Source organism: Zalophus californianus, chromosome 1, assembly GCF_009762305.2.
Source record: "Zalophus californianus isolate mZalCal1 chromosome 1, mZalCal1.pri.v2, whole genome shotgun sequence".
Taxonomy (NCBI): Eukaryota; Metazoa; Chordata; class Mammalia; order Carnivora; family Otariidae; genus Zalophus; species Zalophus californianus.
Genome location: NC_045595.1, coordinates 9,116,393 through 9,335,000, shown reverse-complemented (window position 1 = coordinate 9,335,000; position 218,608 = coordinate 9,116,393). Strand labels below are relative to the sequence as shown.

Sequence of the window (218,608 nt, the reverse complement as noted above, 5' to 3'; positions counted from 1 at the left end):
GCTGCCATCCATGGCTTGCAGTGACCAGAGCCCCCCTCAGTCTCTCCCCCAAGAGGAGGAGCCCTAAGGGGCCTTAGCCACTGCCTCCCTCCATGACCCACCATGAGTCCAGTTCTTGGCAGAGAACAGCAAGGACATGGGGGAGCGGGGCCTCTCCGGGGTCTGATGTCAACAAGGCAGACGAGCTTCGTGGGGTGGTTCCCAGAGGGGTAAGCGTGTCCAGACTCCAAGATGGGAGAAGGGTGGACAAGCCACACAACCAGGACTTGGGCTCTAAAAGGAGAAATTAGCCTCCTAAGGAGCATCTACACTTTCAGCAAAGTGGTTCAAAGTCGGGTTGTTTTCTGTGAGAGCACCTTGATCAAGCCACTCCTGCAAGCTCATGACCCAAACTGCCAGGAACACCCCTCACTGCCTCAATAAACAAGACTGTTCCTCAGCCTTGTCCAACGGCAAGGTACCTCCTGAGGGAGAGAGCCCCACAGGGGGAGGCCAGGGAGTCCTTTTCAGAGGAGTGGATGGCCCATGGGAGGCATGTTTCCAAATGTCAGCCATTCAGCACCTCAAGATTGTAGCTGGTTCTACACACAACCTAGATGTCCACTTGCTTGACATTTTCTCCACCAACACGTAGTCTAAACTTTGCTTCAGTTTTTGCTGGGAAATTGGGCCGTCCCCTTACAACCGGTATTGTTAGCCTCAGAGAGAACCACAGCTGGAAAGGTGAATCCCACAGGTGTGAAACAGTGGCATTGCGGCTTATCACATTCAAGCTGGGTTCTAGGAATTCCAGAGAAATGAGTGACCTCCTAGCACATCTCGGAGACCTTCCACTCTTACCGAAGCAAAAGGCCTGAAAGATGCTTGAAGAAGAAATAGCTAGTTTCCCTGTGGGGTCCAATTATTTAATTGTGTCCCTGTTCAGCCTCACATTATCAGTGACTCTCTTGATGTGTGTTGTCTACTTCAGGGGCACAACCTTGAGATAACAATGATGACTTTGGCTTTAAAGGGGGAAAAACATGTTCCAGCCAAATCCTGGAGCACAGCTGTGCTCTGCAGAATAACGTTCAGTTCCCCTCTTTATTCCCCGAAAAAAATGAGAGAAAGGAGATCTATAAGAAAGGATGATTTTGTGCCCAGATACCCAGACACCCATGGTGGGGGTCCCTGGGATAGCTCTCCACATGATCCACAGGGTAACCAGAGGGACATGTTTGCTGGGAGACCCTCAAAGAACTCTCATCTGAATCCATTCACGTGCATCCTGAGACCATACGCCAGGCGCATGGTGGGGGCAAGAATCATGATTAAAAGGGAAAATGGACACCTAGAAGAATAAATCACAATTTAAGCCTCTGATGGGTTTTCTGGCTAAAGCCCGAAGCCAAAGACTGAAACAAATGACTGTGGAACAGCAGTAGGGTTTCGTAAAACCCAGCGGCAATCAGGGAAGGCTGTCAGATAAAGGAGCCTCTAATTTGGCTTTGGGGGCTGTGTGGTCCTGTGAATGGAGAGGTGGAGGAAGGGCATTTCTGGCAGCAGGAACAGTATGTGCAAAAGCAGAGGGAGACAAAAGAGTGTGGCTGGGGTTTCGGGTGTGTCGCAGTCGATGGAAATGCAAAGGTAAAGGTAAGTTGGGCTACATTTCCAAGAGCCTTGAGTGCCGTGCCCGAAGTTCGCACTTCTAGGAATTCAGATGCTCCAGAAGGATTCTGAGAAGGAGAGCGACATGGTCATTGGCTTTGAACACTGTGTGCAGAAAAGATCAAAGGAGAGAGAGACAGGGAGTGGGGGGAACCTGGGAAATGGGTAATGGGAGTCTAGCATAAGATGGTGGCTGGGGACGATGATGGAGATGTTAGGGGAGTAACCCATTGTGGGTGGAGGACAGGAAGCTGAATGTGACACTTGGGTTTCTGACTTGGGCAACTGGGTGGATGATGAGTTCTATTAACCACAAGTCTTTGATGGCTGCACCGAAAGCCCTCCTCTTAGGGGACCTGAATCATGGTTGGCTAAGGGTAGCAAGGGATCTGCAGGAGCTGTACGGTGAAGGGTCAGGTCCAGTGGACCCGGGACTGAACCTCTATGCAGCTCTCTGGAAAGACGGGCTAAGGGACCCTGGCGGAGGTTCAACATCAACATCTGATGTCCTGCTTCTTTCCTTTCCTGTGGGCTCAGGGAATACTGGGGGAGAGTGACGTTAAGTATTTCCTGAATCCTATTGGAAGTGGGGCGAGGAATCACATTTTCTAAGAGCTCACCAAGACCACCTCCAGTGAGCGTCCAAAGGCAGCCAGCTCCCCTCTGCTCGGTCTGGCCTGGCCAAGTGGTGGAGGACCTTAACAAATCCTGAGACCAGAACCACAGAAGGCCATCTGCTGACTACCTCTTGAGCTCACATCTAGCAGGGGTGCTCACTACTCTTCCCCAGCAAGGGCAGGACTGTGCCAGGCTTCCCCCAAGACTCCTATGCCTGAGAGGGTGGGGTCACATGGAGTTGTGGGCCACCCACCACCCAGACTGACTTCTGCTTCCTCTCTTCCCCTCTCTGCACCCTAACATCCCTCCACAGTGGCAATAGCAAAGGAAAGGACATCAACACTATTAAATCCCTCCGAGTCCTCCGGGTGCTACGACCTCTTAAAACCATCAAGCGGTTGCCAAAGCTCAAGGTGAGATTGGGGCATGTGGGAGGCCTGTGAGGGTTGCCATATACAGTTGGGCAGGTTGCACACTGTTCAAGGACACTACATTGAAAGGGGAGCTGATAACATCACATCCGTCATATATGGATATATTTATTATTACAACTTTCCAGCAGATGGCAGTAAAGTGAATCGACCTAACAAAATCTGTGTATTATGACAGTTTTCCATTAGATGAAATGTCTTAAGGTGGGGCTCCCTTTTCCTAATTCACAGGAGGACATCATATGGATAAAATAGGGCACAACCGTAATGTGGGAAGCAGGAAACTAGGTTTCTGCTCCCACATAACTTTTGACTTTTCACCAACCTGTTCTAGACTCCATTATCTCCTGTTCCAAAATAGTATGAACCAGCATTTCCCAAAGCTTGTCATTCAGGAGAAACAGGAGAAAAGAAAGGAAATGCAACCTAGTCATTCAAACACACCTTTCCAATTGATGTTTCACCTGAGAGCCACCTGTATTATCTCCTACTTAACGTTAAAGTCACCACTTTTTTTATTTAAATGAGCATATTTTAAAAGGAAACTCTATGCCAAGGTTCTCAAGTTGGAAAACCAGAACCCAATGTTAATAGAAGGTAAAACTAAATACATTCCCCCAAAATAAGACACCATTAAGAAAATCTAGCCAAAAAAGATTGCCTGGAAAAGGCTTTGGACTTGGGTGCTTGCTCTTCCCGGGTTGAAAAGGAAAAGTATCAGGTTTCGGTGTTAACAGAGTAGCAACAAAGCAAGACCTTCTCCTTCACTCAAAAGGATTGATGGGAAAAGTGGAAAGTGAGTAACTTTGTTACCATGCGATTCAGCAGGACTTAGTGTGGGCTCCTGCAGGACCTGAAGGAACGTCCTCTGTCGCCTCGGCGTGCCCCTCCCCCATGACTTTGGCACTGTCGCTCGCCGATATGTGGCTGCCCTTTGGATGTGAAAGCTTGCTTGCGCTGAAATATGTGGACGTGCAGCCATATCCAGTGCTGCAGTTCCTCACCCTTTTCTGGGTGGCAGCCCCCTTCCCAAGCCCCCGAGAAAGCTGTGCACCCTCTCTCCCCCGGGGAAAACTGGCCTGTAATTACAGTGGGTTCGAGGATCCTTACCCACTAGTGGTTAGGACCCACCGTGGTTAGAAGCAGAACAGGGTGGGAGATGTTGCAGGCGGGACCCCTGCCTTCCTTGGGAAATGGTGGAAAGATGCCATCTCTCCCGGGCCTGTGACATTGCCTCTCAAAGCCAGAGCGCCCCCTACTGCTCGGTGGGCAGAAGGGAGGAGGAGCACAACTCTGGACGGGGCGGGGGCGGGGGGGGGGGTGAGGCAGGGACACAGAATCAATAGGAAAGGCCCTGTCCGTGAGACGGGACATTGGAAAATTGGCAGCACGTTGGTTGTGTCGCCAGCCCCTCATGCCCTCTCTCCACTCTGCGCCCCAGGCCGTGTTCGACTGTGTGGTGAACTCGCTCAAGAATGTCTTCAACATCCTCATCGTCTACATGCTGTTCATGTTCATCTTTGCCGTGGTGGCCGTGCAGCTCTTCAAGGGGAAGTTTTTCCACTGCACTGATGAGTCCAAGGAGTTCGAGAAAGACTGCCGGTGGGTCTCTGCTCCCCTCCGTGTCCCCATGGGGGCTGGGGGATGGGGGGCCCAGAAGCGCCACTGGGGCTTGGAAACCAGAGTGTTGGGCCCTGGACGTGACCCAGGTGCAACCAGCTTGGGGCCAGAATAGGAAGAAAAAGTTTGGGTGTTTGAGTTGCTGTGCATCTCGCTTCCATCCCCACCTTTGTCAAGTGGGGGATATTCATACACGTCCACGTTCCCTTATTGGAAAACCTTTACCGGCTGATGCGTTTCAAAGATCAGAATATTATGCGATTTTAGAAAGATCGCATAGCACGTGTTCCACACAGGACGTCAGTCACACCCTCAGCTGGGTCTAAGGCATCCCTGTAACCAAACCAGTTTTGTTTTGTTTCGTTTTGTGTTTTTGCTGGGAAACATGCAACTATTTGCACCGAATGGGACAAATGACAAGTGTGAAGAGCCTCATGTCCAGTCGGGTCCGGTTTCGTTGCCAAACGAATTAGATCAGAGGTGGAAAACTTTGTCTGCCAAGGGCCGGATCCTACAAACTTTGGCCTTTATGGGGCCCGCAGCCTCTGTAACAGCTCCTCTCTGCTACCGTCCTAACACAGAGCAGACAGGCAACACGGAGACAAATAGGCGTGACTATGTTCTTATTTCTAGAAATGAAAATTTGAATGTCGGACAAATTTAATTTGTCACAAACGCATTCTTTTGATTTGTTTCCTACCTCTTAAAAATGTAGAAAACTGTTCTTAGTTTGTGGGTCATACAGACAACAGGTGCAAATTTGGTCTGTGGGCCATAACTTGCCACCCCCTGACTTAAGAGAAAGATGTTTGGTTTTCGGAACTTTCTAGAGTTTGGAGTCGTGGAGGAGAAGTTGTGGGCCTGCAGTTGCCCCCTCTTGGGGTCATCCCCATGATAGAAATTGCTAAGCCCTTAACTAAGCGCCATTAAACACTGTCGCTGGTATAAAGCATTACTATGCAGAGAATGGCAGCCTGTTATTTTGGTGGCTGTGTCCTGACATTGGAAGGACCCCAGACACTTGGCCTCGTGTGTCTGGGGCTAAGCCTTGTGTCCTGCCCTGAAAAGGGGCCGCAGCTGCCCCCTCTGGCCTGATGAACCCAGAGGTGTGCCTGTCTCTCTCCCTGCTCTCAACCCCCACCCCCAAGCCTGAGGCTCCCACCCGCAGGACTAGAAGTTTTCGTGTTGGAAGAGAGTGCTCAGTCCTGAGTCGGCTCTCGGCTGAGGATTTGTCTCCGAGCGGATGGACACACATCAGGGAGACGCATGAGGGGCTGCTGCTTCCTGGGCTCAGGAATGCAGCGTGGGCTGGTGGGCCCCTCTTCCTCTTCCTCCTGCCGAAGATGAGTGTCCCCTTCTTCTGTTTACTAACGGCCCCCATTTTCTGTGGCAGTGGCAAGTACCTCCTCTACGAGAAGAACGAGGTGAAGGCACGGGACAGACAATGGAAGAAATATGAGTTCCATTATGACAACGTGCTGTGGGCTCTGTTGACCCTCTTCACTGTGTCCACAGGAGAAGGCTGGCCACAGTGAGTGGCCCGCCACAGAGCCCCACGGAGGAGTCAGGGGGGCCCCAGGGAGCAGGGTGGGGAAGGGTCTCAGAGCCCAGTGCTGAGAAAGGCCTGGCTGAAGAGAGGCTGGCTCCTGGCTTCCCGAGGTGGAGACCCCGGTAGGCGCACGGCGCGGGGGGCGGGGGGCTGCCACCAGAACAAGAGCCTACAAGTGCGGCTGGGCCTGTGGAGGCAGAAACCCAGCCCTCACTGGGCTCAGTCCGCCAGACCCTGTGTGTGGAACGGGCAGTGCTTCTAATTTGTAGAAAGGCTCCCCAGACACAGGCCGTCTTGTCCTCTTAACCCTTCCTATGCCAGTGAGTGCAGATCTCCAAGACCAGGGTGTGTGGATGTGGCATTTCCCAAGTCCCTTTGACCACAGGACCATTCCTCGCCCAGAATAGGGTGAGGGCTGGGGTGAGGCTGAATCATGCGTGAGTCCAGGGCTGGACCTGTCTTTGCTTAAAATGTTGGTATTTTTTGTCCTCATGGGTTTTTTTGTGGGTTTGGTTTTTGTTTTGTTTTGTTTTGGGGGGTTTTTTGGGGGGTTTTTTTTGGCATTCATTGTGATTTGTTTAAATATTGCAGTAAAATACTATTTCTTTTAATGACTGAGAGGCTTGGCACCTCCTTAATTTGTGTCCAAGGCAAGTGCTTTACTCTCCCCACCCAAGTCCCGGTCCTCCTCCCAGAGGTCTCAGAAATGCAGGTTGATTCCGGTGTGTGCCCTCAGCATCCTCGCCTCCCTCCCTCCTGCTCTCAGGAAACACACCAGCCCTCATGTGCCTTTCCACCCACCTACACGCACACTCAGTACCCACTCACATGGGGCCAGTGCTAGCCCATACGGCACCTTTGAGCAAATTTTTTAGACATCCTTCCTCAACAGACTTCACTTCCATCTGTCAGAAAATCATTGCAATATACTTAATGATTTTGTTCAAATAAGGTACTTCATGGCCACCTGCCCAAAAGTTGTCATCATAAATACACAAATCTTTCATGTCTATAGTATGAATGGCAACCTTTAGATGCAGAACCCTTGAGCAGTGCACAATCCGTGCAACTGTTCAGAGCAGCTCTGCACATATACACCCATGTTCATCCCCACTACCCCTTCTCAGCTCCCACTACCAGCTGTGCTTAGATGCCCCCACACACACACTCATATCTGCCTCCATGACCCCATATACCCTCCCATCCACCACCACCAACCTGGTTTCCCATCCCAACTTGGCCAGGCCTTAGTGGGCGAACTTCAGGAAGTCACTTTAAATTGCTAAACCTCAATTTCCTCATGTGTAAAAGGGGGCCAGTGATAACCTCCCTGAGAGGGTGGCCAAGAAAATAAATAAGATCATGTCCAGCACTTAATAACCCTCCGTCCGTGGTGGTAGAGGTAACTGACACTGTTGCCAAGACCCCCCACAGACAAAGGAGGTGGGAAGGCTTCTGGCTTCATAAAGTAACCACAGTAATTGGAGTCAGAAAACAGCTACTACTCTCATCTCTGTTGTTTTCTCTTAATATGTCCCTCCATTCCTGTCACCTGTCCCACTTTCCCCCTCTCCCCGCCCCATCCCTCACAGGGTCCTCAAGCACTCCGTGGATGCCACCTTTGAGAACCAGGGCCCCAGCCCCGGGTACCGCATGGAGATGTCCATCTTCTATGTCGTCTACTTTGTGGTGTTCCCCTTCTTCTTCGTCAATATCTTTGTGGCCTTGATCATCATCACCTTCCAGGAGCAGGGGGACAAGATGATGGAGGAATACAGCCTGGAGAAAAATGAGGTGCCACTTCCCGGTTGCATCCTTCATTTAAAAATTGATGACAGCCCCAATACACACACAAACACATACACACGCACATGCACACACACATTCACACCCAGGAAACAGCTTTTGGGGGCCTCTGGGGGGGGCACAGCAGCATTCTGCAGGCAGAATTCTATCTGCAGGGCAGCCCGTCATGGGGTTCCTGGAGGAAAACACACCGACAGAAGGTGTCTGTATCAGTCGGTGTGGACTAGGTTATGCCACAGTAACAAACAGCTTCAGAATCTCAGCACCAGATGTCCACAAAGGGATTGACTGATTTCTTGCTCAACACCACATGTCCAGGTGGCTCTGGTCCACATCGTCTTTACTCTGGTTCCTCTCTGAGACACTTCAGATCAAGAAGAGAGAATGGCAAACCCCAGTCCAATTTTTGCAGTCTGTGCCCAGAAGTGACACATGTCCCTTCTGTCCACATCTCATTAGCCAGAGCAAGTCACACATCAATGTCTGATGTCAGTGGGGTGAGGAAGTATGATCTCCCCAAGGGTGGGGTGGTGAATATTTATGAATGAAAATCCAGTCCTCCAGAGAGTACAGACATGGTGCTTTGCCCTTCTAGAATCATCCAAACTAGGCAGAAGACCTGGAATGCGTCCTTCCTCTGCTCCGTTGGCCCCTAAGTCTAAGTAGCCATTATTCCTCCCTCCCTCAAAGAGAAGGAGGAAAAGAAGCAAAGTATGCTTGAAAGAACGGTTAGACTTCAGTCAGACTTTGGTTCAAGTTCAGGTTTGGCCCACTTGGCAGCTGTGCCACGTCAGGCGAGTGGCTGACCCTCTCTGAGCTTCTGTTTTCCTCCCCTGCAAAGTAGGGTTATTGATAGTACCCACTTCCCGTGTTTGCTGAGGGGATTCAGGGAGGTCATGAGGGACGTGTCAGCGCAAGATCAGGCAGACGATGACTTCTCAAGGAGGTGTAGCTGTTGGCAGAAGAAAGTGGTCGTGGTGAAGGGCTTCTGGGAGTGAGGAATCCCGACTGGGGACGGGCTCGTGCAGATGTGCCAGAGAGCCGTAGCCAGTGAGATGGGGGGTGCTCAGGGTGCAGCCGCCTCTCTCCTGCCCCCAGCCCTCATGCCGCCGGCCTCTCTCCCGCAGAGAGCCTGCATCGACTTCGCCATCAGTGCCAAACCACTGACCCGACACATGCCCCAGAACAAGCAGAGCTTCCAGTACCGCATGTGGCAGTTCGTGGTGTCTCCGCCCTTCGAGTACACCATCATGGCCATGATCGCTCTCAACACCATCGTGCTCATGATGAAGGTGAGCCCCCAGCACTGCTTAACCCCCATGCGTGCCCGCCCCTCACATCCACCTTCCTCTGGCCAAATGACGCCATGCGCCCCAAGTTTCCCCAGGCAGATGACACTCCATCACCACCCCCAAGCCTCTGCTCCGGCTGTTCCCTCTGCCTGACACACGGTTCCCGCCCCTCGGCCTGGCCAGCTCCTTCCAGCTGCATCTCCAAGAAATCTTTCCTGACCCCCCCATGACTGCACGAGGCCTCTATCTTTGCAAGCACCCCATCTGCGATCCCACGTGCCATAATATCAGCGTCAGGTTGCCCAGTGCTCTCCCCCACCAGCTTGTGAGCTCCCAGGGCCCAGACAAGTCCTGGTCACCCCTGAGTTCCTGGGGTTCAGCGAATCCCTGGCTCTGAGGGCACAGGAGGCCCTCGATAAATGTTCAGTGGATGAACTGAGGAAGGAGGGGCAGGCAGGGACCTTGCAACTCTTGGGGCCACGGAGCCCCTTCAGGGTGAAAAGTCAGAATCTTTCACCCTGTGGTTTGGAGACCAAAGGGCGGGATGTAAGCCCAGCTCTGCTATTTATCTCAGCATTTAACTTTGCACCAGGGGCCAGCAACTCTCAGGCCTCAGTTTCCCTGTCAATGAAATGGGGATGATCATAATAGCACGTTCCTACCATCCCTGGGTGGGGACAAGGATTGAATGCGGACGTTCAGGCAAAGATATGAGCATGTTTCTCAACACTTCAAAAACACTCGATATTTAAGCTGCCCATTTTTGGATTGGCGAAAAAGCCATGCCTATTTTTGCTTGAAACGCTTCTCCATAAGCAAGTTCTTTTATCTTTTCATTGTTAGAATCATGAGCAGTTTCAAACAGAAAGGAATAGTGTAGCACAGCGCTTCTCAGATTGCAGTGTTCACGGATCATCTGGGGATCTCGTTAACATGAACATTCCGGTTGGGCAGATCCGGGGTGGGACCCTGACGTTCCAAGCAGCATCCCCCAGATGCCAGGGCTGCAGGTCCCTGGACCCCACCCACCCGGTCTCCAACACCCAGAGGTGCCCATTGTGAACACTATGTTCACTTCATCTACCTTGTTTCTCTTTTTTCTTGAGGTGAAATTCACATAACATAAAATTAACCGTTTCAAAGTGTGCACGACCCTGAGATCATGACCTGAGCTGAAATTAAAAGTCGGACGCTTAACCGACTGAGCCACCCAGATGCCCCATGAGTTATTTTCTGAGCCAAGATCAAAACGGCTACACGTGGTCTCTGGTTTTTGTCTTTGAAATTTCTGTCTTCCCCGTACCATTTTTTCCCATGCTGTTGACTTTTTGAGGAAACCAGATGAGTTGAATGAAAATGGTCCCACCTCTGGGTGCATTGGTTTTCTCATGGGGTACTGTAACTTCTTCCTCCACCTGCCATGCCTCCTGTAACCTGGTACTGAGGGCTAAACATTATAAACTTCAATCTGATTAAATAGTTTGGGCAAGAAGAGTTCATAAGGAGTCAGAATAGAAGGGTTGCTGACTGGAAAGGGGTGCAAGGAAAATTTGGGGGTGCTGGAGATGTTCTAAGTCTTGGTCTGGGGAGTGGTCTTATGGGAGTGCAGAGGCAAGGATTTAAAGAGAGAGAGAGGGGCGCCTGGGTGGCTCAGTCGTTAAGCGTCTGCCTTCGGCTCAGGTCGTGATCCCGGGGTCCTGGGATCAAGCCTCGTGTCAGGCTCCCCGCTCCGCGGGAAGCCTGCTTCTCCCTCTCCCACTCCCCCTGCTTGTGTTCCCTCTCTCGCTGTGTCTGTCTCTGTCAAATAAATAAAATCTTTAAAAGAGAGAGAGAGAGAGAGATCTGGTGGGGAAAAAAACAGAAAATCCTGCAGAGCAGATTCTGCAGACATCCTCCTGCATCCCATCGGGAACGCCATCAGGCAGGCAGTCCTGGGATCTGGGATGCTAAGGCAGGACTCAAGATTAAGTGCTTGTTTTGATGTGAGAAGATTAGCCCAGCCCACAAAGGGCTTGCCTGGGGCCTGGGTCGCCTCCACAGGATGTTGGGAAGCCCCGAGTCCAAGTCCCGCCTGCCCCAGGACAGGAGAGTCGCAAAGCTGCAGCCCCAGCCCCCACCCTGCCCGCTGACCCCACCGTCCTTCCTCCTCCCTACTCCAGTTCTATGGGGCCTCGGTGGCTTATGAAAACGCTCTGAGAGTATTCAACATCGTCTTCACGTCCCTCTTCTCTCTGGAATGTGTGTTGAAAGTCATGGCTTTTGGGATTCTGGTAAGTATGGCCTTGGGGCTAGAGCTGTGGATTGGGGGGAAAGCCCGGAGGGGCACTGGGTGGTGGGCGGGCACTGGCCTCCCCACCTGGCCCCAAGACCCCCAGCCCCAGTGGTGGTTTGAGCATCCCTCCAGTGCCCACAGACCCTATGTAGGCGTTCATGCACTTGCCAAGTAACAGCGAGACCCAACGCTTATTGAGGGTTACTGTGTCCCACGTGCTTCTGGTGCAGTCATTCCTCAAAGTGATCCAAAGGGTGGGAATAATTACCATCTACTTTAAGGAAACCAAGATCCAGACAGGCCAAGTCCATGGCCTTCCAGCCATTCTAACCACAATCCACAGTAAGACATTTTACAACGGAGGCAGCATGCCGACATGCAAACACAACCGAGATGAACCGTTCCCAAATCTGTGTCTGCCCTTGTTGTGTGCCCTGTGCTCTGAAGTTGTGTGTTCTCCTGATGGCCTTGCTTTTCTTTTTAAATGCAGTCCGGGCCCCACTAGTTTGCCTTCATCCCCCACTGATGCAAGTGATCTTGACCAGAGGCACATTTTGCACACTGATTCCTAAAGGGATCTGTGGATGCAGCCGGGGTGGGGGCGGGGGAGTGTCTGTGAAATCAGATGTGAAAAAAAAAACAACCCGCATCTGTATTTTTCACAAGCCGCTAACCGGACTTTCACATTTCCTTCCATCTTGAAGGCGAACAGCCCCCCTGCAGCTTTACTGGTACAGTCTGGATCACAGATAAAAATCAGATATTTTTGTGGTGCATGATAGAGATCACAGGCACCTCCAGATTTCGTTTGTGTTCCTCCTTGCTTCAAATGCTGGTGACTCTCAAACCTACAGCTAGAAATTCTGTAGTTTGTTAATGAAGTGCATTAATCATTAGATCATTGAAAAAAAGATTGTGATAAGCGTATTTTAAGATAACAGGGGCCCTTGCAGTCCTGGGTATTTTATTCCATGCATTTACAAAGCTTCCTCTAAGAAGGCCTTCCCAGGTGGCCAAGGACGTTCACAGTCCCCCCCCCCCGCCAAAAAAAAAGTGAAGAAGGCCTGAACTGGTGGGGTTGTGTGTTGGGGTGACTTCAAGAAGATCCCCCAGTGAGTGGCCAAGCTCACACTTGATACAAGATGGCTTCCCTTCCGACCACCCACTGAGTCCACCTCTCTGAGGAGAGTAGTCTACAGTCTGTGCCCTCAGCCAGGCTCTCAGTGGGATGGAGGCTGGCTTCTCACCTTGGCTTCCCGAGGTGGCAAAGGGTGTCAGGGTTGGCACCAGAGAGCCCTTGCTTCAAATCACATCGCGACTGTGTCACCTCACCTCTCTCCATTGCGAGGGCCCGTCCGCTTCCTGTTCCTCAGAAGAGCTTGTGCAAACTCCAGCACAGATCCAGTGGGTCTGCTTAAAGTGAGGGTGAAGCCTGGCATGGAGTGCCCCATAGATGCCAGGAAGGTCAGGGAAGGCTCATCACCCCACTTTTCCCCTCCTGGGCAGGGGCTCCCAACCCTGTTACCCAGCAGGAGCACTTGGAGAGATTTCTTAAAATTGAATGATGCCCCAGAGCCAACCCCAGAAGTTCAGATTCATTGGTCAGGTGGGGGCCCCCCGAATCTGTATTTTTTTATTTGATTTATTCATTGGAGACACAGAGATACAGAGAGAGAGCATGTGCGGGGGGAGAGGGAGAAGCAGGCTCCCCGCTGAGCCGGGAGCCTGATGTGGGACTTGATCCCAGGACTCTGGGATCACGACCTGAGCCAAAGGCAGACGCTTAACCATCTGAGCCACCCAGGCGCCCCCCGATTCTGTATTTTTAATAAATACCCGAAGAGAGTCCAAGGGACAGCCTGGGCTGTCAGGTCCTGTGCTGAACATCAGGCAGGCGGGGGAAGCACCCTGCATCCAGAGCAACTCAGCGTTTCGGTCCTGGGGATGCCACCAGGATGGACCGCAGAACATGTATAGGGGACGGTGATCAGGCTCTGGCGTGCCCATATCAGGGTGCAAATCCTGCCGCGGCCCCTTTCTAGCTGCCTGGCCTCAAGCAAGGCACTTGGCCTTTTTCTCCTGTTTCCACATCTACAAACTAGGAGTACCATACACCCAGCCTCCCGGGGGCTGTGGGGAGCGTGGTGTAGGCTCGGGCACGGGACCTGCCCAACACAGCTGTGCTGTGTGATTTTTGAATCCCTGGTCAATCTTCTGGTAATGAAGTGGTTCTACCCGAGGGCTGGGGCTCTCTCTCTCCCCCACCCCTGATCATCTCACAGGGGCCTATCTGGAGCCTCCCCCTCCAGCTTAGATGAAGCCCCAAGTTCACCATGTGCAGTTTAGGCGATGGGGGGAGCTTTCTAGTCCAGGGGCTTGAGGCATATGGCCAGACATCTAGAAAGTCACCTTCATTGGGACTCTCCGGAACACAGCCTGAGATAAGGACTGAGTGCAAAGAATTTATCCGAAAACCCAGGAAGCTCAATGTGGGGGAGGGGGAGTGAGGCAGGAGCCAGAAGACAGCCAATACAGGGTGTGTTATGGGACACAGTTCCATTGAGGATCAACAGGAGGCAGCAGAGAGCACATACTTCAGAGTCCTTCCACTTGAGAGGAGAGAGCTGGGGTATTTATCCTCCAGTGCCCATCAGTCAGAGTCAAGGGCCACTCCCAGGGGAGCTCTTAATTCCCCAGCAACTTTGCAACCAGAGGATGCCCCTGGGCAGAGTAACTGAAAGTGTGTCATCGAAATATGAAGGGATATGTGCAGGGCCCCAGCAGCATCTGCTAAAATACCAAAAGTGCCAATGGAACCCGAATTCCTTTTAGCTGAGTATACAATAGCATCCATTCATTGAGCACCTACTGTATAACAGAACTCCCCGCCTACATTCACATTCATGATCCGATTGCTGTTATACCCCTGTCTTCCAGAAGAGGGCTCTAAGGCCCAACCAGTCCAACTCCCGAGGACATTTAACTCACACGTGCTGAAAGAATTTGATCCTGGAAAGCACAGCTCCAAAGCCTGGGTTCTTCTCTGTGAGGCAGAGCGGCTGCCACAGGGTCAGACGCTCAGGGGAGGAACGGACCCCTCAGAATGGGGCCCGAGCCCCAACCTGGCCTCTGCTTTGTGGGGATGCTGGGAAGGCCTGCGTGGGGTGTTGGGTCACACTGAGCCTCGAGGGCAGTCAGGATAGATCAAGTTTAGGTGCATTAACAACCCCCACGTCTCAGTCACTTCGGTCAACAAAGGTTTGGTTGACGTTCAGCAGGGCGAGGGGGCCTCTTTGCCTGGTAGTTACACAGGGACCCAGGCCCACAGAGCAGCCACCACCTGGAACATTGATGGTCACCAAGCCCAGGGTTAAAAGAGTCCTGGTGAGTCCCGCACTGGCCAGGAGGTGGCTCATACTGTCTCTGCTCAAAACCTATTGGCTGTAACTAGACACACAGCCCCATCGAACCACAAGGGGGCCCAGGAAGTGAAGCCTGGCATGTGCCCGGAAGGCCTTTGTGCCCCTGTTACTATCCCCTTTCTTCAGATTAGGAGGTGGAAGAACAGAGAGGTTAAGTCACTGGCCCACGGCCACACAGCAGGATGGTAGCAAAGCGGGGATGTGAACCCACAATCCACTCTTAGCGAGCGTGCTATAACGGGTGGGGTCTTGAACATAAACTCTGGACTCACCCAGGCCTGGGTTCAAATCCTGACTCTTCACATCCATGCTGCTCACCTCAGATGGGCGAGTAGCATCACTGGCTGAGCTTCAGTCGCCTCGTAAAATATGGTTGATAATCCTTTGCCCCAAGGGTCTACATGAGGATCCCAGTGACATCATTTATAAAGCACCTGGGGTGTCAGGGAGCCCGCAGATGTGTCAGAGAGACAGGCAAGCCCACACGGTAGCCCCCTCTCTCCAGCGGAGCTGAATCGGGCTGTGGAGGCCCCCTCTGGGACTGGGAGAGCCATGGGGTCCCAGGGCGGGGGAGCTCAGAACAGATGATACTGAGCAGCCCAGACAGCAGCATTGTGCTATTTGAATGACCAGAGGTGTTGGGGGCACTCGGGTTGATCAGCAGCTGTGCCCCTAATGTACCCTGGGGCCAGCCGTGGCAGCTGGGCGTGGAGCCCTGCGTTGGCATCCCTGTCTTGTGGCTCCCCGTTCTAGAATTATTTCCGCGATGCCTGGAACATCTTCGACTTTGTGACTGTTCTGGGCAGCATCACTGACATCCTCGTGACTGAGTTTGGGGTAAGTCTCCCGCCAGCTTCTCTGTGGGTAACTCCCGGCTGGGTGGAGAATGGGGGGAGTCTTTCAGAAACAGCAGTCCCAAAAGCCACAGCTGACTCGGGCCAGCACTTGACCGTGACCAAAGAGGGAGAAGCGGGGACCCCAGGGGCAAGGGCAGCCCCTCAGGAGGGCAACTCAGGGAGACGGGGGAGCCCAAAGCCACGGTTATGTGGCCAGCTCTGCAGTGTGAACTCCCCTGCCTCTTGGCTTTTGACTTATGAATATACAATATGGATTGAGACAATTAAAGGACCCAAGGGTGAGCCCTGCCCCCAAACACCACACAGTGTTGGGGACCCAGAACCAGCTTCAAGTTCATTCTGCTTGAACTAACCACCTTCTGGTTCATGGGGGGAGGTTCAGGAGGGAGCCGTGGCCCTTGAGCCAACAGGGGACACCACTGTCAGGGCCTTAGGAAGGTCCCCAGGATGTCCACCCTCTTCCATCCCCAGACTTGGGAGGCTTGTGACTTGGGGGGTGTCTCTGGACCCCTCTGTGGTGGCCCCGCAGGCCACACCGTCCTTCCCCCTCATCTGAAAGACTCAGGGCCCCAGAGCTCCTATCTCAGACCCCCTCCTTGGCCATTTGCAAGTGAGCCCAGGCTTGGGAGCCCTCAGGAGACCGGGGGGAGGGCAGGAGATCCTCACAGGGAGAGCAAAAGGGCAAAGACTGTTGGAGCCAAGGGCAGGAGGGGGCGTCAACCTCATCATAATAGCAATAAAAATAATGCCTGGCAAGAAAGGCACACTCAGTTGCATGACGCGCGCTGTGCCAAGCGGTTCACATGAATTAGCTCGTGGTACAGGTCAGGGGGTCAGGACAGAAAAGAATTCTCTTGGAGGGTTCAACTGAAGGGACTGGAAAGCAGAGACCACCCACGGAAAGGAGGGGAGGGGGGCAGATTAGGATGGCAAAGTGCCCAGCACCCCACCACCATGGGGAGCTGTTACCTGCCCAGGTGCTGAAGCGGGGAGGAAATCCGAGCTGGAATGGGGAGAGGCCACCTGGAAGGAGCTGTGGACCTGGAGGGACAGAGCCCCTGCCCAAGAGGAAGGCCAAAGCAGGCCCAGAACACTGGGAGAAATACTCAAGCCCATCTCTCCTCCACCCTCCATCTCCTGCCAGGGCATTCCATTGGCCAAGCCTAGCCAGAAGGGAGCCAGAAGGCCAGGGAGCCCGGGGTGGGGGCGGGGGGGGGGGGAATGCACAAAATAGGCAGAGAAAAGGGAAGAATGGACCTGGTTGGGGCGTGGCCCCATTTCACAGATGAGGAAGCTAATGCTTGGTACTCGGACAAGTGAGGGACCTGCCTAAGGTCATGCACCAAGACCTGGTGACTCCTGAGAACTCACTGGTGGCCCCGTTAGAGCCCCCAGCAGAAAGGGACCAACCGATCCATTCTTCCATCTTGGAAGGCTGGTGGGGCTGAGTGGGGCCTCCACAGAAGAGGAGGCCATTCTCGTTGTGTCCCCCCAGCACCTCCTTCCCAAGTGGTATCCTGGCCATACCTCTGCCTTCAGCTCCACTGAGCCAGAAATTCTCCCTTCCCTTCATCCCATGCCTAACACCTTCCTCTAGAGAGGCCAAAGGGGCTGTCCCTGTTGGGCTTCGCCACCTGGCCCCTGTGCCAGAGCCTCGGTTCATCTCTGTCCTAAGTTTCTAAGGGATGCGGAGCTCCAACTGGCAGTCAAAATAACTCATCATCCCGCTGAGCACACTACAGTTTTGAACCAGTGGTCCTCTGGGTCAAGAGGTCGGAAGGGTGGCCCAGCACCCCAGTCGGGCAAGTGGAGGAAGTTGGTTGAAACCTCCAGTCGCCAATAAGAGATCTATAGGACTGGACCCCAAGGGCCCATTCTCCAGGCTGGCAGGATGGGGAGGGGCAAGAAGTTGAGGTACAGGGCCCAGTTCAAGGACGTCAGGACTATTACAGTGATCAAACACCCCTCCCTACAAGCTGTTTGACTTTGGGTGGCTTGGATCACCTCCTCTCATGTAGAATGGGGATAACTGTTGCAGTTAACCTCACTGGATCCCTGCAAGCTCCACATTCACTCATGCATTCAGTAGGCATTCACTGAGCACCTGCTGCATGCCAGGCATTGCTGTTAAGTGCCCAGAGACTGTGAACAAAGCGAAAACAGACAAGAATGCCTGCCCCCAAGGGGCTGACGCTCTAGGGAGGGAGTCCGCAACTTTTAACAAGTGTGAGCAATCCATGTGAAGGGTTTGGCACAGAACCTGCCAGGAAATAGATCGTTCCCGAATGGCAGTTACTATTATTGCTATTATTTACCATGAAGGTACTTGGGTCTGCTGTTTGTTCACCAACCACCTCCCCCGCCCCATCCCCCCGGGGCCCTGAATTAGAATCATCTGGAGGGAAAGATAGAGGGTGGGTGTGTGGACCCTTTTAGGATGTTACTTTCCCAACCTGCCGGGCAAGGAGCCCACAGCCACCCCTTTCTGCCTCCCAGGTAAGCCCACTAGGTCAGGCCAGAGCTCAGCCAGGCTGAGGCAGGGAGAGCCAGACCCTTGCGAGGGCAAGTCCCCAGGGTTTGGGGGGGAGAGGGCTCGGGGGGCCCCCTGGGCCTCAGGTGCCGCCCCCAAGTGGCCGGGTGACGTGGGTTTGCCCTGCGTTCAATGGATAATGACTGTGTTTCTTGTCTTGTCTCTTTTCATGCCTGCTCTTTAAACTGTATATTGGCACAACGCCGTCTGAAAAACTCATCCAATCAAAATGCACTATGAAATTCATTTGTTCATCCATGACGTGGTCTGTGTGTTCATACACCAATGACTATCTCCCAACCCACCACCCCCACTCCCCGCCCGGGAACCGAAACCCTTTGGTTTTTTGGCACTGGTTACAAATCAACCTAAAAAACGCTGAACACGCCTCCCCAACTGCCCCCGCCCGCCCGCTCCCCCTCCATCTTCAACATCTGCATCTAGAATCCGGTTGGTCTTACTTCTTTCTGAAGTCTAAATGCCTTACATTAACTGTGAACGCATCTTCTCGCGTCAGCACTGCATGTCCTGTCCTGGGCTTTGGACTTGGGTTGCCTGATGCTCCTCCCCAGCCCCCCTCCCCTGTCTGTTTGTCTCCCCGGCCCACTCCCACTCCCTCCTCATTCCTGCAGCCCCTCCTTCTCTCCCTCCCCCCTCCTCTCTTTCTCTCTCTCTCACCCCACTCCTCGTTGTTTTTATTGGGTTCTGAATTGGGGTTTTCTGCGTGGGTTGGTTTGCATCTTTTGCAAAGAGAAGACTGGGTTTGCCCTGGTAGCACCTCCCACAAGACTAGTCAGCTGGCTGGGTCTCCCACCCCATCACTTACCCGCATCCCTACACTCAGAGCCCTCGGCCACCTGCTCTTCGCTCCTGTCCCCTGTTCAGCTTCATGGAGCCTGGGCGCCAGGATAGCTCACCCCACTCCAGGCCCGTGGGTTTGACTGGCCAAGTCCGAGGAGGAGGTCCGAGGGCTGGGCAGCAGGCAGGCAAAGACTCTCAGAGGAGGGAAACTCGGAGCAGGCCAGACGCGCCCTCCCCTGGAGCCCCGGTCTTCACATGCTTGCATGCCCCACGTACACACAGTCACTGGACCCGTGTGCCCCCCCTTCCCACATCCACACTCTCCCCCCTTACTCTCTTGTTCGGGTATTCTTCCTCTCTCTCCTCTCCCCACCAAACACCCATGCATACCTGTCCCTCTCTGTTCCGTCCATCCACGCTGCACACACCATCTCCATCACTCCCACCTCCCTTACTTGGCTCCTTGCACACTTCTCACTCTGGTACATTCCATCTGCCTCCGCCTCATCCCTACCACCTCTGCATCCCTTTGAAGGACCCCCTGAATGGCACCTTTGCCCCAGGATCCCTCCCGCGCTAGCAATACCACGTGCACTCATCCACCAGACATTTCATGATTCCAAAATGTGGTGCCACAAGCGGAGTGGTGGGCTGAAGTGGACATCATCACTACCACCCCCTCGCCTAAACCCAAAGTGGGGGACACCACGCATTGGTCAAATAACCGCTCTCGAACCCACCTGAAGTTGCGGCTGTGTTATGAACTAAAGGATAAGCATTGTTAACAAAAGAGGGGGGAGAAGAGCATTCGAGGCCCAGAACAGCATGTGCAAAGGCCCGGTAGCAAGAGGAATCGTGCGGGAGTCTGGGTCTACAAGTGAGGGAGTGTGGCTGGAGCAAAGAGCAAAGGAAGGCCGACCCAGAGAAAGTGAAGGGGGCAGGAGGGGATGAGCCCTCGTGGTAGCCTGAGAGAATCTGGAGCAGGGCCAGAATCGGAAGTGTGATTAGACAAGATGGCTGAGGCTGTGTGGGAGTGGCCAGGCAGGGGGCTGGGCTGCAAGGGAGCACCGGGGTCCCCGTGAGAGGGGACTGGCCCCCTGAGTGAGCAGGGGCTTCTCCGGGACCTGGGGATGGGTTGGGTCCGGGCTGGGGGAGGAAGGTACCCGGAGGGACCTGAGTCTGGCTTGAACTGGGAGGCGGAAGTTAGGGAATGCCAGAAGAGGACCAGGTTGGGGGAAGAGCACAGGTGTAGGCAAAGAGGGTTTGAGGTGCCTTTAAGGGCGCCCCGGAAGAAGTCATGTAGGCAGGTGGTCATGGGATCTGGAGCACAGGGGCAAGGTCAGCTGAGGTGGGGTCTGCAAGTGGCAGGATTTCTCCGGACCCTTCAGATGGCTGGTTCTCACGTCTTTCTGAATGTGACAAGCCTTCCAGGGCCTGCATCCCACCCCATCAGCCTTGAACCCGGAAGCACAGGGCAGGCTTGGAGGAGAGCACAGCCACTCCTTCTTGGGCTGTGGACAGAAAGATGGAAGCTAGGAAAAGGGAAGTCACCAGAAGTTCTGCGAGCACATGAAGGACTTGATGCAGAACCAAGAAGAGGTGGAGGGGTGGATGAGGGCAGACAAGCACCTTCCCCTGCCCCATCCCCTGGACCTCTCTCATCTCCACCCCCTACCTCCCCCATGTGTCTCTCCCTCCACTCCAAGAAGGGCAGCATGCTCTCTGCATGCATCTCCCTGCAAGACCCCCTTGCTTCCTCTGCATGGTGGCAGGCTCCCCCCACTCTACCCTGAGTCCCTGGAGGCTGCTCCAGGCCTGCCTGCCTTTGCATGCTGGGCAGAGTCCACATGTTATGACCCGCCCTGTGAAGGGATGGCTTGTACTCTGGGGATGGTCGGGAGGGGCTGGGGACACCTGGGGCCATCGGCCCCATCCCCAGGTAGAGCTGGGTGGCCAGGCAGGGCTGGGAGTCAGGTCAGCTGGGCACAGGGGGTGAGTGACTCTCAGCTGAGCTGGGTGTGAGAGCTAATTCAAGGCCCTTGGAACATTCTCATAGCGGTTGGGCCTGGTATGGTCAGGGTAGGATCTCCCAGCTCCCTCCCCCATCCTAGAGGCCTAAGGGCCAACTGATGGGTCCCAACAAGCATCCTAGACTTTCCCAGCCAGTCCAGAGGCCTCTTGTCAACTCCAGAAATTCCTTGAACTCCCATCCCTGCCTCTCAGCTCCCAGGCCAGACCCAGTAGCTGGGAAGCCCCCAGGAGCCACCAAGTAGGATGTCCATAGAGAATTCATCATCCGAACTTTTGAGAGCAAAAGGGGAGCTGTGAGTGTCAGGGCGACCCGTATGGTCACCCCTGTGCCATTTGAGGGGTGAGGGCTAGGCCAGTGGAAACCTGGCTACATGGCCTGTGTCTAGGGCTCCTCTAGATCCCCTGGAGCAGAGTCCGGTTAAAGCTTCTCCACCTCCAGCCTGCCAGTGGACAGACCAGCGGAGCTTTCCTTGTTTGCCTGAGGCAGGGGTCTCACACTCCAATGCCTCCGGCATTGAAGCAGGTGCCATAGGCCAGGAAAGCGGGTGCCATTTCTAGGACATGGGGGACCTTGGCAAACTGGAGGGCACGTGGCCTGCTTCACAGGGGCAGCCACATCTAAGCCCCAGCTAACTTTGCCAACCTGGAGGCAGGTCCAGAGTTGCCAAAATCGCCAGATTTGGGGGAGAAATCTGATTTTTAAACACTGGCAACTCTTTTTAATCGAAACAAAACTGCTCAGGCCCAACAAGATAGCTTCGCCAGCCAGATTTGGTCCATTTGTGACTTTGAGCAGCCTGTCCCCCAGTAGTGACCCTGAGGCCCCAGCAGGCAAGCCCACCTCCTGCTGCTCTCTTGGCTTCCCTCCCAACTGACTGCCCCCCTTCCCTGGGGGGTTCTCCCGGCTTGGGCGGGAGGAGGTAGAGGCAGTGACTAGTCAGGGGGGTCTTTGAGCAGAGGCAAGGTCCACGCAGGGAGGTCCTGGGGGCAGGGATGGCCCCACCTCCAGCACCGGCCCCTCGGTGGGCCTGGGCTGCTTGCGAGCTCACCCACCCACGGGCGCTGCGTACTTCCTGCTTCCCGCAGGCCTGGTCCCGTGCTACTCCACCCAGCCCCAGAAGCTGAGAAGCCATCCCTGAGAGGGGGGAAAAGGGCCCCAAATGCATCTTCTCCGACTCAGCGGGCAGCGAGGACTCGCCCTGCAGCCGACCAGCCCCAGCTCCCTCCCGTCCTCCCCATTCCCGCTCGCCAAGGGGGTAAGAAAAGATGCTCTTCCGCTTCTCCGATTGGCTCAAGCCGCTGCTCCTCTTGGCCGTGGGGTGAGGTCAGGGCGGGCAGGAGTGGGTGGGCAGCTCGGCAGGGCAGGGCAGGGCAGGGTGCCCGTTGAGTCCCACGACAGATGCATTTCTGGCCCGGAGCGTAACATGCCCTGGGAACACGCACATGTCCACCAGGCCTGAGCGCGCTGGCTACCCCCACCCCGCCCTGGTGTTTGTGCATCGTACACGTGTGATGGATTCGGCAACTTGACCCGCTTGTGTCCTATCGTCTCAGTGCATTTGGTTGTTGGGAGAAACAAAAACCATCTCGATTTTTTTCCTGATTGGATGATTCGGATATATTTTCTTTTCCTTGTTCTTTTGTTATTTCTTCCCCACCCCTACCCCACCCGGTTCCTTTATCTTCCTTCCTTTTTCTTTCCTTTTCCCCCATTGCGGGTGGGGCTGGCAGGGAGGGTTTATGCTTTTGAGTTGCCTTTTCCTCCCTTCCACCCTCTCCCCCCCAACTTTGTTCCTTTTTCGACGTTTTTCCTCCACACCATTGCATTAATAGTGCTTTCTTTCCCTCCTTATTTGGGGTCTGGCTTGCTTTTCCTGTTGGTTGGCTTCATGTAGGGGCCTCTGTGAGTGGTGACGGCTCTGAGCCCCCAGGGGTGGGTGGATGGTCACACTTTTCTCTCCATCTCCCCAGAATAACTTCATCAACTTGAGCTTTCTCCGCCTCTTCCGAGCTGCCCGGCTCATCAAACTCCTCCGTCAGGGTTACACCATCCGAATTCTTCTCTGGACCTTTGTGCAGTCCTTCAAGGTGAGCCCATGATGCCAGTCTAGGGCTGAGAAGATCTTACCCCCACCCCTGCTCTGGCTGAAAGTAGAAATCAGGTGGAAATGCCTCTGTGGTGCACTTTGCTGAGAGTCTGTGATCAGCACTGCTCTTCTCTAGACCACCTGCCCCTGGTGTGGCTTGAGAGCTCCAGAGGGAATCCCCCTGATACCTTCTTGCCACTATGGCCTCAAAGAGGCCCACCAAGCCCTGGCACCACTCTGGCACAGCATGGGGCCACCCAGCCCCGTGGGGCAGAGCGCTGGGACAAGGGAAGGAAATGGTGGGGTGAAGAAGCACCCCTGGCACTCTCCTTCATTACCTTCCTTCCCACCAGGCCCTGCCATATGTCTGTCTGCTGATTGCTATGCTTTTCTTTATCTACGCCATCATCGGGATGCAGGTGAGTGCCAGTCCCCTAGTGTCCCTAGAGCCCTCCCTGGGAGGACCACTGTCCTGAGGCAGGGGTGGGTCAGGGGAACCCAGTGTGGAGAGAGAGCCATGATGGTTGAGTGGAGTTTCCCTGAAGCCACTGGGGGCATGGCTGCCCCTGGTCATCACCGTCCGATTCCCCAGGTGTTTGGCAACATTGGCATTGACGTGGAGGATGAGGACAGTGATGAGGATGAGTTCCAAATCACTGAGCACAATAACTTTCGCACCTTCTTCCAGGCCCTCATGCTTCTCTTCAGGTGAGCGGGAGCCCGTGCTTTCATGCTCCTCTTCTGGTGGGTGCGCGTCCTCTTCCTGTACGGGGCGTGTCCTTTCCCTCCTCTTCCTGTACGGGGCGTGTCCTTTCCCTCCTCTTCCTGTACGGGGCGTGTCCTTTCCCTCCTCTTCCTGTACGGGGCGTGTCCTTTCCCTCCTCTTCCTGTAGGGGAAGTGTCCTCTCCCTCCTCTTCCTGTAGGGGGCGTGCTGTCTTCCTTCTGTTCCAGTGAGGCTTGGGATGGGTTTGTGGGGGGGCCCAGGGACCCTGGCTGGGCAGAAGCTAAAGGCCCTGGGATCCAAGCATGGAAGGCATTTTCAGGCATTACTTCACTGAATCCTCCTGACCATCCTGTGAGGTGGGGATTCTTGGCAACCCCATCTGACAGGTGAGGAAGTTGAGGCTAATAGATCCTGAGGCTTGATTCTTAAACCCGGCTGCACATTAGAGTTCCTTCATTCATTCATCAGAGGTTTATTGAGCACCTACTGTGTGCCAGGCACTGCTGAAGGTACTGTAAACAAAGCAGAAAGAAATATTCTGTGCCCTCCAGATGCTTCTATTCCTGCGGAGGAGAAAGGCAATCAGTAGCTAATGATAGAGAGTGCAGGAAGGGGATAAAATTCAAAGTTAAGAGGGAAATGGAGGCACAAAAGAACAAATAATGTATGATTCCACTTATATGAGGTGCCCAGAACAGGCAAATCCATAGAGAAGAAAAGGTGGACTAGAGATTGCCAGGGGTTGCATGACTGGGTTGGATGAAAGATTCCGGAGGTGAACAGTGGTGATGGGTGCACAGTATTGTGAATGTACTGAATGCCACTGAACTCTACCCTTAAAAATAGTTAAAATAATCAGTCTTTTTTTTAAGATTTTTATTTATTTATTTGACAGAGAGAGAGAGAGAGAAAACACAAGCAGGTGGAGTGGCAGGCAGAGGAAAAGGGAGAGGCAAGCTCTCAGCTGAGCAGAGAACCCGGAGTGGGGCTAGATCCCAGGATCCTAGGATCATGACCCAAGCCAAAGGCAGACACTCAACCGACTGAGCCAGCCAGCACCCCTAAAATGATCAATCTTATGTTATGCCTACTTGGGGATGAGAAAAAAAAATTTTTTTTCTTAATTTAGCAACAACATCTAAAGGAAGAGGGCTGGTAGGTCACCCCTCCCTGGAGGCAGGCAGGTGACATGTGAGAGAAATAGGTGAGGGAGGGAACCACGTGGATATCTGAAGAAGGGCAGGCCAGGCAGAAGGTATAGCAAGTGCACAGTCCCTGAGGCAGGAGCATGGCCGACATGTTTGGGGACAGTGAGATCCCAGTGTGCCTGGAGCAGAGAGACCTAGGGAGAAGGAAGTAAGAGATGATTATTGCCTGGAGGAATGGGAGCTTTTGAAACATACCTACCTACATCTCCAGGCCCCACCCAGACCAACTGAAAACAAGCCTGTGGGAGTGGGACTTTGGCATCAGCATTGTTTAAAGCCCCACCCCCCACCGTGAACTTTAATGCACAGCTAAAGGATGAGAATCACCTCTCTGAGCTCCCAGAGAGAAAAGGTGGCGTACCTAGAACTTGAACTCTTCCAGTCCAACTCCAGAGCCCCGTGCTAATATCCCTGATGGATATTAGTGTCCAGGGCTGGGTGCCCAGGTCCCTGATGATGTCACCTCTCCGTTCCTCAGAAGTGCTACCGGGGAGGCTTGGCACAACATCATGCTTTCCTGCCTCAGCGGGAAGCCATGTGATAAGAACTCTGGCATCCTGACTCCCGAGTGTGGCAATGAATTTGCTTATTTTTACTTCGTTTCCTTCATCTTCCTGTGCTCATTTCTGGTGAGTCTGTGCACATGTTGGGGGGGGTAGTGGGGAGGGGAGGCCCCCCTGACCTGGCTCCCACTCCGGGGCATAGATTTCTCTAGAATATGGCTGTGTCACAGATTTGCTCCCTCCAGAGCGTCTCTGAGCCAGCTGGGGATTAGGTCAACCAGGGATTCTCCACGTCACCACTGTTGATATTTGGGGCTGGCTTGTTCTCGGGGTGGGGGGACGGGGGGGCTGTCCTATGCATTGCAGTGTGTTTAGCAGCATCCCTGACCTCCACCCTCAGGTGTGATAAGCAAACATGCCTCCCGACATTGACAGTGCCCCTGGGATTGGGGGGAAGGACAGAATCTCCCCCATCTGAGAACAGCTGGGTGTTACTGAGGGAAAAACTAGCGGAGCTGAGAGCTGGTCCCCCGGCCCTGCTGGTTACACAGGATGCTAGTTATGCCCCCTCTCTTCTTCCTGGAGCAGTCAGAGCGATGTCAGAAGAACAGAAATTCTCTAGATATCGTTAAGCAGAGGAGACTTGATACAGGGATTGGCTACATGGGGTTGAAAGAGAACTAGAGAACCCTGGAGTCACTAAGGATTCCTGGCTGCGGGAATTAAAAGGAAAACACCCACCCCGCTGCCCCTGGCACCACGGCTGTCCGCAGCCCCAGGACACTTGCAGACGGTGATGGTTTTGATGGTTTTCTGTGGTTGCTATAACAAAGTACCACAAATGCGGTGGCTTAAAACAACAGAAATTTACCCTCCCGTGGTTCTGGAGGCTAGAAAGGATCAAGTTGTCAGCAGGGCCATGCTCCTTCCAAAGCCTCTAGGAGAGAATCCTTCCCAGCCTCTTTAAGCTTCTGGGGGTCCCAGGCATTCCTTGGCCTGTGGCAGCATCGCTCGGGTATCTACCTCCATCTTCATGTGGCCTCTCCCCTGTGTGTCTGTGTCCGGATTTCTCTCTTAGGGGGACAGCAGTCAGATTAGATTTAGGGCCCACCCTAATCCGGTATGACCTCATCCTAACTTGATGACATCACGAAGACCCTTTTTAGGGTCACATTCATGGGCCCCAGGGGTTAGGATTTGAACATGTCTTTTGAGGGGGATACAATTCAACTCACAAGACAGACCCACACCGGAGACATAAGGGGTCCCTTCTCCCCTCCTCCCCGGTCTGGTTTCCTGACCATGGATCCCACCAGCAGGATATAGGAAGCCAGTGGCCAAGAGAGCGTGAGATGGGTGCAGACCCTGGCCAGACACCAGCATCTGTCAGCGAAAGCCCAGCACCCTCACCCCCTTCGTGCCCGTGGCCTCACACTGAGAGACGTGCAGCCTCTATCTCTCAGCGCCCCCAGTCCAGCATCCACAGCGGCTGATGCAGAAGCTACTGACCCAGAAACTGCATTCATTGCCCAGTTCCAAATTCCCAGGAGAGAAAGTCTGAATGGGCCAGCCCAGCCCCTGGTCAAATGGGCACGCTTGTCCAAGCAACTGTGGGTACATGTGGGGATAAGATCTTATAATACAGTCCATCTGGGAAGGGCAGGCACCCTAGAGGACGTGCTTGACCATCTGCTTGATCATCAGCCCCCCAACGGCAGGGATTTCTGTTTTGTTCACTGCCATACCCTCCAGCACCTAGGACAGTGCCTGGCACACAGCAGGTGCTCAATCAGCATCATGAAGATGAGTTAAAAATTGAGTCACTGAAGTTAGGGACGCCTAGGATTACAGGTTATTTGTTAATAAGCACCTACTGTGCTTACGTCTACACATTTGTTGAATACCTACTACGTGCCAGACCTGACGCTAGGCACTGGGGTACAGGGACAGAGCACAGTTGTCACAGGCTGCAGGGGTGATAGGGAGACGAGTCGGCAGGTAATAGCAACGTGGCCTGATACGCGCTGTGATGAGGCGATTCAGACCGAGGGAAGGAAGATTTCAACGAGTGGTCTGCGGGGACCACAAGCAAGAACTAGAACACGTTGGAATCAGATCGGTTGCAAGTAGCAGAAACTTCGCTGACATAAGAGCATATACAGGCCACTGATTTGTGACCCGAAAGATCCAGGTGAGGCTGGATCCTGACAGCAGACCCCATCCTCCTTGCTCTCCCCCACACTGGCTTCACTCTCAGACTTAATCTTGTAGAGGCCAAATGATGGCCAGGGTGTCAGCACAAATCCCAGGGAAGGCTCTCATTAACCACCTTGGGTCATGTCCCCCCCCCCTTAACCAATCACAGCCTTGGGTTGTGTGACCGCTGCCTGGGGAACCAGAAAGTAGGGGTCGGCCACACCCAGCTACAGCCTGTTACGTGCGAAGGAGGAGGGTTCCCCGGATGCTGCTACCCACGGGGAGACAAATCACGATGTTCAGTAAAGGAGCAACATTTGCAAAGGCTTGGAGGCGAAATGATGCAAGCTCCCTGTGTACCGAGAGCTAGAAGAACACATGAAAAGGTGCTACCAGGTGTAGATGAGGGCAAGAAAATTAATTCATCCACCCGTCCATCCATCCATCCATCCATCCAGGAAATAGTTGCCGATTGCTTACTTTGTGCTGGGGCTGGGAATACAACCCACATGGAGCACTGACTTTGGCCTCGTTGGGGGGCTGGTGTGGGGAGATTTGGGGTCAGGGCGGTCCCTTGGGTTTGGCCCCCATTTCATGTAGCCTCTCCTCCCTCTCTCTCCCACTCTATCTCTATCCATCACTATTGGTCCCTGTCTCTGTATTTCTCTGTCTCTGTCTTTGTCTCTGTCTCTCTGTCCCATCTCCATTTCTGCATGTTTCTGGGGCCCCTTGTGTAAGTGTGTGTCTCTCCTCCCTGTCCCCCCATCTTTTTCTTTCTCTGTCTCCCTTTCCCATCTCACCTCTCCCTCCCTCTCTCTCTGGGCCCCCGTGTATGTGTGTTTGGGTGTGTCTCACTCCCTCTCGGCCTCTGGGGTCCGCACAGATGCTGAACCTCTTTGTCGCCGTCATCATGGACAACTTTGAGTACCTCACCCGAGATTCCTCCATCCTGGGTCCGCATCACCTGGATGAGTACGTGCGTGTCTGGGCAGAGTACGACCCCGCAGCATGGTAAGGAGTCACCCGCACCTTCCAGCCACATCGCCCACCTTTCTCTGGCACTAGAACCCACGAGGCTAGGTCAGGCCCCAGACTTTGGGGCATTGGGTCCCTGGGGAGCTAGCTGGGAGTCTCCGAATGGTCAACCTAGAGGAAAAAGATGAGAATCAGCGCCCTCACACACTACAGGTGAAATGGTTGGGGACAACCTGCCCAAGGCCCAGGCTTTCTGGGCGATGAGGAAAGGAATCAGGCATTGAGGATTTTGCCTCCCCCTCACTGAGAGGCCTCTGGATGGCGAGGACAAGCTAACAGGCCCCGGAGAGGAAGCCAGAGGCCTCTCAGCCTCTGCTGTCCTGGGAGCGATAGGAACGGGGCCGGCCTAGCTCCCTTGGCAGATGAGATTGGCCGTGAGATCAGAGTGGTGCTGGACAGTGATCGCAGGAGGCCAGGGCCGAAGACACAGAGCCTTAGGGTTTCTTGCATGGTCGTGGTCGCAAAGGGAGTGAGTTCTCCTACCCTTGGGCACCAGAGTGCTCCTGACGGACTGACAGGTGGTGGTTCCAGAGGGTCATTCTCCACCCTGTGCACATGGGGAGCAGCATGAAGCTGCTCAGAGGAGCCATCCCAGACCTTGGCGCCCACCAACCACTAACTGAAGAGGCTAGTTCGAGCTGGTCTTGGGGCCTGGGAAAGCATTAATGGGGGCGCTTGGCAGCCTGGGTGCTGGAGGGGAGGCCTCAGGAGGAAGGTGGGGAGGAGTCCACCTTTGCTGTTCCTGCAGCCCCAGACAAGTCCTCCACGAGACCGAGAGGCTGGGGTGAGCCATGGGTCTGGGAGCTTGAGTTTTGGCTGGTTCCTAACTCTTCCTCTTTTGATTTTAGGTCACAGCAGTTGGATGCTGTCCCCCTATCCTCTATTCCTCAAGCTCCCTCTCCCCGCAATGTAGTCCCTGTAGATTGTGGAGAAGGGAGATACAGAGAGAGCCCTGGGCCCTGGGAGGGCCCCCCACCCCCCAGCCCCCACCCACCTCAGCCCAGAGCTTTCCCACACCCCAACCGAGACCCTCTGCCCCTGGTCTGTCTGGGAGCAGCTCGGGGACCTTCCCTCATCCCTGAGTCTCCCCCAGCCCTTCAAAGCCAGGGGTCCCCAGCCCCTGGCGTCATGACCTTGCTGCGTGCGCGGGGAGCCAGCCCATGAGCGCAGCCTGACCCCTGCCTCCACTAACCCCTGTCTTCTCCTTTCAGTGGTCGGATTCATTATAAGGATATGTACAGTTTATTGCGCGTGATATCTCCCCCTCTCGGCTTAGGCAAGAAATGTCCTCATAGGGTTGCTTGCAAGGTTTGAATTCCACTAAAACCTGCTAGCATCCATGGAATGAGTGTGGCTTGGGGTTCTTCAATATATATATTTCATATATATATATATATATATCTAAAAAACAGAGCCATCTCTCTTTCTTGCATTAAACTAGAGAATTCTTAGCCAACAGAATGCAGTTACGTAGACTCGATGAAGCATGGGACATACCTCTCTGTTCCCTTCAGCCATTTCTGCTTGCTCTTAGCTGAAGCTGCCCATCCCAGGGTCTCAACGGCACCCCAAATCAGACACATCAAGGGGGGTCAGAACTGTGCATTGACCCCCCATCACCTGCACTCTCTCCCCCTCCACCCTTTGCCTCCCAAAGCCCCCAGCCCTCCTCCCACTGCCCCAGCCCCTGCCTCCCTGTCTAGGCCTCCTCAGAGACCAGCCTCAGCCAAACCAGAGAACTTGACCCAATTTTTAAAATAACACTGAGCCAGAGCGTTGTGCCAGGCCCTCCAAAATGAGACCCCGCCTTTCCTCCAAGTCCCACCAGAACCATAGCTCAGAGTCAAAATTGAATCTGACTTTTCTCTTTTCTCTCTCTCTCTCCCTGCTCATGAGCAGTGAAATAATCTTTTTTTAATGACTTTTTCTTCCATTTTTTTCCTCCTGTTTTCCATTTATTTGAAACACCTATTTTATTGTTCTCTGCATCTTTCTCTCTCTCTTTTTTCGGCTCGTGTGGTTTTTTTGGTTTGGTTGGTTTTTTATTTTTTGTTTTTTGTGGTTTTTTTTTTTTTTTTGGTTTGGTTTTGGTTTTGGTTTTTTTTTTTATTTTTTTTCTTCCGTTTCTCCCTCTTCCTCCACCGACTCCTTCCTTTGGTTCTCCGTTCCCACCCTGTTTTGTTTTCGGTGCTGCCAGGGGCCGCATGCCTTACCCGGACATGTATCAGATGCTGAGACACATGTCTCCGCCCCTGGGTCTGGGGAAGAAGTGTCCGGCCAGAGTGGCTTACAAGGTAGTCTACCCTTGCCGACCACCGGCGTCGGGCACTGGGGATTTTTCAGCGCTGACCAGGAACAACCAGCCAAGTCTCTTTTTCCGGAGTTACTCTTCTTCTTCTTCTTTTTTTTTTTTTTCTCTTTTTCTTTTTCTTTTTTTCCCTTTCCTCCTGGAGTAAATGGATCATAACCGTCCCTTGACTCTAAGCAGCACACTGTGTCCGTCTTTTCTGATGAGTGTGTCTTGGTGTTTTGAGACTCCATTATGGCCAACATGCCGGGGGGGAGGGGGAGGGGAGCCCCCAGTCCCCTCGGAACCAAATTGGACATAAACATGCTTCAGGGGAAATGCCACCTCGCCTCCTTTCTGCCCACCCAGAGCGGCCCCCACGCCCAGGCCCAGACCGGGGCAGGTACCTCGTGGCTGGGGGGGGATGGGCTTTGACCCCAAAAAGGCGAGGCCCTGCCCCCCATCTTTTGTATCTTGTGCCCCCAGGTCCAGTGGCCCTCCCACATACACCTGAAGCTGATCTCTGACCTAGGGCCTTAGGGGATTCGAGACCTCCCAAGGATTACCCAGAGCCTCTCCTCCCTCCCCCTCTCCCTCTCCCCCAAAGTTGCTTCCAAGCCCCCACCCCTATGCCACCCATTCTCCCCCAGACACCCCAACATGCCTCTCCATTGTTCCAGAGTGGGCAGGCAGGCCGCAGCTGGACCCCTGGACCGTGGCACCCTGATGCAGGCCATGCACGCTGCCTTGGCGGGGGCCTGGGGCGGGCAGGCACCATGGCCGACCGGGGGACAGTGCATGCTGGCTGAAGGAGCAGGGGTCCTGCCGCTAGGCGGCTGGGCTGGGCCACCCCTCCAGACCCCTGTCCCGGAATCTCCCTTGGCACCCAAAGACAGATGCTCTGTTCCCTCCAGCTCATCCACGAGAAGATCAGGGATGACCTTTAAAATTGCCGCCCCCTCTACCAGAAAATTGCCCCATCATCCTGTTCTCCCATCCAGCTTGGCCCCCACCCTGTGTCTGTGAGAGTCCTCCCTCCCCTTCTGTTAATGCCGTTCCTTCCTGCCTCGAGTATCAATCACCCTGCAACCTCATTCCTCCTCTTCCTCCTTCCCGGTCAAGACTGGGAAGAGGCCGTTCCACCAGCATCTCTGACAAGCCTCTCCTAGCACCTGTCCTTCCTCTCGCTTTCCTTCTGTACCTTCTCTTGGTCTCTGCCTGTCTGCGTGCATGTGTGCGTGAGAGAGAGAGAGCGTGACCCCCCTTCCATTCCTGGTCTCTGTGCAGGGCCACCAAGGGTCCATAAGGCACCTTTGTGCAAATTTGAAGAGGACACCCCTTCCACAGAACATTTTCTCTGTTGGAAAAATGTTGTAATCCACCCATCTGGCAAAAACAAGAAACTTCTTTGTTATCAGCTGGAAAGTTGTTTAAATATACAAATCCATGATTTCTAAGACGGTGAACCCTTTGTGCAGTGCACAACCTGCACAGCTGTGCACAGCAGCCCAGTCTGGGTGTGTTTCTCTGCCTACCACTTCCCTCCCCGCCCTGCCCCAATCCCTCTCTTGTGTTCTGTTCTGGGTTTGCCATCCCTCTCCCCATCTCCAGCTCTGTGTTTCCTGCTGACGTGTGTCTGAATCCCCTAGTGAGCGCCTAACTCACCCTCAATCCCCATCTCCATGCCACCTCAGCCTGGGCTGGTGCCCACCAGTCCAGCATCCTCTCCTACATCACCAAGCATGGGGGTGCAGAGCCCCTGCTTGGGACATGGGGAGTCTTTTCTTCCCTGGGCCACGGGAATGCCCCCTCACCTTCCCCCCTGCCATTGCACAGAGCCAAGATCTGGACATGCCCCTGAGAAACACTTTCCACGGAGCTATGAATGAGTCTCGAGATTCCGTCTGCATGCGCGCCCCTGTCCCCCTGTCTGTTCTGTGTGTCACGGCCTCGCTGCATGTCCGCGAGGGGCCGCCCCATCAGGGGGGGCCGCCTGCCTCCTGCTTCTCAGAGGAATGATGTGGTCTGTGCCCATCTGGTCTGGTCTGGGCCGAGCCGCGGGTGGAGGTGGGAGCCGGCGGCCCCCCCGGCGGCCGTGGCCTTGGACCCCTGTGCCTGGCTGCTGCATGATCTGCTGCGATCCGCCTTGCGCTCTGCTTCTTTGGGGTCAGAATGGCACGGAGCCGTCCAGAAGAACTCTGGGGTGGGGCAAGGAAGGGTCTGGGCCAACCTGGGAAATCTGGGGGTCCAGCGTGCGGGAGAGGGGAGGGCAGGGGCTGGTGGCCCAGGAGAGCCCCAGAGCTCTCCTCGCAGGCCACCAAGGGAAATCGGTAAACAGAGCGCAGGGGACAGGTAACCTGTGAGTGGCGGGCACCTTAGCCACCGCCTTCAGAGTTCTTCCTGGGGCTCCCTGGGTAGTGTGGGTCTGGCGCACGGGGGACCAGGAGGGGGTGCCTGGTAATGACTGCCCCCGCCTTGGGTTTTCTGTAGAGGCTCCTTCGCATGGATCTTCCCGTGGCCGATGACAACACCGTCCACTTCAATTCTACCCTCATGGCCCTGATCCGCACAGCCCTGGACATCAAGATCGCCAAGGGTAAGGGCAGGGGCAGGAACAGAGAGGTAGGATGGGATGGAATTGGGGCCTGGGAGGGGAGACCCGTGGGCAGCCAGGGATCCCACTTGCCACCAGAAACCAGAGGCACGGCTGCCGGGTCTTGATCTTCCTCCCAGCCACCCAGTCACTTGGCAAACATCCCGCGCATGCTTCCTGTGCGCCAGGCACTGCTCTCCGCGTCAGGGTGCGCGGGCTTCTGCTTGCAGTGGGAGGGGCTTCCCCAGGGAGGGTCTGAAGGAGTCACGTGGACCCCTGGGGAGAAAGTGCTCCAGGCAGAGAGACCAGCAAGTACAAAGGCCCTGAGGTATGAGGCCATCCACCGCTGTGTTGAACGGACTCACCCTCTGAGCGAGGGGGTGCCTGACCGGACTCACGTTTGAACAGGCTCCCTCTGGCCACAGGGCAGAATGGCCTAGGAGGAGGTCACAGTGGAGGCCACTGACATAATCCAGGGGAACGCAAGACCGCTGCCTAGACTCCGGATATGGAGTGTTCAGGTTCTAGATATTTCTTGGGAGCTGACCCAGCCAATGGCTGATGGAGGGGGTGAAGGAAAGAGAGGAGTCAAGGCCACCCCCAGGGGTTGAGGCCTAACCACAAGGACAGAGCTGTTGTTGCCGGAGACAAGGGAAAGGTGGGAGGAGTAGGTTCGGGGCGAAGGAAGGGCAGGAGGTCAGTGTTGGCGGCCTGGAGACACAGTAGGCAGGGGACTCTCCAGCTTCTACGTCCAGTGGGGGATACCTCCCCAGGAAGGTTCTGAAGGAGGCGAGGGAATGAGTTTTCCTGGCTGGGCTGAAGGTGAAAAGTCAGGAGGCATCAGATGCTGACAGGAGACGGACAAGCTCTCCAAGGAGATGAGTGTGAGCTGGGAGACCCCCCCAAAACAGCCCGGGGCCACTGCAGGGTTAGAGGCGACAGAGAAGGGGCGACCAGGGAGGTGAGTGAAGGCCAGGGTGGTGTGGGTTTCCGGAGGGTGTCTCCAGCATGTCAGGCACCGCCCAGCAGCCAAGGAAGACAAAGACTAAGAGTGACCGTGGATTTTGTGACAGGCAGCTCTGCAGGAGGGATCAGCCCCCACCACCACCTGGAATGGGGTTTGGAGGCCTGACAATCGACCCAATGTGACTTGGCAGCTGATGGGACAGCAGGGCAGAGAGAGAGGTGCACGCGGGTCGCCGGAGGGCACGAGGTTGACAGAAGGCTGAGTGCATCGTCCAGCACTGGGCTGGAAATCAGGGTGGGGAGTGGCTAAAGAGAGAGGCCAGGACTCCACCAGCTGAAGCCACCGGGAGGTCAAGAGGAAGGAAGACAGAACTTCAGGGACCCGCATTCCTTCCAGGGTCCCGAGGGGAAGAGGGCAAGGAGGAGGCAAGGCCAGAAGTTGCTGGGGAGGTGGAAGGTTTCCCAGGAGGGAAGTCAGCAGCTTCCACTGGGACAGTGCCTGGCAGAGGGGAGTAGGTTGAGGACAGACATAGCCAGGAAACGGGCAGGTGAAGGTTCAGAGAGCAGAAGCAGCCCCCTACAATAGCAAGAGAGAATCAGAAAGAGCTGAGATATGGCTCAGGGGAGAACAGAAGTTGGGGGGGGGGGCGGATCAGGCCCTTGTCCGGCACAGCCTGGGAATTTTTCCTCATGCAGTAAGTCAGAGGTAAGCGGCTCAGGCCTGCCAGGCAGCTCCGTGCACGGCAGAAATCCAGGCCCAGGTTCTGGCTGTTTGTGGCTCTGCGCTCCCAAGACTGTTTCTTCATCATTGTAGTCAAAGCTGGTCCAGGTTCCAGCCCAGGGAGGGGAGGAAGCAGAAGGGCAGGCAGCAGATTTCTTATAATCAAGTGAGAGAGTTATGTTCTGTGGGCTCATGTTGCCCACCTGCCCTGCCCTGTCCTCGCTGTAAACCTGGGCAGGTGATCGCACACTCTCCGAGCCTCGGTCCACGTCTTAGCTAGCTAGGCCATGTAACAAATGACCACAAATGTAACAGCTTAAAACACCCACTTAGTAGCTCTCAGTCCAGTCTGTCAGAAGTCTAGGCAAGCTCAGCTGGGCTCTCCAGGATCCCACAAGGCCGAAATCAAGCTGTTCACCAGGCTGGGCTCTTCTCTGGAAGCTCTGGGGGAAAATGTACTTTCAGGCTCACTCAGGTGCAGGCAGAATTCAGTCACTTGTGGGTGTAGGCCTGAGGGCCTGCTTCATTGCTGGCGTTCAGCCAGAGGTTGCACTTAGCTCCCAGGGATGCATCTCATCTTTTTTGTACTCCAAAACTGTCTGACCTCTCCTGCCTCGAGCTGGAGAAAACACTCAGCTTTACAAGGGCTCACCTGATTAGGTCAGGCCCACCCAGATAAGCCCTGTATCTTATAGCTGACGTGGGACTTTAATTACATTTGCAAAGGCTTTTCCCGGCAGTCCCTAGACTAGCATTTGATCAAATAACCAGAATCCTGCGGGGGAGGGGTGGCAAGAGGCAGGGGCAGCTTTAGAATTCTGCCTGCCATGCTTCCCGTACCTATAAAATGGGTCTAACAGTGCACCCGCTCTTGGTCTGTGATGCCTTTGTGATCCAGCTGCTGTTTCTCTCTAGGGACTTGTTCAGGGGTCCTGAGGGAACCCAAGACTCGGATTCAGTGATTCCCTAGAAAGACTCAGAACTGAGAGGCCCTATTGGACTCACAGTTACAGTTTATTACAACAGAAGGATACCAGTTAAAATCTGCAAAGCAGAGGCACAGGGGTCAGGGCCCAGGGGAGACCAGGCGCAGACTTCCAGGTGTCCCCTCCCAGGTGAGTCACGTGGGCAGCACGGATGCCCCCAGCAACAGGGTATGACAGCCCAGATGAAGTGTGGCCAACCATGGAAGCCCACCCACGCTTTGGTGACCAGAGTGTGCATTGGGGGTTGGCCGTGGAGGCCTGGCGGACCTTAGTTACTCAGACTCTGGCCCCTCTAGAGGTCACACTGACGGTGGGTCACACTGCCCAAGGCCCCCACCATAAATCCCATTGTTGGGGTAAATTATCTAGTGTGCCCAAGGCCCTCAGAGAAACCAAGACTCTTTCATCATGCAGGACACTCTAAGGACTTAGAGGTGACTTCCCAGGAGCCAGTCAGGGAGCAGTCCTTTCTCGGAATGCTGACTGGTCCTTTACCTTCTGTGGGACCCCAGTCAGGCCAGTCTCCACGACACCCCCCAGATTCCCCACGTGAGGATTTCAAAGGCATCTGGGGATGTGCCTGAGTTTGGCTGTTGCTATTGTCACTCATACTCCAGACACTACTCAGTTCCCGGAGGGTCATGCCCCCGGCGTCTCTGAGCCAGGGACCTCTCCTCGTCCTGACCTTGGCGAGGGCACCAGGCCCTCCCAGAGCTCCACGGGGAACAGTTGAGCCAGTCTCTGGGGTTAAGGAAGGTCCACTGAGTGCTTGGGGACAACAACAGTTACAACGGTGATGACAATCACAGCCTTTTTAGCTGACTTGAGTCTCAGGCGGGCTAAGTATAACACTTTTTTTTTTTGTCCAACTGCTCAATTTACCTCTAAACATACTGAGCTCCCTTCCAGCAGGCAGGGGGCAGCATGGGAGAATGGATTAACCCCAGTCATTCAGATCCTCCAAAAATTGGGAGGCCATTCTTAGCTAGATACTTGGGAGAGAGAGGGCAGGTCCCTCTGCTCACCTCTGTGTCCCCGCTGTCTGTCCCTCTCCCTCCTCTGTCTGTCTCTCCCTCCTCCCCACCCCTCTGTTCTCCACACCCAGGAGAATCTCATCTTTGGGGAAAATCCTTCTCTCTTCATGTTTCTCTTTTTCCTGGATGTCATGTCTGAACCCCTGAATTCTCCCTCCAAGGGACTCAGTCTGTGTCCCTTCATTGCCCCCCTGCCCTCCTGCTCCCCCTGGCCGGGCACTGGGGGCAGAGCCAACCACCCGCCTGAACAGACAGAAACCCAATTAGCAGATCCAAACCCACTCAGGCTTCCGCGGAGAGCACACGAGAGCTGTAGAAACACGGAGCCACCGTGTGCTACCAGCCCGGACCAGTGGGGCGGGGAGTGCGTGGAGAAGAGATAAACCCAGAGCCAACGAGTACCAGACATCTCTGCGCCTGCCTGGCATCCCCCGTGCCCGCATGGTCCTCAGCCCTGACATGCCACTGGTTGTGGGGGGACCTCAGCTTCCCAAAACAGGAATGCCTCTGCCATTGTCTTAGAATGGGCCACAGTCCGGGCCAACCCCACCCAGGGCCAGCCCGGAGCCTCATTCAGAGCTCCACATGGCTGACCAGCCGAAAGGCCACTCTCCTGCCCTTTAACCCCCCACAAAGACCAGACTCTTTCTGCAGGTGGGATCTGCCAGATCCTTGAAGGTTCTCGAATGGGCCTCGTGGGAGCTAAACGGCTTTGCCCTGCATGCACTAGAGAGGGTGACCTCCTGGCATGTTGTTATCCACCCAAAACTGCTGGCCACATTGGCCGTGGCTCACTGAATGAGAACTTACATTGAGCACCTGCTGTGTGCCCAGCCCTGTCGTTGGCATGTGGAACACAGCCCTGAAAGACACATGGGGCTCAGGCAAACAGGCAACAAACAATAAGCATGATAAATACGTGGGGTATGTAACATGTTGGAAGGTGAGGCATGCAGTGGAAAAGATGGAGCTGGGGGGTGGGGGGTGGGAATTCCGGTGGGGGGGAGGGGCAAACCCTAGGTCAGCAAGGGGCAGTCCTGCCCCCAGGGGACACCAGCAGTCTGGAGACGTTTTTTGGTTGTCCCATCTAGGAGGTTGTCACATCTGTGCCAGCGGCATCTGGGGTGTAGAGGCCAGGGATGCTGCCAAATGTCCTGCAGGGACAGACTCTGAGCCCAGCGTCATGCGGAATGGGAGGCGGGAGGGGAGGACCCCGGGACGATAAACCCTGGGACACAACTGGTTTGTGGATGGCTGTTGCCTGCATCCTGGAGGACCTCCTGGTCCTGCCCCCCGCAGCCCCCAGGTGTTAATAACTCTGTACCTGGAGGAGGAATAAACCTGAACTTCAGCCTGGAGGGAGCCCCAGGACCCCAGCAGGAGGCCACCTTGAAATCCCCACAGGGTTCTCCCTTTGTTTAAATGTGAATGACAGTCCCGAATGGGAGACTCCCCAGTGCATTGAAGCAGAAAACAGTCAGAGGTGGTGGTTCTCAATCAAGGGACAGTTCTGTCCCCCAGGGGACACTTGTCAATGTCTGGGGATGGTTTGGTTGTCAGGACTTGGGAAAGGAGGTGCCGCTGGTACCTAGAATGTGGAGGCCAGGGAGGCTGCTCGCCACCCTACAGTGCATGGGACGACCCCCAAACCAAGAATGATCCCTCCCCAAGTGTCCACGGTGCTAACTAGGTTGAGAAACCCTGCCCAGACTCCCTTACCTAACTCGCATGCCAAGAATGGGCGCAGCAGTCTGCTCAGGCTGTCGTAACAAAATACCAGAGATGGGGCGGCTTAAACAATTTATTTTCTCACGGTTCTGGAGGCTGGAAGTCCAAGATCAAGGTGTCAGTGGGGTTGGTTCCTGGTGAGGCCTTCTCCTCGGCTTGTAGGTCGCCACCTTCTTGCTGTGTCCTCACATGGCCTGGTGCCTCTCTCTTATAGGGACACCAGGCCTCTGGGATCAGGGACCACCCTTATGACCTCATGTAACTTTAATTACCTCCTTAGAGGCCCTACCTGCAAATGCAGTAACACTGGGGCTTAGGGCTCCAACAGGAATTTGGGGGGGGGGACACAATTCAGTCCTTGATGACAGGTGTGTACCTTTCCTTCCCACGAGGGACAGGAAACATATAAGCTGGAAGGAGAAAGTGACTTTTAATAGGAAATGTCATGTTCTCTTTTTTCCCTTCCTGGGTCTCTGAGAAGGAGCCACACAGCCCTCGGGCACCTCACTTAGCTACAGCGGCCATTGGACAGAGCTATTAATTCCAGCAGCTTCCCATAAGGAAAGAAAAACTATAGGTTAGCGTCAAGGATCTTAAGAGTTTAACAACACACAGGGGATTTTCCCAAGGCTCTCTCATGATAGTCCTGAACTCCCAACCTGAGTCCTGACCCACGAATCAGCCCCACCCCCATGCAGCTTGGCCCAAGGGACCACAGCCCCCTGCATCACCAGCGGTGGGGAGTTCGCCCTCTAGTGGGTGAGATGGGGAACAACATCATGAGGTGATTTGTAGGAAGAAGAGAAAATAAAGCCGGAGAAGGGCATCCAAGAGGATGGGGGAGGGCTGTTTCAGGGAGCGAGGCCAGCTAGAAGACGCGTTTGGGTTTGGGCAGGGACCTGAAGGAGGTGAGGAAGGGAGCCACGTGGACGTTCGTAGAAAGAACGATCCTGGCAAAGGAAATAGCCTGAGCAAAGGCCCTGAGGCAGGACCATGCCTGGCGTATTTGAGGAACAGCGAGCTCGTTGTGTCTGGAACAGAGTGAGCAAGGGAGAAAGTAGAGGAACTGTGGGGTCAGGGTGAGGACTTGGGCAATCACAAGAGCCGGGGGAACAGCAGAGCGCCGAGGGCTCGGAGCAGGGAAGCGCAGGATTGACTCGAACGGCCACCAGCGCCCTCTGGTGGTGGAGGCGGGGCGGGGGCGGACACGGAGCCCTGAGCAGAGGCACCTGTGCTAGTCCAGGCAGGTCGGTCCCGCGTGGCCTCGATACTCTCACTCCAGAACGGGTTCTGAGCTTTACCTGTGCACTAGCAAAAAGGCCCTTCTGGAGGATCTTTCCCAAAATAAAAACATGTGTGTCCAGAGTCACATGGGTGAAGATGAGCGAAAGCTCCAGAGAGTGCCTGGCAGACGTCTGTGCTTTGACCCACATCTGCTGAGAAGCTGCGCAGGGGCGCCAAGGTGGTCAGGGGTGGCCCAGGGAAATGGAAGCGCGGGGAGGGCAGACGCTGGGCCAGGGGAGGTCCACAGGGAGTGGAGGCAAGGCAGGATGTTGGGGGTGTGGAAGCTAGGAGCAGCTACTCAGCTGGCAGGCCCCAGGGGATGGCTGCTAAAACACTGAAACACTTCTCTGCTGGCTGGTAGCCGCTCTCCTGGACCCCACCACCACCACCACAGTCCAGCAACTACAGGGTTAATATTTGGCCCAACAGGGGGCCTTCTGGCCCTTATTCTAGCTCTGTCCCTCCATACCTGCTGGTAAAAGTTTGGAAAGGTGCCCCTGTGCCCAGAGTTAGAGGGTCTGAAACAGAAGTAGAAATGGGGGCCCAGTTGGTGTAGCGGTGAAGATGGAGGAGAACATACTCCTGCAACAAACAGCCCCGAGGTCTCCAACCCACTAAGATTTGCTTCCCTCTCCTGTTCTGTGTCCTTCCTGGGTTGGCAGGGGCCTCTGTTCACCAGCCACCGTGACAGAGTTTTGAAAAAGAACGCAGGAGTGTCCCTCACTGGCCACTAAACACCCTGGCCCCGAAGTGGCGGCTCAGTGTACTCACACTTCATTGGCAAGAACTCGTCACATGGCCTCTGGCCAAGCACAGGGGCAGGAAGAGTCAGGCTCCCATGCAGTCAGGCATGAGGGACCAGGAATCGCTGGCAAAGAGCCTTAATGACCACCGTGGCCGGGGTGAGGGACCAAGGATCAGCAGTGGCTAGAGGTCACGTCCATGGGAGGGGAGAATTGGTTGAGGGAGAAACCTCCCCTGTCAGGACTGCTCTGGGACAGCCCGGCCTCTCCGAGGCTCACCCCGCGCCCCACCTCAGACCCCTAGGCTGCTGTTGTGTAATCCTATGGCAGACACCGTCCTAAGGCTACACACATATTAACTGCTTTGATCTTCAAAACATTCAGTAAGGTGGGTCCTACTGCTGTCGTCCCATTCTGCAGATGGGAAAACTGAGGCACACAGTGGTAGACTAATACCTGAGCTGCGCAGGTTGGGACCTGCGCCATCTAGCTCCTACTGATGCTGATGTTCCCCCCACCCCACCCCGCAGCCACTCCATGGCCCTGGCCCTGGCCCTGGCCCTGACACGGACCAGAGCCCACATGGTCATTCCTCTTCTGGGACAGCCCCACAGGGAACTGGTAACCCATGGGAAGCAGGACTCCAGGGCCTGAGTTGGCAGGAGCTGCTGGCTTTGCATCTGCCCTGGAGGCCGACACCCAAGCAGGCAGTCAGGGCCTCTCTGTGCCCACGTTGCAGGCGGAGCCGACAAACAGCAGATGGATGCAGAGCTGAGGAAAGAGATGATGGCCATCTGGCCCAACCTGTCCCAGAAGACACTGGACCTGCTGGTCACCCCTCACAAGTGTAAGAACCATGCCTAGCGGGGCCCTGGGCTCTGCCCCGCCAGGATGGGAGGGGGCAGGGGGAGAGGGGGCGGGTGCAGGGCCGAGGCTGGTGCATACAGGGCCCCCGCCCACGGGGAGCTTGCCCTGTGCCCCCAGCCACAGACCTGACCGTGGGCAAGATCTACGCGGCCATGATGATTATGGAGTACTACCGACAGAGCAAGGCCAAGAAGCTGCAGGCCCTGCGTGAGGAGCAGGTACGGCCCTGGGCCCTGGCGCCCTCCTCTCCGGTGCCCTTCGCCCTGCGGGCCCCACAGTGACAAACCAGAGCAGCGGGGTGTGGCCAGGACCCAGGACAGGTCACCGGAAAGCAGGGCCGCGCCGAGGAGGCAGCCTGGATGAATTCATCTGTTCAGTCAACACTTATTGGGCACCTACTATGTGGCAGGCGCTGTTCTCAGCCCTGGGGTGCAGCTGTGAGCAAAACAGACCAGCATCCCTGCAGAGCGGACATTGCAGTTGGGGAAATGCCAACCATAATAAATGACGAACACTTAAATGACGAAACAGTAAATGCCATGAGAAGGAGTGCTGGGGGAGATGGATGCAGTTTCAAGCAGGTGATCAGGGAGGCCTCCCTGAGGAGGTGATGTGGAGCAGAGACCTGAAAGAAAAGAAGAGGGAGTGAGCCATGTAGATATCTGAGGGAAGAGCACTCCAGGCGGAGGGAACAGCCAGCGCAGAGGCCCTGTGGCAGGACTTTGAGTTTGGAGAACAGCGAGCGATAGGGCCAATATGGTGGAACACAGTGAGCAGGAGTGGTGGGAAGGGGGCGCCTGGGCGGCTCAGTCGGGAAAGCGCCTGACTCACGATCTCAGCTCAGGTCTTGAGCTCAGGGTGGTGGGTTCAAAAAAAAGAATGGAGACGAGGGTGGGAGGTAACAGGGCAGACTGTGTAGAGCCTTGGGGACCCTGGGGAGAATTTTGACTTTTGCTCTGGGTCAGATGGGAACCGGGGCGGCTCCTCTTAGAGGAGGGAAGTGACCACACTCAGGTGATCGCTGGCGCCCTCTGGTGGCCATGGCAGGTAAGGGCTGGAGCAGGGAGACCTGGGAGGAGGCGAATCGCCTGGTCCAGGTGAGGCTGTGGGGCCAGACCTGGGTGAGAAGTGATCCTATTCTGCATGGACTTGCAAGGAGGAGTCTAGTGGACTGGCTGATGGACCGGACCTGAGTGTGACAGCGCGCGCGCGTGTGTGTGTCTGTGTGTGTCGGCGGTGTCGAGAATGACTTGGGCTGGGGGGCAGAAGGGGCAGGGGGAGTGTTGAGCGTCCTCTGCACAACCTCCCGCCTGTCTCTCAGCTGCAGCTTTGGCCAGACCTTGAGCCTTGAACACCCTCCCCAACCTACTCCCTGTGCCTCTCTACCCCATGCCCACACATTGCTCTCTGCCTCTCCAGAACCGGACACCACTCATGTTCCAGCGCATGGAGCCCCCGTCTCCAACACAGGAGGGGGGACCCGGCCAGAACGCCCTCCCCTCCTCCCAGCTGGACCCAGGTGGAGGCCTGTGAGTGTGGCTCTGGCCAGGAGGTGGGGATGGAAGGGCAGGGGGCACCATTCCCCGGTGCGGACGCCCCCGGAGCGCCCACGGCCACCCTGCCCTCTGTCCCACAACACAGGATGGCTCATGAAAGTGGTATCAAGGAGAGCCCGTCCTGGGTGACCCAGCGAGCCCAGGAGATGTTCCAGAAGACAGGAACATGGAGCCCAGAGCGGGGACCTCCCACCGACATTCCCAACAGCCAGCCCAACTCCCAGGTGCCTCTGTGCCCCCCCCCCACCTGACCACCACCGCCTCCCAGCTCCCGGGCGCAAGCAGTACAGGAGGGAAGGATGTGGGCCCCACAGCCACAGCTGCACACACACCAGGCCACCCCTGGGGCCCAACAGGCCGCAGGACTCACCTGGCCCTGCCCTCTGCCCCCACAGTCTGTGGAGTTGCGAGAGATGGGCCGAGATGGCTACTCGGACAGTGAGCACTACCTCCCCACGGAAGGCCAGGCCCGGGCTGCCTCCATGCCCCGCCTCCCCGCGGAGAACCAGGTGAGGGCTTTCAGCCACCCCCTGGGGCTGGACTCGGGCCCCTAGGCTCCAACACGCAGCCCAGGGCATCTCTTTCCTCTGAGACCTCTGCTGGGGTGGGGCCACCTGCACCCTCAGCAGCGGGGGGGGGGGGGCAGGCCCACACTGGAGTGCCGGGAAGGCCTGGACCTCTTACCTCCTCCCTGATGGCGGGCAGAGAGGAGCAGGGGCTCCCCTGGGGCAGAATACAGTCGTCCCTGCCAAGTGCTTTCCATCTACCCGGTTTGAAGGTGCCAAGGCAAGAAGATGTGGAGGACATGTGGGGGTGTGGGGGGGAGGTGATGTGTCAGGGCCCAGTGAGCTGCAATCAAGAACACACACACAGGCATGCATGCACACGCACACACACACGCACCACATGGACGTATGTGCTCATACTCTGCATACACGAACGCACACGCATGCACACAGTTCTGCTATCGGGAATTTGGCAGGTCCTAGGACCTGGTAGCAGAGTCTGGGGTGGACCTGGGGGCAGCTGGGGTTTGTATTTCCCATCTGGTCTTTGTGGGGGCCACTGGGGAGGGACAGAGGTGTGTGCCTGTGTGTGGCTGAGCTGCAGCGCCCACTTGGTTAGTGGGGGGCGGGGCGCGTGATCCCACTGCCCCAGGCTCGCAGGGACAGAGGGACCAGAAGCCAGAAGCATGGCTGGCTGCCCGCCCAGCCTGAGAGGCAGGGTGGCATGTCTGGCTGGGGCGGGCTTCCCGTGTGCTGTGCTGGGGCGTCTGCACGGGGGGTGAAGGCTGTGCTGTGCCTGGCTGGGCCACGGTGGCTCAGGGACCTGGCCTCTGGCTGCGGAGAACTTGGGTTGGGGGGCACCTAGCTGCATGTGGCTGCCAGCGCCATCCCCCCGACCACCCCCAGGACGGAGTTGTTGGGCCCCAAGAGAGGGTCCAAACAAGCTGGCTGATGGCCACCCCCTTCCCAAGCTTTGAGTGTCAGCCGGAGCCAGGGCTGGGGCGCATTGCATGAGGCAGAGCCCAGGGCCAGGGGCCTGTGGCCACGCCACCCCATCTGTCGGTCTCGTGCCTCTGCCATCTGTCTGTCTGTGGTGTCTCCTGTCTGTCTCCTCTGTGCCCTTGGGAGGCTGGCCAGCCGGGCCTGGGGTCACCTACGCACCAGGGACTTTAGCCTCTTTCCCTGCCTCCCTTGCTCCCCCCCTCCACTGCCCAGGTTCTGCTCCCCATGGCATCTCCATGTACCACCTCTCACTCTCCCTCTTGGCTTTTATATTTATTTTCTTCTTTCTGTTTTTCTGTGTGCACCATCCCGTGGGGCTGTGACAGAGGAGAAGGGGCCGGCCACGTGGGAATAACCTCAGTGTATGTACCGCGCCGCCCGCCTCCCAGCTGGGCTCCGGCCCCCTCTTCCCGCCCACCCCCCCTCGTGGGAGTCCTGTCATCTCTCCACCCCTTGGACCCCACCCTTTCTTTGCAGACTGCACCCCCCTCCCCCATGAAGCCCCATCCTTGTGTGTTGTGTCCTCTGTGTGCCCTGCCAGGGGGGAGTGGGCTGCCCCCCACTCCCCCCATCTTCTCCCCAAAGCCCCCCCCCCCCCGAGCCAGGAGGTGCCATCCTTCTAAGAAGCCTGATCTGCTGCACCGCCTGGCCCACTCTTTTTCAGAGGCTCGTTCCCCTCACCCACCCCTGACCCTCTGGTGCCGAAGCCCTATGTCCCTTAAAACTGCAGGGCCACTGGCCCTTCGGCCAGTCCAGCGTTGAGTGTGGTCTTTCTCCTCTCCTCTTCTGGCAGCAGAGAACCCCAGGCCCCTCTCTGGGGTCTGACCCTGGGGCGCGCAGCTCGTGCAGGCTCCCAGGCTGCAGGCCAAGAGGAGCGGATCCCCCCAGGGTCTCAGATGCCAGGGCAACCCGTCAAGGGCTGGTATAGGAGTCAGACTTGGGTGACCAGGAAAGCCCGGTCCCAGCTAGGCCGAAGAAGGACAGTGAGCTGGGATGCTGGGCGCCCCAAGCACATAGGAGGCCTGACCTCCGCTGTAGGAGGAGAGTAGGCAGGAGTGAGCGCAGGGCCCTACTGCCCTGCGTCCCCACGTGGCACTCTGGATGGGGAAAGCTGTCCCCTTCAGCTCACCTGCCTGTCCCTGGCTGGACGCCCAGGGCTGGGTGGTACCTCCCAGGGGTGGTCCTGAGAAGCAGCAGGGTTGGGGGTGGGGATCGGATAGGGCCCTCTGGCCAGAACCTGGGCCCAGCCTGGGAGGAGGCAGAGACGTCCTGGGACCCTGGTGGATCAGAAACGGAGCCCCATGGCTCACTCAGACTCTGCCCCAGATGGTCACACCCGGTCACTGAGGGCTGATAGGGCAGGACAGACCAGGACCACTTGGTGTGGGCCACTGACCCTGGCCCGCTGGCCTGTCCACCCCCCCAGACCATCTCAGACACCAGCCCCATGAAGCGCTCAGCCTCCGTGCTGGGCCCCAAGGCCCGGCGCCTGGACGACTACTCCCTGGAGAGAGTGCCGCCCGAGGAGAACCAGCGGCACCATCAGCGGCGCCGGGACCGCGGCCACCGAGCCTCTGAGCGCTCCCTGGGCCGCTACACAGACGTGGACACAGGTGGGCTGCCCCGTGGGACCCAGGAGACGGGGGGGGGGGGGGGGGGGGGTGTTGGATAAGGCAGAGCTGGGCAAACATTGAGGGAGAAAGGGAAGAGGGGCCTGGATGAGGAACAGGACTCTCAGGGGACAGGAGCAAGGGGCCCCGAGCTAGGCCAGCTGTTGCTAGACCTCCATGGTCCAGGGGAAGGGGCCCCTCTCTAGAGCCTACAGACCCCCTGGGTGGCCTCCTGGGCGCACATCCCACCCATCCCTCCTTCACGGCCATCTGTTTGTCTGACCCCAACCACTCGGCCCAGGCTTGGGGACAGACCTGAGCATGACCACCCAGTCCGGGGACCTGCCATCTAAGGAGCGAGACCAGGAGCGGGGCCGGCCCAAGGACCGGAAGCATCGGCAGCACCATCACCACCACCACCACCACCACCCCCCACCCTCCGACAAGGAGCGCTATGCCCAGGAGCGGCCTGACCACGGCCGGGCCCGGGCCCGGGACCAGCGCTGGTCCCGCTCGCCCAGCGAGGGCCGAGAACACATGGCGCACCGGCAGGTGGGTGTGGCACCGGGTGCCCCTAACCCGAGCCCCTGGGAGACCGGTGCGGGGGGGGGGGCGGGGGGGTTGGGGGGAGCACACCAGATAGCCACGCTAGGTAGGGTCCTCCCTCCCCACTGTGACCTCTGCCTCTGCCCACCATTGGGGTCCCCAAGCCCCCGGAGGGAGCCGGGCAGGAGTAGGCACTGCCCCCAGCCACTCTGGCTCCCCACTCTGCCCCCCCCAGCCCCCCTGCCCGCCTGCCGCCCCCTCCCCCGCAGCTGCTTCCTCTTTGGTTGTGGATCACGTTTGAGTTTCTGGCCAGCGCGGTCCTTACGGCTCATGCCCCCCGCTGGCTGCCTGCTGCCTTTTGCTTTCCTTTAACCCAGCTTCCGTTTTTGTTTCGATTATGATTTCTGTCCTCTGGACGCCTGTGAGTAATTTTTGAAACTTCTGCTATTTAACCCCGAAACTTACAAAACTCCATTTCTCATTTCTCTTTTCACTTTGTTGTGTTGGTTTTCGATTTACCCTCCCTCCTTGTCTCTCACTCCTCCTCCCTCTCCTCCCCCTCCTCCCTCTCCTCCCCCTCCTCCCTCTCCTCCCCCTCCTTCACCTCCTCCTCCCCCTCCTCCCTCTCCTCCCCCTCCTTCACCTCCTCCTTCCCCTCCCCCTCCTCCCCCTCCTCCTCCTCCTCTCTGTGGCTGTTGCTTTTCTCCTTTTTTTCCATTCAAATGTCCTGTGTCCCCCTCTCCCCCCCCCGTCCCTCCCCTGTCCCCTTTGGTTTTCCTTTGCCCCCTCCCTCTCTCCCTCCCGTCCTCTGTGTCTCCTCCGTCTCCTTCTGGTTGATTTTGTTGTATCTTTTTTTTTGATTTCCTTTGTTTCAATTTTCGTGTAGGGCAGTAGTTCCGTAAGTGGAAGCCCAGCCCCCTCAACATCTGGTACCAGCACTCCGCGGCGGGGGCGCCGCCAGCTCCCCCAGACCCCCTCCACCCCCCGGCCACACGTGTCCTATTCCCCCGTGATCCGTAAGGCCGGCGGCTCGGGGCCCCCGCAGCAGCAGCAGCAGCAGCAGCAGCAGCAGCCGGCGGCGCGGCCGGGCCGGGCGGCCCCCAGCGGCCCGCGGAGGTACCCGGGCCCCGCGGCCGAGCCTCTGGCCGGGGAGCGGCCGCCCGTGGGGGGCCACGGCAGCAGCCGCTCGCCCGCGATGGAGCGGCGGGTCCCGGGCCCGGCCCGGAGCGAGTCCCCCAGGGCGTGTCGCCACGGCGGGGCGCGGTGGCCGGCGTCCGGCGCGCACGCGTCCGAGGGGCCCCCGGGGCCCCGGCACCACGGTTACTACCGGGGCTCCGACTATGACGAGGCCGACGGCCCGGGCGGCGGTGGCGGGGAGGAGCCCCGGGCCGCGGCTTACGACGCGCCACCCCCTGCGCGACACGCGTGCTCGCCCAGGACTCCCCGGGCCCCGGGCCCGGCCTGCGCTTCGCCTTCCCGGCACGGCCGGCGACTCCCCAACGGCTACTACCTGGCCCACGGACTGGCCAGGCCCCGCGGGCCAGGCTCCCGGAAAGGCCTGCACGAAGCCTACAGCGAGACCGACGACGACGACTGGTGCTAAGCCCGGGCGAGGTGGCACCCGCGCCCGCCCGGCCCCCCCACGCACCCCACGCACACGCCCCACGGGGAGGAGCCGCGCCCAGGCCGCGGGGCCACCTCGCTGCCACCTGCCCAGCACACGGGGGAGGCCCGGGAGGGCCCAGGAGAGGACCTGCCGGACGACCCCGGACTCTGGAGGGAGTCCCCAGGACCCGGACACTGCCAGGGTGTCCCGCAAAGACCCTCGGCCGGAAAAGCCGCTCCTGGGCAGTGATGCGCACCCCACCCAACCCCGACCCTACCCCCCACCACCACGGGGGCCCTCGGGGGGCAGACAAACCACACAGCCAAGGGATTCGAATTAACTCAGCCATTTTTGGAGAACCTTGGGGAAAATGGAAATTAAAAAAAAAAAACATTTTTAAAAGAAAAACGGGGAGAAAAACAATCGCTTCTATTGATGAGTTTTATCATCTCAATCGAATCTTTCCTTTCCCTGATGAACGCGAGCTGGTGGCCCGTGTGTGGCAGAGAAGCCGGAAGTGAAGCCGAAACCCAGCGTCCCACACAGACCTCCACCAGACACTCATACCCCACACACGTTCTCAGACACACACAGGAGTGCTTGCTGGTTATACCAAACCCTACTATTACTGCCTGCAGAAATCAATTTAAAAAAAAACAATTTTAAAAAGGACAAAAAAATTAATGATTGAGAAAAGAAGCATTTTTTCTGACATTTGGTCCTGCTTGAAATAACAAAAGAAAAAAAAAACCACCACCACCACCGATTTCCTTTGCTTCTTTTTTCCTTTTTCCTACCTTGTTTGAAAACTGTGGGCTTGGGACTGTGAATTACTGCATGACATTCAAAAAGAAAAAAAAATAAAAAAGTTGAATCAAAGGGCTTTTGATTAGACTGGTCTTTATCCCTCTGCAAAATGCTCCCCGGGTCTCTTGGCGGAATAGTGGAAGGAGGCCCTTTGAAAGTGTTTGAAAGTAGCCAAGGAAGCTGGGAGTCTCCAATCATCCAATCTTTGTGATGCCTGGGTGTTGCTCCAGAGTCAGCAAAGAACAAGGCAGACCAGCTCTGTTCCTCACCTCACTTAGCGCAAGAGCTCTAGAAATCCTGGCTACCTTAACAAGCCCAGGAAAGCCAAGGCCAAAGATGTTGCCCAGGTCCTTGCCAGCTGTCCTGGCTGGAAGGCAGAGCAGTGTCCCCCACTGCCACCCCATGCCTCCACCCTCAGGCACCCAAGGTCTCCCACCATCTGCCTGCCAAGCCGGTTCACCATTCTGGAAGATCAACCATCCTGCATGACCATCCTGCTCGACTGGGCCAGTGGGACCCCAGGGAGCACCTGTGAGGCCCCAAACATTAGCAGAACTCCTATTGGAAACACCCTGGCAGTGGGGAGTCCTAGACGTCAAAGGTCAGAGCAGCCCACCCATGGAAGGCAGGGGATGGTCAGGGCCAGCTCAAGATGCAGGGTACAGGTGGAGGTGGGGTTCTTACAAAAGGGACTGACAAGCCTTCCCTCCCTCCCCCTTCCAACCCACCCTGCACCTGCCTGCACACTCCCACTCCAGACGTAAGGAAGCTGGCCCCACAGCTGAACACGGTAGAAGTCTCCCACCCTGCCGCCTGTCCCCAGGGCCTCACCTCCCTGCCTATTCTGTGAATGCTTCCGTGAATATGGGCAAGAGCTACAAAACTGTAGACAGTGAGATCAGGAGGTCAGCGGGCTGTGTTGATTCAGGTGAGCAAAAGACCAGTTATAACCCCTTCTTCAGGTTGAGCTAAGAGGCCTTTCTTTGGTCTGAAAGAGCAGCCCCTGGTTCTCCCTAGAAAGGGCTTCAGAGATTTCCACAAAATCTATAGACACAGAGAGGGGGATGGTCCTCAGGGAACATCAGGGTACCTGAAGAAGGAAAATCAGAGGCCAGGCAGCGGGAGACTAACCACAGACATCTACTACACCCCAACTTTTGGGTCAGTCATTGGACCCTGAGGAGCTTGGCACCACCATCCTCCCTAGAACCACTGCCAACTCAGCTCCAGCCTCACTGGCTGTGTGACCTTAGGAAAGTGACTTAACCTCTCTGTGCCTCTGTTCTTCCATCTGTAAAATAGAAATAATAATAATAACACTATTTATGAAAATTAAATGCATTATTCTACATCAGCTGCCAGCAAACTTTGCCTTAAAGAATCAGAGAGTAATAGTTTCAGCTTTGTGACCCAGACAGTCTCTGTTGCAACTCTTCAACTCTGCCCTTGTACCAGGAAAGCAGCCAAACGTAACATGTTAACAAGTGAATGTGGCTGTGTTCCAATAAAACTTTATTTGTAAACACAGGCAGTGGGCCAGATTGGGCCCTTGTCCTACATCAGTGGTTCCCAAACTTTCTGGTGTCAGCACCTCTTTACATTCTTTTTCTTTTTTTAAAGATTTTATTTATTTATTTGAGAGAGAGAGAGCAGAGGGAGAGGGCAAGCGAACTGACTCCACGCTGAGCTTGAAGCCCGTCACGGGGCTGGGGCCCACAACTCTGAGATCATGACATGAACTGAAATCAAGAGTCTGATGCTTAACCAACTGAGCCACCCAGGCACCCCCCCTCCTTTACATTCTTAAAAAAATTATTGAGAACCCCAAAGCATATCTACTTATGTGGGCTATATTTACTGATATTTACCATTTAGGAATTAAAACTGAGAATTTTTTAAACTACATAGTTTTTAAATCACAATCAATAATAAACCTACTAATAGTAAAAAAAAATAAAATACAATAAACCTAATAGTAATATTTTTAATGAAAAATAACCACATTTTCAAGAAAAAAAAATCCACGAAAAGAGAGACTTTGTTTTACATTTTTGTATCTCATTCATATCAGCTTACGGAAGACAGCTAGATTCTCACATCTGCTTCTGCATTCACCTTGCTGCAATATCCGATACCTTCTGGAAACTCGACCACACACATGGGAGAGAATGAAAGTATTAAAGGCACAGGACATCTTAATAGTATGATAAAAATAGTTGGCCTTATAGACTTCCTGGAATGATCTCAACAGCCCCCAGGGGCCTGGACCCCTTTGAGAACTGCTGTTCTCAGAACCTCACCTGTCTCAGAGTGAGCAATTATCCACCACTGACATTATTACCCCAGCACCAAAGCAGAAAGTTTGACAGGTCTTGCTCCAGACCCCAACCCTTGAACTTACCTTGGGCAAAGAAGGCTGAGAGACTCCAAATGGCAAGGCGGCAGAGCTCCTTCTATAATCATGACATCTAGGAAGTGACCAGTCCAGCAAAAAGCTAAATAGAGGGTTTTGACTTCCTACCCAGGCAGTTTAGCCAATCACAAGCCCCGCAGACTTCTAGACCAGCTGCCTGACCAAGGCAGGGCTGGCCTCTGGCAGAGGTCCACCTTTCATGGTGCTGAAGCTATTCAGGAGCACGTGGGCCCATCTGGAGCCAGGGAAGCCACAGCCATCTGTCCACGAGGGAACAAGGCCCATTGTCAGAGCCCCCTACAACCCCTAGACCCAAAGGCCAAACCTGTGGCTGAGTGCCAGGAAGCTGGACCCCAGGCCTCCACCACCCACACCTTTAGGCTGCAGCAGGTGTAAACTGCCCAGGAGACTCAGAGTGAGGGAATCAGGAGAGGAAAAGGCAGGGGGTGGCTTGCCTTCAGCCCTGGTCTCACAACCCTTCCTCACATCCCTGGCCTTAGCCACAACATCTGGAAGGCTGAGGAAAGGGCAAGGAAATGGAGACTCTGGACACCAGGCCTGCCATGCAAATGCCCTGGGCAGCTCCCTTCCTGAGATAAATAGTCTGAGAGACCCAGGTTTATTACAGATGTGTCCTCAGGGCTTCAGGGAACTGCTTCCCTGTAATCCACAGCCTCCAGTCGCTATCTCTCTCAGCCTCAATGTTCTGTCTGTGAAATGGGGATGTACCGCTGTGTCAGGAGGCAAAACATTTCCTCTACCCTCTTAGATTCAGTGACTGAGGCCTGTGAATTAAACTAATGCACAACAGATTAATAGGGGGGAAAAGGCACACAATTTTTACTAATGTCTACATGCATAGAAAGGCAGTGAACTTCAAAGAAGTGATTAGACCCAGGGGTTTATATACCATTTTAACAAAGAAAAGGGGGTTTGGCCTTCCAGGGATGATAAATTGTGGAAAAATGACTAGGAAACGTCTGGTGGAAACGAATGGAAGATAAGGGTTATTTTCATAATGTTTGTTGATGATACAGACTCATCTTGGTGCCTCTCCATCTTCAGTGATGACTCACTCTTCTCTTCCTGATATAGGAGAAAACGGAACACCTTCAAAAAGGGAAATTTATGTCACCTTCTTAAAAGGAAATGTATGCCCTGCTTTTAGGTAGAAAAGGGGAGGACAGGGGTGCCTGGGTGGCTGAGTCCTTAAGCGCCTGCCTTCGGCTCGGGTCATGGTCCCAGGGTCCTGGGATCGAGCCCCGAGTCTGCTTGTCCCTCTCCCTCTGCTGTCCACCCCCACTCATGCCCTCTCTGTCTCTCTTTCAAATAAATAAATAAAATCTTTAAAAAAAAAAGTGGGGGGGGACAGAGACCTCTTCTGCATCTCACTTGCCTTCAGCTCAAAATAATCCTTTTGCTAAAGTGGCAGGTTTGGGGGTGGCACATCTGACCCCCTTCAGCTGCCATCAAAGGACTGGCAGGGTGTGGATGGGTGACAGTGCTTGGCTCGAAGACTTGTGGGAAAGCCAGATCCATGTGTGGGCGCCAACCAGAGCACCCCAATACGGGAACTACTGGTTGCTCAGGAACTCTGCACAGCACTGAGATGAAGGCCTGATTTTAGGAAAGCAACCAGAATGAGGAGGACACGGACAAGACACTCGGCCAGGAGGCTGTGCATTTGAAAAGCCTCACCAACACAGCGAACCAGGTATCTCACAGAGACCGGAGCTCAGAGTGATAAAACATATAACTAATAAAAAGCAAAAGGAAAACAGACGGCTTAAAAAAATTTAAGGAAATCGTAGCAATATTGCTCTGCTAGGACCGACGTAACAAGTTACCAGACTGAATGGCTTAAAACAACAGAAATTTATTGTCTTACAACTCAGGAGGCAAGAAGTCCTGCAATCAAGGTACTGACAGAGCTGGCTCCCAGATAAAGCCTCTGAAGGAGAATCTGTCCACAGCTTTCATCTAGCTTCTGGTGGTTGCTGGCAATCCTTCGGCGTTCCTTGGCTCGTGGCTGTGTCACCACAATCTCTGCCTCTGTCTTCACCTGACCCTGGCCCTGTGTCTCTATGTGTCCTCTTCTGTCTCTTATGAGGACACTTCCACTGAATTTATCACTGCCCCCCGCATCCAGTATCATCTCATCTCTGTCCTTACCTTAATTACATCTGCAAAGATCCTATTTCCAAATAAGGTCCCTGTGGTTTAATAAGAAATACATTTGGGGACTCCTGGGTGGCTCAGTTGGTTAAACATCTGCCTTCGGCTCAGGTCATGATCCCAGGGTCCTGGAATCAAGTCCCACATCAGGTTCCTTCCTTGGTGAGGAGCCTGCTTCTCCCTCTGCCTGCCACTCCCCCTGCTTGTGCTCTCTCTCTCTCTGACAAATAAATAAATAAAATCTTTAAAAAAGACGTAAATAAATGTATTTGGTCTTTGTCCCAAGTTCCAGGTACAGAGCTCCTAAAACCCTTGGAATTTCCTAAGTCATAGGAGTGTCTTCTATCATTTATAAGGGCCCCTCCCTTTTTAAAAAGATTTTATTTTTAAGTCACCTCTACACCCAACGTGGCGCTCAAACTCACAATCCCGAGACCAAGAATCACATGCTCCACTGACTGAGCCAGCCAGGCGCCCCCATAAGGAGCCCCTTTAGATCACACCTGAGTTTATGTTAATGAGATGACTTAGAGTGGGCCCCGTAAGTAGCTTCAGGATGGGGCTGGTCACCAGACAGACCAAGTCCATTAGAGGGGGGAGCTTTCAGACCCACCCCCACCTCCGTCGCCCTCTGTGTGTCCTACAGGAGCTGACTTCACCCTGAGCCTGTGTCTCAGGAACACAATTACTGTGATGAGGAGTCACCCATACACTTGCCAATGTTGACCATTGCTATGGACTGAATTTTTGTGTCGCCCCAAAATTCATATGTTACCATCTCATTCCCAGTGTGGTGGTGTTTGGAGGCGGGGCCTTTGGGAGGTGATTAGGTGATGAGAGTGGAGCCCCCATGAATGGGATTAATGCCCTTATAAAAAAGACCTGGGAGTGCTCTCACCCCTTCCAGAACATGAGGACACATCGAGAAGGTGGTGTCTATGAATCAGGAGGGAGGCAAGCAGACCCCGCCAGACACCAAATCTGCTGGTGCCTTAATCTTGGACTTCCAGCCTCCAGAACTGTGAGCAATAACTCCCTGTTATTTATAAGCCACCCGGTCTCCGGGATTCTGTTACAGCAGCCTGAATGGACTCAGAGGGCTGAACACCTGCGGAGGGCCCGGTGGATATCGTTGCGGAGGTGAGGGGACAAGGACTGATGGCCGGAGGAGCGTCTTCAGAGGGGGTGGACACGGAACTGCTCTCATTCCACCCCTGCCCTGGATCTGCCATGACAGCCCCATCTGCTAAACGTGACACCCACGTTCCATCTGGTCTCCTGTCCCTGCCTGGAATAGCAGACCGAGCCCCTCTGCAGTCTTCCCAGTGTGCCCACCACCTCGGGCCCCGAGAGCTTCCCAGAGCTCCAGGCTCCCCCCAGCCTCCCACACAGTTCTGCCCAGGCCCAGCCCCCCCTTTCCCACCATCCCCCCACCCACCCTGCTCCAGCCCTTAAACAGGAGAAAGGCCTCACCATGCACAACATATCCTCCAAGACTATGTTTCCTCTGTAGAAAATGAGCTGGAGAGGGGCATCTGGGTGGTTCAATCGGTTAAGCATCTGCCTTCGGCTCAGGTCATGATCCCAGAGTCCTGGGATCCAGCCCCTCACCTGGCTCCCTGCTCAGAGGGGAGCCTGCTTCTCCCTCTCCCTCTGCCGGCAGTTCCCCTTGCTTGTGCTCTCTCTCTCTGTCAAATGCATAAGTAAAATCTTTAAAATAAATAAGTAGGTAAATAAATAAGTAAAAGCACCCAGATGCCTTCTTCTCCAAAAAATGCTTCCTGAGCCCCACATTTCCCTGTAGGATCAAAGACCACATTGTAATAATTAGCCCCCCAGAACCGAGGCCTGGGCCTTGTTCAAGGTGGTGTCCCCATCTCCAGCCCCAGCTCCTGGCCCCCAAGGAGGCCCAGGGGAGCGTTTGGTGGAGCTAAGTTTGCACCCGCAGGACGGGTAAAGGTACACCAGATAGTCAGCGCCACCTAGAGGCCAGAGAGCGAATCGCTAAGGCGTGATGGGGGTAACTGATCAGGGAACTTAGGGGTGTAGCCAGGAGTAGAGGTACTGGATTGGGAGTGAGGGGCTTAAGAGTACCCCTACTCCCAGCTCCAGAGACAGAAGCTGGACCAGTGGGGGACATCACAGATGTAGATGCCCGGTCGCTCTATGGGAAGAATTTCTTCTTTTTTTTTTTTTTTTTAAGATTTTATTTATTTATTTGACAGAGAGAGAGAGACAGCGAGAGAGGGAACACAAGCAGGGGGAGTGGCAGAGGGAGACTCAGGCTTCCCGCCAAGCAGGGAGCCCGATGCGGGGCTTGATCCCAGGATGCTGAGATCATGATCTGAGCCGAAGGCAGACGCTTAACCACTGAGCCACCCAGGCGCCCCTTATTATTTATTTATTTGAGAGAGAGAAGGAGAGAGAGAGAGAGCACAAGCAGGGGGAGAAGCAGAGGGAGAGGGAGAAGCAGCCTCCCCGCCAAGCGGGGAGCCCCACGTGGGGCTCGATCCCGGGACCCTGGGATCATGACCTGAGCCGAAGGCAGATGCTTAACCTACTGAGTCACCCAGGTGCCCCTGGGAAGAACATTCTAACAACTACTCAGAACAGAGCAGATGGCTCAGAAAAAAACAAGCATTCGGGAGCCAGAGAGGCTGGCTGGAGCTGGAGGCCCTGTCCGTCTCCTTGTTTCTGCCTCCACTTTCTCAGGAAGAGCCCAGGGGAGGCAGGGAGGGCAGGAGAGGAGCTCTGGGGGCACAGTGTGAGAAGGGGCTGGCTAAGAGGAAAAGTTGAGGAAGACACCTGCAGATCAGAAAACTAAGAGCCAGAAACGTTCAATCACTTGTCCAAGATCTTGCCCAAGGTCACATAGGGGGGGGAAAAGGGTAAACCTTAAAAACGTACCCAGCTGGTTTCCCTCCAGTCCTCCCTGTTTCCTCCCATGGGGTGATGCCACGCCCCTCCTGCCTGGAACCTAGTGACCTCTTGCCCTGTGCATCATGCCGTGATCCCTTTTCTGGTTCTCTTGTCCTCTCATCCTAAGCCACTCCCAAGTGCTGCCTCCCTGCCACCAGGACCACTGGGCGTGCAAACCACTAAGCAACCAACCAGGAACAACAGTCTCCAGGTCTTTGAACTCCAGGTGGCCAAAAGTCCAAGGTGGCTCAAGCTTTGCACCAATCTCTATCCAGCACCCTTCCCCACCGGCCAGGGACAGTGAGGTCCGGCTGCCTCAGGAACAGGAAACAATCAAAAGTCCCCTGGCAGGGGCGCTTGGATGGCTCAATTAGTTAAGCGTCTGCCTTCAGCTCAGGTCATGATCCCAGGGTCTTGGGATCGAGCCCCGCCTTGGGCTCCCTGCTCGGTGGGGAGCCTGCTTCTCCCTCTCCCTCTGCCTGCCACTTTCTCTCTCTCTGTCAAATAAATAAATAAAATCTTTAAAAAAAAAAAGGAAGTGTTCAATTCCATGGCACTTAGTACATTCACAATATTATGCAACCTATCACCTCTGTCTAGTTTTGAAATCAACCCTGTCTCCGTGGGCAGTCACTCCCCATCCCCCTCTCTCAGTCTCTGGCAACCACCAATCTAGTTTCTATCTCTATGCAACTGCTTATTCTGGGCATTTCATATGGATGGGATCATACAATATGTGACTTTTTAGTCTAGCTTTTTTCACTGAGCATAATGTCTTCGAGGCACACCCACGTTGTGGCATGTATCAGGACTCCATTCCTTTTTATGGCTGAAGAATATTCCATAGTAGGGATCCACCACATTTTGTGTATGTGTTCATCTGTTGATGGACATCTGGGATGCTTCTACCTTTCAGCTGTTGTGAACCTTGCTGCTGTGTCCAAATATTTATCTGAACACCTATTTTCAATTATTTTGGGTATATACCTAGGAGTGGAATTTCTGGGTCCTAGGATAGCTGTTTGTTTAGCTTTTGGAGGATGGTGAAATTATTTGAAATAATACATTCATTTCATGCAACAAATCCAAAATAGAACTATTTCAACATGTAACCAATATAAATAGTATTACGATCTTTTACATTTTTTTCCTAGTAAGTTTTTAAAACCCAACCTGTGTGTTTTGCTCAGAGCACATCTTGATTTGGACCAGCCACACTTCAGCCGTGCTCAAGAGCCACATGTGGCCCATGGTGACTGTCCTGGACAGCACAGGTGTATTCTCACACTCCTGGAATCGTTCTTGAGCTCTGTTGTGCCCGGGTGCTCACCCCCTCCACTGCCCGTGAGTGGCCGGTGCAGGATCCCACCTATCTGTGGGCTTGGCGCTGGGCTAAATCGGTGATGCCTACATAGCTGGGGGTGGGGGTGGGGTGGGGGGCAGACTGTCCTCCAATCCCTGTTCTGCTGCATCTAGCCCCCCCCACACACACGTCCTGCTATGAATGTGTCCCCACCCCACCCCTGATTCATATGTTGATGCCCTAACCCCCAAGGTGACAGTATTATGCGGTGGGGACTTTGGGAGGTGATTAGGTCATGAGGGAGAGCCCTTGTGAACGGGAGCCAGGCCCTCATAAAGGAGACCCCAGAGAGCTCCCTCAGCCCTTCTGCCTGGTGAGGACACCGTGAGACAATGCTATCTATGAACCCAGGAGAGCGCTCTCACTGGATACCGCCGTCACCTGCCGGCTCCTTGATCTTGGACTTCCAGCCTCCCGAACTGTGTGAAATCAGTATCTGTTATTTAGCAGTTCCTCGGCCTGTGGTGTTTTGTTATAGCAGCTGGAGCTGATGAAGGTACATCCCAACCTGGGACCTCAGCCTTGCAATCAACAAAATAGGAGTAAAATAGGAATGACGCGAGTGCGTGCGGCCAACCCCGGTAGCACATGATGATGCTATAAAGCAACAGAATGGGGCTGTGCACCACGGGGAGGAGGCAGGGGCCTTGGGAATCCCACAGGAGTTGCAAAGGCCACTGCAGAAGGCCAAGGAGCCACTGCAGGCCTTCTTCAGCTGCCTGTGGGTTCCCCTGAGTCGGGGGTCATCCACTGGGCTTCTCACCTGGTGCAGAGCCTGGCCAAGGAGACCTCAGGTCAACCGGGAACCAGCCGGGGCAGTTATGGGATTGCTTCTTGGGGAGATGTTCCCAGCTTCTCAGGGCAGACCTGGCCAGGCCTCAGGGCCACACCAGGCCTCCTTCTGACTCATTCATCCTGGTGAGGACCCCGCAGTGGAGGCGGAGAAAGCAGCCTTTAAATATAGCTCAGCACCATCTGATGCTTCGGGACTGATGGAAGGAAGCCAGTGGCCGCCCCTGACCCAGCCAGCCTCCCTCCACGCTGGGTTCAGACATCCCCGCCTCTCCGCCTTGCCGCCCCTTCCCTCGCAGGCTCAGATGTTTTAGGCTCCCTGTAAACGTGAGATATAAAAAGAAGCATGGGGCGGGCGCCAGGGTGGGGAGTGGCCACTGGCCTGCTAAGAGATACCACCCCCATACTGCCCCTAGCCCTGCAAACACCCCCCCCCCCCCGGAGAGGTGCAGGCATGTGTCTGCATGCAGACACTGTGACAAGCCAGCATTTAGCATCAGGCATAAGGAGGCCGGCCAGCTGGGGGAAAGCCAAGTCTGACTTTAAACAGACCTCTCTCCTTGGCCAAAGCTGGGCCCCAGAAATTGCAAATTGTGCAAATGGCCCCCCAGCCAAGATGGGTCAAGCCCGCCCCAGGAACTTACCTCGCATTGAGGACACGGGGACATCCTGATAGGGTTCCAGCCCCGGACTGCCCCTCATATGCAGGGTGGTCCTGGATACAACAGCATCATCCACTGGCCTTCCCAGTCCCACCTCCCCCAGACCCCACTTCCTGGCTGCACTTCTGCCCCAGGGGGTCCACCTATCCATGCCCCCTGCTTCCCCTCTGCTTCCTCCACCCAGCTAGCCCAGGTCTCTGCTCATGCACCCACCCATCCTGCAGCCCCTGAGCAGCCCACACCCACCCAGAGCATCTTGGCATCCACCTCCTGCCTCAGTCCGCCCACCACCCTGGGCAGCGGACCGCTCCCTTTGCCCTCCCACACTTTCTGCCATGCCTTCTACTATATGTTGAGCACCAGCTATGTGTCAGACAGAGGTCCAGAAGCCAGGGAAGCACAGCAGTGAGTAAGATGGGATTGCCCAGACCCTCCAGGCAGAGGGAGAAGGCAGAGACCTACATCAACAAACCAAAGGAAAAAGCATGGAAATAATGAATTATAACTTGGGTGTATGCTGTGAGGAAGCAGTCCTGAGCACTGTAGAGAGGCCGGCCTTCCTCAGAAGGGGAAGGGAAGGTGTCCATGAAGCTGAGAAGGAGCAAATTGAGAGGACCAAGATGGAAAGTGCATCCGCCTTGGGACTATTTGGTCTGTATCCTGAGGGCAGTAGGGAGCCACTGAAGACTCAGGAGAGCTGGCAAGCTCAGACTTCCATTTGTAAAAACTCACTAACTTACAGGAAGTGCATCGGTGATCACCACGGGCTGGGGGAGGGGAAGGGGAGTTAGTGTTTCATGGAAACAGAGGTTCAGTTTGGGAAGATGAGAAAGTTCTGGAGGTGGCTGCATGACAACGTAAATGTATGCAAAGCCACTGAACCTTCACTTAAGAATGGTTAAAATGGTAAATCTTATGTGTCTTGTATGACAACTTTAAAAAGTAAACATAAATGGTTACAATGGTAAATTTTATGTCTATTTTAACACACACACATACACAAAAAGGTCATTGGCTAAGGGGAAAACAAAACAACCCACATGTCCATCAATGGATGAATGGATAGACAGACCGTGGTCTATCCATACAATAAAGTATCAGCCAGAAAAGGAGCGAAGTTTTGATTCACGCTGTAACATGGATGAATCTCAAAAACATGCTAACTAAAAGAAGCCAGACACAAAAGACCACATATCCATGATTCCACTGATATGAAATGTCCAGCACGGGCAAATTGTCCACAGAGACAGAGAACAGATTGGGGGCTGGGAAAGTGGGGACCGGAGTGGCGGCTGATGGCTACAGAGTTACTTGGGGGCGATGGGAATGTTGTGGAGATGGATGGAGGGGGTGGTTGTGCGACAGAGAAGGTGCTAGATCCCAGGCAATTGTACACTTTAAAATGGTTAAGTTAGGGGGTGCCTGGGTGGCTCAGTCGTTAAGCGTCTGCCTTCAGCTCGGGTCATGATTCCAGGTCCTGGGATCGAGCCCCGCGTCGGGCTCCCTGCTCGGCGGGAAGCCTGCTTCTCCCTCTCCCACTCCCCCTGCTTGTGTTCCCTCTCTCGCTGTGTCTCTCTCTGTCAAATAAATAAAATCTGTAAAAATAAAATGGTTAAGTTAGGGGCGCCTGGGTGGCTCAGTCGTTAAGCGTCTGCCTTCGGCTCAGGTCATGATGCCAGGGTCCTGGGATCGAGCCCCGCATGGGGCTCCTTGCTCCGCGGGAAGCCTGCTTCTCCCTCTCCCACTCCCCCTGCTTGTGTTCCCTCTCTCGCTGTGTCTCTGTCAAATAAATAAATAAAATCTTTAAAAAATAAAAATAAAAATAAAAATAAATGAAATCTGGAAGGAAAGAAGGAAGGGAGGGAGGGAGGAAGGCTCACTTACTGCACTGGGACCCATCTCTAGACCCAAGGCAGTGACAGCTGACAGCACCCAGTGAGGGGGTGACAGCGGGCAGGGGCAGGAGCAAGCTGAGGAAAGGGGAAACCATGGGGACAGTGGGTGGGACGCGGTGGCTGGTGAGGTGGGACGTGGCTGTCGGGCTGGTCCTGCCCATCTACCAGCTGGGGGCAGAGCCGTTACCGTGGGCCCCAGCTGTGCCCGCCACCAGCCTGCCCATCCCAGTGCTCGATCCTGCTCCACTTTGAAGGCCCAGATGTCCCCTTCCCAGTGTGATTATCGGTCCAAATCCCGCTCCAAATCCTGCCCACCTCTTCACTGAGGAAACACAGCGGGAAGCTCTGAGTCCCAGGCAGGTTGCCATTGGGGCCCCAGGCCCTGGAGAGCAGAGGGGTCTGCAAACTTCCCAAAAAGGCCAGGCAGGAAATATTTTCTGCTTCGTGGGCCACGGAGTCCCTGTTGCAATGATTCAATTCTACCACTTGGAATAAAAGCAGCCGCGGATGACAGGTGAATGAATGAGCGCAGCTATGGTGTCAATAAAACTTTATCTATGGACACCGAATTCTTTCACTGAGAGATACTTGACACGCAATCTTGCATGTCAATTCGAGGTGTACAACATGCTAATTTGATATATTTAAATATGGTAATACGATCGCCGTTGTAGCGATAATTAGCACCTGTATCGCATCACATAATTATCATTTCTTTTTAGTAGCTGGAATAATTAAGACTTCTAGTCTCTTAGTAAGTTTGGTGGTTATTATACAATATTGTTGTCTATGCCCACTCTGCTGTGCATTAGCTCTCCGGGGCTCATCTTCTACTTCTTGCCAGTTTGTACCCTTAAACGACATCTGTCCTGTCCCTCCAACTCTCTGGGACACCAAAATTTGAATTGCATCTAATTTTCACATCGTGGTTTTTTTCCCCCAACCATTTAAAAATGAAAAGGCCATTCTCAACTTGCAGGCTGTGCAGAATCGGGCAGCAGGCTGCATTTAGCAAGGCAAGGCTGTGGATGGTTCCAACACCCCAGCTCTCGCCCCACATCGGCTCCTTCTTAAAGATTTTTTTTTAATATTTTATTTATTTATTTGACACAGAGAGAGACACAGCGAGAGAGGGAACACAAGCAGGGGGAGTGGGAGAGGGAGAAGCAGGCTTCCCGCCGAGCAGGGAGCCCGATGCGGGGCTCGATCCCAGGACCCTGGGACCATGACCTGAGCCGAAGGCAGCTGCTTAACGACTGAGCCACCCAGGTGCCCCTCACATCAGCTCCTTCTAATACTGCATCAGGGAGTCTGGAAGGATGATCCAGGTTTTTATTTTTATTTTTTTTAAGATTTTATTTATTTATTTGTCAGAGAGAGAGAGAGAGCACAAGCAGGGGGAGCGGCAGGCAGACGGAGAAGCAGGCAGAGGGAGAAGCAGGCAGAGGGAGAAGCAGGCCCCCCGCTGAGCAAGGAACCCAATGTGGGGCTCCATCCCAGGACCCTGGGATCATAACCTGAGCTGAAGGCACACACTTAACCGACAGAGCCACCAGGTGTCCCTGATCCAGGTTTTTAAAAATACGTTCTTGGGGTACCTGGGTGGCTCAGTCATTAAGCGTCTACCTTCGGCTCAGGTTGTGATCCCAGGGTCCCGGGATCAAGTCCCGCATCGGGCTCCCTGCTTGGCGGGAAGCCTGCTTCTCCCTCTCCCACTCCCCCTGCTTATGATCTCTCTCACTGTGTCTCTCTCTGTCAAATAAATAAGTAGAATCTAAACACACACACACACACACACACACACACACACAAATGTTCTTATGAGGATCATACAAACCCACGTTGTTATAAGGAAAAGGTCACATTGGCCAGAGTCCCCCCCCCCCCCCCCCCCCCCCCGCCATGCCTCCTTTTCTCTCCCATTCTGCACCTGTAGCTTCATGGAGAGGTCCCTATGATCAGTTGAAGAGGAGAAAATTCAGGCAGGGGTTACAGATAGTCCTGCCCAGGGTTGCAGGCACCACCTGAAAGCAGGCAGCTGCAGCACCACATCCCTTCCTGGAACATTCTGGAAGGATAGTTGTCATGAAGGGAAACCCTCCCCGCAGGCAGAACTCCCAGCAGGGCACCTGGCTGTTCATTTTAGCTGGAAGGAGAAACGGCCCGATGTGCAATCATATGCTGATTCGTGGGCTGTGGCCAAAGTTTGGCTAGATGGTCAGTGACTTGAAAGGAAAATAATTGGAAAATCAGTGCCAGGGAAGTCTGGGAGGGAGGCGTGTGCACAGACTTCTCTGAATGATTTGTGTCCTGTGTGAATGCGCACTTCTCTGGTCTAAATGATTATGTCCCCCGCCCCCAGAGTCATACGTTGAAATCCTAACCCCCAAAGTAATGGTACTAGGAGGCGGGGACTTGGGGAGGTGCTGAGATTATTGGAGCCTCCACGGGATTAGTGCACTTATAAGGAGACCCCAGACAGCTCCCTCGTCCCTTCTACCACATGAGGACCCAGCAAAAAAATCTGGCCTATGAACCAGACCTGCCAGTGCCTTGACTTTAGGCTTCCAGCCTCCAGAACGGTGAGAAATACGTGTCTGTTTTTCATAAAGCCACCCAGTCTATGGCATTTTTGTCCTATCAGCCAAAAGGGACTGACACTCACCAAAGGGTGATCTCGGCACAGGAGGATTATTTTAATAACCAAGTGAGTAGGATGACCCATTCCGTGGACACCAACAAGCCTCTTGTTTTTTTTTTTTAAGATTTTATTTATTAGAGAGAGAGAATGAGAGAGCGCACGAGAGGCAGGAGGGTCAGAGGAAGAAGCAGACTCCCCACTGAGAGCCTGATGCAGGAACAGATCCTGGGACTCCAGGACCATGACCTGAGCCGAAAGCAGTCACCCAACCAACTGAGCCACCCAGGTGCCCCAAGTCTCTTTCTACAGATACCCTTGTCATCATTCTGTGGACTCATGAAAAAAGTGGCCCCCTGACCCCAACTCCCCTCCCACCTGGGTGACCACTGTTAGCCACCTGGTCTATGTTGTGGCTCTGCTCTCCCCACCGTCCTGAGACTTTGGTTTCTGAGCGGCCCCCAGGGGCAGGCACCCACGAGGCACCCTCCCCACAGCCCGAAGGCAGAGAGGGCTTGAGCAGAGAGGGCTGCAGGAAGGGAAGCCTCCTGCACCCGCAGGAGCAGGGGTGAACGCCGGGCGGGCTCCTTCCCTTCGATCCGGCACTGCCTCCCACCACACATGCTGTCCTTTTTATTTGAAGCCAGGGCGGAAGCATGAAACACAGCGTTCTGGGATGCCTGGGTGGCTCAGTCGTTAAGCATCTGCCTTCGGCTCAGGTTGTGATCCCAGGGTCCTGGGATCGAGTCCCACATCGGGCTCCTTGCTCAGTGAGGAGCCTGCTTCTCTCTCTCCCTCTACTGCTCCCCCTGCTTGTGCGCGCTCTCTCTCTCTGACAAATAAATAAATAAAAATCTTAAAAAAAAAAAGAAAGAAACAGCGTTCTGATGTGCCTTTGTTTTTTTAATTGAGATGAAATTCACATAACATAAAACTAACCCTTAGCCATGTTAAAGTGTATGATTCAGCAGCATTTAGTACACTCATGCTGTCGTGCAACTGCTAACCACTATCTAGTTCCAGAATATTTCCATCACCCCCAAAGGAGAACTTGTACCCATTAAGCAGTCCCTCCCCACACCCCCTTCCCCAGCCCCTGGCAGCCACGAATCCACTTTCTGTCTCTATCGATTGGCCTGTTCTGAATATTTCGTGTAAATGAAGTTACAATACGTGGCCTCATGTGACTGGCTTCTTTCACTGAACACAATGGTTCGAGGTTCATCCACGTTAGAGCACTTGTCCGAACTTCACTCCTTTTTATGGCCAAATAATATTCCATGATATGGATGGACTGCATTGTTGATCCACTCATTCGGGTTTTTTTAAGATTTTATTTTTTGGTGGGGCGCCTGGGTGACTCAGTAGGGTAAGCGTCTGCCTTCAGCTCAGGTCATGATCTTGGGGTCCTGGCATCAAGCCCGGCATCGGGCTCTCTGCTCAGTGGAGAGCCTGCTTCTCCCTCTCACGCTCCCCCTGCTTGTGCTCTCTCTCTGTCAAATAAATAAAGAAAATCTAAAAGAAAAAGATTTTATTATTTTATTTTATTTTTTATTTATTGAGAGAGAGAGAAAGAGAGAGCTCGAGCGGGGCGGGGAGGGTTAGAGGGAGAGGGGGAGAGAGAGAATCTCAAGCAGACTCCATGCTGAGTGCGGAGCCTGACACGGGGCTCAGTCCCACGATGCTGAGATCATGACCTCAGCTGAGATCAAGAGTCGGATGCTGAACCGACAGAGCCACCCAGGCACCCCAGATTTCAAGTCATCTCTACACCCAACGTGGGGCTTGAACTCCCAACCCTGAGATCAAGAGTCGCACGCCCCACCAATCGAGATAGTCAGGCATCCCTACCCATCTATTCATCGATGGACCCTTCGGTTGTTTCCACCTTTTTTCCTAAAGGTTTTATTTATTTACTTGAGAGAGAGAGAGAGAGAGAGCATGGGGCGGGGGGGTCAGAGGGAGAAGCAGACTTCCCACTGAGCAGGGAGCCTGATGCAGGACTCGATCCCAGGACTCCAGGACCATGACCCGAGGCAAAGGCAGCCGCGCAACCAACACAGGAGTCCCTGAAGACCCCTAGGGATTCCTAGGGCCCCCAGCTGCCTAGGAGAAACCAGCCGGAAGAGACCATATGAGGGGTCTTTGCTGCAACACACATAGACCTCGCTGCCTGGCCTGGGATGGGGAGCCAAGCATTCCAGTGTGCCCCCTGTGACAGGCTGCCTCTCACCACCTTCCTCAATGAGCCACCACTCTCTCCCTAGAACCCCCGAGAACTCTCTCCTTCTCCCATAACCCTACTGTGTTTCCTCACAGTGTTTATCTTTAGCTGGCTTGCCAGTGCCCTGAGACTGTTCCACACAGCCTGTGCCCCCACCCCAGTAGAAAACAAGGTCTCCAAGGATGGGGACCCCCCACACCTGTCCAGTCCAGGGCCAGATGGGAAATATGTTTGGCTTTGTGGGTCTCTGTTGCTACAAGTGCATTTGGCCACTGGAGGCCAGAAGCAGCCAGACACCACCTCCCGCCCATCAGGATGGCTGGAATCCCAAAACCCCAAACAGGTGTCGGTGGGGATGTGGGGAAATCGGAGCCCTTGTGCGCTGTTGGTGGGAATGCCAAACAGTGCAATCACCATGAAAAACAGCATGCCGGTTCCTGCGAACATTAAAAATAGAATTACCATGTGACCCGGCAATCCGCTTCTGGGTATATACCCCAAAAGAATGGAAAGCCGGGTCTTTTTTTTTCTTTTTAAGATTTTATTTATTTGACAGAGAGAGACCCAGTGAGAGAGGGAACACAAGCAGGGGAAGTGGGAGAGGGAGAAGCAGGCTTCCCGCGGAGCAAGGAGCCCGATGCAGGGCTCGATGCCAGGACCCTGGGATCATGACCTGAGCAGAAGGCAGATGCTCAACGACGGAGCCACCCAGGCGCCCCTGGAAAGCAGGGTCTTAAAGAGAGATCTGCACACCCACGTTGCTAGCAACATTATTCACAAGAGCTAAAACGTGGAAGCAATGCAAGTGGCAAGTGTCCATCCACGAACTGATGAGTAAGCAAAACATGGCCCATCCGTATAAGGAATAGTATTCAGCCTGACAAAGGAAGGAGATTTTGACACCTGCTACAGCGTGGGTGAACCCTGAGATGATGCTGAGTGAAATAAGCCAGACACAGAAAGACAAATACTCTCTAATTCCACTTTATTTTATTTTATTTTATTTTTTTAAAGATTTTATTTATTTGACAGAGAGAGACAGCGAGAGAGGTAACACAAGCAGGGGGAGTGGGAGAGGGAGAAGCAGGCTTCCCGCTGAGCAGGGAGCCTGATGTGGGGCTCGATCCCAGGACCCCGGGATCATGACCTGAGCCGAAGGCAGTCGCTTAACCAACTGAGCCACCCAGGCACCCCTCTCTGATTCCACTTTATATGAGGTCCCCAGAGGAGCCAAATTCAGAGGCAGAAAGGAGGGTGGTGGGCGCTAGGGGCGGGCGGAGGGGTAATGGGGAGTCAGTGTTTCGTGGGGACAGAGGATCAGAGTTACAAGAGTTTGGAGGTGGATGGTGGGGATGGCCGCATAGCAATGTGAATGGACTCAAAACCACCGATCTGGACACTTAAAAATGGCTAAGATGGTAAAATTTTTGGTTATGTGTATTTTAACTCAATTAAAAAAAAAAAAAAAAAAACAGCCACAGACACTACGGACACGAACGGGCAAGACTGTGTCCACACAAGTTATGCCTGCCGAAGGCGTAATTTCATCTGATTTCTATGCTGCACGGTAGATTCTTTTCCTTTCGTTTTCATCTGTTTAACAACGCAAAAGCCATTCTGAACCCGAGGGTCGCACAGAGGACAAGAGGAGGCGGCCCACGGGCTGTGGTTTGGAGACGCCCGTCCAGTTTGCCTGGTCTCCTGCCCATTGTGCCTCCAGACTGGTACCCAAGGCCCGGCCATGCGCCAAGTTGCTCCATGAACGAATGGATGCAGGCATCAAGAGGGCAAGAGCAAGCCGGATTTGCAGCCAGCTGGCCAGCAAGCAGACCCTGGTCCCTTCCCTTCTTTCCCGAGCAACCTCACGAAAGCCAATTCACCTCTCCGGGCCTCGGGTTTTCAGCTGTAAATGGTTTTGTCCGGCCCTGTGCGGGGCATGTCTCCACCCCTAGAGCCTCATCTGGTTCCTCCTGCTCTTTCTCTTTTGCCCCCTGGGAAGCCAGGAAGCTCTGTCTTTGAGAGAGAGAGAGAGAGAAGACAGAAGTCCCCTGCACTGGCTCAAGGCCAGGGCCTCACTCCTTGCCCCCCCACACACACACACCCCCACCCGCGCCCAGCCCAAGCCAGCGCTGAGGTCTGCTCTGTACCACACACACACTCTCTAGTCCAGGCCTAAATATATTCCAACCTCAGAGACATTCCATGCCCCACACTCATTTCTGCCTCTGTCCCAGCATGGGGCCAAGAACGGCAATCCAGCTGGGGGGTTGGGGGGCACAGAGAGAGAGGAAGAGGGGGAGGCAGAGAGCCAGTGTGACTAGTCTGAGATGTGGCCTCAAGGGTCCTGGCTGGGATGGGGACGCTGAGAATGAGGGGGACCCCCCCACCCCACGCAGTGCTTCTCTCTTCGGCTCCGCAGCTCTGTGAGTCACCATCCCGGCATTCGCTGGCAGGGAGCCCAGGCTGGGTGGGGCGGCGGGTGGCAGGCGGGCGGGTGGGGAGACCTACTTTAGCCTCTGGTTTCTCCTGCACACCCACAAGCACCTTGGGTCTCAGAGCACACACCCCAGCACCCACTCAGTAAATCCAGGGGCCAGGTCAGGGCTCCCCACGCCCTCTGGCTCCCAGGCAGCTGCTGCGGCCACCGCCCACCCCTGGGAACCAGGAAGGAAGGGCTGCCTGTCTCCACCCACCTGGGGCACTGCTCAAGCCACCGCCTGGGCAAGTCCGGCCACTGAGGGCTGGGGAGCCAGCACCCCTCTCTCCAGGTAGAGGGGATGTGGCCTAGAAAGGTGGCCCTGCTGACTCCTCTCCCCCAACATGCTAGGACCTGCCAATCGCCTCCATCTCCAGGACTCAAGCCAAGGCCCCAGCCTATACGCTACAGCTATACTTGGGGAAAGACACACACACACACAGTGATGCTTTGCAGAGGGCCACATGTGTGGAGAGGCAGGGTAGTGGATGGTGGGGGCTGAGCCTACCCATCCCCCCTCCCCCCCAATAGTCAGCCACATCTGGGGACAGTTTTGATTGCCAAGACCACAGGAAGAGGCCCTGCTGGTACCTAGTGGGGGGAGGCCAGGGCTGATGCCCGACATCCTCTGATGCACACAGCAGCCCCACCACAGAGAACGATCCAGGCGCAAAAAGTCAAGAAACACGGGCATACGTCTGGGTTCAAATCCAGGCTACGGCACTTTTTAGCTATAAAGACTAGACATAGGAGGAAAGCCATCTACCCAAAGGGTGCCTCCATTTCCTCAATGTGAAAAGGGGAGAAAGCCGTAATAAATCAAGCAGTGAGGACTCTGAGTGAAGTACTTTAAGTAGTCAGCACTAGTTTCTATGATTGTTGTCGTGCTTTTTGTTTCTTTAAGTAATCTCTATGCCCAACATGGTGCTTGAACTCACGACCCTGACATCAAGAGTCGTAGGCTGTACTGACTGAGACAGCCAGGCGCCTCTGTTGCATTCATTTTTTTTTTTTTTTTTAGATTTCTTTATTTGAGAGAGAGAGAGAGAGAGAGAGCATGAGCGGGAGGAGGGGCAGATGGAGACCGCGAGGCAGACTCCCCGCTGAGCAGGGAGTCCCACATGGGGCTCGATCCCAGGACCCTGAGATCATGACCTGTGCCAAAGGCAGGCACTTAACCGACTGAGCCACCCAGGCTCCCCTGCATCCCTGTTGTCATTCTTAAGACCTCTGGCTCCAAGTCCCATAGATGCAAATTCAAATCGGACACTTGTCACAGGGCACCTCCCTGGCCTCAGGTGAGTTCAAGCCCTATGTTGCGTGTAGAGTTTACTTAAAAAAAAAGAAAATGACACTTATGAGCTGAATTTGGACAAGTGCTGTTGCTACCGGTCTCAGGAGTCACTAGGAGAAAAGATGAGCTACTGGGCACACAGCCTCAATGCGCGCTGGGGACACAGGGGTGCTGAGGAAACTCTTGCTGAGCTCGGAAGTGCCTGAGCCTGGAAGGGGCACTAGGGGACACAAGACCATCTGGCTTCTGGGTTCCAAGGATGCCATGGCAACGGGACAGGATGGGCTCAGGTGCAAGAGAGTTGGAGGAGGTTTCAGGGAGGATTCACGCCGGCCACGAGCACCAAGCGGGAAGCATATGGCTCTGTGCATGCGTGAGACCCGGCCAACCTGGAGTGTGGCTGGCAGGCGCGTTCTGAGGAACACTCCCCCATCCCCCGCCAGATTTCTAGAACGTACAGGCCAGCTGAAAGGAGGGGAGGTCACTGGGAGCAGGGAACAGGCACACAAGGGTAATCCGGGACAATCAGGGGCAGGGAATGCCCAGGAGCCATGTGTGTTTGTGTACGTGTAACCCACAGGGCCTAGACTGAGCTCATGCTGTTGAGGAGACTGAGCCTGCCCTCCCCGTCTGACCAGAAACCCAGGTCCAAGCTGGAGACAAGGCGCTGGGGATGGATCCTGGCTCTGGCCTTCCCCGCCTTACAGTGGACCTGCTGGGAGGTTAGTCCATGTATGCCCGCACCCCTCCCAAGGGTGTAGAGAGAGCCATGAGAAAGAGGGACAGGCTTGAGGAGAAACAAAGGAGGCACGGAGAAATATGACGATGCCCAGGCTGCAGGGGAAGACACGGAAGCAGCCACTGATGCATACAGAGTGCCCCAGGGCCCTCCCTTGCAAAGGGCAGCCAGAGATGCAAAGCAAAGCAAAGCGGCAAGAGGGAAGACCCGGCAGGAAGGAGAGCTTTGCTGGTCCCAGCGCGTGCCCGTTCTCACAGCCTGTTTCTCGGTTTTCTTCAGAACTGGCTTCACACCCACTCCTCTCAAAAGAGAAAGCCTTGTCCCAAACCACAGGACCGCACTTTGAAAATTCCAGGATGTTTACAAGGCAGCGTCTGTGGGGATTTCGAGGGTAGCTGGGGAATACGTGGCCAGCCGCCACTCAGACACAGAGCCGGAGAGGGGAAAGGGTCGCAAGACACCCTCACCCCCGCCCCAACGAGTCTGAGCGCTGCAGCCTGCAGGGACCCAGCGGCGAGTAACTGCAGGCTTGCTTGGCCTTCCGGGTGGCCAGAAGCCAGGAAGGCTCTCTCCGGAAGAGCAGGCCACGGAAGGGAGGGGAGGGAGGGGAAGGGGGCCTCAGGTGGAGGCCGGTCGGCTGTAGGCTGGCCTGGGGCCCAAACCCCAGAGCAGCCCAAACCCCAGCTGCTGGGCCTCCAGCAGGCCCTCCCCACCTGCCCTCTGGGCTGAAAGGCAAAAGCAACAGCCACTTCCTGTTCCAGACACCAGCAAGGGGGCCTGGCAACAACCTTTCCAGTCTACAAGTTTGGTTTTGCTCAGTAAATAATGATTACCAAAAAAAAAAAAACAAAAAAAAAAACCCAAACCAACTTTGTCCTCATTGAGCCCTTGGGTTGAGTGTGCACATATTGGCCCTTGGGGAGCTTTTCGCCGTCAGAAGGGAGAGAAAAGGGGCGCCTGGGTGGCTCAGTCATTGAGCGGCTGCCTTCGGCTCAGGTCATGATCCCAGGGTCCTGGGATCGAGCCCCGCATCGGGCTCCCTGCTCGGCAGGAAGCCTGCTTCTCCCTCTCCCACTCCCCCTGCTTGTGGTCCCTCTCTCGCTGTGTCTCTCTCTGTCAAATAAATAAATAAACATCTTTAAAATAAAAAAAAAAAGAAGGGGGAGAAAAGATGGTATCAAGTCACCCAGCAAGTGGGTCTGAAAAAGCTGAAGAAGGCATTTGGTGGGCAAAGCTGGTGGGCAGTCTGCTGAGGATGGAGGGAGAGAGAGAAAAGGCCGCCCAGCGGTGGCAGGCAGACCACCCCACTGAGCTCTCTTTGCTCATCTGTGAAGGCAAGATACGCTGCTGGGTCCAACGGTGTGGACAAGGACCTCTACCTAACCCCTGCCCCCCAGCCCCCCAATCCAGGACAGAAAGAAAAACAATGGACTCTGTTTTACTAGACACACATCTGCTCTGTGTCTCAATTCCCTTATCTGTAAAATGGGACCAGGAAAATGCCTACTTTAATTCTGACCTAGGCTTGCGGGGAGGGATAAGTGAATACGGGGGGGAGGAGCCAAGCACTGTACCTGGCTGGTGGGAGGCCATGTGTAGTCTCTTCTTAAAACAGCGTGTTATGTGCTCTGTAGCTACCCGAAAGCCTCCAGGGCCGGGTGCTGAGTCTCCAGTGGTGCTCAGAGGCTCATGGAGGCTCACAGAATCTCTTGAGGGTGAGCTTCTCAGGCTAGCTCTGTAAACAGAAGGGACTTTGAATGAATCCTCAAATTAACACAGCAGCTAATTCCCCAACACGGCTTCCCGGGGCTCCAAGGAAGAGCAAAAGTTATCCAGGACTCCCAGCTCAGGTCGCTCTGGCCCGTCAGGACCACCCTGTGCTCCTCTCAGGCCCTTGGGAGAACTTCCCAGACTGGGAAGCTGAGGCCCAGACCACCCAGGGAACTGGCTCAGGGGGTGTGACCGCCAGCTAATCTGGCAGGGCAGCAAACACGGCTGAATCTTGGATTCACCTGGGTCCCTCGGCCCAGTCAGGCCCACCACCAGAGATCCTGGGATGTCTCGATGCTCGGCATGGAGGATTCTCCCAGGCTAGCTATGCCCTGTCCCCTGGCTGTCCAACCCTCAGCTCAACAGAAAGCAAAGAACCAGGCTCTATGACTCCATGGAGGAAGGCAAGGTCTGCATTCGGCTCACCGTTTCTGATCACTTTCGAAAACAAGACCCGCAACAGGAGAAAAAGAACTTGCATGACAAGCAAGCAAGCTTGCTTTGTCAATCCCCTCCCCGTCCCTCTCCGCAGTCCAGGCCTCGGAGATGCTCCTCCAAGCTGCAACCCGAGGGAAGGGTTAACAGGAAGCGCCTGGCTCCTGCAGCTACAGAAGCCCATTGTTCTCCGCCAGTCCCCTCCCCCTCGTCCAGGAAGACCCTCTGGGGAGCCCCTTCAAAAGGGCCTGACCGGTGTCTCCAGGCTGCTGGCCAGTCTGTCGGGAGAGTGAGCACAGGAAAAGGAAGCCCGCCGGGTGCGGGCTGGGGCACAGCTGTCACCGCCACGTCTCAGGGGGTTTCCGAGGAAGGGGGGGTGCTCCGCCTTGCCTGCCCCGGGGTGGGGGCGGCCCTCCCTGCAGTCCCCATCTGGGAGCCAGAAAGCTTTGATCTCGAGCCTTTAGGTACAACTTAAGCTCCTGCCTCCCTCCACGCCATCACCCCTCCCTTATCCCTGGTTTAGAAAGTTTCACACCCCACCCCTCCTCCATCTGATTTCAGATCTTCTCTCCTCCAGGTCCTAACTGTCAGCTTTTTCCGATTAGCAGACTCCGGTGGGGGAGGGGGGGAAACGTGTGCTTTCGTGGGGCGTCCCGGATTTGAGGGGCGCGGGGAGGAGAGCTGTTAGCAATTCCCTGGGAGACCCTGGGGGCGGGCAGGGTGAGGGGCGAGCAGCTGGCCACCAGATGTGGGTGGACAGGCTGAGGAGGAAATTAATTGGTGCCAGTCGGTGGCAGGCGGGGAAAGGCAGGTCCCCAGGGGGCCAGGGGAGCCGCCTAGGTGCGGGAAGGAGCTGTGAGGGGGTGGGGGGGGACAGTAAATGTTGAGATGATTTCTTAGCTGAGAGTCAACAATGTGCTGGGGGAGGGGGGGCTGATCCGGGACCGATGGGGCCGGGAGGTTGGAAGGCCACGAGAAATAAAAACGGCTGGAGGGGGTGCGGATTTCTGCTGGGAGGGGCTGCATTATAAAGGGTCAGGCAAGGGGGTGGGCGTGGGGAGATCTCAAGCTGCACACAAGTAGGTGGAGGGCCTTAGGCCTTGGGCTCAGCTCTCCTGGACACAAACCTGGGGAGACCTAAACTCCCCTTAACACAGAGGCAGGGGGAATAAAGCCCTAAGCTGAGCCTCAGGAAACAGAAGTACCCTAGTGAGAGCAACTCTGGACACAAGGTGGGGAAAGTGTGGGCTCCCCCGAACGTAGGTATGTGGATCTGAGCTCCACTAGACACTGGTGTGGGGGCTCTGGGCTCCTCTGGACACATGGGGGTTTCAGCAGCCTCCACGACGACGGTGGGGAGCGTGAGCCTCAAACTCTGGCGATCCCCATTTCCCTTCCGCTTTTTCCGCGATTTACCTGATTCCGGGCGGGCCCCCAGCCCCAGGCGCACCCCGCGCGGCCTCCGCCTTCCGGCGCGGCCCCTAAGTCCCGCCCCTGCATCCGCGGGGCGTGCTTGGGGGTGGGCGGCCAGGCCTGGAGGGCCTGGGCGGGTTCCGGAAGGGACCGGTTTGGGGGCCAGGGGCGTGGCCCGGGTCACACACTACACCGGGAGTTCTTGGAAGTCACTCGGTGTAGCGCGCAGGGGCGGGACGGGAGAAGAGCGCGAGACAGGGGTAAACTCCTATGTCCCGCCCCCGTCTGTGATCGACACCCAGATCGCTCCGCCCCGCGTTGTGGCCAGTTACGGACCCTGACAGCCCTGCCTGGGATTCAAATTTCCTCGCGGAGATCGAGTCCGGTCCTCACCCCGCCTGGCCAAGGTCTGCGTCTCCCCCTCTCCGACGCGCGGACCTCGCTCAGGTTCCTGGAACCGGGTAAACCGGTTTGGGTGCTGCTTCTGTGGCCCAGCCCTTTCCCAGCTCTGCGGAGGCTTCAGCGGGGCGCCTGTCCAGCCCAGAGGAGAGGGGAGGGGATCTTGGGATGGTGGGCACGACTAGAGCTGTCCCCTACGTGCTCTCCTGCAGGGCGATCCTCTCTGGCCTCAGTTTCCTGATCCGTAAAAAGTGGAGTTCAGAGGACCGATCTCAAAGGAGAGTTGCAAATGCATCGTTCGTTCACAAAAACCATTTAGTAAGCACCTGCTAGACTTGTTTCTGCCCTCACATGGAGGCCATAGGCTAGAAGAGACAAACCCAGAAACGAATGTAAAATTGCAACTGTGATACTACCAAAAAAAAAAAAAAAAAAAAGTAGCTCTTGATCTGAGTGTCAGTAAACAGGAGTCTCGGACCAAAATGGGGGGCATTTGTAGCTTTGTCTCTCTTCCAGAAGCAGAATTTTCCTAACCTTGGAACAGTGGGCAAAGTGATTTAATGCTAATATTTAAGGAAGAGAATGAATCCCTCAGTTTCCCTCTTTTCAGCTTTCAGTCTTCACCTAGTTTTCTGACTAAAAATAGGCCACTCCCTATCCTAATAATGTGTCTTTAACTCTTGCTAATCTCCCTTCCTAAGAAAGCTGTCTGTTTCAGCAGGATCTTGTGACATTGTTTTGTTTTCACTGTAACTTTCATTAACTGTTACCTTCTAAGTATGGTTAGTGATTAACAAGTGAGTTGCTTTAAGAAAAAATTTTAGATAAATAGTACAGTCGGTATGGAGATAGGACAAAAATCCTGCCTGTCACAACTGTCTGAAATTTGGTAAATTCTATTCTAAGAGTCACGAGAAGCCACTGATTAAATGAGACAATAAATATTAAGCACTTAGCACTTGCTTAGCCCAGACAGCCTCATTCACTCTTTTCAGGCCCGTGTTGGGCATTCGTGGAAGTGACATTCAAATGAGGGCACAGATGCTAACTAGAACATAAATTTACCCTTTCAGATGGTGGGCAGTGACCTAAGGAAGGCCAAGAAGAGGGGCAAAGGAGCAGAGTGGCAGAATGGGGAGCTGTTTTAGATCAGGCAGCCAAAGAAGACCACTCCGAGCAGGTGACTTTTCAGCAGAAATCTGAAGAAAGAAGGATGGATGGGTGGGTGTCTGGGAGAAGAGCATGGTAGGCAGAAGGAACAACAAGTGCAAAGACCCTGGGCTGGACCATGCTTGGCCTGTTCTCTGAGCAGGAAGGAGGCCACTGTGGATGCAGCAGAGGGGAGCTGGAGAGTGAAATGATCCAATTTGCATTTTGTAAGATCCTTGTAGCTGCCGTGTAGAACAGATTGTGGGGACAAGGGCAGGGAGGAAGCCACTGCCCTGATCCAGGTGAGAGGTTATGGCAGCTTACACTTAGATGGGAGTCCTGAAGGTGGGGAGAGGGGAGTGGGGTGAGAGATCAAGTCGACAGCACCTGTGACTGGGTGCCGTGTGAGGGAAGGAGAAAAAGGGATTCAAGGATTCCTCAGTTGGGAGGCTGCCAGGAAACAGCAAGAATTCTCTTTGGGCCTTGTTATGTTTGGAATACCTTAGTGCCCCACAAGGAGACATGGGGAGGAGGGTTGGACAGAAAGTCTGGGGGGTTGGGGGGGGCAGGTCCAAGATGGAGAGCGAAGTATGGGAGTCAGCATGGAATGGCATTTAGAGCCTTAAGACTGAATGAGACTACCTACCAAGGGGTGAGTGTAGACAGAGGCCCATGGCCTGAGGGCGATGGAAACTGGAAGTGTGGGGGCCCGGAAGAGGGAAGAGTCAACCCTGTCAAATCACTAGGATGAGACCAAACTCTGGAGCTGAGAGGGGAGGCTGACCCTTGTTCATACCGAGCTACTGGAGGCAGGAACTATTTTTCCAGCTCTCTGGGATGAGCACAGCATCTGTATACACATTACCTATATGTCCATAGGGCTGTATGTGCTTCTAAATGGCCGGCACTGTATCATCCTGGGTTCTAACAATAATAAAATAACACTTCCGGTGTGCCAGGCGTTCCACTAAGCCCTTTATACTAGTATCTCACTTCCTCTTCGCAATGAACCTGAGAGGTAGGGACTGTTATTGTCCACAGTTTACAGCTGGGGAAACTGAGGCCCAGAGAGGTGCGGTGACTTGCTCAATGCTGCACAGCCAGCAAGAAGAGCTGGTAGTCTGGCTCCAGTATTGGTGTTCTGCCCCCACAACTTCTATAGCTGGCCTTTGTCACTCAGCATCATGGCCCTGAGGTATCCGTGTTGCCAGGGTGTGTAGACCTGTCCCACTCAGGCCATTTATTCTCTGGGGAGGCATGGGTAGTCCACATTCTACCAGACCAGTCGGGTTGGATGAGCATGTAGGTTGTTTCCAGTTTGTGCCAGTTTGGACAGCGCTGTGGACACCGTTCTGGAGCCTCCTGCTGCAGGCCTGGGGCTCCCTGGAGAATCCACTGGTCAAGGGATATGTGACATTTTTTGTTGTCACAGCTATTGTCCCATTGATTACTCCCCCCCCCCCCCCCGGAGGGTCTGCCCCAATAATCCAATGCCAGGTAAAGGTGTGAAAACTCCAAACATCCTCAGAGTTGGTTATTGTGACAAATGTTGCCTATTCTGAAGGGTGAAATGGGGGTCTCGGGAAGGGCTATATCTTAAAGGGAAGTGTGTGGGGGTGCTTCTCCAGTCTCCCACCGCATCACCTTCAGCCCCCAGCCCGGAAAACCCCCCGGGAGGCAGGAGCGGGGATCGGGCAGGCCGCTTCCCCCGGAGGAAGGAAGGGCCAGGAGGTTCCTGCGACAGGATGCACAGTGAGGCCCCCTCCCCAGCCGCCAGGGACTTCCCGGAGCGGGTTAGGCTCTCGGGGGAGTTGCTCCCACGCGAACGCATTGAACTGCCGCAGGGGGGTGGGGTTCCCGCCACCCAACGTCCCTCCGGGGAGTTATGGGTCAAGACCCCGAGTGGGTGGCGCTAAAGTCTCCCATGTTTCCCAGGAAAGAATCAGGTGGCCGTGGAGGCGAGCGAGGCTGGATTCCCCTGGGGGAACCCTGAGGGAGGCAGGGAGTGGGGAGTGGGGTGGGTGGACGAGGCAGGAGGGGAGCCGGAGGCGGGCGTTCTGGGGCGGGTCCGCCCTCCACCGCACCCTCCTCCTTCCACCCTAGGGCCTCGGGGTCCGGTCCCCCGGGGTCGCGGAAGGCTCGCAGCGCCAGAGCCAGACGCCTGGAGGCGGGGCGGCCGCTTTCCCGGAGCCTCCCGCCGCCCTCACCGCCCGCACCTGCGGCTCCTTTGTCCTCCCAACAGCCACCCCGCCACCCGCCCTGGGGCAACGCCTTACAGTCCGTCTCTTAAATCAGCAGTGGGTAAATTATGAGCATTTTCTCCTCTGGGGTGACCGAAATGGAGCTGGGATGGAGCCAAATCAAATCACTAGGGCTCTCACGGGCCATTTCTAAATCTACAGCCGCCTCGAGGGAAAGCTGTTTAGGGGCCCACTTCACAGATGAGGAAACTGAGACTGAGAACTCACCTCCCAGCTTGAGTCACACAATTATACCGCCAGAGATTAGAACTGGGTTGTAAAGGGCGCTCCAAAGCTCACCTCAGCTGCCCCGCAAGCCGTGGGGCCCCCGCCAAAGCGGATTCAGTTGGTCAACTGGGGGTGGGGGGTGGGGGGATCCGCCATCCTTCCAGAGTCTCCAAAGGAGGCGTGGCCCTCCCAATTCCGCCTGGGGCACCGTACCCAACAGTATTTTCCCCTAAACCTCTCAAATTCGGCAAGCCCACCCCCCCCTTGGAGTTGTAGAATTTCGAAGAAACTCCCAAATATGGGGGAGCTTAAGGAGTCCGGAACACCAAGGCACCCAGCACGGAAACGCTCTGGCAAAGAAAAGGGGGCCCAGCCCCATCCCGCCCACTCTGCCCACGTGATAGCCGGTCGGACCGGTTTCTGGGGCCCCAGCAAGGCGCCGCCAGCTCCTGACCCCGTAACCCTGCCCCTCCCCCATCAGGGAAGAAAACCAGACGGGCAGCACAGACTTTATTCAAATGGTCTTTTATTTTATCTGGCGTTTCTAGCAAGAGGCCAGATAGATGAAGTTAAACAGAATCCACCACAGTAAAGGTAAACAGGCCTCAGAACGCCCTGGCAAGAATCTTCCCCTCCCCACACTGGCCCAGTCCCACCAGCAACTGGTCCCAGCTCAGCCTTACAGCGCTCTAAACACCCCCACCAATTTTTGTGATTCAGACCAGGATCGTCTGGGTTGTGTCTGTGTGTCTGAGGGATGGTCACGCTTGAGACTGTGACCATTTCCCACCTCCAACGCACCAGGTGAGAAAAACTGTAACCTGAAATTAGATCAGCCCCCCACCCTTCCCCCCGCTATTCAGCCGAAGGCGCAGGGGCGCGGGACACAAACCCGCAGCAAGCGGGGCGAGGTGACTCAGGACGCCCTCCTCCCATTCCCCGGGGCGGTCCACACCCCAGACCCTCCTCCCAGGCCCCACACCCACGCAAGGCAACAGGAAGCTCCCCACGTCTGCCCCATGACGCAACGATGACCGCTTGCACAAGTATGCCACGGGTGGGGGAAGGGGAGCGCCTGCCTGGAATTCTCTGAGGTTGGAAATGCAAACACCAACTATTGAAAAACCTTGAAAAGGGCAGCACAGCTCCCAGTAAAAAATAAAAGTCCGACCCTGAGGAGTTTCAAGAACCAAGCCTCCCTGCTCCCAGTCCCAGAAGGAGAGGGAAAGGTCCACGTCCCAGTCCGTTTAGACAGCACCTGTGGGCGCAGCAGCTCTCGGCGGAAGGCGCTCGCGCTCCCGGCTCAGGCTCCTCGGCGCGGCCGCTGCACAGAGGCGGCGACGGCTCCCCGGGGGCAGAGTCCCTCTTCAGGCCTCTCAGCAGCCCGGGCGGCAGCTCCTCTCCACGGTTTCGGCGGGCCCTCCCCCGGGGGTGGGCCTCGCCTCGGGTCTGCGCACTCCGGCCGACGGTTCGGCCCGCGCTCTGGGCTCCGGTAGCGCCGATCGGGGACCCTCAGAAGGCCACCACGGCCCGCACGAGAACGTTCAGCATGTTGTCCGCCGGGCGGCAGGCCGGCTTCGCCTCGCACGCCGGCGGCGCCGTCGGGGGGGCGGCGGGGCTGCAGTTCAGGAGGCCCGAGAAGCGCCTCTGGAGGACGCGCGCCAGGTTGGGGAAGGCGCCCTCGGCTTGCGCGGGAGGTGGCTGCAGGCGATCAGGGACCTCCGAAGAGGCTCCTTCCTCCTGCTCTTCTTCAAGACGGGCTTTCTTGCTTGGGGCCAGTCCGACGTCCCCGCCGTCACTCAGGCTGCTGTTCCGCCGCTTTCGGCTGACTTTTGTTGTGGGGCGCGGGGCACAGCGGGCTGGGGTCTCCTCGGCTCGCGGCGCCTCCCGCGTGTCCATGGGCTCCGGGGAGGGCTGCTCACCGTCGGGGGGCGCTGCCTCGGCTACAGCTTCCGATTCCCGCGACTGGTGCAGGCGAGGATCAGGGGAGCGAACGGGGGACAAGGGTACCTCGGGCTCGTGGGCTTCCACCTTGGCTGAGAGGTAGAGCTCTCGGGCGCTGCGCATGACCAGCGATAGCTGCAGACTCCGGTGCAGCCGCAGGCCACCGCGCTGCATGCGCGAATGGTACATCTTCCACACCGACAGAGTCATGATGCGCTGCGCCTCCTTCTGCACTTCCATGGCGGCTCGACGGCGGGGGCGAGGGCGGCGGGGACTCCCTGGCTGGGCAGGACAGGTAGCAGGTGCACTCCGGGCAACGCGCTCGCTCACGCTTCTCCCCTCAGGCCAACCCACGCCGTGACACTGCTAGGACGCTCTGCCCCGGCGCCCGCCACCCGGGCCCTTTTGTACCCGGAGTGAAGTCACCGAGCCGCCCCGCCCAATCAGAGAGCCGCATCCGGGCTTCCCAACGCGCCGCGGCGAGAGACTCCTTAAAGCGACAGGGTGGAATTTACCGAGTGGGGGAGAAGGGACAGGAGTCGGGACGAGGAGGAGCGTCCCCCGGTCCACGTGGAGCTCTCGGGGTGCTCTCCGTTCTCAGGGTCCTTAATACGCTAGCGCGCAGGCCCAGAACAGGGGGGCCGCGGATGCGGGGCAGAGTCCACCCACGTGCTTCCGTCTGAAACCGCAGCTGGCTGTAGGCGGCAAGTTTCCTTTCGCGCCGGGGAAGACCGGGGTTCGAACCGGTACATCCCCCGTGGGCACAGTTCCTAGCATCTACCAGGTGTCTAATGTTTTTTTGAATCAGTAACCGATTAATGTTTTTTGAATCAATAACCGTGCTAACACTTACTAAGCACTATACCCGCCAGGCGCTGTTAAAGGCTTTCCTTTACTAAATAACCTCACTGATGCCTCACCTCCACTCCGCGGAGGGTACTGTTATACCTGATTTCTTCAGGTGGGGAAATCGAGACAGAGTGACTCGTTCAGTATTTGCTAAACGAACGAGTAGGCCCCTGTGGCCTCCAGCTCTTGCGTCTCTCTAGCGTAAGACAGCCCTCCTCAGTCCCCTTGTCTGTAGGCAGTGAGGCGGCGGGCAGCGCTTATGGCTCCAGGGCATAGTTGCCCACTCCACCGGCAGCGGATGTCTGCAGACACGAGCGCAGCCCGGGCTGCCATTCCTGCACTCCACACCGGACACGCCCCCAGTTTCCCTGTACACGAGCTCCACGGGTGGGCTAGGTACTCGCAAGACTGAGGACCGGGCAACAGGACAGTCCGGGTGAACACGTGGCTCTGCGCCCGGGGAACCGAGGCTGGGGTAGGAGGTGTAAACTAAGCAACGCAGAGACAGACCAGATAGATGGAAAACATCGGCCCCACCCTCCGCTACGCCCTATCGCTCCAAGAAAACCTATTTCCTGTTCCTCCAAAATAAGATGCAAAATTGTTCCTACAGCTCCGTTCATTCGTGGCAAGGGCCCTTTAAGTGAAGGCTCCTCTCTTCCCCCTTTCACCCCCTCCCCCAGCCGCCGGCGGGCGGGCAGAATCTTCCGGCCACTGGAAGCGCCAGACTTCCACGACTAAATTTGGATATAATGACGTAGGGCAGGCGCGCGAGCCGCTTCCGGCTGCCCATATAAGGACAGGGGCCGGGATCTCCACTCGGAGCTGTGGCAACCTCCTTCCGGGCGGGCGGGGGCGGTGCCTTGGCCTCCGAACACGCCCACTCCCTTACCCTCCCGGTCTCCCGGCAGCTAGGACGGGCTGTAGTCCCCGGCTTCCGGACCAGAGTCCAGCCCCGCGGGCTCCCGAGGCCAGAAGGCGTGACGCCTCCGGGAAAACCCCCGCCGGCAGATAGGGGCGATCTCAGGGCTTCCACTGACGCCAACTCCCTGAAACCCTCCACAAAGACCTTGCCAATACGAGGGGCGATTCGCTGAGTACCCCTTCATCCTTGTTCCGCCATAGAGACCCCATAATTATTTCTCCCTACAAGGTTCTCTCCCAGGTATTCCTGCTTCTTCCCTCTCCCCCCCCCGCCCCGCCAAATCATGCAGCCTTGGAGAACCCTCACGCACAGCCCTCCCCCCGCCCCACCCCCCGCACATGGGGACTCAGGAATTATTTGCTGTTTAAACTGTCCCTCTTCAGCGATTCTGCCACACACTAAGGCGACCTGCTGAGGACGCACCCGTCTCCCCCTTCACCACCTCGGCGAATCCACAATGACATCCCCAGCCCAGGCGCTATCTCTGAGATTCTCTTCAGCGACTCTGAAGCACAGGGGCGCACAGACTCTCCAAGAACTTCAGCCATCTCGCCCAAATGTCTCCAGAAACAGACCGCGACCGCACTCAGGTGATGGCTCACCTCCGAAAAAATGCATTTCCGGAGACCCCACACAGAGCGCCTCTGTCACACTAGGGTCAACTGTCTCTCCAGACATTCCTGGCGCCTCCCTAGATGGAGACCCCACACGCAGAGGACTTCCTTGTACACACCATCCTCAGAGCCACCACCACACCCCCTCCCGCGACTGCCAGCCTCGGACGCAGAGAGACTCCACACCCCAGAAGCATCTCTGGGGCCCCCCACTCAGCCACCCCGCCCCAGGGCGATCTGGAGGCGCCCCTCCTCTGTAGGAAAAAAAGAGGAAGGAAGAGTCCAACAAGACTCCGCGCCTCCATCCCCGCGGGAAAGTGGGGACGACCACCTCTTCCCCCAGCCCTTCCCAACCCCAGGCTGGGACGATCTCCCAGGGCGGAATCAAGGTGCAGGCTCAGGAAGTCTGTTAAGAGGATCTCTGAATCGAATGATCCCCTTCCCCAGCCATAATCTCTGATTTGAAGGAGGTTATTATTATTCACATTGCCCCTAAGGGAAACAGGTTGCGCAGCAACAATCCCAGGGGCTGGGTCTCCAACCAAGAGATCACGAGGTCCGACCCCCAACCCAGCCAGACTTAACTGGGACACTGCGGGCGGTGGGCTGCGCGGACGCGAAGCCTTCTCTGCCCATAATAAAGATGGCCGTGAGAAGGGCGGAAGTTTCCGTACTTGGGGCCTCCAAGGCCTCTCTACCCTGTCGTTCCCGCTCTCGATGGTGGCATGGGTCACGTGACGGGGGCGGGGGTGGCTGAGCTTTCCCCTCTACTGGGAGGGAACCTGCTACCAAAGCCGAGAGGGGAGGTGGGGCTCGACCTCGGGCGGGGGGGCGTGTGACATGTCTCTCGAAGACCCATTTTTTGTTGTCCGAGGGTGAGTGACAGCAATGAGGGGGGGAGGGAGGAGGGTGCTCGGTCCCCGTGCCAGCTAGTGCCCGCGTGCCCGCCAGAGCGTGCTAGGCAGTCTGGGCACGGCCGTCGGTGTGCGCCGGTCAGGGTAGACCCGTGGCCGAGTGGGAGGGGTGCGCAGGGAGATATTAGGGTATCCTGAGCCACCCCCATTCGTTTGCGGGCGCGGTGGCGGGCGGGAGGACCGCCTGCCCCCAGGCGTGACCAATGTGTGTGCCCCTGCCCGCAGTGAGGTGCAGAAGGCGGTGAACACGGCCCGCGGGCTGTACCAGCGCTGGTGCGAGCTCCTGCAAGAGGACGCGGCGGTCGGCCGCGAAGAGCTGGACTGGACGACCAATGAGCTGCGGAATGGCCTTCGCAGCATCGAGTGGGACCTCGAGGACCTGGAGGAGACCATCGATATCCTGGGGGGTTGCAAGGCGTCCTGGGAGAGCCCATTCCTGTGGCAGGGGGCGGCTGGACACCTGGGAGGAGTTAAGGGCTTGAGGCAGAGGAGGGGCTTGTGTCTGGCTTTGGCCTTGACTCCTGACTCGGAGCTTACGCATAGTGGAAGCCAACCCAGGCAAGTTCAAGCTCCCAGCCGGAGACCTGCAGGAGAGAAAGGTGTTCGTGGAGCGGATGCGGGAGGCAGTCCAGGTGAGGAGAGTTTCCGGTGGCCTGAGTGTGGGGAGGTTGGGGTGTCTTTACTCACTGATGGCGTCCTCACCCCCAGGATATGAAGGACCATATGGTCAGCCCGGCAGCCATAGCCTTCATGGAGAGGAATAATAGAGAGGTAAGGCATCCAGACCCAACATCCTCACCTGAGGCTCTCAGAGAGACCCTCCCCTTTGGGTGCAATCCTGACCCTCTGTGTCTGTTCACCTGTCCCCCTTGCATGTATGTCTGTCCCTTCTGTATCCGTGCCCATCTTCTCTGTGTGCAGTTGTCTCCTGGCTGTCCACCTCCCTGCTCTTTCTGGCTGTGTACACCTGAGCCCTCTCTGTGTATATAATCCTTTCTGCCTCCTGGTGTGGGTCTAGATGCCCATTTCCTTTTTCTTTTTTTGCTTGGTGTGTTACTGTTTCCAGCATATATGTATGCCTACTTTGTTTCTGTGTATGTACCTGGGCATCTGAGCGGGTGAACTTGGCCTCTGAGCGGATCCCCCTCTGCGGTCGGCTTGCATACCATTTCCCTCCAAGGGTGTGCCTGCTCATGCCTTTTGTGAGCAGTCTCCCAGCAGCCTCTGTTGGCACACTTTTTCCTTCTGTGTCCTGTGTCCATTCTTTGCATGTTGTGAAACCAGCCTGTCTCCATCCCCTCGTGGGATCTGGGAGGGTGGGGGGCTGAGGCCTGCATGAGTTTGGAGTCCTGTATCAGTGCCCACATGCTTTCCAGGTGTGCTGCCTTGAGGATTAAAGTCCAAATTCTTCTTTTTTTTTTTTTTTTAAGATTTTGTTTATTTATTTGACACAGAGAGAAACACAGTGAGAGAGGGAACACAAGCAGGGGGAGTGGGAAAGGGAGAAGCAGGCTTCCCGCGGAGCAGGGAGCCCGATGCGGGGCTCGATCCCAGGACCCTGGGATCATGACCTGAGCCGAAGGCAGACGCGTAACGACTGAGCCACCCAGATGCCCCAAAGTCCAAATTCTTAAATACATCTGTTTATCTGATAAATGTTCTCCATGGATTAATTTGGTAAATCCTCATTCCAGCCCCAGGAATTTCCCCCATTTTACAGAGGAGGAAACTGAGGCGAAGAGACATCAAGTGATATGGCCTTGGGGTCACCTTGCTAGTAAGGAAGGGGTGGGTCTGGGGAACCCGGGCTGTCCCATTCCCAAGACTACCTTCCTAACAACCATCTAGATTTGCCACAAACCTGTGTCTGGTTCTGTTCCGAGTGGCCCCCCTCTCCCTGAACCTGTGGTCTGTGCCCCCACAGATGCTGACGGGCAAGCCAGTTGCCCAGAAGTCATCCAGCGACCTGCTCGATGCCAGCATGGCCTCAGCCACCTCTCGTTACCTTGAGGAGCAGCGGGCCACACAGCAGGTGTGTGTGGGTGGCTGGGGATCCTGGGCTGGAGGAGCCTGGGGACGGCGCAGGGCCCCTTGCTGACAGCCGTTCCCACTCCTCTGATCTGCAGCTGATCATGGACCAACAGGACCAACAGCTGGCAATGGTGTCTGGGAGCATCTGGGTTCTGAAACACATGTCCGGCCGTGTTGGGGAGGAACTGGATGAGCAGGGCATGTGAGGCCAGGATCCTAGGGGTGGGCCGGGAGCCCTCGGGTGGCTGCACTAGTGTGTGCAGAATTTTGGGGGCTGATGCCATTTTGGTATCGACAGCATGCTGGATGCCTTCGCTCATGAGATGGACCACACCCAGTCCCGGATGGATGGGGTCCTCAGGAAGATGGCCAAAGTATCCCACATGACGAGTGGTAAGTCCCTTTGGGGAGGCAACTGGGGTGGTTGGGGGGGGGCTGCAAGGGTGGTACCCTGTCCCCTTGTAACCTCTGACCCTTTTGCCCCCAGACCGCCGACAGTGGTGTGCCATTGTGGTGCTGCTGGGGGTGCTTCTTCTGGTTCTCATCCTGCTCTTCTTTCTCTGACCCCGGCCCTCCCGAGGGCGCTGGTCCCTCTAGCCCGGGAAGTTGGCAAGGTCCTGCCCCTCTGGGAGAAGTGGTTCCTTCCTGGGGAGCTGTCCCAAGGTTCTCAGCAGAGCCAGTGGGACCCTCAGGGCCCTGGGCCAGAGCCCCTGCCACTGGTCCTGTCTCAAGTGCGCTTAGGAGGTGGTAGAGGTAGGGGAACCTCAGACACACTCCTCCCCATTTCTACTCTGGTACCCCAAAGCCATTTGCTCCTGTGCCTTCTACACGTGCCAACTTGGAAATAAAAGCCCAGCCTTTTTTATACGCATTTGTATCCTACTGTCTGTTGACTTGTGGCTCCTTAAGTGGGACTCCGGTTGGAAGCCCCCTGCTTGCACCCACTGTGGGGCCCAGGCATTTACGCGCATGTGCACTTGCCTGCCACACACATGCACCCGGGCCTAATAGGGATCTCAGTGGTCAGGATTTGGTGTGGAAAAGATCATTCCAGTTCATTTCTGGGTTTCACCACTGAGAACATTGAACAGTTCCAACCCTGATTCTCCCTTGAGCTTTTGAAGTTTAGCCTCAACATCTTCTGCTTGTTCTGGGCCCTACAGTAGGCCAGCCCCTTAGCCGCGGAGCCGAGCGGTCGCTTCTGAGGGGCCCCATAACGCTGGGCTCCGTGGCACACCCAATCGCTGAGGCAGCGGCCTTGCCAGGGCTTGCCTGAGTGCAAAATGATTCCTGTGAGCCGGGAAGACTTGTAAGTGCCATGAACCTTAGCCCACCATCTCGAAGGTTGGCATCCTGCGCAGTACGCACTCAGCGGAACCACGCATCTCAGCCGCCCGTTTACCTGTTGCAAAGTGCTGCCTGTTTACAAGGATGTCGTCATGTTAGGCTTATCTGTCAGACCTTAGAAAGAACCAAGTAGGTACAGGTTCCCTTTTTGATGCAAACCCACTGATGCTACGGTTTGGGTTCGCCTGATCTTTTTATACTTAGTTCCAAGTCTTCTTGGGGTTAGAAGACGAGACTTCTGGAGTCAGACGGTGTTTGCACTTACCTGGGGTTGCCTACTTGGTAAGACAGATGAGACTTCCTGTTACCCAAGGTGACTGGTTTTCTGTTGATGCTGCTGGCTCTCAAAACCCTACTTTCTGGCAACTGAGGCTGGGGCTGGTTTTCTTGAAGTACACCTGGGCCTCCCTGGGAACTGAAATCCCACTTGATCATCTCCCCATGATTCTGGATGTTCCCCCTAATCAGGGAGTGGACGGGCCTGACCTGGGCAGGGGATGAAGCCTCCTTTCCCACTTCAAGGCAAATATTTTCTGACTTAACGGGATCCCTAACATCCGTGAACAACCTTCCCCCATTACTAGAAACATTTCTGAATCAGGGGGACCCTAGGGCCCATCTGTGTCTTTTCCGTCTGACTCGAGAACATTTTGTCCTTCCCTATCCTCAGGACCTACAGCTCTCCAAGGTATTTTAAAGGACACCGGCTGAATTTAACTTGCCATCTCAACTCTTGTGTTCCTTCTTCTTTTTTTTTAAATTATTTTTATTTATTTGAGAGAGAGAATGAGAGAGAGAGAGTACATGAGAGGGGGGAAGGTCAGAGGGAGCAGCAGACTCCCTGCTGAGCAGGGAGCCCAATGTGGGACTCGATCCTGGGACTCCAGGATCATGACCTGAGCCCAAGGCAGTCGCTTAACCAACTGAGCCACCCAGGCGCCCGTGTTCCTTCTTCTGATGCAGGAGTGCGTGGGTGCACTGGCTCAGATGCAGTGAAGGGTGTGGGTGTGTTCAGGATGTGTATCTGGGACTGGGGGTGTCAAACAGCCACAGAAGGGGAGTGAGCCAGTGAGTCCGTCATACAGCCAATTCAATGGAGGCCCTTCTTGGGGGTGATCCTGTGGGACCCTGACACAAGACCTAGGACCCATGGATGTGCAGAACAGCCCCGGGGCGCTGTGTCTGTACACACCAGGGTAGCCAGAAGGGTGCTACAAGAAGCTACGTTTTTAAAGTAGGCTCCACACCCAATGTGGGACTTGAACTCACGACCCCCAAGATCAAGAGTAGAATGCTCTACCGACTGAGCCAGCCAGCCAGGTGCCCCATTCTAGGGGGAAGCTACTGGCAGCTTGGGTTTGAACCTGTTTCCCCATCTGAAAGGGGGACACTGCCTCTCTCCTCTCACACTGATGTTCTGGGATGTGACATCTGGAATGGCTGTTCCTGAGCGCACTGAGCCTTCATGTGCAGTGACTGTCCCCTCCTGGGCCCCGCGCCCCCAGAGAGCAGAATGCGGCAGGGCTGTTACAAAGGCGTTTAGTTTATTCTCCTCATCAGTGTCACTGATATTCTCATGGTTCACATTTCCCAGTGCGGCTCCTCTCCTTACAGTAGTTAATGTGCAATCTCACTTACGGGCCCGGGGAGTGGGGGGTCGGCCCAGGGCGGGGAGGGCGTTGGCACTTCACACGGACAGGGCGGGCGGTCTGTCCTGCGTGAAAGAGGCGGGTGAGTGGGCGGCCAGGGGAGGCGGAGGGGGGGGCCCACAGTCTTTTTTTTTTTTTTTTTTGCGTTGGTTGGTGATTCTCCATTCGTGCTCCTCCCTGGGCTGCCCGGGGTGGGGGGACCATGCAGCTCAGAGCAGGGCAGGGGAGGGGAGGGAGAGAAGGAAAAGCAGCAGGCCTCCCAAGAGGTGGGGAGGGTGGGGTGGGAGGGGCGCAGGGGTGGCTCCTGGGGTAAGGCACAACCCTGTCTTTGGCTCTCCTGGTGAGGAGTTTCCTCCCCTGCACCCCTGCCCGGCCCCTCCCCTCCCCTCCCCCCACCAAACACACAGTCCCGGGAGCCAGGGGCACCTCCTGGGGTCCCTGAAATGAGAGGGCTCTGCCACCCAACCCAGTGCTGCAGGGGCTTGGAGGAGGGACAGGGGCAAGCCCCACCCGAGGACAAGGCAGGGAGGGGCTGGGCAGGGGCCTGTCCAGGACAAAGGGGTGGGGAGGGAGAAGACCCCAGTCCCAGAGAGCTGACCCCTGCTAAGGCCTGGAAGGAGGGGAGCGCCTAGGGACTCCTTCCTTGTGGGCTCTGGCTGGAGCCCTGGCCGGCCCCTCGGCCTTGGCCGGCCCGGCAGCTTGCCAAGTGACCAGGATATTGTGCTTTGGGATCGATGCTGGGGTAGGATGTCAAGGCCAGGACAAGGGCGTGGGGGAGGTGCGACTAAGGTGCTTGTGCTTTAGCTGGGGCGTCGACTCCCCCCGTACACTGGGCCAGCTGAGGACTAAGGTGCAGGGGCCAGGCCAGGAAAGCAGAGTGCCAGGACTCTGGCCAGACCAGACACCCCCCCACACACACCCCCACAATGAGATGTCACAGACTGGTGGGGGCTGCCGGGCGGTGGGGGAGGTCTCCAAGTCAGATTCCAAAGGTCCCGTCAGGGCTAGCCAACCCCCCCCCCACCACCACCACATCCGGCAATCCCCCTGCCTCTGGAGAGGCCTCTGGGAGCAACGGGAGCAATGGGCGGGTCAGATCGGGGAGGAGACGAGAGGCCGTGGGGACGGGGCTAGAGAGAAAAAGGTAAAAATTGTGAAGAAAGGACACCCAGTGTGGAGGGGACAGGGAGTAAAAAAAAAAAAAAAAAAAAAAAAGAACCCTCCAAAGTTCACATGTAAAACTCAAAAAAACAAAACCCCTCGCGCTGGCGAGGATCTAAAGAGAGGAATGGTTAGAGAAAATTCCGCAAACTGCTAACAATGGAAGCAGGCCCTGCCTCGTCCCCAGAAGCTGGGCTCAGCCAATGGGCCAAGGCCAGGGCCACCCTTCAAATGGAGCCCCGCTGGGGAGCAGCGGAGCAAGGGGGGGGGGACCCGGTCAGACCCACAGGAGCCCGAGCAGAGGCCCGGCCAATCCCCACCTCAGAAATGCGCACCCACACTCCACACACACGCACGCATTCAGCCCGCCCCCAGCCCCCACCCCGTCCTGCCTGCCACGTCCCCGGGGACTGAAGGGGACATCAGACACAGTCCCGTTGGTTTGAAAAATAAAAGGAATCTTATACTTCAATATTTCATTAGCTAAAAAAATGCTTTAAAAAGTATGTACAGGGGGCAGGGCGGGGGGTGGGGGGGAGGGCAGCAGCCCCCCAGCCTGCTCCCCTGACTTCCAGCCCTGGCCCTACTGCCTCTCATATCTTCATTTGTTTAAAAGCACAACCTCTACACACACACACGCGCACTCACACGCACACACTTCTGTGAGCCCAGGAAACCTCTCACTCTATTCACCGAGACTCTCAGTCTGCCCCCAAGAGCCCCCAACTCGGGACCTGCCCCTCTCAGGCCCCAGGAGACAGACGGGGGCAACAGAGGTGGGCACGGGGTGGGGGAGAGAGAAGGGCCCCGGGCCCGCCACCGCCCACCACCTTAGGTCAATGGTGGAGTTCCTCTGAGCCTCGGCTCCCTCAGCTGTGAAATGGGCAGTTCCCTCGGCCTCGCCTACCCCAGCCCCCAGGCGCAGGGACAGACGAGGGAGACAGGAAGGCGCTTTTGGAAACATGGAAGCACTGGGAGGTGGTGGCAGGAGGGGTCCTGAGAACCCTGGGGCCCCTGCAAGTCCCAAGGGGGTGCAGCAAGGGGCCCAGGGCCTGGGGAGGGGGCCTTCCTGAGCCCCCCAGGCCGGCCCCTCCCCACGCCTGGCCTGGTGAGTGGGGAGACCACAGCTGGGGGCTAGGGGAGGGGGAGCGGAAGCCCCCCGACGGTGCCCGAGCGCACTAGAAAGGCAGCGCAGAGCCCGCACCAGCTGCTGCCCTCTCCTAGCCGCTCACATGGGGGCCGGAGAGTGGGATGGGGAGGCAGAGGGGCTGGGAGCATGCAGCGCCCCCCGCGGGTCCTGGGGAGGGACAGACAGTAGCTCGTGACCAAGAGGGTGGGCGGGTGTGACGGGGGAGGGGCGGGGGGGGGGACTGTGACGGCCCCGCGGGGAGGGGCCGGCGGTAGTTACTGGAGGGCCTCGGCCGAGGGGCCGGCCTCGCCGTCGTGGCTGGCCGTCTCGAAGCCATGCTCCACGCCCATCATGTCCGGCTCTATCTTGCCCGTGTCGCTGATGAAGGTGGTGTAGGCGTCGCCCTCGGCCATGAGCACCTTGAGCTTGGGGATCCAGCTCTTCCGCACAACGCGGCGGGCATTGGTGCACATGTCAGCTGCGATGGCGTTCATCTCGCTCTCCTTGAAGTTGGGAGCGAAGTTCTGGCAGTAGTCTGTGAGGGCAGAGTCAATGGCTCAGGCACAGCGTGGCCCTGGCCTCTCCACCTTGACGACAGCTACTCGGCCACACTGCTCCTTGACCCCCAAATGCGCACGCGCGGCCCCCGAACCCCCCTCAGAGGTGATGGAATGGAGGACTCGCAAGCCAGGACGCTAAACCACATCAGTTGGCCCCATGCCTGACTGAGCTCGGCCACGTGTGGGGCTTGAGAGGGTGGCCCAGTGCTCTTGAAAAACCTGGGTCATTTGCCAGAATTTAGGAACGGGGAGATGCCACGTGAAAACCTAGACCTCCCTCCTGATGAATGGCTGGGGCCTGGCTGCTTCAGCGCTCCCATGACTCCCCAAGGACCAGCCCCCACCACCACAATGAAGAAATCTCTAACCCATCCCAGCCCTCTTCCTGACAAGCCCAGACTGAGCCTCAGAAACCTTCTTAACACTAACCCCCACCCACCTATCAGCGAAGAGGACCATCTGCCTGGCCCAGACCCCACCCCAGCCTGACTCCAGAAGGCCAGACACTCACACTTGACAGCGTGCAGGACGCGACTGTCCAGCGGTTTGCGGCTGGGGTTGTTGGAGGAAGAGCGGATGCCGGTGCCACAGCTGTTAGCCAGCGTGTTCCTTAGGTGGGGGGCACGAGGGAGGGGAGTCAGGCCCCCTGTGGTGGAGGGCCGGGGGCAGCCCCCCTCCCCTCCATCCGGGCTCTTGTGAGGGCCTCACCGGTCGAAGAAGGAGGCCAGGAGGCGCCGCAGCAGGACCTTGTGCCGCGTGCCTGCGCTGACGTGGCAGTTCATGAGCTGCGCCCTCGTGATGTACACATTGGTGCCTGCAGTGGGGAGCAGGAGGGTGGCCGGGGGCCCCAGACTGCCACGTTTCCCACTTGGCCAGGCCCTGGCCTGGGCCCGGCCAAGACGCTCCCTGACAACTCGCCCCAGCATGGCCTCATCAGCGATCAGGAAAGGACAGCGAGTGGTGCCACTGTCCACGGGACACCTACAATATGCCGGGCCCCGCTTGCACATGTGTGGCTTTTGCCCACACAACCACCTGGGCATCAAAAAGAATAGGCAGTGGAAGCTCACACCAAGGCACCCTGACACCAAGAGCCAAGATTCTTAACCGCTGTTATTAGTCAACCCTCCAACCACCCTACGAAGCCACTCATCTCCCCATGTGGCCGACGATGCCAGCCAACGCTCATACCAGCGTCTCGGGGAAACCTGGAGGCCAGTCTCTGGCATGTATCAGTGCCAAGGGGGGGGGGTGAGCTGCCCTAGGACACAGCCAGTGGGTGGCAGAAGGGGTGGGGTTGGACCCCAAGTCTCTGGTTCCTAACCACCACCCCACAAGCCACTGGCTCGGAGGGCACAGAGGCCCAACATGGAAGGAAGAGGGGAATCTGGGGAGGAAGTGATGCTGGCCCACCTGTCACCAGCTCCAGCTTCTCAGAGGGGTCACCCTCATCGTAGAGCTTGGGGTGGCAGCGGTTGCCAATCTGGTTGATGAGCTCAGCTGGGAGAGACGCCAGGTCTTGCCGTACCCGGATGCGATTCCGGGACTCGGGGGCCACCTGCTCAGGGAGGGCCTCCACCTTCTCGGCTTCGGGGGGGGGGGCAGAGAGCAGCATGTGTCGGGGATGGGACCGGGGGGGGCGGGGGCGCCTGCCAGGGGAAGGGGGGGTGGGAAGCAGGGGCCGGGCTGGGGAGTTTTGGGCAGGGCAGGCACCTCACCTGTCTGGCCGACATTCATCATGCTGTACATGGTGTACATGTTGCAGATCTGCCGGTACTGCTCGTCCGTGCCCTCCTCGCCTGCGTCCTCCTCCTCATCCTCCTCGTTGTGGTAGGAGCCAGGGCTGTCGCTGGTATAGGCGCTCGAGGTGCCCGGGCTGGTCCGCTCCGACGTGCTGGGCCCGCTCACCACGCCCCCTGCCGCCGCCGCCGCCGCCGCCGCCCCCCCGGCCGGCTGCCCAGTGCCAGCCCCCGCCGCCGCCACCACAGCCCCCCCGGCCGGCTGTGCCACCGCCGCCACCACCGGGGCCTGCTGGGGCGGCCGGTTGGCAGCCAGGTCCGGTGTGGAGAACTTGGCCATCTTGCGGCTGCCATTGCCACCACCGCTGCTGCCGCTGTCCCACAGCCGCTTGGCCACCGGCGTGCACTGCACGGAGTCCGACTCCTGCTGCTCTGTCTTGACCCGGGACACAAGGGGCAGCGGGGTGCCACAGGCCGGCCAGCTTGACGTCTGCGCCACAGGGCTCTGGGGCTCGGACGACGGGGCCTCCTCAGCGTGCAGGCCCTGTGAGTCGCAGCTGGGGGAGCTCACCTTGAGGAAGAACTCGGTGCCCTTCTCCATGATCTCCTGGATCTGCAGGAAGCCGGCCGTGTACATGAGCAGGAACTGGTCGCCCACGTTCATGCTCAGCCGGCCTGTGTAGCAGAAGCTAAGGATCCGCTGGAAGGACTGGGGCTGCACGGCGGCCGGCAGCTCCACCACCGCGCTCCGGCTGCTGTTGAACAGGTCCCGGAAGTAGGAGCTGCTGGCCGCCAGCACGGCCCGGTGGGCTTTAAAGGCGTGGCCCTTGACGACCACGGACACGTCACAGTACAGGCCCTGCAGCCGCTGCTCATTCAGACACTCCAGGATGCTGTTTCCGAAGTTCGGGATCTCCATCTGCAGGGTCTGGGCCATGGCGGCAGCTGCACAGGGGAGGGGGGAAGACAGGGCGAGACAGATGGAGACACGGGGTCAGGCAGCAGACTCGGCGCGCCCCTCTCACGACCCTCACCTTCTGCGGGGAGACACGTGGGGGCAGACATCCACAGGGTGAGAATCACCTGGTGCCACCCACACCCTCGGTCCCGGCACGGACTGGCCTCTAAGACAGACTGTCAAATCAGTAATGTCAGCTCCAGGCCCGGGTGGCCGCCGGCCGCCCCCTGCAGACAAGGGGTGGGCAAAAGCATACTTACACGTGTGTCTGAACACGAAATGAGTTAACACAATGTGAACTCCGTGAGCGTTAACCATCACGAGCGCGACACGCACGGGGTAACTCTGAAGGGCACTGGGCACTGAAACGCCAAAGGGGCAGGGGCATCAGAGTCTTCACACTGCGTCCGCAGCACTGAGCCCGTGACCCCCGATCATTGCTGGTTGAATGAATGAATGACCCCTCAAGAAACCCTGAGGCTGCACGGGAACATCACTAGTCGGTGGGGAAACGCAAATGCACACCACAACGAAACACCATTTCATACCAGCTAGGCTGGCGAGAATAAAAAAGACAGACAACAAGTGTTGGCAAGGAGGAGATCGGAATCCTCCCACACTGCGGGTGGGAGTGTAAAATGGTGCGGTTGCTATGGAAAACAGTCTGGCAGTTCCTCAAATGATTAAACATGGAACTACCACATGACCCAGTAATTCCATTCCTCAGAATTATACCCAAGAGAAATGAACACCTATATCCACAGAAACACCTGTATGTGAATGTATACGGCACCATTCGCGATCGCCAGAAAGACGGGAACAACCCAAACATCCGTCGACTGATGAATGGCTAAATAAAATATGCTCCAGCCATATAATGGAATATTACTCAGCCATATAAAGGAATGAAGCACTGATACATACTATTCTACAGGTGAACCTTGAAAACAATATGCTAAATGCAAGAAGGCAGACAAAAGAACTGTGTATTGTATGATCCCGTTTATGTAACATGTCTAAAATGGGCAAATCCGGAGCCAAAACAAGCAGACTAGTGGTTGCCAGGGGCTAGGTGGGGTGAGGGGTGGCAAGCAGAAGGATGCGGAGGTTTCTTCTTGACATAACGTAAAATGGTCTAAAATTGTAGTCATACGCACCCAACTCTGAATATACCTAGTTTATCTTCGAACATCAGGGATTTGAACTGTGTGGGTCCACTTATACGCAGAATTTCTCAATAGTTCAGGACTGTAAATGTATTCTCTCTTCCTTATGATTTTTTTTTTTTTTTAGTAATCTCTACACCCAAGGTGGGGTTCAGACTCACGACCCCAAGATCAAGAGTCCCATCTACTGACTGAGCCGGCCAGCAAATCTTAGGATTTTCTTAGTAACTTTTTTCTCTAGCTTACTTTATTGTATATAACACATACAACATACAAAATACATGTTAATTGACTGTTTATGTTATCAGTAAGGCTTCTGGTCACCTGTAGGCTGTTAAGTTTTGGGGGAGTCAAAAGTTGTATGTGGACTTTTGACTTCGTATGCGCATTGGTGGGGCTGTCAGTGCCCCTAACCCATTCATCATTCAAGGTTCAACTGTACTAAAAACTGTTCAACTGTACACTGTAAATGGACTCCATAGTATGTGCATCTCAATAAAGCCGAGGAAGGAAGAAAGAATCCATACTTGCCATAAACACTCTTTTTGATCCTGGTGATCATACTGCTTATTTACAAAAATAGACACTATGTTCCATGCTCAGCACGAAGTCCGCTTGGGATTCTCTCTCCCTTTTCCTCTGCCCGCCCCCCTCTAAAATACGTTAAGAATAATCTTTAAAAAAAAAAAAAAGAAACTGTCTGTGACCCTGCGCAGGGAGCATAGGCACCTCTCAAATGTGAATTTCTGCAGCACAGCCTATTCCATCGCTGCACATTCCAGCACATTCCAGTCCAGAACTGGGCATGTCCAATACTCCGAGAGCACTCATAAAAGGGCTCTGAAGGACAATGTGGCTTTACGACTGTACCCATAGTAAAAGTGAGTCCCCTGCAGTTCTATTAAAATATAGAAGGCGGTGGTCCTGAATGGGCATTATGGGTATTAGAAGAATCGGGCTGGTAAGGAGAAAGGAGGAAAGCAAGTGTGCAAAGGCCCTGGGGCAGGTACCAACTAGAGCCCCCAGCTGTTTCCCCTCACTCCCAGATTACTTTCATGCACCTTTCACATCTTTCATTGACTAGCGAGTCCATTCTGAGCTGCCTCCACGGGCTGAGCGCTGGGACACAGGGGCCCTATCTGGTACCACCGGGCTCACAGAAGGCTGTACAGACAAAGAGAAGCAGCCATGCACTCATGGACAGGTAAGTGCTGGCTCCAGAACCAACTCGCTCCTGAGAGCAGAAACTCCAAATCTCTACTCCATTTGGAAAGAAACGTTGATAAGACCAACCCAATCGCGCAAATTCAGTCTGTCCTCACTAAGTTGCTACATGTGGTGGAACCCTGAGACACCAGCAGGCCCCGCCCCTCCCAGCACCCATGCTTCCAAAGAGCTGACAGGTGACCTGCAGGAAGTTCTCTGAACCCTCTTAGCAAACCTATGGGGCCGATTTCATACTCCCAGTTCTCAGATGGGAAAACCGAGGCCATGGGGAAGCTAAGAACTGTCCCAAGGTCATTGGTGTGTAAGTAGTAGGGACAAGATTCAAACCAGGGTCTGTGCGGGCACTGAAACGTGTGATTTCCCTTGGCTATGCCCTCTGCCTCCTTGTCATCATCAAAATCACGGTCACTGCCAGGAAAAACAACTTAGGGTCATCAGGGGGCGAGGCGGAGACAAGGACCCTCCCATCAGAAGGAACACACTCCTTCCAGGGCCTCAAACTCAGTGCCAGATGCGCTAGAAGCTGACCCTCTGTTTGGAGACAGGAGAAACTGAGGCACTGAGTGCAGGCAAAGGACAGAACCCAGAGCCTGCTCCAGGGGCCTCACAACCCCAACCCAACTCCCAAGGCTGCCAAAATGAAGCCGCTCCAGGTACTGGGGCCCAAGTGACCAGAGTCAAGGGGGTCAAGGGAGAAGCTAGCTCCCAGTCCCTGAGAGAGAGCTCTGGACCCCCAGCTGGGAAGGCTCACACTCTAAGGCGGAGGACCGACACAGGAGAGGCCTGTGGTGGAGTCAGAGCACCTCCCAACCCCAGACCTGGTTTCAGATGCCAGCCCCTCACCTCTGTGCCTTGGTTTGTTCATCTGTAAAATGGGGACTCATTCATCCCACCCACCCTGATAAACCGCAAGGCTCAGGGGACACAGCTCCAAAGAAGACTGGCTGTCTCCACACGCAGTCGTCTGGTGGGGAGACACAGGGAGTGACACGACTGGGTGTCACTGAGGGGCTGACTCTGGGAGTAAGGCAGACACGGGGACAGAGAGCAACTGTCTGGGGCAGGAAGGAGTGAGGTGCAGCCTGGAGACCCCCAGGAGGCCAGTGCTGGCTCGAGGGGAGCGCAGGGGCAACGGGGCTGCTGGGAAGGGGGTGGGACAGGGGGTGCCTGGCCTGGTGAGGACAAATGTTTCTGGGAGCAGGGGGAAGCCTAGAGCAAGGGAGGCGCAGGCCCAGACCACAGGAGAACGCCCAGCAGCAGCATGGAGCACGCCAACAGGTGAGACCCAGGGCTGGGCCGGTGGTGGGGGCAGGCGGCAGGGACAGGGACAGACAGTCAGACTCGCGAGTGAGCGGCTGCCAAGAGGGAACACCAAGGCAAGACTAAACGACTCCAGTTTGGGACGCAGCAGCTGGTGGGGGCTGTGCCGGGGTTCCCCAAGCCTTGTGAACCCCAGCCTCAGGGCCCAGCACCTAGGGCTTTGAAGCCTTTGACTAACCATGTGGGAGGGGGAGGGAGACAACTGGTACAAACAGCTCAAGCGGTCAGTGCCCAGGGACCTTCCCTCCCGGCCCAGCGCAGGTCTTGAGTTGCAGCAACCCTTCATGGCCTTGTTGCCCCTGCAAGGACAGGGGAAAAGCAAGGCCTTGGCTGGTTTTAGAAGCAGTAACAGGCCACCCCCAGGCCAGGCTCCCCTCCCTCCTCTCATCCCTGGGCAACTACCCCAATTCAGTCCTCTGGACTCAGAAGGAACAGCTACCCTGGCTCTGCTTGAAGCCCCTTCTCCACACCAGCCATGGGGGCGGGGTGGGGGTGGACCACGGAGCCATGATGGGCTCCCAGAAAAAAACAGGTCTAAGCACCTGGTACCTGGCCTCGGTCACCTGCTACCTAGGAAGAGATGTGATGGAGCCAAGAGCTGGGGGTCTCTACACCATCCAACGATTCTGTCCCCACCAAGCACACTGCATGGCTCTCCCACCCCAGCCAGGCCTTTGCCCAAGCTGTGCACCCTGCCTGTGGTCCCCTTTTCCCCCAATGCCTACATCCTCCTCTCCCATGCTCCATCACCCCCCGACTCTGAGTTCTCCAGACTAGAGATCCCCCCTTCTGCACACTCTCTCCACCACACATCCACAGCGCCCTTGTGCTTACCTCTGAGAACACTAAATCCCATTTGACTACAGACTCCGTTAGGGCACAAAACCATTCGAATCCTCTCTGCTCAGAACTTGGCATAATAGCCTGTCCATCTTCTGGGGTCTTCAGAAGCCCCCAAGGGAAGGGGCAGCCCCCAGCCCTAAAGAGGGCCAAGGGGACCCTCCTAGTGTCGCTAGTGTCCTGGCCACAAATGTGAGCAGGTCTCCCAGTGAGATGCAAGGACCCAGCACACGGTTTCCATGACCTCCCAAGTCACTCAATAAATATTTGCCAAGCGCCTGCCTGGGGCATGAAGTGTCTGGGAGCCTGGGGCAGGCCAGGACTGAGACAAGGCCTGCTTCCAAGGGCTCATGGTCCAATGGGGAACGTGGCCATACATCCAGCGTCACACAGATCAACGTGCTGCATACCTGGGCCTCTGATCTTGCCCAGAAGAGGTGACATTAGAGCGCTATGGGGGGGGGGGGGGGGAGGGTGATCTAATGAGGCAGTGGTGGGATGGAAGCGTAGCCCTCAAGGTCCAGGGAAGTCGGGCAGAGCCCTGAGGGAGAAGCAGGCAAGGTCTTTCCAGAAACTAAAGGTAAATAAAGGCTGATGCTGCGCTCCATCCTTGGGTCAACCTCTCTCCTCCTGGGGATTGAACCCAGACTCAGGGCTCTGCTCTGGACCAAACTGTGCCCCTCACCCCAATGCGTATGTTGAAATCCTAACCCCCAACGTGTCTGTATTTGGAGATACAGTCTTTAGGAGGTAATTAAGATTAAACAAGGACATAGAAGTGGGGCCCTGATCTGCTAGGACTGGTGTCCTTAGAGGTTTCTCTCTAAGTACGCGCACCAAGGCCTGGTGGGCACACCTGATCGCAGACCTCCAGCCCCCAGAACCGTGAGAACTGTCTGTTGCTTAAGGCACCCAGTCTATGGCATTTTATCACGGCAGGCTGACTCAAGACAGGTCGGAAGTACCATCCACTCACCTCCAACTCCCCCATGGAGCCCCTGGCCTGGACTCCCTGTGGGTGCCGGGCCTGCGGATGTCCCAGATACCAACTCAACGCGCCGACAACCCAACCCCACCCCAGCCCGCTGGCCGTAGCTGTCGCCAGCTCCAGCCCTCCCCGCTCAGGCCAAGACCCTCAGATTCGACCCCAAACTCTTTCAAAACCAGTTTTCACCCCCAGCTCTCGGACTTCCCAGCATGCGGTCTCAGAGACGGCCACAGCTCCTCATATCCTCCCAGTCGTAACCTGGCTCGAACTTCCCAAGACGGAACCTCTCCCAACCCTGACCCTATGCTTCTCCGGCTTGATTTCTCCTCCCTGGCGCTTCCTGCCGTCTAGCTAACTAGACGCATCTTGGGCTTTGTGTCACCTCCACCAGAGCACGGTGCCTGCCTCTCTGGTTCGTATCGCGGTGTCCTCTGTCCCTAGATCAGATCGGCACACTATGGGTGCTCGATAGTTGTTTGTGGAATGAAGAATTATTGCCATTACTTCCAACCTCACTCCGTTTTGTTCCACGTTAGCGTGACTCCAACAGTGTGACTCCGAAGAGGTCTCTGAGCTGGGCCCGGAGTGCCATCCACACCACAGGGGCAGTCCCCAGGGCCAGTGCGCAGGGGGCTGTGCAGACAGGGGTGCCCTCCTCTGGCAGCCGCACCAGGTGGGCGGCCTGCAGTCAGGGTCCCGCTCTGGGCTCGGTGTAACAGAGGTTTGGATTCCCGCCAACTGCTCACACTACCAGCCGATCATGCCGGGGTGGGAGTGGAAACTGCCAATGGTCTGGAGAGGGAGCCCCAAATTCCCCAGGCAGCAGAAGCTAGGGGGTACAGACGTGTGACACCACCACGGGCTGTCCTTCCTGCTGACCTTCCAGGGAAGCTGCAAGCTGCCCAGGGACACGTAAGCCAATTAAGGGAAACCACCAACTCCAAGTAGAAGAACCAAAAGCCCTTGGAAAGCCCCACAATCCTTCATGCAGCTCAGTGTGTGGTCAGAGTAAAGGGGGTGGGGGTGTGGGAGGACACACACACCCCCCAGGCTGCTCGAGGAGCCTTCCTGGCCCGGAGCCATTCGGACCCTCTGTAGGAGCTGAACTGGAAGATAGTTCAGGCTAACATTTGCTAGCGAAGAGCAAAGTGTTATCTGACTGTACAGATTCCTACCGTCCGCATCTTTTTTTTTTAAACTTATTTATTAATTTTTGTAATCTCTCTACCCAACGTTGGAGCTCGAACTCATGACCCCAAGGTTGAGTCCCAAGATTAAGAGTCGCATGCTTTTCAGCCAGGCGCCCCCCTACTGTGGGCATTTTTAAAGTACATGCACATTTAATTCATTTTCTTTTTCCCCAAAAAGCTGCCATTAAATCCACGGTGGGTGACAGGGTTTGTGACAGGATTTGTGACAGGGTGATAGCTGGGAATTAGCATTCACATCGGCCCTATGGTGCACGGCGCCTGGCAAGGGCTCGATTATACTTCTTGCTAGTTTCTGAGGCAGAAATGACTCTTCCCGCCATTCTCTGGGTGAGGAGAGCAAGGCCCAGGAACGCACCGAAGCCGTGTCTGGCTCCTGTCCCAGAATCCAGAGGTAACAGCAGCTGAGGCTTCCTGACCATGGCTGGCCCCTGCCAAGCTCATGCTCTACACGGTCCCATCGCTCCCCAAGGCACGCAGCCACTGTGGCCAGACCCATTTTGTGGGAGGGAAAACTGGGGCTGAGAGAGGCCAGAGCCAAGAAGGGAAGCCAAGACAGGTCAAGGCCACAGCTGGGACTCTTCATCCTCACTGGATGTGTCCTCTCCAGCAATGGGGTCCTGGGTGCCCTCTGAGGGCCAGACGGGGCACTGCTCCTTCTGCTCCCCTGGCCAGCCTCGCCTAGCCACTTCCCACCCTTCCTCCCCTCCCTGCCACCTCCAAGGACGAGCAGTCTAGCCCAATGCTTCTCCCTCTCTCCTCCCACACCCTCCGTGCAGCCCTGGGGAGCCTGGCCTGGGCCTGCAGCAGCTCTCCCACCCCCCACCGGCCCACCTTTCTGAGTTAACACCCTAATCCCTGGGGCCTTCAGACTTGAAGGACCTGGTGGCAGTAGCCACGCCAGGGGTGAAGGCCCTGAGGGGACACCGGCGCAGCTGACGAAGGAGGCTGTTAGGGCCGCAGGGCACACGGCTACTGGGATGGGGCTTGACGACAGGTGCCGGGAGACCGTGCGGGGCCTCGGCAGGGCCTCAGAATCCGAATCCTATTATCTTGCCCGAAGCTCAAAGCTTCCTGCTTAGAATTGTGCTTCCCTTCCTCTATTTTGCCAGAAAACATGCACCCAGAGCAGCACTTGCCCCCTGACATCAGTCTTCGCAGCTATAAAAATGGGCTGGATGGTGGCAGCTGCCACACAAGGCTGTCTAAAGGGTTAAACCAGCAAGCCACACGGTAGATTGGTGCTTACCCTGCGACTGGTACCCAGTAACGCCAGCTGTGATTATTAGTTATGGCCCCTTCTGTTCATCCCCCTAAGCCCCCTGCAGGGCTGCAAAGTCCCAGACAGCAGCAGAGACATCCTACACCACTCGCCAGCTCCCAGAACCTCATGCCATTTCGTGATCAATTGGGCAGTACTTCCTGGGGACTCCCCATCGCCTTCCGAGTATCATCACACACCCCAGATGCCAACCGTTGCGTTCCGCATAGTAACAACACAGCGAGGATCCCCTGCCCTTGGCCCTGCAGCCACTGGGACCAGATCAGTCTTTGGAGAGGAGAACTGCCCTGTGCATTTTTTATGATGTTGAGCAGCATCCCTGGCCTCTACACCCACTAGAGGCCAGGACCAGCCCCAGCTGTGACAACTAAAAATGTCTCTAGACACTCCCCAAGCATCCCTTGAGAGGAGGCAGAATCATCCCTGATTGAGAACCACTGCTGCACAGGTATGCCTGCTGGTCCCCACTTATCAGAGGACGACATGAGAGATGCCAAGGTCACAATCTAGGCCCAGGATCTCAGGGCCAAGCAGGGTGGTGCTAATGGTGGAAGCAGACTGTCCACTATACCATGTTTGCTCACCTTGGCCCAATCCCTGCTTAATTCAGAAAACAGAGTCGCTGTCCTCACAGAGGGCTCTCGGATCTCTAAGAATGCTGAGACCTTGACCGAAGGAGGCGGCACAGGAGATGGGATGATGACCACAACCAGACACTGGGCCCAACCTGTAACCGCCACCAGACGGGTCCCACTTCACAACCTCTGCAGCTCCAAGGGCTCTCCAGGGGGAGACGGAGGGATGGCATTCTCAGCCGAGGGGACCCAGGAGCAGAGGCAGGGAGACGGGCCTGCGCGCTCCTGCTAGGCACAATAAGCACCAAGGGCCTGGGGAAGGGGGGAAAAGGGTGATGAGGAGCCGGAAGGACCCAAGAGAGGAAGCACAGGCTGTTCAAGCACTGCCAATTGTCTTCAAGACCAGGAAGGAGGTTCATCGTTGCCTCAAACACAGGCTCCCTTCTCCATCACTGGCTCTGGCACTGACCCTGATGAACTCTGAGTCAGACCTGGCTGGACCAACCCCCAACGGATCCTCCAAGACCGACAGAAACTCAGCCGTCCTCGCAGCCTGGCTCACTGGGGCTCCCCACTGCCTGGCCTGGGCCCCAGACTTTGAAAGGCCTGGATGCAGGCCAAGGCATCTGGACTTTCAGCTGGGGGCACTGGGGAGATCCAGGAGACCCTGAGACTGGGCACTTTCCTGCAAATGGCACTAAGAGTCTTCATCTTCTAGGGTCACCCCTCACTCCTTCCCTCATGAGGACAAGATATTTAGAGTACTTAGCAGGAGGCTGGCACATGCTCAATAAAGGCTTTCAATGTGCTGTCCCCTCTGCCCAGAACATTCGCTCCTCCCTGCCCCAGCTTCCCCCACCAGGCTGATTTCTTCTTATTCAGGGCTCAGCTCTCCCACAAGCCTTCCCTGACCACCCAATTTGAAATTCTCCATCCTCCCTCCTCACCAGGACCTGTTATTCGGGGCTGCTCCCCTGGCCCCAGCACGCAGTCGACACCCTCGGGAAATACAACTGTCCCACAGGCCCCTTTACTTGTTGTACTTGCTATTCTGGCCTTCTTTGGCACCCCAGGTCTGTGTGTCCCTACGTCCTCACAAAAAAGCAGCTTTTGAGTGCCTTCTCCTCTAGCTCCAGGCGCAGCTAGGAGCCGCGGCCCTCCTCTGCCATCCACACACCCCGGCCAGCCCCCACCAGCCTCTGGCCCTATTCCAGCCACGTGACCAGAGGTAGCCACCCTTGTCCTCAGTATCCAGCCCTGAGCCCCAGTCTGTGCCACAGAAGCCAGCCTCGGCCCGACCAGGCAGGGAAAAAGCATCTTTAAGTGGGGCTGCGGCCCAGTGCCCCCTGCCCCCCTTCCCAGAGCCAAAAGACCAGCCAGGGAGAGGAGGAGAGCAGAGCCCAGGTGGGATCAGTTCTAGGAACTACAGGGAGATTGGGGGAAGGCAGGGAATGAGCATGACAACCCATCATTAAACCCAGGCCAGGGAGATACCACTTCACCCAGCAGTCTGTGGCTCTTGCCTCAGGGGCTGAAGATCCCAAGTCAATGTTCCCAGGACACAATGGTAACAATTAGCCCAGAGAGAAGGAAGGAAAGCTGTGGTGGTCTGACCCGGGACCAAAAAGGGAAAAAGACAAACCAGGCAAGCAAAGCAAGATGCAGCTCTGGAGCCAGGCCCCATCCTCCTAACTGCCTCCCCTTGCCAGCCTACAGTTCTGTGACCCCTGACCTCTTGGCTCCCAGAAGGGGGGGTGTGTGAAATGAGGTGTGACCAAGCCTCTGAGAAAGAAGCTTCCACTATTCCAGCCCTCTGGGACACACCAGAAAAACTGTCCACAAAAGTATGGACCTATCCCTTGGAATGGGCAAGAGAAAAGGCCTGGGCACAGAATTCCCACCAGGCAATCCACAACAGTGGGAGATCCTCCAGTCATGCCCCTCAAAAGCCAGCCTGGGAGACTGTGGCTTTGAGCTGAGCGCCAGTCAATCCCAGTCGGCCACTGTCTAGTTGTGTGACCTGGGACAAGCCACCTGGAGCCTCAGCTTTCTCCTACCATGGAGAAGGCCTAAGCTGACCCAGTGGTGGTGAGCAATCAATGAGCTCATCCCAGGGCCTGACCCAGGAAGAGTACTCCACAGGCAGAGCCCTGGGGCCAGTAGCCCCAAAGGCCTGGACCAGGGTGTAAATACTGGTTTTGATCTCCTCAGTGGCCGGCCTTCACCCCATCAGGAGCCTCTTGAGACACAATGAACAGAGCTTTATAGGCTCACCTCCCCGTTCTTCACCTCTGGGAAGCTGGTGCCTGGGAGGCCACGATATAAGATCGTGGCTGTGAGGTCCCATCCCTTAGGTTTGAGCCCCAAGGCTCTGCTCACAAAAAGGGGAGAAAGAATCCAGTATCCCAAGATACTCAGGTAAGGGCCGTTGGGCTGTCTCTCTACAAATACATATGCCCAAACTAGGTGTTCTAGACTTTCTCAACCTGCCCACACAAACACCCCCCAGGGTGGGCCAGCACCTTGGAAAAGCCAGCAGAGGCTCGTCCAAAAGGTAGGTCGGAGACCCAGAGCCTGACTGGGATGAGGAAAAGAGGAAAGACCCCAGATCTGGCCCAGGGCTAACACCTGGTGGGGGAAGAGGTGGCATGTGCCTTCTGATCACACTAGTTTCTCGGGACGCCCCGTTTCGCGGCCACTAGCCTAGCGCAAAGGCGCTGCTTTCCCCCTCTCCCAAAGCTCCTACAGTAGTTCCTCAACCTACCTGATGGCCCCCGTATCTGGCCTTCCCCCCCCCACCAACATCTCTCCAAGCCTTAACCTCATATGACCCCTGCAAACATCTCTGGGATCTCCTATCAGCCCCCACCCGAACTAACTCCGCCCACACCCACCCTGCCCCACTTCCTGGGCTTCTCCTCAGCCGCCCCCAGGCTTGTAACCTGACCCACCCACCTCCTCCGGCGCCCGGACACTACCTGCGAGTCGGCCCCTCCCCGCCCCCCCTCCGGGCCCTTTCCCTCCGGCCGCGCCGCTCTCCCCTCCTCCCCCACTCGGCCGACCCAAAGCCCGACTCCTCCTCCCCCTCCCCCCGGCCTCCCCGGGCGCCTCCTCACTTTTCCTCCTCCGGCCCTCCAACTTCCCGGGCCTCCGGCACCTGCCCCGGCCCAGCCTTGAGCCTCCCCATCGCCGAGAGCGAGGTGGGAGAGAGGTCTGGGCCCGATCCCACCACCCCCAAACCCCACGGCCCGGCCCGGGACTGGACGCTCAAGGCCGCTAGTGAGGGCCGGGCCTCTCCGCACTCGCCGGTCCCGGCACGGTACAGGTTGCGGACCCGGCTCCTTTTCTGTCGGAGGAGCCCCCCCCCCCCCCCGCCACGGCCCTCCCTGCTCAGCCCTCAACCGGCCCTCGGATGCCCTCGGGCCGCCCCGGCGAAACGAGGCCGGAACCGGGCCTGGGGCGGGCCGCCTCACCTGCGCCGTGGCCGCACTCCGGGGGCTCCCGGCGGGCTCCGCAGCGGCGGCTGGGGCCGGGCCTGGGCCCGGGGCGCGCCCCCCTGCGCCGGGGCCTCGGCCTCCGCCTCCGCGGCCTCCGCGGCCTCCGCCTCAGCAGCAGCGGCAGCCGCGGCGGCCATTCATTGTGGGCCAGGCCGCCCCAGCCGAGCGCCGAGCGAGCGCAAGCCGCGCCGCCGCCGCAACCCGGCCGGGGAGGAGCGGCCGCGGCACCGCCCCCGCACCGCCCCAGGCCCCGCCCCCGAGGCGAGGCCAGCTGAGCGCCGAGAGCGTCCCTTCCTCCCATCTCCGTTTTCTGCTTTCATCTCCCGTTTTCTGCCTTCGCCCCTCTGGGTCCCCGCCACTACCTTGGCTCTGCTGGAGAGTTCGACTCCCGACCCTGACACTTCCTACTTTCTCGACCTTGGACAAGTCTCTCTGCGTTTCGGAACATTCGTTTCCTGTAAAACGAAAACAACAATGAATTCTATTTATTGTGCCAGGCACGGTTTTAGGCTCTTTATGGGAATTATCTCGTTTAAACTTCACAGTAACATTTTTAAGTCGAAATCATAACACACTTATACACACTTTATAGAAAGGGAGGCACACAGAGCTGAAAAAACCTGCTCAAGATCACCAGCAAGTTAAGTGGTGGCAGGTGGCAGGAATCAAACCCAGGCTCAAGAATCGACAATAAAAGTTAACGATTTTACGTCTATGCCAAGCCAGATTCCGTTCTAGGCATTTAACCTGCACTAACTCGTTTAGAACTCACCACAACCCGATAACGAACGTTAAAAAGTTCTGTCCCTTTTGCAAATGAGCAAACTTAAGCATAGAGAAGGTAAGAACAAGTTGTGAGGCGAGCTGCGACTGGAACACAGGCAGCGCAGCCCAGTACGCTCTCCTCCGGTCCTACACCAGTTAGAACCTATCGGGGAGAGCTTATTACTTGAAGAGGGACTGCTTTGCACAATTTCCATCCATTCTGTCGTTTAATCTTTGCTCTATATTGGAAGCTAGCATTCTTATTTAGCAGATAAGGAAAGGGAAGCCCAGAGAGTTTAAGTAACTTGCCAAGACCATGTGGTAGGACTGGAATTCAAACTCAGTAAATCTGACTTCAGAGCCTTAATTGTTCCTGCAGAGTGGCCTGAAATAGTGTGCTTACAGCACTCAATACACAGAAGCCGATCAGTAGGTGTTGAATTTCTCCGCTTACCGCCCCCTTTCTGAGCCTCACCTTCCTCATCCGTGAAATGGGGCGAGTGACGCGTCCCCCTCCCGGGGGAGCCGACGTGATTAAGGTTATCCACACTACTTTCCGAGCTTTCCGCCGTGCATTTTGATCCCGGCCACCCACTGTAGGTAGCACCACTGATTGGCTAAAATCTATCATGTGACCTGACCCCCCACTGTGCCAACATGGCGACGCCCAGGTCTAATCCGGGAAACGTGCACCCGGACTAATTCGGTCCTCGGCGCCTCGAGCGAGGGTGAGAAAGGCGTGGGCGACGCGGGGAAGGATACAGGCCAGGGTCCGGCCCGCTCGAGGGCTTCTGGCTTCTCAGGGGCCGGTCTTTCCGAAGATGGGGTGTGGTGTCAACCTTACTGAGGCCGCAGGGTCTTCTTAATCTTTACCGATGTATAGGCCACCTGGCCCGGGGACACAGCTCTCTGATGCTTTTCCTATGCCCTCCCCCGCCCCCCGAACCAGGCTTGGCGAGCAGAGGCTACGGCGGATGTCCCGTGCGAGAATCGTTCCGTGGCTGAGGCTGACTCTCCGCTCCGCCTGCAATCCCTATAGAGCCAGGTGTATGGAGGGGCAGCCGCAAGGGCTACCGAATCCCGCCGAAATGGAGAACGGCACCGCGCCCCGCGAAGAAGAGCCCGCGTCCGAGGCTCAGGAGACGACGGTCACGGAGGGGGCCGCCAAGATAGCCTTCCCCAGCTCCAACGAAGTCTTCTACAACCCAGTGCAGGAGTTCAACCGGGACCTGACGTGAGCAGGGGGCTGGGGTCAGCTTAGCAGAGGGCAGTGGAACTGCAGGGATGAGGGGGGTGTGAGCTAACCCTCCGTCTCTCGCAGATGTGCGGTGATCACCGAGTTTGCTCGCGTTCAGCTTGCGGCCAAAGGAATCCAGAGTGAGTCGAGGTCCAGTCTCCTGGTGGGCGGGGGTCACTCCGAGCTCTCCCCCTGCCCCGCCCCCTTTCCCTTAATGTCTTGAAAGGTTCCAGCCACACAGCAGGCCCTGGGCTTATTTCTTAACTTCAGGCTTTCCCCAGGGGCTTCGAGGAAGATTTTCTTCCCTGAATCTTCTGTATCCTGAGAAATAGGGGGAGGTCTCTCAGAGGGCGCTTTAATACCCCCTGACTTGTGCTTCTGGGTGGCTCCAGTCAAGGTGCCAGGTGAGAAGGATGTGCAAAAGGTGGTCGTGGACTTATCAGAGCAAGAGGAGGAAAAGGCTGAACTGAAAGAGGGTGCAAACCTGGCCCCAGGAGACCAACCTCGAACAGCTGCCGTGGGGGAGATCTGCGAGGTGGGGCCTGAACATAGGAGGTGCAGCCCCGGAGTCCCCCAGTAATGGAGGAAGGAAGGCTCCTGAGGCGGGAGAGCTATAGGAAGTGGGTGGTGGGGGCTCCATGGGGCCCAGCAGAGGATGGAGGGATCCATGTGAGTGGGGCTCCCTGATTACTCCAACAGGAAGGCCTTCGAGTGCTGGAGGGTCTGGCAGCCTCGGGCCTCCGTTCCATTCGCTTTGCCCAAGAGGTGCCTGGGCTGCATTCTGTGGTTGCCAACGATGCCTCTGCCCGAGCCGTGGATCTCATGTGCCGCAACGTGCAGCTCAACAGTGTGGCCCACCTGGTACATCCCAGGCAGGCAGACGCCCGGTAGGTTTGGGGCAGCAGAGCCTGATGGCTGGAAGGTACATGCTAGAGCAAGGCCGCCTGGCCTCAAATCCCAAGTCTATCATAGTTTTTCTCTGTGACCTTGGGAGAGTGCCTTAGTCTCTCTAAGCCCCAGTTTCCTTGTCTGTAAAATGAGGATATTAGTATCACGGGAGTTGTAATACTAATGCTGTGTTGATTAAGTGAGAGATGATGCTTGTATAACCAGAAGTGTGTACCACCCGTGGTTTCCATTTTAGACTTAACTTCTCAATCTCTGGTACTTTATTCATTCAAATGAACCAGCGCATATCTAGTGTCCACAATGTGCCAGGCATCAGTAAACAAAACAGACTAAATCCCTGACCTTGGGGCATTCACATTCTAATGCAGGGGCCCTGCAGACAACCTGCAGGTGCCTGGTTTTTTAGGGCCCACCAGCTAAGAATGATTTTGCATTTGTAAAGGGTTAAAACGGTTACCATTTGTGGCCCACAAAGCCTGAAATATTTACTATCGGACCCTTTACAGAAAACAAAAAGTCTTTGCTATGGAAAGTATCCGCTTTCCTGATTGTATTAAAAGCCAATAGGAGGGGCGCCTGGGTGGCTCAGTCAGTTAAGTGGCTGCCTTCAGCTCAGGTCATGATCCCAGGGTTTTGGGATCAGCCCTGCCTCAGGATCCCTGCTTAGCAGGGAATCTGCTTTTCCCTTTCCCTCTGCCCTGCTTGTGCGCGCTCTCTCGCGCTCTCTCTCGCTCTCTCGCTCTCGCGCTCTCGCGCTCTCGCTCTCTCGCTCTCTCGCTCTCTCGCTTTCCCTCTCTCTCGGCTAAATAAATAAAATTTTAGGAAAAAAAACTTGATAGGAAACAAAGAGCATAACAAATGATGAGACAAATGAGTAAACTATATAGTAAGGTAGAGGTGAAATGTGCTGGGGTCGGGGGAGGGGTGTGGTGGGGGCTGGAGGAAGGTGGTGGTGGGTGGGTTGCAATTTTAAAGAACACGGTCAGGGCAGGCTACACCGGGAAGGGAGCGTTTACATTTCCTCACCTACAGAGGGAACAATCATTCCCAATCCATAGATTTGTCTGGAAGATTATTTGATTAAATGAGTTAATAGAGCTGTAAACTGCTTGAAACCGTTAGGCATATGTGTGCTACGTCTCTGCGGGCTGTTCCTATTGCCATTGTTAGACATGAGTACCCCGAGGTCCAAGAAGGAAAAGTCATGCGGTTAGCAAATGGCCAAGCCAAGATCTGAACCTAGGCAGCTGGCCCCCAAATCCAGGCCAGAATGGTCACACGGAATGAGAGAACAAGCAGAGGGGACAGAGCAGGTCCCTGGGGCAGGGGGCTGAGGACCTGGCCTTCTCGCTCCCAGGATGCTGATGTACCAGCACCAGAAGGCATCAGAGCGGTTTGACGTCATCGACCTGGACCCGTACGGTAGCCCTGCCCCCTTCTTGGACGCAGCTGTGCAGGCCGTGAGCGAAGGAGGTGAGGCCGCGCTGCCATGGGGGTGGAGAGCCGGGCTCGCGGTCGGTGTTGGGAGGGTCCTCACCGCTCGGGCCCTCGCAGGGTTGCTGTGCGTGACGTGCACGGACATGGCAGTGCTGGCGGGCAACAGCGGAGAGACGTGCTACAGCAAGTACGGGGCCATGGCCCTCAAGAGCCGCGCCTGCCACGAGATGGTGAGGGCGCTCCCCGGCCTCCCCCACCCCCCTAAGCACACCCGCTTAGCTTCCTCCAGGCAGCCAGGACCAGCTCCGTCCCAAGGTGTGGAGGACAGGCATGTCTATAACCAGCACAGTCCTAAGAGCCTGGGCTGCCAATTCCGGTCGTCTGGGGGGCAGTGGTTTTGTCCGGGGTAGGAGCCGGTGCTTATGTCATTTTCCCTGGTATCGTCTGTTTTAACAATTTTTCAAAATTGTTTTTAAAGGCAGTTTTCAGGTCTGGGTTTGGCTTTGGGCTCACATCCTAGCTTTGCTGGCGTCTTTGGATAATTGCTCTCATCTTTCCGGGCCTTGGTTTTTGCATCTGTGCAATGAGCATGATGGTGATGGGTTGCCATGGGGATTCGAGAAGGCAGGGGCTGGCTGCGTCCGTGGGCTGGAAAGGAGGATGTCTCGTCTTTGTTCCATAAGGGCCCTGTCATCAGGTCAGTCTGGGAAGCCGGAACACAGGTCTTTGGAGCACAGCACGGGCACTCTGTCAATGCTAATCAGAATACGTTCAGTTTTGGGGGCCCGTGCACTCCTTAATTGTGCGGTACCCCCAGCAGGGCCATAAAGAGACACAGACTGTCCTGATTTCATAGATGAGGGAACTGAGGCATTCACTTGGCAAGGGTCACACAGCCAGGACGCATGGGGCTGGGCTTGGAGCCCAGGGAGCTGTGAGCCTCCGGGGTAGGGGGGAGGCCACAGTGGAGGCCTGGCTGATGGCCGATGCCGGGTTCCCACCCCCAGGCCCTGAGGATCGTCCTGCACAGCTTGGACCTCCGAGCCAACTGCTACCAGCGCTTTGTGGTGCCCCTGCTCAGTGTCAGCGCTGACTTCTATGTGCGCGTTTTTGTTCGCGTCTTCACCGGCCAGGCCAAGGTCAAAGCCTCAGCCAGGTTAGTCTGGGGCAAGGAAGGGTGATGCGTGGAAGGAGGCAACAGGGCCTTTTGGTGTGTGTGTGTGGGGGGGATGATCGCACCCCGGGGAAGTGGGGGTCTTGATGGGGGCGAAGTTAGCCTGAGGGAGGAGTTGGTGTGTGGTGATCATGCTGGGAACTTAGGGCCACCCCTGCTCCCCCACAGCAAGCAGGCGCTGGTGTTCCAGTGTGTGGGCTGTGGGACCTTCCACCTTCAGCGCCTCGGCAAAGCGTCGGGAGCCTCTGGTGGCCGGTGAGCAAGGGGGAGCCGGGGAGGAAGGTGAAGAGGGGGTGTCCCAGGGTCACTGCCCCCCAACCGCCCCTCTCCCTGCAGGGTCAAGTTCTCTGCAGCCTGCGGTCCCCCCGTCGCCCCCGAGTGTGAACACTGCGGGCAGCGACACCAGGTGAGACAGGGCAGGGGAAACAAGGGGGACACTGGGGTTGTGGCTGTCTTGACCCCTCCCATCTGGCCGCTGTGTGTCTGTAGCTTGGCGGTCCCCTGTGGGCAGAGCCCCTCCACGACCTGGACTTCGTGGGCCGTGTCCTAGAGGCTGTGAGCGCCAACCCTGGCCGCTTCCACACCTCCGAGCGGATTCGAGGGGTCTTGAGCGTCATCACTGAGGTGGGGGCCGGGCCATGATGGGGGTGGGGGGGGCCCCCCTCCTGTGCCCAGCCATCCTTCCTCCATCCACCCCACATCCACTCTGTCCCCGTCGCAGGAGCTCCCGGACGTGCCTCTCTACTACACGCTGGACCAGCTGAGCAGCACCATCCGCTGCAGCACACCCAGTCTCCTGCAGCTGCGGTGAGGGGTCCCGCAGGGGTGGGGCCTGTGCCTGACCTCTGGGTGCCCTTGGGCAAGTGCAGCCCCTCTCAGGCCAGAGTCTCCTGTGAAATGGAGATGTGATGTGCCCGTGTGCAGGTGCTGAGAACACGGCGCGGAGGCCATGAGCCCCGGCGGGGGCAGGGGGCAGGGGGCAGGTGGCGGGTGGTTCGGCCGGTCTTACTCTTCCCATCGCTGGCATTACACAGGCCACGAAGACACCGCAAGCCATTCGGCTGCACCCATCCAGTCGGGGTGGCTCACACCCATACAGGGCAGCAATGGCTTTGGGGTCCAGCCCCCCACCCCATCCCCCTGCCGACCACGGCCCCCCTCGGTCCCCAGGTCGGCCCTCCTCCATGCTGGCTTCCGGGTCTCGCTCTCCCACGCCTGTAAGAATGCCGTGAAGACAGATGCCCCCTCTTCGGCCCTCTGGGACATCATGCGCTGCTGGGTGAGCACTGGCCTGGCCGGTCGGGGGTGAGAGCGCAGGACCCGGGCGGGCCCAGCAGCCCCTGACCATGGAGCTTTGCCTCCCAGGAAAAGGAGTGTCCGGTGAAGCGGGAGCGCCTGTCGGAGACCAGCCCGGCCTTCCGTATTCTCAGTGTGGAGCCCAGGTACGGCCACCGACGGGGCTGCCCACAGGCCGGGGAAGCTCACGTGTGTGCAGGCAACACGGATACCCCCCGACACGGACCCGTGCGCGTTCACGGGCGATCCACAGTCTTCCCACTTGCCCTCCCCTTCCATCACCGGCCGCACCCCCCGCCGGCAGCCAGGGTAACACCTGTGAGCACCGGAGTCGGACCCCTCTGTGACCCCCACCTCACGCGCTAGAACCCCAGGCTGTGCCTGCAGGCTCCGCGCCATCTGCCTGTGATCTCCCGGTCCTCCCTTGCACCTCACTCCCTCCGGACTGGGCCTCCTTCACTCCAACTCCCCAGGCACAGGCCCCCCCCCCCCCCACCGCCTTTACGAGGACTGTTCTCTCTGGCTGGAGTGCCTGTCCCCAGGTCCCCCGATGGCTCTTCCCTCACCCCCTTCAGGAGTCTCTGACCACTCGGTCCTGCCCTGCACCCCTTGCCCCGTCTCCCCGTTCCCTTTATCCGGCTCCGTTTTTCTCAAAACTCTCACCTGTGCCCAAACACAGTGTGATTTTGCTGATTTCTGATTTGTCCCACTGTCCCATGCACTAGGACCTTGGCTTTACCGGCGGCAGGTTTTAGGCACACAGGAGGCACTTGATAAATGTTTAGTAAATGGATGAGAGTCCGGAGTCTTCCCGAAGCGCGTGGAGCCGCACTGAGGCTGGCAGGCGGTCTGTGCACACCCGAGGGCATCTGTCCCTCAGCCCCTACTCCTGCTTCCCCAGGCTGCAGGCCAACTTCACCATCCGGGACGATGCCAACCCCAGCTCCCGCCAGCGAGGACTCAAGCGCTTCCAGGCCAATCCTGAGGCCAACTGGGGCCCGCGGCCCCGCGCCCGGCCAGGGTGAGGGGAGCAGGGTGGCGGTAGGGCGTGTCCAGGGTCGGGGGGGGGGGCACAAAGGCCACGTGGGGTCCCAGCTACTCCTCTCCCTGCACAGGGGCAAGGCAGCAGGCGAGGCTATGGAGAGACGCAGGCTGCACCAGAACAAGAGAAAGGAGCCCGCTGAAGACCCAGTCCAGCGGGCTGCCCGGCTCAAGACATTTCCCTGTAAAAGATTCAAGGAGGTGAGGCACCCCCACCTCCCTCCGCGGGGCCCAGGGTTCCCTCTCCCAGCAACAGGACAAGACCCAGGGGCAGGCCAGGCTGGGAGACCTGGGGTAGGCAAGGTGTGGGAGTGAGCTCCCCATCCAGGAAAAGGACCCAGCAGAGGCTGCTGAGCTCTGGGCCAGGGTTCACACCCACCATCCTCCCACCAGGGCACCTGTCAACGCGGGGACCAGTGCTGCTACGCCCACAGCTCCCCAGCACCCGAGGACCATCCAGAGACTCCTTACCAGAACCCGCCTGGGCCTGGCGTGGCCGCTGGTCCAGGAGTAGACTGAGCCAATAAAGAGATGTCATCCCTTCGACTGTCATTTGTCCAAATGAGAAGGCTGCCTGTGGTCTGTCTGTCCATCTGCCTTGGGGGGCCCTGTCTGGAGTTTCTTCCTCTGTCCATCTCTTTTAACTCCCTGGGGGAGCTCTGTCACTCCGGGGTTTGTTCGTCCCTGCCTGACTGAAGTGCTGTCTGTGTTTCTGTCTGGGGTGTTCTGTCTGTGGGGGGGAGTGGGAGCGGACCACCTGCAGCACGAGGCGCTCGTCGTCCCCCCCCCCCCGCCCCCCGCCCGTTGCTGGGGCCCGCAGTTCCCGAGGTGGCCACGGGGCGGCAGCCGTGTGCTCGTGCCCGTGGGGCCTTTACCGTCTCTGCCCCCCCGCCCCCCCGCCCCCACGTCGGCCAGCACACAGACGCAGGCCGGCTTGCCAGTCATCCAGCCCCTACCCTGCCTCGCGTCGCCGCCTGGTTTCTCTGGCCAAGCTCCCAACGGGGCCGCGGCGGCGGAAGCCGGACCGGAACCAGGCGCCTTGTGCATCCGCCCCAGACCAGGTGCTTCCTGCTCTGCGGCCCCTCAGGGCCAGCACACAGGCTGGCAGGCCCGCTGCTTCCCCTCCCCTCCGGGACAGGGTTAGCAACGTTAACGGAGAGGCTTAGGGCACAGTCCCCACCCTCACGTGGTAGCTGTGGGGCCTTCCCAAACACTTTTCTGTGCTTCATCCCCAGCCGTAATGATCCTAAGCCTAGAACCTCGCTTGTAGGGGCATCAGGTAACTCCTGGGCTTAGAGATGAATGAACTCTTTGCTTCCCTGGATCCGTGAGACGGTCGCTGGTGGACTGGCTCCCGGGCTCCGCCAGATTCCTGGGAGGGTGGTGGCTCCGGCTGTTCCCCAGATAGAGGCACGCGAGGCAAAGCCTGACCGGCCCAGGTGGGAGGAGGGCCCTGGAGAAAGGGATAGTCTTGTCCCTGCTACCAAGCTCTTCGGGGGCGGGGGGGGGGGGGGGCTCCCTTTGGTGAGGCTCCAGGCTGGTGTTGAGCTCCACCACCAGTCCCAGATACTTGCCCAACGCTTCTTTATCGCCACTGTCCCCTCCACCCCCAAAGTGGCCTGCGATGTGGGATGAGGGCCAGAGACCACCAAGCTGGGGCTGTGTGCTCCTGTGGCCTAGAGGATCTGCATCCTGTGGGGATGCGCTGGGGACACCTATTGTGAAGTTCGTCAGCTCTGGCACCCGAGGAAGTCCCTCCCAGCTGTGGCACTTCCTCTCATCCTCCTGGGCCTGAAAAGGGGGTGTGGACAGCAGGCCTGGGGGCCCAGGACGCCGGACCCCCAAGGGCCGACTGTAAAACCTGCCCTCCCTCCAGTGCCCCCTTCGGGGGTGGGGCTGGTGTAAAAAGAGGAACCAAGCAGAGTGAGGAGAGGAGGAGCAGGGAGAGGGCCCTGGGTCACGAGGCCCCGACACTGCCGGAAAAGGGCTCTCCTCCACCCCCATCAGCCCGGACACTTGGGCAGGGACTGTTCAAAGCCCGAGGCGAAACCCAAGCGATACTGGAGGCCGCTCCTTCCCTGCCTCGGTTTCCCCTCTGCGGGCATCCGGGTACCTCACTCCCAGCTGTGCACTGGGTCGGGGTCCTCAGAGGCCCCGGGGCCACTCCAGGGCCTGGGGGGACGGAAGGTGAGGCCCGAGGGGTGACGGCTCCGTCCGTCGCCGGCCGGGGGCGGGGCTGTGAGGCCCGCGCTCGGAGATCCCCGCCCGCCGGTTTCCTCCGGGGTCAGCCCGGCTCCTTATCAGGCGCGGCCAGTCGGCCAGGCTCTTATCTGTGCCTGTCCAGCATCCTCCGGCGCGGCCGGGGGTGAGAGGGAGGAAACTGGGCCGCCGAGGGCGGGGAGAGGGCGGGCCGGCCAGGAGCAGCTCACTTTCCCTCGAGGGATCCACGCTGCCGTCGCGGCGGCCTTCGGGAGCCCGGGAAGAGGCGCGGCCCCGACGCCGCTGCCGGGAGGGGGCGGCAAGCTCCCAGCGGCCCTGAACGCAGAGGCCGGACCGGATTGGGGCCACGGAGCCTGGCCTGAAACCCAACCGCATCCTGGCCCTGAAGGACAGAGCTAGGGCACTCACCAAACAGCAGGACCAGCGCCGGGGTAAGAAGGGAGTCCGTCTGAAGGTGGGGGATCCTGGGAGTGCCTGGATTCATTCATTCATTCGTTCGTTCATTCATTCATTCATTCATTCATCAGGGGGGACCCACTAAGTGGGAGTCCTGGCCAGCTTCCCCAGGGCCTAGGTAGGGAAGAGTGGGCAGAGGGGCCAGGAGTCCCAGAAGTTGCCGGACACGCCAAACCACGGGGCCAAACCGTCTAAGCCGGATTGCAAAGGAGTGGATGCTGATGGGGATAGGAAGTGGGGCGTGGGGGACACCACGGAGGGCCAGAGAAGGATTGGGACATGACTGTATGTACTGGGCAGTGGGGTCAGGCTTTGGGGATCCTGGGTCAGCATCTTTGATCACAGTGTCAGCAGTGGGGTTTACAGGGTTAGTAAGGGGGACATTTTCAGTGGGTGTGGGAGTCAATGGAGCGATTATGGGGGACTTTCAGGGTGTGACATGGAGGCAGTGAGAAGAGCCCCCAGGGTCATAGCGGAGGGCCACATGGTCAGCTGGGGGGGTGGGGGGGGTGTTGGAAATCAGTGAGGGGTCAGAGTCAATTGTAGAGGGATTCTAAGGTCACATGGGATCAATGGGGGGGGGTCTCTGGATCAGATCTGAGGGTTACAGGGTCATCCTGGGGACCAGAGGATCCATCATGGGTTCCTTCCTCACCCCTCTCTCCAGGCTCCAGGTGAGAAGGATTCTGGAATAAGTGACATTTGCTCAGAAGCTGGGCAACTGAGGCCCTCGTGGGTCACAAAGAGCTCAGACATGGCCCTGCCGAGCTCAGGGCCGCCCAGAGATTCGTTGGCTACCACCTGCCCTTGCGTCAGATCCCCCTCTCATGTCCTGGTGGTTTCTGAGCCCACTGCCTTCACGTACCAAACCACCATCCCCCTGCCCTTTCCCTCTCCTTTGAGGGCTCTGTTGGGCTAAGGGATGTGCGTGGCATCTGATTCCTCCCTCCCCACTGGCTTCCTTCCCTCCCACAGGTGAGCACCCCCTTGGGGTCCATGTGCCCACCCCAGGCCCAGGCAGAGGTGGGCCCCACCATGACTGAGAAGGCCGAAATGGTGTGTGCCCCCAGCCCAGCACCCGCTCTGCCCCCCAAGCCTGCCTCGCCTGGGCCCCCGAAGGTGAAGGAGATGGGCCACCAAGGCTCCTCACCCCCTAGGCTGCCTCCTGGCGTGCCAGTGATCAGCCTGGGCCACACCAGGCCCCCAGGGGCAACCATGGCCACCACGGAGCTGAGCGCCCTGCGGCCCCCGCTGCTACCACTCTCTACCCTGGGAACTGTCCCACCACCCCTGGCCCTGCATTATCACCCTCACCCCTTCCTTAACAGGTCAGTGGGGGGGCTGGGGCCTGGGGGGAAGCCAGGGCCAGGGTCCTTGCCCACAAGGCATTAGTGACCCACAACCCCTTACAGCCTCTACATTGGGCCGGCAGGACCTTTTGGCATCTTCCCTAGCAGCCGGCTAAAGCGGAGACCAAGCCACTGTGAGCTGGAGCTGGCTGAGGGTGAGTATGGGTTTGTGCGCGTAGATAGCCATCTGCCGGGGCTCCTGTCTGCCACAGGGAAAGGGGTCGCAGGTGCACACAGACATACACAGGAAAGTCCACACGGGGACTCAGTACTCAGGTTACACCCACGTGCAAAACCACAGACCCATGGCCTGGCCCACACAACCACAGCCACCCAACAAGCCACAAAGAGTCATGGCAAAATGCACCGTGGCATGGGGGCCACAAAATGACAGCCCCAATAGAATACACAGCCACGCAGGAAACAGCCACAGGACAAGAACCACCCAAGAGACAGCCACACAATCACAGCCACTTAGGACCATGGCCACACGAGAGTCAGCCACAGAACCACAGCCACATGACCACAACCACCTGGCAACGATCAGACACAACCACAGCCATTTAGACATACCAGGAGTTCACACCTAGGGAACCTCTCAACCCATATGCACCTCCAGCCACATGCAGGGGCACACTCCAGAATGCAGACCACAGGGACAACTCCCCAGACTGACAGCCACAAGAAACATGCCCCTAGGAATCTCAGCCATTGACACAAAGGTGTGGACAGAGATACAGAAGGCCTCAGTTGTCTGCTGCGGGGGCCTGTGATGGTCCTTGTCTACACTGGGGCGAGGGGGGGGGGCGGTGGCTGGGTGCCTCACTAGCTGGGGAGCTACATACACATGGATCCTACTTGTGGATCCCTCGGGTGCAGAGAGCCCCAGCCCGCCGCCTGTGTGGAAGTCCCCACGAGGGTTCTGGGTGCCTGAAGCGAGGGCAGGAGGGGGCGCCCCCTGGGTCTCGGCCGCCAACCCAAGCCCTCCTGTTCGCAGGGCACCAGCCCCAGAAGGTGGCCCGGCGCGTGTTCACCAACAGCCGGGAGCGCTGGCGGCAGCAGAACGTGAATGGCGCCTTCGCAGAGCTCAGGAAGTTGCTGCCAACGCACCCGCCCGACCGGAAGCTGAGCAAGAACGAGGTGCTCCGCCTGGCCATGAAATACATTGGCTTCCTGGTGCGGCTGCTGCGCGATCAGGCGGCCGCTCTGGCCGCAGGCCCCGCCCCGTCCGGGCCCCGCAAACGGCCCGCGCACCGGGGCCCCCACGACGCCGCCCGCCGCGGGCCTTGTCGCAGGGCCGAGGCAGTAGTGCGCTCGCAGCCCGCGCCCTCGGCCGGCCCCGACGGCAGCCCCGATGGGGCGGCCCGGCCCATCAAGACGGAACGAGCGGCCGTGAGCCCTGAGGTGCGGTGACCTCCGCAGCGTTGCCTCTGAGCCGAGGGGCACCGGGAACTCTGCCCAGGGCGGTCGATGCCCTGCGCCTGCCCTGGAGCGAACTCCCCCCCAAGAGGGACCAGTGAGGACGTCCGCAACGGGGGAAAAGGGCCCCGGGGGTCTGGAAGGGCGACTGTCGCCCCCAGAGGCCCCGCAGACCTTTTTTTTCCATCACCCACCGCCCGCTGGAAATGGCCTTTTCCCGGGTCTCCCTCCCGGGGACGAGGTCCGGGAACCAACATGGCAGACAGGTCATCGGACTAAAGTGGTGCCTCTTTTTTCCGGGCTGGGGTCACCGAGAGAGAGGTGGGGAGGGACCAGGGAGTCTTTGCCCTTCTCACCGGCGCCCCCTCCTGGAGACTCGTGGATACACGCCCCTGGACCGCGTCGGCGGAGGCGCAGAATCGACGCCGCGACCCACCCCACCAATCCCAAACTGGTCCCCGTACGATGGCGTTAGCGAAGGCTCGGGCGCTCTGACTTTTGTTTTTCTTTATTTCTTTATTTCACATACACATTAGCCATTCAATGGAGAAGCCGGAGAGAGTCAGGCAAAGATGGTATAACAGAAGCGCAGTGACGGGGGCGGGGCGGGGCGGGGCGGGGCGGAGAGGGAACAGACGGGCTGGCTGCCTACTTGCATTCCGCTAGGACACTGAAAACCCAGAAAACAAAACAGACAGTAAACTACCCTTGTTTCTTATGTATCTCAGTGCAGAGACGGGGGTGGAGGGCAGAGAGAGGGGGAGACCAGGCTGAAGGAGGAGGAGCGGAGGGACAGGGGACGCTAAGGGGGAAGCACACCAAATCCATTAGTACTATATATAGAGATACTCGTATATACTGCGTTTCTTAGCCTAAGAAGAAACTTGTTTGACGGGACGGGCGGCCTTTGCGGTCCGCGATGCTGGTGCTGGTCGGGCGCACGGATCTCCCGGGAGGGGCCGAAGCGGGGCTGGCCCAGGCTGGCTTGGGGGGGAGGGGGGCGCCCCGAGGGTGGGGGGGGAGCAGAGGCGGGGCTGGGGTGCCCCTCGGGCTCTCGATTGGGGGACGAAATTTCTCGTGACTTTATTGCTCCTTTATTTTCTCTCGTGTGTGGGGGGGGGTCCGTTCAGCACGGTCGGGGTGAGGAAATGGTGGGTCGTCTGAGCCACCCGGCCCCTCTGGGACCCAGAGCGCGGCGTCCGCTCCGCCAGCACGGGGGTGAGAACAAGGCACTAGGTCGGCCGGCCAGCGCGGGGGCGGGTGTGTAAGGCAGTCGACGGGGCTGGTTGCAGGGTGGGGTGGGGCTGTGTGCGGGGCCGTGTGCGTGCGTGCGTGCGGGCGCGGGCCTGGGCGAATCGACCTGTCAGCTTGGCTGGTCCTGTCCTGGAGCTTCGAGCCTTCCTCCTGCTCCCCGGTGGGTGACGGGGGTCGGGGTAGGGGTGGGAGGAGTGATGTTGAGTCGGGGGCGCCGGGGAAAAGGGAGGGTAACTACCAACTTGCTGAGCGCGCTCCTGATAATGCTGGTGAGGGTCAAGTTGGCGTCTGGCTCAAAGAAGGGCGCTCGGGGCGGAGAGGGAGGGAGGGAGGGGACGTTTGTTCGTTGGCATTGACCTCTGCGGGGGAGGGGCTGGGGACCCCCCCGCCGCGCCCCCGTGCCCGGACGGGGATGAGGCGAGGAGGGGGCGCTGGGGAGGGGGCGCCCGGGGAGACCCGCGGCCAGAGCAGCCCAGCCGCCGGGCGTATGCCGCTGTCCCGTTCCGTTAAACTCAACAAAGAAGGGATATGCGTGTTCCTAACAAGTGCAGGATATTTAATTGATTCATAAACTTATGTATAATAGTTTGTGGGTTTTTTTTTTTAAAACGTACTTTATAATGTAAGAAGCACCAGGGTTTTTATGTTGAATTATCTTAAAAATAATTTTCTCTCGTCCTTTTCCTTTTTGAGCTTGTGGTTTTGTTTTTGTTTTTAATGTCGAGGTGTTTTTTTTTTTAACTCTAAAATGTGAACGTTTCCTTCAGCCCTCCCACCGAAACCGAGAACGAACGACGAAACAAATAAAAACCCCAGATCATCCTCGTCAACGCAGGAAAACGACTTAAAAAAAAAAAAAAAAAACTGAAAACGAACAAAAAAAACTAAAAAAAAGGAAAAAACACTCAGCTTTCGTTATCCCCGCGCAGGGCGGGGCAGGCCCAGTTCTTTTAGCGTCCCCAGAGCCGCGAGGACATTACAACAAAAATAGAATTTTTCTTAACAATCTCTTAACATACAAAGATAGGAAAACTCTCTGATGCATTGCACTTGGTTCAATGAAAAAAAAAAAGTTCATTTCCCCCATATATATTTTTTGTGGGTTTTTTTCTCTTCTAACACGTCCCCACATCTCCTGTCGCCCTCGTCGCCCCTCGCCTGCCCCTCACAACGACACTTGGGAAAGGAGCGGCCCCCACCCCCCTGCCCGCCCGGGCAGCGCCGCCGGGCGCGCTCCCGCCCCGGCCCAGCTGGCCTGCAGCTTCCGACCTCGCCCGGGCGGGCGCCCCGCAGACCCCGGCTCCCGCGGGCCCAGCGCGCCCGCGGCCCCGATTGTCTTCGAGGGAAGGGGCGCGTGCGGCCGGGCAGGGGGTCCCTTCCGCTCCCCTCTCAGCTCTGACCCTGTTTAGCCAACCAAACTGAAAAATCATTGCACTTTGACCGCGCGTCACGCCCGGCCCACCCGGCCCCCCACCCCACCCCCACCCTACTCCCCACGCCCCCCCCACCCAGGCTCCCGCGGGATCCCCTGTCCCCTGCTTCTCAGTCCCGGTATTCCCCGAGGGCTGCACGCGGATGGGGGAGGGCCTTCGCTCAACTTCCAACAAAAGCCACTCACGGGGCCAGCCACCTTGTGGCTTCCAGTTGAGGAGGCACCACTCGCTGGCCCCTTCTGCCCCAGGTCAGGGCCCCCCTCGCCTCCACAGCCAGCTGCCTCCCCTCTTTCCTCCCTCCCTGCTGGGGCCACAGCCTCACAAACTAGAGTCACAATAAATAAAGCCCACACCCCACCCCTACGGTGCAATGTTGGGTTGACTGACTTTCAGAGGATCCTGACCTGTGCTTTGTGTTTTCATACAGTTAAGAAGAGAGAGAGAGGCACAAGGACTCGAGAAGGGGGCCTGGGAAGGGAGATGCAGGGAGGAGGGAGTAAGGCACAGAAAGACAAGCCGGAGGGGCCAAGTCACACCCTGGAGGGGGGCTGGGCATGCTCTTGCTTCCCTCCCTCCCAGGGGGCTTCGGAAGACCCTCTGGACTGGCCCCCAACCATCCCGTGGAGGGGAGGAAGGGGCTGCAGGGGGAGGGGGGGAGAGAGCTACTTCCTGTGGTGTGTTACCAAATTGTTCCCAAGTTGCTCAAATGGAGGAGGAGTTCCCAATTGCAACGGCAAAAGACCCAAACAAATGAATGCCCCACCCCTAAATAAAGAGTAAAGACATTACAGCTGAAATCCAGAGAGAAGTGGCCAGGAGGCCCATGTGGTGGAGAAAGTGGGGGGGGGGGGGGGACAGAGAAAGCTCCAAAACACTTTTGAAAAAGGACAACACCCGACACCCTCCAAAGGACTGAAAGTCGGCGAGCAGGACGCCTACCTAGCGCAGGTGGCGCTTAGCCAGCGGCAGCGGCGGCTGCCGCATCCTCCTCGCTCGGCTCCGGGGTCCCCTTTCTGCTCCACTCTCCGGCCCGGCCACAGCAGGGCTGTCTGTGTGAGGGGCAGGGGCAGGGGCCGGTGGGGCAGAGCGAGGGCACCTGCATGCGGGGCTGGGGTGTGGGGACTACCTGGGGCCCACCTCCCCTCACTCGCGGCGCAGCCAGAGAGTGATTTTACCGGCCTGCGGAGAGAGGGAAGAGGTGGCCTGTCCCAGGCTGGGACGGGCTGTCGTAGCATTCCGACTCTTTCCTATGGACTGTACACAGGGGTCTGGGGCCCTGAAACTACCCTCGAAGCTCAGGGTGGGGTGACAGAACACCCTCCATTCCAGGAGCAAGAAACTAGCTCCAGGGGCCGCTCCCTGCCCCCACCCCTTCCCAGGGGGGGGGAAGGGGGGGGGCTCCAAGCCCGAAGGTAGGGCAGGCAGACCTGGAAGCCAGGGGCCTCACCTAGTCCAGAGCAGCTGGGGGAAGAAGCCAGAGGCCAAGGCAGTGGGGGCTGGGGGACGGGGGTGGGGTGGGGGGGGTGGGGGTGGGGGCGAGAGACAGGCAGGGAGGGGGCGGAGTCTGGAGGGAGAACCCTCTGGATCTGCACCCCATCATTTGTACAAGCTTGTCCTCCAAGCTCCCTAGTGAAGCTCCGGCCCCAGTTGCGGATGGGGTTCCCCTAGGAAGGGTGAGGGTGGAGGACAGGCCCCTTTAGAACTGTGCTGGTCGCTTTGTTGGGTTGATTTTGTTCCTTCCCCGGAAGGACGGGGCAGGGTAGGGTGGGGAGAAAGGCAGTTCTGCTGCATCCTTTCTTTCTTGCTGTCCTCTACTTTGACAGAGTCCGTTTGCAGGTTTCTTTCTGCTTGGCTGCTGGTGCACAGCTCCACCGAGACCTCTTCCGAGGGCTCTCCGAGAACTGGGCTGCTTCTGGGGGCCTGCAGAGCTCCCCGGGCTGGAGGAGACAAGGGCTGAGTGGCTGACGACGTCTAATTTTTGCTTTTCGGTGGGGCTGGGCCGGGGGATTTTTCCACGTCTCAAAATTTCTTCTCCCCCCGTTTGAGGAACCTCTTCTTTACATTTTATCATTGCTTTTTGTCGATCTTATCAGAGGAACCAGGACTGAAATGGGACAAAAAGAGGCCGTACTGAGAACAGCAGGGACGAGTCTCTTCTCCATCCCACCTGGCCCGCTGACTTCAGGCCAGAGCCCGAGGCCCCGACAGGGCCCACCTCCAGCAGAGCCAAGGACGGCAACACCCCACGAAGAGGTACATCCCCATTCTGTCCGCACCTCCTATGGGAATCCTGCCGCCCCCAAGAGACCCTGCCCCCCAGTGCTAGGGTCCAGCTGGCCTTCCCGTGGGCACTGTGCCCAGCGGGTGGGACCCCCGTGGCTGGAGCTGGCACAGACACAGACCTGGGATCTGGCCATGTTTCCAATTGTTTAGGTTTTTGTATGGGTCCTGCAGGGTGGGGAGGATGCCAGGCTGGAGCTTTTGTCCCCAGAGGGGTTTTGGGAGTGGGGTGGGGGTGGCTCAGCTTCTTGCTGAGTTTTCTTTCTGTATCTTTGGATTAAAAGCAGAAATTCCCGTCTGTACTCCCCAGCCAAGGTCCCACAGGCTGAAAGGCTGGGGAAGGGGGGGGGGGGGACACCACATGGCTTCAGTCCCTAGCAGTACCCGGCCTGGGGGAGGGGCCCCGTAGCCCACTGTGCTTGATCCTCTACCCTCAGGGCACCTGGTGCAGGGGGAAGGACCCGAGGCTCCCTGGGGCGGGAGTTGCTTCCCTCAGGGTGCCAGCAGGGGGAGTCACTTTCCCACAAACGAGTCTTGGTGGCTCCTCATCACAAAATACACCTGACCAGAGGCTGGGCTGCCTGGCAATGCCCTCCATCAAAGGCTCTGGCCCCACCTTGTGGTCAGGGGGCAGCGGGGGAGGGGTGGAAAGGGAGGTGTTCTCCTCTATGGTCTACAGGACCTGGGTAGGCCTGGTAGTACCTGCAGGGCCAAAAAGGGGTCCCCGAAAATGTATTTCGGGGCCTCTCCCAGGCTCTGGGTCACAGACTCAGATCTGCAGGAGCCAAGCAGAGCTAACCACCGAGCCAGCACTGGGTAGCAGCCCATTCTACCCTTGCTCCAACCCCACACAGAAGCTGGGCAGGGAGAGGGTGGCTGACCTGCCTGAGGCTACACAGTCTGCCTGCATGGCCCAGCCAGGACTCAAACATGAGGGACAGCTCCGATCCTAACCGCCACATGTGGCATGCTCACAGGGAGCCCAGCACCAAGGCTGCCACACTGGAGTGAGGGCCCGGGGCAGCCAGATCAGCCAGCTTTTCAAAAGAAGCCAAAAGTCCAAACAGCATTGCATGTGAAAGTTGTCAGTGTTTAAAACCACTTTGTTTCAGCCACGCAGATTATGCCTGCAGGCCGGACCCGCCCCTCAGGCTCTGGGACCACGGGAGGTCTTCTGTGAGAAGCACACATGGAGTTTTCGTGTTACAAAGGGCCTGCTAGATCACCTAGAACCTTCTTCGACAATGGAAACATTCTCTGTTTGCCCTATCCCATGTGGTAGCCACGAGCCACATGCGGCTTCTAAGCAAGTGAAATGTGGCTAGTGTCACTGAGGGACTGAAGTTTTCTCTAGTGAGTTATTTCATTTGAACTTCAACAGCCACACATGGCCAGCGCCTGCCCCCACTGGATGGTGCAGATGGGGAACATTTGGAAAAATGGGGGTTTGGGGTTGCCACAATGCTGGCGTTTACTGGGTGGGCAGAGATGCCAAACTTCCTGCCACATGCTGGCCAACACCCAGAGGAGACCTGCCCTCCTGTGGCGGGGCTCCTGCAGGAACTGCCCAAAGTCCAACCCCATCAACTGACTAAAGGTCTTTAAAGGGAGACTCATGGGATACTTGGCACTGCACGGGGAAAACCCAGGCCCGAGGCACCCCGTAAGTTGGGGGGGGCTGAGTCAGCAGCCAGCCCCTGGGCTTCCAGTCCTGGCCTGAGGAGGAGGGAGCTGCCTGGGTGAGCCCCTATCACTGTGGTCTCAGGCCCCTGTATTCTCTGAGACCCCCTTCCCAAGGGGAGACTACCCGGGAACCCTTACAGCACGGCTATGTGAGCCTGGCCCTCACCCTCCCTGTGAGGGAAAGGAGGCAGGGGACAACGGGGTTGTGGAGAGCCTGCTTGGTCCCTTTGTCTTTGTCGGACCAAGCCAAGGAGACAAGCTGGTCCCCTTGGGGTCCCCTGAGCTGCACTGCAGGGGACAACCACCAGTGCTCAGACTGGGGAGTCCGCCCCCCCCCCCACAGAGGAGGAAGACTCCATCCAGTTCAAGGCCTGGAGTTAGGGGCAAAGGTGGTTCCAAGATAGCTCCCCAGCGCCTCCCCACAGGTCCCAGGAAAGGGGGGGGCATCTGCTGCCAAGCACAAAGTGGCTTTTTCTGCTCACCCTTTCTACTTTCTGAGCCAGGTCCAAAATTGATTAAAACTAAGTAAAAAGCGCTGCCCAGGGAATGACAAAATTGCTAAAATTCTCTTTTCTTCCCTCATTCTATTGTTCTCTCTCCATCTGGTGCTCCAGAGATCAGCTAAAGTCACTGGTTACTGTGGAAACCGCCCCCCACTGTACCCCCTGCGCCCGCTGCAGCCGCCTGCCTGCCCCCAGGCCCAAGGGCTCTCGGCTGTGCGGGCCTTGTCCGGCTCCAGTCCCCCCCACCTCTCCCCCACCGTCACCCCCAGACACACCTGCCTGCTGGGGCTCGGGGCTCAGGCCCCTTTGCAAAACAAGGGGGAGAAAAACCGTTTCCCAAACTTGCCTCAAACTCTGCCTTGGCCCCAAAGTCTAAGCAAAGTGAGCAGAGAAGGTGAAGAAGGGAAAGCACACGGAGGCGGAAACAGGGTGGCGGTGGGGGGCGGGGGGAGGACTCCCGGCAGTGGTCCCCAAGAGTGAGCAAGCAACACGGAGCTATAGGCGGCTTGGGCAGAGGGAGGCAGGGAGGGAGGGAGGGAGGGCGAGAGCGATGGAGCCCTGCCGCCTGGTGCCAGCCCAGAGCCAGGAGGGGAGGCCCGCCTGCTGTCCCTTCCTCTGGCACCCCCTCCCGCCCTCTGCCAGCAGGGCTCTCTCGGCCTCCCTGGCACAGAGCAGCGGAGGGGGCTGGCTCCAGCCCCTGCTCGGAGCCATTGTTTTTCTTCTCAACACCCCCAAGTTCAAGTTCATCTGGGTGTTACATCATGTCTGGTTGCTCCTGGAAACCAGACGGGTCAGACGTGACTCTGGGGAAAGGGGGCGGGAAGCTGGAGGGGGTTGAAGTTCCCCTCCCCTCCCCTCCTTGCCACTAGGGAGCTCCGAAGTTTGAAGTTTGACAAAGTTTTTTGGCTTTTTTTTTTTTTTTTTTTTGAGGGAGGGAGGGAAAGGAAAAGGGAAAAAAAAAACAAAACCTCAAACCGCACACACAAAACTTCCATCCACCAACTTTCTCTGGACTCGGGCCTCAGAGCAGTAAAGGAGCAGGAGCTGAAAGAGGTGGCCCTGGGGCTCTGGGCCCAGGTGGATTTCCTGGGGCTAAGAAAGCCTCCAAGGCCTCGGGCTCACAGGGTAGTGTTTTTGTGAAATGCGCAAAAGAAAAGCTATTTGCATGTTCTTTTCTGAGAAGTTGTAAAAGCTGCCTCCGCCCTACTCCTGAGGTGGGTCCTCCCTGCACCCCAGGGCCCGGGGCTCTGTGGGCTATTCCCAGCCTCTTGGGGACAGGCACAGGGAGGAGGGGGCCCACGTGCGTGCGTGCGTGTGCGTGCGTGTGCGTGCGTGTGTGCGTGTGTGTGTGTGCGCGCGCGCGCGCACGCACGCGCACAGATGCCTGTACAAAGCCAGATCCAGGGCACTCCAGCAGGAGGGCTGGAGTTTTCCTTGTGAGAACTGGGGACAGACGGGAGCTGGACCGGAGGTTTCAACAGCCCGGCCTCCCCTCTAACAGGATTCATGGGGACGTGAGGGAGGGGCCTCCAGGGTGGCAACAGGCCCTGCCCTACCCTGGGTGCCAGAGTCGCTGGGCATGCAGCCCACCAGGACGGCTCTGTCCCTCCTCCACCCCTTGCTCAGCCCACCCAAAGCCAAGGAAGAAGGGAGGGCTGGGGGCCAGGGCTTCCAGCTGGAGGGGAGGAGAGCAACAGGCAGAGCTGTCCTCTTCCTGATGGGGCCTCGGGCTACCACCAGGCCTGGCCCAGAGCGCCTCTAGCCTCAGGTCTTTGGCCGCTTTCCCCAGGGCCGGGGCTGTCAGAGCTAATTATCCAATTAGCTGATTAGCCAAGGGACCTGGGGGCTGCCTGGGGAGGCAGGCTCAGCTGGGCTTGCAAAAGCCTGGGCCCTCCAGCCCTGCCCTAGCCCCTTCTCCCCGATTGGCTCCAAGGAACCAACCTCTTCCCTAACACCCACGATGCACCCGCCCCTGCCTCTTCCCCCTATGCCCACATCCACATCGTGGGTAGGGCCTCCTACCTGAGACTGCTGTGGGATGTTCAAAAAGTTGCCGTCCCGGGGTCCGATGCTGACAAACCGGTTGGCAGAGGAGGCGCCTGTCGTTGCGAATGCTGTGGGGAGCAGGGAAGAGAGGGAGAGACCCCGTGAGGCCTTGGGGCCTGCCCAGGCACTGCCCTTCGGGGCTGCTGAGAGAGGGAGAGACTGGATTAGACCATGCTGCCAGGGCTTAGGCTGGCAGTGGGAAGGACAGGCCGGAGGGGTCCCATCATCCTCTCACTGACCAGGAGCACACACTGTCCCCCACCCCCAACGCTCCACCTCAGCCAGGTGTCCTCTCTCCTGGTCCGGGTGACGGAGGGGCCCTGGAGGCTTTAGCTGAGGTCCCACAGACCCTGTCCCCAAACCAGGCACTGAGTAGGACTGAGGATAGCCCTCGGTGAAGCGAGGCACCCTTGCTTTCCCACGGACTCTCTTGGGTCTGGGAAGAGGGAGCCTGGGAGGGTGGGAGGCTGGGAGCTCTGCCGGACCGGCCCCACCCTGCTCAGGGAAGGCCGGCTCAGCCAGGCCACCTCTCCGACCGGGGCACCTGGTTGGGTGCTGCATCATGTAACCACGCTGGGCAGTCCCAAGGATGGGGCTGATGGCTCAGGGACCTTGAAGGGGCCCAACGGAGGGCTGAGTCGGGAAGGACAGGGTCAGAGAGAGGAGCTGGCTGCCAGCTCGGGCCCAAAGGTGGCAAGGCTCAGGCCCAGCAAGGCATCCTCCTCTGATGGATGAGCCGGTTGCTGTGGTCCTGCAGGTCCCGGGGCCTGAGATGGGCCACGGCACAGGAGGAGGAGGAGGGCGCTGGAGGGCCCGGCAGAGCCCTAGGGCTTGTTGTTCTGGAGCCTGAGGGGGCAAATGGGCAGCCAAACACCCCTGAGCTCTTCTCAGGTTTTCTGGCTGGAACTCTATGGGAGGGAATGGGTCCTGCACCCCCAGTAGGGAGGATGTCCCCAGAAGGGACAAGAGTGTCACAGGATGCCGGGGATCCCCACCACACACACCCTCTACCAGATACACCCCAGGGACTGTGTGCTCGCCAGATTCTGTCCAGGGTGCCCCCCAGCCACCCTGCAGCCTGGCGCCTCCTCCCCCACCCTGCCCACCTCCGATGACCATGACCATGACTTTGTGTCTTATGGCGGATGCAGATGGGAAGATGGCATGAAGAGGATGGAGAGGGGAAAAGAACTCAAACCATGAGAAAGAAGGCAACAGAGAGCGCGAGACGGAGAGAAGTGAGATGGGCCGCCCCCCCCACTGCTGACCAGGGAGTCCCGGCCTGTGGCCTGCCAGCCCCCAGAGCGCCCGAAGCGCTGCCCGCCCCCTGCCCACAGACGGCACGCCGCCCACCCTCCGCCTCTCCTGTCCTTCACACGTCGGGTCTACCTTGGGCCTCTCCACTCAGATTTTTTTTTTTCCCTTTAACAAAAATTGTCATTGGTTAGAGAAAGAGAGAGAGAGAGAGAGAGAGAGAGAGAGAAAGAGATGAAGTAAGCCGAGGCCCAGAGCCCTCCCTTGTCCTTGGAACATTCAACCTGGGGGAGGGAGGGGGATGGGAGGAGGAAAAAAAAAAGAAAAAAAAAAAGAGGAACAACGAGAAACCAAATGTGAGACTGAAGGGGAGGAGGTCAGGGGCCAGCCTGCTGTACAGTTAGAGGCCCAAGGGCCCTGGAATGGAGGTGAGGGGGCAAGGCCAAAAGGGGATGGTGGTGGCGTCGCCTTGTGGTTACATTTAATTTTTTTGGTGTAGCGGGGCACAACGAAACAACAAAAATCAAAAAACAAAAAAACGAAAAATGAAAAAAACAGCAATCAGGCATGAAGATGGCATGGCTGTGCCTCCCCACCCCCCTCCCACCCTGGCCAGCACCCCTGGCCTGCGTGCCCCACTGTGCTCCCCCTCCCGCCCCCGGGAGGGGCCTGGGCCAGGGGCCCCCGGCTGGGAGCAGCGGGTGGGCAGGGGGGCTCGTGGGGTGCTGGCTGGTGCAACTGAGGCCCAGGAGGCCATGACTGGGGGGCTCAGCTCTGCTCTTGTCCGGGTGGGAGGCTCCATGGCGCTTTGGGTTGGGGGGCTTTGGCGGTGGGCGGGGCAGGGGTTTTTCTTTTTGCCGTGGAGACTGTTTAGATGGGCCAGGGATGCTGGGCGTTGTGGTTTCGGTTTCATCGTCCACTTACAAGGTGATGGAGGAGTCAAGGCGGCGCCGTCTGGGGCAGTGCTGGTGGATTTGGAATCAGGCATAGGAAGGGGCACAGGTCTGGCCACTGGAGGCGGCGGCGGTAGCAAAAATGACCCCGGGACTTTGCCCTGGCCGCTACCGTTGGGCTGCGAACAACATAAATAGAGTGACGCATGAAGGCACATCCCACACAGACACACGCTCCCCTGCGCGGCCACGCCAGCTCGCTCCTGAGAGCGGGCGCTCCCGGTAGAAGATGCAGGATGGGCTCGTCTCCTCCGGGGCACAGGGTGGGTGAGGGTGTGAGGCTTCTATTTGGTCTCTCAGGTGTTTCTCTCTTTTTTTTTTTTTTTTTTTGTGGTCCTCTTTTGAAGTTGTGGGAGGGACGAAAGGGGGTGTCCGACGAGTGGTTTGTATTTTTCTTAGGGAACATGTTTTAGGTACCAAAACATGCCATCTAGCCATATAAGCAGCGCACCTAGAACGCTCATGCTCTTGAAGACCTTCTGCCTCAGCAGGTAAGATGTGCCAGCTCACCCCCCACTGTCCCCGGAAAACACACGCATGCCTCCCCTCTGGGGGCCCCTGGGGTGGGGCCAGCTGACCCACCCAAGGACTACAGGCCCTTCGGCGTCTACCCCACATCACAGCCTAGGGAGACGCCAGGTACTGGGGGGCTTGCCCTTGACTCTGGCAGCCTGAAGATCGTGGGTGCTGGCCCATTTTCTACAGAACAGCCCAAGAGGAAAAGCCATCGCTGCTGGCTCCAGTTCCCACGAGGCTCTTCGAGAGGACTTCCCTGTACAGTGCCCTCGGAAGCCTGGGATGCCTGGTCGCCAGATCCATTCCTCAGCTTTATTCCCTCTTGTGCCTCAAACTCAAGTTTTCTCCCCAAGCCCCGTGTATGCCTTGCATGCATCAGCCTTTGGGATTCAGGGCACGCAGGCACCACAGGGAGGGGCAGAGGTCCCTGGCCTCTTGCAGGCACAGCTTCCCTGGAGAGGCCTCCCTGGAGCTCTGGGCAGTGCTCTCAATGACCACCGACAGCCTGGGCTTAGGTTGGGTGGGCCAGAGCTGAGTCCTAAACGGTCCCCTCTCTCGAGGGGCAGAGCTCTGCCCCACCCCCAGCCACCCAGGTGCAAGGCTTTGGGAGGCTCCTGTGCTGCTCCTTCTATTGCTGGGTGAGCCAGCCCAACCTCTATCCTCGCTGGTTCCACCTGGATTAGGACAAGACTCCCAAGGGGTCTCCCCTGTGCTAACAGTGCACTCCTTAGCTCAGTGTCTCAGCGCCTGGCTCTGTACCGGGTACTTTACTCAGGTGGTGTCCAATCCTCCAACCCTGTAAGGCAGCAGGTTTCGCCTGGGGTGGGGGTGGTGGGGTGGATTCTGTCCCTGGCAGGGGGCATTAACAATGTCTGGAGACATGTTGGGTAGCACCACTTCCAGGGGTGCTGCCGGTGTCTTGGGGGGTGGAGGCCGGGGATGCTGCTACACACCCCACAATGCACGAGATGGCCCCCAGGATAAAGGCCCAACAACCCAAAGGTTAATAGTGCCGTGGCTGGGAAACCCTGATGCAAAGGAAGCTTGATTCTCCCCCTTTCACAACTGGGGAAACTGAGGCTCTGTGCAGCTGAGTGGTTTATCCAAAGTCACCCAGCGGTAACTGATGAGGCCTGAAATTCACAACCATGTCTCTCTCACTCCAGGGACCCTGTGGATTTTTTCCAGCGGGCTCATCCTAACCCTCTTTTCCAAATCCAAAGGTGCTCAGGCTTTTCCCCTCCCACTCCACAGCTCTGACTGCGTGTAACATAAAATATGAGCCCCCCGGTTGGGCATTCAAGGCCCCTAGGGTGGAGCCCAGATGGGGTCCTCCACCACCCATGCCCCTACACTCACCTCCTTCCAAGTACTCCCCATTGCAAACCAATTGGGGTGTCCAGAACACAGCCTAAGCAGTTGGGGGCTACACACGTGCTCACTGCAGAACCCTCTTGTCTACAACACTCCTTCCCACACTCCTTAAGGCCTGCTCAGAAAACACCATCCCCAACTTGGGACCAGCCAGATACCCTAAATCACCATCCATCTCTCTCTGCCTTTTTTTTTTCCCTCGGATGCTCATGACCTTCACCCTAGCCTTTGAAGCAGGCTGCCTCCCAGGCTCCCCAGCAAGCCTGGGGACGGCCACCTCCGTGTGGCCCAGGCGTGCAGCATTCAAGTCCCACTGACTGCGCTGAATCGACCAGTCCATCCTGCTGCACTTTCAAATCATCGAGCCCCATGTCTGACCCGTGCAGGCCACAACCTTCTGAGCTCTGGCCGTCCCCCCGCCCCCACCACCCTTCACCTCTAAAGACCAGCACCTAGGTCTGACATTGTCCTTCCAAACGGTTTCCTTGATTTGCTCTTTCCTGCCCACTCAGAGGTCCCCTGACAAAAGCAATAGGGGCTGCTGATCCCCGTTTGTGTCCTGAGCTGGAGACCCTTTGTGCCAGGTGTCCTTTCAGAAACAGGCAACTGCCTCCCCTCATGTCTGCGGCCTATCTGGTGCCTAGCTTCTTCTTCCATCAGGGCAGGAAACGGGAGTCTCGAGAGATCACAGCCTCACTCCTTTACTCCAGGCCATCCTGAGCTTGGGCCCCCCCCAAGGGGCTGGGACACAGAGCCTTCCAGGTAGCCCTTTGCGCCCACAGGGTGGCCAGTGCCTTCTTCTAGTCCTCAAGACCCTGTCTCCCTTCAGGAGGACCTAAATCATGCATCACACTTGATGAAGCCAATCCCAGCTCGACATGGCCAGACATCGAAAACGGCTGATTTACAACATTTAGTTTCTGGAAACTACTTCCAACCAGGCTAAGATATCTCAGCTCTGATCGGGGTACAAGTTGAGGTTTTAAAAAATCTCGAGGTCTTGTGATTTTGCGGTGCCTTGAAACCTCATGAGTTAAAAGCTAGAAGGAACCTGGAGACCGGGATAGCTCTTCCCTTCGACAGACAGGTGAAGACGCAGGCCTGGCCGCTCCGGCGTTGGTGCTTGAGGCTGACCTACAGCCAGTCTTCCTGCCTCCCGGAGTCACGCTCTCCCATCGGGCCCTGTGACTTCTCCATCGCGTTCACTGGGCAGTCTCTTCTCTCTGCCAGAAATACAGCTAACCAGGCATCCTCCTTCGGCCCTTTGCATCTCCTCTGAGTGGTGTGTCCATTTGGCCTTGGCCTTTACTGACTTGGCTCTTCTCAATTAGGGCCTCATGCTGTGGTCCAAGGATGAGCACAGGGGTGGTGCCTGGGAACCCTTTTGCAAATTGTAAAAATTTTGTACGCATATTTTTTTTTTCTGCAAAGATGATCTGTAACTTCACATTCTCAAAGAGGTTAGGAATTTACTCCTTTACGCTTTAGATCAATGGTTCTCAAAGTGGGTCACCCGACCCGAAACAGCATCACCTGGGAACTTGGGGAGAAATGTAGATTCTCGGCCCCACCCCAGGCCTGCTGAATCAGAATCAGGTGAGGCCCAGGCACCTGTGTGTTACTGAGCCTTTCCGGTGACTCGTGCATGCTAAGACTGAGAACCACTGCTCTGGAGGTAGCCACGGAACCAGAGCAGCCTGGTACTGCCATTCCCTGTCACCAGGACAGCTGTGGAGCCTGGGGCCTCTGGCTCACTCCTCCTCCAGAGCCTGCTGCCGAGCCCCAGAGAGAGGCTCACTGAAGACACCCCCCCCTCCTCTCTGGGCATAGCAGGCCACAAGAGGAAACCCAGAGAGACTGCTCCCCAGCGGGGCTAGGCTCTCTGATTAACCAGAGTGACTGTTTGCCCTCCTGTCTGCAGTGTTTTATCCATCTGCCTTCTGGACCAGACGAGCCCTTAATCTTGAACGGTCAAGTCAAGGAGAGGCTCAGGACCCAGCCATCATCAGGATGCTTAAGGATGGATTGAACCATATTCCTGAGGGTGAGTTAGGTTTGCCTCTTTGGGCTAAACTGGTCCCTCAGGTCAGTCTCATTTTGGTTCCAAACCCCAGCTGCCTCTGTGGGTGAGAAGGCAGGCAAGGTGGAGTTCCTGGACTCTCTGATCCATATTCCAGACCCAGGGCCCTTGGGCGCTGGGACATGGGCTGGTAGCTCCCGTAGACTCTGCTGGCATCTCTGAAGGAGGCGTAGTAGCTTTTGGGGGTCACAGCCACTTCTCCCTCCATGCCCCTAAAAGTGGACAGAGCTTGTCCAGAGAGGTGGGCAAGGCTCTGAGTGTGCTAAGGAGCTGCAGAGCCAGCAAGAGAAAACCTCACAGGGAAAAGGGGAGAAGGAAACGAGGAAAGCAGAAGGAGGGAGAACAGGAGAGAGGGAAGACGACCAGCTTCCGTTCTGGACAGCAAGAGTGAGGAGGCTGAGCCGCAGCCCAGCCCCAAATCAATACGCCAGCACTTAGCAAATGCCCATGTGTACAGGCCGCCCTGAGGCAGCACCGGGCTGCGGGGCCAAGGGCCGCCCACGGCTCTCCCTGGGACACCTCTGGCACGGGCTTCCGAACGCCTTTCCCCACCACGGCCCTCTGAGCGTCCTTCCCACCTGACCTCTCACAACGGGTTTCCAGGCTGGACCAGCTGCGGGGAGAGGGGCTGGGCCTTCTCACAGTGCAGTGTGCTGCTGGGACTCTACAGCCTTCCCAGGGGTCTAGGGACCACTGTGTCCCAACCTGGAGTGCTCCCAGGGACTACGGGAGGACCCCTGTCTCACTGAAGGGTCACCTCTGGCCCACCCCTGTCTGGGATAAGCCCTTTGCTGAGTGGCCTATGTTTCTGCTTGTCAGTGACCGGGCCCTAGGGCCTGCTGACGGAGAAGGGCAGTGGGCGACAGAGCTCCATGGGCAACCAGCATCTCCCCTAGGCTGAGGAGCAGAAGGGCTTTGCTCCAGAACAATAACTGACTGGGGAACCTCTTGCTAAGAGTTCTGCCAACAGGAGACGCCACAACAACTGTTGGAAGGAGGGAGGGCCTTTCCTCTACCCAGGGCTTCTCACCAGGAAATGATGATGCCCCTAGGGCACACATTCTTGATCATCAGGACTGGGAGGGGGTGATGCAGCTGGCATTAAGGGGGCGGGGGGGGGGGGCCGCGGATGCTGCTCAGTACCCCACAGTGCACGGGACGGCCCCACAGAACAGAGAATGAACAGCCCAGACGTCAATAGTGCCAAGGCTAGGAACCCTTGGTCTAGAACCTACACAATCCTTGTAGCTCTGAGGTTTTAAGAGGGGTGTTACGAGGTAAGGAGTCCAGGCTGGGTTGGAAAGATCACGGATACACTCTTACTGGGGGCACAGAGACCAAGGGGAGGGCAAGGAGCTCAAAGCAAAGCAGGCCCAGCCACTGCCCCCGCCCCCAACTCTGGACTGTGACAGACAGGCCCTGGCATTACACACAGACCCCTACCCCCAGATCCAGAAGATGGAGGTGTCTGGCACTACCGACTCTCTGCTGCTCCAGCCCCAGGAGGGCTCCCGGCTTTCGGACCCTCTCCCTGTGAGCCCCGAGACAGACGGACGGATGCAGAGATGAGCTGTGGCAGGGCTCCTGGGGCCTCTGGACTCACCTGTCCGGCGGCCTGGCCTGAGCCGTCCGAGCACACGAACTGCACAAACTCCTTCAGCGAGTCCTGCCCGTGGTGGTGGTGGTAGCGGATGGTCGGGTGCGTGAAGTACGGGCTCGACTGCTGGATGATGGATGTGGAGGGGAAGTGCAGCGCTGATGCTGTGGCCCGGGGACTCCCTGCGTGCACGTGGGCAGGAAGAAGAGGGCATCAGGGCTTAGCAGGTAGAGGGGGGCGCGATGGAAGATGGGGCGGGGGGGGGGGATTGCTGGTCAGACAAAGCACTGAGGAACCAGACGAAAAGGGAGAATGGGGTAAGATCAGGGCCAGGACCAGGGTGAGGAGAGTGCGGCACCAGCCTCTGGTGAGAAAGTTAAGGCAGTGCCAGATGATTCGGCAATCGAGGTAAGTAATATCTTAATGCAGTATTTTTAAAAAAGCCGAATTGGCGGAGCGCCTGGGCGGCTCAGCCGGTGAAGCATCAGACTCTCAATTTTGGCTCAGGTCATGATCTCAGGGTTGTGATCGCAGGGTTGTGACGTGGAGCGAGTGCCATGCCCGGCTCTGCGCTCAGCGAGGAGTCTGCTAGAGATTCTCTCTCTCTCTCCCTCGGCCCCTCCCCGCCAAAACAAATAAATAAATCTTTTTTTTTTTAACACTTTTTAAAATAAAAAGTCCAATTGGCAAACTAGGGCTGGTCAGCTACCTGCTTGTCTTTGTAATAAAGTCTGATTAGAAGCAGGGCTGGAGCTAGGGTGACATGAACAAGGCAAGGTCAGGCAAATGCAAGGCCAGTCCCCTCTTTTGTTTAAAACGTTGATAGCCGCTATTCCTTGTATATTTTTTTTGCAATCGTTTCAATTTTTAAAAAAATATTACATTAAATATTATTTGTCTTGATGGCTAAGATCTTGGCGCCTCCTGACACTCTGCATTGTGGTGTCAATGCAGAGTGTCACTGCCTTCACCCTGATCCAGGGCCTAGGTGCGAGTCTGGGGGAGGGACGGAGGAGGCCAAGGACTCCCAGGCTCTGGCTAGAGACAGAGCCGCTTGCCTGTGCAGGACAAGCCCTTGCAGTGCATACACCCGGCTCCTGCACGCACATGACCGTGCCTCTGGCCGCTGCTGCCCAGGCCCTGTTCCTGCGTGCTCAGCCCCACGGTCCTTGCACACGCATCCTCCCCACACACAGCTCCCACCCCAGCACAGGCCCCAGCTCTTCCCTGGGCCCAGCCCTCCCCCTCCAGTCTGTTTCCAATCAGCTCGCTCTTGCTCTCAGTTTCATTAGGGGGCTGAGCAAACTTGGCTTCTCTCTGGAGTTCATAAAAGCTGAGCTGAGCTGGGCCTGCCGCCCTCCCGCTGCCTGCACACAGGCCTGGGGTCCCCGCCCCCACCTCGTGGCCACCACACCCTGCCCCAGTGCAGGCTGCCTCTGGGCTCTCAGCCAGGAGGCCCCGAGGAGGAGGCTGGGAGGATAAACCGCACTCTTCTCCGCGTCCTACAGAAGGGCCCGCAAGACAGCAGGCGGGTGGACACAGGGCAGTGTCCAGAAAAAAGTCCAGGCCTCTTTCTGCCAGAAGGGTATCAAGGCGGGGAGAAAGCCCGAAAATGAGGAAGCAGGGAGGCTGAGGACTCAGTTCCCACAACTTCCTGCCGGATTCCATCCCCTCAGGAACGCTGAGCTGTCCCTACTCCCCCCACCCCCACCAAGCACCCTCTCCCGAGACAGAAGTAAGAGAGCCCCCCAAGGCAGTGGGCTTGCTCCTTTCCCTGGAGAACAACCCAGGTGCTACGAGCCCCTTGGCCTAGCCCTTCACTTTCGGAAAAGGGCAGGGAGGGCCTGAGAAGGGGGCCTGGGCTCCCCTGAGTGGCTCTTGTCAATCTGTGCCCCACAGCGCCCCAAGTTGGCGCTGGGAAACCAGAACCTGGGCTCAGCCAGGAGCCCAGAGAGAAGAGGTGAAAGGAGGACAGAGGGAGCAGCCGGTACTTTCCCGCCCACGGCCGGCAGGAGGAAAGGAGAGTGGGCAGCAGCGGGTCTGAGGCCTCCGCCGTCACAGGCAGGTGGGAGAGGGCCTTGGGACGGGCTGGTGCTGCACAGCACACACATGCGCGCACACACGCACGCACCGACGCACAGACATGCACATGGGGAGTGAGAAGCAAGTGGGAGGGTGCTTGGGAACAGGGTGAGGAGGGGCTGCCTCGGAGGGAGGGCCCATTCCCATGCCCACCCTCCGCCAGACCTCGGCCTACTCAGAGAGCTTGCAGCTGTCACTCCGGGGCTGGAGCCCCGGCTCCTTCACCTGGCCAGCTGCCCCTCAGTGCTCCACCGCCTCCCCCACTGCCTCCCTCCAAGCCCCCCCATTTCTCACCTGGTCTGACTCCAGCAAGCACAGGCAGCGGGTGGTGAGTGAAAGCCATGCGCGGGGAGCTGCCCTGAGAGGAGAGGGCACTGCAGAAGTCCAGCTTTCCTGACTTCTTTAGAGAAGCCGGGCCTGGGGGGAGGAATCAGCAACACAGGGCAGGTTTAGCTGGGCCGGGGCGAGAGCAAGGGAAGGCGGGAAGCCAGCAGCTAGCTCCTTCTCTCCTCAGGCCCCCTCCCGGCTACCCCTTCCCCACCACACCCCCTTCCTGTCTCCTTTGCCCCATTCCAGCTCTGGTTCTCAGGCCCGGTATGCCGACGGGCCAGCTACAGGTGCTCTGATCGGAGAGAAAAACGAGACCCTTGGGTGCGCTGGGTAGGAGATGAGCAAGGGGGCCCATCTTGCTCCCTGATGAGCAGATAAGGAGCTCATAGGGCACAGGATGAAAAGGTGGGATGCAGGGGCAGGGGGCGGGGAAGGTGTGCAGGAGGAGCCCTGGGGAGACAGCTTCAGAGTGATGGGGGACCCGGAAGAGGGATGGGTTGGGGTCTGCTCTGTGGGGCCCTGGACTGGGGGAGGCTCTGGTAGGAAGAAAACCACCGATCCTCAGGAGGGACCACAGGGGTGATACAACACCCGACAAGAGAGTTGGGAAGGGGCTGGAGGACCTGGGCGGGCACTGGGGGCAGTGCGGGACAGGAAAGGACTCCCCTGCCAGGGGATCCAGAGGCTGGGCAGCTGTAGGATGGGTCATTTCGGGGCTTTGCTCTTCTCCTGGTGCCAGAGATGGGGTGGCATTCAGTGGGAGACAGGGGCACAGAGAACAACCCGTTGCAGCTCTGCCTGAAGGATCCCGATGCTGCCAACCAAGGTCATCTCTGTGCCAGGCGGTCATGATGTCCAGGTGATGCTCTGACACAGCAGGGCCCCTGGGCCAGGTCCTCCAGGGGAACTTGTCTCCTGTCCTGGGCTGAGCCTAGAGAAGGCCGTGCCCACGACGGGAGGGCTAAGATGGAGTGGTGGAGATCTGCAGAGCTGCCATCTTTCGGGCATAGAATCAGTCTGAGTGGGGGGTGGGGGTGGGGGCTGCAGTCTTAACAGCAGAGGGAAGCGGTGGGGGAAGGGCGAACTCCCAGCCGCCAGCAGAGGTGTTATCTGGCAGCAGCTGTGTGCCACCTGATAGCTGGCACAGTGCGGGGGTGGGGAGCACCCCCACCAGCTGTGCACAGCTGTCCCCGTGGCCGCACAGCACCTCCCCAGCTGTTCCCTGTCCTGCAGCTGGGCTGCTTAATTGGCGATTTGTCGCAGCGCAGGGAAACAACACCGCGGGGGGGGGGGGGGGTGGTCCGGAGGAAAAGAAGGGAAAGCAAGGGAGCTGAGGGTGCTGCAGGAGGATGTTGGGGGCCGTGCATGGCAGGACAGCTGGAAGGAGCAGAAATGACAGGCACTGGAGCAGACAGCTGAGAATAAAGAGTGGGAGCCGGAGAGGGGACAGCTCTTTGAGCACCAGGTCAGGGCAGAGGGACCCGGGGGCGGAGCCCCAGGAGACAGCGATGGATGTGGCTCTCAAGGCACTTGAGTCCTTGAGGGACAGTCACTTAACTGAGGCCCTGGCTGCGGAGTCTTCAGGGCATTTTCAACCCCTTCTCTCTCTCTCCCAGGGAAGTAGCTGGGCTGTGTCGACCCAGGTCCCTGTTTGCCACATGAAACCCTGGGAGAGACACCCGAAGACTCGCCGGAGAGCTGTCTCACAGAGGTGAGCTTTGCTCTTGGTCTGGAGCCCACTCCCCAGGCCCAAGGTCTGGAGACAAGCCCTCCTCCCCTCCTCCCAGGGAGCCAAGAGCAGAGAGCTTGTGCAAACTCTATCTGGGCCACAGGAAAGCAGGAGCGCCTCCCCACCCTTCTGCCTTGCTTTTCGCCCAGCCCCTGCCCCGACCCATCCACTTGGCCCATCTCTGTAGAGGCACATCTGGAAAACACCAGGCAAAGCGACATCAGGTCAGGCCTTCCTCTTCCTGCCTCAAGAGCAAAGCTCCTGTTCCCAGGCCTGACCAGAGCAGACATGCCCCGTGTACAACCCCCACACACGGGTCTATACTCCCTGGCTCCAAGACACTCGCACCTCAAGGACACACACAGGTTATACCACCAGTGTGTCAGGCAGAAGTATCCCGCAGCCAGCCTCCTCACACATACATCGTGCACGGACACACGCACAAGCGCGGGCACACACGCGTCCTCTCCTTCCTTTGCTTCGGGGTTCTCTGGGTCTGCTCATGCCTCCAGTCAGGACTGGAAGTGAAGGTGGGTGGGTTCACCGAGAAAGGGGTGGTTGGAGGGTACTGGGAGGACTGGCCACGCTTCCCTTAGACCTTCACCCTTCCCTAGCTTTCCTGCTTGATTGGAAAAATGATTCTGGTCATTCTTTACTAGGCGCCGCTCCTCTCCGTGATGCTGGGCCCTTCAGACCAGTGGTTCTCAAGATGATTCTGTTCTCCTCTCCCCTATGCTGGGGTATATTCAGCAATGTCTAGGGACATTTTTGGTCATTATATTATACTTTGGGGAGGAGTGGGGAGTTACTACTGGCTGGTGCATGGAGGCCAGGGTTGCTGCTCAATGCCCTACAGTGCATAGGATGGCCCCACCCCAGAGAATGATGTGGCCCCAAATGTCCATGGCACCCAGACTGAGAAACTGCTTTAAACTGCTTTAAACAGAGCTGGGGCAACTTCTCCAGGGAAAGGAGACCACGAAGAGCTCGGTGCCTGGGGCCTCTGCTTTCCTTCCACCACACCCATGGGCTCTGCTGCCCACATAGGGACAGCCCAGCTCCTCGCCTCCACTCCTTCCTTCGGCCTGGTCTGCCCTCCTCTGGAAGATCAAGACGCAAGAAGACAGGTAGTGCCACCCCACAGCAGGGGAACCGGAGGGAGGCTCGCCAGGTAAACCAAGAGGGAAGAAGAGGCTCCAGCCGCCCCGCTCTGGGTGGGCCCTGCAGCATCCATACCTGCGTCCACATCGTTGGGCCACCCACTGGACTGGCTGCTGCCGGCTGCTGGGGAGCGGCCTGTACCAGGATAGAAGACATCATCCACAGGGCTCTCCATCTCGCTGTCATCGATGGACTTGGGGCGCTTGGTGGTGCTGGGGAAGACGAGAGGGATCAGGGAGGCCAAAGGAAGATGGAGGTACAGCTCCTCAAACTGAGAGAGGCCGCACTGATGACCCGTCGTGTGGGGAGCAGGTGCCTGATGACAGCAGCACCCCCAGGCACTCACTACGTGTCCACCCCTAAGACTAGACTGGTCCCGGAGTCCCTCGGGGCCCAGCCCACCTGCTCCTGCTCCTTGAGCCCCTTCTCAGGCCACAATACCCTCATCCACTGAGCTGCCCAGGTCAAAGAGGGGGCAAAAGCCTCCTCCACTGCTTCCCTGGCCACTTGCCAGGGACAAAAAGCCCAAAGGGTGCCACAAAACTCAGAGATCAAGATACTATGTTATACTAAAACAGTACTAATATGAAGCTACTATGGTATTATAATGTAACATTTTAACAAATCGAAATGAATGCCGAAACCCTCACAATGAACCAAAAGTCTAAGTTTTTTAAAAAAAGCACAGGATCCCTCCCTGTCCCGAACAATTGGCCCTGACTAGGGCTGAATGTATCCACCTCCCAAACACCTCTCAATTCGGTCCCACCCTCTCACCCCACTCACCCACCCAGCTCAGGCCCTCCTCTACTCCAGCCTCCAACTGGCCGTCCGTCCTGCCCATACATGCTGCTGCGAGGGGCACTTTCTGGAACACATATCCCCCAGCATCTCCTGCTTCAAACCCTTCAGTGGGTTTTAAGTCTAAATACCTTCCAGAGCCCTCTTTGGGGGTCCCACCAGGATGTCCATCCTTGGCTGGGATGGGGGCTGCTCTACTTGGAGCATCCACCCCATGCCTGTCTGGGCTCAGATGTCACTTCCGCAAGAGAGAGGCCTTCTCAGATCCCCACTGGGAGTGCCTTCCAGGCACGGTCGTGCCTTGTTCGGGCTAAGGTCCCCAGCACCAAATGCCCAGCGACAGCACGAAGCAGGAAGCTCAGGGGGTTGGTGGCGTGGTGGGCCCCGGCTGCTCTGGAGCCCACGCCCTCCACAAGGGGTGATCTTCTACGGCACCCAGGCCTTGGAGGTATAGCTGCCTGCAGCACCTGAGATGGCCTGGGGATGGGGGGGGCGGGGGGGGGCCAGGGTGCTGGGCTCACCTGGTGGAAGGAGGGGAGGTGATGGACCGCCGCCCCAGGGTCACCTGGTTTATGTTGTAGTAGCTGGGACTCTCCAGGTCTGCCAGTGAGAAGTTGGGCCCTGATGCTGTCGCAACAGGAGCTGGGAAAAGGCGAGAAGGTGATAAAGTTTGAGGTGTGGAAGGCCCAATGGGGCCTTGTTTTGTTGTCATGAGCAGCTCCCCAGAAGCCTCCTCCTGGCTGGGGGTCTTTGCGGAAGAGCCCTTGGTTCTGATTTTTTTCTCCAAGGCAGTGGAGATTAGAGAATGGGCTCTCTGGGCGCCTCTGCTCCACCTAGCCCAGTACCAATGGGCAGAGTGTCCCAGGAAACCCTGTCTGCCCCTCTGCCAAGACCCCACCAGCGGGGGGCCACATGGGGTCTGAGTCCCACCTCCTTACACCCCCAATCTGCCGAGCTCAGCCCTGAGCTCACCATCGGAAAGAAAGAACTCACTTACTCTGTGATACTCTCACCAGCTCCGTCACATTCCAGACCCCGGAAGTCACAAAACAGTCCTGGAAACTTAAGTGCCCTGAAGAGGGGAAAGGACAAGTGAGTGAGTCAGGCAAGGCTAGGAGGGGCTGCCTGCCTGTTTCCCCGAAGCTCTCCCCACTCTTGCTCTGACTCCCTCCCTCCCAAGCCTCACATTCCAGACACACGCTGGCCCTCAGGGGCCCTCATGTCTACACGGAAGAGTGAGTATGCTTCAGGTGAGCCCCCACCCCTTGGGACGTCAGCTGAAGTTTAGCTGAGGAACGGCTGAGTAAAGGAGAAGAAATGGAGGGAGAGCGGAGGCCAGGTTGGCCAGGGGTGGGAGGGCAGGTGGGGGCAGGGCAGGCCACAGAGGCTAGGCATGGGCCAGCGGGAGTTGGGGGGCACTGACCGTTGGGCAGTGGTTTGATGTCCGCATCTCCTTGCTGGTTTGAACTATCTGATTGTCCGGATTCTGCAGGAGACACAAAGGGGAGAATGGGTCAAGATCAAAGTGCCCCCCACACACCAGCCAAGCAGCTGCCCCTCCAGCCCTGTAAACACCTTCATAGCACCCTCTCCTCGGAGCGGAGTAGCCTAGGGAGACCCGAAAAAGAGGAGGAAGTGCATCCTACGGACACTGGAGCCAGATCCTGCTCCGTGGTGGGGTATCTTGGGCACTGCGGGGTGGCTGGCAGCAGCGCTGGTCTCCACACACTAGATTCCAGTAGCACCCAAGTCTGACAACCAACACTGTCTGTAGACACTGCCCAATGTGCCTAGCAGCAAAGTCGCCCCCGGGTGAGCAGCAATGGCTGAGAATCAGGGCGAGGACGGTGCCCACGAGAGAAGCCAGTGACCATCTCTTTGCACAGCTGGGATGAACCCAAGGGTCCCCCATCCTCCGCTCGGCTCGGGCTCCCAGCAGAGCAGCCCCTTCCTTCTCTCACTTCATTAATTACAGCCATTCCTGTCAGCCTCAACCACCCCCACCTCACCTTTATGCTTACAGGCAGTGCCTGGCAACACGGAGGGGGGAGGTTTGCCCTGGCGCCGTCGCCCGCTCTGTGCCAGCCTGTCTGGGCTGTCTCATGCCCCAGTGCCACAGCTGCTCAGAGGGAGTCCCGAGACAAGGGCCCATTGTGCGGTGGGAGCTCACAGAGGGCTGCGGCAGGGTGGAGTGTGTGTGTGAATATTTTGCTGAGCTTGGGAAAGCCCCCCCCACCCCCGCCCCCCAGGTCCTCAAAGCTTTGTGTGCCAGGGGCACAATGGGGACCTCCAGAATGCCTGCCCAGGCAGGACAGCTGGCGAGAGGGTGGCAGAGGGGGGCCAGGGCAGGTTGTGGGGCAGGAGGAAGGCTAGGCATCTGGTAAAGAATAGGCTGCTCACAAGGGGACAACGTGGGGGTGGCATCGGAAAACCACGCCCTGGTATTGACCAAGGTTCTGCCCAACTCTTTGACCCTGCCTCCTGAGTCTCACCTGCCACCCCAAGGTCAGCCTACTGGCCGGAGAGTCCACCCCTCACCGGCCTCACAGCCAAGCTGCTCACACTGGGGAGTGACCAGCAAGGAAGCTCCTAAAGAACAACGAGACGGGGGCCCAAGAGATTGCAGCAAAGTGCCCTGTGGCCACTAGGCCACTCAGGAGGGCTGGAAGAGTGATGGATGACAGGGGCTGGTAAGAACAACAGCATCCCTCTGGGAGCGAAGGCCCAGGTTTGGCTCAGGCCAAGTTTTTGGCCACCTGCCTCGATGTGACCAGTGAGAAAGGACTGGTTGCCTACAGGACAGTTTCAGGCCCCACTTTCCCCATTCTTTACCTTGTTTAGTTTTTTAAAGTCCAAAAAATAAATAAATAAATAAAATCTTGTCACAAATCAAGAAAACAGAAGTTTATAAGGAAAATGCTAATGATGGCCCCTCAGCCCCTCCAATTTGGGGTGCAGCCTGCCACACCTCCCTTTGTGTTCACCCCTGTGGTGTGTTTGGGGATGGTGAATCCTACACCCCAGGCCACCTCTTTGCTATTGGCCCTCTCTGCTGTGGAGAGAATCTACAGGACCTCCTCCTCCCATGCTCCCAGGAGGGCACCCTCTCTGTGCCACAGTGACTTGTGGCTATGAATTTTGTCATTCTCTCGCCCTGGCTTATTCCTAGCTATCTGGGTCTGATTCAACCCCCCCTGCCAGTCCAGGAAGGAGCAGGTGAGGGGCTGAGGTACTGGGCGGGTCCACTCTAGGACCTCCCTAGACCCAGGGTGCCCGGAGCCTGCTTCATCTCCCAGGGCTGCCCTCTCCTCTATTCAAAACTTAGGAAGGGCAGAGCCACAGGCCCAGCGTGTGTAGCCCATCGAGGGGCACATGCTCCGGGCTCTGCTGCCCAGGGGCCCCTGCTACTGACCCCACCCATCCTGGGACCAACTCCGTCCCCACGAGCCCTCCAGGTCTGGGTCCGTGGAGTTGGGGGAGCCAGAGTCGTCCGCCCAGGGGCCCTGAACGCGGCCAGGTGGAGGCAGAAGCTGCGCGCACGCGCACATCCAGCGCAAGGACAGAAAGGCGAGAGAGAACCCGACAAAGAGATGGAGGTGGGCCAGCGACTACGGCAGAGACAAATGGGGCTCCAGGAGAGCGCGATAGACAGGAAATCCTTCTAAACCAGGATACTGTCCCGAAACGTTATTGCTGTTATTACTATTAGCTTGATGTAAAGGAGCCAGCGGGAGCGAGGATCCAGCGCGGGCGAGGCCCGCTGCCACGCGCCTCCAGGCGCTGCTGGCAGCCATTTTAGCCCTTGGCAGCCATCTTACTGCTGGCGGCCCAGCCAGCGTCCCCACAATGCCACCCCCGCCGGCCCCCGGCATGCTCAGCTCAGCTCTAGGACAAAAGGCAGAAACGCTGGAAATCTGGACCCAGGCTCGGAGGCTGAGGAGCCAGCCCTGCGGCAGGGGCAGCTCCAGCCAGGGCCCCACCGTCCTGGTCTAGCAGCACCCCCTTCACCCTAGCGGCCGGCACCCAGCAGAAGGGGACGGGAGGGTTGAAGCCGGGGCCCTGGGGACACCATGGTCCGCTCAAAGGCACTGAAGCCCCCACAGGCTAGTCGCAGGCCCTGGGGCTCAACTAGGACCCCTGCCCTGACAAGTCAGTAAGGGACATGATGGGGGCAGGCCCTTGTCCACCCAGTGGACAGATGGGGCAGGGGGCTGGCAGGAGCCCATACAGCAGCTGCAGGGCCAAACAGCCACCGGGCCCTGGTGGACAGGCTTCTAGGGAGGGTGAGGAGACCACCGCCACCTGCCCCCAGGGGAGGGAGCCAGCTGGCCAGCTTTCTTGGGCTCTTTGGGGAACCGTGCCCCAAGGTCCGGGCCTACTTTAGACAGCCCTCTGGGATCAGAGGCTGCACCACAGGCTAGCACACCAGGGAGCATGACACCCCAGCATCTTGACTCCTTTCCCTGTTGAGCTCCCTGGGGGAGGGGATAACCCCAGGCCTCAGGACAGACAGGAGGAAGGTCCCTTTATGACACCCCTCCCCACGCCCCGCCTCATGGCTGCTCAGCTTTTATCTGGCAGAATGGGGCTTATCAGAGCCACCAGCTGAACAAACATACAAATCCACGGTTAGTGAGAAAAAACCCTCTGCCTGAACTCTTTATCTCCTGTTCACAGGCCCCACGCACTGCCCCCTGCCAACAGCACAGGAGGAGACCTGACTGCTGCACAGCGGGGGCTCCTCTCTCTGCTGCCCCCCCTCCCCTCGCCTCCGACCCAGAACAGGGTGGCTCTCCCCTGGCAGTCCCTGCCCGGCGGGTTTGCATGAGTAAGTTGCAGCCACATGGGAGCCCCCCTCCAGTGTCTGCTTTCTCGCCAGGGATAATGGGCCAGCTGGTGGCCTGTGGGCCAGTGGAGGGGCAGGGACAGTGTTGGCTAGCACAAGGCAGACAGGTGCCCAGCTCCATCTTTTATCCTCCCCCTACACCCTCCCCTGGCCCACGCCCCTGAGGCTGTCACTCTGATTCCCCAGCCTTCCAGGGCCACATCCTCTAGAAGCCTCTCAGGCCTCGGCTCTCTTCAGCCTGGTTGCCAGAGCGGTGGGGACCCTAAGTGCACACCCCCAGTTCAGGGCCACCCTAAGGTCAGCAAAGCAACCCTAACCCCCCTGCCTGCACCTCTCTTCAGGGACTACTGCTGCCTTCACACCCTAGAGACTGGAGATGGGAAAGAGCAGCCAGGGGCACCGCTACCTCCCTTTGGCCCTGACACAACTCAACCTTTCCCTCTATCCTGGCCCTGAGGACCAGAGAGCATCTTCCCCGGTTTTAAGCTTCCTTGCATGAGGCCCATCGAATATAGCCTCCTAAAAACAGTCCAGCCACTGTGTCCGATGCCTGGGCTTGATGCCCTGGGCAGACAGGTATCAGGGTCCCTGAGCCCCGGCCAGGTTTGGGGATGGAGAGAATCTCAGAGCCCACAGCTTATTCTCCATGCTCTCGGTGGTTAGGCCGGCTCATGTCACCCACAGGAGCATGCTCTGCTGACTGCCCTCTGCGTGGGACCTGGGCTACTCATGTGATCCACACCTCAAAGGCAGAGGCCACCTGCCCGTAGTGCCTGAGGACCCTGGCCACTATGGAGGCTTTCGGAAGGGAGGACTATGCAGGGGCAGGTGACAGATCTGGACTCTGTCTCAGCACGGCTCCTGGGTCTGGGGCTACTCCCTGTTCATCTGCACACATATCATTAGTCACCCCCCCCCACCCCTGGCATCGATGGCCTGTGGCCTTCTGCAGTATCCAGACCCGGGTCAAACTCGGCCAACAGTTGGCGGTGTGGGCCCCTCTTCCTTAGGTCCCTCCATATCCCCTGAAACAGCCACAACGCTCCCCCACCCTCCACCCCAAGTACTGCCTTTCTCAATCCTGCACCAGCTCCACCTTCTCAGTCCTTGAAGCCCCCCTACTTGCTTTATTGAGCTCTTCACCTTTCCCTTTGGAATCCCATTTCTGGTCTCATTTTTCTCTCTTGGCTCCACACTCCTCTCTCTGTCCTTCCTTCTTCACGTTCCCTTTCTCAGGCTCTTTCCTCTCCCGACCTTGCCTGTTTCTCTCTCTCTCTCTCTCTCTCTCTCTCTCTCTCTCTCTGTGTGTGTGTGTGTGTGTGTGTATCCAGACCTTGCCTGTTTCTGTGTGTGTGTGTGTCCAGAAGGGCTCTGCCTCTTCATGGGAGCTCTGGAGGGGGAGCTCCAGCAGCCAGGAGGAGCCCAGTGTTGCACACGAACCCCAACTGACAGCATGTTATATATATGTATGTATATTTCCAGTCACAGACGGGCAGATATTTATGGCTCCCACTAGGTAAAGGAGGAATTCCTGCTTGCTGCAGGGAACGCTCTGCCTCGGCTCCCACCCGAAACAAACTCTCTCTGTGAAAGGGGCCACATGTAACTTGCTGGCCGGCTGCCTCCACGCACATCACTGACAGAGTGAGTTCTTAGGTGGCCAAGAGGAGCGGAAAGACCCAGCTCAACCACACCCACACGTGCATACACTCGGGCGAGCACAAACACGCATGCATTTGGACATACCACCAGCAATTTCCTGCCGTCCCACAGGGGTAAAATGAGATGATGCATTCAGAGCTGCGGTCCCACTGTGCACTGCACGCTCAGTACTTAGCACTGGGCCAAAGCGGAACCCGCCTCTAGCTCTGCTGGACCACCAACCTCTGGGGGCTATAGAGGATAGCCCCCGGAGTTCTCTGTTTGCTTGCCGTTTCCCAGGCTCTCTCCAGGTCTGAGAGTCAAGAAGCAGGGTGAGGGTGTGCTCTGTTCTGGGGGTGCTGTCCTCTGAAGGGCTGATGCAATTCAGGAGCTGATCCTGGCACTCTCCAGGGTGGCACTCCCCTCCCCCTACCTGTCTCCCCCCTCTTCTGTGATTCCGGAGCATCCAGGGCACTGGAAATCCAATCTCAAGGGTAGCCAGAGGCCTGGCCTGCAGCAATCAGAGCTGGAGAATGTAACTATTGTGCCTCTTGAAACCTAAGTCTGAGAATCTGAGCCACCCTGCGGAGGGGCACGGGGGACGGATGGGGGGCTAGGGAGACAGGTCACAGAGGGGTTCTCCCCATGTCTGCAAACAAGCGACCTGGGATTGAGGAAGTCCTTGAGAGTGCAGGGCAGCCAGCGGGCAAAGAGGGGAGGGGCTCAACCTCAGCCAGGCCCAGGGAGCTTCTAGGATCTTTCCTTCCCTCTTTCCACTCTGCGGTCCGCCCCCATGAGCCAGCCAGCTTGTGCGTGTGCACACAGGCCCTGGAGCAATCCTGAGGTTTATCTGCCTTCTGTTGTCCCTAGAACCCCACATGGTGGGAGACAGGAGCATGACCAGGAAGCACAGGCCTGAAGATACGGGCAGCGGTACGGCTGGGGGCACAATGGGCACACACGTTCCACACGCCCCATTACCTTCATCTCTCCTGTCTTCGTTCCCCCTCCACTCATGGATCTGAAGGGGCCTGAGCCTGTACCTTGAGTCACCTGTGCAGGGGAGGAAGGTTGAGCGCCAGGGAAGAGGCCCAGTCACACCTGCAGAGACCTGCTCTAGACCTGCTCTGGCTGCCCCTGGGGGTGGTGGCCTGAGCTCAAGAAGGCCATGAAGGGAGGGTGGGCAGGGACAACAGCTCAGGCCACAGGGAACGTGCGGATGGGACCTTCCACTCTCAGTCCCTGGCCCTGGTGGCACTACCTTTCCCACCTCAACCCACGCTACGTCCACCAGCACTATCTGTGGTCCTCCGGGAGTGAGGGTCAGATCTGGCTGCCGCAGGGCTCACTGCCCAGCAGTGCGACTGCCGGAAGGGAGAAGGCAAGTCAGTGGGCTCATCTGGTGCCCAGGAGACCAGCAGAATGGGCTCCAAAGGCCGTACTCAGGCAAATAGCCCTGGTGCCTTCAGGGTGCTCCCCTGGTGTGAGCTGCTCAGCGTTCTCTGCCCTGTACCTGATGGGAGAACCTTCCTTAGCACTGCCTCCAGCCCAGGAAGAACGAGAGATGGGGCCTGGTCACTGAAGCCCCGGGGGAACCAGGGGCCCAGTTGGTCATCCCCATGAGACGACAGACAGTGGCCAAAATGGGGGAGAGAAGGAGGATTGCACCCTCGTGCGGAGCACAACACCTAGCCGGTGGATGGAGGAAAAAACGCCCAGGCAGCCTGTTAGGGGCCTCTCCAAGCCCAGCCCAGCAGTTAAGCAGTTAACTCCCAGCAGTTAAGCCCAGCAGCCCTGGGAGATGAGGATGGACATGCAGGCTCCTTCTGGGTCTGCCCTTTCCAGGGAACCCAGCACCGACCCCCATGACATCAGTGATCCATGGCTCTGTGTGAACAAGCGGACCCCGGGCCTTGCAGTAACACCATCTGGGATGTTCCAGAGGTGCCCAGGGGGTAGGAAGTCCCATCAGATCAGAATTCCCATCAGACAGGGATTGGAGGTGAAGCAGCTGCTACTGAAGGAGGCAAAGGGAGGGACCTTTGGGGAGACGGAGGGACGCAGGAGCTCCGCACCCCAGGCCCCGGCCCACCTCTGCCTGGAGCCTGCCCTTGACCACTCTAACGGGGGCCTCACCCCGGAACAGAGAGGGTGAAGGGGGCGCACCAAGGGCAGTGGGGGAATGGAGGTGGACAGCCAGCAATGGTGGAAAGAGGCTTCCCTTGGTTCACGTCCAGGCTCCAAAACCTACCAGCCAAGTGACTTTGGTCAAGTTCTGAGCTGTTTCCTCCTCTGTAAAATGCAGATGCCACCCACCACCTAGGGCTCTTGGGTGAGGAATAAATGAGAAAACAGGTATAAGGTGCTTAGCTCAGGGCCCGACTCATAAACGTCACCTGTCCTTCCATCTGGACCACCATTTCCCTTCAACGCCATTAAGCTGAAACTCCTTCTCCCACTCTCTCACTGAGGCACAAAGGCTGCCTCAGTGAGCGAAGTGTGGCTAACCCTCAGCTCCCCGCCCCCACAGGAGTGCATACTCATTATGACACATTAAGTATGCCCTAGATTACTATTTTTTGGTGTCTCGCCCCAGAGAACACGGCCAGCAAGCTGAGGGTCTCCCTCAGGGTCTGGCCCATTACCATCTGCAAAAAGGGGCAGACAGGTTTCCCTGGACATAAAAGAGCAGGGTGCCTTCCACAGGTGTGGCCCTCTCCAGAGTCAGTGGCCTCTATGGGATGGTTACCATATTGGAAATGGTGGGGGAGAGGCAAGGAAAGGGAAGGCCAGGGGATGGGTAAGGCCAAAAGAGAAGGGGGAGAAAAAGCTTTTACCCCTAGATTCTGAGGGTGCTAGGCCCTGGGCCCTGCCTGTCCTAGCCCAGCGCTAAAGATACATAGAGCTGAGGACACCAGAAGCATAGGTGCCGGCCCCACGGGTGGCCAGCCGCCTTCCCGGAGTGCAGCCAGTGCTGCAACGCAGCCAGCAGCTGGAGCCCAGTGTTTCCAAGAGGGCCTGGGGCCAAGGAGTCATATAATAGCTGGGTCCATAAAAGGGGCCCCCACCCCTAAAGCTTCTGTCCCCTCCTGAACCTGACAGAAACTGACAGTGGAGAATGCCCTCCATAACCAGCATGCCAAGAAAAGATGGGCCCTGCAGAGGGGGTGCCCCCATCCAGTCTAGGGGCATGCAGAGCTGCTCCCCAACCCCTACCTGCTTTCTGTTTCCCAGCACTGCCCTTTCTGACCCTTTGAGCTGCCCAGGCCAGGCCTGGGCCAGACAACTGCCCCCACCTCCAGCTGCTCTTAGGACTATTAATAGTGTCCCCACCTCCCAGGGTCAGGCCTCAACCCTCCCCCATCCCCCAAATACACTTGTCCTTGGTCTAATTACTTGTAAAAGGCACAGAGTCCTCCAGGCACTAACGCCAACCAGGGATGAGAAGGGGGGTGCAGAAGTTCTGGAGGCCACCTGAGGGACATGCCTGGCACAACTCAGAGTTTGGGAAAAGGAGGGAAGGAATCAGTGAACCCCAGAACAAGAGAAGGACAAAAAGACAAAATTAAAACTAAGAGAGAGGGAGGGGCCAAGATAGAAAATCAGAACCAAAGCAAAGTGGTTCAAAGCAAGAGGGCTGCAATAGAAAGAATCAGAGAAGTAGAAGGTTCCAAGAGGGAGGAAAAAGGGAAGAAGGCAAAGGGAGAGAAAGGGAAGACAGAGGAAGTGACTTCTTAACAAACAAACAAAAGAAACCGAAGGGGAGAAAACTTCCCTAAAAATACTCAGGAGTGGCTTCATGAGCACAGCTGGGCCACATCCAGCTGTCGGCACCTGATGGGGGACACTCATCAGGGTGAGGGACTGGAGAGGCCCCAAGCCAAGAAGCCTCTACCCATATACCTTTGCAATGTTCTGAGGAAGGGAAGTGGGGGGCAAAGATGAGAAGAGGAGGCAGAAAAGGAAAAACCAACCAGGAAAAGAAAGTGGGAAGAGTCCCCACAGAGAGCAAAGTCACTCTCAGCCCCGGGCAGGGGATAGCTCCCACACATGGAGCCCCCTTGCTTATAGGAAGAGGGTCAGGCTGGCCAGAAGATGGTGGGGATAGGAGAACATCAGGGCTCCCTGGCCTCCTTGCGTTCCAGGTTACCTCTCTCTTTCTGGCCATGAGCAGAGTCTTACCCCCACCCTGCCTTCCGCTGACCGCTCTCCTTAGGAGAATCCAGGGGGCCTGGGGAAGGAGAACCCACCTAGGCGAGAGCAGGCCAGGGCCACCTGCCTCCCATCCTGAGATGCTCTAATTTCCTCAGCCCCCTGAGGGGCAGCACCTGACACCCAGTCTGCTGTCTCTAAAGGAACCTCCTCTACCAAGGAGGCCTTCTCGGGAGGGACATACTTGGGCCCATGGAAGAGCAATGAACACAAACACAAGCCATAAATCAAATGCCCAAGTGGAAAACTTCTGCCTGGGGGCTGGAAGCCAAGTAGCCTTTCCTTCAAATCCCATCCACACTGGGAGCCTCTGGCTGGGCCAGAGCTGGGGGACTGGGAGACTCTGGCTCTGGAGGGCTCAAGAGCCCCAAGGACTTGGCCACCAGGCCTCCCAGACCAGGGGGTCCCAGCTGGGAACACCCCACTAGATCACCAGTCCTCTGGGGTCAAGGCGTGTCAGTGTTTTGTTCACTACTGTAATCTGCAGCTGGAGAGGATAACGAGACTCTAAATAGATCCTTCTAGATCCTTCTTCCAACTGTGGCTACACTGACCACCCAGGGGACAAAAGTACCAGGTGGCTGGCACCTTCCCCTTATAAAGAAGAGAACATTTTTCCTGCAGGTCCATCCTCGACACTCAACGCCCAAGGAATTGATGTGGAAACCCCAGTACCACTAATTCTCCAAAGCCCAGCTGGGCCAGGACTGCAGGACTGGTCACAGGATCCCCATGCCTGAGGGCTGGACTGACCAGAGAAAGGATGCAGAGTCTCCCCATGGAGGGCAGGGCAGGGGAGCACTCTTGCAAGCTTGCTCTGCTCCCCACCCTCCCCCCACCCCCAAAGACCTTACAGCAGCCACTGCTCAGAGCTACCCAGACAAGACATGAAGAATTTGGGCCTCTGACTCCGTATCTCCAACTTACAGCCCTGAAAGCCCAGGCTGGGCTGAAAATCTGTGTAGGCAGGTAGCCTCCTGAGGGGATGAGATGGCTCTGGGTGTCAGAAGGAGCCCTGGGCCTGGGATCCAAATCCTAGACCTGCTGTTACCAGGCACCCAGTGTGTCTCCCAGGCCTCCTCTCCCTCCCTGTGCAACACCTGGCAGGCATGCCTTAGCACCGTGAGCCCTGAGCAGGAATTTTTACAGAGAAGAGGACAGGAGAGTTTTATGGGCTCTAAAGCGCCAAGCGTACATAAGGGAGGCATAGATGGGGCAAGGAGGTCAGCTTCCGGGACCCTACATTTCAGCTGTGCTGTGATCCTGAACAGCAGCTGAGGGGCATCTTCCAGAAGCTTGGACCTGCACTCAGTACTGTGGCGGGCCACCTGGTAGGAGGCAGCTGCCCAGACTCAGGGCCGGGACAATCTAAGCTGCTGAACAGACCAAATGATACCGACCCTCCAGGTTGGCAGGTGCCACATCCGCCAGTGACAATGCCTTGAAGGACCAGAAAGGACTTTCCGGAGCAACGGGGCCCCCCGCAGGGCTCGGGGCCGCACGCGCACGGACCGGCGCGCTGCATTTCCGGACGCCGTAGCTAGGTGGCGCAGCGAGTTAACACTAGCTGCCCTCCGCCGGCCGCGGCGGGGCCCGGGCGGGGGCGGCGAACCTCCGTGCCGCCTGCCGGGGGTCTCCAGGGGCCGGGGTTCCCTCTGCACGCCCCCGAGTCCTGAGCAGGAAGGAGGCGGCTCCGGGCAGACCCAGGCCACTCGAACCCCGGGCTGTGCTGCCCGAGGCGGCGACTCTCGTTGCTGCCGTTGCCGCTGCCAAGCACATCCCGTGATGTGATGTGAGGGCCGAGCTTCCCGTTCTCATTGATTAGGAACAGCTTGCGGTGCGGGGGCCGGATGGAAGGGGGCCGGGGAATGGGCGAGCGAGGAGGAGCGGGGAGGGGGGGGGCGCTGCCAGGTGCATGGCTGTGGGGGTAAACCAGTGAGCCCGGGCCCACACTGCGCAGCGCCACCGTGTCTCTCGGTCCCTACCTGCCTCTCCCAGAGCGGGGCTGCTCTGGGTGTGGGAGAGTCTGCGGCCGCGTGACCCCACGACTGTTCCCGACACTCCCACGACGCCCCCACCTTTTGGCATCACAGACCTAACCCCCTGCACTTGATAAATGCTTGAAGAGGAAGATTTCCTCCCCTCCCCTCCCCCGAGCCCCTCTCAAAAAGTTAAAAATGGAGACTAAAGTCAGAGATCAGGAACCAAGGAGAGGGAGAGAAATGGAGAAAAGTCAAGAAGAAGAAAACAACAGCGCTCTCTGCAGTGGCGGCAGCCGTCGGGCAGGCACACCCTCCCAGGCGGGTGTGGAGAAAGGCCCCTTTGTTCGTCAGGGAGGTTAGCCGAGGTGAGGCCCGCTCCCCCCAACCACCCCCCCCCCCCGGACCCTGGGCCGTGCAGATCGCTTCCCAGGGCTCCGGACTGGGTCTGGCGGCTTCTCTGGCCCCCCAATTCTTCTTCCACTCCTCCTGCCAGCCAGTGAAGTAGTAGCCCAGCGGTGGAGGGCTTTTGGGGGGTGGGGTAAGCACTGCTCCCGACCCCCGGGCCTTGTCCAAACACCAGGGGTCACACATGTGGGGCGGGGTTGGGGTGGGTCCTCCAATGGGCGTTCTGGACGCGGGCAGTACCAGCCATTAGCGATTAGCCCAGGCTGCTCTTAAGCTGAGGGGTTGTGGGGGGCAGATTCTGCACGCAGCAGGCCCCCCACAAAGGCATGGCCAGAGAAGGTGGCACATGCTAGAAGATGGCGCCCCAGGAGGCACAGGCTGGCTGACCACGCCCCTCCCGCCCACAGTGAGGCCCAGGGCATCTCCTGTACCCATTCTAGACACAGGACCTTTCCAATAGCCCCGGGCTCTGGGCTAGAGGTGGCTCGGGCAGAGCTTCCTCAGAGTGAGGGCTGGGCTCTCTCACCGGAGTCATCTTCAGATGAGAGGCAGGGCCTGAGCTCCTTCTGTTCCCCAAGGAGGGGCCAGAATGGGGTTGTAAAGGGGGGACTGAGACCTGCCTCCAGAGCCTGCCAAAGCAGAGGCTGCAGAGGGATCCTGGCAGCAGTGGGAGGGAAGAGACACTGAAAAGCATCCCCTATGCCCTGCAGCAAAGCCCCATCCCCTGTCCCACCCTACCGGCTCAGGTTGGGGAAAGGACCTGAGGGATGGCAATCCCCCAAGCACTGTGTGCCCTCTGCCCATTAGAGCAGGGGTGCAGCCTCCCCAGAGCCCTCAGGCCTCTCAGGCAGAGCTGGATGGCTTTACACTAGGCCAAGAAGCGCATCCCTTTTCCAACCAGTGGCACCCTCGACCTCCCAACCCATGCATGGGCAGCAGAAAACCTGAAATGAGGGACTGGCCTGGACCGGTCTGCTCCGACAGTCCCCTGGCCTCATGCGTGGGGGATACCTGTTTTTCAGGAGGCCCCGGCCTCCTACCAGCAGTACCACAAAGCAGAGCAGTGAGAGAAGGGAGGAGGAGCATCAGGTCGCTGACCTGGCCCTTCCCCGTCCTCTGGCCTGGAAAGTGGGGGAAGGAGAGAGGGGAGAGGAGCAGCAGCAGCTGGAATCGCAGGGAGCCTGAACCGTCCTGTCGGGGGCTGAAATGGCTGCAAGAAGCTGCAGCTCAGATACACAATGTCCTGCCAAACCCCAGTCTTTTAATTCAATTAAGCACGGGACAGACTTCCCAGATTTTTCTGTGTGTGTGAGTGCATGTGAAAACCCTGATGTGTGTGAATCCCGGGAGCTGTGAGCATGTGTGCACGCATGTGGATGTGTGAATCCTGATGGGGGAAGAGGAAGATGAAAGGATGCAAATGTTGGGGGAGGATAGAGCTGGGGCAGGATGGCTCCTGGAGAGCAGGTATGTGTCTAAACCTTCCTAGAGGGCCGAACTCCAGACCAGGGTTCTCAACCCCTACCCCATGGACCATTCTCTGTGGTGGGGCCGTCCTGTGCACTGCAGGATTTGAGCATCTCTGGCCTCCACCCACTAGATGCCAGTAGCATCACGCCCCCTCAGTTGTGAGAACTAAAAATGTCTCCGCCATTGCCAAATGTCCCCTGGGGGAAGAATCAGCCTGGTGGGACCCACCGCTCTGGGGCACAAGATACAAACCGAGACTGGAGACTCATGTATTTACTACTGGTGCCTTGCCTCACCTCTTCCCCTTTGGGCTTAAATCCCAGTCGCTTGGCTTCCCCAGTGTCTCAGGTTTGGCTTTTTTTTTTTTTTTTTCCTGAGATATTCTCCCCACCTTACGAATCTGGCCAGAGCCTGACAGCGACTGGGAAATGACTTAGCCCCCACCTCCAGCAGGGGAAGGGAAAGCTGTCACGGTTAAAGCCATGAGCCAAAGTCATGCCCTGAGCGAGACTGGCAGCCTGAGCTCAACATCGCTGGGGCCTGGCAGAGCCCACAGGAGAGGTGGGGACTTGCCTGGGGCCAGACCCCTGGCGAGGTACCCTGCTCAGCCCCTGGAGGCCAGCAGAAATCAACGCACAACCCCCTCACCATCCTACCCTAGCTGAGCCCTAGGGTCAGGCCTCACCCAGACCAACGCCCCTCCCCTGTTCCTGGGGTCACCTGTGGCTGTCCTGGCAGGGGTGGGGGAGACTCAGTTCCAGCAGCCCTTCTCCCCACAGGCCCAGGGTGCTTGCCTCTCTCCCTAAGCCCTCCTGCAGCCTTGAACAGCCCCCTTCTGGGAGCAGAGCCAAAAAGATGGGAGAAGGATGTTTATAAGCTGCTAAAAGGGAAAAGGAAAAAAGGGGGAGGTGGGCAGAGAGGTCCAGGCCTCCAGGTAGTACAGACTGGGGACTCAGGTGGGGAGGGAAGGAGCGGGACCACCTCCCCCAGTGAGCCAGACATCTAGCTAACCTGGCCAGGTGGTGTCCCCTGCCCCGCCCTGCTGGACCACAACCTGGCGTAACAGTGTACACCCGCAGGGGTCTGTCACCCCACAGTGACTTGCCAAATGACAGTTTCTTGACACTCTTATCCCAGCCCGGAGGATGCTGAGACACTACTGGTTTTAGCTTGCTTCCTCTGCTCAGCCCGAGAAAGGCAGAACCAAGGGAAGGGCGCAGGGCCCTGGGGGAGCCCAGGCTGGGGGTGTGGTGAAAGGAGCCAGGCTTGGCGGGAGCGAAAGCCGAGTCCCCAGCTCGTAGGGCTCGGCACACAGCTAATGGGAGGCTGGCAGCGGCAAATTGTTGTTTACTTTTAATTAAGTAAACAATGTCGGCTTTCCGCCTCCTCCCCTGCCATCCCAGCCAGTAATTTGGGGGATGACAATGGGGTTGTTTCCTTCCTCCTGCCTTCTTCCCTCCCTCCAAGCACTCCTGCTCACTCCCTGCTCTGCACAGTCTTTACAACTTGCCAGTGCCGGGTGAGGCCCCACCCAGGGGGTTGGGGGGGGGCAGGAAGGTCCAGGGTGACCGGCTGCCTCTCTGGGGAGCAATCCCATGGTCAGGTTCACCTCAGGTGGCAAGGGCAGCTAAGCACTTCGATGTGGCCCATTCTCTCTCTCTCTCTCTCTCTCTCTCTGCCCCCTCCGGCCCCCACAAGCCTCCCCCCTAACTAACACGTCAAAAATCTAGGGAACAGGTGATCCAGAGTCTATAAGCAAAGCGGCAGCAGAGACCAGAGCCCCAGGTGAGGAAAGTATTTTCCCAGGAGTGGGATGGGTCTTTCCCATAGGTAACCAGAAGGTGGACCTTCTGGTTCACTGGGGCAGGGCAAGGGCACGCCCGAAGCTGGTTAATCCGTGGGGCCAACTGGCAGCTGAATGGTAGGTACCAGCTTTCCTCAGCGCCAGGGCTGGCTTCGTGGCCTTGTTTCTGCTATTCCCGTAGGTGGTCCTAGGGAAAGGCCCGAGTGAGTAACCGAAGCAAGCCAAGCTGGCCTTTCACCGGCTAGGTCTCCTAGCCTGGGGTGCAGGCACTGCCCCCCTCAAGTGGAGGCGCAGGCAGGAGGGGCGGGGCCCTGAGTCTTCAGGAGAGGCTGAATTTCAAATTACTCCAGGTGGACAAACTTGCACACAGGACCTCTGTGGAAACAAAGCGCTCCTCACACCCTCAGTAAGCCTGTAATGTAAATGGGTCCACCTCTCTGAGAACCTCCACAGGCAGTGGGGGCTCCACAGATTCGGTGGAACTGGGCAGAAGGGAGAGGAGAATCTCTCAGTCCCCTCTCCCGCATCTGCCTCCCAAGGATCAAGCAGTAGGGTCCTGAGCCAAGCCTGGCCCTGGAGCTCACTGGAGTCCCCTCCTCCCCAAGAAGCAGAAGACTCTCTCCAAGGTGTTGGGGGGGGGTTGGTTGAGTCGTGTGCAAGCCCCGCTCCTCCCCCTGCCCCGGGCCGCACCCCCACCTCCTTCCGAAGGGCGGTACTGCGGCAACAGAGTTGGCTCGGGCTGGATGCAATTTCAGCCGCAGAGCAGGGCTCCCTGGCTGGAAGCAATTTTCTCATTAGGACCCCAGGCCTGCCTGCCCGTTGGTTCTCAGCCCTCACTCCCCTTCTGCGAAACCGCACCCCACAGGCCTCCCCACAGACCACTCACACGCACAGGGAGCCACACGTGTACAAGTCAGAGGGGCGATCATGGGGTCACCACAGTGGGGCTGGGTGCAGGAGAGAGGTGCTGGCACAAAGCCATGGCTGGGGAGGGCCAAAGAGGAGGTCAGAGCTCCTCACCCACCTCCTAGCCGCCCACGTCAGGCCCCCAAACCCAGACGGCAGGCCCCTCCTTGCTGCCACAGGGAACCGGGAAGGGAGGCTGGGGGACCCTGAGCCCAGTGGAGCCTCAGGGCAGGTCTCCTCGCATAACACTCCCGAGAGAGACCCAGCACTCAGCCCTCTCCACGGCCCTTCTTGCTCAGCTGGGCCGGCAGTGGGCAGATGGGCTCTCGGGAGGCAGACCCCCTCCTCCAGCCCCGAGGCTGCTCGAGTGGAGGGTGGTCTCGGGCGAGGGAGGGGAGCCGAGGCCCTGCGAGGGGCGGCTCCTTGCTCCGCAGACACATGTGGTTGGACTTAAAAAGCTATTAGGGAGCGAGGCGCTGGCGGGAGTGCGGCCGGCCCTCGCACCAGAGAGGGGGAGGGCAGATGCCGAGGCGGTGAGCTCAGCACCTCTCGCCTCCTCCCCGTAGGGGCCCCAGGACTCCAGGAGGACTCGGGGGACCCTCACTCAGCAGGAGAGGGGGGCAAGCCCTGGGGGAGGGCATGCAGGGCTGGGTCCTGGGGCAGATTCTGGGAAGAGCGGCTATCTGAGGACTCTAGGTCCATGTCACAGACCTCTGCGGGCAGGGGAGGTGGTGCTGGGCCTTGGCTGGGGCCCAGGAGGGCACAGACAGGTCCTCAGCCTTCCTTCAGCTTTCTTGGGGTGACAGCTGGCTGTAGGTCGCCTAAACAGTGTGTGTGTTTGGTGGGGCTGGGGAAGGGGGATTATTAGGAGAGCACGAGAGGGGAAGGGAAAAGTGGGCCCCACCCATCACGAGGCCAGAAAGAACCCGACGGAAAGTTCCCTAGAGCCGCCAGCTTGTAAAAAGCTTCTTTTCTTTCCAAATTATGAACATTTTTTTAACAAGGGGGGGGGGCAGAGCAGCAATCTAGGACTTCATTAGGACCGTGTGTGACCATGAGTAACTGGTGACTGGAGGTGACAGGGGATGTATCCGCCGACTTTCCAAAGTGTTCTACTCCTAAAAGTCCAGCGGTCCCTCCTTGGGGCTCCCTGCCTTCACCCTCCCCAGGTCCCCTTACTGAGACCTAGCCCCTGCCCTGCCCCATGTCTCACCCAGACAGCGCACCCCAGAGCTGTTCCAGACTGAGGTGGGTGCCAGGAGGGGCAAGGGGGCACAGGCAGCAGGAGGGCCACTTGCTCAGGACCTAGCTCTGTCCCGGAGGAGGGGAGGGACTCCCCTAGGAGTAGACCTTAGGTTCTGGGTCTCCCTCCCACAGGACTGTAGGAAACGTCCGGCTCAAGGCTCTAGAGCCCCTCTGAGCTCCTTAGCCATCCACCAAAGTCACCACCAGCCCCCCCAGCCCCCCCACCCCGGGGTGCAGTGCCGAACCGGGGAGCTCCAGTTACTTGGTGCAGACACCGTGTGGCAGGCAGGGGCTAGGTGTTTGGGAGACATTTAATCTGCCCAACAGTCCCATGGGGTAGTTATTTTCCCCCATTTTCACAGATGAGAACATCAAGTCTCAGGGGAACTGGCTGGGACAGGTCAGAGCCAGGATGTATGGAATCTACTTGCTTCTGAGAGCTCTGCAGGCCCAGAGGCCGAGCTCCTCGGGCTCTCGGGCTCGCCCGTCTCAGCCCAGATCTGTTGACAGGAGGGATGGGAGCTGTGGGAGGACCCTGGGCAGGGCAGTAGAGAGGGGACTGCTCTGAGCCCCGAGGAGTTGGGCCAATGGGGGAGGAGCTGACCACTGAGCTGGGATCCGTGCTCAGGAAACACGCAAAGAATGTGGCTGGCAGCAGGCCAGAGGGCCAGGACCACAAAGAGGCCTTTGTTTTAGGAGGTGTCCAGGGAGTGGATGGACAGAACGGCAGAGGTGGGGGCAGCATCCCTCATGGGTGCGACCGAGAGAGGACAGTGGTGTCCGCACTGTCCCCACACACCACCCCCTCCTGTTTGTCTCCCCACCCCTGGCTCCAGCAGTAGTGGGTTCTCATATCAGGCTCCAGACTACAGGCGAGGGAGCCCCTGGGGCCAGGTTACCCCCTTCTCAGCTCCTGGGGGGGTACTCTGTCCCAAATTCAATCCTTATGAACCCCAGAAGTCACTTCCTTTGCAATGTGATGGTGCACTTCCTAGGAGCCCTGCAGACATTATCCTCTGCTTCTGCCTCCCCCACACAGGCTAGGGGTTTTCAGGGAGGGGGGCGCTGTTGGGGATGGCAAAGCAGCCCCCTGACCTTCAGGTGGACTGTCTGAGGCACCAAAGTCACCCCGCTCCCCTAGTTTCCCTCCTTTTGCCGGGGGAGGCCTTGGAACACGCCCCTCCCTCAGCCCTGCAGTTGCAGGGCTTCTCTGGCCTCTTCTTGGCATCTGGAAAAGTTTGGGAAACTTAAAAAAAATTTTTTTGAAGAGTTTGTCTATTTCTCCCCAGCCTTGCCAGGGAGCCACGGCCAAGAGGAAGAAGGGAAGGAGGGGTCTGGGGGGGTGGGGGACAAAATAGAAAGTCACAAGAGAATAAGAGCACTAAGGAAAGTGGGAGAACCCATGGCGTGCCCCACGAGCCAGCGTGAGCCCGGCTGCATTTCCTGGGCCTACCAGCATCTCAGCCAGCAAGAAAGACCCCCGCAAAGTGTTGTCAAGCCCACCCAAGCACATGAGGCCTTTGGTGGCCTCTCCCTGCTGGAGTCCCACCAGCACCCTGCTCAGCACATCCTAGGGCCATCCCTGTCAAACGTGTGGGCACCCAATGGAAGGGGCAGCCTGTTACCGTGGCCCCCACGGCAGGAGAGGTCGTGTTAAGATGGGCGACCAGGGGCAGTAACAACAGCTCAAAACAGGGACAAAGAAGAAGGCAGGAGAACTCCAGCCCTGTGGGGTTTCTTCTTTCTGGGTTTCCATCTTGCTGTGATCAGGATGAGGGCAACATGGGCATACTGACTCCCAGGTGCCAGGGCCATACAGGATAATGACAAAGGTCAACGTCCCTGAGCCCAGCATTCTCCCTCCTCCAGCGTGTGTGTGTGTGTGTGTGTGTGTGTGTGAGTGTGTGTGTGTGTGTGTGTGTGTGTGTGTGTGTGTGTGTGTGTGAGAGAGAGAGAGAGACAGAGAGAGTTGGGAGGCCCTGCAGCACAAAGCAATGGAGGCTGTCCTGAGAGAGCCTAGGGCTCCATCAAGGTAGGTAAGGGTAAGGGCACATTATAAGCAGAACTTTAGGCTCATTCCAAGAAAGGCGACACGTGTGCCACACGACTGTTTCTCCGAGAGCACCCAGATTGTCTCGTCTAAGTCAGGAGGATGGCCCCTCACCCTGACATGGCCCCCAGCAGAGTCAGGGTCAGGGGATGCTCCTTTGCGTGACTCCCAAGAATACATGGTGGGTCCCACCCAGCAGCCCCTGCAGTATCTTTTCCTTTCCTGTTTTTTTTTTTTTTTAAATAATCTCTACACCCAACGTGGGGCTCAAAGTCATGACCCCAAGATCAAGAGTCACGTGCCCTACTGACTGAGCCAGCCTGGCGCCAAGCCTCCGGCATTATCACCAGGTGACCCACCCCTGTGCTCTGGGAATGCAGCAATTGCTCAGCGGGGGTTTATACCCCATCAGGAGGACTCCCATCTGAGCTTCCCACCGACGTGGCCAGAAGTTTGCCTCCTCAGTCTCCAGGGATGGCTCCATCCCTGGAGATAAAGGTGCAGGTGGGGGGCGGGGCAGCCCAGAGGACCGGCAGCACGTGGGAACTAGCTGGGAATGCAGATGCCCTCGGGGCAGGCCCAGGGATCTGTGTTGTATCAAGCCCTCCAGGGGATTCCGATGGTGGCTCCGGCGTGAGACCCGCCGGCTAAGTGGGAGGATCCTGACAGGGATGGAAAATGGGAGGAGGGGGAGTGCAGGTGGGGCCGGGGGGGGGGGGGGCGGGTGGCACAAGGGCAGCACCACCTGGACTCGAGGGCAGAGTGGAGAGCAAAGGAAAGACAGAAGGGAAGGGGTGGCAGAGAGGAGGGGACCGTGGGCTGGAGGGGGTCTGCAGAGGAAGAGGAGAATCCCAGCAAGCAGGAAAGGGGGGGCAGGAGGCGGAGTGAAGTGGGGAAGGGGCGGTGCCGCGTAAGCTCCTTTCCGGCAGCCGCGCTCCCAGGAGCCACCCTGCCCCCTCCAGGCACCTGCTAAGGAGGCAGCTCGCCGGTTGTGTTTCTTTAACCCCTGGGGCCTGTTGACACAGATTAGTATCGCTGGTCAGGGGTCAATAGGGAAGGCTCTTGAGGTCAAGACCTGAACAACTGGAGTTGTAATGAGCCACGTGGGGAAGAGGCCCAGGGAGAGAAGAGGGCTGAGGAGGGAGGCGGAGGAGGAGGGCCAGGCTTCGCCTAGGAAGCCAGAGAGTTGCCAGGAGCGGGGCCACTAGGCGTCCAGCTTGCCTGGGGAAACTGCCCAACTGTGGCTGGCTGACTAGAGCTAGACCCCCAGCTAGGAAAGGACGGGGTAGGATGCAGTGGGGGCAGGGGCGAAGACAAGAGGTGAAGGGTGGCCTTACCTGACTGCTGATTGAGGCAGACCCCCTCAGGTGCAGGCAGCATCCGCCCTTCTCTTACCTGAGTGAGTGCACCCCTACTCCTCCCTGGGCCTGCAGTGGGATGGCTGGGGTGGTGCTGTGCCCCCTTGAGCTGCCCACCCACCTGGGCCACCTGGCAGACCCTGGGGCAGGGGCCAGGCAATGTCCTTTACACCCGGTGGGACCACCTCAGTCCCACCTTCTGTGACGGGATCTGGGATCCAAGGCACAGCATCCACCCAAGCCTGGGGCAGCTGCCTCCTGGCTCCTCTGCTCGACCCCTGCTCTGGCCTGGGGAAGGTCCCAGGGTAAAAGGGGGAGTGGGGGGACACAGGGCGCTCGAGGCTAGCCGACAACACCGGGCCAATGGAGGCCACTCTGGGACCACCTCTAGATGGGCTGGTTTGGATGGAAGGAGAGAACAACCCCTCTGTGCTTAGAGGAGGAGCGGGGAACAGCGAGAAACTGGGTCACATGTGACTTGCTGTTCACCTATTTGGGCAAAAGGGGGCTGGGTTCCCTCCGAATCATCCCTGGGCTCCTGGACTCCTGTCCTCTGCACTTCCTCTAATTGCTCCCAGGAGGCCATGGAGAAGCAAACGTGAGGGGGCCCAGAAGGCGATGGGAGGCACAGCGCAGTACATTCATGTGTGCGTCTGCGGGGACAGCCAGGTGGCTCACCTACAGCTCTGCGACAGGCAGGGAAAGTGCACACAGTGCCTTACCGTTCATCTAATCCGTTAACTGTGTTTGTTAAGCACCTGTTACCTGCCAAATGCCCACGAATACAGAACCAGAGAAGCTGCCCTGGGCGACATCCCCTGCAGCTGGAAGCTGGGTGCATAATGAATAAAATGCAGGGCCTCCCAAAGAAGGAGGGCCAGGCTCTGGGGGTAAGAAGTGAGGCAGGAGAAGGCTGCACCAAGTGGGAGGTGCAGTGAGAGCTGAGCTGGGGTGTGAAAGATAGTAGTGTTTGGACAAAGGCAGAAAGAGGAAGGTCGATGGAGAGAAACAGGAACAGAAGCTCAGAGGCAGGGACCAGCACAGCACGCTCAGGGCCGGCAGAGAGCTCCGTTGCTGGAACACGGCGCCAGGGGGTGTGAGGGGAGATGATGCTGGAACCAACAGCAGAGAGTAGACTGTGAGAAATTCCGGGTGCCCACCTAAGCAGGAGGCACCTCTGGGAGATGGTATGACCAGCTGCCCATTCGAGGGTGGTCACAAAACTCTACAGGAGAGAATAATTCCCCTCCTCGGGATATACTCAAGAGAATCAAAAACATACGTCCACGTAAACTACTTGTACACACATGTTCACAGCAGCACTGTTCACAATCGCCCCAAAGGGGAAACAACCCAATGTCCATCAACAGAAGAGTGGATTAAAGAGATATGGTAGCTCCACGGTGGAATATTATTTGGCCAGAAAAAGTAATGAAGTCATGATCCGCGCTGCAACATGGAGGAGCTCCAACGACAGGACGTTCAGTGAAAGAAGCTACGGATAAAAGGCTACACAGTGTCTGATCCCATTGACATGAAATGTCCAGAACAGGCAAATCCATGGAGACAGCAAGCTGACCGGTGGTTGCCAGGGGCTGGGAGGAAGGAGGAGTTGGGACAGACTGCTCATGGGTATGAGGTTTGGGCGGGAGTGATGAGAATGCTCTGGAACTAGACAGAGACGGTGGCTGCACAACACTGAATGCACTAAATGCCACTGAACCGTACACTTTATTTTTTTTTTAAGATTTTATTTTTAAGTAACCTCTACACCCCACATAGGGCTGGAACTCACAACCCCTGAGATCAAGAGCCACACACTCTTCCGACTGAGCCAGCCAGGCGCCCCTGACTTGTACACTTTAAAATAGTGACTTTTATTATGTGAATTATATCCCAATAAAAACCAAATCTGGAAGAGAGGAGAAGAAGCTGAATGTGGAAAGTAACAACGGTGGTGAAGAGGCAGGGATTCAGAGCCACCACAGAGCCACAGTGATTTGGTTGTGCAGGCTCCCAAGCTTGGGTAGCTGGTGACAACCCCAACCGAGCCAGGCATGGAATGGATAGAAAAGGGAGGAGCAGGGAGTGTTGTGAGGTCACTATGGATACTCTATCAACTGGCTGTTGGCCCAGGAGCTGGAAGAGAGTTTGGAGAAATCAGTCCTGAGATGAGCCAGGGGGATCAGCGGTGGGGGGCGGGGGGGGGGCAGATGTGTGTGGAGGGGCCAAGCCCCGGGCTGCCGCTCCCTCCTGCATGGCCTCCAGCAAGTTTCTTCTGTCCATGGGGCTCCCAGGCATAACTTGAGGATTAGAATGGTGTGTCGTTCATGGGACTGTCGTGGGCTTCGGTGAGATGGGGCTCAGTGACACTGACAGCTTTACCAATTATAAGGAGAGAAGAGGAGAGTGGGCAGACTCTGGGGAAACCAACCTTTACAAGGCAGGCGGAGCCAGAGAACCTGGGCAAGGTAGCTGGAAAGAAAGGAAGCCGCATGCCGCAGGGCAGAGAGGGGGCCCGTCTTACCATGGGTCCGGGGACCAACCAGACCACAGGCAATTGCAGATGGAAAGCCAGGCCTGAGAGAACAGGCCAAGCGGCAAGTTGCTGGGTCCTTGACTAAGGCACACGGGACGTGTGGGCAGGACGGCTCTCATCCACAGTGTCTCCTGATCCCGAGCTTCTACCCTCCTCGCCTGGAGCAACAGCCCTGCCCATGGTGCTGGGCCCGGAGCTCAACACATGGCACCACTCAATGGCTTCTGGCACCGAGGAGGAATTTATTTCCTGGACGAAGCAGCCAAAATCGTTCTGCACCTTTGTTGGCGAGCATGGTGCAGTCGGAGCCGACATTTTCTAACGGGGACGGGGAAGAGCAACTCAAAATGGATTCAGGGAGGGTGTCAGCTGAGGAGCAGCTGAAAGAGAGAGAGTATTCCGTGGTCTGGAAGGCTGATGGCGGGAAAACGGATGTGGCTGAGTTCGTAAAGTCAAGTCCACCAGGGTTTTTAGTGAGATTGCTGTAAGTCAAATCCTGGGATACGTAAGCCACCTGAAGCTTAAAAGGGGCCAATCTAAGGCAACAAGAAGTTTTAGTTTAAAAAAAAAAAAGCAGACAAAGGGGTCTGGCTGCCTCAGTTGGTAGAGCGTGCGACTCTCGGTCTCAGGGTCATGAGTTTGAGCCTCATGCTAGGGGCAGAGGTTACTTTTAAAAAAAATCTGGGGGGACACCTGGGTGGCTCAGTCGTTAAGCGTCTGCCTTCGACTCAGGTCATGATCCCGGGATCCTGGGACCCTGGGATCGAGCCCTGCGTCGGGCTCCCTGCTCGGCAGGAAGCCTGCTTCTCCCTCTCCCGCTCCCCCTGCTTGTGTTCCCTTTCTCTCTGTCAAATAAATAAATAAAATCTTTAAAAAAATTTTTTAAATCAGTCAATTAATTAACTCAAAAAACAAACAAAAAAAGCACAGGGAGTGGCTTTGCAGACAATTACCTAAGAGACAGCCTCATGTCCAGGGAGTAACGGGCTCCCATTTATGGGTGGAAGACCACCACTGTTCCAGAGCATCTAAGGTGACCCGCTGATGCTGGGGGGGAGGAATAGTTCCCTCCATGACCCAGCTCTCAGGGCCTCAGAGTCCCAGATCCCTGGATTTACAGGCCCACTGTCCCATCCCAACGCTCTGAACAGCCAGCCCAGAGCCATGGTGGTACGCAGCGGCTTCTTTTCGGATGTTCTCCTTGGCCCTTAAAGGGTTTGGGCCTTGGGCCCTCTCCTGACCAGGGCTCGTGATTTAGGCCAAGACAATGTCCCAGAAGGAAGAGAACTGGGACCCCCAGAAGCCAGCCCTCTCCTCTCTCCTCCTTCCCCTTCTCTTCCCCTTTTTCTCTACTCCTGACACTCACACGCATGGGGACGTGCACAGACACAAAAAGACACTCTAGTGCACAGGGATCCGTGTAGAATTAATGCCTCACAGCCTATTTACAGACATTTTACCAAACAAAACATCAACTCCCAATGTTTGACAGGAAGCCCCTCCCCTCTTGTCAGGAGCGATCCCTCCTAAAGGGGGTTCCCAGAGATGAGCAGCAAAAACCCCAGGAAGGGGAGAGGGAAGAAAAGGAGCGGTTACGAGACGGGAGAAGGTAAAATTATAAGGTTGGAGCTGTCAAGGCAAAAAAAAAGGGTGGGGGGGAGGCAAAGTGACTCCACTATTAGGGACTCGGTGTGAAACACAGAATTCACAACAGCCGAAAATCTTGGCGCTTTGTCTGTGGAATAACAGAGACTCAGCGCCCAGAGGGCGGAGAGGGCATCAGAAGCCACTCTGCACACAGCCCGGCCCTGCTCACAAGCAGTGCGCACACCCTAAGACATGGGACTGAGTAGTGCCCACAGCCCCCTCGCTCAGCCCCGCAGGCCACTTCCTGCCGCACCTCCTATTTGACCATCCTCTCCTCTCTCCCAAGGAGCACCTTGGAGGGGACCAAAGCTGGAAAGGAAAAGTGGAAACAAGAGTGGAGGGGGGGGAGCAGGGCTCCTCTCGTGGAGGAAGGCTTCCTGTGCCCATCCAGAAGGAAGCAAACTTGGGTTTACTGGTAAGGCCTCTGCGTGCTCTGCTCTGTGCCTCAGAGTAGCGGCTGGGCCAGATGTGCCTTCTGTAGAAGCCAGGGTGTGTCTGGTGTCCCTGCAAGACGGGAGCAGGAGGGCACAAAGCCCTTGCCATCCCTGCATGCCTTCCTCCCAACTCCTCCCACCCAGAGGGGCCTGTGAGGCTCCAACAGAGAAAGATGGTCCGAGCGCCTCACTCCCAGGCGCCTCGGGGGGCAATGAGGACATGGGCAGGCGGGCAGTGAGAAAGGGCAAGTGCCCCAATCTGTGTCTAGCTCTTGCTGCCAGGAAAGGGAGGGAGGGGAATGGACAGAAACGTCCACAGCCTGTGGTCCCCTGACACCCACCAGGGGTCACCACACTGGGGTTGTTGGCGCGGGATGCCGGCTCTCTCCCACTCCCGCCTAGGGACAGACTTGCTGAGGTCTCCCATTGTAGCACCAGGGAGTCCTCGGGGCCTTCCTCTGATCTGACTTGCCCATTGCCATCCCTTTCCTCTGCTCTGTCCCAGGTTCCCCACCCTGACACCTCCGACATTGGGACAGGATCATTCTCTGCTCTGGGGGGCTGTACTGTTCATGGTAGGATGGTTAGCAGCAGCCCTGGCCTCAGCCCATAGATGCCAGGAGTGACACTCCCCCCAGTAGTGACGACCAAAAATGTCTCCAGACATCGTTGCCAGAAGTCCCCTGGGGATAGAATCTCTCTCTCTCTCTCTCTCTCTCTCTCACACACACACACACACACACACACCCCACTGGGAGCCTCTGTGCTCTATGATCACCTGTGTCCTCTGCTACGAGCAGGTCACACATGGCTCTGGGCTGACACAGACCGGGTGCTTCTGTGCATCCACACAAATCTGTGGGGGGCTGGTGGCTGCGGAGCCCCTTCGGAACTTGTCAGCCCCATCCTGACAAGTGCCACCATGTCTATGCCTGCAAAGGCATGTGCCTTCAGGATGGGGCCCCTGAGGTCAGCGTGCCTGGGGGCCCTCCCCGTCCTCAGCCCTTTTAACTTCCTGTGTCATGCCAGAGCCCACAGTGGGAACCCAGCCCCCCCCGCCCCATCGTATGAGCCTGCCCAGCCCCTGGGGAAGGGCTGTTGTCCCTGTGCCATATCAAAACATGGGGCTTTTAATAGCAGCTTCCTGTGGGGCTGGACGCCCTCCACCCCTCGCCTCTCACTCAGCCCTGCTCCTGACGGTGGAGCCATAGCGCCCTGTAATTATGGCAATTGTAATCTCTTTTACTAACAGGTAGATTAATAGCGAGGCAGGTTCACAAAGAGCCCTAGAAAGGAGCTGCTCAGCTGCTGAACAGGCAGGGAAGGGCCTGACACTTTGTGGCAAGTGCGCACACAGCCTATGCAGACACTTATTCCTGCCCGAAGGGGCGCAGGGCCTGGAGTCTGCCGGCTGTGCCCCTGGGTGACCTGGGTACTCACCGGGTGACGGGGGGGTGGGGGCAGATGACTGCATTCTCCTTGAGCCTCATGTCCTCATGGGAGCAACAACAGTTGGAACCTCGTGACCCTCAGCGTTTCCCCTCATGTCCCCAGGGTGTGATTCGCACTGACATTTACACACACACTCCAACCCACGCTCATACACAGACACCCACGTCCTGACACTCAAGACACACACGCACAGACACTCCCAGGGTAACACATGCTGAACACTTGCAGAGGAAAAGAACGGACGAAGTTCATAAACACTCAGGCCACCCACGATGGCACGGCCAAGGGCCCTGGAGGCACGGGATGCCTGGCACTGGCGCGTCATGGCTGCTGCCGCAAGAGGAGGAGGGAAGCGTGGCTTCTGTGGACAGGCTGTCCACGACGCTCTCCACGGCTGCACCTCACAGGCCTCCCGCTGGGCCTCAGGGCGCAGCTCCTACCTGGCAGTGCCGGAGGACAGTCAGGTTCTGGGCAAGATGGAGCGCCCAGCAGAAGGGCTGGGGGACAAGAGCTGCCAGAGGTCTGAGATGCTGTTGCCTCGATGGGCCAAAGAGATGTAGAATGTGACACAAGGCCTGGGTTCGAGGTGAGTGAACACACATGTGTGCACACGCAGAGGCAGGGGCACGCGGCAGGAAACAGTGGGGACGGAGCCTGAGGAGAGCACACTCACACACGCATGCCTCTGGAGACCTGAGGGAGGAGATGGTCCTGGCTCTGCGGTAGGGCACAAGGGGCTGTGTGTCCCAGCCCGTGTGGCTCCGGGGGATGCCATCTCTGGGGCACAGGATGTACATGTTTGTGTGTGAGTGAGGGTAGAGTCCAGAGCCCAGAGTGAGGGCCTGGCCCTCCCTTAGCCTCCCCTCCAGTCACAGGAGGAATGCACCTCCCCAGGCAGGCCCGGGGTCCTGGCAGCAGACAGCGGGGCTGGCCTCAGGGGTCAGCAGCAGCTGCTTCTTTGGGAGCTCTCAGGGCCTGCACCTCAGCGGGGGCGCTGGAGGGGTTGCCACCATGCAGATGCTGTGTCCAGCTCCTGCTCACTGCCAGGCAGTCCCAGGGCCCCCTTGCCAGTTCCTGGCCCAAGGAAACCGACACCGCCACGCCAGGACTCTGAGGACCCGTCCCGTGCCAGCAGAGCTAACAGAGTGGGGCCTGGGGTGACGTCCACAAGTAGCTCTCACCGTGGACGACAGCATGTGTCCTTTGGGGACATGGGAGCTGATGCAACAGACATACAGCCAGGACAGGGATGGGAGGGTGGGCTCATAAAAAGTGCATTTGGGGATGCCTGGCTGCCCCAGTCAGTAGAGCATGCAACTCTTGATCTTGGGGTTCTGAGTTCAAGCCCCACACTGCAGGGTAGATTGTACTTCAATCTTTTTTAAAAAGGGCATCCCGATGTAATATGTACATGATGTGTGTGTGATGTGTGTAAGTGATGGGAGTGTCTTTCTGGGGCTCTGGGTGGCATGAACGGGGTACAGCTGAGGATGTGGACAGAAAAACCCTCACGCATTGTCTGCAGGAGCCAGATTTCCAGACAGCAATTTAACAAGCCATATGAAGCATCTTCTGAAGAGCCTGTACCCTTTGGTGATTCAACTGCTAGGAAGTCTTGTCTGAAGTTCATACACATAGCTACCAAGCTTGGTGCATCAGGGTGTCCATCCCAGCAGAATGTACAACGTAAAGCCTTCTTCACAGATGAGGGATGACATCAACTCTCGCATGCTGAAGTCTCATGCAGCCATTTAAAAGGCATGTTTGTATTTTCTTAACTTTTATTTATTTAAGTAATCTCTACATCCCATGTGGGGCGTGAACTCATGTCCCCGAGGTCAAGAGTCTCACACTCTTCCGACTAAGCCAGCCAGGCACCCCTTTGTATTTTTTTTAAATAAGCACCTATTACATTAATAATAAAAGGTAATTTCATTCATTTGTTTATTTATTTAGAGAGCGAGGGTGAGTGGAGGTGGTTGCAGAGGGAGAGAGAGAGAATGCCAAGCAGGCTCCATGCCCAGTGCAGACCCCGACGTAGGGCTCAATCTCATGACCTTGAGATCATGACCTGAGCCAAAATCGAGAGTCACTTAACCAACTGAGCCACCCAGGCGCTCCATAAAAGGTAATCTCTCATTTCCAAAATGAAAACGGAATCGAAGTCATTAGAAACGTTGAGAATTAGGGGAAATGCACTAGGAAAAGATGTTAAACCATCAAAATTTAGTTTTTGAAAAATTGTGATGGGGTAGAATACACGGTGGTATTAAATTTTAAAAAGTAGCACCCGGAAGTGTTTGCACCATAAACTCTAATTTTTAAAAAATTAAATATGCACATGAATAGGTACAAAAAATGCAACAAAAGGTGGTTATATAAGTCGCAGAACGTTGATAATTTTTATTGAACCCCCCCAAGACTTTGTACTTATTTGGTGTTTTTATGATGAATGTGCACTAGTCTTGTAATCAGAAAAATACCTTTCTTAAAACAGTGGACAGATGAGCGACTACATGTATGCGACCGTCACCCCACATCGTAGAAGAACATCATGAGGCAATGGGAAACCACAGCCCTGCAGGTCCATCGGTGTTCACATGGAAATTTCCTGCTGGAGTGGACTCTACGCCAAACGACACAGAGCAAGAAGGAGGGTGACACCCCCAAACCACAGTCACGCTGCAGCACGCCACACTCCTGCAACTGGGCACTAGGGCTGCTTTCCTACTGGACACGGGGTACTTTGGAAAGGAAAGTGGTCTTCAAGAAAGTAATGGGCAGGCACGTGGGGCCGGAGAAAAGAGGTTCAGGGCCGGGGAGGAAGTAGCTGGCTGGAGGAGCTTAAGGTGGAGAGGGGAGAGCTGGGAATCTAAAAGTCTCAAAAACTAATGGGACCGACTCTGAAGTCTGAGATAAGCAAAGGGGCAGCAGCAGCCAGAACAGACTTTGGGATCGGCTCAGCCAATGTGTGAGAAACACACTGTTCACATTCCTTTAATAATTTATTGTTAAGAACCACATCCAGCCACGAGAGCTGGGTGCACATGTACCAGCTGGGGGACGGCAGCCATCTTGGACCGGGGAGGCTCGGGCCAGAGGGGTCTCCAGGAAGGAGAAGGCTGGAAGAGCCAGCCATGAGTCTGCATCCCCACAAGGGGCCTGGAGGCCAGGGCTTCTGAGGAAAGAAGAGGGGGGCAGGGCGGGGGGGTGCCTCTGAGCCAAAGGTAAACAATCCGGATGCCTGATGCTCCGTGCACAACACTCGGGGCTGCATCTTCCCAACGCATGCTACGGGGCATCTAGTAGGTTAGCGGGGTGGAGAGGATCTGACAGGGGAGGAGATCCTGTCCCGGGTGAGCTGGGCAGCCTCACAGGCTGCCTCTGTAGAGGACATGGACTCCGGGGACCATGTGCTTGCTGCAAGGCCGGAAGGGGGGCACCCCTTCCGGTCTTGCAGGGCCGGCCAGAGAGAAAAGAGAGAAGGCCTGGGGGTGGGGGCAGGCTGAACCAGGGCCGACGGCCCACCCAGCAGTGGCCCCTCTAACAAAGGGCCAGGGGAAGGAGGGGGCCAGGAAGAGGGCTGCTCTTTCCCTATCTTCCTGACACCTCAACTGCCATAAAGCAGAAAAAAAATTTCTTTTGAGAAACTAAGTCGCTTTCAACCCATTAACCCACAGCTTCTCACCTGCCCGCCACATTCCTTCCAGCCCTCCAGAAGCTCCTACCACTCCTCGTCTGTCAGAATTCTCCCCTCGTGATGCCTATTCGGCACACTGGCTGCTGTCCCCTGCCTTCACTCCCTTCCTTCACCAGCCCCTTTTCTGATTTTTACACCATTCCATGCCTTGGTGTCATTGCAGGGATGGGCGCAGGCTACTTCCCATCTGAAGATAATTCGATAGTCAAAGTGGGTTTTGGGGGTTGTGCAAGACTATACACTGGGCAAGAGACAGATGCGAAGGCAGAGAAAACACAGTCCTAGTTCCGAGATTTCAGAAGCAGAAACCCTACAAAATCAAATGCAAAGTGTCACAGGGAAACAAAATTACCTAACTACCAAGGAGCCTGGGGTCGAACTTGCGTTCAAATGGGGCCTCACCTGGCTGACTGTTCACTTCTGCTGCAGACTCTCCAGAGGTGCCTATCTCCTAATAAGACACATAAAGGCAGGACTTGCCACCATGGGATCATGCAGCCTCTCCCAGAGAGTGTGTGCCAAGGAGGCCAACACACGCCTCTGCCCACAGTCCACAAACCGGCGAGTGGGGCTCTGGCACACCAGGGGCATCCCTGCAGCCAGAGCGCTTTGTTGGAGAGGAACACAATTCAAGAGACCTTGCCAAGCCAGGCTGGCATCTGAGTAATTATATTAATGAATCTCTGAGTTACAAAATCTAATATTAAATGGTGGCTTCAGGACCATCATCCTCAGTTACTGACCCACGTGGCCGAACACTCCTGGGCAGCAGCATGGCTTAAACAGACCAGGCGTGTGTGTGTGTGTGTGTGTGTGTGTGTGTGTGTGTGTTGTTTAATTTAAAAGAAATGCTTGTATTTGAAACTGTGCCCAGAGATCTGTGTGCCGGGCCCACTTTATAAACCACAATACCATAAATAAGTGAGAGAAATCTGGCCCATCCTCGGGGCAGGGGCCTCTCATTTGGCCATATTCTCAGGCTGGCAATACCCTGAGGATTACTACTCCATGGAGCAGTGGCCTTTGTGTTTGAAGCCAGCACTGCTCCCCACAGAGTTCCCCTTGGCGTAGCAGGCAGGGCCTTGCTTGCAGACTTGTGGGCCCTGCCTCCCCAGTCCATGCTCATTAGCTATCTCGATCCCAAGTCCAAACTCAAAAGTTGAGCTCCACACACATGAGGGGCAGCCTGCAGCCCAGCTGATCCTCCCATTCCGGCCAACTACCCGGTGCAGACCAGACCAGCGAACCACCATATTGGTCATCGTCTGTGGGCCCCCTCCCAGTAGAAACAATGACCCAACTGGCCCCACCATGCGTGTGGTCAGGGCCAGAGGGCAGTAAGTAAACTACAGCCAGGTAGTAAACTAAACAGGCACTCAACACAGGTGAGAAAGAAGGTGCTAAACTCTCCAGATCACCTTCCCTGTACACATGCAAAATGCAATCCGCTACAAATGACATCGGGTAAACCAGATCCTGTGAACTCCACATGCCAGAATAGGATGCAGCTCCCTCACCTGTTCCACTGGTAAAGTCTCTTTTGAGTGGCAGAGTCCTGCCCTAGTTGCTGGGTCTGGGAGTGGGCTGCTGAGGAAACAAGTTCTGGCCCCGGACCCAGTACACTCGGGGGACCCCTTGGGCCAGCAGCCACAGGGGCCTGCTCAGGTCTACACGGGAAGTGCTTGCCTGAAAGGCAAGGGAAGCAGGCAGCGTTCGCCTCTTGGAAACTCTTTGATCGGCAATAAGGGATTGCCGTTTAGTGATCTCTCCATTATCGTTCTTTTGTAATAACAGGCAAAAGATCCACACCAGCACCAGGCTGCCTAGCAAGGGCTTACACTCAGCACCGTCTTAGCTGTAAAAGCCTCTGAGCTTTGAGAGGGGAAAAACCCTCTCAGAAGCCCCATGATTCCCTAGAAAAAGTCTCCCGGCCCTAGAGCTCTACACATAACCAAGCAAAAGCACAGGAAATAGAGCTGCAAGTAATGCAGAGAGGAGGCGGGGTGGGGGCTCTCTGCTGGCAGAGGCAAGGGCTGTCTTGGGGAGAGGCACAGAAGCTCTGCTTACTCTCTCCCTGACATCCCTCCCCGCCCCCCGGCAGGGCTTCTCGGCCTCACCACCTAGTGATGTTTGGAGCCAGATGATTCCTTGTTGAGGGACTATCCCGTGCACAGGCCCCGACTCGCTAGATGCCAACAGCATCCTCCCTTGGTTGTAAGAACCAAGTGTCTATAGACATTGCCAAATGTTCCCTGGAGGCCGCAGTCACCCCTGGTTAAAACCACTGTTCTAGGGTGACCAACCATCCTGGTGTGCGAGGGACAGAGGGATTTCCTGGGACAAGGGACTTTCAGTGCTGAAACCAAAAAACTACTGGTCATACTGTGACAAGATGGTCACCCACCCTTCCTTCCTCCCAACTAACCTCAATCCCGCTACCTGCCAACAAACAGATTTCTTCCTCGGGAATGTGAAGAGTAGCTCTTCACCACCCAATAGGAAACTACGTCTCATACACCGAAATAGATGACATCCCACCCCAGAGCTTCTTCTGGGGCCAAAATATTATCCCTGTCTCCTGTGTCTTCCCAGGCGCCATCTCCCAGTGCCATGACTTCCAAAAGGCTCTCTGAGACACGCTCCAAATTACTCACATACTTCTTATATTACTAAGGCCAAAATTGGCCTAAAACCTCTGGTAGGAAAGCAGTCCCGCCCTGGGGAGGACATGACTGGGGTGCAGAGTTCTGGTTTGCCCATCTTCAGCTACCCTTCAGCTAGTGGCCCCAGAGCCATGAAGAGGTCACCTGGGAGAGGGAAGAATGGAGAGAGACCATGGGCTCCCCCGTTCTCCCTAACAGGCAGCTGAGTCTCGCCCAACCTGCTACACACAAGGAGAGGCCCTGAGACTCTCTAAAGAAGAGATGAAAGAAAATGGTGTTTTCTGCCCTGGCACTGGTTGAACACCTAAGGGTAGAGAGCCTGTCTCACCCCTGCAGCCCTCCAGCCAGGGGACCCCACCCTGCTCAGCCCCAAGCACAGTACCCCCGCCCAGCTTTCTAACCATTTGCCTCCTCCCTTTAAAGGCCTCTCTTTGCTTGGTCCCCCAGGGAGCGTTCCTATTACTATGGAAACAGTGATGTCATGTGGTCGGGTGGGGCTGCAGGTCCCTCCCACCACCTCCTAACTAGGTACCATGTCTGCCTACGTCACCACTCAGAAATTTATAGCCCAGTGCCGGGTATTTATAAGGTGGCTCTGGTGTGACCACAGATTCAATGCAGGGCTGGCAGCTATTTATAGCCAGAGAATATACACTTATTACACAAACACACACATACACACACACACACACACACACCCTGTATTCTGGGCCACGTGTTATATAACTGCCATTATGCAATAACACCCATTATATAATAATTATGCGCTAATGGGGATATAATCTGCAGGCATAATAAGGACACACTCCTCAAAGGCTGCACTCAGTCAGCCTCCTGCAGGCCGCCTCCAGGGATCTCCTGATATCTCTGCACACTCCGCCCACTCCAGAAGAGTCACCAGGTGTCACCCTACTCCCGGCTGTCATCTGCAGCTTCCCCTAGACCAGCTGACCCAGCCGCAAAGCTCTCTCCAGATTCCTTCTCCCAGTCCTGTCCCTGCCCCTGGCCTGGAGAGAACACTCTTCTCTCTGCCATATCTTTAAGCCCAACACAAAGAATTATGATGGGATAAATCCCGGAAGGCTGAGGCACACTTCACCCCTCATTTTTTTTAAAGACTTTATTTATTTATTTGAGAGAGAGCGAGAGAGAGCACAAGCCGGCCGGGGGGGGGGGGAGGAGCAGAGGAAGAAGTAGACTCACGGAGCAGGGAGCCTGACCCAGGACTCAGTCCCTAGTCTCCAGGATCATGACCTGAGCGGAAGGCAGATGCTTAACCAACTGAGCCACCCAGGCGCCCCCATCCCACATTTTAAGGAAGGAAAAAAGCAGCAGCCGCCACCAACCCTGGAAGGAGCCCATAGGGTCTAGAAAAGCCTCTAGGATGCCAGGCTAGTTGACGAAGAGTCTACCCCACGCAGAGGCTCACTCTGGCCCTCCAGGAAAGAGCTGGGAAGCTGGCTCCAGAGAGGAGAGGCTGGGGCCAAGCAGGCCACTTCTCAGCGGCCCCTCCTTCCCTCATGCCCCAGCCACACCCCCACTCCCATGGTGGCTGCGCCTTTGGCGAGGGGGCGGGGGGGGGGGGGGGGGGGGGCTCAGCATGGGAGGGGCCCAGGCCCTGACTGCCACCATCCGGGTTACAGAGCCAGGGGAAATGCCCCTCGACAGGATCTTGGCTGCTCAGACACTAACGCACATTCTGCTGGTCACCCAGCCCCCAAGAAGGACAAGCAAAAACTGTCACCTCGGCGAGAGGACAAGGACGTCGGCTCCACACACGGGGTGACGGGGTACATGGGTGGAATGGGCAGGGAATGGGAAAAGTCAAGACCACAGTGGCACTCCCTGGACCCGATTCAATTAGCCCAAACATACCATCTGCTCTTAAAATAGGTATCTCCATATTTAAGTTATTTGATCTACAAATCGATGAAAAAAATTAGAAGAACCTACACAGATCAGGGAAGTGAGTTTCTCTCTGGCACAGGAGGGTTGTCTGGAGAGGTTGTCTGTCTCTTTCATTTCTCTATTGTTTGAATTTTTTAGAAAGTGTGTTTTACTACTGTAATAAAAAAAAATCGAATACATCATTTAAAAAGAGTAGTGCTGAGGCTCAGGCGACACTTCCGGTCTCTGCATCCCACCATGCAGAAACAAACGTCTGCTGCTCTTCGGGGTCTGGGATGGCCCTGACGGCGCCACTAGCTTGTTACATAGGCCTGGGTCCGCTGAATCGCAGATCCCCTGCTCTAGTCCCCAGATGAGCAGCCCCAGCACACAGAGAGACCCCGATGCAAGATATTAGGAGGGACATTTGGGAGGAGACTCTTAGATGGACTCCTGATTCTCATGAGGGAGAGGAGCCCCCAGATTGCTTCAGCCCAGGCTCCTGCTGCCCAGAAGGGGAAAATGACATAGGACATGCAGGGGAACAGCCGGGGCTCAGAGGTTCTGTTGCCACACGACTGAGAGGAGAGGCAAGAAGTAAATGCGGGCAATGTTCTGTCTGAATCCCTCCGTTTCTTCCAGGCCAGAGGCTCTCAGCTGGGGCAATTCTCTCCCCATGGAAATGTCTGGAGGTATTTTGGTTGTCACACCTGGGGTGGGGTGTTGCAACTGACATCTAGCAGGTAGAGGCCAGAGATGTCGTTAACCACCCCACAACACACAGGACAGTCTCCACAACACAGAATGGTCTGGTCCAAAAGCCAACACTGCCGTGGTTGGGAAACTGCTCTACAGGAGCTGTTGTCAGTGGTTAAGAGGTTATGTCCCTCTCTCACTAGCCACAGAAACAGGAAAATCTCTAGTATGGGCTAGCCTCTCCCTACAACCCCACCCCTCCACATGTTGGGAGAGTTTTTATGTACACAGACCCAAAGTTTTCAAACTTTAAGAAAGGGGTAAGGGCAAGAGTTTACGTGAGGGAGCATAAGAGACAATGTAGAGAAGATTACTGCAAAACTTCCAGCAATCATCTGGTTAATTAGGATAATTACATTCATTTTTATTTCAAACACTGATTCCAAGCAGACTCCCAGGAAAAGGGCGTGACAGAGCAAGGATCAGGCCGCCTGGCCCCAGGCCTGGACTTCCTCCCCACTCTACCTGCCCTTCCCCATACTCCAGGGAGGGGCGCCAAGAAGCCGAGCTGGCCACGGCAGGGTGAAGACATTCAGTGGACCTGACCCGACCTGTATCATGCTGCCTCTCAGGTCGGAGGCAGGGGGCCAGCTGGTGGGGAGGCCAGTGTCAAGGACAGGCCAGGTGCCCGATCACTGTCTCCACCCCACGTGCTCAGCAGCTGGGGGAGCCCTTGAGCTGAGCCACAGGCTAGGCTCCAGCTCCACCGTCTCAGCTCCTAGAGAGCAAGGGAGACCATGGGGACCCACACAGCTTTCTCCTCTGAGACTCCGCCAAGGCCAGCAATCCCCATGAAGTTCAAGGAGCAGCAAGGCCCACAGGTGGAAGTGCTCAGTGACCTGGATCCTGGGGTCCTTCTGCCAGAAACTCATCTTGTGACCTGAGTGCCTTGACATCTCTGTACTTGGGTTCCCATCTCTGTACGGGCCCGGGGATAATAATACCTGCCCTGCTATATCACTCAACCATTGTGAGGAGGGAATCAGCTTCTGGCGGCTGAAAAGGCTCAGCCAGCTGACAAAAACCAGGTAATTCCTCACTGTCTTTCAAGACGTGGTTCAAACAGGTCATCTTCTAGGAAGACTCCCAGGCCCCCCGGGTCTGATCACTGATCCCCCCCACCACACACAGAGACCGCTGTGTGTCACCTCAGCACAAACACGTTCAGCCAGGAGCACAGATTTAAAACCAGAATCGGTGTGAGAATTTGGGTGGTTAACACATAGACAGGACTCAGCATGGTGCCTTAGCCATAAACTAGACCTTTGATGGAAAAAACGGAATTAAGGTAGGGGAGGGAGAGCAGGGGTGTGCCCCTTCCTCCACTGGACAGGGAACAAGAAGTTGTTGGGATCCTGAACAAATGGGTGCCCCTTAAGTTATTGGATGTCCCCCAAATAACAGTGAACAATGGCCCTGACCTGGGGCAGTAGCATGCCAGGTCATCATTAAGACATCAAAAGTGAGGACAAGAGCCAGAATATCCCCTCACACACACACACACACACACACACACACACACACACACACACACCAACAGATAGGCCACAGTGGCTGGGGGGGGCAAGTCACTTGGGAGACAAGCCCACAAAGAGCAACACCAAAATATTTTTTAATCCCCAAAGGGCCAGAAAATCAGTTAGTAGATACCCATACGGACAAAGTAAAAAACACAGGCACCCAGGGGGTAAGGCCCAGTGCAGCCAAATCTCCCTGCTGCAGCCCCTCTGCCTGCTGGGACCCTCTTCTAATGCCAGCAACCCCTCGGCTCAAACATGCTTAAAATGGCGACAGCGGCCTGTGGGGCCGGCGTTTGTCGTGCTGTTTTCCACGGTGCCCTTGGTGCCAAGAAAAACCTATCATCAGAAATGCCATCAGCTATATTTATCTATCTCTCAGCCCCCCAGCCTCCTCCTCCCGTCTGCCAACCAGGCCCTGCGGAGCCCCCTCACCCAGTGGGCATACTTCCCTGTTGCTGACGCCCGTGACCACCTGCCCAAGCCTCACTCTCCAGCACTCCCTTCCTGAAACAACCGATGGGCTGCACCTCTTCTTACTGCATGCTGGGATGCACCCACATGTGCTTAAAGTATGCACCCCGACAGGCACGACTCTGGGTGCCTCTAGTCCCAAACCGCTGGCGAGGGCAGCCCTCTGTCTCATTTCAGCCTCAGCTCCCTGTCCTCAAAGTCCTCCAGGAGCCATGGGCCGTGACCTCTGGGAGGGGCACCCATGGCTGCAGCGCCTCACAAACCAGCCATCACGGAGAGACAAGAGGTATGGGGTGGGGTTTGGAGGCTGGTGGCGGGGGGGGGGGGGGGGGGGGCAGTGAGAGAGCAAGCCTGGGAGGACGGGGGCTTGTCCCAGGTCTGTAGGAAACAGGACGCCAGGCTGCTGGGTAGATTTGTCACCCCTCCATTTCATTCCCTGACGGAGAGTGGGGAGCCCCAGCCTGTATTTGAAGACACTTAGAATTTCTGAGGAATGTGCGTGCTAGAAGGATCCCCACTCCCTTCTCATCCAAGAGGGAATCTGCGACACTAAAGGGAAAATGGCAAAGTCAAGGTTCAGGACTACTCAAATCGTACAGCTGTGCCAAGGCCTCTACTAGGATGTCCGCGGCTAACATGGGAATGTCCTTTAGTGCCAGGCATGTCAGACCTTTCCCTACCCAAGCAGTGGGCTCTAACCTAACCCTTCCCACCCTGGGGCCTAGCACGGGATGTTTGAAGGTGAACCAACGACCATATCCTAACCCCCACCCTTCCCCCTCTTGCTTGGTGGGGGCAGCCCCCACATCCCCCGTCAGCCCTCTCCCCAGAAGACCACCCATCATCGCCTTCCAAGCCCCCAACTCAGGAAGGAGTTCCAGGGAACCGACCCCTCTGAGAATGAAGCAACCCAAATAAAAATTTTAAAACCCAGAAGCTCTTTCTCTCCAGCCCCCTCCCCCTCCACTGGCAAATGAAAACAAACAAGAAATCAAAGAGGCCTTTTGTGCGAGCACCGCCGCTGACACGGCTCGGGCCTTTGAAAGGACTTCTGAATCGGACACTGAAGGATAAACTAACTGAAGCGTGGCAGCTCCTGAGACAGGGGAGGGGGTGGGACCGACGGGGCAAAGAGAGAAAGGAGTGGGGAGAGAGCCACCCTCTTCCTTGGGCAGAAGAGGGGATGCTCAGCTGGGCTCTCTCCGCACAGCTGCCACAGGACACCAGAACAGAGGGGGACCGTGGCGCGGCCCTCCGCCCCTCTGGCCCACCCTTCCCCGGAGTCCCCAGGTCTGTGCAACACTAGAAAGTGGCAGAGATGGGCCCTGCCTCCCTCTCCACGGCCCCTGGTGAAGCCTGAGCGGGTCTTCCCTCCCCTCCAGCATGGATCACTGCACATTCACGCCTACAGGACAGCGCTTCTAGAAGTCATCATGAGGCCCTCACCCAAACCCTGCCAGCTGCATGCAGGAGTCTCTCATTCTTCGAAGGGCCTCGCTCACAGTAGGTTCACCAAGTGCGTATTTCATGAATAAAGGAAATTCGACCACCCTGTGGCAGTGCCAAAAAGTAAACAGAATCCTCAGGAAGTCCTTTTGCGTGTCCCTCCTGCTGCAGAGTGGGCCTGTTTCCTCTGGGTGGGTGGTGGAGCACAGCTGGTCACCGTGCTCAGGCGTCCAGGTCCCCTCCGGCTTATTCACAGCCCGCGCTCTGCTGGTTCAAGCTCAGACAAGGGTTGAGTCTTTTTTTCCCTTGAGCTACAGCTTTCAACTCAGCCAGCAGAGTGGGCACTCCACCAAGACCCCTGTGCATCGCGGCCAGTGCGGACCCCTGGCCGGTTGGGCAGATAGGCTATGGACAAAGGGAACAGGAGCAGATGGTCAAGGGAGTCCTAGAATGAGGCCAAGCCAAAGGGCTGGGTCTGGGCATTTCTGATTTCCTCTTTGGGGTCACATCCCCTCTTGAGGCTAGCCTGAGCCCCCATCACCCTTCCATCCCGCCAAGCAAGGCATTCCCTGTCACATTAACAGAGCACAGGTGGCCTGGGTCGGCTTTACAGGTGTGCAACCTGGACAGTCACACACGCCCCATGCTTGGTTTTAATGTTCTCACTGTTGTCACACTGCAGTCCCTAATCATTTTGCACCAGGAGCCCCGCACCTTCATTTTGCACCGGGCCCCACAAATTACGGAGCTGGAAGGCCCTGCAAATCCTGTGGCTACCATGGGATCTGATCGAGCCTCGAGTTTCTGTGTTCCGTACCAAATGCTCCAGTTTAAGAGGGCCTCCAGGGAGTGGTGACCAAAGTGGCAAGGGCTCGAGGAGCTGTGTCCGGTGCGGGAGGCGGGAGGGACCGGCAATGTTTGGCCTGGAGAAAGGACAGCTTCCTGGGGAGATGGGTGGAAAGGAACCACGACAGCGGGCTTCAGCATCTGAGAGGCTGCCATGTTACAGAAAACTTAGCTCTCACCTGCATCATCCCTTACCAGAAATGAGACTGGCAGGTGAAGGTGATAGGGAGGCAGCCTTGGGCGCACGACGTCCTAACAGCCGTGATTGCGGCAGCTGTGAGCCCCTGCCTGCCCACTCTGTGCCTGTATCTGTACGTGTTAGCGGCTTTCATCCCTTTAACCATTCTCGGGTTGGACGAACAGAAGAATTTTACAACCGAAGTTGATCTTTGCACAAAACCGACCTCTCCTCGAAGGATGTTCTAAAGGGCACGTTACGTTGGGTTAAAAGATGATCCATAGATCTTGCTAATCATGTGAATCCGGTTCCTGGGCCCTGCGGTCTCCGCTAGCCCTAGCACCAGATGGTGTTGCCTCAAAGACGCAGACCAGTGGCATTTCTGGGCCTTGAAAAAGGAGGCCGTGGGTGAGGTGGCACAGGGGCCATGCTAGGGGTTAGTCCCCCAAGAGCGCGGCTGGTGCTCCTCCGGCCCCTCCCATGCACTGGCACCAGAGCCACCAGATGGACCGAGCGTCCAGTGAAGACTTCAGGGCATCGCTGGCATCGGCTGCATCTTGGCAGGGCTAACATGGCCGAACGATGCCCTCTACCACCAGGGAGGGACCCAGATGAGGAGTCCTCCCTCGGACCTGAAAACCAGTGCTCACTGTAAAGCCCTGAGCTCTGAAGCAGAGAGCAAAAACCAGGGGACTCTTGTACCTGAGAAGGGTGACCGTGCACTTGAAAAAGTTCACTTAGACAATTCCTTAGGTGCTAATCCACTTCCTATGCTGGGTAAGGTCCAGCCGTCCCAGGACCTGGAAGTGAGGAGGGAGGCAGAATCTCCTTTCAGAACACTGCCCTGAACAACCCAAGGGAGCACAGGCTGCGGAGTCCAGACAGAGAAACCCTACGGGACAAATGACCCAGGTCCTTCAATAGCAACAACCCAAAAACTGCCGGAAAAGAAACCAAGATGGAGGAGGAGGAGGACCACGTAGAGGTTATGAGTCTTGAAAGACCTATCGAACCCATTGCAGTGTGTGCACAATTTTTTTTTTTTTTTTTTTTTTTTTAGAGCTCTACGCCCAACATGGGGCTTGGACTCATGACCCTGAGATCAAGAGTCGCATGTTCTACCGACTGAGCCAGCCAGACACCCCTGCGTGCACCTGATTCCAATTCTGATCCTGACCTAGACAAACCAACAAAATTAGATGATTAGGGAAATGTAAACACTGACTAGCCCGACCAAACTAAAGAAACTAAAGAAATTATTTTTAGGTGTGACAGTGACATTGTGGTTATGTTCTTCACAACTCCTTATCTTTAGAGATGTGAGCAGATATATTTACAGATGAAAAACTACAATGCCTGGATTTTCTTCTAAACGACACAGCATGGGTGGGCAGTGGGGGGTATGGATGAGTCGAGACTGGCCATAAGCTGGCAAACTACTGGCACCAGTGAAGGGGGCTCCTTCTACATGTGAATTTCTCCATAATGAAAAAGCAGAGATAAAGGAAAGAACCACCACCCGAATATCTGGACTTCACGGGCCTTCACTGCCATTTCCATTCAGTAAAGCATTTTATTACTTTCAGATTTTCTTTTTAATTTTTAAGCAATCTCTCCACCCAACATGGGGCTCGAACTCACAACCCGAGATCAAGAGGCACGTGCTCTACCAGCAGAGCCAGCCAGGCACCCAGATTTTTCTATTTCCTAGGTCCGAAGCCTAGGTTAGGGCAGGTCTGAAGATACCAGTTCACCTTCAGGGCTCCGTGGAAGGTTTGGAAAGAGTCTAGCAGCACTTCCAGACCAGCGCAGCCATCCTTCCCCACACAAGCAGAGGCCTCCTGGACCCGCGCTCCCAGCCTATCTTCAACCGCCTGCCATAGGGCAACCTCTTTGGATGGAAGGACATCACCAGGGATACACCTCTCCTCCCCATGACAGTGCTCTCTGACCCTGAGCTGCCTCAATGTTCCCTCCTAAATGGGACAGACACATGGCGAGACTCCTTCCCAGCAGGAAAGCTAACCCTCAGGGAGGCCGTAACACACTCTGGGCGGTCTTTTGGACGCCGCACACTGGGAGTGGAGCTCCAGACATCACACACACATGTCCTAGATTCCCTCTCCAGCCATGGCTCCTCTCGAAGCTTCATGTGGGGCAAAATAAGAGCACGCGAGGGCCACGGATGACGACGGCACTTGGAGGTAAAGCAGTGCCCCCACGCTTTGCACTGTGTCAAATTCACTTGTTGTCACACCCAGCACCACCAGCTCAGCCCACACTGGTCCTTCAGCCCAGTTTTAAGGGAAGAAAAAGACTTCTTTTAGAATCCACGGCAACTCTTGTCTGAGCCCTTGCCACCCTAGCCCCCACTCCCAGGTTCCAGGGCGGGGAAGGAACAAGTGGCAGCCTGCTGAGGACATCAGAGTGCACGGGCATGGAGAAGGCTGTGCTGTCACATCGATGCTGTTTGGGGAATTAGCCAGGAGAAGACATTTTCTAGCACACTGGGGTGGCTTGGGGGCAAAAGCCATGTCTGCTCCTTGCATTCTTGAGACCATCTACCCCAGGCGCACGGGTGGCCCGTGCTGCAATGACTCACCCCTGCTCCCGCAGTGAGGCACGTCTGAATTAAAGCAATTCCAGCAAGAAATCCTACCTTCGTTGAAACTATCTGGAGTCCAGGGAGCCGGAGCAGAGATGAATTATTTAAAAATGTCCTCAGTTGTCCACTCAGCTTTTGTCAAGGAAATGGACCTCAGCCGGGACAGAAATGGCTGCAGTCGCATTCGATGGGGCATGAATTCGCTCATATTCCTGGGCAAGTGATCTCACTATAGCTGGGGGGTGGGCGGGGATGCCTCCCTTCTCCCGACACCTGCCTGGTCAGTCCAGGAGCCAGGAGGCTGGCCACAAACGGTCTCCATCACACACACTTCATCCTACCTCAGCCCCATGCTGGCAGCAGTCAAGAATTTGGCCTAAAATAAAAGAGGAAAGGGAAACAGCTCGGCTACGGGGATCTAGCTAAAGAGCAGGGTAGGAGGAAGCCAGAGAAAGATGAGTACTGATTTCCATCTCAGAGGCCCTAGTTCTGAAATCAGAAGGTACCGAATCCCCTTGCAGAAGATCTACCTGACAGACACAAACTCAAGGCTCCAAGCTCCCCACCGGCTACCTCCAGCACCACCAGGCACACACCCTCCCCATTCTAACTTGCTGTGTAGACAGAGAATGAGAGGATAACTTTTCAAATTTTTCTTTAGTCTCATTTCCAGAAAGAAAAAGGACGAACAGAGGAGAGGACTGGCAGTTAGGCATTCTTCATGAGGGGTCCCGATAGTCACACGGGGCCAGGTGCAGGCCTAGAAAGATCCACAGAGGGAGCAATGGCTTCGGGGGCCAAGGCAAGGGGGGCAGAGGTTGTCCACTGCCTCCAACCAACCACCAAAGCCACCTCTCTGAATGAGAGAGAAGGTGACTGAGTAAGGAGCGAGGCCTCCAACAGCACCTTTTCCTCCCCAGAGTTGTCCAACATATAAACCCTCAGTGCTAATGCTAGTAAAGGTTACCTTCCTGAGGCAATGCTAAAAGCTCCCCAAAATTTCATCTCTGGATTAAGTCATACCACTCTTCCCAACTTCCCAAACAGGCAAGGGAGTGACCACAGCAGAAAAGTGAGTTGCTTTTCTTTTTTATGAATGAACAGGAAGGAAGACACACACACACACACACTTGCGGGAAAGAACATTCACCAGAGTTGAAGTTAAGCCACATTCTGTTACATTTGCATAAAGAGAGAAAGAAGGGAAACAAGGGGGAAAAAATACCGGAATGGTGGAAAGGAAAAAACACACACACACACACACACACACACACAGAGAGAAAGGTTTGGTAGCCCTCTCATTACAAGTTGGTTGGGCATAATGTAAACACACTTCTGCCTTGCTTAATCACAGAGTGCCGCCCGTTTAGGTTTCAAAGGCGGCAGTAAATTGGGCGTAGCTGAGTGGAGGCTAAAAATTAACCAGCCATCTCTGTTTCAATTTGTAAGAAAACAAAAGCGGAAAGAAATTATAAAAAGGGAAAGGGTGGGGGGGGGCAGTGAAAGGAACAGAGGAAGAGAACTGCACCACCCCGACCCAAAATGCTGGGTAAACTGGAAAAGCAAAGAGGAGAACTGGAACTACTTGGAACACAAAAGAAAAGGAAAATTTACAGAGTTTTTGGATTGTTTGTTTCTCTCAGACCACCACAGCAACGACGCTCCTCCCTGCCATGCCTGTGCTGGGGAGAGCCTCTGTGCTTCCCAGCCCAGGGGTGGGGGCTGTGGGCAGCCATCCTGGGGTCTCCCCACTGGAGCCGCACACCGCGGAAGGGAGAGCGCGCGGAATCTCCTGCTCCTTTTCACTTTCTATGAAGTCAAACGACTTTCCTACTCTCTGGCAGCCAAATCCCAGCCACAACAGCTCCTGCCTGGGCATCTGGGCCCCAGAATCTGCCTGCCTCTGCCTTCTCTCCTCTTTTCTATTCATTCTGGCTCCTAACCGGGGGTTTTGCACGCCCCTCTCTCCACCGAACTGCTGCCCACCCCGCTTGTGCCAAATCCCGCGTTTCCCTCGGACTTGTGGAGAAGCCGCAGGAAAGTCAGCACCTGGCTCCCAATACTTCTTCTGACTCATTTTAAATCTGAGCAACGAGTGATTTTTGTATGTGTGTGGTAGCGTTCATCACCAACTCTCACCATTGTGGGTAATTCGGAGGCAGCGGAGCCCCAGTCCTAAGATGAGTCCTCCAAAGAGGGAGATGCACGACAATCCGGTAGGTACCGTGGCAAGGGAGCGAAGGAGGAAGAATGGAGAGGGTGGAGGGAAACAGAAGGGAACGGGGGACATCACACAGGCTGCAGCCGCCCCCCCGCCCCCCCGCAGGGCAGGCGTGCTAGTCAGGCCCATTGCATGGATCCTTTGGAAAAGAAGAGGAGCGATACACACAAAACAAATGGCGGCAAGTAAAATAAAATGGGGGGGGGGTGGAGAGTGACCTACCTGGAGTGTGGACAAAGTAAGCCAGATAAAGATCCAGTTCTTTGATTGTGACTCCAATGTGATGTGGCTGGACGCAGAGGCCGGGGTTCGAGCACTGGGGCGACTTGTAGAGCCGCTCCCCATCAGTACTTTCCAGGGGGATCCCCTTAAACAAAATCACCATGACCAGGTCCAGCCGCCACACCTTGTCGGCCTGGCGCAGGCAGTCAATCCGCCGGATCTTGCCCTTCTGGTCGGGGTTGGAGAGCACGCAGCAGGGGGGCTTCTTGCCGGTGATGGTCAGCACAAAGTCCTCTCGGAACTCAGGCCGGATGTCTTTGCGCAGCTTGGCCAGCAGCCGGGATGCCCACTTCTGCTTGATCTCGGGCTTCTCGCCCAGCAGCTCGTCCTTCACCGCCCGCTCCTCGTCCTTCGACATCCGCTTCTCGTGCTTCTTGAAGTACTTGCGCTTCCGCGCCTGCAGGTTGAACCAGGTGTAGGAGAAGGCGCGGACGTGAGGCAGCAGCGCCTCGATGAACGGGTGGAACTCATCCTGCAGGCGGCAAGCCGGGAGCATGCGGGGCGAGGGAGGACGGGAGGAGGGGAAGCCGGGGTGAGGGGGAAAGAGAAAAGGAGAAAAGAAGCGTTAGAAGGGGGGCACAAGGAAAACCGCCGCCTCCGCCTCCTCCCCCCTCCCACGACAATTTTCTCTCGTGATTGTTCTACAGAAGTGTGGTCTGGAGCCGCCACCAGCCTCGCCAGCCGCTTGCTCCCATGTCAGCCTCAGCAGCCAGACAGAGGCACCCAGCGCCTGAGCACACACCTATTCTCTCTCTCTCTCTCTCCCTCACTCACTCACTCACACACACGCGCGCACAGACAACGTTGCCGTCCACACACACACGCTGCTGGTATCCCCGCCAGGCTCTGTCGCGCCCATGACATCTCCATGTTCTATCGCTGCCGCAAACTCCTGTCAGCTCGCCCCGGTGCGGGGTCCGGTCTGCACCGACTCCCGTGGACGCCCGGGCTAGGCGTGCGGGGGCCGCCTCGAGTCCCGACACCGGTCGGGTTTTGGCCACCCCCAAAAAGAGAACATGACATCCAGGAGCCAGCGAGGAACCGGATTTGGCATTCCCCTCCCCGAGCTGTTTTCATTCTTTCTCCTGCTCCAATTGGAACGTCCACCACAGCATTTTTTTTTAAATCAGATCTAAATCCTAAATATGTGATTTCAGCTTTGTTACCGACACCGATACTAATGTTAATCACAGTAATAAGGAACAAAACACTTCTTGTTAGCACAAATAAGGTGGTTGCCTCGGCCACATTAGGGTTAAAAGCTACGTGGGGCGTCCTGCAGCCCCTTCCCCACTGACCCCTTCACCCTCTTTCCCACTCAGTCAGGTGACAGAGGGCTGGGCTCCCGCTTTTTGTTTTTGTTTTCGGTTTTGGTTTTTTTTTTTTTGCTTGTTTGCTTGTTTGAAGTTTAAATAATAATTGATTTCTGTTTACAAAAATAAAACTGGAAAAAATTAAATAATTACCATTGATCTGAAGCACCCGGCAAAGCCCAACGCCCGATTCTGAGCTTCTGGACTCAACAGAGTTGTGAGTTGGGGGCGGGTGGGGGGAGGGGGGAGGGGGAGGAGCAGGGGAGGAAGGTAAATGTTTTAAAGGGGGTTATTATTGGTGTTCTGGGGAATAGGGGCCGGGCTTGGGTGGATTCTCAAACCCTTCCCCCTCCTCCCCCCTCCACGCTCCATTGCACAGAAGGGGGAAATTAATATTTTTTTTGAAAAGGAGCAAAAAGAAAGAAAGGTCAGGGATAGCAAGCAGAGAGAGGGAGCGAGCCGGTTGCCACACACGCCAGGTAAACAAAAGCCAACAAAAAAATGTTCAATTTCGCCTCCTGTGCATCCTCTTTCAGTTTAAAAAGAGAGAGAGAGAGAGAAGGAAAATATGCAAAATTTAAAAAATCAAAACCTACCTCCCAATCACCACCCCCAACACACAGCACACCCCACCCCACCCCCCACCCCACCCCACCCCCCCGTGCAAAACAAAACAAAAACAAAAACCAGGAGGGGGAAAGCGGCAGCTGAAGAAAAAGGCTTTCGGCTTTGGCAGCGGCACAGGGGTGTAAACTTCGCGCTGCCTCCCTCCGCCTCTGAGCCTGATCGCAGGCAAAGGGGGAGCTCGCAGATTCCCGGGGAAGAAGACGAGTTCGGACCGGCTGCAGACCGTCGCTGGCAGACGCGTGCAAAAGAGAGAGAGGGAGTAAGGGAGGGAGGAAGGAAAGAAGAGAGAGAGGGAGAGAGCGAGGGAGGACGTGGATGGGATGGTGCTGTGTGTGTGTGTGTGTGTGTGTGAGAGAGAGAGAGAGAGAGAGAGAGAGAGAGAGCGCTGGTTGGGTTTTGGATTTTTTTTTTTTTTTTTTTTTTTGCTTTTCTCTCTCAAACTCCCTCTCTCTCCCCTTTCATGCTCAATCCCCATCCATTTGCCTGTGCCAAAGCCAGTAAAAGGGGGGGGGGGGGGAAGGAAGAGAGAGAGAGAGAGAAGGATCCACCTATTTGGCAATGAGACATCCTCGAGCAGCCAATGGCTGTGTCCAAGGGGAGGAGGGAACCGGGCGAGCCGGGAGGGTGGGGAGAGCCCCCGGCAGTTGGAGACCAAAAACAATTTGCCCAATCGACAAGTTCACGTCTAATGAACAAGCAAAGTCCAGCAGTTATGAATTTTTCATTCCAGGCTCCCACTCGGGTCCATTTGGCAGCAGCCAGCCAGCAAATTTGGAGGGGGGGGGTGTAGAGCTGGGGGGACTAGGATTGAGGAAGACACAGATTTTTTTTTTAAGCCAGAAAAAGAAATAAATAAAGGCCTGGCTCGGGCGGGCGCCCCAGAAGGCCTTGGGGAGAGCAGCTGCGCCTTCTCTGTGTTTTGGTTTCAGTCTCTTTCTCTCAGGCCCTCACACTCTCTCTCTGGTTCTATTTCTTTTTTTATTTATGGAGCGCACAGGGGCGAGTGGAAGTTTTCCTCCCTGGCCATACACACGAGCCTGCGATGCTATGAATAGAAAGAGAAGAAAGAGAGCTCGGAAAGTGTCGATGCCAGCAGCACTTCCAGGGCAGGGACCTGGCGCCCAGGGTGCGGCCACCCCTTCCTCCCCAGGCCCGGCTGCCGCTGGCAGGAGCACTCCCAGACAAGGCGCACCCCCACCCCCAGGCCCCCAGCGAGCTCGACCGCCTCCCTCAGCCCACACCCAGCCACGCACGCTCCATTAGCGGTGACGAGGGATGCCAACGCAATGCAGCTCGGCTCGAGAAACTGCAACAGTTTATTAAAATAGCCTCCTGTCACAGCACTCCGCTGACAAGCACTACATGCAGCCACAAACACAACAGCCAATCCCAGGGAGAAGTGACAAAGGCAGGAAGATGGACACTACTTCCGAACAGTCACTGAGTCTTACGAGGCCTCCCCCCAACCCCCAGACACTTCATTCTTTGCTTTCTCCAGCTTTGCCCTCTCCACTTGATCTGTGTTTAAGTGTTTCTTGGTTGGAGGAGGGACAACACTCACCTACCCCCCAATTCAATTCAGACTAAAGGGCCCGAACCCCTACGGAGGAGCAAGGTGCAAGAGCATACAAAAAGAAACCGATATAAAAGGGAGAAATCAAAGACAGGAGACAACAAAACGGAAAGGAAAGGGCTCTAGCAGGAAAAGAGGGACAACTTTGGGGAAACCGAGTCATAGGGAAGCGGCCTCCCTCCCAGCCAGGTGGGAGGGTGAGCTCAGGAGAGGGAGGCCTGGGGTGAGTGCCATCCCCATGGGTTCTCTCTGCAAGAGGCTTACTGAGCAGCCTGCCTTAGGCCTTGGAGAAGCTGTAAGGAGGAGACAGTTATTAAAAGAAGGGCAGAGACCTCAAACAGACAGGGAGAGGCTGATCCCGCTCGGAACTGTCCCTACATCTGCCCTCTCCCCAGGCGAGGCTCAGCCCTCAGCTGGCATGGGGGGGGGGGAGGTCACTGCTCACTCGTGCCCCTTTCTTCCCCGTCTGAAACCCTGTGCTCAGTGGCCTTCATGCTGGCAGAAGAGTTCCCAGAAGAGTGCCTGGGGTGTGCCAGGACAAAACATGCAGTCCTGGGCTGGCGCTGAAGCCTGACAATGGGAAGGTGCCGGCCAGCACCTGGGACCCCAGCCCAGGTCCTGAATGGTCTGCAGTGAGCTCACAGCTGACCCCCAGGAGAAACAGAGGTGAGCAAGCAGGAGGCAGGTGTCATTGCAGACAGGCCTCTTAGAGTAGCGTTCAATAATTAACATCATGTTAATAACCAGCTTCAGTCCAATTAGCCAAAGATGTTAACTGAGTGACATAAGATACCAAACCCTGCCTCTCCACCTTGAGAGAAGCAATCTTACTTTCTAGAGTCAAGAGGAGATGGTAAAAACCAGAAGTGAGTTTATATTTGACACATGGGTGTTTTTCTGGCAGTTTGATTTATACTAAATATTAGACACCAAACAGAAAATGGCCAACATGGGCCTCCTGGAGAATTCTGGCATATTCCGTCTCACAGACCACAGTGCGGGGTGGAAGAGTTGCGCTAAACATGGGTTGATTCCGAAACCGGTTGGTGCAACCGGGTAGGTGGTGGGGAGATGGCGGGTGAGAAGATCCACGTGGAAGTCCAGGGAACGGGACAAGATCCGTGATTCACTGCAGGATGGAGGGAGGGGTCAAAGGTCGAGGGAGGGGCAGAGAGATTGGACATAGAAGTGGCCCGGGAGGGCCGGTGGAGTTTCTCAATAGAGCCTCAGGGATCCACACAGAGCCCAGTGCGCCCCCTCAATGCTCCCTTAACGGGAGGAGCAACAGGCCCTTCCCAGGAGAGTAACACGGAACAAGAACAATCGTCAATTGTCCTTCTCCTGCCAGTTGTTGTAACCTTGAAGGTGGGCAGAAATGGATTCCCAGGGAGCACTCTCCCCTCACCCTGTTCCCACAGGGGCCGCTGTCTGGGGTGTGTGGGGGAGTTTTCTGGAAGAGCGGCCTGAGGCCCGGGTATTCCTAAGGCTTGGAGAGGGAGGGAAGAAGGTCTCTCTCTTCTGTGGGCACACACAGAAAGGAATCACTCAGGTTCCATTAGAAACACTTGGTGGGGGCCGCCTGGGTGGCTCAGTCGTTAAGCATCTGCCTTCGGCTCAGGTCATGATCCCAGGGTCCTGGGATCGAGCCCACATTGGGCTGCTCGGTGGCGGCTGGAGGAGGCCAGCTTCTCCCTCTCCCACTCCCCCTGCTTGTGTTCCCTCTCTCGCTGTGTCTCTGTCTGCCAAATAAATAAATAAAATCTTAAAAAAAAAAAAACCAAAAACAACACTTGGTGTGCCCCCACCGCTGTAGCCTCCTCCTCCTCCATGCCACTGGTGGTGGCTCTAGGCCCTGGACACGCCCCTCAGGAGCCCCAGACAAAAGGGGACTGTCCCCCTTTTGTTAAAGAGAGTGGAGGCTCTGTTGGAAGATTACCTGTCCCAGACCCAGCCTCCTTCCCTTCTCCCCTCCCGCCTGGGTTGAGGGCTCAGAGGCTCTGCACCCTGCACACGGACAAGAGGAAGACAAAAAAACCTTCAGACAATTCAAGGCTTCTCCAAGGGCTGTGTCACCCCCAAGTGCAAGGGTTCAGGGGATGGAGGAAGCAAGGGGAGAGGAAGGCCTCTGAGGAGAGGGGAGGGGGAAGAGAATGAGAGAAAAAAACAGGGAGAGGGAGAGGAAGGCAGTGATGCTGGTGAGAGCAGGGAGCAAAAAAGAAAACTAAAGACAGGGGGTGGAAAACAGGCAATTTGGGGGGAAAGGTATTTTCTTCACTTAAAAGAAAAATCGAGAAGCCAGAGAGAAGACTTTAAAAATTAACATGGGCTTTTTGGTTTGTGGAAAAGAATTTTTCTGCCTTTGCGAGAGAAAGGCCTCTCTTATTGTCAAGTATATAGAATTTGATTTTTTTTAAAGCAACAGTTTTCATTGAAACATTTCTGAAATACCCATGCCAGTTTCAGACATCACTAGGAATAATGTGCCTCCCAAAGAAAAAAAATGATCAGACCACAGAAAAAGAGGAAAAGAGAAAGAGAGAGAGAGAGAGAGAAGAAAGCCAAACCTGGAGAGAGAAAGCCAAGTTGGGCCCAAAACTGCAAAGACAGACAAAGATGGAGGGAGAGAAGACAGGGCCGAGGAAAAAAAAAGAAAAGAAAAGAAAAGAAAAGAAAAGAAAAAACAAACAAGGAACGTGGACAAAAGACAAAGGCTCTGGGTCAGGGGCAAAAAAGAAAAACTAGCTAAGGAAAATGACTGCTTCTATCACCAGAAAGTAAAATGTGTGGTTTTTCCAAAACTCCACAAAACAAATGAAGCCCTGTGGATTATTCAAGGGAAAATCGGAAAATTCATACAGAACCTTACTCAGTATTCAAAAGTCTTCAAGGAAACAAAATAATTTTCCCAGCCTGAGACAGGTTTCGAAAGCGACCCATACCTGCCAAGAGTGAAACATTTAGAAGCATAAGAAGTTATATCTTTAAAGACAGGGCCGCCGTTTGAACGTTTCCTTATCTTTACAAAAATCCTATCTGTCCTCGTACTACTTGCTTTAAGACCCAAATTTATTCTCTCAGACCCTGGACACATGCATATTTTGTATACATACATATATATATACATGCTAATTTGGATAACTCTACACAGTAAGTGTATAACTAACTATGTACCTAAATAACTAACAAAACCTTCATAGGATTAACCAGATATTTCAGTATCCATTTTACTACTGTCTATCTGCAGCATGGGTGAAAAAGGAAGCAGGAAATTTTAAAAAGCCACAAAGAGAGCCCTGATTAGTCTGCCCAATTCCTGGGATTTTCAACTTTGTATCCCCAACATCTCCCATCTTGTCCCACAGAAGAAGGCAGTGTCCGGACTCTCCGGTAGAGATGGAAAGTGAACTGCAGGAAGCAAAAGGAAGGGGCCAGGCTGCTTATCCTAGAGGTAGGTGGGGCCTCCCTCTCTTTGGGGGAGGAGGGGAAGGCGGGAAGGGGCTCTGCAGCCAGAGTAAAATCATCCAAGAATCTGGAAATGCCAGGCATGGAAACCAGAAAATGCACATTGCGAGGAGGCTCAGAGAATTTGGACAAAGCGGGTTTTTGGCTGACTTGGGCCTATTTTCCTCTGCTCAGGAAAGGCAGCCCCACACGATTTTTCTAGCGTCCTCGCGCTTGCCGAATGCAATTGCCCCACACCCCCGTGCTGGGTCCAGGACACCGCCTGCATCAGAACCAAGGCCGCACATTCCTCTCCTATAAAACCTCCTCCCTTTCCCTCCTTTTTCTCCTCCCGTCTACCAACTGGGAGCGGTGGCCTGGGATTGGGCCAACAGGCAGCCTCGTTCTGGCTCCAAACACTACCCTGCTCCAGGCACATCTCCCCTCACCCTCCTGGCACCAAATAAAATAGGGTAGGAATATAGGTACTGGGAAGACCATCTATTCTCTCTAGTGCATCTGGAAATTTACTTTCATCCTCTACAGAGACTAGAAAACACAATCACTGGTCTTTTAATTCACTATTTAGCTTGAAACTTCCTTGTGTCACCAAATAGAAATAAAAGCCGGGAAAGCCAGAGCCCTGTCCTCCAGCTGGAGAGCTATGTGGGGGTCCTCCGCAGGATGCACAAGGCAGAGGACAGCCGCGAGCTTGGAGGGGGCAAGAGCAGTGCAGAGCCTGAGTCTCACCCACCTGGTGCGACTGGAAAGTGTCACTCCCTGATGGCCAAGGCCCCCGGAAGACGGAAGAACCCCACAAGCCAGCTTCACAACTTTCTGTGCGAACTGAAAACCTGACAAAAGGCACCGGCAAGGGGAAACCAGCACGTGAAGATGAAGTGGGTGTGGGGCCTTGGAAAAATACCCAGAGGACAACACACAAGGCTAGGAGCAAATGGCAAAATGTTGAATGTTTGCCCGAGGCCAGCTGTAACTCCCGACCCCACAAAAGGCTTAGGGATCCCCCAGGGGAGATGTTCCTCTCCCTCCCCTGCACCTCTGAGACTCCTCTTGTGGCCTTCCCAGGCCCTCTTTAAGAGCTCCATCAGGATCCATTGTGAGGCCACCTTGCTCTGCCTGGTCTACACCGCCCCCCAACTCCCCGCCAAAGGACAGAAGGCAGAAGGACCAGGGCAAGAGGAGAGTTTCTCGGAACCCCGGTCTCCTCCACCGGTCTGCACTCCTCGAACCCTTGGCCCACAGAGAGCCTATTTCTTGCAGTTGCTGCGGCAACAGGCAGTGCCCAGAGCCGGGGGCAGAGAGCAGGGTGGGCCTGGATAGGAACAGCCTGGGATTTTCACTGCTTGAGGGCTCAGGGAAGCTGGGCCGGCCCTGTCTGGGCAAGCGGCTTCCCCAAAATGTACAATTTGAGGAGTTGGAAGGTAGACATTTTTCAATCCCTCAAAATGTATTGCTCCCCCCAACTAATTTATTATCAGGATCATGGCCAAGAAAACTCGAGAATCCTCATCCCCCTGGTGTCTAGCCCCTGCGGAGGCTGGCACCAGGGTGCCGGCAGCTCGGGACCTGACCACCCCTCGGCCACAATCCACAATCCGTCCCTCTACGGCTCCCTTTCTTTCTCACCCTCTCTCCCCCTCTGTGTCCTCCAGCTCCAACACAAACTGTTTGCACGGGAAGTCTCCCTCTATGACCCGATTCAGCACACACAAGAGAAAACTGTGGGCGACAGACCCAACGTCCTAACGAACTTGAGTTAATTAATGCTAAGGAAGAAAAGAGGCGCCCTCGCTCTGTTGAATCACGGTTCACTAGCCCTTTCAGTTTGCTGTGGGTGGAGGAAAAAAAAAAGAGGCTTTTTGGTTCAAATATTTTTGGGGGGCGAAGGGAAAACAAAAACACCGCAGAAGGGCCGTGGAGGGTGAAGCTGTAGTACCTGCCCAGAGGAGCAGAGGCGAGGGCAGCCGAGAGCGTCCTCCCCGAAAGCTTCTGGCCTAAACAGTCCTGGGAAGGCCGAGAAGGGGAAAGAAAAGGGAAGGGATTATCAATTGATGGCCATCCTGTTCAAATAAATTGCTCAAAAAATTATACTGTCAGACTATGAGATACATATATATATATTTTTAAAGCCCAAACCCAACTCGATTTGAACAGAGCCGTGAAGATGTTTTAACAGAGCAGAAAACCGAAATATGGATGGCATGCATACAAAAATTTAAGTGTGCAGAAAAAAACAAGAGGTGGTAAGGGGGGGCAGGGATAACAGCTGCAATTTTGCTTTCCAGATGTTGACAGCAAAATGTAATTGGCAAGTAACTTCTTCCTTACCACTTTTCATCCTTTGGTCCTGAGATGTTAAAAATCCTACAGCTAGACCTGAGTCTGCAGGCAGTTTCCTGGCACTCCGTACACACGTGGATGGGTCTGGAAGCCTCGTGGGCCACACGCCTGCGAGCTTTTTTATCAGCCCACTAATTTTTACAAGCCCTCCCACCATTCTTTAGCGGGAGACCTAAAAGCAAAGCAGGCTGGAGGACATTCTTATTTAAATCATCATTTATTATCATTATTATTTTGTTAGGGAAGGCCTTTTCTTTTGAGGCTGGGTCTTCTCTTTTTTTTTTTAAATAAACTTTTTAACTGAAATGTGTAAAAAGAAGAACAGAAGATTGCACACTTCTAAGTCTGGCACTCGATACGTTTTCACAAAGTGAACACACCTGTGTAACCCCACCCAGATTAAGAAATAGAACATTTTCAGCACTGCTGAACAGGCCTTTAGCTGTTAAGCTATAGCAGTCTCATAGTTTATATGCCTTAGAAACAGCTCCTGCCCCCACCAGTAATGTCAAATGCAAGCACCTATGTACACACATGTGTTAACAGAGCAGCATGCACTACTCATGTGACCACAAAAAAATGTGCGGTGAAAAGAAGCCCCTCAAATCCTCATGGCTGCAGAGGGGTTTCGTGCCTCCCTGTCTCTGTCTCTGTCTCTCTCTGTGCCTGCCCAGCTCTGATCCCATCAACAGGGCCACCAACTGTGCAGCGGGGTTAACAGACCAGCAGGGCGTGTGTGTGGTGGACAAACAGGGCCCAATGAGCTGAAAGCTAAACAGTCATAGTGACCGAGGGGAGTAAGAGACCCTCGGTTCACCCTGCCCGTAGGCAGAGACTGAGGGGTCTCAGGGGTGTGGCGTGTAATGGGGAAAAAGTGTCTCTGCAGAGCCAGGGATTCCTGAAGGGTAAATGAATACCCATCCAGGCAGGCTGCCCTCATTCCAGTCCCCAAAAGTCTATCAGGGAGAGGAGTGAGGGGGTCCTGGGGCAGAGCTGCCGCGAGAAGGGAGGCCCAACCCTGCTGCATCTGCCTCCCCCTTCCCTGGCTCCAGCCCCAGCTGGCTCCCCCCTCACTTTCACTCGCACTAAATTTACTTTATAATTTTAAAATTAAATTTTAAAAAAAGCAGGAAAGAGAAAGCACTGAAGGCAAAGTACCTCCCACAATATCTCTCCAAGGGGGGGGGGGTTCTGCTTATGTAAAAAGACAAAATGCAAGGGATCGCGGAAAAGTCTAAGCACCAAATAACAAGGAAAATAAAAGAGAAACACATTTAATTAAAAACACCTGAAGCAAATAAATAACTAACTCCTTTGCAACTCGAAGCGGTGCCTGTGGGCACAAGTCCCTACCCCCATTTCTTGCCCACTTTTCCCTTTCCTTTCTCACTGGGAGCTGCGACTTCCCCCAAGCACTACAGAAACCCCTTTTCTTTTTGCGCCCACCCACCCCACAACTGAGGGAAGGGCCGGGGCAGCCACTTCGCATCCCACCAGCCTGAAGCAAACCTCTGCAGCCCTGATGAAGCGCCCTTTCCTCGATTCCCACATCTCCCCAGGCCATGCCCACCACTGGCCCTGCACTCTGCTCCCCCGCCTCAAAATCTAGGCCCTCTAGGTGGTGGTAGCACTGTCCTGGGGCTGGACACCAGGCCCAGCCCTAGTGGGCAGCACTCTCCCCAGCCACGGGCACCGGGCTGCCAAGTCGGGCTCAAGGACCGAATTTTCACTCCCTATTGCATATGGGGCCGGAGAAGAAAGAACTGTTCAGCTTGATTTAAAATATGACAAGGGATCTGAGCCCTCTAATCCTGCGATCTTTAGAAATACTTGATTCTTTTTGCGGGGGTGGGGGGAGAGTGCAGGGTAGGCATCAAGACTCTGCCTCTGAGACCCCACACCCCCCACCCGGTTTGACTTTCCCACCAGCCCGCCGCCTGGGAAACGCGCCCTCGGCTGGCACAGGGGTACCAGAGCCCGGCTCCTTTCTTCCTTTCTTTCTTTTTTAAATCGCTCTAGCGCAAACCAGGCAGTGGGTCAGGGCCCAGAGGCGGGGGAGGGAAGAGGAGAGGGTTGTCTCTGAAAGAGGGGGAAAAAGGAAAGCAAGGCTCCAACTCCGGGAGAAGAACGGCTGCCGCAAGTTTCCCGGCTTGTGCCAGTTTGGGGATTTGCGAATCAGACCGGAGCGGAGGGAAAGGCGGGCGAGAAAAAAAGCCCGCATTAAAACTAACCAGCTCTGCCTAAAAGCACGCTTTTCACCCTTAAATAAGACAATGACGAGGGGAGAGAAGAGACGAGTTATTTCTCACTCTTTAATTATTCCAATGCTTAGCATTATTTAAAAAAAAAACCCACACACATTAGCCAATGATACATTCTAACCCTCAACAAAGCTGGTATTTTTCTCTGATTACAGACTTTACCGCGGCAAACCCGGGCTCCGACGACAGAGGCAGCGCAGAAGCGCGCTCCTAAATGAGACACAATTTTATTAAAATCATAATAATTCCTTGCATTTCTATAGCGCCTTTTCAGCAGCGGAGATCCCAGGTGCCCCATGCCCGGTTCTACGAGGGAACTGGCGACCAAAAAGCTCAGTCGTGAGGCAGGCGAGGCTCGCCAGCTCCACAGAGTGCCACCGGCATGTATTTTTCTTTCTTTTTTTAACACCCCGTTTCCATCAGCCTCTGTCTCACGCTTAAAAAAAAAAAAAAAGTAATAAAACTCCTTTAAATTTTTTTTAAAATTAAAAAAAAAAAGAGGGAAAAGATGACCTGAAATATAAGGGGAGGGGGGAGCCAAGTGTGGTCTGGGAGCCTGGGGCCGGGGAGGTGCTGCTGGGATGGGCCACCTCTGGGTTCAGGGTGCAGGGTCAGCCGCTGCCCGGGTCACCTCCCCAGGCGCAGCTGGAGTAGGCTGAGTCATCTGCACATGGAAAAGGAAAAGGACCTAACACCACCAAAGCGCATTTAAGTAATTTGGACGATAAGAAGTCGGGTTAATGACTGGTTTCCGAGGGGGCCGGCGGGAGGCCCCCGGGGGGCTTTCACTGAATGCTGAGGTGCTGCTGGAGCTCCGGAGGGGCGGCTGGGTGGCTTCATGCGGACACCAGCCTCCTCCAACAGGTTAAGTCGGGCCCACTCCAGGCACACGTTCCTTTCCCACTTTTCTATCCTTTCCCCCCTGGCAGGCCCAGGTAGTGCTGCAGAATGGCTGGCAGCAATGGGGCAGGGGGGCTTAGCACCCCAAATTCAAGAAGTCCTCCGGGAGAGGAAAGGCAGTGTCGATGAGAGGGGATCTGGGGGGAATTTTTTTTTAAAGGTTCTTGGAGACTGCGCAACTCCCGCGGCCTGAAGGCAGGGGAGAGGGGAAGGGAAAGCACATTTTCTGCCACTTAGTCACATTTCTTCCCCGTGCTTGCTGGAGGCCAAACGCCCCCAAACCCAGCCAACCCTCGAAACAAACAAAAATCTCCCCTGCTAAATTTCCCCTCCCTTATTCCCCCAAAAGAGGCGGCGGCTTGGGGAGAAATGGGGAGGCTCTTCGGAGGCCTGGGGTCTGGAGGCAGCGACGCGCACACGATGGGGGGCAGAGAAGGGACCCTCTCCAGATTGGTGCCCCAAGGTTGCCCGCAGATTCTGGGGCATTTAACCCCAAAAGTCCTCCGCGCGACTAAAGAATAACAGGAATTATCAACATCGCATTCATTCCACAGCCCTCGCGCGCATTATCCCCTGTCGGGTACCCGGATGGGCACGAAAGAGGGAACTTAGGCAAAGGCGGCCCACAGCCCCACCCGGAGCGCTGGGGACCCAACGGGCTTATAGGCCAAAACGCCGCCATTTGAGCCCCTTCTGGCGGCGGCCTCTGCTGCTGCAAATGGCGAGGGCCCCAGCACGCGAACCCGGCAGGCCCTGCACGCCACGCGGGGTCACTTTTGGGTGGTCGCCGCGAGGGGTCAGGCCGCGCCCCGGTGGAAGGGCGCCCCGCCTGCTCGGTGCGGGGGAGGGGAGGCAAGGACCCCGCAGGGACCCGGCCTGAGGGTCCGCAGAGGCGTCATTCTTTGCCTCCGCTCCTTCACACCTGTTCCCGGTTTCCCCTCACCTGCCCGCGGGGGCAGTGGTCCTCACTCCTCGCTCAACGCCTGGCGCGGTTCCGCCCAAGTGACCCAACCGTCGTGTGCACAGGCGCTTGTTGCACGACGGCTTCCCGCCTTTTTGCCTCCGCGCACGCGCACGCCCGACTTTGCGCACGGCCCGCTCAGGGCCAACGGCCGTCTGGTGCCCGAGGGCGAGGGTCATCCGCACCAGCGAGGGGTATGTTGTCCTTTCCACCCCGTGCTGTGCGGTGCAGGTGACTGTGACTGTCAGCGCCCGTGTCCTGCCGCGTGGAAAGAACACAGCCCTCCCTCTGCCTGAGCCCAGGGAAGGCCTCCCCACGACCTTCACCCACCTGTGCCCTCCCCCACACGGGGCGTGAGCTAATTGCAGCGGGTCCGGGAATGCCAGGCACGAAAAGAACACCTTGGAGGCGACAATGAAAGGAGTTCGTAGGCGGTGGGCACCTGGCAAGGGGCATATGCTGGGGCTAGTGCATGGCACCGGTAGCACATTTCTGCCGGGGTTTGCAAAGGCACACGACGTGATGCACCGACTTGGGGGGGGGGGGGTGGCGGGATATCTTCAGGGCGATGTGGGAGGCGGCCTGGTTGGGGCATCAAAGCGCTACCGTCCGGCAGTGGGACCATCTAGGGAGTCCTGAGACAACCCCCGCCCCACCTCTGCTCAGCAATGCGCTTCTATTTTAAGATACCTCCCACCCCTCCAAAATCCACCCACTCGCCCCTGAGGTCCCTGGTGCGCTAGGGGAATCTGCCTCCGCCCCCAGACGCACCTGAGGGGAAGGCCAGGAGGGCAGCGCAGGGTCTGAGCTGCCAAGCTGGACTCAGGGGGGCAAATGGAAGTTTCGCCCGAGGAGGGGGGCATTAAATGGCCTCTTTGTGGAGAGGAATTGTGGGCCGTCACTCAGGATTAATTTAAGCAGCAACAGCAAACACACACCAAAAAGCAACGTCTGGCCGCCAGCACCCACCCCCGCGATTGTGTTTCGGGGAGTGCTGCAGGATTCGTTGGTGTGGCCCGGCCTTTAAGAACGTGGGGCGTCCACAGTAGGAAGGGGGAAGGCTGCTGCCGCCTGGCCCCATGTCCCTGCTTGGTGAACAGTGTTTGCAGGTTTGGGACCAAGCCGAGTGGGGGATGGTAAAATCCAAGTCCAAATGTGGAGCATTGGGGGGAGGTTCTATGTAAAATATATATAAAGGTACAAATTTCCAATATAAATATGTCACATGCAGGGGCGCCACTGAGTGGCAGTTATGGGGCACTCACCTTCACCCCAGGGACATTTGGGGAGGCGCGTGTTCTAAGAGAAATCTGGCTGGCGGGGGGGAATTAGGCCTCCGATTCCGGGTCTCCTCCTCCAACAACCTGAATGCCTCTTTGGAGCCAGGTGCCCTGGGCAGCCTGGCAGGTGTGCGGCTCACGTGAAACACACGCGTGTGCAGGCTGGGGAGGTGTGTACCTGCGTGGGCTTTGAGCCACGTGTGTGGGCATCAGCGGCTCCTATGGGCTCGCCGACCCACCTGAGCCCAGCACACCCATGTGGCCACAGGGCAGTATCTATGCTCAGAGCCAGGTCTGGGCACACACCCCTGCTTGTGCCCAGACCACGCATGTGGTGTGTGCGTGGTGTGTGTGTGTGAGAGGGGGACCCCATCCGATGTCGGGCAAGGGCGTGTTTATGGGCATGTGTGCCCCTGGCAGTCTCATTACCCCCTCCGTAGGGGTACCAGGCAAGGGTGTGCTTGGGACCCCTGTCTGAGCCTCTGTGCGGGAGTGTGCTTATGTGCACACTCGAGAGCCTGCCTGCGTGCCCTGCTGGGTTGTCGGACACGGGCATGCAGGTGCCAGGGTGCACCAGGATGCTGCACTGGGGCCATGCGCATGTGCTTTCAAGCCCCCTAGGAGAGGCCACATGTGCTGGGGCCACAGTCGAGGCCAGCAGAGCCTGAACCTAACCCCTGGGCAGGCCAGGGGGCAGGGCCAGCTGCCCAGCCAGCCTCGGCGGGAAGTCATTGGAGGCGTGTTGGTTTTGGCCAGGGCAGCTCTAATGGGGGAAGCCCCGGAGGAGCGGCAGGGGTGGAACAAAGAAGGGGAAAGTGAGGAAAGGCAGGCAGCAGAGGAGGAGGAAGAATCGCCCTGGAATGCGGAGAGCCTTGGGGAGTAGGGCTGCCGGGCAGCCCTAGACTCTGGGCCCTCTCTTGGGCTGAGGGACTTCACTGGTGCCTACAGCTGCCAATTCCCCACTCCCCCACTCCTTCACCCCCACCCCCGCCCCGTGGACTGAGACCCTGACCCCAGTAAAAGGCTCCTACCCACAGAATCCTGCCACCACGAGAAGCCAAATATCATTTGGGGTGGAGAGCAGGACTTAAATTTCCACAGCAGAGGGCAGACAGTTTGAGGCCCCTTCCCCCTGTTTCTTGGCTGGACTGCTTAGAACCTCAGTTCTGCCCATCTGGGGAATGGAAAGGGAACTCCCCACAGGGAGGGCCAGAAGGGGGAGTCTCAGCTGAATAGGAGTGAGTTGAAAAGCAGGGTGACCTGTTTAAGCTTTGCTTGCCCCTGGGGGCCTAATTTCTCCCTTCCCCACTTCCAGCCCCATGACCTTGGCACTTGACCTTGTGGCCTCTGTTTCCTCATCTGTAAAACAGGTTACTCATACCTGCCTCATGTTGAGAGGGTTACAGGAGGTCATGTGCACACATGCGCACGCGCGCGCGCACACACACACACACACACACACACGCACGCACATACTCCGCCTGCTGCCCAGGCATAATTGCTCTGGAGTTGGTAGCTGTTATTTTTATTGTGAGGAGTCTATGGCTGTGACAAGCTGTGACGCTTGGTGTGATCGCGTGAGGCTGGCTGTGCGTGCGACTGTGCCGCTGTGTGTGTGTGCGTGTGTGTGACAGGTTGCGTGTGAGACTGTGCGTGGACGACAGATTGTGCCGGTGTGCGGCAGTGCCTGTGACAGGCTGTCACTGTGCGACAGACTGCGGGTGGCGGGGTGTTGCGGGTACCGACTGTGAGTGGAGATGAGGCAGTGTGTGGGGCTGGGACTGGGGGACTCCCGAAAACCTACCTCAGTGAGGCTCTGGCTAACAGTAAAAGGGAGAGGCTCTCAGGGACCGTGGGCAGTAGGTCCAGTGTCCCCTCAGGCCTTGGCCTTTCTGTTGAGCCCAGTGGGACTCCACTTGCTTGCAAACCTTGGTAGATGCCAGGTCAGAGGGACCCTATGATAAAGCCTCCCCGACACGTGCTGTTGTCAACTCAGGTCCCCCCGACCCAGCTCCTTGCTTGGGTTCGAAGGACCCCAGAAGGGTCGTCAGGGATCTCAGGGTATGGAGGACCCCGGGTCTGGCTGGCTTTGGTGAGGGACACTCCCCCCCAAGCCTGTTTCCCACACTTTCCCTGAGCTCCAGGCCTGGACAGGGATGGTGGAGACCAAGAGAAGGGAGGGATTTGGGGAAAGCTCAAGAAAAGCCCAGAGAAAAATGGAGGGAGAAGGTGAGAAGACCAGAGACTTGCCTGGGACTGGAGAACCCAGAGCTGCTTGAGGTTGGGACTTCCAGTCGGGGTGGACACATATCAGGTTTGGGGGGGGGGGGTCAGGACTGGCAGAAACGCCGGGTGACACTGCTTGTACTCCAGGCTCTGTGCTCAGACTCTGATTTTAGGGACTCACTCCTCATATCAACCCTGCCAGAGGGAGGAGAAAAGCCGAGGCACTCTCCTGATCAGTGTGGGCCTCCACTTCTTATACCACCCTGGCCCACATCTTCCATCTACAGCTGGGGAAACTGAGGCTGAGAGAGGGAAAGGGGCTTGTTGGAGCCACCAGCTCATGCCTAGGAGACCTGAGGACACAGGACTTCAGGTTTTGAGAAACCTCACCAGCTGGAAAAATCCCAGGCTCTGTGAGCTGGGGGCAGCACCCTGTGAACCCCGCCCCCCTCTTGGTGCGTCAGGACGTGTATGTTTTGTGTGTTATGGTATGGGCTGTGGTCCATGGCTGTCGTGCGTCTGGTGTGCAAGCCACAGTATGATGTATGTGTCCCCCGGTTGGTGCGGGCCTCTGTGCGTCTGTGTGTCCATTCAGGGCCAGCCCCTGCCACAGAGCGGGGAGAGGCATCGAAGCACCCCCCCCCCGAAAGTGTGTCTTTGATACTTGCAGCCTCGGCAGCGAAAAACAAGTTTCCACAGGGCCGCCTTGGGCTGAGGCCAGGCCGTCCTCAAATAACATTTGAAGTTACTTAGCAAACTTTGTTTAGTGCCGAGAGAGGCAGAGAGGCCCGGGCAGCGGGCTTGGATGGGGCGGGGGGGAAGTAAACCGGTTCCTCCGAAGTCCCTTGCCCCTCTGGGGGCACGAGTGCCCAACATGGGGCTTAGTTCCCCTCCCCAAAGTTCCAGAGAGGAGAAGCAGGAATCTTGAAGCCCTGGGGGGACCTGGGCGGGGAGGAAGGATCTGGGCACCGCACAGATAAAGCCCTGCTTTTGCCAGTCCAGGCCCTAGACTTTGGCAAGAATGCCCACCGTGGGCTCCTGGGGGCCCAGAGGCTGATTCTGGGTCCCTGGGTCTGGTTAGAAATGGAAGGGTCTACACTTTCTGTGCTGCCCCCTTTCTGCAGCCCAGCTCTGCCAGCCTTGAAGCAGGTTGTACAAGCTGGCTGAGAGCATGTGTCCCCCTCCAGACACACACACATGCACACCCAGAAAGCCCCTGGTGCCCACATACCCAGCGCTCCCAAACTCTGATTTCCAGGGTACCAGCCCCAGGCAGCAGAGAAGGCCTGAGAGCCAGCAATGGCGGGTTTGGAAGTGAGGTTGGTGCCTATGGGAGGGGGAGGAGGAGGAGATGCCAAAAATGGTGAGCCATTACAGGCAAGCAGGCAAGCAAGGGAGGAAACGAGCAGGGAAGATGGAAGCCAGGCGGGCATCCTCTCTGAGCTCTGGGCTGCAAAGGGGCAGCGAGAAAAGCAGTCCGGGGCCTTCCAGGGAGCAGGCATGGGGGAACAAGCCCCAGGTGGCACAGGACAGGCCGGGGGCCGCGCCCAGCACTCCCCCACCCCCACCCCAAGCTTTGAAATGGAGACTGGCAGCAGCAGCCGCTGGGCTCTGCCCGGGCATGGGGTGGGGGTGGCGGGCAGGCAGGGCGCCAAACCAAATGCCACCAGGCTGGGCACGGTGGTTGCCAGCCGGCAGCGCTGACCCCACCAGCCCCAGCCCAGAGCCCTCACGTCTAGAACTTTGGGGGTGGAGGAAGATGGGGGCCCAGCGGAAATCAGAGGGCCAACAGACAAAGCCAGGTCCCCTCAAGCCGTGGGCAGGTCCCCAAGACCCTACAAAGATGGCGCAGCCTGGCACTGCCAAGGTGACGGGCTGGGGTAAAAATAAACCGGACCCGCCCCGGGGGAGCTAAATCGAGGGGCCCAGGTGGAAGTGCCACTCCGGGCCACCAGCTGCCCCCGCCCCACCCCCAGCTCAGAGCAGCAGGGCTGAGAACACCGGGTGCCCATCGAGGCCCAGTTTCTATACAGGAGAAACGCCGGCCATCTTGTCTCCTGGTCTTGGGCGGGCAGCATACGGTGTACCCACAAGTACGGATAATGGATGATGTCAGGCTTCAGAAACAACAGGCCGTGGATTGGGGGCAGACAGTTCGGGCAACCATGCTAAGCCACATACCCTTGACCTCTGGACTGCCCCCTCCGAGAGGGAAAAGGGCCTGTGAGGCCATACCCAAGCTGTGGCAGAGCTACTTTGGGTGGCAGGTCAGCACCACACCACGAGGCCTCTCAGACCACCTCTGCTAAAACAGCAGTTGCCCAGCACTTCCATGGGCCTTACCTGTTCTGTTCCTCCTAGCACCTATCACTGTCTCAAGTGCTGGACACTCCCTTGTTTATCGGGTTCACTGTCTGCCCTCCCACCGGGGCTGGCACCTCTGCTGATTTTGTTCTCTGCTGAGCCCCCAGGGCCTAGAACAGGGCCTGGCACCCGGGAGGTGCTGAGTAAATATTTGTTGAAGGAATGCACAGGCCCCCAGCGGCACCCCCAGCACTCGGGCTCCAGCTGGGTGCCCAGCAAGGTGTGGGAGAAGGCATGACGCCCTGTTGGGGTAGTGAAGGCAAGCCTGGCCAGTGGTGGTGCAGAGTGGGTGAGCCGACCACCCACTCTCACTCTGAGCCCTGAATGAAAGAAGATCTGAAGGTCCAGGTGGTAAGGAGGGCTCAAGGGCTGACAGCTGGGGCAAGCTTCACATAGGGGTGCGGGAATGTACAGGCCCACTCTGAAATTTGGTAAAGGCCAGAAAATAAGCTGCAATTCTGTCCCATCAGTAGGATTTAGAGTGGTGGCAATCAGAGAAGAGGCTCAGGCTCTGTCACCTCATAGCCTTTGACCCCGGCACTGGATATGTCCTCTTTCAGCTTCTCATCTATAAAATCAAGCACTTACTTCATATCAAGCACTACTTTAAGACACTTTCTATAAGCCAACTCCTTTGGTCCTTACCATAACCCTGTGAGAGGAAACTAGAGGCACAGAGAGGTTGAGTGATTTGTCCAAGGTCACACAACTAGTGAATAGCAGAGCCAGGATTCAAACCCGGGAAGTTGGCTCAGAGCCCCCGCTCTCCTAATAATGTCCAAATGTCCCAAATGCCAACAGTGCCGAACCAAAGAAATCCTGCCTTATTATACTGTCAGCCACGCACAGTAACACACACGTGGGCACAGCTAACCCCTGTCCACCTGCCTCACACGGAAGGATTCTGGGGACAAGCTGGGAAGGCGCTGAGCACTGGGTGCAGCACAGCAAGCATAGAGAGCACTTCAGCCAGCACTATAGTTTTTAGGACATTTCGTTATAATCCTATAAAATGCTTTCTCCCTGTGCGATTCTGCCAGCCCTCTCTTCTTTCTCCAGAGTCAGAAATGAAGAGGCCATGGCCAGAGGATTAAGAAGACAGCCCCACGGAGGACAAGAGTTTCAGAAATTAGCCTCGCCTCCATCCCGGACTGTCCTGATGGCTTCCAGAAGCGGGACAGTTAGAGTGGGGCCGCTGGGCCAGAGGACTGGGGTGTCCTGGGCCAGCGTAGGCATGTGGCTTCAAAGGCTTCTCCCCCCACCCCCCCACCCCCAGGCTGTGACAAACCAGCCCAGGGATTCAGAGTCCCAAATTCCATCAGGAGAGGTCAGGGCGGTGGAATCGGCTGCGCAAATACAGCCAGAGGGCAGGCAGGCAGAGGGGAGGCACAAGGAGGCCAGGTCTCACCGCTCAGATGCCGTTTCCCAACAGGGCCAGGTGTAACCCAGGTGTGAAGGCCTCTGTGGGTGTGACGCTCGTCCACATGTACTGGGGCAACTTGGGACTGTAACGCCACACCGTCTGTGCCTGGGCTTATGTATGGGGGTGGGGTTGCATTTGTGACAACACCTGGGTCCTGATGAGCAAGACTGTGTGTGCGGCCCTGGCAGCATCGTCTTGTCCGTGTGTGTAATGGGTGTCCACTGTGCCCGTGTGTGTGTCTGACAAGACTAGGGCTGAGTGTCTCCATTTCGGCACTGCTGACATCGGGGGCTGGATCACTGTTTGTGGTGGGGGCGTCTTGTGCTCTGGAGGGTGTTGGGCCGCGTCCCTGGCTTCCCTTCGCTAGATGCCAGTAGCAAACTCCCCTCCAAGTGTGATGACCAAATATGTTCCCAGACATTGCCAAGTGTGTGTGTATCGCTGTGCCTGAGAGTGTGCGAGTATGTGCACGTGCTCCCCTGTGTCTGATGGTGGGTGGGGGTGGACCCGAGCTCGTGTGTATGTTTCTGGGTGTCTAACAGTGTTAATTCGTGCATGTGCTATGTGCTTCTCGCCGAGTGTCTGTGGGTCCACGCGACACTCCATAGTCCTGTGTGTTTGGCAACAGCGAGTCATGTGTGTGCTGTGTGGCTCGTGGCATGCGACTGTGTGACCTTGTGTGCCCATGTACACGTCCCCGCACAGGTAGCCCACGCCGATGTGCTCGGGTGGGGTGGGCATCTCTAGGTGTTTGTGTGTAAAGGCAAGTCGCTTTGTGTGGGGCCGCCTGTGTCTGTGTGCTCCTGATTTAGGAAGGTGTGCTGTGCCTACGTGTGACAGCATGATTCTTTGTGCCCGCGTGTGCCGGTGACGGTGTACGACTTTGTGTGAGATGGACCCAGAATAAACCCCCAAGATGATTCTACTGAAGCCAATATGTGGATGGAATCTCCTGGATGATTTGGCCCCCACCCTCTGGTCCTGACTGCCCTGGCCTGAGAGCCACCTCCCCAGGCCAAGGGGGTGGGGGGCACCTCTGAGCTGCCCCTTCCTCCGGCTCGGCTCCCACAGATTCAGGTGGGGACAGACCCCCGCCCTTGCCCGATCTGTGCCAGGAAGGCTGGCACTGAGCTTTCAGCCAAGGGGGCAGGGTCCTCGGCCGTGGTGGTGGCACTGCCCCCTGCCCACTGCTGGCCACCACCCCCAGCTCCCCTCAGGGTGGGGCCCCAGTAGGGGGAAAGCTCCCCAGTGCAACCCTGGCTTCCGATTGGCTACGGATCGCCGCAGTGCCCGCCACCCGCCTCCCCCTCCCCGGCTGGCGCAGCCACATCGGTAGTGGTGGCAAACGCAGCTCCGAGTTCTGGGCACAGCTGCGCCTCACAGAGGCCTGCCAGCCCCACCAGAAGCCAGACACCCCAGCTCCGTGCCCCCGACCCCTCCCCACCTGCCCGCCCGGCCAGCCAGGCAGCACGGTCACCCTGGCTGCTACCCCCCTCCGGCTGCCAGGCCCCGTCCACGCAGCCCCTCACCCATCAGGCCTGTGCCCCCTTGGCCAAGCCCACTTGGGGGGCCCAGGCCCCTACACACGGCCACTCCCGCTCTCAGAGGGGCTCCTCAGGAGGGGGGAGGCAGCGAGGAGGGGGGGCAGAGAAGGGGGGAGCTAGCCCTTCTTTTAGTGAACGCGCCCAGAGCTGGAGCCAAAAATCGAGGAGGAGAGATATTCAGACGGAGCCAAGACGCGTTTGGCAGGAGGAGAGAGAGAGGGAGAGAGGGAGCGGGAGGAGGGGAGGAGAGAGGGAGGAAAGAGAGAGAGAGAGAAAGAAGGGGGGGCCCCCGGTTTCCAAATCTGAGCTCTCAGAGCCTCGGAGGGACAGCGGGTGGCATGGGAGGTGTGGGACCCGGGGCAGGCTTGGCTGTGGGGGCAGCGGGGGCGGAGGGCTCAGGCCCGCAGAGACAGCCGGACACCCCAGCTGGCCAGGCCAGGACGGACATAGGCAGAAGCCAAAATCAATGCGCACCCGGCAGACAGAGGGAGGCCTGTGGGCGGCCCAAACACACACCCGCACCTCGCCACACAACGGGCTTCTGTCCATGCCGGGCCAGGGGCACGGGCGGGGCCCACAGCAGGGCCACCACGGCTGCCCGACCTCATGGGAAGCCATGGAGAGGCCGGCCTGCTCCCAGCCGCTAGCCTGGCCTCCATAGTGGGCATTTCGCAGGCTGCCAAAAAGCCAAAGGGGGCCAAGGAGAGGGGCCCTTGTGGTGAGATACAGATTGGTGGTCACAGGGACAAGCCCAGCACGCAAAATGCCACGGGGGAGGTGATACCCGGAGACACAGGCATTGACATGTTTGCTGACATAGGTGGACATGCATGGGAAGCCACACTGATACAACCTTTCCCACGACAGTCAGACATCCAGAGAAAACATTTAGTTGCACACTGACATGCCACGGGGACACCACGACACAAAGACGACATCGGGCACCCGCAATAAACACAGTGACACACACCCGCAACCCCACTGTTCCCAGATACACAGAGGTGGAGTGTGGGATGACCCTTGGAGACACAGGCAGGCAGCACCCAATAACGGACACATGGAGACATAGGGACACTTGCAGAGGGACCCATGCAGACGTTCGCAGCCACATGGCCATCTGCAGCAAAATGGTGGCTCTAAAGCCCAACACACCAGTGAACACATGCGGATCAGGGAGAACCCAGTTAGCCATTCACAGCCATCCCCCTGGCTCCTCTGCCTCCACATCTGGGGCTTTGGGGACAAGAAAATGAATACACACCCTTCTTTCCCCTACCCCAGCTGCGGGGGGGGTGGTGTCGGGGGGAACAGGAGCCCCATCCTCAGCACTTTGTTGGAGGAAAACACAGGTGTCTGTGCGTCCTCTGCCTCTCTTGGTCCAGCTGGAGGGAAGTGAGAGACCCCAAATTTGCGCTTCAAGAGCAGAGAGAACAAGGACCAAGCCGACCAAAAAGGCCAGGCTCTCAGCAGGTTGAACATGGAAGCCAGCGATCAGACACTCACTACCAGGGGAGTTTCACCAGCAGCCACAGCTGTGTGTCCAGCCCCTGCACACACCCATGGTGACTGCCTGACCCTGCCAGGTGCCCACATAGGATCCCCCATATGCATCCTAGCCCCATGGTGGACCTGGGTGACACCACTCGCGTGCAAATGCAGAAACAGCTCTGGAGCCACACAGACATCCCTGAAACCATCATCAGGACCCACCCCCATCTCCAGGCTCTTTGCCCCTCTAACGTATGGACACTCATGTACACACACACACACACACTCCTGCATGCCCCAGAACAAGGCCTCAGAGCCCAGCCCCAAAGTGGGTCTGGTTGAGGTCAGAGTCAAGACTAGGGAAAGGGTCAGGGCAGCCAGTGGCCCCCAGAAAGGTATCTGGTCCCCACGGGGTAGTGCAGGGCTTGTCTCTCCCCTCCCGCCCCCACCCTCCCCCACCATCATCTCTCCTTGCCTTGAACCCCTGCTGTCCTCTGCCTGGCTGATGGGACTCCACCCAAGGGAAAGTAGCTGGGCCATGAGCTGGCTTCCCTCCTCCCAAACTCTTTGCTTGCTTCCTCCTCCAGGCAGTCTATTCGGACTTCTATGGTTGGGAAGTGCTCCACCCTGCCTTCCATCCCGCCTCCCAGAAGTACTCTTCCCTCAGTTGGGAAGGCCTAGGGGTGACCTAATGATGATAACCAAGATGACTACAAGTCATTCCATTTCCTGAACACATGCTACAGGCCAGACACTGCACTAAGCCTCATCACAGCCTGAGCAATAGGTGCTATTATTACGCATTTTATGGACCAGGAAAATCTGCAGTTCAAATCACAGGATTAGGAGATGCAGAACCAGAGTTCAAACCCTGTGCCGTCTGATGACAAAGCCCAATTCTGGACCTCTGCACCCACAGCCTCCATCTGGGACTCCTGAGGCCACACAAGACATTCCTGGCTCAGCAAGGACCCCTGACTCCAGCACCCAGCAAGAGGGGAGCATCCTGCTCCTCAAATTAACCCAGCAGAGCCCTTGGCTCCAAGCGTGGCCTGGTCCAGCCTCAAAACATCTAACGGAGGCCAACCTAGCCCCCAGCATGGCCTGCCCCATCCCAACTCCTGCCTGCACACACGTCCCATCCCAGAAGTGGGCAAGAAGCAGGCAGGGCCAGAGCCAGGGAGAAAAGGCACCATTAAAAGGGGGCCCTACACTGTGCTAGGACGGGGAGCAACAGCATCATGGGGACAGAGAGGTGGCCACAGTGCCCCAAGGAGACAGCTGAGGCGGGGGCTTCAGGGAGGCCCCAGCCCATAGCCCCTTCCCCGGAAGGACTGTGTGTGTGGCCGCAGAGAGCGTGAATATTCTGCTGCTCATGTGGCTGTGTGGCAGGAAATGTCGGCAAGTGTGCATGTCTACGTAAACACCCAGGTGAGCCAACAGCATTATGTCTTATATAAAAGCGTGTGTCTGTCCATCCATCTGTCCTTGAGTCGGTGTGCGCAAGCGCAGGGGTGAACACACACTTGAGTCAGAGCATATCTGGGAGGTATTGCTGTGTCTCCGTGAGCCTACATCGATATATATGTCCCATGTCAAGGGGGGGCTGCGTGTGTGTGTGTGTGTGTGTGTGTGTGTGTGTGTTTATCTGTGTGTGTTGTGGGTGGGAGCGAACACAGGTCCACCATTTCCTGTGTCTGTAGGTTCCTCCATGGCCATGTGTCTGGATGATCAGCATGAGCAGGTCATTTATGTCCCCATTTTGGGGGTGACAGTGATGTATATATGTATGTCCTCATTCTGGTGTGTGTCTGTTTGTTGGGGAAGGGGTCCCATCCATCCACCCCCTCCTGTCTGCCAAGGACTCAGGCCTAGGGCTGCAGTGGGCTCAAGCAGCGCCAGCAAGCACCCCGCCCAGCCGCCCTGGATTTCGATGCTTTTTCCAGAAGGAGATTTCCCCCCCACCCCCCGCCCTTCCCCCTCGCCCACAGTGCCTTTCCCCGCCAGGGCCCCGCTGCTCCAAGCTCGTTCCTGCTCAATCATTTATTGACTTTAAAATCGAAGCCAATTCTGGTTTGAAAAAAAGAAAAGGGGGAGAGAAAGAGAGAGGCCAGAGAGACAGAGAGAGTCCGAGACTCGTGGGGAGGGGGGGGAAGCAGAGATGGTGCCAGAACCAGTCAGAGACAGAGACAGGGAGAGACAGGGACAGTCAAAGATATAGAAGGACAGAGGCTAAGAGAGAGAGAGAGAAAGACAGAAAAGGGGCAGAGCAACCAGATATAGAGACAGAGGCAGAGAAAAAGACAGAGACTGGCAGGGCAAATTATGGAAGCAGAAAGATTTGTAAAAACAGGGACTCTGGATCCAAGAGATGTGACTGTCGGGAGGGGCAGACCAGACCCTGCTGACCAGCTGACAGCAGTCGTCTGCACAGAGCTGAGGGGTACAACCCAGAGAGAGACCGTGCCCACTCTCCTCTCCATCCACCCTGGCACACTCAGGCCTGTGACACGGAGCTGAGCTCTTGCTCCCTTCTGGGGTGTCACAGAGTCAAGCCTTGGCCATGGCCCTGAGTCTGGGTGCTACCCCAGCCCCTTCCTAGTCTTATCACCAGTGAACTGGCTAGCATTTTCTTTCCCAGGAGCACAAGTCCTACCCAGGTCTCAGGAGGCAGGCCAGGCTGCTGGGAGGGTAACTGGTGGGCAAGGGGCTACTCTAGCATGGGGTCTTGATCCCACTAGGCCCCCCAAACACCAGCACATAGTCCAGCCAAGCATAGCCCCAAAGGCAACCACAGCTCAGACCCCACTAGGTGGGCAGGGTTGTCATGCGGCCCAAGATAGAGCGATTGGTCAGTCAGAGGCACAGATGGGGGTCTGTGGCCCCCCACGCTGCCACAGTGGCCAGAGTGCCTACTTACACCTACATGCACACTGATACATATGCGTGCCTGTGTACCCTCACCAACACTCACACCCAGTTTTGTACAGGAAAACCTGCTCCCTGGGCCACACATACATCCATACCATGCAGGCCTGCCCCCGCCAACCCATAGAAGCCACATGCAGACCCCAAGATTGACACACACATACGCACTCACATCTGTGGATATAGGAGAGTGGTGCGGCCGCGGCTGACACACAACCCCGACAAAGTCTCTTGCCCCTCGCCACACACTGCCACCTGGTAGCAGCCATATTCACTTGGACTCCCACTCCCATCTGTGGGCACACTTGACAGAAGGCTGACAGGGCTCAGATTGGGCAGAGAAGACAATTAAGACCCCAGGCCTGGCCTAAAGACTCTCCTTACACACAGGCCCTGCTGGCAGGCAGGGCTAGGCGGCCCCCAGGTGTCCCCTCTTCAGAGTCCGTGTTGCCAGCAGTAGCCTGGCCCCGCAGGCAGTGCTGCCAGGGCTACTGTGGGTCTCTGGACGGTTCTTGTGCCCTCTCGGAGCCTGGGGCCACAACTCAGGGAAGGTGGAGTGGCGGGGCAGGCATCCCCCGCGCTTTTGCCGCCGCCGAGCGCAGCGCGGGGAAGTTCGCTGGAGGCGGGACGCGCTCTGCTCTCGCAGCGCGCCAAGGTCGGCTCTGCGGTGCCCGCCGCTGACCCGACGGCATGGCCGCAGCACTGTCCGCGACATCCACGGCTGCCTCCCGCCCCTCCCGCCTCTGGGCGGCAGGACGGGATTCCCCCGGCCTGCCTGGTCCACCGCGCCGCAGCCGGGGTAGCTGGGGCCAAAAAGTTTGCGCCGAGGAAAGTTTGGGGCGGTGGGGGGGGCCGCGGCTGCGACGTCCAGGGTCGGCCGAGAGGCGCGGCCCCGGCTGGCAGCGCGCCCGTCCCTCCCTCCCCTCCCCTAACCCTCCGAAATTTGGGAGCCCCGCCATTTTCTTAGCCCCGCTCCCATGTGAGGCCTGAACAAAGACTTTGGGGCGACGCCCGGGCCGCTCGGCCGGCCCCGGGCACCCCGGCTGCACGCAGGGGCCGCCGCCACGCGTACCCGCCGCTGCCACCCTCGGGAAAAGCTGCGCCAGCCCCATAGAGCGCCGCGGGACCCAGTCCCCGAGCTGCGCCCTCGGGACCACCCCCTGCCACTCTGTCACCCCTGCAACCGCTGCCAGTGGCCACGCTGCCCGGGTGCACGCTACAGTCGCCCACCGGTCGGCGGGAGTCCACCGCACCCCAGTCGAGCGCGCGCGCGCACACACACACACACACACACACACACACACACACACACACACTCCCGCTCCTCGCTCCGGGGGCAGCGCCACGCACGCAGCCGGCCACCCCCAGAGCCCCCACCAGAAGTCCGCCCGGTGACCAGGGTCGCACGCGCACCGTGACGCCTGCATGCGTGCGAGGACTGCCCACAGCACGGCTTGCACCCCTCGGCCGCCCGCAGGCTCACTCCCCCCGGGCCGCCGCGCGCCCCCTCCTGCCGCCCGCCCGCCCGCCCGCCCGCCGGCCTCCTGCGCCCGCTCCCTTCCCCGGTCGCCCAGGGGCGGCGGCCGGTACCTGGGTGAGGCAGTACGGGGAGTACATAGCTGAGCGCCCGGGCGGGAGCGCGGCGGCCGGCCGCGGCGAGGGGAGGCCCGGCAGGCGGCGGCCGCGCTCGGGCTCCGGCTCCGGCTCGGCTCCTCCGGCCTCCGCCGCGCTGCGCCCGCCCGGCCCGCGGCCCCGCGCTCGCCGCTCGCAGGCTCGGCCCCGCCGGCTCCGGGGCCGCCGCCGCCGCCGCCGCCGCCGCCGCCGCCGCCGCCGCGCTCGCCGCTGCCTCTCGCGTCCGCTGCTGCCGCCGCCGCTGCGCGTCTACTCCATGCCGCCGCCGCTCGGCCGGTCACCCTCGCCCGCCGCCGCCGCCAACGCCGCCGCCGCCGCCGCGCTGTGAAAGTGAAAGTTTAGACAAAGTTTGGAAGCGGCGCACTCCGGGGAGAGGGAGCGGGCGGGCGGCGCGGGCGGGAGGAGGGGCGCGGGGAGGGGCGGGCAGGGCGGGGGAGCGGCGGCCGGCGCGCTCACACACACACACACACACACACACACACGCACACACGCACACGCACACACATGCACACACACGCGCGCGCGCGGGGGCGCACACCGACGCAGCCACCCCGACACGTGCTGGCCCGCGTTCCATCGCAGACACACGCTGACACACAGCAGGGTTCGGACCCCGCCACACATGTCACGTACAGAACGCATTGCCACACGTTCCACGTTCCAACAACGAAGCACACACAGACACCTACACACATACAGCATAGACACACGCCCTGGCACAC

The 218,608-nt window shown here is 56.9% G+C and overlaps 7 protein-coding genes across 39 annotated transcripts in view; 4 read left to right on the top strand and 3 right to left on the bottom strand.

The window, feature by feature from the left end:
• CACNA1A (calcium voltage-gated channel subunit alpha1 A) overlaps positions 1–49,544 on the top strand; it is a 210,364-nt gene extending 160,820 nt beyond the window's left edge. For 2 of the 11 annotated variants that reach the window (XM_027586359.2, XM_027586358.2), the window contains exons 25-48: positions 2,579–2,678; positions 4,138–4,298; positions 5,710–5,847; positions 7,458–7,659; positions 8,799–8,963; positions 11,123–11,233; positions 15,411–15,494; positions 18,489–18,494; positions 22,848–22,964; positions 23,317–23,382; positions 23,556–23,671; positions 25,375–25,525; positions 28,479–28,606; positions 30,828–30,924; positions 33,408–33,513; positions 41,712–41,819; positions 41,957–42,057; positions 43,259–43,368; positions 43,481–43,619; positions 43,791–43,904; positions 45,230–45,265; positions 46,330–46,516; positions 46,815–47,065; positions 47,946–49,544. In XM_027586359.2, the coding sequence (XP_027442160.1) occupies positions 2,579–2,678; positions 4,138–4,298; positions 5,710–5,847; positions 7,458–7,659; positions 8,799–8,963; positions 11,123–11,233; positions 15,411–15,494; positions 18,489–18,494; positions 22,848–22,964; positions 23,317–23,382; positions 23,556–23,671; positions 25,375–25,525; positions 28,479–28,606; positions 30,828–30,924; positions 33,408–33,513; positions 41,712–41,819; positions 41,957–42,057; positions 43,259–43,368; positions 43,481–43,619; positions 43,791–43,904; positions 45,230–45,265; positions 46,330–46,516; positions 46,815–47,065; positions 47,946–48,662 (3,511 nt within the window). In that variant the 3' untranslated portion in view covers positions 48,663–49,544. Of the gene's footprint in view, positions 1–2,578; positions 2,679–4,137; positions 4,299–5,709; positions 5,848–7,457; positions 7,660–8,798; positions 8,964–11,122; positions 11,234–15,410; positions 15,495–18,488; positions 18,495–22,847; positions 22,965–23,316; positions 23,383–23,555; positions 23,672–25,374; positions 25,526–28,478; positions 28,607–29,841; positions 29,939–30,827; positions 30,925–33,407; positions 33,514–41,711; positions 41,820–41,956; positions 42,058–43,258; positions 43,369–43,480; positions 43,620–43,790; positions 43,905–45,229; positions 45,266–46,329; positions 46,517–46,814; positions 47,066–47,945 lie in introns of all 11 variants that reach the window. The other 9 variants (XM_027586361.2, XM_027586360.2, XM_027586365.2 and 6 more) reach the window with 8 other exon arrangements.
• Positions 49,545–79,205: 29,661 nt separating this feature from the next.
• Positions 79,206–81,733, bottom strand: IER2 (immediate early response 2). Its single transcript, XM_027587386.2, has one exon. The coding sequence runs from the start codon at positions 80,878–80,880 to the stop codon at positions 80,209–80,211; it is 672 nt and encodes a 223-aa protein (XP_027443187.1). The 5' UTR covers positions 80,881–81,733; the 3' UTR covers positions 79,206–80,208.
• A 2,040-nt stretch (positions 81,734–83,773) lies between these two features.
• Positions 83,774–86,892, top strand: STX10 (syntaxin 10). 2 transcript variants are annotated; one of them, XM_027584418.2, is made up of 8 exons: positions 83,774–83,903; positions 84,168–84,337; positions 84,480–84,574; positions 84,651–84,713; positions 85,867–85,974; positions 86,069–86,175; positions 86,272–86,366; positions 86,461–86,892. In XM_027584418.2, exons 1-8 carry the CDS (start codon positions 83,869–83,871, stop codon positions 86,535–86,537), a joined length of 750 nt encoding a protein of 249 aa, XP_027440219.2. In that variant the 5' UTR covers positions 83,774–83,868; the 3' UTR covers positions 86,538–86,892. The 2 variants fall into 2 exon arrangements, with proteins under 2 accessions (XP_027440219.2, XP_027440220.2); XM_027584419.2 differs by having other exon boundaries at positions 86,069–86,171; positions 86,461–86,838.
• Positions 86,893–88,845: 1,953 nt separating this feature from the next.
• On the bottom strand, positions 88,846–107,965 carry NACC1 (nucleus accumbens associated 1). 6 transcript variants are annotated; one of them, XM_027584426.2, is made up of 8 exons: positions 107,860–107,965; positions 106,982–107,074; positions 93,538–94,503; positions 93,233–93,406; positions 92,528–92,633; positions 92,331–92,428; positions 91,539–91,794; positions 88,846–89,034 (listed from the first exon to the last, which is right to left on the bottom strand). In XM_027584426.2, the coding sequence occupies exons 3-8, from the start codon at positions 94,493–94,495 to the stop codon at positions 88,938–88,940; spliced, it is 1,689 nt and encodes a 562-aa protein (XP_027440227.2). In that variant the 5' UTR covers positions 94,496–94,503; positions 106,982–107,074; positions 107,860–107,965; the 3' UTR covers positions 88,846–88,937. The 6 variants fall into 6 exon arrangements, with proteins under 6 accessions (XP_027440227.2, XP_027440226.2, XP_027440224.2 ...); XM_027584425.2 differs by lacking the exons at positions 106,982–107,074; positions 107,860–107,965 and adding an exon at positions 106,596–106,792; XM_027584423.2 differs by lacking the exons at positions 106,982–107,074; positions 107,860–107,965 and adding an exon at positions 99,064–99,219.
• A 45-nt stretch (positions 107,966–108,010) lies between these two features.
• TRMT1 (tRNA methyltransferase 1) lies at positions 108,011–115,064 on the top strand. Of its 3 annotated transcripts, none has more exons than XM_027584420.1 (17): positions 108,011–108,112; positions 108,334–108,618; positions 108,706–108,761; positions 109,014–109,156; positions 109,321–109,508; positions 110,888–111,003; positions 111,085–111,197; positions 111,975–112,123; positions 112,310–112,396; positions 112,478–112,547; positions 112,631–112,765; positions 112,863–112,948; positions 113,312–113,420; positions 113,507–113,583; positions 114,339–114,458; positions 114,553–114,679; positions 114,872–115,064. In XM_027584420.1, exons 2-17 carry the CDS (start codon positions 108,359–108,361, stop codon positions 114,995–114,997), a joined length of 1,962 nt encoding a protein of 653 aa, XP_027440221.1. In that variant the 5' UTR covers positions 108,011–108,112; positions 108,334–108,358; the 3' UTR covers positions 114,998–115,064. The 3 variants fall into 3 exon arrangements, with proteins under 3 accessions (XP_027440221.1, XP_027440222.1, XP_027440223.1); XM_027584421.1 differs by having other exon boundaries at positions 108,043–108,112; positions 108,424–108,618; XM_027584422.1 differs by lacking the exons at positions 108,011–108,112; positions 109,014–109,156 and having other exon boundaries at positions 108,542–108,618.
• A 1,927-nt stretch (positions 115,065–116,991) lies between these two features.
• Positions 116,992–122,071, top strand: LYL1 (LYL1 basic helix-loop-helix family member). Its single transcript, XM_027584156.2, has 4 exons — positions 116,992–117,129; positions 118,130–118,482; positions 118,567–118,658; positions 119,501–122,071. The coding sequence occupies exons 2-4, from the start codon at positions 118,151–118,153 to the stop codon at positions 119,914–119,916; spliced, it is 840 nt and encodes a 279-aa protein (XP_027439957.2). The 5' UTR covers positions 116,992–117,129; positions 118,130–118,150; the 3' UTR covers positions 119,917–122,071.
• Positions 120,456–217,967, bottom strand: NFIX (nuclear factor I X). 15 transcript variants are annotated; one of them, XR_003518075.2, is made up of 12 exons: positions 190,361–190,939; positions 189,505–190,036; positions 144,422–144,484; positions 143,996–144,070; positions 143,520–143,640; positions 142,273–142,409; positions 139,272–139,394; positions 136,902–137,077; positions 131,300–131,447; positions 129,098–129,189; positions 123,549–124,713; positions 120,456–120,592 (listed from the first exon to the last, which is right to left on the bottom strand). XR_003518075.2 is itself a non-coding variant. In XM_027584145.2 (11 exons), the coding sequence occupies exons 1-11, from the start codon at positions 190,421–190,423 to the stop codon at positions 124,699–124,701; spliced, it is 1,545 nt and encodes a 514-aa protein (XP_027439946.1). In that variant the 5' UTR covers positions 190,424–190,939; the 3' UTR covers positions 121,135–124,698. The 15 variants fall into 15 exon arrangements, 14 of the variants coding, with proteins under 14 accessions (XP_027439946.1, XP_027439947.1, XP_027439955.1 ...); XM_027584145.2 differs by lacking the exon at positions 120,456–120,592 and having other exon boundaries at positions 121,135–124,713; XM_027584146.2 differs by lacking the exon at positions 120,456–120,592 and having other exon boundaries at positions 121,135–124,713; positions 190,384–190,939.
• Between the last annotated feature and the right edge of the window lie 641 nt (positions 217,968–218,608).

Bases quoted from the DNA above. Each gene is read 5' to 3' on its own strand.
- IER2 (XM_027587386.2), bottom strand. From the start codon at position 80,880: ATGGAAGTGCAGAAGGAGGCGCAGCGCATCATGACTCTGTCGGTGTGG.
- NFIX (XM_035727864.1), bottom strand. From the start codon at position 190,423: ATGGGCGCGACAGAGCCTGGCGGGGATACCAGCAGCGTGTGTGTGTGG. The intron at 144,485-189,504 runs GTAGGTCACTCT...TGTCTCCTGCAG, and splicing joins TTACTTTGTCCACACTCCAG to AATCCGGACAATCAGATAGT. The intron at 139,395-142,272 runs GTATGGATGCTG...TCCTCCCCCCAG, and splicing joins GCCCAACGATGTGGACGCAG to GCCCGGCTTCTCTAAAGAAG.
- STX10 (XM_027584418.2), top strand. From the start codon at position 83,869: ATGTCTCTCGAAGACCCATTTTTTGTTGTCCGAGG. The intron at 84,338-84,479 runs ATATCCTGGGGG...CTCGGAGCTTAC, and splicing joins GGACCTGGAGGAGACCATCG to GCATAGTGGAAGCCAACCCA. The intron at 85,975-86,068 runs GTGTGTGTGGGT...TCTGATCTGCAG, and splicing joins AGCAGCGGGCCACACAGCAG to CTGATCATGGACCAACAGGA.
- TRMT1 (XM_027584420.1), top strand. From the start codon at position 108,359: ATGTCCCGTGCGAGAATCGTTCCGTGGCTGAGGCTGACTCTCCGCTCC. The intron at 112,949-113,311 runs GTGAGGGGTCCC...CTCGGTCCCCAG, and splicing joins CCCAGTCTCCTGCAGCTGCG to GTCGGCCCTCCTCCATGCTG. The intron at 114,459-114,552 runs GTGAGGGGAGCA...CTCCCTGCACAG, and splicing joins CGGCCCCGCGCCCGGCCAGG to GGGCAAGGCAGCAGGCGAGG.
- LYL1 (XM_027584156.2), top strand. From the start codon at position 118,151: ATGTGCCCACCCCAGGCCCAGGCAGAGGTGGGCCCCACCATGACTGAG. The intron at 118,483-118,566 runs GTCAGTGGGGGG...AACCCCTTACAG, and splicing joins CCTCACCCCTTCCTTAACAG to CCTCTACATTGGGCCGGCAG. The intron at 118,659-119,500 runs GTGAGTATGGGT...TCCTGTTCGCAG, and splicing joins TGAGCTGGAGCTGGCTGAGG to GGCACCAGCCCCAGAAGGTG.
- NACC1 (XM_027584423.2), bottom strand. From the start codon at position 99,118: ATGGTTTTGTGCCCTAACGGAGTCTGTAGTCAAATGGGATTTAGTGTT. The intron at 92,634-93,232 runs GTGGGCCAGCAT...TCCCCACTGCAG, and splicing joins GAAGCTGGAGCTGGTGACAG to GCACCAATGTGTACATCACG. The intron at 89,035-91,538 runs GTAACTACCGCC...TCTTTCACGCAG, and splicing joins CCCTCGGCCGAGGCCCTCCA to GACAGACCGCCCGCCCTGTC.